Genomic DNA, 288,358 nt, shown 5'->3' with positions numbered 1-288,358 from the left:
CAACTCCCTGGCCTTGATTAGATCCTTGCGTCTCATGATATCCACAATTTGTACTTCTTTAAAAAGGAGAGCTCTCTCCTCATCTAAGGATCCACTCTTTTTGCACTATTGTCATGTTATAGGTTTTTCTATAGGTACTCTTGGAGCTTTGGAAGATCTTGTGGCCTCACTCTCATATTTTTATATTATAGTAGCTTAATATCATGTTGCATTAGTATTTTTTTCTTTTATGTGTTATAATAACACATCTAGTTTAATTAGAGGGCTTGTAACACTTTCATCATCTTTCTAGTTAGCTTGCATTTCTTGCATTTCATGTAGCTTAGTTACATTTTGCATAGAATATCATAGTGGTTCTTGGACACTAGCATCCTTGCTCTTGTCTTAGAATCTCCCATTTCATGGTGTATTTGCAAGGGGCTTCATTCTTATGCTCAAATAAGAGCCATTTTAATTCTATTTTTTTTCATTTGCATGTCATGACTAGGGAGCTAGGTCGATCTATGAGGCTCTCAATCCATGAGATACCATGAATAGGACTTAGAGAAATGAACATTTCTAATTGTACAAATACAACCTAAATGTGATAGGGACCAATTTTCACAACTAGGAATTAGAAAAACTATGAGCTATTGGAAACTAGTTTAGAGCAATAGTTGGCAAACAATGCCAGAAAGTGGTTTTTATTGTTGGAGCTTATTGTAAATTTTTTATAACAATTTTGATTTAAATTTTGAAGAAGGCCAAATGGAACCATGCCAAATTCCTTAGCCACATCCATAAAGAAATGTTCCTTTGAAAGAGGCTTATGGTAGAACTAAGTGGGGACCATTAATAAAGAGCTTGAAGTGTTTAGAATCCACACTTCAAATTTAAACATTGTCATTATAATATACATGCTCAAATTTGTAAGGTCTCATCCATCTTGTATGAAACTTTCATTTGAAATCTTGGAATTAGGATTCATATATAAGTTTTCAATTCCAAGGAATTAACAAATGTGTTTATCAAGCCATAGTGCATAGTACTTCTAGAAAAGCTTGGTGTGGAGAAGTACATCCTAATAAAGTTCATCTAGAGAATATAATTGAGAAATGTGCTCCTGCTAAGCATTAGAAAAAATCAAACCAAGTTTTAATGTAGCTTATAGATTCTTAATCTCAAAATAAATGGGGAGACCAAATTTCTTATCATAGACCATCTCATAAGGGGTTAGACTAGTAGTCATCCTCCATGTGATGTAATAGGCCCATACAAATTTGGGAAGTTTTTTTGGTCCCAATCATGCTTATGTAGTGCAATAGACTTAGTAAGAATATTATCAAGTTCTTTGCTCATTACCTCTACTTGTCAATTTGGCCTAGGGATGGTAAGGAGTGGACTTCAAGTAGAAAATTTCATACTCTTTGACCAAAGAAGCTATAATTTTATAGGTAAATTGAGGTCCTTGATCTGTAGTGATTTCCCAACATAAACCATAGAAAGTAAAAATATTTGAATATAAAAATTTACCTACATTTGTATCCCATAAATGTTTGAGTGTGATGACTTCAACCCACATGATAACCTAGTTAGTAAAAAAAAAGAATATATATATTTTTAGAATGAGGGTTGATGGGTCCCACAAAATCAAGACCTCACTTCTCAAATGGTTCTATATTCTATGAGGGTATAGTGGCATCTCATTAGAGTGTGTAGGATGACCTATTTTTCAGCACTAATCACAATAGTGAATATACCACTTAAAATCTTATGGATTGTAGGCCAATAATATCTGCTAGTAAGAAAATTTTGGGTTGTCTTCTGAGTAGAAAAGTGTCCTTCACATGGTTTGATACAAAAATATCAAAGAATATCAAATATGTATTCCTTAGGAATGCATATAGACATAATGTTATCAATTCTAGTATGAAATAGGAGAGCATTGATCATGTATTATCTAGTAAGGCCCACCAACTTATGACATTCTCGGGGAGGAAAATGAGGAGGGATGATCCATAATATCTAAGGAATTCAAATTGAAACAATCAAAAAAAAATTAAAATCATAATTTTTTAAAGTTTTTTCTAGGTCTTAGTAAATGGCTTTTTCCAAGGTCTTCTTCTCAAAAATTAAAGTTGAAACTTTTATCAGTCCCCAAAACTAGATAACTAAGGCATTGTTGTGTTAGGGACCGAAACTAGACTTTTAGTTCTTCTTTCCAACAATGCAAATGGTTTTGAATTTTGAGCTCTAGGTCAAAAGTCATTCACTTGGCAATTTGGGGTAAATAAATACCTAGTTTTTGAATAGTTTAGGATAAATATTGTTAGTTTATTATAGCCACATAAATATTTCAAATTCATGGATGGGGTGAATTTTTATATTCCATCATTATATATATTCTTACATTTTTGAATAATAAAGTGGCTCTTGGTTTGCATACACCTCTTTCAAGTTTTGCAAGTGTTTTTCAAAATTTGAACATTGATATCATAGGTATTTGAATCAAACCATATGTTTTTTCAACCTATTTCATAAATCATATCAGTGGTATTAGAGTGGCAATGCACTTGTATGCCAACTAACACAAGAACTGACTATCAAATATTAGGATTGGCCACACAAGATTAGTCTGAAAAACCTCCTTTGTGGTGCACAAAACCAAAGATGTCAAATAATTCATTAGATGTTGTTAGGAAGACGGTGGAAGAGGATTTGGCCAGACAACAAGAAGAGATGATGAATCAATTTTCATAAATGTTGTAAAATAAGCAATCACCTAGTTCGATAGCACCATTTCATGAAAATACCCCTTTAAAGTAGAGGTGAATTTTGATATCCCAATTTTGAAGGAAAATTTGATGTTGATTTCGTTGATAATTGGTTATCAAAATCTAATCAATGGTTCTCCATGAATCATTTCTTTGATGTAGAAAAAATAATATTTTCCCTCTTGAAAATTGAAAGTCATTTGAAACTAGCATGAGAAAAAAAAATTTGAATAAATAAAGAGAATCAAGGTTAACAATACTCTCTGACAAGAATGCCAAATGGGGATAATTTGTGGAATACACAAAAGATGCATACTTTCGTAAGATATATTTGAATAGAAGTGTATAGAGTGGAAGTTGCTATGACAAAAAGAGGGACCAATCTATACAAGATTACACCAATACATTCCATGCACTTTTTGCAAAACTTGGCATAGAATTTTAGAGAAGAATTGAACATTGAAATATCATAGTAGGCTTCATAGATATATCCAAAATGATATGGAGTTCTTGAATATTGAAATGATAGAAACCGCCTTCAAATATGTTATAAAAATTGAAGAAAATTGCAAGCAAAAAGGGAAAAGAGACTACTTTTCAAATAATAAGGCAAGGGGTGAAGGTAACAATAAATTTGAAAGAAAATAAGTGGGCAAGGACCCTTCCTCAAATCCACCCAAGAATACATGATGGGCTGCTAAAAAGACACAAACATATACATGCATGTGTTGTGAGATACATAAAAGCCCAACCCATAACACAAAGGAGTGTCACAACATTAAAATATTGATGACAAAAATATGAGGAGAGGAAGTTGAACCTGAATGAACACCAATAGAACCTTTTAATAAAAAAAGAGAATGATTTAGTGATAGAAGAAAACTTGTATTCCATAGTTACAGTTACAAAAGTACTACGATATGAAGGTTAAGAGAGATTATTTTATTCATAGATGTGGGTTGATGGAAAGCCTCTTCATTTTATTATTGATAGTGGTAGACAAAAGAACTTAATTTATATGGAGTCAGTCAAAATAAAAAATAAATAAATAAAATACACCCATAACTATACTCTATGGGATGGGTTAATGAGGGGAAATATATTTAGATAAATCAACAATGCCACATACCATACTCAATCATACCATTCAAGGATGAAGTAATTTGTGATGTAGCACCTTTATATGTATGTGATGTTTTCCTAGGGAAACCATACATGGATTAAAGGCATGTCGTGTATGAATCTAGACCACATAGTGTCAAACTTAAGCTTGGTGAAAAGAGGTATTGAATACCAAAGGTATGTCCAACTCAAGCCACTTCTTTGATTAGTGCTAAACAATGTAAATGTTTAATTTCTCAAATGAGAACTTTTTTCTTCTTCATTATTTGGCCTAAGAAAACAAAGTCAATTGTTCTTAAAATACATGCTAAGGTGGCCACAACCATAGACTAGAAAAAGGAGATGGATAATTTTTTTAAAGTGTACTATAGTGTGTTTGAATCACCAATAGGGGTCCCAACCTATTGTCAAGTCAAGCACTCTATTGATTTAATTATGGGAACACCATTACCACATAGGCCAATAAATAGGAGACCAATTTTAGAAAATGATGAAATTAAAAGACAAATTCAAGAACTAATTGAAAAGGGACACATCAAACGAAGTGCTTCACCATATGGCAATCCAATTTTTTGGAAAGAAAGAAAAATGGGACATGGAAACTTTGTGTTTATTACAAGGAACTTAATAAAATTACTTTGAAAAATAGTTATCCAATTCCTTGGATTGATAATCTTTTGGATCAACTTAGGGGGCTAAGTTCTTTACAAAAATTGACTTGAAGTCTAGATATCACCAAGTACCAATTGATCTAGCAGATGTATGGAAGACTGATCCAAGTCCAAGGAAGGTTTGTTTGAATGGTTGGTCATGCCTTTTTTCCTTACAAATGTTCTTGCCACATTTTATGAGGTTGATGACTAATGTTCTTAGACCATTCATTGATTCATTTTTAGTTTTTTATTTGAATGATATTCTCATTTTTACAAAAACTTGGTCTGAGCACTTACATCATATTGAACAAGTATTTTTTACTTTTTAAAAACATAAACTCTATGCCAATATAGAAAAGTGTTCTTTTGGTATGCAAAGTATAAAATACTTAGGGTATTTCATTGATAGAAAGGATGTTCATATGGATCCTACAAAGAGATAGATATTTAGAGATTGGCCACCTTTGAAAAATTTCATAGAACTTCATAGTTTCTTGGGTCTAGCTAACTTGTATCATAAAGTTGTATTTGGGTTTCCCCATTTGTCATGACCTCTTAATCAAACACTCGGGGGTGAAGTGCAAGAAATATTTCAATAAATAGAATAAAATGAACAAGAATTTGAGGAATTAAAACAAAGATTATGTTCAGCTCCAGTATTGGTCCTTTCATACTTGCAACAATCATTCAAAATAGAAATAGATGTGTCCAATTATGTTCTTGGTGTTTTACACATACAACACAGGCACCCTATTGCATATCATAGTGAATTATTTTATAATATAATATGAAGGTACCCCACGTATGAAAATGATTTGTATGCTATTGTTGAGTCCTAAAAATAGTGGAAGCATTATATCTTGGGAAAGGAAACTATGATACATACAGGTCATAAACCTCTTCAATTCTTGCAAACAGAAGGGGCGTTACAGAATGATAGGCATCAAAGGTGGTCATCTTATTTGGAACAATTTCACCTCATAATTTGTTATAAAAGGGGAGAAATAATAAATTAGTAGACTATTTGAGTATGCCTCTAATTGCAAGTTTTCTAATGGTGTTGGATTCATATGACCATCTAACAAAAATTTGGGCTCAACTATATGGTAATGATCCTAATTTCTATGAAATTTACATTAAAGTTTTAGAAGGGAAAAATCTTCTTCATTTTTATATACATGATGGGTAGCTTTTTCATATTGTTCACATATGTGTCCCCAGTGAAGAGAGTAAGAAAGTGATATGGGAAGCACACTATAGCCGGGTGGAAGGATATTTTGGTATTGGTAAGACTACCAAAAAATTTCATAAGTATTTCCATTGGCTAAAAATAAAATACGACATCATTTTATGTATTAAATCTTGTGTAGCATGTGTGATTGCAAAGATTTCCAATCGCAAATTGTCCCTCTATATACCATTACCTATTCTTGAAACCCATGGCATTCTATTTCAATGAATTTTATGTCTGAACTTCCAACTAGAAGAAGGGGAAATGATTGTATGTATGTGGTGGTGGATATATTTTCTAAAATGGCTATCATGGTGGCTTGTAAAAAAAAAATTAAGTAAAGGATGACAAGCTATTTTTTGAACATGTTTGGGTTCATTTTAGGTTTCCAAAAAGCATTATTTATGACAAGGATAGAAGGTTCATTAGTAATTTTTGGTCTTCACTATGGGCTAGAATGGACACAAAGTTGATAAGGTCTAAAACACTTCATCCTCAAACACATGGCCAAATAGAGGACTTAAACTGAATGATTATTTGAATACTTCAAATGTGTCACTCCAAACAGCCATGTACATGGGATGAGAGATTTCCTTATGTGTAGTATAGCTACAATCATGCACTCCATATTACTATAAGGCATAGTCCATTTGAGGTTTGTCTTGGGTATCAACCATTGCCACCTATAGATGTAGCACTACCTATCTTGCAATATAGTAGTCCACTAAATACTGAGAAAGAACTAGATAAAACAAAAAATGTTATTGAAACTATTAGAAAATTACAAAAAGTTCATGATATTTTAAAGCAGGGAAATGAGAACTATGAGGATAGACGTGATCAACATAAAGCTCCTCATTATTTCCAAATTGGTGATAAGGTATGGCTACATCTTCAGAAGGAGCGCCTTCAAGGACCTAATAGAAAGCTTCATCCTATTCATTATGACCCATATACAATTAAGAAACAAGTTGATGAAAATTCTTTCGAACTTGATTTTCTACAATTTTTGGAGTTACATCTAATTTTTAATGTGGAATTATTGTGGCCTTATTTTCCTCCATTATTGGACATCTCTCAAGCCATTGAATATATTCATGCTATAGATTTGAACCCATCTACTACTATTACACTATAGTGTGATCATATCACTGATGTCATGTTCAAAGCTTTGAGAAATCAGAAAATTCTTCTATATCTAGTAGTTTGAGTTGGTCAATTCTCTCATTAGGGAGTGGTTAGCCAAGGAACAGATTGAAGTACAATTACCTTATTTATTGTAGAAGCTTGATGCAATGGGGATCATTTCCTCTTAAGGGGGGATGAATGATCTATAATATCCAAGAACTTCAAATTGAAACAATCAAAACTTTAAAAATCATATATATATATATATATATATATATATATATATATATATATATATATATATATATATATATATATATATATATATATATATATATATATATATATATATATATATATATATATATATATATATATATATATATATATATATATATATATATATATATATATATATATATATATATATTCTAGGTCTTAGTAAATGAATTTTTTTGAAGGTTTTCTACTCAAAATTTGAAGTTGAAACATTCATTAGTTCACAAAATTGGGTAGCCAAAAGCTTTCCATTTTAGGGACTGAAACTAGATTTTTAGTTCTTCTTTCCAATGGTTCAAATGGTTTTGAATTTTGAGCTCAAGGTCAAAAGTTATGATCCCAACAAGTTGGGGTGAATAAATACCTAGTTTCTGAACAATTTTGGATAAATAATGTTATTTTATTGTAGCCACATAAACATTTCAAATTCATGGATGAGGTGAATTTTTATGTTTCATAATTGTATATATTATTACATTTTTTAACGATAAAGTGGCTTTTGGTTTGCATACAACTCTTTTGAGTTTTGCAAGTTTTTTTCCAAAATTTGAACATTGATATCTTATGTATCACCAAATATTGTTGTTTCATCCCTTTTCATAAATCAAATCAAGGGAACTTTCATGTAACTATTTAATTGGAAATATTAGCATGCAAAGGTCTCTTTGTAGAGACAAAAAAGAGGTGCTCATCAAGGAATGTATTATCAATAGAAATAGGTTCATTATCTAGTTGTTGCAACCTAGATAAGAAAACATGCAAGCACATTTTCTCAACTAGACATATCAAGTATAGTAACATCAAATTTTGTAATAAGAGTAATCATCTAATGACTCCACTAGTTACTATAATTTTATTCATTAAAAAGATAATTGTTGAATGATCTATATGAACAAAAACATTGTACCTAGTAATATAATGTCAAAATTTATTAATAGCATAAACAACAACCAAAAACTCCTCTTTAGTTACTGTGTAATTTTAATCCACTCTCATGAATTCTTTTTTGATGTAATAAATATAGTAAAATAAGTTATCTTATTTCTATCCAAACATCACACAAATAGAAGAGTCGAAGACATTGGTATGGATGTGGAATGATGATTCCCAAATTGGACCTCTAAGAACTAGGGTGGTCACCAGCTTGGTCATAATGGCCTCAAAGGTTTCTTGATGCTCAAGTGTCCGAGAGAAGACAATTTCATTAGATAAGAGGTAAAATAAAGGAGAGGCAACTCTATTGAATTTTTGAATGAATCTCTAGTAGTAGCCAACATAACCAAGGAAACTCTTAACATCATTTTGATGATAGGTGTAGTTAGGTCTTGTATTAACTTAATATTTTTAGGATTAACTTGGATGTAAATTGAGGATATTAAATGGCCTAGCACATCCCTTCAATCATTAACATGTGACACTTTTCATGGCTTCAAGACAAATTGGTGTTTATACACATTTTAAGCACTTTTTCTTAGTTATCCTTAGCCTCTTCAAAAGTGTTGCCATGGAAAATAAAATCATCCATATAAGCTTTGAAAAAATAATTAACTAAACTAGAAAAATACTCAATGCCACTCTTTGAAATGTGGTCGGGGCATTACATAACCCAAAAGGAAGAACATTGTAAGCAAAAGTTCCCCATGGACATGTAAAGGTGGTCTTATCGTGATCCTTCGATACAATGCAGATTTGTTTATATTCACTAAATTCATCTAATAAGAAGAAGAATTTCCCTATAAGTGTATCCAAGACTTCATTAATAAATGGTAATGGAAAATTATCCTTTTGAGTTTCCTTATTTAATGCTCTATAATCTAGACAAAAATACACCATTTACCATTTTTCCTTGGTACCACTACTAGAGGAGATACCCACCTACTATCCAAGATGGGATAAATGAACCCAATATTTAGTAACTTGTGTATCTCTTCTTTTACTATGTCTCACAAAGAGGGATTAATTTTTTGGCATAGTTTTCTATGTATCTATGTTAGGTGCAAGTATCTGGAAGAATACTACACATATCTTGATATTCCTAGGAAAATATGACTTTATGTTCCTTAAGCATAGGAATGGGGTATTTTATTTGATTGTGAGTTAAGTGTGGATTGATATTAAGAGTACAACCTTGTAAGACCTCCATGTGTTTGGATAGTATAAGAGCATTAAGACCAACCTCCTATGGTGGGTTTAGTTTGTCTAAAGGCAAAGTAGGACTAGGTAAACAATGGTGAGGAAATAGTTCATGTAATATGAGGAAATTTTGGATAGACCAAGAAACACCTACCAAATAAAAATTCCAAAAAGGAAAATTAATAATTACATGTAAGGGGAACCCCATAATTTCTAAGATACCATTAGAATCATGCCTATTTTGAAGAAAATTATCAAAGATATTATCTTCTATACTTTATTCAAGATCTTTTTCTTAATCAATGGTAAGGATTCACAAAGAATCTTCTAGGTCACTATAAACCCAAACAAGATCTTCTATATCTAACATTGATTGAGAAGGGGTTATAATATCAACTATTTGATTTTTTTCTCCATTAGAAACAACCATTCTACCTAATTGACAATGGATGAAATCATTAGAAACAACTAACTAGGGTCTCCCTAATATTAAAGGATATGCCCCAACTTAACTTTGGGCTATAAAATGATGAAGTTAGTTAGATAATCCCAAGTATTAATAGAGAGGACAACATCTTTTATAACTCCCTCAGGTTTGATAGGGGATGAGTTAGCTATCTGAAGTACTATAGGGGTAGGTTTAAGTCCTTCAAGAGATAATTTTGTCTATGCTTCATTGGTCACTAAATTGTTAGTGTATCATCTTAAACTGGAAGCACTCCAATTTAATGAAGGTTTACCACCTATTTAATGTGAGATCATTATTTTCCATCTCTTTCATTTCTTTTTCCCTTTTCCATACTTTCTCCTAGGTGGAATTGGGGTAAAACCAAATAGATACTCTTTAAAGATCCTATTTTAATGGTGATAAGCATGAGGTAGGATCTATTTCCCCTAGGTCCTTCCATTACATCCACCTTTCCAATTGGAATCTACTTCTGACACTAAAATAAGGTTTCCTTTAGATTTTGAACATGATTTATAAGTTTTGAGACCTATTTTGGAGTCCCTAGATTATCCTCAAGGTTTTTACACTTGGAAATTAGGGGCACATTACACCTCTAATGAGGCCATATTTTGGCCCTTTTTCTCTAGGTCCTGTGTTTTAGATGATCGGGTGTTAAATTTTAGGACAATTAGCCTATGAGAGTTAGTAAATTTTTATCTCTATATAAACCCTTCCATTTGCTCCATTTTTAATCTATTATCATATTCAAGCATCCACAAGAAACTTCTCAAGCATTCAAGCATCCAATTTCTCAAGTTCTCTTCAAGAATCCAAGGCATTCAAGGTTTGTTCTATTGATGGTCAAGGATTTGTGCACTCAATTCATTGAAGGATTTTATAGTAAACCTTTCATTTTATTTTCAACATTCAAGATCTCCCTTCATACATTCGAGTTCCTTTGTTGCATCTCCTTTCATGATCTATGTAGATAGATTTCAAGCACATGCATTCAAGAAGTTTTTGGTTTGACTTTGATTTCCTTTCTAGGGTTTTTGAAGTTGATTCAAAGCTATTGCATCTAAAAACTTGGTTTCATTCAAAATTTAAGAGCATATTCATAGATTTACATTACTTCATGTTAGATCTATTACTACTTGCTAGCATTCAATTTCAAAAATTTCAATTCAAGGTTAATTCCTAAATTGGGGTTTGATTGAGGCAAACCCCCCATAACAACAAAAAACAAACCCCTTTATATTTTAGGCTTCAGAACTTGAATCAACAAACATATTGCATATTTGGATACACTTTTTAGCTTTTTTTGGAATTGCGAAATCAAAATTAGCATCACTCATAGTCAGTCAGGGTCACACTACACCCCTGATGCACCAAGTTTCCCTTAACAGATCGTTAGAATATTTCTGGGTTTTTTTCACCTAATAAATTTCAGCCTAGATCTTGGATTACAACAGTTTCCTACATCATTTGATAATATATTTTTTAAGTTTTTGTTCTACATGGTACTATCTTCTCCCTTCTATTTCCACATTTTCCATTTGAGCATTCCTTTATCTACATATCCTTTACAGAATCCTCTTAAGGTGAGGGTAAGAGGGAAGTAATTTTGAGTTATCCATTCCATTATCCATTAGGTTTCATATTGATACTCTTTCTTGTGCCAATCAAACCTAATTCAAAAAGGGGTGAATCTTAGCATTCCCCCTTTCATTTATGTAGGGTTAGTTTTCTTTCATTTTCCTACCTCATATTTATTAGTGAACTTGAAACACTCTTCTTTTAGTTATATTATTGCATTTCATTATCTATTCACTTCTCATATTTATTAGTGAACCTAACTAGTGCCTTCTTTTCTAGGAGTTAGATCCTTCTATTAGTTTTTTGGTTATCTTCTTGCTTATTAGTGTATTAGATTTAGATCATTCTCTTGGTTTGCATACATCTTGCATCATGAATATCTTTTGGTGTATGGTTATATTTTTTAACATTCTCTTTCTTGCATATATTGATAACAATTATGAGTTTTATGATAATTTTATGCATTTTATAATGTTTATGGATCTTCATGCTTTCCTTGCTCATGCTATTGTGGGGATGATGAATACAACTATGCTTTCTTTCAAAATTGTGCTTAGCTCTTTGTATGTTTGGCTTATTACCTCTTTGGATTATGTGAGAACCTTAGTTTAGGATGCTTTGCATCCTCCTTCTAACCCTCCTAATCCTCCTTCTCCTTCTTCATCTCCTAGCTTCTACATATGTTCAAGCTCAATCTTTAGTTCATAATGAGGATGTTTCTACCTTCCTTAAGGAGTATGTTTCTCCTCATATTACTCATAATAGGGGAAATATAAGGCCCCATTTTTTCCTCATCCTAGTATCATTCCTTACATTACCTCTCCACATGATTCTAATGAAAAATATCCTCCCATTGCATATCTGACGAATAATTATCCTAAAGGTTAGCAGATGGTTGTTCAATAGGGTTACACTAGCTTAGGACTTGGTATTAATGACTGGGGTCTTAAAAATCATATTCATAGTCTCCTAAGATGAATAAGAATGGTCTTGGATATTCTCCTTCTGATATAGTGCAAGAATATTCTAGACAACCTCATCTTGGTCTTCTTTTAACTACTCCTGCTCTTTATTATCCTAATACTCATTGAGATTTATATTCAAAGGTCTATTTTCAAATAGTTATTGTTGAACCAAAGAAATCTCCTATACCTCTCCAAGATTGTCTATTTGTTTATACTTTTCCACTTCATTATAATGATGATCATAACATCTTTATTGCTTTCATTTTTTGGTATATTAAAAAAAAGGCTTCAATGGGTATTATTCCTTATACATGTGAGGTGTTACAATTTCTACATGGTTACACGTAGTCTTTATCTTTTTCCTAATGGAGTAGATTCCTTATTGTATTATATAACATGTCCTTAGAATCTCCCAGTAGGTTCATTCCCCTTGTCCTTCACTCAGGGAGGAAGGTTTCTCTCTTTCTTTCTTCCTTTTGATATCTTTTCTTCTTTCTCTTATGTGAGATGACGATATTGGTATCTCTTTTACACTCACATTTCTATAATGCCTTATCTCTATAATATTTGTCTCTAGAAGTATAATGGATCTTTATTCCTATAGACTGATATTGTTTTATGGACTATATTTAGCTATGAATATTTTTTCCTTGCTATGTTCAATGCATAATTCATATCTATGCTTCTCATAATATGATCCTCTATAGATTTTTTTTGTTCCTCTTTTCCAAGTATTTTTATTATTTAAATTGGAGTGCTCTTTTTATATAGTATGGTATTATGTTTCTCTTGTTGGATGTTAGATGTTTGCATTTTATGCATCACTATCAATTTTTTCTTATGACTAATATTTATGTTCTTCAAGATTTCATTCTATAATCTACTTTGGATTTCCTTCCATGTCTCATGCTTCAAGGGAAAGAACCTTTGTAAATTATTTGTCTTTCTTTTTCTATGTATTTACTTTCTTCAAGCTCATGTGGAATTTGTTCATTATGTAACATTGTTATTTTCTTTATGAAGAATTGTGTCTTGACTATGGATTTGCTCTTTTGCAAGAGGTGCATGTCCTAGGTCATCGCCTCTTCTTTATCAAGAAAATTAATGTTTGTTATGCACACTTTCCCTTGTTTGGATATTGTTATCATTCATCCAAGATCCCTATTTCACCTATGTGTGTGTGTGTTTTCCCTTTCACATCAGAGATGTTATCTTAATCAAACACTCCTCTTAGGTGGACTTCTTGTTCTTAAGATCTGTCCCTTTTGAGGATCCTCTTTCCATAAGTGATATATATTTCCATGATTGTGTATGTTCCTAGATTGAAGATTCATGACCCTTCACTATGAATTTAGTTTATGGGTATGTGCAGCATCATGGTCAACCAAACTATGCCCTTAAGTGGCAATGAAAAATTAGCAAATTAGGGTTATGTCAACTTTATGTGCAATTTTAAACTTGTAATGAACTTTCAATCAAAAAATTGAGAAAAGAGTCTCTATGAAATTGAATTTAGTTTTTGAACTACTAGGCCTTATCTGAAGAAAGAAAAAATTGATTGGTCAAAATCTTGAATTTTATTGCAATAGAAGTATGTGTATGTCTGACCACCTTAATCAAAATCAAATGATAATATTTTTTAATAAGATTCTACATATAAGATGTATACTCATGCCCAGATGTGGCACCTATTTTTGGGTATTTTTATTCAAAATAACTAATTAATTATGAATTTTCTACTATATTATTTTTAGAATAAATAAAAACTCTCGTGTTTGACCACCTTAAATAATTTAAAACTTTATAAAATTTAATTTTTCATTTTTCTTCCTTATAGTAGAAGTTTATAATGTGACACATCTTTTAGATTTCAAAAATATTATACCGTTTGAAAGTTATATTTGTTTTTCAATAAGTGTGTCAATTAGCACTTTATGCATAACTCTATTAGAAAATGAATAATAATTACTTACTAAACTTATAATTTTATAGAAATTACATTTATAGAAATATAAGAACATTATTAAGAAACCCTTTTCATTTCATCAAAATTGGGGGAAAAAAGTCATCGGACACATGTTTAAAGTCCAAAAAACACAAAAGAACATGCCAAAAACATGTTTTCGGGACATTTTTAAAGTTAACCATGTAGGTTTGGTATCCAAATCAATAATCGGCCTCATAAAGATATTAATAATTTGGTTTGGTATCAGGATGGGTGGGAAAAAAATAAAAATAGATTTTGAAAGGCTTTGAGGCATTTAAGAAGTACATATTTCTCATATCACCACTTTTTGCCACACCATAATCCTGCACATACCCATATATTTTTTCCAAAAATATATTTCCTTCTTTTGTAAGTAGATTTCATCTTTCTCTTCCTTCTCATATCTATTTGACATAGCCATGATAAGGATATGGGCACATATACACCCTTCTTGTACATAACTTTTTCTTGCATGAGGTAGAAAATAAAAATATTGAGCATGGTATGAAGTACTTTAGCCCTAGATGCTAGATATGATTTCTAATTCATTTTCAAATATAGGCATCATTACTTCATCCCTCTTTTGCACACATAAACACATATGCTAAATCTCATAATGGGTAACACATATAAACTTACTAAATCTCATTCATGGATAACACATCTAGATACATACATTTATGTTGAATCTTATATTTGGGCTATGCATAAAAATTTTCTAAAGTCCCATGTATATCTAACACATTCAAACACAATATTCTAAGTCCTATACACAGGTAATACATCTTTTTTTTAGACATAACCATACTATGGTGACACAATAGATGTTGATCTATGGGTGAAACTTTGGTAGGTTGAATAGTGGGTTACCACCCCATTAGACTATTTTAATTCCATATTTTTTAGTAGCTCTTTTGGTCATTCATAGTGGAGTGGACACTCTATTAAGCGAGGTGATCACTTTATTTTTCCTTTTTACTTTCATACTAGTAGAGCTAGATGCAAAAGATATGTTGATTAATGATATTGCTCTTGTGTTTCTTATGTCATCACTTATGCTATTGCAATGGTTTTCCAAAGATGATATTAGTGGGAGAGATGTTTCTTTAGCCGAGATTTTTCGCACTGCTTGATTTCAGTTTGTTTAGTAGTAAACTTTTATTGTTTCTTTTTCCTCTTTTGCCCTTTTTGTTTATTTTTTTCACCCTTGTGAATGTATGTGCAGTTAGGGTCCTTAGTCTTAGGGACTTTTATCTTTTACTAAGTGATGTCTTATCTTGTTGGGATCCACCAGATTCTTCTTTTCTTCTCTCTACTTTACTGAAAATTTGGGTTCACCCATATTTTTGCTAAATTGGGGGTTTGATGTACCATCTTATATTGGAATAACTCTAATTTAATAAAGGTTTATTTCCTATTTAATGAGAGATCATCATATTCCTTATCTCTTTTATTTATCTTTCATTATTCCATCTTTTCTCCTAGGTGGAACTGGGGTAAAGCCTAATAGATCCTCTTTAACTATCATATTTTGATGGTGATAAGCTCAAGGTAGGATCTATTTCCCATATGTCCTTCCTTTCCATCCATCTTTCCACTTGGAATCTACTACTAGAATCGAAATTGGGTTTCTTCAAAATCTAAACTTGATTTCTAGGTTTTGAGACGTCTTTTGGGATCCCCAAATTGTCCTTGAGGTTTGTACACCTAGAAATTAGGGGTTTATTGTGCCCTTGATGGGTCAATTGATGAGTCCCTATTTTGGCCCTTTTTCTCTGGGTCCCATGTTTCAGATAATCAGGTGCTAACTTCTAGGATGGTCAACTTGCAGGAGTTAGTCAATTCTAATCTCTATACAAACCCTTCTATTTGCTACATTTCTCATCCATGATCATATTAAAGTATCCACAAGAAATTTCTAAAGTGTTCAAGCATCCAAGTTCTCAAGTCCTCTACAAGCATCCAAGGCATTCAAGGTTTTATCTATTGAAGATCAAGGATTTGTGCATCCAAGTCATTGAAGGATTTTATGCTACATCTTCTATTGTATTTAAACATTTAGATCTCTCTTCATACATTAAAGGTCCTTTTTTGCATCTTCTTCCATGTTCTACAAAGATCGATTTCAAGCACATGCATTTTAGGAGGCTTTCATTTCACTTTGATTTCCTTTCAAGGGTTTTGAAGTTGAGTCAAAGCTATTGCAACTATATACTTGATTATATTCCAAATTCAAGAGTATATTCATATATTTACATTACTTCATGTTAGATCTATCACTACTACTTGCTAGCATTCAATTTTAATAATTTTAATTCATAATTAATTCCTAAACTAGGGTTTCTCTGAGACAACCCCCCCCCCCCCCCCCCCCACCAAAAATAAACAAACCCCTTTATTTTGGAGACTTCAAATAATGAATTAACAAATAGATTGCATATTTGGATTCACTTCTTGGTTTTATTTGGAATTGGGAAATTAGAAGCAACATCGCTCATAGTCAATTAGGATCGCACTGTACCTCTGATGCACCAATTCACCCCTCATGCACTAGTTCGCCCTGATAGATTGCTAAAAGATTTCTAGGATTTGTCTTCCTCACATATTTTAGCCTAGATCTTGGTTTACAACAGTTTCCTACATCATTTGGAAAAATATTTTCAAATTTTTGTTCTACAAGGTACCATCTTCTCCCTTATATTTCGATCATATTTTCTATTCTAGCGTTCCTTTATCTACATATCCTTTCCAAAATCCTCATAAGTTAGGTTTTGTATTGATACTCCTTCTTGTATCAATCAAACCTAATTCAAAAATGGGTGGATCTTGGTATTCCCCCTTTCATTTAGGGTATGTGTAGGATCATGATCGGCCAAACTATGAATTTAAGTGGCAATAAAAAATTCAAAACATTAGTGTTAGTCAACATGATGTGAAATATTGAATTAGTTATGAACCTTTTATCAAAAATATTTAAGAATAGAAACTATAGTAAATTGAATGTAGTTTCTAAAATACTAGCCCTTTTTTGATTAAAAAAAAAATCAATTGGTCCAAAATTTTGATTTCAATGCAAAAGTATGAAAAGTTTCAGGAAAAAATAAGAAGCAATTGTATGTCTGGCCACCTTAATCACAATCAAATGATATTTTTAAAAAATATATTCTATATATAAGAAGTAGACACATGCCTAGATATGAAGCATATTTGTTTTGTAAGTTTATTCCAAGTAAATAATTAATTTTTATTTTTTTGCTACAACAATTTTTGGAATTGAACACTCTCATGTCTGACCACCTTAACTCATTTGAAACTATACAAAAATAAAATTTGGTTTTATTTTCCCTCATACTAGGAAAAACATAGAATGTGACACATCTTTCATATTTTGAAATGGTTATATCATTTTAAATTTATAGTTTTTTTTTAATCAATCTGTAAATCAACACTTTATAAGTAACTCTATTAGAAAATAAGTAGTAATTATTTATAAACTCATAATTTGATAGAAATTATATCAATTATAAGCTGATAATGTCCTTAAGAAACCATTTTTAGTTCATCAAATTCAAATGAAAAGTGATTTTTTATCATATCGCCACTTTTTGGCACCTTATGATCATGTACATACCCTTTATGTAGGGTTGGTTTGTTTCTATTTTCCTACCCTACAAATAGAAGTGCCCAAATCCACAAGTGTATTAGAAATAAAAACCTTACCTATGCTTACTTGTATGACCAAGCTGCAAGGATTTACATATTTTGGAATCGATAAATTCCCTAACATTAAGTCTTCCAATTGTCCAATAACTTAGAATAGTTTTTGGGTCCTCCTTTTTTTATATGATATTAGCATAAATCACAAGCTATTTTATTATTTACCATATTTTTCTTAATAGCTTGCAACAAAGGAATCTTAATATTAACATAATTCACTCAAAAGATAAAACATTATCTTCTTTAGCCCTTCCACCTCTAGTTTAGAAAAAAATATGGCTCTTCTTCAAATTATCATTAAACTCAATGATAGTAGGTCCTTGGAGAGGTTTTCATGATCTTAAGTGTACCCTATCCAATTCTACTACAATTATAAGATAATTAGGATAGTCTTCCACCTCATTGTTGTTGATAGGTTGGAAAGAATTATTATTGGAGTTTGCATTTGTTTGAGTAGACATAGATTTAGGTTTTTTTCATTGAGGTGGATTGGATGAGGATTGTGGAAAAGGAAGACATTATTATGGTTGTTGATAAGGACTTGTTATGGGTGGTGGTGAAAATGATTATTGTGGAGGGTAATGTTGTGGGTATGGTTACAGAGGTGGATTAGGAGAGGGTTTTAGTGCATGTGGTCTCCATTCCTAATGTCATGGTTATGTATAAAACTGGTAATTTTGGGTCCATTGTGAATAAGGATGAGGTTGTTTCTAACTCCCTGACATTGGAACTTGATTGAAATTTTTTTGAGTTGGTCTTGTGAAATGTTCATTTGGGAAGCCTTGTGACTGTAATGTGCATCTATGAGCCATGAAGTATATTGGTTCCTAAGTATACTCCATGGGATCCATTCCTTCAAAAAAAGGTCTCAATGTAGAAATTGTGTTGGTCTCTTCTAGGAATTCCACATTAGTCCTATTGTAAGGACCATTTTTTGGTCCATGCTTCTTAGAATAGGTTGGTAGAGATTTTTCAGCTTCCTCTTGTTACCTCTTAGTATAGAAAGAGTCTATTTTCTTTCCCATATGATTAGATAATTTAGTTTTAATATCTTCAAGAAAGTTACCAATTTATCTTTTTGAGATTCTTGAGGTATTACCCATGGTAGAATACTTACTAGAATGTCCACGAACAAACCTCTGGGACCAGTAATAGTTCCTATAGATATCAAAAATATCTTCAATAGGAAACTTAGAAATATCACCTTTACTAATCAATTTTAAGACAGCCATGGTTTCATCTCAGATTCCCCTAAGAAAAAGCATCTTGATAGTGTCATGGGTTGGATTAGGGCATCTTGAGCATTATAAGATAAATGCAAATCACTCTAATAAATCTTACACAAACTCTTCTTCTTATTGGTTCATGTAAAAGATTTCAACAATACTTTCTTGGTTTTTCAATAATCTTGGTATTTCATTAGAAAGGCTTCTTTCATTTATTCTCATTTCCCAATGTCTCTAAGGCTCATGAACCAATGCAATGCTACATCTTTTGGTGTAGTTGAGAATAATTTTAATTTTTATGTGTCATTTTGATAGTCATAGTTATTACAGAGAATGTCAAATTCAAACAAGAACATATCAAGGTCATCATAAGTTAGCCCCTTATAAATAAGAAGTTTTTAGTGGGGTATATTTTTCATAGGGAAATCATCAACGAGAGGTTAGATGAGATATTAAAAGATCATAACATTATTTTTGTGTCACCTAAGTTTCCCCTGCCAAGATTTTGTCCTCCTAGATTTCTCCCATTGTCTTCCATAACTCCCTATAGGACTTCCACTACCCAAGGTGTATAGGAAGTTTTAAAAGGTTTTTTTGAAGGTTTACTACAGCTATTGTAGTGCCTGCCCCTAGTTCACATTTTGTTATCATTGTTGAAGTCTTTTAGGGCTAGTTTTATGTTGATGGTTAGCAGCATTGTTTTGAGATTATCAGATATTCTACTATGGATTTAGTTGATATGTGATGAGATTACTTAAATTCTACATTTCATGTATGTATAATGATTATTTTTAGTGTTCACAATTATTGATGATGATCATTACATTGCTTTCAGTTATTAATGATGATTAGTAAGATGATTTATTATCATATGTGTTTTATTATGGATACTTACCCCCATACTTGCATGTGTATGGTGTGCGTATTTTCTTTGCCTGTTTGCTTTTGTATGGCATGTCTGATGTGGTTAAGGAAGGGAGTCGTAGTCACTTGCTAGTCGGGATCTACACGATGCACCACTTCTTGCCATTGTCTGTTTAGTTTAGTATATATTGTGCTTGTACATGCATGGTTTTTATGCAGGTTGCAAGTACCGGGTATCGACTTCCCCGAATTGCCAGGATGAGCGTACCCTATCACATTATCTCAATGATAAGAGAGGGGAGATAAATTCTCCAGTCCAAATCCCAACCCTTTAAGCCATTTGTTCTAATTGAAAAATTAGGACAAGTATCTAAGTTGAGTACCCTCCAAATGCATCAGATGATGTAATTCATGATATAAACCCCTTGGTTTGATTTGTATGTATTTTGGCTATGATGGATTTTTTCGTATTTTTACCTTTGTGAGTCTTTGGAGTATTTTCTATTAATTAAGCCTAATTAAAAGATTTACTTAATGGTTTAATTAAATGCAAAATTAATAGGATATTTTATTATTTATTTTATTTAATTAATTGAGAAATTAATTAAATAAAATAAATAAATTGAAAGATAAAAGTTATAATATTAAATTTGGAATGTAACAATATTTATTTTAATAATAATATATTTGGAGCTCATTTTTAAATAAATGACTAAATAATATTATTATTAAAGCTAATAAATATTTTAGCAATAAAATTTTGGAAAATGAAATTTAAAAGTGGAAAATATATTTTAAATTATTAAAAGATTCTAAATTTCATATGATTAAAATATAAATATATTAAGATTGAAAAGAGGAGATATTAAAGTTAGTGCATGAGACTTAATAAATAAATTAATTAAATTGGAAAGAGTAAAGTAAATTGGAGTTATAAGCTTGCGTGGAATTAACATGTGTCAACAACACGAGGGTTAGTGCATCAATTAAGCACAAGGTGTCTACAATTTTATGACTCATCAAAAAGAATTGAAAAATACTCATGCTTAGTTGGTGACACCTTTCAGCGGTTTCAAGAAGCATTCCAAAAGGTTTCTTGAGAGCTCTTCATATTCAGTCATTCATAAAAGTTTAAAATAAAAGCTTAATAGAAGCTACAAGGGGGAAAGGGAAGCTACAAGATTAATGGAAGTCACGAGCTACAAGCTAAGATAGAAGTTTCAAAGCTTACATGCATGGGAGAAGATTCATATGCTCATATATTTTCTACTTGCTTCTATGCTCCTTCTAAATTGCGAATGATGGAGAAGGAAGGGTTTTTTTTTTTACTTCTGAGGCATGGCAAATTAGCATCAGTGTCCAGGTGCACTCGTGATATTCTCATATTTCTTTTGCACTCTTTCTCTTCCTGTCTTCATCATATCTATTTTTGTATCTGAATACTCTCTATTATTGAATCTACTATTTGAAATTGGAATCAAGATATTTTATTTGGTTGAGAAGAAAATAATAGATGGGTTCGAATTTATATTGTGAAATTAGATAGACAAGATTTGGATTTAAAATAGAAATTTTATGGTGAAAATTCGAATGATTAGATGTAATCTTTCTATCAATTATATTTTTAGATGCATATGAATAAACTCTTTTATGGTTAAATTTAGAGAACAATTATTTTAATAGAAAATTCTTAATTCATCACAAATTGTCCTGTCGCTGCCTCTTGGATAGACCTGAATTCAGTCATTCATAACTTTTTATCGGGATCGAATTTATTCGATCGCTTTGGTCAGAATTGGCGCAACTTGGCCCTCTCCAACATATTTAAATTTCCGCCCGATCCAACAGTTCATTAGGGAGATATGGCCGTTGTACTGGGACTATTTTATTCAAAAACGGATGTCTCTTCATCTTCCATAACCAAGAGTTCTTTATGCTTAAACTTCACAAAAATAATATATCAAAGTAATATAATTAGAATTTAATAATTATTTAATTCGTCTAAAGACTAATAAGAATGTTCTAAATGAATTAATAGAAATTTTAATAGAAAGTTTGTGGATGGAGCTGATGGATAGAGTTATTGAATTCAATAGAGAATAGATGACTTTTAATTTAATGTATATTAAATACTATTTAATATATAGTTAAGAGGTGGTAATTTACAAAAGTGTTTAATGATGATTATTAAGAGACTCAAATTTTAAGGATATTGGATTTAGATTTAAATAAGAATTATTATATTGACAAGGAGTCATAGTTACATTATAACATTGTTATAACATAGCTACGATTTGAATTATTGATATGCCTTAAAGGTTAGTTAAATAATAACTAAAGGGGCTTATGAAAATATAGTTTGATGAGTTTATTATTTATTAATGTTTGTTAGGTCTAACAAACTATTAATAAATAATGGTTTAAATAGTTATCAACAAATTTGATTAGAGATAATCTATTGGAGATTATTTAATTATCCCTTATTAGAATCTTATTAATATGCGTTAGTTTTATATGGTCTATTATCTAATCTAATTAAATCAAATTTAATTAAGATTAGTTAATAGTAGAAGAAGTGTAGTTAATTATTAGTCAATCTAAGTAAATGGATTAAAAGAAAAAAGATTTTAATATAGTTTATATAGTGGACTTTTTATGATGTATATTGAATACTATTAAACAATTTTAGAGTTGTTTAATGAAGATGATAATGCTAAGAATTTAAAAATTATTCATGTTAAAATCTACAATGAGTCTTATTGGTTTGATAGGGATCTTTTTCAAAACAATTTTTATATAGACAAAATATTATTAGAACAATCAGAAAATGGAGTCTAATGGTTGATTTTAATATTGATTAAATAATTGTAAGATGATAATTTATATTATGTTGATTTAAATTTAGAAATTCTAAATGATATTGGATTAAGATTGAATTATTATGTTATTGATTAATACGTTTGAATACCTTAATGGTATTAAGAGTTAGCTAATGAAGTTCTATGTAAAAGTTCTCTAGATTGATTATTTATAGTTGTGATAAGTTTATTATTTATTAATGTTTGTTGGGTCTAACAAACTATTAATAAATAATAGTATAAATAGTTTAAATAGTTATCAACTAATACAAACAAAGTTACTCTAAAGGAGATTAGTTAATGATTGAAGTACTGTAAAAGATATTAATCAAATTGAATTGGTTAATAATTTGGAGGATTATCAGTTAACTGAATCAACGTACATAGGAAAAACTTATTTGAGATAATAATACTTGGTATTGAGGATTTATTATAACTTGTTATTATTAAAATATAAATGAGAACATTGTTGCAGAATGATGAATGTGATCTATTAATAAAATTCCCAATATAGCTTGTCATTAAATATTAGCAAGCTATTATTATTAATGAACTATGAACCTGAATATTTGTGTGTGGCTGACCTTTAGTTATTAGTTAACTAATATTCATTGGGTTGATAGTTTGGTTGTGAAATTATTAATTAAATCAATTAACTAGAGTTAATAGGATTTAGTTAATAATTAATTTATGTAATAGAGATTTAATTGATATAATTCTTTTAATGAGATTGTAGAAATATTAATATCAAGTTGATAAGTCTTATTCTGATGACTTGAATAACAACTTTAGATATTTTAATGGTGAAGACTTAGTAATATATAATTGAGAATTATTAGAATGATTAAAGGTCAAGGATTGTGAACCGATATTAATTGATCATTCTAATAAAGTTATAATCTCTTAATCGAAGAATGATAATTGGTCCTCTTATAATATAACGAATAATGATCCTAAAAAAGTTGAAAGGTTAATCAATTAGAATATGGATCATGGTTAAATAAGAGAACAATTTAATTAAAGGTCAATGATGATCAATTTAGTGAATATTTATCCTTAAGTTATCCTGCAAATGTAATTCTTAATAATGGAAGGATAATGCTATCGGGGAACAAATGGGTTGACTTGTAGGTCAAATGATGAAACTTAAGACACTTGAAAATATACTTGCAAACAGAAAATTGAAAACCTCTACACTAATTCAACCATGTAAGATAGCAAAATCAAAACATGTATTTGCATCATGTATTCTATATGCTTCTTGTTTTGGGTTTTGGGTTGACTAGCGTTGACCAATCCTAGGTTGTGACCAGAGGCTCGGGGGTTATGAGATGTGATGGCATGTTGATCTTATTTGGTCTCGATCTTTATAAACCCAACCATGGTTATGTGATCGTATGCTCTATGAAATGTTTGTTATTGTTCATCAGTCTTCATGTGTGAAGCTGAGATGTATGTGTATGAGACACTTGAGCTAATCATTTTTGAGTCATCGATCAGTTATCCTTGGATTTCTTTGTAGTCGCCATGATGGGACTAAAGTGTTGATTTATTTCTTGATGATGTCATATTGTGGCATGTTTGACTCAACCATTTTGGAGTCTTCAATCAGTATGATTTTAAGATATTATTGGTTGCTTATTGGGAACCAATGGATTGTGATGATATATTTTGGTTATTGAGAACCAATGGATACTTATGATTATCAGTGATGCCTTCAGTTGCCAATAGAGAACTATTGTGATCAAGATTTTTTATGGATGCTTTTCGGATGCTCATGGAGATTTGATGATTCTTATTATGGATATTTGATGCTTTTATCATAGATATTTGATGATTTTTTTTTATGGATTTTCTTTACAGTCGCTTGTACAAGACTGTGGTGATTTATGATTCCATGAGCATTAGGGTAGGTAATCTACTTTTAGTGTCGAAAAGTGGCTTGCAATGGGGGTCGGGGCCCTAAGTGGTTGCCAGGGTAACTCATTGTAAGTTTGGATAATAAGTGATAACATTTACACACTAAATGGGGATTAAATGAACCTAAAAAGATAATTGTTTTGATGTTCTCGCCCATGCCTTGAGCACTTGTATAGGCTAGGATGGGAGTAGTGAGAACGCATGGTTGTGACCTTGCATTCCATAGTATGCCTCGTCAGTATAAGAGGATACTAGTGGCTGCATGAGATTTGTATGGACCCGTGGAGTTTAGCTAACTGCCAGGGTAACTTGTACGAGATAAATGCGATGACACTTTTCCGCTTGCAGAGTAGGTTTCCTACATGTCATTGTTGTGCCTCTGGAAAGTAGATGTTTGTTTTGTGATTGGAACCTTTGAGTTAGTATACTTTTAGGATTCCTGGACTTTAGAGATTTGTGCTATGTGATTTTGTTAGCCTGTTTGGGACTTGAGACTATCTCCTCAGCACGGTGGGAGTGGACCACTTAGGTTCCACGCGGTCGGGTGGTAGTAATTTTTCCACTCTTATCATTTGAGATCCGTCGGAGACACCGTGGCTAGAGTATTCTTGGTTGGTATTTATCTTCATTATGTTCTTGGAGCATTATGATAGATGATATACCTTATGATGGATGTATTTACTGGTATGTTCTTATATTGATGATTTGCATATGTTAGACGATGGTATCCTATGCTTTACTTTGCATGTTAGTAGGATGTTTTAGGAGTGACATTCCTACTATGTTAGAGCCGATGATCTCTTCGGTGCTTTGGGATGTTACGCACGGAGGGATGGCTAGGATCCACGATGGTCTAATGATGCTATTAACGATTGGGAGGAACCATGCACTTAGTTTATTTTGTTTGATCTTTATGATAGATGTATATGTCTTTTATGATGATTTATCATGTGATTATCTCTACTTTGATGTATCATGGATTGGAATAGGATGATGTACCTTATTTCACATATGTATATTCTTTAAGCCTTCATACCCTATGACATGTACAGTGGATGATTGAGCATTTGAAAATGTAATGTAGGAATATTGGACTTATCATTATTATTCATGTGGATGTTGTACTAGATGGATTCATGTATGTTAGTTAATTTAGATGTGATACAACGTTAAGGGATCTTTAAAGAATGTAGCATGTTATGTATATATGTTATATTTATTTTCATTTGAATTGTTGCTATTGCTTCCGCAAATGTTATGAATGGTTTTATCTTTCATGTTTAAAAATTAAAAAAATTTAAAAAATTTAAAAAAAGAAAAAATTGTTTGGCAAACTTAGCAAAATTCTTTGGATCCCTTGGCAGGGCATTACAGCTATCCTTGTATGACTCTTTAAACTATTAAAATGCATCAAGGGGTATAGTAGGTGAATCTGGTTGATTTGGACTTGAGTTTCCCTTCTTTGGCTTGACTTTTATCTCTATGTTCAATGGTCATTTTTCATTTTGTATTTTCTAAGTTTTTGAACTACCTACTACCTCTTTCTTAACAAACTTTTCTTAACCATCTCTAGTTTTATTCATCCACCTAAATGAATTGCTTTAGTGCAAGCCTAAGATACTAGCTCAAAAAAGGTCAAAAATTGTCCACACTTTCACTAAGGTGCACTACTCCTAACTTAACTTACTAAGATTTTATGACTTTAATATCTTTCCCCGATAATGGTGCCAAAAAGATCAGTAAAATTATGGTTCAATTTAACTTGAGATTTGGCCTTATTTGGTAGTTCAGTTTACTCCTATTGATTGTTAATCCAAGGTCATAGACTAATGAAATATATTTTAGTAGTTTTCCTAAGGGATGAAGGTAGTAGATTAAATGGGGATGAAAGATAGACTATAAAAATGGAGAAAATATTAGGATGTACTTTTGATTTGTCTAAATGTGTCACAATTAAATTCTTTGATTCTAATTCCATACTAGAAACTAATCTAATCAATTGAAGATACACATAAAATCTTTAAGAATCAATACTATGAATCTAGTTGAAAGTAGAACCAAAAGTCTGTTTAATGAAACTAAACACCTATTAATTGAGATTTTAAATGAAATATTACACTCAAATTTGTAGATAAAATCACTCTTATTTAATAGAATATCACATCAGCATTCTCAAATATATGTAAAATTATGTTTAGATATAATAAAATCATACTTAAAATATCCATAATCTAATCACACATATCCACTCTTTAGTTATTCTATGCTTAAATAGAACACTAATTAATTTACCTAAAAGATATTGCTAAATAATGACAAAGGAAAAATACTTTAGTTCCAAGAAATACATTAAGAAGGATGAAGTAATGAGACCATAATTGGTCTCATAATTAACCCAATCATATCATATATTTCTTCTTAAACTATTGATGATAAAGTGGATTTGAGGAATAATGGAAGGTTCTATAGTTGTTTAAGGTAGAATATAAAGTAGATATTTGATTTATTTTTAGTAAATAAATATTATGTAAATCAATTCTAATATGTCTCTATAAGTGTGCAAGATACTAAAATGTAGCTAAATAAGTTATTAACTAACTCATGACAAGAAGAAGGTTTCAAAGGGACTTTCTACAATGAGCTCCAGACAACCATAGAAGAGAACTCTAGACATGTTGAAGGCTTTGAAGACATCATCAAAAGATAAAGAAGGATCTTTTAGAAAACTAGCACATTCCAACATTCATGGATAATCATGGACAATCAGTCATTCCTAAATTAGTGGGTAGAATATTTATTTTGTGCAAGTTGAAGTTGTACATTACATTGTGTTATCTTTCTTCAACAATGATAACTAAATTTGGAAACTATTTAAATTTTTTAACATCATTTTAATCTTATATTTATGATAACTATCAATGATCTGGTCAAATTGATTGATTATCAGTTCCTTGATTCACATTGAGAAATTGAAGAATTCCTAAAATTAAGCATTCAGATATTGTCAAAAAGGTAGTCCCACTAAAATAGCCTTATATGACTCATTTCTTAATGATTTTCAAGATGTTTTGGAAATTAGACTTGAAGGTATAAAAATCATCTTTCATTTATTTGGCATGATTCACAACAGAAAAGTTGCAGTTGGTGGATAAAGATGACTAATTCAGAAGTATAGTAATAAATAGCAACAATTTAGTTAAAAACCTAGTCTTAGTAAAATGATCATATCTCTCTCATTTCTTAATGAAATTGGGAAATTAAAAAAGATCTAGAAACTAGATAACAAGGGTTACAAAAAAAATTGAGGGTTTGGAATGAATGACAAAAATAAAGATGAAGCACATGACTGAAGTTGACTAAATGTGATGTAACCAAATTATGGAACAAAAAATTAGTTTTCTCAAAGTTATATATATGATCCCATAAAAATAGGATATTGGATTCAAATTGTTCATAGATTAGTTAGGTAATTATAGGATATTTATTCCATAAATACCTTGTAATGATTTAATCAGAGACATGGTGATGAAGGGGGTAGATTAGGAAGGTTGTTTTAGTCTTAGGAAATAGGATCGTTTAGTTTTATTTTCCAATAGCAATGTAATTTGAAATTTCTAGAGTAAATTCAATTCAAGTTATTTCATTTCCATAAAGTGTTCTTTAATTTAGCCTTTTCAATTCCTCCAATTTTATTTCTTTGCATCCAAGCTCTCTAGAATAGATTTGATTTCATGCAAGTTGTAATGCCCAACCAAGGGATCCCAAAGAATTAACCTAAAGTTTTACTAAGTTTGCCAAACTTTTTTTTTTCCAAAGATAACATAAACAACAATTATAAAATAGCAGAAGCAATAACATACAATCACACATGCGCAACACATAACACATTACATTCCTTAAGAATCCCAAGACATTGAATCACATTTATATTTAAATAATACTAAGTCCAATAAATAACACATCCACATAAAAGAATAACTACAAGTTCAAATCCATTTAAATAATATACATTTGTTTCGAATGCCACTTGGCATTAATCGAAATGCACAATCATCCACTGTACATGTCACAGGGTATGAAAGGCTAAAAGAATATACATTTATAAAATAGATTACATCATCTCTTTCGAATCCATAAAACAAGATATAATACAATAAGTAAAAAAAAATCCATCATATCAATATAACCATCCATCATAATACAAAAACATAGAATGAAAGGAAATGTAGGACAGGGAACTCCAGCCATAGCATCAACGGACATATCCCAATGGTAAAAGTAAAAAAGCACTACCACCTGACCTCGTGTAACCCAAAAAGGTCCACTCCCACCGCACTCAAGAGACAGTCTCAAGTCCAAAACAAGATTAAAATCTCAAAAATCAAAGTAATTTCTAAGTCAAGGAAAACCCTAAAAGTAATCTAACTCAAAGGTTCCAAGATAAAACAACATCTAAACCCAGAGGCAAATAAAGACACATAGGGATTCTACTATGCAAGTGGGTAAGTGTCATCACATGAGTCAACTCTAGAGTTACCCTCACACTCTGACTCGACCCCAACCCCCTAGTGACTCTGTATGGCACTAGTACCCTTTTGTACTGACAAGGCATACTAATGATGCATGGTTGCAACCAAGCGTCCTCTCTACTCCCATCCTAGTCTATACTAGCACTCAAGGCATGGGTGAGGAAATATAAGGACTCCTATTAGATTCATTTTACTCTCATTTAGTGTAGTGTTTTCACTTATTAAAATAACCTATAATGGATTACCCACGTAGCCAATTTGGGCTCCGGCCTCCATTGCATGCCACTTCTCTACATTACATATAGATAACCTACCCTAAGCTCATAAAAGTACAAATCAAAGAATCATAGTTTTCACCTCAACCCTATACAAGTGATTGGAAAGAATCAAAAGATAGCTCACAATAACACCTCAATCCTTGACAAGCAACTAGAAAGCATCTAAAAATAATTGATCGAAGACTCAAAGATTAAATCAAATAGGTCACATCATTCATCTCAGTTTCACACAAGAACAATGGAAAGCAATAACAAACAATAGATCAAACTCCTCATAGAGCATTCAAGACACATTATCATGGTTAAGTATAAAAGATCAAGATCAAAACATCATCATAACATCACAAAAATAGAACTCTCGAGCCTCTGGTAAACATCCCAGGACTAGTCATCACTCTAGTCAACCCAAAATCCAAAACATAAGACAACATATAGTTAACAGTGTAGTTTCATAATTTTGTTTGATTTTGAAGGCACAAAGTTTGAGTTAGCAGTAAGGTTTAAGTTTTCGTTTCAATGTAAGTTTTAGAGTAGATGAGATTTATATTTTACCCTTACCACTTAACCCATTTCTCATGATAGAACAAATTGCACAATTACTATTGTGAGATTACAAGGATCACAATTAAATATCTAAAATAATTTAAAGATAATTATTTATTAAATTATTAAAATAATAATAATTTATTAATTAATAAAATAATAATTATTCATTAATTAATAAAATAATTACAATTTTATTAAAAATCAAAATCATTAATAATAATAATTAAATAAATAAATTTCAACTTTATTAAATAATATTTATTATTAATTAAAACTTAATTAAAATAAATAAATTAAATTAATTAATAAATACTAAATGGTAATAGTAGTTATTAATTATTAATATTTAATAATTAATAAAATTATTATTAAAATGATTAATAAAATTTTAATTTAATAAAAATGATTTTTAAAAAAAATAAAAACATAAATAAAACCCTGAATTTTAAGGCTCATTGGCCAACATTTAATGGTTGTTGCCACAACACTAGTGCAAGTAGTTGCGGCTCAAATCATCGTCAGGACGGGAGGTGGGGTATGGGTCCCACCTCCCTCCCAATTTTTTTATTTAATTTTTTCATGTTTAATATAAAATCTTTTTGTTAAAACAAGACCCCAATATATATATATATATATATATATATATATATATATATATATATATATTTATTTATTTATTTATTTATTTATTTATTTATAAAAAATTATGAATTTAATCTGATAGAGAAACCCAAATAAACCAATCAAATTTTCATTCTAAATTTTCTTTTCATTTCAAAACTATTCCTAATTAAAATAACAACTATTCAATTTTATAGAACAAGGCTTTCATAATCTTTCAATCCTCGTATACATATAAAATTCGATATGAATACCAATAAATTCAAAATGAAAGATTGAAAGATTCATCACAAACAAAATTTGGAAAAAAGATTCAACAAACACGATGTAGACAAGAATTTTGAAAAAAAAAATTCATTGTGTGAATAAAACAAAAGACTCTACCTAAATCTAATGCTAATACACAACCACTCGAAGATTGTGAGGGAATTTTCTTTTCTCTCAAAACCTTCTCTCTTAAAATCTATTCTCCGAAAATTCCAATCCCTACAAAATAAACTCTCAATATCTAATAAGGAGTTCTTTCCTAAATTCGGGGCACTAATTATGCGATCACACGAGGGAACTCGTTGATCACAATCTTTTAACTCTTTATTTACTTTTGGATATTCATGCACACTTTTTGCAAATTAAAATATCTTTATTAAATTCATTTCTCTTTTTCTCTTTAATTAATTTTCAAAGCATTTTTTGATAAAATATTTATTAACTTAAGTAATAATAATATTTAGCATTTATTTAAAAATGATCTCCTAAATATATTATTAAATTAAATAAATATTATTACGTTCTAAAATTAGAACTATAAATTCCTCTTTAACTTTAATTTTTTTATTTAATTAAGTTCTCAATTAATTAAATATAAGTAAATATAATTAAATATTGAAATTATCTTAATAATTTTTCATTAAATTAAATCATTAAATATTCTTTTAATTTGACTTAATTAACAGAAAAATCACCAATGACCTTCAAGATGGAATATGAAAACCCATCATAAAATACCACATACAAGATCAAACTCAAAGGTTATAATCATGAATATACGTCATATGACGAATTCGGAAGGGTAATCATCTTAGATACTTGTCCTAATTTTCTAGGACAATCAATTTTAAGGTTAGGATTTGGACTCAAGAATTTGTCTCCCCTCTCTTACCATTGAGATGTTGTGATAGGGTATGCTCATCCTGGGAATTTAGGGAAGTCGATACCCAGTACTTACAATCTGCATAAAATCCACACATATATTCTAAACTAAATAGGCAATGACAAGAAGTGGTGCATTGTATAGATCCCGACTAGCAGATGCCCATGACTCCCTTCCTTAACCACATCAGAAACATCACACATAAAGAAAACACACATGCACACCATACACATGCAATATGGGGTAAGTATCCTTAGAAAACACGTATAAATAATCCATCTAACTAACATCATCAAATAAATGAAATTACTATAAATAATCATCATCAAAGTATAACCATGCATACATGAACTAAGTGGTACCAAAATAGTCTCATCATATACTCAACTAAGTATGAAAACAATATCCAATAATCTAGAAAATAATGTTACTAATCATCAAGCATAAACATAAACTAGCCTAAAAGAGTTTGGCAATAATTACTGAAAGTAAACTAGGGGTAGACACTACACAAGTGTAATGTAGAATGAACTATAAAGAAAGTTTTCTCAATTCTTCTTTGCATATAGCCTTGGAAACTTCCTTGGATTGATAAATTAAATGATGTGGATTGAAACTAAATGATGCAAGGTGATAATGCAATGATCTTGCACATCATTTTTGGAACTATTTTCAGGAATAGGTGTCATTGGGGAATCAAGAAAATTAAATTTTCAGCCTTTGTGATTTAGAAGTTTGTTAAGAAAGATTTGTATCTCAACCCCCACCCCCCCAAAACAAAAGTATCAAATCTACAAAACCCCCTAAATTATTTTTGTCAAAATGTTCTTAGTCGTAAATCCACCACTCCAAGTCTTAGCAAAGGATATTTCTTAAAGGGATATATTCATGGCTTATTTCTTGCAGGAGGTGGAGAATTCAATAAGGATATATTATCTTTAATACAGAAGTTTGGAAAGGAAAGACTCATATGGAGACCTTCAAAGTGCTAGAAAGGTTTCCCAATCAGACTTTTAAATTCAAGAGAGGGTTGTCCAATCAGATATTTGAAGAATAAAGCACTATTTCTAGCCATAGATGCACCAAATCAGAATAAAGGATTGAAAGATCTCTCAAATCAGCCCACGTACTTGCTAGAATAAAAAAGCATGGAGAAGGTTTCTACAACAAAGGAAGGTGAAGCATTGAGTTTCAATTTTTTTCATCTTCTTTCCATTATATTCTCTCAAAAATTTGAATGCATGGAAGCATATTATGAGAAAGGGAAGATATTTTTCAACACCAATTAATGGTTATCCTTAACCTCTCTAAATCATTGATTAGAGTAAGTTAGGATAGGTTTTCCTTTTGTCCAAAAAGGTGTTTGTACACATTCTATATCCTCTTCTCTAAGGCTATAAGGATGCACTTTATTATACAATTCATTACTCTCAAGGACTAGATCATATATTTTTATATTATGGATGCCTTGGTGGAACTTTCAAGTCTAGTTCAAGCACTAAAACTTCAATAGTGTGGGGAAATAAGACAAGGAGGAAATCTTAGTTGTCTTTCAATATAGAAGACCAAGATGCAATTCTTAAAAGATGAAGAAATTTATTGCATGCATCATGAGGAAAGTGAGCTACAAAATGTTGCATAGTGGATGAATGGAAACTAAGATAAATTCAAGCATTTTCTTTATTATTTCACTCTTACTCAACTTTAAGTTCTTTCTTTTTCCCAATCTACTCATAAAGAAGAATAAAAATAACCTAACATAATACAATAAAACTTCTAGATAAATCTAAACCTAATCCAAAGTCATCCGGATCTATTAGGAGCTAACAAGAGACTTATATAAAAAAGAGAAAAATAAAATAGATTTATTGAATCTTAAGGCTCATCATGAGTTGCAAAGGAACTTGCAACATCTTAGGTGTGGGGGCAACGATGAGACCATAATTGGTCTCATAATTAACCCAATCATATCATATATTTCTTCTTAAAATATTGATGATAAAGTGGATTTGAGGAATAATGGAAGGTTCTTTAGTTGTTTCAAGTAGAATATAAAGTAGATAATTGATTTATTTTGAGTAAATAAATATTATGGAAATTAGTTCTAATATGTCTCTATAAATGTGCAAGACACTAAAATATAGCTAAATGAGTTATTAATTAACTCATGACAAGAAGAAGGTTTCAAAGGGACTTTCTATAAAAAGCTCTAGACAACCACATAAGAGAACTCTTGACACATTTAAGGCTTTGAAGAAATCATCAAAAGATAAAGAATAATATTATAGAAAACTAGTACATTCCAACATCCATGGACAATTATGGACAATCAGTCATTTCTAAATCAATGTGCATAATATTTGTTTTGTGCAAGTCGAAGATGTACATTACATTGTGTTATCTTTCTTCAACAAAGATAACTAAAGTTGAAAAGTATTTAAATGTTGTAACATGATTTTAATCTAATATTTATGATAAATATCGATGATCTAGTCAAGTTGATTGATGATAAGTTTCTTGATTCACATTTAGAACTTGGAGAGTTCATAAAATCAAATGTCCATAAATTATCAAAAGGGTAATCCTAATAAATTAGCCATATCTCACTTATTTCTTAATGAAATTAAGATCTTCAAGATGTTCTAGAAACTATACTTGAAGATATACAAATTATCTTTCATTAAATTTGTGTGATTTGCAATAGAAAAGTTGGACTCAATTGACTGGAGAACAACCCTTCGACATTTCAATTATTGTGTTTCTTGACTTTAGACCTTGTCCCTATTGACCTTGTTCAAACTCACTATCATATGCATTCACTCTCTGCCTTGATGTTTCATGTTCACAACCTCTCATCCCCTATTTCAGATTCTTACTCTTTGTTGCAAATTTATATCTATTGTTGCATGTCCACCTTACTTCTTTTTCGTAATCTCTCATTCTTTACCACAATGCCTCCAACTTCCTATCACAACTCATTATTATTCCTTACAACATTCTTAACCTCTTGTCACAAACCATCTTCTAGTAGACCTTCGTCCTTCTTACTACATTTCTTAGAATCAAAGTCATTCTCCTTTTTCATTATTCAGCAATGTCTTTCAGGAAAATTATTTGTGTCATTTAAGCATAAAAGAACTAAATCTAGTGGATCCATGTGATTGGATTGTGGATGTTTTAATTATAATTTTATTAGATCTAAATAAAAGTTTGCATACATTTGAGAGTGATGATGTGTTATTTTATTTAATAGGAGTGATTTTACTTGCAAATATGAGTGTACAATTTCAATAAATAGATGTGTGGTTTCATTAAAAAGACTTGTGGTTTCATTTGTAATTAGATTCATGGTGTTGATTCTAAAAGATTTGATTTTTTGCTTCATTTGATTAGATTATTAGCTAGTTTGTAATTAGAATCAAAGACTGTAATTGTGACATGTTTAGAAAATTAGAATTATATTCTACGATTTGCTCGATTTCCATGGTCTACTTTTCATCCCCACTTAACCTTCTACCTTCATCCCTTTGGAAAACTTCCATGATATCTTTCATCAATCTATGACCCTGGATTGGCAATCGATAAGAGTAAACAAAAATTTCCAATAAGGTCAAATCTCAAGTTAAATTGAGCTATAGGTTTATCCTATAACCATTGAAGATACAACAAAGACAACCCCAAGCTTAGGGGTTGAAGGGAAGGATCTATCACCCCAAACCCATTTCTTCAATTCAAGTTTATCACACTCAACATTCTCATTTGTTTCAGTATGAGGCTTATCAGAGGGGATGGGAATCTCAATCCTTGAGATCTCACCCTCTTCCAACATAGACCCAATATCAATCAACAAAAATTGTGAGATATTTTTTGGGGCGTTCAAAAAACCATTCAAGCCCTCCAAGAAAGGGTACAAACACATTATATTATCAACTTCCTTGGACTTCTAATCATCCTAGGGCTAACCACCCTTTCCTCTTGTTCCTAGTCATTACTCGCCACCTCAAAAATCAAAAACCATCATGTTGGGAGGAGGAATGGACGAAGATCCAACTTCTAGAACTTTATCAATAACAATCAATAGGGATCACACTAAATCTCTTTTTTATTGGGTTGAGGGACTTTGCAATCCATCACCACATGGCCAAACTTAGAATATCTCTAGAGGAACAAACCAAAATTATCGCACACAATAGCCTGAGACTTTTGCCCCATTTCATGCTAAGAGTGAAAAAATTAGGGAGGGGATTGTTCACATCCACATTGACACCAAATCTAACATACACAAGCCTATAATTATAGAGTGACATTATATGTAGAAACATATTGACCAAAGGAGTTTCCTATCTATCAAAAATGTTTTCATCCATAAAAAATGTTTTCATCCTAGAATTCAAGAGGAAGACCAAGAAAATTTACCCAGAATGGGGCAAGATAATTTAAATCAGTTGTTGGGTCAAAACTAGGTTGACATATACTAAATCTGTAGCAATAAAAAATTTAAATAGAAAGAGGTCACCCAACATTATTGAAACACAAACATTCCCTTTCAATTTCCACCTTTGACTTCACCATTTTTGGACCATATCAATTTATGATCTAAAGTAATGAACCATTGAACCAAACATAAGTGGAGAGTTGAGGATATGTTACACCACCTCATACTAGAAGAAAGGTCTCGGGTGCATCAATACTATGGCTAATATTGGATTCATCTTTTTATTTACTTAAAGTATTTGATGTTGATTTTCTTTACTATGATGTTGGTTGTTTTATACTCTTAAAGTGTGATTTTATATAGTAATCACCCTTATTTCATAAAAATAGAATTTAAAACAAAAGATTTATATTCTCATCTATTACTTGTCTATCTATATAATTATACCTAAGTTCAACATCCTTAATGGATATCAAATTATATTTATATAAATATTAAATAGTTTTTATTAATCAAAACTAATAAAATACAAGGTTGCATAGCAACTAAGTTCCTCCCAAATTTTTTATAGAATTGGTTTTAAAAAAATTTAAAACTTTAGAAAATTTTATATAGAAATAGTTAAAATTTTAAAAATATGTAACCTGTATCAATGTAAATGTATAGAAAAATGTTGAAGTAAGTAATGTTGAATAATTTGATATTAATTATTATTATTTTATTTCTAAGTGTAGATACATAAGAACAATGATACTAAATTATTTATTTTATTTTATTAAAAATAAAGAGCTAAAGTTTAAGAAGTTAGAAATAGCTATAAAAAGAAATAAATAATAATAATAAATTATTTTAATATTCTAATATTATTTTAATCATTTATATCATAAAATTTTTATATTTTTTAAAAATATATAAATATACATTTTATAAAATATAATAAAAATAATTGATAAAAATATAAAAATAGTTTATGATATAATATAAAATATAATAATTAGTATAATAGTCATTTTGTAAATCCTCTAACAAAGTGACATTTCAAGATTGAAGTGTTTAAATACCTCTAACCAATTCACTCCTAACAGGGTGATCCAAATCCTCTAACATGGTAATACTTAACAGTATGTTTTGTAACCTTTAATAGAATTGGCTCCTAACATGGCTCATTTCAGAAGAGTGAAAATTATTGTGACTAGTTGCAAAGTGGTTTTTCCCAAATTGGGTTTCCATGTTAAATCTTGGCATTATCTGTGTTCATATTATTTTGTTATGTTTTATATTGTTGCAACTAAGTTACTAAAGGACAAAACAAATTAATAAATCTTAAGATTGCTTTGTTTACTGAGCGACAATTATATTCTAGCGTTAACTGAGCTATTCAGTATTGTATGATAAGTGGAAGTTTGTATTGACATCTAAGGGACATAGATTTGATTTTGTGGTAACTGATTCACTCCTCCCCTCTCAGTTATTCCTCTTACATTTCCAACATAGTTGACTCTAACTGAGTCAACACGTAACCACCTTTTGAAGTAGCAGAAGGGACGGCATTGCTAACAACATCCACAAAAGATAAATCAAAAGTAGTACCACTAACTAGAGGAGCATAAATAACAGAGCCCATTGCTGGTTACTTAGAACCATTAAGGGAGAGATCCTTCCCAAATACCTAAGAAGAACTCTTAAATGTCGTATAGTGTTGAGAATAGGCACCTTTCCACCATGAAGAGGGATTCTTCACTTTAACTTTATCTAAATTGCATTTGGCCACAACATGCCCAATCTTGAAGCATCTTCTACATCTGAAGGGAATCTCTTCATAGTCCAAAGGTTGAATCCATGAACTCTTTGGGGTCCTGAGTTTAATCTCCACAGACAACCCCTTGAATGCATTAATACTAACCAAAATGCAAGCATATGTCGTATGAAGAATGCCAGAAGATTTTATATCCATCATAAGAAAATCTCCAAGAACCTCACCCACTTTCTCTATGAGCGAATCTACCCAAAGATGAACTGGAAGTAGGGGAGTCTAACCCATATTGACATTTTGCAAAAGAATTCAGCCAAAAGGTTAAAGTCCTCGTGCCAAGGTTTCATCAATCAAGGAGAAGCCATTTTCCCAAGTAATAAAATGATTAAAGAGAATAATATTTCTATCCTCCACATTTTCCAACTTGGGAATAAAGAAACCCTTGGCCTAAGGAATAATCTGCACCCAATTCAAAATTGTGAGCTCCCAATCCTTAAAATCCAGTCATGGAGCCCTGGGGGACTAGATCAGAAACCCTTAAGCTGACATATGATCAGAGTGGAAGAAAAGTCGGAGGCAATCTGATCAATCAAAACAATCGTCTCATCTTCTAGCTTAATAGCAATAGACTGGTAGACAAGGAACGACTTAGACTCAAGCTAGGTGCTCAGCATAAGAAGCCTCAGGAGCCCAAAAGAAGAGGCATCCCCCAAACCACCGGTGGCAGAGCGAGAAGCACCAGCAGACACTGAATGAGGCGCACTCATCGTACCAACAGTACTAGTAAGCATAGAGGTCGTAGGAGGAAGGCATTCGCAGCAATGGGAAGCGCATACAGCATCCGAACCAAACACATAAGCTCCACAGTGACCTCAAACATCACGAGGAGGGAGATTAACGGCCTCAAAAGGTCCAGCACCAGATCGTGTTGAGGCAGACAAAGAAACACCTACCACAGCATGCACAGAAACCGCAGGGAGAGCTGATGATGTTGCCGCCAGTGCGGATTGCTTGCCAGGATGTGGTGACAGATGCAGAGAGTTTCCAGGGGAAACTACTTACTAGTTATTGATACCCTACGATAAAAAACTACATATTATCGGATCCCTATCACCTCCCTTCAGAATTTATTTAGACAATTGTCTCCATATCATGTTTTGTTTTTCCTATGCCTTATCAATGTTACACAACTATTTACTACTAGATACATTTCTAGTTTATATCAAACTAGTGCTGATATGGTGAGGCTATAATTGCGATATTATATCACAAGGATTTGTACAACCATATTATAGTTGGACAAACAAATAGACTCAAGTAAATGTTATTAAGTTCCAAGAACATTATTACCTCAAAATTATAGTCTATAAGCTGAGGGGAAATATTAACAATGCTTATTACCTTAGTCTTCATAACTTATGAACGTAATCATTATTTCATGGTTATACTATAAATTCTTTTGCAATGATTAATGAACAACCCAAATACCTAATACACTCTTAAAAAATTGTAAAATTTCTAAAGATAGGGTACAATGCACCTCCATTTATCTAAAATAATTATATTAAACAATTTGAAAGGACTTATAGATCCAAGCTAGAAGTTACACCAAGTTTATTTGTACTCTAGAAATTCATTAAGTCTATAGTGAAACTCACAAATGCAAGATGACCTAGATGTGCTCATATATGCAAGCATGCACATGTACATGTGTATGTATATGTGTGCATACATAAATATAAAACTACTTATTATGCAATCAATAAACTATTTTAGAGGTCTATCTTAATTTTTCAATAGTAGCAATAAAAAATATATAATGTTAAACACAAAGTCATCCCCTTGAGTACATGCCAACCTTGCCCAAGATGTAGGGGTACATTTGACTCCAATGAAGGATGCCCTAAGTAACCCATAAACCTTTACCCAAGAATGTCTATTTCAGAAGTGTTAGGACCTTATATATAACAGTGAGAGAGGGAAAATGCATACTTGGGTTGACTTCCTACATCAAAATGTGCATGTGCATCATCGACTCTATTTGTTGAACAAATTTCTCTCCAGACCTTTTCTATAGATCTCGTTACAAACTTTGAGGAACTTTATAAAAAAAATTGTCAATGTAATGTGCCTAAACATACATTGCATTATTTTTTGTTGTCGCCCTTTGTCTACTCCTTCCAGAGTTGGCAAGGTGACATTACGAAAATCAATAACTTAAACTTTGACATGATTACTAATGTTTATCCCATATGAAACATGCAAAAATAGTAACAAGATTTTCAATAGAACTAGAAAGGACAAAAACCTTATGCCACAATCACATTCCCTCACCTTGTGTTACAAAGAAACCTAGCAACAACATATAAACATCTTGTAAAAATCAACAATCTATAGACAAAAGAAAACTAACACCAATGAAAATGACTGCATTGATTATAGAACCAATTAAACCAAACACGCAAATACCCTATCTAGATGGAGTTACCATGCCAACTCCAGTCAAAACAAATCCATATACTCTTAATAGTGGCTAAGAAAGAAAGTTTTGTCGAAAATGAGAATAAAACGTCAACATTCAATCCTGTCATAATATAATAGAGTCAGTAGTAGCTATAACATTGATTACTCCAAATAATAAGACCAAATAAAATAATTAGTTTAATAAAAATCTATCCATTGGAAAACTATCCAAATAATTTCATTATATACAAGTTGTACACCAAAATGGGCACATGACAAAATATGTCAACAATGTGATCTTATTTATTAGTGAGTTTGTAGTGCAATTAAGTGGCAACGCTTTGGAATGGTTTGATTTATCTTGTGTTCTTTACATTTTCTTTACAAACTTGAACCACATGATCCCCAACTCATATGAGGATGGTATAAACTTAATAGTATCTTATAATCATACATTATCATTTTCCATTAGATCATCTTCAATCCATATGGTTTATGTATCTACCCTAGGTATTTTTAAAGATGCCTATAAGTCAAAATAATTATCTAGTGGAGCATAAACATCAAAAATTAGAAAAAAGTAAGATCTCATATTATGACAACCTACTATGTCATGTAACACATTAAATTTGACTCCTACACCTCAACACCTCAACTCTTATCTAAACTGTCTTAAGAGTTTGATATTATTCAAAAACCACAAAACACACAAATGTTAATATATTAGTGTGCACAGATACACTTAGTTTTGATGCTATAATAATTACATACATGTTTGTTGGCTTATTGATCACAAGAAACTACACTATGGTTGAAGAAATCCCACACGAGAAAACTATTGGTGAAGCATTGCTTCTACACATTGTTATGATTAACCTCTAAGATTCAAACATTCAAATTATTAATTCGTTCATTCCCAACTTTTCATTCTACATTATAAACCAACTTGGTGCAAAGTTATGCAACTCATTGTTATGTCTTGGTATTCAAAGACATTTATTTGTGCAATTTAAACACGCAAAGGAATATCCCAAAAAATCAAGCATTACAATGACAATTGTTTTAGGAACATTTCATTTTGTAGCACTAAAAGGAAATGGAATATGTAGTAGATTATCTAGTACACATGCTCATATGAGAGTATTGCTTTGGATATCCTTTGACAACAATAAAGTCCATCTAATCTAGGGTGTTAATTTAAGCTAACACAACCCTAATGATCTTCCTAAGTTATTTTCAATGCTAAAAATCCATGTGCTCTAGCTAATAGCAAAAATAAGGGAAAAATAACTTCCAATATTCTACAATCAACTAGTTCAATCCCATAAGTTCTAAAGCATTTTTGTGGAGCATATCAATATTTTTTAGTATGAAATCAACACCACACAAAAATTTCAATTCACATGGTGTTATTGATTTTCACGTTTTCCAAAATTGTAAACATTGGTTTCAATACCCTTGGCAATTATGACTTGCATGACATTACTATTAAATTGTTCATAATAGTTCCCAAATCTAAGTGTTAGTTCCTCATTAATTTCAAGTACTCAATTTTTTTAGTTACCAATCCTTGGCTATGATTGATTATTCTATGTTTAAATTGCTTTGATTTTATGTATTTATTAGTCCCTGCCATTAAGGTAGGGAACTAAAGTTTTCATGTGTTTTTTACCAATTAATCTATTTCGAAAGTAGTGCCTCAAAAGTGTTATAACATATGGTCTTGTTCATTCAATTATATTGAATGAATTTTTGTTATGTTATTTCTATTTTCTGATTGGTGAGAGCTAATTTTTGTGGTGATCTTTTTAATTTATAAATCTACAAATTCAATGAAAATTGTATGTCATGCCAGGTGCCATTGAAAAAAATAGTTCACGTGGATCTTCTATGCTTTAACATTTGACATGCATAAAGGGATAGGTGGGAGATGATATACACATGCAATTATTTCCTTCTATAGAAAAGCTTTGCCTTTGTACTGCAATTTTGTGAGCATTCTGCATTGCAAGATCTTTATTCATCCCCAATACTACTTCATTTTATGTGCTACTAATTTTCTCATACAAAACCTCTTGAATATGATGGAAGACCCATGTATCAAAGCATGTAAGCCCTATCTGCTTGCATATAGATTTACGTCAAACTCAATGAATGTCATTAACATTTTGGTTTTATAGGTTCCATAGCCATTAATTATTCATGTATTGGTATAAGTGTGGCTCCCACTCAAAACAAACCCGCAACCATGGGAGTTCCAAAATTTAATAGAGGTAGTTCAATTTTAATCCCTTCTCTTCTCACTACTTTGGTTTGTAAGATACAATCTTTGTTCAACAAAAGATGAATTATGAGTCCCTATCGAGACTAATGTTTCCAAGCATCTTTTTGACAAGAGATGTAGCTTTGAGAATTGTGAAAATTTTGAGAATATTTCTAGTCTTTTGATTATTGTCTATTAAAATGAGTTTTTAGTTTCAAAAATCTTGTTTTCTCATTGATTGGGCTTCTTTTGCTTGGTAGTCTTTTCAATTTTTCCTTCACAAGATAGTAGAAAAAAGAGTTTGGCAGTCATGTCATGCCTACCTATCCATGCACATATCACATGCTAGTATAGATGTGGCCAATACATCTTTGCATGCAGCATCACATTATTTTATTTGAGAAGACCCACCCGAGGAGATTGGGGGGGCTTCTTAATTGAGGATCCCATCCCACTAATGTGATGATATCATATAAACCATCAAATAAATAGCCACGATGGATTGTAGAACTATGAAAAGGGAATTACATGTGCATGTAGACATGGGCATTAGCATCAATCATGTAACGACTAACCCTGTCGAGATGGCATGAATTTGGGATATGACTAACCCAATCGAGATGGCATGAATCTGGGATATGAATACTAGTGGACATGATGGATCGTACTGTAACTAGGAGTATCACTTGGCATTGTCAATGAACATAGATAAATTATTTTGGCAGATAATTTGAAAAAAAAATGTTTCGTTTTATCTCATTATTTGTTGTGCCTTATTATGTTTTTTTAGGGTTAAAGGTTAGACTAAGCTACTTATTGGATTGGATAGTCAATCGTGTCCATTTGATGAGTTAGGGCACTAATTGAAACAATTATGTTTAACCTAATATTGTGGTTTACCAATTATATATAAATATATGTATGATTTGAAACTTGTCCATATGGATTTAAAGCCTAAAAGTATACTTTTTTTGTTTTTTCAAACTATGTGAAAATCCGCACTTACAAGGTAGTTGATCATTGAATATGGTTCTTTTTACTTGATGGTGTGGTTGTTACTTAAAATTGTCTATACCGTATTATGATTAATTTGTGGAGATTTGTCAAGTTTTGAACATCTACATTTTTCTCAAAATGAACACTTGCATGGCTACCTTTAATTTCCACTTTTCCTAACATCTCCAAAGGAACACATTTTAATTGGTTGTACTTCAACACTCTTCTCTTTCTAGAAGCATTTAAAGAGTTCAGCACAAAACAATTTCATGCATTTGCCTAAGTCTAGGGAAATAAAGTTAATAGATTTTGGATGTGCCACATTTGATGAAGAAGATCACACAAATGTTATCTCAACCAAGCATTATCGAGCTCTTGAACTTATTTTGGGTATGGCATGGAAATAACAAATGAAACATTCAATGTTTATAAATGAATATGATTACAAACTCACAATATTCATTGTCGACTTCTATAATGTTAAAACCTCAAATCTTATGTTGGCCATGGATAATTCTTGATAGGTCTTGAATGGAACTACCGTTGTGGTATTTGGAGTGTGGGTTGCATCCTTGTGAAACTTTTCTTGGTAATATAATACAATAAGAAGATTCTATATGCATGATCATTATAGAGTTGTCACATTTAACAATATGTATGGGACCCATTTTTGTTAACTTGTACAGAGATACATAGTTTCAGACACGTGAAGACTTGGAACAACTTGAAATGATGGAGAGAGTGTTTGGACCATAGCCTAGAAATGTGATAAAGTAGGTAGAGTATGTTTCTTTATCTTTTTATGAGGACTATTGTATAACTTGGTTTTCTTAGGTACCATCTGGTCATATTTATTCATGTGTTGATTTTACACTATGGTTGTACTAAACCAAGAGTATCAAATAGTATCATGTGAATAGTGTTAGACATGCAAAATATTTTAGACATAGAAAATGATTAGATTGGCCAGAAAAAGAATTGCATAAGCATTCTAGCAGTGAGAAAGTTGTCAAGTTTAAATGTATGATCTTATTTTTCTATTAAACAAGTGTACTTGGAACAACAGAATTGTCTTCTAGAAAATATTACAACTTCTAGAGTTTTATGTGATAATGATATCACATTTGTGATTTCTTCTTGTAGGATTTGATCTTGATGCATGTAGATCACTCAGCCAATCTCCCTAATCTCTTTGACTTGCTGCAAGGTCTCCTAAGATTTTATTTTATATTTTTTTATAAGATTTTTTCAAGAGTTTCATTTTTCATATTCAGACATTTGAGAAATGGGTCAAATAATATTTAAAAAAATTGAAATCATTAGCATATATTTTCCAGCTCAAATTGTGATATTGCTTTTAAGATTTAATACTATTATCATGTGATTTGTTGTACACAAGTTTTGCAATTGAACTTTACATTAATTATATGATTGTTCATTATGTCCATGTAAGAGAAAATGCAAAGATTTAATTAAGTGTAAATCAAACATTCTAGTTAAAAGGCATCAAAAGCAATATGCTAGAAGAACAAAGATGTAGACATCTCTCTAACTAACTTGTCTCAAATTTTCTGGCTTTGCAAGTTTTTGGAAGCAGGAAAATAAGCAATTAATTTTTTCAGACTATTAGGAGTTCCCTTCATGAAACTCATTTTGTGCTCCATTACATGATTGTTGCCACTTAGCTTCTAAAACTTTTTTTGTGCCCCATTACATGACTGTTGCTACTTAGCTTCTAAAACTTTTATGATTATACTTTCAAATGTCATTATATTGTGCAACATATATTCATTCAAAACTTACTTTGCACTCCCCACACAAGGCAAGGCATTTGCTCAAGCAGAGCTCTTGTTTAATTAGCCTATATTTATAAAAGGGATAATATTTGTTCTATTCCAATTATATTGATTAAAATATAAATATTAAATAATACAAAAACTAATTAAATATTGACAAGTTAAATTGTAATTATAAGCTAAAATTGAATGGATCTTTGTCAACTGTGATCACTTCTCTTAACAGTCTCTTCCACAAAATATGTTATTTTGCAAGTATGAGGTTTGGTATTAAATGATTGGTTGCCAACTATATATTTTTGACTCATTTATGTTTGTACTGATATGTTTCTGGATTTGATTGTGTTAAGATTTTGGAATCCAGAAACATATCAGTACAATAGAATGGATTGTGGAAATTTGTTCTCTTTCATTTATGTTTGTTGTCTATATTGCACTCATTGACCCAAATGCAAATGGGTTGACTTGTTTCATTAATAACAACACAATTTGAAAAAACTCAACTTGATAGATTTTTAAGCCTCGTGGTTGCTTGTGAACTTTCTTGGGAAAGATTTTATTTTGAACCTTCTAGTGAGGCCAAAAAGAAGTCACGATGTCTTTCTTCTTTAATTTTTTTTTCCTAGAAAGTTGGCAGCACCTTCCACATACAAAACAAAACACAAGGATTGTTACTTTTTTTCTGGTCTCCTCTTCATCTTGTGACACTTCCAAGCTTGGATGGAAGTTGTAAAGGTGTGCTCATTCTTGTACCCATTTAATTCAAAATCCCTAGTTTGTGTGAAATTTTGTTGTCTTTTTTAATCAAAATGAAATTTGTTACATACTTAGAACTATCTTGTAGCAATAGCTTTTAGGTTTACTATAATTTAGGTATTGTTGGTGATAGGATGAAATGTGAAGGTAGAAATCAATATGAATAGCTTACCTATAGACATGTCATGATATGGATTCATTAAGTTTTTCTAAGGATGAGAATGTCTAGGAAATGAGGTTGATTGTTATTTTCTAACTCCTTAAGAAACTTGACACCATCCAAAGCATTGTTTAAATAGGAATGTAACTCGACTTTGAGAAAACGTGTTGTCGGTTTAGATTCATTGCATCAATGTAACATTTCCACCATCTTGGGTTCAAAGGGAAAGAATAGAGAAACTTTTCTTGGAAGTATCCCATGAGGAGCTTATAAGCCCAAAATATGAACAAATTATTATTGGACTAAGCGCCAATGTTCCCCTGTGGTATTTGTGAAATGGATTAACCACCTCTTATTTTCTATAAGTCTAGTGATTGTATTAGGCATTAATAGGTTGATCTTTTGGTGCAACGACAACCCTAGCTTGTAACAAGTGGTATCAGAGCTTGGTCGCAGGTTTGAATCTCCTCGGGTGACATTGAGCAAGGGATTGTTGGACTAACCGCCAACATTCCCTTCGAGATTCATGACATGGCTTAACCACCTCTTGTGTTCTATAAGTCTAGAGGTTGTATCGGACATTAACAGGTCAATCTTTTGGTTCAATGACAACTCTAGCTTGTAACAATGATTGGTACATATGATGACAACCAATACAATCATGAAACTCCTCATGAGTCCCCTCTTGTGGGGTATCACTCTAGACCCTAAAAGTCGTGTACTAATTATGAGTTTTTACTGAAAATATTGTTATTTATACCTTCACATACCAAAGGTTCCATGTTAGTCTAATATATTAAATTAGCCAACTATGGTCAACCGATGTAGGTATGATATAAAATCTTGTATTGACAAAGAACTGAAAATGTGAGAATTCACCTAAAACTTTCATAGTTCATCAAACTCGAGCCAAAGAGAAAGTATTCTCATTCCTATGCATATTCTAAGCCCATAAAAATGCCCTTATCTTGTAGAATCTTGTAGAGAGTGCCTAAATATGCTTCGAAATTGCAAAAGCAATAGAGGATAATGTAATATTTTGACAGAGGAAGTTCATTGACATATATAAAGGTATGCACAAGTTTTCAATACAATTTATGTTTTGCCTCAAATTTCTATTAATTGGCAATTGTGCATATAGTTGTAGTTTTTAAATCATCTTCTAGTGTTAAATAGCTATGAAGTTTGGTTCACCTATCTAGCAACATGGCTTGGACTGAATTTGAACCAGTTCTCGGTTTGAAATTGATTCCCCTATGAGTTGGAACAAGGTTGGAACTAAAGCAAGTTGTCTGAAACAAATCTAGGTCAAACCAAAGGCATGCCAAAACAAAACAAGTGTGAAAAAGGTGCATTTCAATCGAGAAACATTATAAAATTTAGGGTAGGAAACAATTCTTATAAAATTTGAACAAGATCTTTAACATTACAAAACAAGATTTGCTAAGGCTTGGATATTTGTTACATCAAATTGAACTAGCCCTCAAGATTTCTTCTACTAAAATTTTAATATCCAACTACTAATAATAACCCCTAACCAATTAATTGCAAGCTCCCTATTGTGATAAATTAAACTTTAAACATTAACTGATATCTTCATTAGGTCAAGGGAGTTGCAAGCTACTTAGCATTTTTCAAGTAGGATGTTTAAAACAAGCTCTATCTACAGTCGAAGAGTATTAAGCATTTGAAGACTTGAAAATGAGAATTTTATTGGTGCAGCAGATCCCATTGACATTGGCACTGTTTGTGAATCAATTAAAGCCTTTGATGAAGACGAAGATTAAAATTTAGACAATCCATTAGATGATTGAAACTTAGTATTAATATCCAACTGTTTAAGGTCAAAACAATGATACTTAAACTCAATATTATTATTTTAACATTTTTATGTTTATATGCTATGATTACAAATCTACACTATTTATGTTGTTTCATGATACTAAGTGACATACTAATATTGATTCATGCTTCACACATATGCACACACATGGCCCCCCACACACGCCCATGCAAACATGCACACACACCTACATGCACATGCATACACGCACCTGCATGTGCACACATGTTTTTCTACTATCAAACCCAAACCCCATCTCAAAATTTTGCCATTCCAAATCTTTAAACCCAAAGCGGTAACTTAGTTAAATAGTCATATTAACAGCATCTCTCTCTTCTCGTTATACATTAGCATCTGTTGTACTAAAGGCTCTTCTTACCTTGTAGTAACTGTCAAAAGAGTTTTTAATCAGCAAAACACACAAGACTTGCCTAAAGTTCGAACCATATCAAGGATTAAGCTAAGAGCTGTATGAGCTGACAAGAATTCAATATTATGCTTGATTGATGAAAAGCATACTTTTAAAGATAAATCTACGTTAAAGTATTACTGATAGCTGGTAAGGGATCAAGGGTTTTGTGAGTGAAATCCACCTTTTATCTTGAATTTAGCCCCTTACTATACATTACTTTATGGATATCAAATGCTTGCACAATAAATATATTTTCTTATCATTTAAGAGGACATAACTTGTATATTATGCACATATTTCCCACAGAAATCTATTTTTCATTAAATTGTCTGCCTCATTCAGTACCATACACTTGTTGTGACCGACAAAATAAGGTCCTCATTCCTCAAGCCTCATAGAAGGGTGTAATATTATTCCTTGCATTTCTTGCTTACAAAGTTACTCTGTTACCATGGAGGATTAGAGCCATATGCTAGAACAATGACACAGAAGATATATGCCTTAAACGAATTCCTCCAGGCACACATCTTGCAACAGTAAAAAGATAAAACAGAGTGCATGTTGAATGAAATTTTGTTCAGACTGCAATAAGTGTAGGTATCATACAAAGAGTGAAGAGCAGAGGAAACAAAACTCCAGCTTATTTCATTGTATACCCTATTTGAATTATAATTAAATTTAAAGAGAAAAATTCAGTTATTGAATGGGATTGAGCATGAATTTTAACAAGCACAAAACTGTGAAGAATCGAGCTTCTATTTGAAGAATATGATGCATATAAGAAAAGTTTGAATCCAATGAGCTAGACTGAATCCATCCTGACATTCTCCACTAACCTAACTCTTCAATTGAGAGGACCTTTAGAACATAATGTTTCCCAACAGGAATGTCTTCTGATTGAAATAATCTGTAGGGTCTTGAAACCAATGATTAAATGGAAAATGCCATTTACCTATTAAATTCAAATTAATTACTACTTTCGTGTCCAATTGCTCTTGTGTTGCTTGGTTAGATAGTGTTCATTATGTCATTATGGTGCTCATTGGGTGACAATTTTAGTACCAATGCAGAGTCTGAATAATTGAGGCTTGGTGGCATGCATTTCTCCATCCTTAACTTTTGTGGAGTCTATTGGATTGTATTGTTAATATTATCATATATGACTACATATAATTTCTGTATCAAAGTTGCATAGAAAACAAACGTTTAGTTCTAAACTTCACAGAATACTGAAAATGATCAATAAGGACAGATATAGAATGGTTCACTCAATCTCTTTGAGGAATCTGAATATTTTTATTAGAATTTGCAATGCATGTAAATGAATCTCACTGATCATAAATAAAGAACCTGTACAGTTTAGACTCTAGAGTACATTATTCAAGTGCAATTTTTTATTAAAAAATTGCAAGGATGAGGTGTGTAGAAGGCCAGCATTTCTGTACAGAAATACAGAAAAAGTGATGACTGACTGACTTATGGTAGATTTCTAATAATACGACTAAGTCAAGCAACACCCCTCTTCATCTTTTCTAGAGGTGCTGCTCTCTGCACATAAAAGATAGACTATAATCAAGTTACAGAAAATGATCCCGTTCAAAATTATCAGAATTTGACTAACCACAAACCACAATATCCAGCAACACTACAAGTTCTCTCCCTGCATGTTGTTGCATCGACCCCACATTCCTTGTCGGATTGACATTTGTGATTCAATCGTTTGTCAAGCACGTGGCATGCGCTTTCAACACAAAATTTCCCTTGAACGTGTGAAACCTTTACCACAGGACACAATTTTGATGACATGGCACTCTTAAATATGTGTTTATGCCCTCTCTGTTCAAATGAATAGCTAAAATTTGTGAGAAACAGCATATAGATTTAAAAAAACTGAAACAGTTAACATGCACAACTTTTAGTATATACATTAACATGAACAACTATCAGCATATACCTAATGCCTTCAATAGATCAATCTGCTCGAAAGATAAACCATACTTGCATAATAAATTTGATAAAGGTGTTGACAATAAGAGAAACGACCCAGAAAATGGTACTGTAGGCTTTCACAGAATTTTTTACCAGACTTCAAATTTTTAAATTAAAAAAGACAAGTACCACATTTTATTGGGAGACAAGTATACAGTCAAACAAATTCTGTTAGTCTATGTACACCAACTTGGAAAGGAAATTGAGATTGATTTGTTAATTTTTTGCAGGTATAGAGAACCCCAAGCACTTGGGAATTGGGTATAGTTTTTTTGAAATGAACCAGTTAAGGGAAGATTTCTGAGTTAAAAAAGGATAGAAAAATAGGCTTAAAGTGCACTTGAAAGAAAAATGAAGACTTTTTTCCATAATTCTCAACTGACAACACATAATATGTTGAATTTAAGAAATTATAGATTCCTCGCTCAAACTGACACATGGACTGCAACCAAAATTTCTCAAAAATTAGCAGACACCTTTTTTTGTTCCATTTTGTAAGAATCCTGGCTAATACTGATCTGTTTTCCTCAAGTTTGGATGTTTGACATTTGGTCAAAAACTTGGCACACAACCACTGTTATCTGATATCTGATTATAGTTTATGTTTTTTGGGTTTATAACTATTGCCAATTCAGATAGAAATGCATATAAAATGAATATTATGCTGTCTACTATCAACGGCCTTCATATTTCATTGAAAAATTGTTGCCTTCACAATATTTTAAGAGAGAACATAAACATTATAAACAAGGGGCGCAAGTGCCAAAGTTCCTGCCTTCAGTGTAGTGGCTTTTGGGATAAGATTTGAGTCAAGGAGTACATTTGACTGAACTTGAAGTGGAATGCCAGATGCCATAGAGAGCCTTTAACCAGTGAAGAGAAACTACTCAAGCACTGTAATATCAAAGTCTCAAAATGATACTGATGGGGCCCAAATTTTTTGGCAAAAATTAGGACCTCCATCTATAATGTTGGAGACAATTGCCACACAGTTCTATTCACCAAATATGAGTGTTGGAAGTGGTCATTTATTCCTTTGCTGAAACGGCTTGATAAATATATTTCATATGTTGCAAACAATCCACCATATGCAGAGTCTGGATTTTACCTTGTAAAGTTATGACAATTTCAGTCTCAAGCATTAGGAACGGTGTGCTCATATGTACTATCAGTGCTAAAGAATACTGCTTCTCAAGTACCACTAGAAACTAGAAAGGATGTCATTTCTGAAGGTGCAAAGACATCTGTTATTTATGTATGCTTCAAAGCAGCAGCAAATAAGATGCAGCCAATCATGGAAGAGTTATGATGTTCAAGGGTACATATAAGAAATTAAAAGCCTAGTTCAACATGCTCAATAGTACCAACACATACTCCAGAACGCACTCTTCATTAGAAACTCTTGCAGCAGTATTTAACCTTATAAGATCCACCTAAGTTTTGTAATCACCTAAAAATGGTCATCTAGACTATTAGCCCCCTTTTCAACATTTTGGCTAAATTAATTTAATCACTTACCTAAGCCAAATTGCTAATAATCAATTTATTTGATTATAACCTATAGTTTGACTATGCTATCCTAAGTTCATTATTTGATTAAAAGAACATGTCCCCTTTTAATTAAATAAAACACCCCATTCTTCTAACCCACTTAAAGTGCACACATAAAGTCCTTTTTCTATTTTACAATTAAAAGAAAAGGCTTGTGAGACTTTTGTCTTATATGACAAGTCAACTTATATTCTATTGGTTGACTTGTGTGTGCACATGGATCACTCCTATTTTCGAATTCAACCGTTGATCATCCACCATCTTCATCTTGATCTCCACCGTCCGTACATCTTTAAAAGGGAGAGAGCTTTCCCCTCAAAGGATCCATCCTCATTTTGAATATTGTTATGCTGCAGGTTTTCTAACAGGTTTCTTTGGAGCTTTGTGGAGAACTTCTCATTTCTTGTCTCATTCTCTCATTCCATCACATTAGCATAAGATCATATGGCATTCTTAGCATAGTTGCATTTTAGTTTAACTTTGATTTCTTGCAATAATCTCACATAGTTTAAATATTTGGTTTTGTAACAATCTCATACATGTTTAGTATAGCTGCACTTTTCATATTCATTCTAGTTTAATCTTTAGTTGCATTGCATTCTTGAGGAACTCCTTGGGACATTTGCACTCTTGCATCTTGTCTTTGGAACCTCCCATTGCATGGTTTACTAGCAAGAAGAGTATCTCTAAGGCTCATCTGAGAGCCTTCTTATTCTTGAAATATACTCTCTTGCACTCCATGGATAGGGAGCTCTAAGCCGGCATCCAAGCATTCCAACTCATGGAATCGTTTGGATAGAATGGTTTAGAGTGTGACACAAATCAAGTGTACAAATTTTACTAAAATACACCTCAGATCTGCACAGTTCATTCCAGATGCTTTCCAGCCTTAGTAATCTTGCTGTAGCCACTCAATGATTGATAAAGTGTCTTTATGATTTGAAATATAAAACCAGAACTAAGGCTGTAACTCCAAACATCCCAGATTTGTTCCATTTACGTTTATCAGCTATGCATGGCTCTATTGAGTCTAAGTACAGCACACAGAATACTTATAATTAAAGGGACCTACAGAAAACCCCGTGGGGCATGCGATGGCAATATAATCTCCAGCATATGAAGTCAACGGACGGCTACAGGAGAGGGAGGTCAAACAAGGAGGAAATACATCGCAGTCAGATATAGACCAAAGCTTTGCAACACATACCTTCAGGATGATTACATAGGACACGGCAAATATTTGGAAGGAAACAAAGAACAACATAGAGTAAGAAAAACAGTGAAAATCTCAGGGGCGGCATGGGCAACATCTCAGAGGAGAAATTGCACATCTCCATATGGTGGCTTTATTTACCACTCTCACCCAACATTCCACACAAGCAAAAGCCCGATGAAAACAAAAGATATGTATGGCAATGTGAAGCATATATCATTTAAATTTGAAGGCATCTGTGCAGTGACCGCTTGTTCTGAAACATTACAATACAGCATGAAAGTCGAGGATGTAGGCAAAATACTCCTGCGGCATGATTTGATTCACCAAAGCTCATATATGCAATTCATACTGAATGCAAAACATAGTCATTCCCGTGGAGATCATTCGTGATTGCAAAACCAAGTTGTGTACCTTTCAAATCATCTCGGTGAACAATATCAAAGGCAAAAATATTAATATGAGGTCTAAGATGGCTTCAATGGAAACCAAAAATGAGATATTGCGAATTGGCAAATAAATGTCATAATATGAAGGTTGAAAATATTGAAATAACTAAGCTCCTTATTCCATCGATTAAAGCCATTTGAAGGTTAAGGTTGATTATATTAAAAGGAAATAATTAATGTAATTATATTTGAATGGGGTGTTATTTAGATATGACTCGTCACTTTGAAAAGTCATACCCCAAATGAACAAAGATATAAATATGGTTAGAAACCAAACCAAGGAGAGACAAGAGACAATATTTGAACATATATATTCAACAAGGAGTATTTTATATCTGTGACTTTATAATGTAAATTCTATTATTTTATTTTAATAATAAAATAAAATGTTCTTTGTTTATTATTAAAGGCATGGAGATTTAAACTGCAGATGAATCGTCCTTTGTAATTATTTTTTGGAATTCTGTATACAATTTAAATGCCAGAATAAGTGGACATGGTCATTTAGCATTTTAAATTTGATCATCGTAGATATTGTGAAATATTAAATCATTTCCGTACTTGTGTCCAGTTTGTCTCCCTACCAAAGGAGTTAAAGTTCAATCTGGACTAATTTAAGATTGCGTATATATTTGATCTGTCACATCTTGATTATTTAATTGTTGGCAGTATAAGTGCAAAAGAACTTTATGAAGTTGTATATGAAAATTTACTGAAGTTGACTCTATTGCCCAAATGAGTAGAGGCACTGGTCTTTTTTATTATTGAAGTCAAAAAATCTATAACTTTCTTCCTACAAGCATCAAATTAATTATTATTCAATTATACAAAACATTCAACCATTATCCAACATCCAGTTTTCATTTTAATTGAGTTCGAGGACCTTGCCAATCGGAGAACTCTAAAAGTTTTAATTCGCTTTAGAAAAGCTCTAAACCAAGTAATCAGGTTCGAGAAGGTCTACCTGCCTTGGTGTAGTGGAGCCTAAAGTGCAAGGGAATCGAGAAGCATTCTTGTTCCTTGGCAAGCTCTTGGATTTCCAATCTGCAGTTTTGGGAACCAACAGATACAACAACGATGCTGATACATCAAATATAACATGCTATACATCACAAAATGTGACAGAAGAGAATGTGTTAACTGCATCCTTATCCCTCATCTCTGGGAGGTGGGGGATGAGGTGGCGCTATTGTCTGTAGCGGTGGTGCTGCTCCCTCAAACCCTGTGATATAATCAGAATATCTAGCTAGGTGCCTCTGGAGGTACAACCATTGCATATGCTCCATAGTAATACGCTGCCTATGCTGACTATTGTCAAGCCTCCTCCTGAGCATCTGTCAACTGTCGTCTCAACTCAACAATCCCCCTATCCCTCTCTACTAGTCGTGCATCACGCACTTCCGCCTGAATCTATAGCTCTACCACCTGCCATTGTGTCATCCTCAATCTCTCTTGCTTGATGAATTGTGTCCTGTGTTTGTGCTAGAACATCCTCTTCCTATGGACCCTGTAGCGGCTGATTTGGCATATCCTCATCACCTCCACCCTGCTACTGCTCTCCCAACACCACCTGTTGTGGCGGCTCCTTGACTCGCTATCTTTGTGTCTCCCTTCCAGCTACACCTAAGGTTCCCAACTCTCCTAGAGACCATCGTTGCGCTGATCCACTACTATTACCAACCCCTAGATCCACTCTCATCACCCAAGGAGGGATTTAAATTTGTGTAACCCTCTGTCGAGGCCCTTTTTTCTCTGTTGGCTGAGCTACTAGAGCTTCCTGCAACGGCTCTGCTACTGGAACTACCTGCATCGATACTCCCATCCCTACTGGATCTATAAATTGTAGAAAAGGGTGGACAGTGAAATACTCTCTAAAATTAAGGATGACCTAGCATCTGTAATATCTAGTAAGTAATCCCATCTAGTGATGGTAAGCGCTCACACATCGATCATGAATCTACCTAGATTCAATCTTAGAGACCGCCCCTTCTTCACCTCATCGGCAAAGTGGGCATATGCACAATACTCCTAGGAGATGTTCTGGGGATGCCCAAACTATCTCCAAACTCAAGTTAGAAGGAATCTCTCAATCTACTGAATGGATCCCATTCCTTTGTGCCTAGCCATAGCCTCCTGGTGATCGACATAAGGTCATCTAGCTACCATCTCCAATGATTGGTCTTACCCAGTGGAGGTTGGGTCATCTCTCCTCTTTACCTAAAGATGTAGGCCTCGTAAGATCATCACAAATCGGTAATGCAATGGGAAACCCATGCCCACACCTATAGAACAAACACACCTATGGCCATGCTCTTCACCTCCTAATAGGCGATCTCATGTATATCATGATACATATGTGCTAGCATACACTAGCTCCATCCAAACCAGCTAGCTGGTCTAACATCCACTAAAGCATCCATCCCCACAAACACTCAAGTCCATGCTGCCCAATATTTGGCATCAAATAACATCCAATGAAGCCCACTAGAACTACTGCAAGCTTGTACCTCTGTCTGTATCTCTGGATCCATTCATCCCAAGGGATGGTCCTGCTCAGGATAATATCATCCTAAAATATCTATTTGAGTGCCACTACTCCGTGTCTCAAATTTGAATTGTACTCAGTCTGAGGACCATAAAAGGGGATACACAGAATCCTATATATGTCCTCAGGTGTGATGGTCATCTTTTTCATAGGAAGGTGGAAGGTGTTTGCCTCACTATGGAAACACTCCACCAATGTTGTTAACAAGTTATGATTCACCCAAATTAAAGGGATATCACGAAGGTGCAACAAACCCAATGTACCTAGATGTGCCACATCGACATCATCTAACTATCAGACCATGCCACCAATGGATGGATAAGTCGAGCGAAAAATGAAATCTAGAAAATCATGTAATGTCCTTGATTGTGATGTCTTGGCATTGTCAAATAATGTTCTTATCCCATAAATTTACAAATGAATTCTTCCTATTAAAGAGTGTTACTCTCAATGATAACATTGATGCTTTAATCAATCATTTGATCTATCTTGTTTGAATAGACTTTGGCTCATAAATCCAACATGTATATGGATTGAACTATAATGGATTATTAATGTAAGATATACCCTTTTGCGTATTGTTATGTGTGTATACTATAATTGCAGATCTTTTGATCTACGAGTGGATTAGTTTATGTCAATTGTATAATCCCTAATTAGGAACCATATTTGCATATTGAATGAATTTGTAATGAATAGATTCGAGATGTACAAGATGACTCTAATCTTATGTAATGTCTTCCATTTCTATTACAATTCCTTTTGTTTCCACTTCCAATTCTAATTAACGTAGACAGTTATCCAAAGATGTCGTGTACACTATTAATGCTTCCATACTCCCTCAGTATGGTGATGCTCACTATGTCATTTTAGGTCTATAGTTTGATGCATAACTTCAATGTTATTTATTCCCGTATTCTTCTGTTCGTGGGTGTGTTGTATAGGCTCCACATCATGCCAGTTCTCTTGTTTTATGTCTATCGATTCTAAGAAGTCCTACTCTATCCCTTGCTTAACTGATTCTTGCTCGGTGGTAGAGATTTACCCAACTGACTATTACTCCTGCTTTCTGATCCGAGTTGCTTATCTTCTTGCTCTGGTGATGTCCACTTCAAGGGGAGAGTGATTTCGTCTATGCCCTGATTGCCTGCAACATAGATGCTCTTTATATAAATCAATTTGAGACTCCACCTTTGATATCCTGCCCTTTCTCCTCTGATACATATATTCTTCTCCGTCTAAAGCTATTGGCCCTGCTTTAATTGATAGAAATCATTTGTCCCCTAGTTGATGTTCTTATTAAATCCGTCTCTGTAATCTACGAATTGTCAATTGATGTGCACCTTTGTTGTTTCATAGCTCCTTTCCTTGTCTAATTCAATGGCATTATTTCCTTTGTTCGAGCGGTGTATTTGGTGCTTCTAAGATCTTTGTCTCTATCTACCTTTTTCTCCCCTTCTCAATATTTATCCTATCCTTATATATCTGCAACTGTTAATTGTCATGGCTATTCATTTTATATATATGATCTTTTAATACAAATTTAATATATTATTATACTTCAATGATAATATGAATGTGCATTGTATGAATTATCTATATTAAAGTTTTGAATCTTTAAATATATATTGATGATTATATCACTACCTTGTTTATAATTGTTTTATCATTTATTGTAATGATATTACTATTTAGTAATAATAATATTAAAACATTATATTCATTTAGTATATTATTTATTATTTTTATCTTCATTTTTGAATTCATTTATATGCCATGATAATAATATCATTTATTTGAATATATTATATCTCTATTGCATTATAATATATTCTATAATATTCCTCTATTATCATTATATTGATAATATAATTAATAAGTATTATTATAATTTATTTACTCATTTTTATTATTATTTTGTTATCATTCATTATTTAATTCTATTGAAGGAAAATAGGGGACATGAGAAATCAATCTACAACAAATTAAACAAATATTACAACATTCATCTACAAAGGTTCTACAATAATCTATAATTCTATCTAGAAGACAAAAATAACTTGTTGCCAAAATCAAGAATTCGAGCCTCAATTTTGAGGCAAGTAAACAAAATTATGTAAAATGGTTCCTAGCCTTGTGTTGGTTACCAAAACTGCAAATTAAAAATCCAAAAGCTTGTCACTTCTCGAATAGGATTCCACAATCAATTCTGATCAACGAATCAGAATGACCTTGATTCCCTTGCAATTTAGGCTTTGCAACACCCAGGTGGGTAGACCTTCACCTCAAACGCTATCTGCTTGGCTCAAGGCTTTTCTATAGCGAATTTAAGCTTGGGTGAATTCTCTGGCTGGCAAGGTCTTTGAACTTGATTAATATGGAGTTATGTGATAGTTTGAAATAAATGTTTTGTATAAGGTTTTTAACAATGGATTTGAGATTCGTAAGAAGTTATGGATTTTCTGACTTCAAATATAAAAACCAATACTACAATGATAAAAGACCAATGCTTTAGCTTATTCGGACAACACAGTCAACTACAATGAAGATTATAACATACAACTAATAATGTTTTATGCACATAAACTATAAACAGTTTAATAATCAAGATGCAATGGATGAAATATATATACGCAATTCTAAACTAGTCTAGATTGCACTTTAACTCCTAAGGTAGGGGAGACAAATTGGACACAGATTCGGAAACAATTAAATATTTCACAATATCTGCAATGATCGAGTTTTAAATGCCATAGATGACCTCGTCCACTTATCTGACAAAAATTGTTTACATAATAATAAATGATTATAAAGGACGAATCAACTGCCGTTTAATTCTCCATGCCTTTAATATAAACAAGGAGCATAAAAGACTTATTTATTCATTAAAATATAATAAATAAATTTATTTTACAAGTCATATTTAAGCTCCTTATCTCTCTGTACAAATAAATATATGAATATCTCTTCTTTGGAATGTCAAATATCGAATATGTCTTGTTCTTGCAAATATTCTTCATTTATACTCTTACCAATGGAGTATGCCCCTTTTCAAAATGAAAGGTTATCACTTTTTAAAAATAAATAACACTTTCTCTTTACTATAATGGCACAGCTTAATTTATTTTCTTTTAATATAATTACAACTCTTTTAATCAAATCATTGAGCCATTTAATTATTTACGGCATCTCCATATTAATTCACCACTTGTTTATGCCTTATTTCTCTTATTCAAAACTTCCTTGTGTTTTCACTGAGGCCAAATGATTATGTATCATTGCATTAACATGCGCTTTTGGTGCTAAAGCAAATTATTTGTCTTCTCTGTGATTCCTAGACTCTTCATTCCTGATTGTCATTAATAGACCTGGTGATTGCATTGAGTAATTATATCTTCTTTCTGTTATGTGCAATGAATCATATGTGGTCGACCTCATTTCATCAGGTTTGACATTTTCAGATTGTCGCCTTGAAATATGCTTCCTATAACAATTATGATGATGGGATTATAGCTCGATAGATTTATAAGACTGGTGCTGCCCGTATTATGTATTCAGACTGAGAAGGACGGTGTTCTCTGACAATATAGAAGACAAAAATTGCAAAGCTCTTCTTATACATTTGCTTCTTACTTCACAGAAAACCTTGGTCTAGGCTCCAGTCCATTGATTGTTTAATATATTCACTAATTCTAACTGCCAACGGCTGAAGGTGCTCGATTTCATCTTTTGCATATAGATTGTTAACTGTATGAAAGAAGATTGTTATTTAATATTCTCATTATGCATGTACCTGCTGCATACTCATGCTTGAGGGTTGACTGTTATTGATGACTTAGCCTACGCTAGTGTCCATCATAGCTTCCAATCATTCCTTTGTTCATTCTGGTTTGGTGCACAATACATTATTAAATTAGTTTCTATTTTTATTTTATTTTTTTGGATATTGTCGTGAGATTCCAACATTCACTCAATACTTTTGGAAGGATCATAGTTTCGTTCTGCATATATAATATTGTGTGATGTGGAGGGCACATCATCGATGCACTTGAAGATCTTATACTTATTGTCATATACCATAGCTGACAATGCTTCTTTGACTGTCGCTGAAACACCACAGACATATGAAAGATGTCTTTAGAGCTCCATCATATGTCGTTGTCTAAACTGTAATACACATTTCTTGGGGTTCTGATCCTTTTACTGTGTTTGATTCCCTGTAATTTTATTACTCGTTATATATTTTAATTCACACGCTTTAGTCTTTATCTTCTATGGTGTCTTTACTATTATAAGTGCTTGTTACACTTCTCGAGTTTACTGCTTGTGTGCATCCTCTTGACATGTCTTGGCTTCTCTATGTCAGGACTTCTATAGATAGGCTCTAAAATTGATATCCCTTGCATTTGTTAACTGAATAAATTAAATCAATCAACCGTTACAGTCAACCATTAACAGAAATAATGCGTCTTCTTACAGATGCCACCATACTCGAATATGTGATCTTTGTTGTCAGTGTATCTAATCGCTACAGATTCATCAAAGCTTTTGCAAATAAATAATGCCTATCTTTGCCGCTTGTCTATGGATTCACTTTGTTACCAATGCACACAAACATCTGCTTGAACCATTTTTGCTCTTAGTTTCATATTATATTCAAACTGGAACTGTCACAGCTGATGACTCCTATTATGGTTTATAATTTTCGGTTTTTGATGGGCAATCATATACATGTTTTAAATTTGAACTTTCATCGCTACGTTAAAGCATCAATCCCCTTTGAACATATATATTAGACTTCAGTCACTGGTGATATGACAGTGCCATCAGCACTTGAATTTTCCCCCGTGCATCAAAATCATCCAGCTAATTCATCATTTCAAGCATGGTTCGGTTGAATTCATTATCACCACCTTAACCATCATCAATGCGAGCTCCACCTATGGCATCCACTTCATCAAAGAAGACAATACAAGCTTTCTTTGACTGGCCCATCTTCCTAGAGGATGCTATCAGTTCCATTAAAGATCACTATGTATAATATATATGTTGTCTGTTGTTTGGACATAACATACAAGTAGTAATATATGGTGGCTCTAATTTTTGCAAAAATTAAGGCTCCATCGCCTCGCCTGAGACAAGGGTAGTTATGACGTGAGCAAACAACCCCATGCGAGCTTTTGCACTAGGTCACACAATTGAAGCCCCTATCTTAGGGCTTCCCTCGCAACACATGGGTGCCTCCCACACGTGACATATCTAACACCCAGGCAAGACTTTGCATTCTTAGCAAAGTCTCGCAAGAGGCTCCTTGGAAGTGCACGTGAGTAAACGATCTCACGTGCAAGAAATCGACACAACCAATTCTACAAATGACAGATAAAATGAAATATCAAACCAAAATGCGTGAAATTTGAATCCACAATGTAGTTTTTCGAGTAATTACCGGAGTTTTGTAGTCTACTGGTTGGCTGTGACATCGGGAGCACTCGAAACGATACCTATGACAAGACCATCATGATGCCTCAGAGCTCCTCACACAAAAAGACAAAAGACAAATGATTTTGAAAATTAACTTTAGGGGACTCATATAGAGTTTTGACCTATTTTTCAAAAGTGATCCGATTGACGTGAAAATCACCCCCCTTCCTAATTTGACCATCCTAAATTCATTTTCGGGATCAAAATCAAAATCTGACACTCATAAATAGCTAAAAAATGCATTTTAAAATTTTGGGACCAACACAATCAAGCACTTGTGCAGTTCATTTTTCTAGCACAAACTTCATACCAGAATCTCATCATATCAATATTCTCTCAAAATTTTCAACTTGTTCATCAAAAAGTCAACTTTCGTCAACCAAGGTTGAACTTGGTCAAATGGACCTCGAAATCAATTTGAATTGACTCAAACTCTGATACAATCTTTTATGCTCTATTCCATATTCTTCTAGATCTTTGATCACATCTTCATCTTCAATATACTACTCTACATCATTGTTCTCATTTGTCATCTTTCAATTTTTACTCCCGAGGGGGCAGGATGATTACACCATTGAATCAATCAAATCTTGCTTCAAATCAATCTAATCACAACTCAAAGTCCTACTTGCTAGGGGCATCTCATAACTATGGGAATATCGAGTACTCATATCTCATTTCAACAATAGGTGTCCCGTAATCTATCTCTAATGATCTTAATCTCATCACTAGGGGCATCTTTGTTCGTTGTATCTCATCTCAATCTGCTATTGTCTTTTCTATCGATCAAGTGACTGACTTTCTATCAATTATCTTGATCAAACTTATGACAATCCTTATCATAGCTCAATGGACCGGTATCTAGGCGTTCTACCTAGACTTCGGAGGATTAAGCCTCATTCTGGGGATGATCCTATGATTCATGATAGGTCTTGTTATCTATTTTATGGACCAGTATCTAGGCTTTCTACCTAGGCTCCGGAGGATTAAGCTTTGTTCCAAAGATAATCCTAAGCTCTCTTTCATTCACTTTCCAATGGGCACGTATCTAGGTGTTCTACGTAGACTCCTAAGGGTTGAGCCTTGCTCTGGGACAATCCTGGGAATTATGATTGGGCTTGTCATCTTATCAATGGACAAGTATTGCGATGTTCCATCTAGACTCTTGAGGGTTGAGCCTCGTTCTATGGACAATCCTATGAATTGTGACAATCTTTGATCTCTTGAACCAATATCTAGGTGTTCTATCTGGACTGTGGAGGGTTAATTTTCGCTCTGGAGATAACCTTAAAAATCTCATCAATTGGTCTTTATATCATCAATCTCAGGGCCAATCTTAGTTCTAGTTATATACTTTAGACTTTAGACTATTCTTTCAATCAATGCGCTTCTTGCACATCAATTTAAAGAGGGGCAAATGTAATACCCCAAAATTGGCACCTTGACATCCTAAACCAAATTCGGTGCATTAGTCTCAAAACATTTATCTCTCAATTGACAAAGTCTTAGTGTATTAGGCATTTCTAATCACTTGACATTACTTGATCTAAGTATCAATTGAAGAAAACCCTTAATTTGCAATAATCACATATCTATATTTAATTCCTAATATCAACTTGACTTAGCTAATAAATCCTATTGATCTAATTAATTTAATTAAAGGCCCTAGTGCATTTGATTAAATTAAAATCACCCGTTTAGCTAAATACACATGACAAAAGGAATTAATTAAATTAAATACCCTCATTTCAATTATTAAATTTAATTATTCAAATAATTGGGAATATTCAAATATGAGGTCATAGTTAACTTAAATCTCCAATTATTCTCTCCAAATCTCCTCTTTAGTTTAGAATTGGAAACATTGAGTTATCTCAAATCAGAAAAAAAGAAATAAAACTAGTTAACTGCCTTATCTACTTCACAAGTAATCAATTAACTCCTCTGAACTCTTGAGAGTTGCTCTCTCAAATGGAAACTTTCCAGTCGAACTGGATTCTCATCTAATCTCCACTCTTGATCAGTTATGGCATACATCTAGATTAGTCTTTTTCTTATGTTGTTCTTAGATTAACTTGCATTTCATGTAGCTTAAATTTATTTATATTGCATAAGAAAATCCTAAACATCTAGATGAGTTTGCATACATTCTAGCGTAAATCCTTCATTCTAGTTGGTCTAGTCACTGAACTCTCAATTCTAAGAGCACAATTTCAAACCCCATCAAGATAGAAGGTAACAGATGAACAATCCCATGTTTATTCTTGGGTGAATCTGACAAATGAAAACCATGTTGAAGTGTGTTGATGACTTTGAGACCCATATTTAGCACTCAGAGCGAGAGAGAGAGAGAGAGAGAGAGGTGAGGGGAGGTATGTAGGTTGATGGAGAGATGAGAAATAGAGAGAGAAGGAGAGAGAAGTGAGAAAGAGGAGCAATAATGTGTTTGAAGTAAGAATATAAGAGAGGGAAGGTATAGAGAAGAGTGAAGGGTTTCAAAAATAGGCTAAGAGCTTCAAGATAGAGAGAGGAGAAACTGAGAAAGAGAGTGAGGATAGTGTGGAGATGAAGAGGGATAGGATGATACATTTCTGAAGATCAATGGATATAGAGAGAGAATCATAGAATATTGACAAGAAATTAAAAATTATTAAAATTTTAGTTAGTCTAATACGTTATAAGATTTAGAGTTTGGGGAAAGAGGATAAATTGATATATAGAAAGCTAGAGAAGGAGAAGATATAGATGGATAGGAAAATTTTGAGAAATTGGAAAAGATACAAAGCATGAGATGGAGAGATATCAAAAGAACGGTAATAGAAGCATGTTGATTACTAAACTTTAGTGACTTTGAAGACTTGTAAGATCTCCTAGAATCTCTAATCTACATTATGACTCTTCAAGATACTATACCACTCTCAAGTATATACGTAAAATATAAAATAACTTATAATTACATGTTATATTTGATGTATATATCTTAACAAAAAGCACTATGAGGAGGATTAACTAATTTGTGATAAAATCTTGTACAATTTTTTGAAACTAAAACCTTGATCTAGAACGTTTATTTCATTTAGCTTTGGTTTGAAGATATACACACTCAATTTTCTTTCTTATATTCACCAAAATGTTTGTGTTTTACATAGTTAACATAATGCATACATAACATTATTTGAAATAACATATACGAGTTTTGGATTGGATTTTTTGTGCCATCTAGCATACATGTTTTTTGGATTGTTAAAGAAAGTGTATGTATTTAGCTCTTTTTTATTTTTTATTATTTTTAAGTGACCTATTTTGTTCACCATCTTGCTGCGTATACCCATTTTCCAACCTAATTTTTAAAACTATAAATTGAATGGATCTTCTAATAGCATTGCAATTGGAACAAAATTCAATACTAGAATAAATATGTAATAAACTAGAGAATATGATTGAATAAAATATCTAAAATCTACAACAAATCATCTTGATAATGTTTAGATTCAAAACTTGTTACCTTAATGGAATTAAGACATTGTGGTGACTAAGCAACATCACCATGACAGAAAATGGCCTCCATTCTGTTAGCAGACACAACTCTAGGTCCACCATTTGACATTCCCTTGAGAATTACCATTTTCCCATCAATTTTGAAAGAGAATGCCATGCGCTTGAAACTCAACGAGTATTTATCCAAAGTCTCCAACCATTGAATTCCCAACATAATATCAGAGTTAGCCAAATCAACCGCATAAAAATCATCTGTTACTGTATAATTACCAAGACCAATACTTAACTGAGGGACCTTATGTGTACTTACTAAAGTAGTACCACCTTCTACTCTAACTTCAAATCCTTCATGCTTCTTTGTATGTAAACCACGTTTTTCAACAAGAACAATATCAATGAAATTATGGGTAGCACCACTATCAGTCATAAAAATAACTTGTTGCCCCTGTAAAACTCCTCTTACTCTAAAAATATTGTAGTGTGGAGTTCCTGTCATTGCTGCTATTTCACTTTTCCCTAGTGAATTTTCCTGAGCCTATTCTATAGTTTTAAGATCTTGTTCCTAATTTGGATCTATGTTTACCTCATCTTCACTATCTAATACTACTTCAATGTAGTGAATCTTCCCTTTTCCCAAACATCTATAACCTGGTGCCCATGCTTCTTTACAATTGAAACACAACTTTTTCCTTCTGAGTTCATCATATTATTCTTTATCTAACTTGGCTCTAGGAGGCATGTCTCTATAAGAAGGTTTATTGTCATTATCAGGTCTTGGTGGTGGACCTTTAAAAGTTCCCCTTTTGAAGAGGGTTCCAATTTTCTTGCCTTTTTAATGGCTAACAATAAAGGAGGGTTTAGGGTTTTGACCCAACCTTTGAGAGCATCAAATAACCCATCTATGAATATCACAGTTTTTTGTCTCTCAGTAATCTCAATTTCTAGAACTGCTAATTTTTCAAATTCAGAAATATATTGTTCCAATGTCCTTGTTTGTTTATGCTGAGTTAAATCTTTAAGATGAAGTTTAGGATCTTTACAATCAAACCTATCTATGAGTCTCTCAATGAAGGTAGAATTGTGTTGATCTAATCATTACCCAATGTTATTTACCCATGGTGCCACCACTCATGCACTACCCCTTCTAAATGTAAGGCTACATATTTGATAGCTTCATCTTCCATCATAGGATTCAATTGGAAATATTTGTCAAGTTTTTGCACCTAGGCTCTAGATATGCTTTTTCTTGACCCATCAAAATAAGGGATAGACATCTTACCAATTTTCCTTTGTAATTCATTGTTATAACCCCGTTGTCCCTTAGGTCTTTGTTTAATCCTGACACCCAAGTATTCGCTGAAGGTCATTGATGCTCTAAATTCTTCTCTTGACTGTAACCAAACCTGATATATTTCTTCTTGTAAATCTATAATGGAAGGTTCTCTTTCAGGTTGAGGATTCCTAGGGGTGAAAGTAGGCATGGAAGGCCTTAAGGTTGTAGAACGCTTAGGCTGGTTATTTACAGAATGATCCTCTCGTCCACCATTTCTCCTTGCATTATTTTGATTTTGTTTAAGATTGTGAGTCATGAATTGAGTCATTAGATTAGTCATACAATTAACATTGTTTTGCATATCTTGTTGGCTCCTAAGTAAGGCTGCAATAAGATTTCTAGTATCATCTACTTCCCCGCTATTATTGTCTTGTTCAAATATTATTTCTTTGCCTGTCTTTGTATGATTATCTTCAATGTCAACTTGTATAGATTAACTAGATGACTATATCAATATGTTTTGTCTGACTTGGGTATTACGAAAGTTATAATTTCCCTTTTGCATATGTCTAAATTATGTGTTTGTTCCAAAGGAAGGCAGGATTTAAGGCTCTAATACCAATGTAAAGTTCAAGAAAAATATGCAATTGAAATTGATGAATGCAACAGTGTACACGTAATTTTGGACCAATAATTGCTTACCAATAGAACTTCTCGATTGCATTCAAATGATCAGACACCACTGATTACTTGAATTTATTTTATCCAACAACATCAGAACCAAACTGAACTCTTGAATAATTATTACTTGAATTTAGTAGACAATACCTACAATTGAATTCTTTTTACACAACTGAGATACTGCAAAATAGAACCTTACAAAAAAAATTGTGCACCTAGAATCGCATCATGAAATGTTATTTCTTCAACTATAGTGAATATCAAAACTTTCTAGAATCTTGTACAAAATATTGGTATGAACATTTGCAGTTTCGGAATTGTTGCGACTGCTTCAGTCACTTGTGTGTATTTAGATATTGTCGTATATGGTTGCACATTTATTTGGTGTCACTATCGATGATACAGTAAGAAATCCCCTTCTACCCGGAAAGACTCTATATTCCAATAGATGTGTGAACGGGTTCCCCGTGAAAGTTACTCTTGCCTACTCTCGACATTCTTCCCAATACAACTTTGTCCAAATCCATGTCAAATAAAAACAAACTGTATATCATACTGGTAAGACGACTCTCATCAAACTGCAATGGTTTGGATGATATTCACAATCTTCAGCATAACAACCAGACTCCAAAGGACAAGGTTGTCATTTATAATCCACTACCTAACATCCTCCACTAGGCTAGATGGCTCTAACAAAAAGAGAATATAACTTAACTTAATTCCTAGTTGTTTACACAATGGTCCTAAGATTTTTATTTCAATCCGATAGCCGCACCATCATAGTTCTTTGTTTATGCTAGAGAAAATACCTTCAAATAAGCTCGAGCCATATGTTTGGATTCTTGTCTCTACGTGACACCTCCGCTAATGTTTACATCTCCAGATACAATGGAATACCTCCTCGAAACGGAATAGACGAATTATTTTTTTCTTCTGATATCTTCGTCAATGATTGTCCACTAGGCCATTCAAGAACTAACGAAATATTTGATTTTGTTGCCTAATAATTTGAATTCACTACCTTCTTCAATGCCTCCTACAATTTCAACTTTGTTTTTTAAAGGTACAATTCACGGTTCTTGTGTGCAACTGAATCCGAAAACCACTTATTTGTTTATTTAACAATAAGTAATAGTTTCAGATACTATTAATTATTTTATATTAATTCATTAAGAATTGGAATTAATATAGAATAATTAAAATAATAAATGTTTACTTTATTTTCAAAATAATATTTCTAAAGGGACATCACACAAGTGCTTCATCTTGATTGCATATGGAATCAGGATTAAAAAACCCATTCTTCAAATGAAATTACCATGGAAGCAAGCTCTCTTTGCAACATGCTTTTGAATCCACAAAGCCCATTTTCATGTTTGCATGCACTTCATCTACATTTGTTATATTGCTGCCACATGACTTAAAATTCATGATAGTGATTTCTTGCACACTTGTTTATAATGAAAACATACCAATTTGTTATAAGTAGACACTATGTCGCCCATTTTCCATGCATTCTTCACCCATAAAGCTTGCTGCCTGCATATGTTACTACCCAAAAACTTGTTTTTGGGTGTTTCCATTATATAAGCATATACTTTGAGCTCAAACACATGAATTCATTCGTTGTCCCAAAAGTTTCCATCCATACTCCATATGCAAAAATCCCGAAACTCACATGTGCATTCTAAAACATGCAATAGACCCATCCCTTGAAGATGTTCTCATGTTGTGGAATTTTCATGTCACAGTTGCTTGCACCCACAACCTTGTTTTGTTAGATGACATCATACTCTACAAAGGTAAAGAGAAGAAGAAGATGAAGTATCAGTACAACTAGTACCCTAACTCTATACCACCTTCACAAGTTACTTCATATTGTGAAGACATCAAAGATCCCCATATCTCACCACAGCAATATTCATCTTGTCTCCACATTCTCACTGGCTTCCCACTAACCAGTGTTTGTGCATGTATGTGCAATTAATTTTTATCTCCCATCAAGGACCATCAAAGACTAAGATGGGAACAACATCATCAGTCTAGACGCAGAGTATTTTGATAGGATTTTCCAAGTTCGCCCTACTCTAGTGGTTACCAACATTTCAAAACAAAGGGCCTTGGACATATGTAATGATGACAACACAATATTGAATCAAGTACGTAAATGACAACTAGTTAATCAACAAGAGGCTCAATATTATCATCTAGCCAAAGGGAGTGCATAGCACTGATTTTAAGGAGGAAATCAATGTTCTCATTACATTATTGAGTCGCATCGGTGTACTCAAAGGATCCAACACCTTTGAGCCATGGATGTAAAAATACATTTCTCTCATCATCCAATCTAAACAAAAGATATTTTAGGGAGAAATGATCAATGATGTGTTGTCTAAGAAATTGTCCCTGGTTACTACTACAAGACTTTCTACATGAACTCCTACCTAGTATACATTGTTGCAGCCCTTGGCTCATTCTCATGCTTATCTACAAAAGGAGATCGGATGCCAGTGCTGATTTGGGAGTAATATGACAAGCTGCCTTAAGGGCCAACCAGATGCACTATAGGAGGGTGCAAGATGCCTTCTATGGGCATTACATGTGCATGTTGATAAAGAACTCCCAAAGGAGCGTGTTGGATGAGACATGGACTAGGGTAAATGAGTATGGTTGCTTGTTCCTTCAAATTCCCAGCTTCACATTCATGCAAGTTGGATACTTCAGAGGTAGGCAATACACACTCCACAGGTACCCTATCAATAAGATCATACTAATGCAGTTGGAAAAGAAGCTCATGGTGGTGTAGTCATACTAGTACACTTTGAATAGACCGGGCTGGGGATCTCCTCAAGAAATCCTTTAAAGATTGGTGATTACTCTTTGGACATGGTGCCCAAAGCAAAGAACATGGAGTTTGAACTCTAGAGAATCACCTTGAAGAAGTTCATGAAAAGAACTAGCTTTGACTGGCGCAGCTTGAATGATAAGATGAGAAGGCAATTCATCCATATTCATCATCTAGAGATCATTTGGATCGATTTGTATGCAAAGATAAACATTTTTCAGAAGGACTATTGTCGGTTAATTATAAAGCAAAATGTAGACGTTGACCTTGCAAGTTCCCTACCGGAGTTGAAGATGATGATCAAATTCTAGATCCAAACTACATCTAGCATCATGTAGAGAACCTACCTATTCTACCTCCATCATGGTCATCAAAAAAGAGCACACATGGGATCGTTTTTAGTCTATCGAACACTAACACTGGATTGTAGAAGAGAGGGCTGAAATGCATAAAGATCAAACAGAGAAGAGACTTCAATCATGTTGGTTTAGTTGGGTTAAATCGGAAATGAGAGGTAAAGGAAAGGATGGCACATCTCCCTCAATTCATGAACCCTTGGCAGCATCCACTCCGAAGCTTACCATTAAAGGGACAAAAGAAATTGCTCGTGTGCTTGTACTCAATTCTACGGAGCCTCATAAGACCCATGCTGATTTAAGTGATGACAAATCACCGCCACCGCCTCGGAAATCCTCTCCAAAGGCATCTCCTCCTATAAAAGTGTTTGTTGCCACAGATCTCCCTAATTCAGCACTCGCTTCAAATGAATCACTTGATTCACCATTGCATGCAGCCATGGATACCTTTCCTACAAAGTAGGCACCTCCTCATGTAGACCCATTTTCCTAGTTACACCAGCTTTGCCTATTTCCTTGGTTGCCCCTGCAATCTTGACAGTGGATCAATATCACAATTTTGAGTGTGTCCAATGCATATTCCATGAACATTCCTAATTTCATGGTTCCATCCATGGCAATGATGGATACCTCATCAGCACAGTTCGAACAATTCATGGCACAGATCACACATAGTAGTCCAACTCCAGTTGCAACCCAAACTGAAGCTCCACCCATTGTGACTACAGTTGCATAGGCTAATCCAGTATCCACTTTGGTTACCACCATTGCAGCAAGATCCTCCTTGATCTCTAGAAAGAACTCCCACTCAAGGATCACAATTCCAAACAGGTTGCCATGACCAAGGCCCCTAAAGAAAAGAAGGCAAAGATGGTTTCTAGGGTCATGGTTGGTGATGATAACACCAAATATGCAAAGGTAGTTGAGCCTCTTATTGAAAAGACAATAGAAGAGATGCAACAAGTTCACCACAATTGAACTTGGTAAAATAGCGTGTCAGCAAGATGTCGTGATGTTGTCAGCTTGCTTAATCGAAAGAATGACAAACTATGGGAGAAGAACAAGCTCTAAGAGGAGAATGTGTGACTACTTGGCATCATTAAAAAGATGAAGGCCTTTTCTTTGATGATTGATTCTATTTTATCACAACATGCAACAAAAGTTAAAAGGAAAGCCAAGGTTCTAGATGACTAGCGTGGCTTCCTACAGTCTTAGGGTGTAAATGTGAGCCGACGTAGCTATAGGATACTCAGGTATGAAAGGAACATTTGAGCCAAGTTGGAGGAACTTCTCACTTACATATACACACACACATATATTTATTTGTGTGTGTATACATACATATATAGATATGTATAGATATATATCCATCAACAACTCAAGTACCTTGAGGCTGATCTAGAAGTATGGAGGAGTGTGACTAAAGTGGACTTAGATGTTTTGTGCAATTGTGAAATCATTTCATCAATAGAAATGTACTACAATTATTTGCATCTAATGACCAGCAAGGAACAAGTGTTTCAAGGTCTAGTAACCAAAGGTGATGCAACAGTCAAGCAACTACAAGATCAAGAATGCATAATCAGAAAATATTTCAAACGGTTCGCATGCAAAATCATTGCTGAGAATGGAAGACTTTCCAAAATGGAAGGTTTTCTATCAGAGTTCATGAAAGTTATTTGTCTATGACTTGGGACAGAAAATTTTGATTTTAGCATGATTGATATTCTCACAAGCTACAAGCCTTCACTGGGTAGTCTACAAAACAAGATGGAAAGGTGTAGCAACATTACTTCTAGAAATGCAGATGTAATCTGAAAATTGACGGTTGTTGCAAAACACACAGGAGAACCAGATGTAGTAGTTGAAGTTGTATGGAATCATTGCAAAAATTCAAAGAATTTGTAAACACACAATGAAGATTCCTTCTAACTGTCTTGGGCACTTACTTTAGGTAGTTATAGAAAAAGACAAGGTGGTTGAGGGGTTCCTATATAAAAGAGAGAGTTCATTGTAAACAATCATCTTTTGTTTATGCAAGGAGACTATGCTGAAGTTTCTCGTGACTTGAAAACTTTGTGTTTCTTGATGCAAAATTTCTAAATCGAATAGAACTAGGTGTTCCCAAACTTTGTGTTGTGAAGCTTGAGATAGATTGGTGTATTTGTTATGTCGCATTGATCGATCTATCTTTGATTCAATTTAAGTTTTCTTGTGTGAATCATTTAAGCACTCAATTTGGCTTCTTCAAGACTTTGTGCTTCATGGAAAGTTATTGTTCTAGTTAGATAGTGTCTGCAAATACTTGGAATTAAAGACTTTTAGCTTTAAATTTAAGTATTTTATTTCAGTCTAGGTTAGTTAGCAGGAGGCGTTGCGCTTTGCTACTTATTCTGATTTTCATCAAAACAGATTAATGGCCAGAGTATTATTAATCATAACTGTTGTCATGGGAGTAGTTCTTAAGTCAACCACCGAGCCACAAGCATTACCGTAGCAGTAGCTACATTTTGTTAAGTTTCAAGTAGTAGTTTCTTCATGTATCATTCTGAAAAAGGAGAAGTTGATTTTGAGAACCACCCATTTTGTCAAATTCAGTTAAGTCTCTATTGAAGCCACGTGTAGTCGGAATGAAGCATCCCTTATTGCTGAGAGAGAAGATTTATCTCATTATACAATTACCTTAAATCACAATTTTGTAAGTTGCAGTCTTTATTGACGTACAAAAAATTTAGCCAACAAATCTATATGATTTGATGCCCTACATTAAAACATTACTTCGATATGTTTCATTATGGGTATGTCATATTGTTAACAATTGAGTTAAGAAGTATCTTGCTACAGATTATAAAGCACGTATTAAGTCAATTTCGTGCTAATATTGTCACAAATTAGGGTTGGCATTGCAAATGAAATACAGTGACTTTATTATTTATATATCCAACTGCTACACAAAGGTAGTCCTAGTTAGCTTATGCATAAGTTGTAAGAGAATGAATAGAGCAAATTCATGTGATTCATTCAATCTTTACTAGACATGTCCAGTAATACACAGAATTATATGTGAAGTGCCAAATCAACGTTATCTTCAAATATTTTTAACCCCAAATACTTTGATGAATAATAAAACATCAAAATAAAAAATATATATTTTTAACTATGAGTGCAAACTTTATCAAACAGCCATACCTTGTATTCAAATGCTTCACTTTCCATATAGACAGATGGAATCCACTCGTGCCAGGAATGTGTAACAGGAAGAGGATGGCCTTCAGTACTAAAAACATAGTTTCTATCTGCCAAAAAGGTATCCTCAAACAGAAGATATAGGTATTTGCACCTGTAAAAATTTTGTATACATTTGGACACATTAGCTGCACAGCTAAATACCTCTTTGAAGCATAGGGTAGTATTGTTAACCCTTCTTAAATTCTTTTTCAAATCAAATGAGTTGAATTGGAAAAACTTTGACGCTTCCAAAGAAAAGCCACAGATCTAAATTACCAGGAGATTCAATAAATGCTCAGTTTGTTTAAAATGCCACATCACACTTGCTGGGTGTTGGCTACCAATTGGACAAGGATTGGTGCATGTTCTGGCTGAATTTAACAGAAAGCAATACTATTTAAAAAATACACATTTATAAACTTACGTTTCTGCAAGAAAAAAGCTATGTTGATGATCTTCCAATTTCATTGTAGTCACATCTCTCACACTGGCAAACCCACCATTCACACGTGTGTAAACATTCAAGGAGTTAATGATTGCCTCACCAACCTCTAGGTACCATGGATCTGTTAAAAAGACAAGAAGAGCTCTCAGTATTGAAAAATGTCACTTCTTGTATATATGAGCTCCTTTATGAGAAACCTTTGGAATCCATCGCTAAAACTTGAAGCGACATTCAATTGGTATGTTCAGCAAGCCCAATGAACCAAAAAGTAAAACCAGCAAAAGAAACTTAAAAAAAAAACTTTTCAATAGATGTAACCTCTGGTTGCTTGATATAGAAATAAAGTTGACTCTGCCAGTTCAGGACGCAATGGATAATATTTCTCTGTTGGGTGCAAGATGTCCCTATCTAATAGGTACCTGCATAGCAAAAAGATCAGATTTTCTGCCTTACAATTGCATTCAAAAAGCATCATATGTTTGCTGGATTTTCAATTTTTTCAAGGTAAAATTCTAAGAAAATGTACACAACATCTTGGACAAAGTTGATCACCCACACAAACTGCTAGCCAATAGTTAATTCCTTATCACATTCCATGCAATCGGGATGGTAGCTAAAAGATCAAAATAGGGTTGGATGGACTGAGCTATAACAGAGGAAGATCATTTTCAACTTTTTCATGAGCTGCCCCTACATCTGTTTATAATAGTAAAATAAGTACTTACTGAGTACTAAGCAAGTTCTAGCTGAAAGAAGAAACTTGAAATTCTATGATAAAATGCTCAACACTAAACTAACAGGAAAAGTAAACTTAAAGACTAACACAAAAAAACTCTGCATCTCCAACTGCTGTTAATGGCATGCCCCATATTCCAAATAAGAGAATTCCATTGTACATTCCAACCATTGGCTAACAGCCTGCAAGAGAAGCAACATTATATGCATTCAGCATAAGAAAGGGTCATCAATTACCACCCACAAGATCAGTCTGACATATATCCAAGGTTTTTGACTGTAAAAATTTACTTAAAAAATTCTCTTGGTCACTCTCACGTTCAATGAGATATTTTTTATTACAGAATAACATGTGCTATGCCATATCTGTATCAAAGATACATTTAAAACCCTAAAGCAACTAATTGATCCTAATTAATGCATCAATCATTGAGTTTATGTCCCCTCGATCTGTGCTGACCTTGAGAGAGAAGTGGACTTCAGGGCAACTGTACTGCTGACATTCATAGGGATACTATTGTTAATATGAACTCCCTTGACTAAATTTATGGCATGTTATAACTTTGACCAATGGGCTTCTGTTTACACTGTTCCATTGCATTGACCTTATTTTAATGCTATTATTTCCTATTATGGCATTTTCTACTGTTCTATTTTTTTGTTGACAGAATTGTTTTGATGATACTGGTCAAATCTGTCACAAACCAATTAACATGCAAGGGACTTGGACTAATCGACCAATTGACTATCATACAAAAATACAGTCAGTGATGCTCACCCCACAGACGGAAATTGAGTTATTTTCTCTTCACAGCAGTGATTCAAGATTCACAATAGGGTATGGAATATCACAAACCCCTCAAGAACCAAACTTTGACTCACAAGGAGGTAATGAAAACTTTCCCCAAAAACCAATGCAGCTGCCAGGGAGACCTCCACTCTCTACACTTGTACAAATAGTGACCAGCATCCAAACCCTTTTCCGACAGCTAAGAGACAACAGCATTTTAAATCCGATTCTGGAGTAGTCTACTTCCAATTGGTTGTCTGTTACAAACAAGAGACAAACCAATTGGCCTAAATTGTGATCTGGTAGCTATTAATAAATTACTCTTGCCTCATCAAGTGCCAAACAAAGTCCTCTCAAAGTGACACAAGAACATGATGGAGAATCTTATCAGACAAAAAACATGCAAGCAATGGCAATGTGCCCCATGATGCCTAGGACAGATTTTATTTGGAAGATGATATGAAAAAGATTAGTTTACAAATGTATGACCATTCACATCTATATCCATCAAGTTGGGGGGAATCCAAGATAGAATCAGCTATATTGCAAAGGCACACAAAATAAGGACTCAGCTCGCTAATTAGTGCTAAGCAATGACTCTTGTTCAAGCAAATAAGATATCTTGTTTACTAGTTTTGAAAGAAAAAACAAGACAAATTATATATTTCCAAGGTTAATGATTCCCACCATACTACACAAACTCGGACTCAGCAAGGCCGACTCAACTCATGACTTAGCTATGGACTCGGCAATGACTTGGTAATTCTATATTGCAAAGGCACACAAAATAAGGACTCAGCTTGCTAATTAGTGCTAAGCAATGACTCTCGTTCAAGCAAATAAGATATCTTGTTTACTAGTTTTGAAAGAAAAAACAAGACAAGTTATATATTTCCAAGCTTAACGATTCCCACCAAACTACCCAGACTCGGACTCAACAAGGCCAACTCAACTCGTGAGTTAGCTATGACTCGGCAATGACTTGGTAAAATGGAAAGACCATTAAAATTAAAAGATTTTTAACGATTTAAAACTTGTTTCATGCACCTTTTAGTGAATAAAACATAAACACGCTATAAAATTGTCAAATAGAAGCTAATTTGTCGTCATATACATAAACAAGGAACATAAATGATAAATACATCATATACATAAAATGTAAACTGTAGCCAAGTTTGTCAGGACTATGGAATCGAAACCAAAGGGATTTTGGATGAAATGAGTTAACTCCTGTGAAATTGAAAACTATCACAAACATCCTGACAGTATTTATATAAATGTAACTTAAAGTATAACAAATACTTAAATGTTATTTTCATATAAATCCTCCCACCCCTTGAGCTGTGTTGAATTGCAAAGAAAACTTGCAAGCATATGCTTGGACTTAGTGAGTTGGGCAAGTCATGCTCCAAAACTCGGTGACCCAAGTTGCCAAGCTGAGATAACTTGGCTAGGCTGACCCAACTCACTGGGCTAGCCTGACTTGCAGTGAGTTTGCTGACTCTGATTCTAACAGTGGAATGAAATATTTGGATGAATTATTGTACTTTAAAGATATTAAAGCAAATATTCATGTGCTCCCCACATCCCCTATACCTAATAAATAAATCAATTTGCATAGGAAAATTTCTTTTCAAGAGTACGTAATAGGTTGCCTAGTTTTCTCCGATATTTTTTCTGGTTTTACTGTATAGCTTATTGTGCTTGATGTTAGTTTATCCAGTTGTTCAGATATATGAATACAGCCATAGATAGCAGCATTTTATTACATCAAAAAATGCATTTTTCCAAGAGTGACACAATTAACTATTAATGCTTTTATAGGTTCAAGGCAAATCTGGAAACCACAATTCCTTCCTTAAACCCCAATCTCTGCTTCAATGAAAGGTGATTACGAAGTACTTTTCATAGATACCCTTAAGATGCACTGCTGGTAATATTGTAGTGAGATATGATTTCAGTTCTTACATCAGCAATAGATACTTTCCCACTCCTTGGTGTGTATAAACAGCTCAAGACAAGTACAACTGTGTTGAATGATGCTAGATATGGTCATAGACTCCTTCAATTTGTTGTTAGAGATCTTTGAATGCACCTCCTTAATACACCAACGCTTCCTTTGAGGTAGCAATTTTATTAGATGAGAAAGAGATGGCTAAAACACTAAGTTCCTGATTTGGATGCAGATTCCGGAGCGGATTTTGGAAGCGGATACGGAATGTGGGGATTTTTTTTTGGATGCGGATGAAAGAGGAAACATATATATATATATATATATAAAGAAATGCAAGAAATATACAAAAACAAATCATTTGATAGTAGGACTATGATACTTCACCCTTCATCAAAATTCAAGATATTTCAAAATTCATATGATATATCATATATCAATGTGTGTTTGTCCAACATTAGAGTTTAGTCTTAGACAATAAGTTCAAATAGGTTATGTTCCAAAATGAGTTGTGAATGCCTTAAAATTCACATTTAGGGTCGTTTTAGGGTTTCATAGGAAAAAATTACCTTAAAAAATCAATTTAAGCACATGCATAATGGGGAACTTCAGTTGTTTTTGGGTTTTTCTTTACATTATTGGCTGCTAGGCCTACAAGTGCTACTTGGTGCTTCTAGAAGCCCTGTGGAAGCTAGCAGGAAGCTAGCCACAAGCTTCTGGATATGCATGGAACCCTGTGGCTGGCTTCCTACCAGCTTCCACAGGGCTTCCGGAAGCACCAAGCATCCATTCGCTTTGGATGCAGAAGCATGGCCTATGCAAGAAGAATCGGTATCTGAGCTAAAATAGTAAAGTATAGCTCAACGATTGCAAATAATAGAGTCAATGCAAATATATATCACCAAAGACGACATATATAAAATGTCTTCAATTGCAGTCCCATATATTATTTCAGATGCAGCTTCTACCTGTCAATATAAGTCTCTAAATGCAGCCTATATCTATCTCCAGATATAGCAAATATATTCAAAACTCTTCCTAAACAACTCAACATCTGAAATAAAAATCAAAGTTTTTTACCAGAAAATAAACCCTTGGGCCTTGGTGAATGATTTAATACCTGGTTACAATACTTGCTGAATCCCTTGACTGTGTCTTCCAATAGTGAAGAGATTGTTATTCACACAAGATTTCGTCCTCACAAACCCTTGTAGAAAACTCTCCAATATTTCATTAATATTTTTATTTCATCCAAGCAAGCTGAAAGAGAGCTCTTCGTTCCTTTTTATAGTGTTTCCACATGACCTCTCACACTTGTTTTGTCAATATGGCATAAAACATAACATGTTTTTGCCCTGCACTAATTTTTCAGAATTTACTTTTTTCCTCTTCTTTTCTTGCAGCCCCTATATTCTCACAAGCGTTTTTTCTTTAATATTTCCCCTTTTACCCTTGTTGTCTCCAATATGTTATTAAATAAAGGGGTCCATTTTATTTAAGTTTTTCCCACAAACTATAGACTATGCATAAATAAAGTTAAATAATTAAAATTAACTTTATAAAATAACATTATTAATGGACAATAAATCACATCAATGACCAATAAATCTTCTTGTCAATTTTAAACAATTACCATCGACATGTCACTGCCAGTGGATATCCATTCACCCCAAAATGACTGGCTATAATGTAATGTCCCCTTTTTGGGACATTAGAAAAGTTAAAAGACATTCATATAATTCTAAAATTGACTTTGACAACGTGGACTCAAATTATAGGTCAATTTAATATTATAAAGTGGGCTAAAAATGACAAAGAGAGATGTGACGAAAAGCTAGGAAGGGAGTCAAAGAGTCACTGCTGTGAGAATAAAAGGAGAAGAGACTCAATCATTTGGCATACTTGATTTATGATTCAGATTTCAGTTTCACTCTGGCGAGAACTATTCGGAAAACTTCAGCTTTCAGCCAGTGTGAGTATGTTAGCCCCTCGTGCCGGTAGACAGTGGACACAAACCCATTGTCTGTGGAGACATCACTCCAAGTGTCATGTATGCTCTTACAGGTTCTTCTCTTAGTGTTCCAATCTGACTGTAACAGTGTGTTTGAGATTGGATTTTGAATGCTGGTTATTGTATTGCTGTTGTTTAATGCAATAACATGTTTTAAGGAATTTTATGAGAGTTAACTGGTTTTATAGTGTTGGTCTGTAACACATTTTCATATGCTTGAATCTTGAATATTATTTTGAGAAAGAACGGGTTAATATCTATTGGAGTATCTACTGGTTTCTATTGTTGTTATGTAATACATCTACCTATGCTTAAGTTTTGAAAATATTATTGGGGAAGGAGCCAGATCAATATCCATTTGGGATATTTCATATATACAGTAAGTATGACTAAAATTGTCTCAAAACCTCTCAAAATGACCTACACTGAAACTGTCTGGGCCAAATGTTTCCTAAGTCCCTTTTATGTCATAGTTAGCCTACAAGACTATGAAAAAATAGGCTAACAACAAACTCATACAGCTTGTGCTAGAAAGGGGATGTTATAGAGTAACAAGGTGAATAAACAACTCCAAGAATTATTCAAGCAAAGTGTCTTACACATACAAGTAGTTCACTATTAGGATCACCCATTGTCACGGTCTGGAAAACAGATACCTCTTCAAGGATACTAAAAAACGATAAAGCCTTGAATGAGATTGGCATCAAGACCAAATATCTAAACTTAAGATTCATGACTTGTTGAACCAACTTCAATGTGCTAAATATTTTAATACGTTTATCTCTAATCTGAAGTAAAAAAAAAATTTATATTAATGATTGGTGCTTCAAGAAAAAAAAAGATTTATATTAATGATTGGTGCTTCCTATTGGTTTATGTTATACATCTCTAGTTCTATCACACTTGTTAGGTTTTTTGGTTCCCAAAACCGCAGATTGGAATCCTACGAGTCTTGCAAACTTGACGCTGGGATATCCAACCGGTTATGGCCAACTTGACGGGATTGATCGATGCGATCCAAATTCCCTACACTTCTAGCTCTGCAAAACCAAGGCGGGTGTATGAACAAAACACTTAAGCCCAAGATGCTTATAGCAAACCAATTAGAATGCGAATGCAATCAAAGTTTTCCTAATGGCAAGAATTATAGAAAACTTTAAACTTGCAAATAACAAATTAATAATAATAAATGAATATATGAATGCTTTTTAAAAAGAAGTACAAATTAATGCAACAAATGAATGTATTAATTCTTCAAAGGAGAGATATGATATAATTGCCAGCATATGGATTGCAAATTATGAAAAATATAAAGACCAGTGTTGAAGGGCGATAGAGTCAATATTATAAGTTTAAAACATACAACTTCATAAAATTCTATGCACATCAATTATAAACAATTTAGTAATCAAGATGCGACAAATCAAATATATAGACGCAATTTTAAAATACTCTAAAATGTATTTCAACTCCTACGGTTCAGAGACAAACCAAACATAGATTCGGAAACAATTAAATATTTCTCAATATCTATGATGTTCGATTTTAAAATGCTATAATTGATCCTATTCATTTATCTATCATATAAATTATTTAAAAAATTAAAATAATAATTATAAAGGACGAAACTGTATAATATTTTAATTCTAAAGCTTCATCCAAATAAAATAAATAAATATTCTTACTGATTATGCTGGAAATAAAATTGTATTGGAGGCACTCCTTATGGATGATCCATCCAATGCAGTTTGACTCCAAAATTGCATATAAATATATTTGTTCATTTATCCGGAATTCACGAGCTTAGTTCAAAAAAACATTTATTTACCAATAAAGGATTATAATATATCAAAGTGCATAAGATATGTAAAAATTTAATATGAATATGAATTATCTCTTGTTTGATTTTACATCATATATTTATAGAGGACGGAGAGGTATGTTCTCAACCATTGCACTCCTACATACCTAATTTCAAATTTAGTAACTATAACCGCTTTAGTTATTCAATTTTACAATTGCTTTTAAATGTATAACTCTGCGGAACTACACATGGGAATAATTTATTTAACAAAATGGATGGAACTCTCTCAAACTGCAGTGAATAATTTGTTATATATTATCAATGCCTTCTAAAGTTCTTCTTAAAAACACCTTCCCCGATTTCTCCAGAATAAAGCCATGACATTAGTTACCAAAACCTGATTTGCATGCAATTCTATTCTTTTCACAGGGATTTTTGAACAGGCTTTTACTCTCCAGTCCATCAAACTGCAATCATGATTGTCAATTCATACTATTGTAAACTCCCCTTGTTCAATGTGAGTACCTGCATTGAACACAAAAATTGTTAGATATATTTACATAATAATCAAGGAGTGAAATCATTGCTCATAAGCCATTAAGGAAGACAGTGATTGAGATTTCCACCACTCCACACGAAAGAAATTCATGGAGTCTCTCAAAGGTACATAGTTTGATTACATATTCTGATTTTGATACTAGCATTGAAAATATCCTGGGCATTCTGAATATGGCTCTCACAAATGATTCATTTACTGCTAGTACTTTGTGTGGGAGTTAGAATTGGTGCTGTTATATTGAATTGAAGTTGCATCTCCTTCTATCTTCAACATTCATGTATTAATAACTTCCTGAGAAACTGTTCTATGATTCCATATTTGACTATACACGGAAGATGATCCTTTGATGCCTGCTGGTTGTAGTATATGAATCCCTGAATATGATTGTCCTGAAGCTGCTGACTGGGAGTCAGAAGTCAATGACGTTCATTACTGTACAGGTGGACTATAATTTCCTGAAAATATTTTCTGATTGGTATTCTTCTGTTGTTCTCCTCCAATCCCATGCAACTTACTTGGGCTCATACTCATTTTTATCATTGATGCTTTCAGAAATACTCCTTCCATTGATGACTAGACCCAGGCTTAAACATTACTGTCCGAAATGTTGCTGTTGTCTTTGTAAACCCCCAACAGGATTCATTACTGATGTATCCACCTGTTTTCCTCCTTTTGAGCCTAGCCCTCATTGTTGCCACTACACTTTCTGATTACCGAATGGAAGCTCTGAAATTATATATAAGATTAATAACATCCAACCTAGCATAATTTTTGTTAGAAATAGGATTTTGAATTGGTATGAATCAGTAAAATATGGTAAATCATAATCCTCGAGTCATGATATATGATATTCTAACATTATTATATTAGAGATGGCTAGTAGAAAATGGAGGCTCTAATTTTAAAAATTTAGGCTCCATCAAGGTTAATGGGTGATATATTAAACCCATTCATATGTTTCGTGGTGTGTCCAGTTGATGTGTTGGCTTTCCATGCCAAATGAGAATGTCTAACTCATTAAGTAGAACAAACTAAAACAGAAGCAACTGTCGAACAAACTAAATGTCCTGTAAAATATGAAGTAGTGTGGGTTTACAAAGGAATCACTAATCTATTTGGGATGTGCAAGTGGAGGAGGAGAATTAAAAGTTGATCCAACAAACATTGAGGCTAACACTAATTAACTTGAATCTAGCGGTATTGTGGAAACAAAGCGATTTGTTGGGAAAAATCAATTATGAGGAAATCTGTTCATCATTGTCCGTAGAAGCACCTCTTCATGCCAATACAAAAAGTAATGAGATTTTTTTGACAATGTAAAGGAAGATACCAACATTTTTGATATACTGAAATACAAAATCTGCCATGGACCAATGTCTGCTCATTCTAATTTACAGCATTCATTGAAGTGGAAATGGATCCAAAGGAGTATGCAATGGGAGTAGTGTTGTTGCAAAAATGCAAGCTAGCTTCTTGTCATTCTGAACTATTTTGTAAAGCTATAATAGAATATTCTAAGGTTGTTTCTCTGGTAACTTTTAAGCTCAATCTATGAAATTTTAGAACCAACTCAAATCCTAGCTGGTTCTATAACCAAATTCTTAATGTGGGTAACGCGAGAGCATCCAGAGATTAGAATGAAATTAACTAAAATATATTGGCAAATGGTGAGCCAATTTATACTAATTTCAAATTCACAAAATTATTTAGTACCCAAATTGTTAGATAGTGATATGCAAAATATGATCTAGCCAAACTAGCTGGGAACAAGAAAAATGTGTCAATGCAACATGGAAAACTGTACTACCTGATTCTGCTACATGTCATGTCGGTGAACTATGTCACAAGGTTCAAATTCGAATTCTAGATCGATCATAAAATTTGGATGAAATTCAGCAAGGGTAAAAAAAATTTTAAAAAATCGACATTTAATTTGCCTTCAATAAATTATTTATTTTTATATTTAAGTAATATATTCACAAAGTTGTCAAAATAGTTTGACATCACTAAATAATTAAACTAAATAACTTTATATTATTTTAAAATAAAATAATACATATTAAATGACAATATTGTATTAAAGATTATAAAATTCAAATGAAGTTCGAAAAGTGTAAAAATTCGCTCAAATTCGAATTCAATGGATGGAATTTGGCGTATCATATGACTAGGTGGATAATATATTGAAAATTGAGATGATCTGGTCAATAAACTAAAGATCTTTTACAAGGATGCATGGATCCAATAATGAATCTTGTAAGAACTTTGAAATTCAAAATACTAGCAGAACCGCCTAGCAATGTGCCAGGTTAATATTCAAGCTGTAACATGCATGAAGGATCCATCACAAGATGGATTCTAGAGGGGAGGGTTATAGAATAGAGGGGAAGGCTATAGAATAGAGGGGAGGACCCTAGAAGATGGCCTACTCATACTCCCACTCCTACTATAAATCCCATGCCAACTATAGAAAGGGGGAGGGAAAACTATGGGGAAGTGTTGGATGCTTGCTATGGATTCTATATGAGAACTCCGATCAACAAAGAGATTCCAACAATTAATCTGTAAATCCAAATAATTGAAAGAATTATTTTAGAGATTGAAAAATAAGCTGATACTTTGCATGTAGAAGTGATACCCAAAAAACTCTAAAATTCAACATTTGAAGAAGATTCTAGAGAAGCAAATACAAAAACTAAGAACCTGAAAACAGAAACTTATTCATTACTAGGTAAAATGATACCCAGCTGCCAGCATTGGCATGTTGTGATAGTTAAGTAGCTGTATTGTTGTTCTTGCCATCAAGGTTCATATCACATTGGGGATGGGGTCCCCTATTTGTAGCCTCACTAGTTCATAGCTCTGGATCAAAGCACTTACACCTCTCTTAACAAAAATGATACTCAGCTGAAGTAGTACGACTCCCCTTAAAGGAAAATACAATTCTGAAATTCCTCACCTCCTAAAGAATGCATGACCTGCTGCAAGTATATAGCCAGCATAAGGAAGTCACAAATTCTTTAAAAATAAAGAAACCTTTTTCTTGACTATCATGGCCCTAAAAAACTGGTATTGACCATTGAAGATCCTCCATATAAAGCTGTGATCAGTTCTAAAACTGTTTGATTAGCAAGTTGATAAGTACGGCCAAACTAAATGATGGAATATGAATCTGTGAGGCCCTTGTTTTGTCTTTATATTGCTGAGATTATGCTTGGGATTTTACGAATTCAGCGACTAATGTTGTGGTCCAAGTAGAGACTGTACAGACAGCACATAAATCACCATTTCAAATCTGCAACTGTAAAAATTCCTTACAGATGCAGCCTAAATAAAGAAAAAACTCACTAAAATACTAAAAACATCGTTAGTATTGAATCTTCTTAGAGCCGAAACTGAAACACTAGCTTTGTTGTCGGGACCCATATTGCATCTTGCTCAACCTGCATAATAATTCTTCTCCATAAGTTTTTCTTAAGGGGGGTGTTGGAGTAAATAGGATTTTCCCTAATTTACTCTTGCTTAAGCTTACTTGGACAAATTATTTAAGGTATTCTTTTTGTTTTTCTCATTTGGGTAGTCTATAAGCAGCCCATCGTACACTGTAATATATTAAGCAAACAATCATTTCTTTTGCATCTCATTGTTCCCATTTTTGGTAATTGGTCGTCTCATGGTGTGATCCCGAATGCTGCAATACAATTTTCATACTAAGTATTGCATTTCATCAGCAATAATTTTAAATAACTATATATACAGAGAAATATGCAAAATTTACCCTTAATGATTCCTCAATGGATCTTTAATTATTTACCTAAAGGCATGGAAGAGTTGGGAGAGAATATAAGGTCTTATAGTTTTTATGCTATTTTACAAGGGTCACTAATTGCATTTGAATCCATTATGGTATGGTAGGCTTTTGACTACCAAAAAGGGAAACAGTGGCATCTCTCTATTGCTGTTGTATCCTCTCTGAAATAAAAAATTTATACAAATATGTTAACTTCTTAGTTGTTATATAAGACTTGTTATATAAAACTGCGTATTCCATGTACAATGTTAGTGAGGAAATATACCATTCCTAAGGTCTATTGTTCATACATATTATTCACTTCATGGCATATTAATCAATATGATCATCTTTGCAAGTTAGAACCATGTCTTTGAGGTAATAGCCAAAGAAATTAATTATATGGGATGATGATGATAAAATCTGATTTATGATGCAAGATTGATCTAATGATGTAATGCATGGCATGACATGACATCTATCTCAACAAAGGATCTGTTATGAGTCTTATGACATATATCTGATTTATGATGCAAATCGAATGATCTATGATGTAATGCATGCCATTGAATGACATCTGTCTGAACAACACGCGGAGTATCTATTATCTACTTTTGCTACTTATGAGCAACCTTCTACTACGGACTTGCTGCACCATTTGATAGTGTGAATACACTTCATAGCTCTTTTGTGATCAATTGCATGTTAACCGAGATGACAGGATGGTAATAGCATCATCTCCATGCTATGTCACAAGGTCCAAATTCGAGTTCATGTTCAGCAACAATAAAATTCAGAAGGAATTTAAGTAGAAAATTCAGATTAAATTTTCCTTACATAAATTTATTTATTAATTAAATATACACAATTAAAAAAGTAAAGATACTAAGTATATTTAATTGAACATTTCAATAATAGTAATCTAAATTTAAATATTTTAACACATTAAATTTTAAAAGACTAATCAGTTCGAGGGGTTCAGCTTAGTTGAATGAAGCAATGAGTTCTCACTGTAGAGACCTTGGTTCAAATCCCAAGAGGGACATCTTTCTGGAATTCTAAGTTGTGACTCTTGGTCTTCCACTAGTTGTATTTGTGCCATTGTAAAAAGGTGGATTCTAAGTTGTGACTCATGGTCTTCCAATTGTTGTTTCTAGTGTGGCTGCTCATAAGGAGCTCATATTTGTCGTAGTTTATTGATTGAATAAGCTTGTAAGTCTCATGTTGTTGCTAGAATGAGCACATGGTTCGTAAACGATCCATAACATAAAAAATAGATTTAAATTTATTAAAATTATGACAATGCACACAATTTGTGGGTAAAAATATGCATCTAAATTAAATATAGTTGAAAAGAAAAATCAAACAGTCCACTGAATTCGCATATGTAGGTTCATTGGAGGCCCCTAAATTTGCAAGAATATATGCAACTCACATTATGCATCGCAGATATTATACTGTACATGAACCACGAGGTCTAAGACTCTGAAGGATTAGTGGATGTTATATTGTTTTAGGGTTTTAACGACTCTTTTTTGTTTGATATTTTAATAGTCATTACCATGAAAAAAATCTACATCCCAAAGGGCAGATTTGCAAAACACCCACGATGAGACTTCTCGTAAGTTTTTAATCCAAAAAATCTAGTTGAAAATTTATTTTTTAAATATATTTGATGAAAAAGCTCTAGTCCTTTTTACATACAAATTTAGTATTTGTTGAAAATTCGCCAGATTTTGAATTTCATGTATAAAATCCGGTGAACCCTATGACATAGTCTCCAAGGATATTCCTATATGGTAAATTGACAGCATGGTGACAGTACCTACTTAAAGAATAACATAATTATCTACTGCCTTCTTTTTTAAAAGAGGGGTAAATGCTTTTGATCTGGAGCTATGAACCAGTGAGGTCACAAACAAGAGACCTCATCCCAATGCTTGATGGAAAGAACAACACAACTTAACCATCACAATATATCTACTGCCTTTACATTGTTATAAATTTTGAATTTATCTGACCTGAGAGATAGACCTTTCGGTTATGAAAGGACAATTGGTGTGGGAGTCAAAATGTGCTTAGGAACCAGACTACTAGACAGAGAAAATGTAGTCCGAAATTGCTACATGGAAAAATCAAAATGATATCAAATGTAAACAAACCGATATGCTCAAAATACCTTTCTGGTAGAACACCATATCTCTCCCATACGCTGAAGAATTCACGGTGAGTTGAATTTGCAGCTAACACATCACCAACCAAAATCTGTTTCCAGTATAAGAGAATAAAGGTTGATAAGTAGGAGATGATTTACCTGATTTGGCAAACTTATTTCATTTCCTTAGTATCACTCAATATAAACTCAAGCTCATTCATTACCTGTAAACCTGGCCAAAAGGCCTGGAGACTTGTGAGCTGCCAGTAAGTTGCTTTTCCTGTTCTCATATCAGCTTCATGGTACCTGTAGGTGATGTATACAAATAAAATTGCAATCAGTATAACAAGCCCTCCTATTCCTTGATCATTAACTTATTTCACAAAACAATATTAGAAGTATGATAAGCATATATCGGTGTCATATTCTATTTCATTCTTTAGGTTAGGAAGAAACAATTCATTAAAGCAATATAAATATTTGAATCCATTAGCTGTGAGTCACCTAGACTAGGAAGAAACAATTACAATGTATCCACTACAAAAAAAAATTCGTCATACAACGGAGACTGTTGATTTTCAATTTTAAAATGGCTCATAATGCCTGTATTAGCTATACAACAATTTAAACATTTTTTCCTAGTGCAACAAACTGGTTGGAAAATGTTAAAAAATAAAGATGCATTTGATTAATCACATACAATTACAGAGAGGAGATGGATAAATAGGATCAGTGTTTAGATGAACAGCAAATAAAAGGAATAGGAGGCCCATGTGAACCATTAGTGTCCTCTATGATATGGTTGATGGCTTAAGTGGTGTCTTGACATGGGAATAATTCAAATATAGAAGGGGTTGGAAAAATCAATATGAGGATAGACATGAAGAAATCGATAAAAGAGGCCGACTTTGGCAATGGGGGAAAAGAAAATACTCACAAATGTAGATAAAAGTTAAATGAGTCAAGGAAAGGCTTGAAACAAGACAATAGAATAGTTGGGTGGAAAGAAAGGATGGCCATTAGGAAATTGAGAATAAAGAAAGGGAGATAGAAAGTTATGAGTCAAGACCTTAGCTAAAATAAACTGCAAGTAACTTTCTGACTCACAAATACTCACTGAAAGAAGATTGCGAGCAAAATATAACAATTGTAAATAAACTTTATAAGTGAATAATGCAAAGTAACTATTTAGAATCCACAAATGCAAAATAACATTTGCAGGGTTTTCATGCAAGGTCTGTAAAAGATTGAGCTGTTCAATCACAGTCCATTATGTGAACAAGGAAATAAGAACCATGCAATAATACAACCCAATCTATGCTTCCACTGGATACATATGCAACTGGCAAGAAATGCTCAATCCAACGAACTCCAACAACTGCTTATGTGCTTCGTATTTATGTAAACCACGTCCCTCAAAACTATTGAGCACACTAAACCATGACACCAAAACTAAATATCACCATTATTTGATGCACAAAATAGATATTTGTCTCATCGTGCCTCCCCCATTGATATTTGACCAATGTTCCGAATAACATATAAGTATACCCAAGAATGCCTATTCCATGTGGTGTCCTCATCTCTAGATGCACCACAAATTTAAAATTTATTTTTACTTTATTAATTAGATGCAAGTTGTACAGCACACCTTTCCCAACATTCTCCCACTTTTATGCATTTCATAAGTGATCAATAGTGAACTCAAAAATCAATGGAGCAATCCCTATAGCCAACGTCTACCATTTAAACATCTATGAGCCCCATCAAAATGCTCATAACAGCAATCGAGGTAATCATCCTCTCAATCAAAAGCCCTATCATCCTCCATCATGTCATTGCACAAAAGATAAGGTCCTATCCAAAAGCAATGACAAACTGATTATCACAAAGGAACATCATCAAACTCTTCCTTAAATCAACATCCAAACACAAACACCAAATCCAATGGTAACAAATAGGCCTAAGTGTCTACCAAGAAGTCACCAACAGCTAGAATCCCAACTACAAGATTAGTTGCTACACATCTATCTAATCATACCTCAAAAACAAGGGATACATTTGCCATCGACATATCAACCTAATCCACAATCACAAGCCTTTGAACATATACTATCTTGCACAAATAAGTCCTCTCAAGCAACAAGCGCACAAACATGCAACAATCGGATCAACAGATTAAGCTACTGGTACAGATGCAAGCTGCTGACTCAGAAAAATGCTGCTGCTTGCTTAGATGCCTCTGCCCTACAATTTTATAGGAGCGGTAGGACTATGACTAGTTCACATTCACGGTCTGTTAGGTCCACTCAGTAAACTATCTATGCTGCTTCTGGTGAAGAGCAAGGAAGAAGAGATATCTGATGAACCCATTCAAGAGGCATCAAGGAGCACATCATGTTCGAATCTGGGTTAGAAGCAAATGCGACTTCTGGTGCAAAGGCCCATTACTATATAGGGGCCCTATCTATCTATACGGGCCTCCCACTCTGCTGCGGGTAGGGGATTCGGCCCTTAGAATAGTAGGGCACATGCCAGAACACCCCCAATGGCACTCTGCATTACTGGGATAACCCTTCCGGCCATGAAAAACCTAAAGACTTGCAATGTATCGTCCCCTATTTTAAGCAGTTGGCAGGTAGACAATGAGACCAGTCCATCACTGTGATCCTCGTGGTCTCGCAGGATGTTTAGAGGGTCTGTGGTGATCAACTTACTATTTTTAGTAACTCAGTGATGGTGGCTTCCATTTCTAGCTGATGTCTAGGCGCTATATTCAGTCGGTGATGATATTGGCACTTTCAGTGGTATATATTGAGTGTAAGTTTTATAAATTGCTTTTGGGTGCCTAGTGAGGGTATTAAATTTTAATCATTAACTCACATGGAATATAGTCCTAAGTCTTAAAAGCGATGATTTTAAGTTGAAGATGTGTTGAAGAAGCCTTTTTAGTGAAAAGTGTCTTCATGAAACTTTTAGCTTGGGAGTTATTTATTATTAATTCAAAGTTATTATATGAAGGCTTCTAATTGAAAAGTGTATCGATGAAGGCTCTTTAGTGAAAAGTGTGACAGAAGCTACTTGCTTTTGATGTCTTAAAGAAGACATCTTTAATTATTATAAAAGCAATGCTTTGTGAGAAAGCAATTCATTCTATGATGTTTATGTTTTATAGCAATTGAGAGAATTGAAGGGTTTGGTGTTAAGAGTTTAAGGAATTGAGGATTCCTCCAGCTGGTTATGCACTTTGAGTTGGCTTTCATTGCCAACTTTTTGTGGTTTTCTGAATTAAGTTATTTGCTCCTAGTATTTCCGAAATTTGCAAGGAAATTATTGTTGAAGGGTTTGTGAGTAAATTACGACTGGTGGGCGAAATTCCAAGCAGCTACCTGGTCTGATTATATATCTGTAGTTACAGACCTTTCTCTTAAGGTTTTAACATCATACTTTGAAGTGGTGGCATCATATTTGGACAACATGGCAGCCCTTTGCACCTGTGAACTGTTCATAGAGGTGGCATTTGAGTTCAAGCAAGCTGCAATAAGGTTTTGAGGGCAGCATTCAGCATAGTTGCAACAACACATGGTTATACTTGTCACCGTTATTACCCCACATGGTCTCACATCACTGTCAGGTTCTCAAAGTTCATTAATTAGTTGATTGTTTCTTGCATTTGTAAGTATTTACAATTTCCTTAGCATATAAAGTGATGCTACTGGTGTTGAGTTGTAATCATTTCTTGCATTCAAATTTGTTATCTCTTTATGTCTGAAAGAACCAAAAAAAAAAAAACATATATCTTCGAAAACTCAAAATACTATAAACATCAGGAAGCGAAAAAAGAAATTCTACGACATTGACTTAGAGTCAAAGTAGCGAGACTCATACCCGGCCCGGACTCGGCAAGAGTAACTCAACTCGTGCCCCGGCTTGGACTCACCTGTGACTCAAAGTGACAAAACCCTTGAAATTTAGAGATTTTTTAGGATTTAAAGAAATTACATACACCAATTATTTTATAAAGCTTAAAGACACAATAACATCATGAAATAGAAGGTAATCTAATCACATACATAACATACATCAATTACATAAGTACAAAGGTAAACTTTAGATGTATTAAGAATATTTTAAAACAAAAATTAAAAATCAGACGAGTCAGCCAGCTGAGTCAGCCGAGTCAGCCAAGTCATCCCAATCGACCTGCCGAGTCAGAGTCACGGGTTATTTTGACCTGGCTGAGGTAACTCGATTCGTGGTGAGTCTCGTTAGTTTGCTTAGAGTGAGTCAACAGGGGTCATTGCATTGGTATCCAAGCGGTTTCTTGTCATCCTATGATATAGGAAAACAAATTATTATTTTGGCCCTGTCATTGTTATTTGAGTGACCAACACTCTTGCAGTTGTTTCAGTTATGGAAATATACAGAAAAACTAGTAAACAAGGAAACCAATTGAAAAGCATGGCTAATCTCAAGAAGCAAAAAAATTATCTGATGGAAAGTATGGAAAAGCTTACACAAAATGAAAGAAGGATGGATGAGTAACTTTCACACCCGACAACTATAAACAATTTTACAAGATATATGGTTTACATTTTTTAAAAGTCTTCCTCAAAAAGAAAACATGAAGAGAATCAACAGGATTGTATAGGTGTAGCTTCAGCAGCCAGCAACCATTAGGTGGTGAGCCTTTTCTCAGTGGGGCAGCTACTCATCCTCATACGCGTGATGTTGGAGGTTCTTCTTGGGAGCACACGGTTATGACAAACTTTCCTAAGGACAATTGCATTGAGTGCCAGCATTTACATGAGGCAAGAGCTAGTGACCGCGAAAATGCTAATGACATGATAGCCACCATTGATGGCATCCCTACATCAGTTGGTAGTAATGAAATTGTTAGTCATACAAGATCTGATTTTTATGACAGCAGTCCTATTTTTTAGGCTCTTGATGGTGTTGATGACAAGCCAAGTGTGGAGAATGCTATTGGTATCACTATGAGTTTTGACTCACATGACGAGAGTGTTAGTTTTGAGGATTGCATGGAAAATATGAGTTCCAATAGCTCTGACTTCTATGGCAGCAATCATAATGGTGAGCCTATGCAAAAGATAGCAATTTTTCTATACGTAGGAGATGGTTGCATAGAGTTCCCTTGTGTTGACACTTGGGATGCAGTTGTTAGAAGTCAGCTATATGATGCAGATTTGTGCCATAATGATTCTGATTTTAAAACAGTAGTGAGTCATGCTTGCAGCAGCATGAAACAAAAGAGAATTTGCAAGTGAACAATATTGGCATTGATGATGTGGACATTACTGAAGTTATCTATGAGAATGGCACATGTTGCAGTGAGTCTAATTTGTCATATCAGACTTTAGCAAATGATTCAGAGGACTCATTGGTTGGTGATAGGTCCCAGGATTGTCGCTCGTAGGGACTTGCAATTACATGGGGAGTGTAAGCATGCAAGGAGATTAATATAGCAGCTTCCACTTATTCAGGTGAGCCATTTGTCGAGGTACCCAGAAGCAGTAGCTCAGTTGTTGATGTGTGTGAGAATGATAGCATAGATGATGTTATGTATCATGAGGTGAGTGATGCAGATCAATTTCCTATCAATGCCAAGTTTGGGTCAGAGGACATGTGTAGGAGTCAATGGTTATAGATTCCTTATAATTTAATAGGGCAGCTAAAGGTTAGTGATAGCATGATTGCTGCTACTTTAGAGTACTTAGATGCTTCTCGACAGATGTTGGCTATCTATCATTGGAGGGACCCTATGAGAGATGAGCATTATGATGGTGGCCTTTCCCTTGAGGAGTTTCATGCTCTCTTAGAGGTTATCAGGATAATAAGACATAATTATTTATGGTTGTTAGTAGATCAGTATTTCCTGCTCAAGAGAGAATGTATATGTTATGATGCCTTGAGGGGAAAAGGCAAGGAGGTTGACAAGCTCATCCATGACCTTGACTATGAACTCTTTGCAATGTACTAAGTTGGCCCTCTACGAGTCACAGTCACATTTGGATGAGAAAACCATGGAGATAAGTACAATGTTCACCAATTGTAGATTCAGTTCAGCTTCCTACAGAGGCAGTTGGTGATGAGTTGATACCCACAAGTTGTAGTGAGGATGTGGCTACATCTGTCACTACTTTAGGTGTAGTGGATCCAGTTGGGTTGAATATACTAATTGAGAGCTGCAGAGAGCCTCCTGTGTCAAGTTCTCTAGTAGCTAACACATTGACAAATGATGCAAACAGGTTAGTGAGAGTCTTTGTGAGGTAGAGATGGATTTGTCAATGAGTTGTGTGACAGTTCATGACACTACTCCCTCTTCTTACGGAATATATGCAGAGATTAATCTCGTTGGGAGGTTGATTCTCATGTTGGGTGGTTTCCCTCTAGAAAGAGTCCTATTATTTCATTCCATGCAATAAATTTTGTTCAAAAATTTGTTGAGCCTCAAAAATGAAGGGACCAATTCAGGGTTTCGGGAGAGAAGGTTGATTCGGCCTTGTCTTGTTTTGACTGCACATATAAATATGTTGAGTACCTACCTTGGAGAGCTGAATTTAAGGAGAGACAGTAAGGGGATGAGGTTCGTACCACGGTAACAAGACTCGTCACGAGTCGGGCGAGTTGTTCGAGTCGACGAGTCAAGTTACCTTAGCTGGGTCAAAATGACCCGTGACCCTAACTCAGTGGGTCGACTGGGCCGACTCACCCGACTCGTGGGTCACATCATGAAACACGGGTCACAATGGCAATGGCCTGGTTGCGGTTGGGCATATTTGGACTCCAAAAAAATTTAAATTTTGCTTTTTCTTCTAATAATTTTTTTTAATGTTTCTTTTTCTTCTAACTATAAACGGGCTTTCATAACACTCTACAGTTGACCTGGTGGCACCTCACAGGCACTGATAGAGACTACAGTTGATCCTAGAGGCACCTCAGGCTCACAAGCAGAGGCTATAGCTAATTAGTCATCCAGGACCTACCTTAGATGCCTTACTAGGAGGCATATAATAGGTTAGTCTGAGGCTAACGCTGAGGATGAGGATAAGGACTAGGAGCCATAGCTATAGACTTTTTTTAACTTTTTGTTTAACTTAACATATGTTTGGAACATTGGATGATGACTATTGATGTGATGAATTTCATGGAGTTTATAATTTATATATTTATGTTTGTTATTTCCTTTAGCTACTATATAGTAATTTACCTTTGTACTTATGTAATCGATCTATGTTTATGTATGTGATCAAATTACCCTTCTATTTCATAATGCTATTGTGTCTTTAAGCTTTATTCAATAATGGGTGCATGGAATGTTCTTTAAATCCTAAAAATTCTTTAGATCTCAAGGGTTTTGTCACTTTGCCAGGTCATTCCCGAGTCATGGGCTAGTCTAAGCCAAGTCACAAGTCAAGTTACCCTTGCAGAGTCTGAGTCTCGTCACTTTGATTCATACCCATATTTGTGACTTGAGATTCATCCAAAGGGCTTTGGAGGCACTCAAGTCAAAATACCTCCACTTGTTTCACAATAGAGTATTCTCTTGGATATGTAGAGAGGCTTGGTAGGGCATCTGCCCAATCATTTGTTCAAGGTCAAAGATTGGAGTCATTTTTTTATTCCCTAGCTATTAGCGATGACCCATTGACAGAGATCAAAGCCTTTTACCATAACTACACAGTGAGGAGTGCTCATTTTTCTCTTTCGATCCACATGTAGAGGACTTGGTTATGCGTTGATGTGGATGGGCTCTGGGACCATACCATTCTTTATGAGATGTGGATATGTCATTTTCAGTGGATGGAGTTAGTTGTTGCAAGTTGGTAGGAGACTACCTGCAAAGTCAGTATATCCATAGGGATTTACCAAAGGATGGATATCTTGGGTATAGTACAAGCGCTTGTGGGAGTTCTAGTCCCTGTAGTACAATTGAAATTCTTACTTACAACGGATTGGTAGAGAGTACAGGGAGTTTTGATCTAGCAGATGATATTGGATATCCATTTTTTCTTGTTATGGATGGATGTGATTTTTGTTTCTATTGGGATCCAAGTGGAGAAAGACTTAGCACTACTGACTAGTTTAGCCACCATCGTTGGCATGGGGGCAGTATGTTTAGGATAGCTCAATGGATAAAGTTATTATCACAAGAGTTTGTAGATGATACCAGGGACATTACACACACTTTTCCGTGGGATCCGAGTGGCTTGAAATATGTGCCTTTGCTTGAGGATAAGCAATCTTGGGGAGAAAGGACTATAATGTCCCTTATTTTTAGCAGTTGGCAAGTAGTCAGCAAGGCCAGTCCATCATTGTGATCCTCATTGTCTTGTAGGATGTTTAGAGGGTCCATGGTGATCGACTTGCTATTTTTAGTAAGTCAGTGATGGCAGTTCCATTTCTAGCAGGCACCTAGGCGCTATATTTAGTTGGTGATAATATTGGCGCTTTCAGTGGTATATATATTGATTTTAAGTTTTATAAATTGCTTTTGGGCACCTAGTGGTGGTATTAATCATTAATTCACACGAATATAATCTTAAGTCTTAAAAGTAATGCTTTTAAGTGAAAGGTGTATTAAAGAAGCCTTTTGAGTGAAAAGTATCTTTTAGCTTCTAATTGAAAAGTGAATTGATGAAGACTCTTTACTGAAAAAGTGTGTGAGAAAAGCTATTTTCTTTTGGTGTCTTGAAGAAGACATATTTAATTATTATAAAAGCAATGTTTTGTGAGAAGGCAATATATTCTATGATGTTTATGTTTTACTGTAAGTTGGCCTTCATTACCAATGAATTGTGTGTTTCTGAATTAAGTTATCTTCTACTAGTAATTCTGAAATTTGCAAAGAAATTATTGAAGGGTTTGTGAGTAAATTACTGCTGTTGGGTGAAATTCCAAGCAGCTACCTGGTCTAACTATATATCTGCAGTTACAGACCTTTCTCTTAAGGTTTTGGCATCAAAATTTGAGGTGGCGGTATCATATTTGGAAAACGTGGCAGACCTTAGAACCTGCAAACTGTTCACAGAGGTGGTGTTTGAGTTCAAGCAAACTGCATTCAGGTTTTGAGGGCAGCATTCAGCATAATTGCAACAACATATGGTTATACTTGTCACCATCAAGACTCCACATGGTCTCACATTACTGTCAGGTTCTCAAAGTTGATTAATTAGTTGATTGTTTCTTGCATTTGTAACTATTTGCAATTTGCTTAGCAAAAAGAGTAATGCTATTGATGTTGAGTTGTAATCATTTCTCACGTTCAAGTTTGTTATCTCTTTATATCTAAAAAAACAAAAACAAAAAAGTATGTATCTTCAAAAACTCAAAAAACTATAAAACTCCAAAAACCAAAAAAGATATTCTACATAATTGATTTAGAGTGAGCCAGCAAGGTTCATTACATTCAATACTACCATAATGAGAACATCCAATAAAGGATATATGCATCCTAGAGCTCCAATTGCATGGGTAATATCAGATCCAAGAACAACCAAAGCATCTAGAACTCTACCAATTGCACTCACATCTCACATAGAAGTGAGCAATGCTTAACATTGGAGTAGTTAAGTGGGGTTGAGTTGGAGTCATATTGGGATAAGTGACCTCACAAGAAGGCCCAACGCTTCACATTTGTGAGTATCACCCAGATGCAATGAGTGTTAAGTGTAGCATTCATTCTCAAGAGATGGGGTCTTGTTAACCACTTCTCATGAAACATGAGCCAATGAGTTTGACTCGAAAGATACATGGTTGAATCCCGATAGCAATATCATAGTTTGACTTTTTTGTGGAAACTAGCTCCAACTTATCATAATGTTCATCTTGTGAAAGAGAAAACTTAGCTCTCAATGGGCAGCATGCAAGAAAACAGGGATAATTTGATCATCAATTTGTCAATATATATACACTCCATGCCAAGTTGACAACATATTGGTCTATTCAAGGATGCAGTAATTCACAGCCAGATCCCACAGAAGGTTGAAATGTATTGCTACCTCCTTTCATTTTCAAATGGCTTTACTAAGGTTGGCTTTCATTCCAAGGATTTAGTTTTTCAAATTTGTCATTCTCATTTAGTTTTTTTGGTTAATCCTGGAGCAATAATGGATATGGACTATTTATAGTTATAAAAGTTGTCACAAGCAATGAAACTAGATAGAAACAATACATGTGAAATCTACCTATACGTATGACACCAAGATGCACTAACGGTTCATAGAGACTATAGAACAAAAATGGCAAAGGTGAACAAAATATGTGTATGCAATACAAAGGAAAGAAACCCAATACCTACAAGATTAATAAATATGATACCCGGATGATGGTGCTAATGATTCACAATTTTACACTGACAGGCAACATAGCGTAGCAGCAACCCAGCTTGTTGGCAATCTTGCATCAACCAAAAATGTTTTATTTCCAATTCTTTTACTCATCTGCTCTGTTCTAACTTTGTGAGAGTGTGCACTCTCACACTGGTGATCTTAATAATTCCGAGATGGTTTGGCCTTTGACACAAGAGATTTGGTTGTGTCTCTCTTGCCACACTTGTGCACAAAGGGCCTATTCAATTCTCCTTCATTTGACCACCTATAGAGGGCAGTAACTGTGTAATGATGTTTCATATTGTGCACAAAATCGCATGCAAGGATATTTCAATCATGGTTTTTCCTCAAATTCGCTTTGTTGGCCAAAATTTTCAAAAACATAATTACAGGTCGGAAATTTTGTTTCTGAGGATGGATATGAAATTGGAACTGTTGATGACCCCTGGGTAGTCAACAACAATAAAGGTGAGAATTACATTTTAGAGTGTTTTAACTTTTAAATAATATATAATTACACTACACAAAGTATAAATAGGCCAGAAATTTAAAAGTTTCCCAGAATGTATGGCTCAAAAGGCTTATCTAATAAAATATTCCCTTCTTTTCCATTTCTCGGATAGATAAATCAAACATTAATATCCAATGTGCTTTACTTTTATATTCTCTGTGGAAGTAAGACAGTCTTGCCTAGCCAAGAGTTTACACTCAATAATCTGTGAATGCTTGGGCAAAGGTCCAACTTGACGAACAATATTATATTTGAAGGTATCTTCAATCATCATTTAAAAAAACAAAAAATCCAAGCCAGAGTCTTGTTCCAAGGGATGGCTTTACAAGTTGTAACTCAAGGATGTAGCTTAAAAGATAGTTTACTGTAGGTTTTGACAAATCATTTCGTATCCAAAACATATTGTGCATGCATATCCATGGTAGTATTAAACACTAGTCATGCACATTTTCCTTATCCCATATAAAGATCACACTCAGACAAATATTTGGAACAGTGGAAGTGGATGATATCCTTGATCAAATTCAAGTGTAATATTTGTATTTATTAGTTCTAGGATTCTCAATACATGAGATAATCCAAGTTGAGGCTGAATGCTTATTTTCTAGGTTACTGTGTCAGCACATATACAAGCAATTTTTCAATGTCTATGCAGTGCCCTCTAAATAAGCCATAATTTTTTCTCATACAAAGAGCTCTTAAGAGTTCATTTTAGGTAATATGAGCTACCTGTGTAGGCAAGCACTGTGCAAAATAGACGGGAATCTTTCAACCAATGTCTCTACTTTTCAAGCATTTGAGAAGCAAATATTTGGTAATTTATTCAGAAGCATATCATAACATAAAGCTTTCTTGAAATATCTACCATACTTGTAACCTGTTATTCATCTAATACTAAATGAAGTTGCATCTTGCTTGGACATTGCTGAATGGTAGATTCATACCAAAGATTTTCATCTCTATTTGGATGGGTTAATGTATCAGACTTATTAAATGTAGATAAATTTGAAGTTGATTTTACATCAGGTCGAGAAATAAGAAATATGGGTCCTTACATCCATGTTTTACATTATTTAAAAGACAACACCACCCTTCATCGTAAAATGTCTATGAGCTACATATTTTAGCCAGTCTAGAAGGCAAAGTTGGATCGCTGTTGACTAAGATTTGTCATATCAGATGGAATGCCTAGAAAAATATTTATGCACCATCATTATAACCAACCATCAGAGCAAACAATGGCTTACAAAGAACCATGATGAAATCAAGAATAAAAACGTCATGGTGATCCTTGCTGAGATACGTCAGGGGCTAGTGGACAAGAAATTTTTCATAATGTCCAAGAAGACCTTTATGAAATGCAATTTGTTTACACAAATACCATTTGGACATCAATTTGCAAGCTCCTTCCAAGCTTTGCAATGGCCCTAGATGACTTATAAAAAGAGAGAGAAATGATTTTGTTATCAGTACATTCAGTTGACACTATCTTTCCTACTCAGAGCAGAGTATGACTGTTCATATTCTCACTGACCATGGAAACCAAATCTATCTTCTGCGTGGCTAGAACTAGTATAAGTTATAACAAGCATAGACAAGTACCACAAGTCAATCGATTTCATTATGTGCAAAGCACAGAATATGCACATAACATTTTATGGTGATAATGAGAAAGAACACCGGGCTTTTCCTACCATTTGTGTATGTTTTCTACAACCAATATACCATACTGAATGCAATGTCCATCTGAAGGCCCAAAGAGTGACCTTCAGTAGACTTCATGGAAACTAGAAAAGTGCCAATTTCAGAAATTAATGGACTTGTGCTTAAAGTATAGAAAAACCTGGAATTATTTGATGTCTTTTACCCTTTAACAGCATGGATGCCAATAATTTTTTCCCAACATGTCTATCATTAGCATAAGAACCAATGTTTTTTACACAAGAGCTCCCCATCAGTTACAAACTGATATTATTAAAACAATGCATCAGAGAGGGGAAAGGATAATTATCTTACACACCATGGACCATGCCGAAAATATTTCTGCACAGCAGTATATGCCGAAGAGAACATATCCCAATACTCATCCCTTCCAAACAGGATGTGAGCTTTAATAAGATACTCATAAAAAGAATCAACACCTGTAACAAAGAACCACCACCATAAACCCAAATAAACATTTACATGTACAAGTATAGTTTGGTTATCATTATACAAGATAAAATTATAACCATATTCAGTATTAAGTTTGACTTCATTAATTAATTTATTGTAGTTAAATCACCCACATGCAATACAGAACTGCAACAAGCCTAGCATGGAATACTCATACAAACTAGATAAACTGCTTGAACTTAAAACATATTATGCATTTCCATAGTCAATCCCTCTATTTTTAACAGGTCTTGGATGGCCTCATTAGAAAAACTACTTGAAAAATAATGATACTTTCCATTAAAGATACTTTCTCAATATAGAGACAAGACATACAAAATACAGAAAGACCATGTCAAACTAGAAAAGCAGCACTAACTAATGTAACCGACTCATTCTTCAGAACAAAGAGAATTACAGAAGCAAAATATTAAAAACTGCAAGAAATTAAAAGAATGTGCCAGCAGGTTGAAAATTCAAGTGCTTAAGAAGGCATACCAGCACCAATTCCCGATGAGTGTTCAATCCATTCTCCCGTTCTTACATCCAGTGTGGTTCCCATTAAATCTAACGAGCTCCTCATGCTCCATAATTTACGAAGAGCACGCAAAGCAGATTCCTCATACTCAGGTTTGCCTGTCAATCTTGATAATGCACCCATTTCAAGTATGAGGGAACCTGAATGACAGGCAGAACACTTAATCAATAATCAATTATATGTTACATCCATTTGTTTGGATAAACCTAACAGCTAGTGTGAAAGAAATTGCATGTCACCTCACCACAGCCAGATGTGCTCGTCTCAGTTATTTCATTCTTCATGACTCCATGCTACAAGGGATATTAAAATCAGAATTAGTAATATAAACATTGAACCGTGTTAAACATATGACAAAACAAATTTAAGTAGCAAATTTTGAATATAATGCTAGCTTATCTTTGTGCACAAAGCGTAATTTACAATACCAATTAAATTGTAATGTCCCAGACTAATTTATTTTTTCCTGGATTTCTGTACTTCTCAATGAATACAAGAAACTTTTAACACCTTTTGATCACCAAGATCCTGATGAGGGCAGCTGAGATGCAATATCACCTCCTATGCCTAGAAACCCGAGTGAATAATGTGCAAACAGAGGTTTATTTTAAAACATTTATCCTGGTTTTGATAAACAGATTGATTCCTGAGTTCTATGAAGGATGCCTTACTGGTGGTAATTTTCTTTTCTTTACAGTTGCTAACAAGAGCAGACTTTCCAAACAAAAAATGTACATGAATATACTAACAGAGATGTATTTATTCATTCATTAATGAAGTGTGGGCAATATATCACATAATACCCCACCACATAGTTCTTAAAATACAACAAAATAGCGCCAAACATTACGCAGTTGTCCTTAAAGTTCGGCCAATACTAAAATGAAATGCTTCTGAGATTGATCTACCAGCAAGAAAGGATTCTGGCACCTAGTTTTACGCTCCAGCCTCCACTAAAATCAGGAAGACTCTCCATAGAGTGCTTCAGAGAAATGCAAGCCATTACAGAGAATAGGCAGGGCTGGGTATGTCGTACTGCCAAACGGAGATGCTCAGAAAGTTATAATCGCAGATCACAACAATAAACAGGAAATACGTTGGAATATTTGAATCCCTTTATACCAACTTAGATTATAATAGAGGGCACCAGGTGATGATCACCAACATCCAAGCAACAGCAATAACAACACCACTTCTTGCTGTCCCCCCCTATAAACACTTCTTGCTGTCAATCACAGCAAAGAGTTCGACTAATTATACGCATGCTTCTTAAAACAGAACAGTCTTAACAACTCACAGCATCCATCCTCGATAACCATAATCTAAAGACTAAAGGCAACAGATGGCATTCATCCTCATCGTTACTCAACCATGAATGTCAGACTAAAACACCTAAAAATAGTCATGCTTCACCATTGTCACTTTTGACCATTTAAGCATAATTGGAAGTTCTGCTGTAAACTCCTCCCAAATGAGTTTGGGTTTTTGTCCAAACAGAATGTCCAGAGGTTTCCGTCTCTAGACTAGTCAAAGAGATGTGTTCTGCCAAAAACAATTTTCAGAAAGATTCTCCAAATTTTGAATGCTCTCTCTCCCAATGCAGAATCTGCAGCTAACATGCAAAAAACATTACACAAGGTGTAGGGAGGCATTACACCAGGCATCATACAATATTTCAACAGCACAGATAAATTGGTGATCCACAATCTGAAATGTCTACGGCAGATAAATATAATCGCCGGACTTTAGAAATGTTTCATTGTACTGAACTAGGCCCCTGCACACCAAAATATTTTGGTGTTAACAATAGTACAAGCTCCAACATTTAAAACAAAGATATTAAGTGTTGCCACAAATACAATCTTCCTAAATGTTCAATAATATTTGGGAGGCAAACAAGACGTTCCTCACACTCAATGAGAAATTTGGATCCCACAAATATTTACTCACAACTGTTTACTATACAGGGTAAACGGATATTTATCGCATTAAAAGACTAGAATGTAACACAGAACAAGATACTTCATCCATATAAGCAGATATGCAATCATGATTACAACGATGCTTCATAAATCCATTCAAACAATGTACACATCTCCCGAAGGGGTGACTCAACTGTCACGCACCCTTTCGAACACTAACTAATACTGTGGGCTACAATATTGTTTTTATTGACAACATCACCCCCCCAAAAGAAAAGTTGTCTCCGGACGACAAAATAGAGACAACTAAGCTACTAAGTACATCAAGACTCAAAACAAAAGCTAAGAAGAGGGGTGCGTCCCTGGTAGGGCTGGTGTAGTCAATGTCCTCTGTGCCCGTAACTCATTCAGTTGTGCCCGCAACTTGTGTACCTATTGGGTCTGGGCGTCCAAATCCACCTTGGCATGCATTTGAAGCTCTAGTGCTCTCTTAATCATCTCAGCAATGTTCCAAATTTCTACCTCTTTTTCCTCTTCGCGTCCCCCAACTGACATACAAACGTTGCCTTCTCGGATTCTCTCTCAACAATGTGTTGCCCGCTCCTTCTCCCAAGCTGTTTACTATGCGGCCAAACTGGCTTCTACTGTGGCTAATCTAGTAGTTGTCTCCTCCTATTACATCCCAATCTTTGACCTGATTTAAAATATAGCCGTTGAGGTTCATATGAAGTCAGTTGGTAGTTTAATTTGTTATAATCTTGCGAAATGGTAAGATGGTTAGTCGTTATAATTTCAAGTGAAGATAACAAGCTAGTTGATCATTTATCACAAATTCATGAAATTGAGAAGATGGTTAACCATTATGATTATTTATGATTAAATAATTTATTATGATAATATAATTTAACTGCGGAGAATTTCCTTGCAGGAAACACGTTGAAGGGGTGGAAGCATTATCAAAAAACAATTAGGCATAGGAGCATCACCATCACTGGGTAGATGGGTTGAGGACCTAGCAACTTGAAACAAAATACATCTATGGGACCCACATGAGCTATTTAAATAAATAAATTGAGAAACCTAAATAATTGGGTTAAAATATAAAACATACCTTAAAGGATTTAATTTGATCTTTCACCTTATTATTATAATAGATATATCTATATACATACATATAGATATAAAAATGAGATGGCACCATTATATTATAATAATTTAATAAAGTGATGTCACCCCATTAATATTTACATGTTCATATATAATATAAAATTATAATAATATTCAAATATAATAACATTTGAATTATAATAATATTTGAACTATAATCTTCCAACTCTATTCTTTTCTTCTTAATATTCTTGCTTTTGACCAACTAACACTTGGCATGAAAAATCGATTTAATATTTGGCAATTCGAATTGTCTTATAATCTTTCCAACTTTATCTTCCAACCATTTAAATTTTCTTTTCCTCTTCTTTGTTTAAATCGAATTAGAACATTTGGAATTTGATTGACTACTATCTTTTGTAACTGGTGGGAGCCAAGGAGTCATATTTCGCTCTCCATTTATGAGAAGTCGTACCAAGACCTCAGATATCATCCTCATTTTTCCTGCTGCATATCTTATTTTACATTCCAAGCTAAGTTCACACTTTCCAAGTCATGATAAGAATCGGATTGTTTCAAGCTGACTCACCATGCTTCTGCTATGTCTACTGCATATTCAGTCTGCTACACCCGATCATCACCATTATTCCTCACTTCCACCGGACCTTGCAAATATTAGGATCACATTATAATCACGAGCGGGTGGTGCACTAAGCCAAGCAAGAATACTAGTTGGAGAATGATAGGAGGCCAAGTTCCAATCAAAATCCAAATCGCATACATAAAAGTTTACTATTATTCTTCCATGTATTATACTCCCATCTTTTCTGATTTATGATTCCGATTGTACTCGATTAGGTTAAGAAAGACTAACAATAGAAATGAGATTATAATATGAATACTTGCTGATGGCTCTCATGATTTCCATAGAGTTCTGCTCATCTTTAATTATTGAATACTACAACCATCACTAAAAAGTTGAAATGATAGTTGTAGAGCATTGTAATGATTATATAAACCATCACCATTATTTTGAATATCGATGGCATTAACCATGCAGTCTTGATCCATGACATAAAGAACAGAATGCTCTTAAATTCTTTAACACCTAGGATTCACCAGCAATGAAGCCATGAAATGTAGAAGAGGTGTAAATAAAACAGAATGATCATAATCTTTTAGGCACCTAGGATTCACCGGCAAAGAAGCCATGAAATGGTGAAGAGGTGGAATGAATCTGCAAGAACGTAGAAGAGAAATCAAATATGATTAAATTAATTAATGAAATAATAAATTATGCAATCTTCAAGAATATCCTTTTCAAATCACAAATTGTGATAAGCTAAAACATATATGTTATTCATGAATTTGTTGAGAATCAACAGACAGAGTTGATTGCTCTAAGATCCGAACACCTAGGATTCACCGGCTGTATAGCCATGGAAAAGGGTGAAGCGGTGAGATGGAGTCTACAATGACTTAGAAAATAAAAGTCAGATATGATATATTAAATGTAGAATAATATCATTTAATAGCTCATGCATGATCCTACTATTGTAACTCCTGTTGTCAAGTCTAGTGGTGTGGTTAGATACCAGGATGCTCAGCAAATGATAGATGTTCCAAGCCCAATTCCGGGTAGGGAGGGCCTCTCTCGTTAGAGATAGTGTGGGGAATAAGTTAAGGTCCAAAGTTGGGTGGTTAAGCCCCTCACAGTGTTTCACCTCTCCCCAAGTTGTCAGACGTACAACAGACAAAGATAAGTTATACATTCAATTTGTTATTGGAAACAAATATTTTACTTTTATGATGTATATGTAAGACTAAGGTAAGATTAGTTGAGTTTTCTCATTATTATAGTTATTTTACATTTAGATGCGAGAGAATGATTTATCTGATAGATTGTTATATCAATCTTTCATTTATATGAACAATAAATATGAGCATATCTTCTAATCTTATGTTATTGCCATAGTTAAGCAATCAGAAGGAAAGAAATGATACAGTGATATCTGAAGCCCTAATTGAATCAATGGTATTTGAAGCCCTAACTGAATCAGTGGTATCTGAAGCCCTAAATGATATAGTGGTATCTGAAGCCCTAAATGATCTAATGGTAATCAATACCCTCATTGGTATAGTGATATGTGATGCCCTAATTTTATATAGTGGTATTTAATGGTAATTGTCATTTGATTTCGAGATAGCAATATTGGATGGTAGCAGTTATTTGATATTGTTATAGTGGTATTTGTGGACTAACCTCGGTGGTTGCAGAAGCATCCCTACAATGATTTCTGATTTCGAATTCCATCGTATGTGGATTTTAAATTCTATGATAAATTCATTGATGGTGTTTTAAGTTCTTAAATAAGAAATTATGTTTAACTAATTTTAACCGTCAATCTCTTTCATATAAACGAAACTAATTTAATTGTCTTCCTATGACATTGAAGTAATAACTGTATTTCTTGAGTATGTTAGTTGCTAATTAAGACCCGAGAAAACTGGTTGTTACACCTCCCGAGCCGTCGTTGCTGCTACCTAATCTGCCTCACTCCTACATAGAGCATAGTATGCCTCCCGATACACTTGCACTATCTCTTGCGTCAGATGCTCAACTCTGCTCTCCACTAAAGTCTCCTTAGTAGTCCACTCTTGCTGCATCTCTAGGGTTTCTATGTTCATCCGTCCTCTCGCCTCGAAACATACTAAGTAGGTCATTGGACAAACAAACCGCATGAAATGACAAAACCTGCTCTGACTCCCACACCACTGCCTCTAAAGCGCGTCCCTATGCTGAAACACTACTTGGCGATCTCTAGTCACCACGTTCGCTAAGTACGTCTCAACGTCTTCCTCCCCAATAGCTATCAAGGGCTCAGATTGTGTGGGGTGCTCTATGACCGTCGCTGCCTCTATTGCTTCTAACATCCTCTCCATTGTACTCCCTATCGGAGGTGGGGTGGTGGCCCAACTGCAATGGTTATAGAGTAGCTCGAAGAACATGGCAACTTTGAAGAGTCAGAAGAAGCCATATATGACCTAACGTCTAAGAACGACAAGCTGAAGGAAAACATTGCTCAAATGAGCAAAGAATAGGAAGAACTAACAAGAGAGGTTATAAGAGCCCAAGCTAAGAGAGACAATGCCATCTATGCTAGAGATGAGGCGGAAGCATTAGTCAGAAGAAAGGACGTGCAAAAGACTGTGGAGAACGGTCATCCTAACATGGAGAATTGACGGAGCAAGTACTCAAGCTAACTAGAAAGAACTAAGGAGCACAAATGAGCAAAATGAAAAGTTGGGTAGATTCAACAAGAGTTCAGAGAAAATAGATGAGCAACTGAAAGCTCAAAGGACAAACAAAAGCACAACTGGTCTTGGCTACGAAGGTGATACCATGACTGAGAAAGGTGAGACCTCGGGAGAGATAAACCTAGACAACAAAAGATCAAGAAGCTCATCACCTAAAGGTAAGAAAACTGCTAAACTCGCTTATCATTATTGTTGTAAGAAAGGAAACACAACTAGCATGTGTTCGTTTAAGTGAATAACACCTGTCAAGTATTGTACCTTTGATGGATACTGCATCAATTGCTATCTCTATGGCCATACAACTCAATAGTGCATATATCATTTCAATGAGAAAAGAATAGATGGGCGTTGCTATTATCGCAACAGCACAAGATTGTAGAACAAGAACAAAAGATAATCAATCTTCTCTAAAGGCAATGAGTCCCAGTGGAAAGGACAAGTTTCCCACACCGGTTTGCACGACCTATGGAAACAATGGTCACCCAGCAACTTAATGTAGGTTGAGGATGAACCCAAGGAGCAACACCAAACCATGGAAAGGTACCGGAATGACCAGCTACATTTGTCACAAGATTGACCATCTTGCGAGAGACTACAGAAGTAGTAGAAGACCAAGCAATAATCCCCAGTCAAGGACTTCCTACAAAGTGGATGAAGAAGGGTGAAGTAGTAGAGGCAGTGAAGCCTAATGAGGTCACCAACTCACTAACCAGTGGTGAGATGTCACAAACAAACTAAGCTTGGTAAGCTTAGAGTGGTTAGATGATAAAAGATCAATCATAAGCCGATTTAAACCGGTAGGGCATGAAGCAAGAAGAGAAGATGATGACACTACAAGCAAGCAAAACTAGTCAATCCTAGAGCAAAAGGGTAAAAAGTAATCATTGCAAGGCAGAATGACTTATGTCTTGTGGCAGGTAAAGCTTTTGCTAACCATTGTAACCCTAACGTTACAATTCCACAACATAAATAAGCACATTGCAGATCTTTAGTCACTTTGCAAGATTGAAATCATTTGTGCTTTGAAATTGCAAAACCCTAAGAGCTCAAAGTGAACTTTCGAAAGAACAAGCAGTAAAAGGAACCTTGCAGTACACAACCCAATGGCAAACCAAGAACTACACAATGGCTAATGAGATTGACAAGGTTAATCTTATAGATGGGAGATAAAGCAATCATCCAGACTAAGAGGACGTCATAGTGAAGGGAAAGGATGTGGAGGATGAAACAAGACAATCATCTCTACATGACGATGTCTTGTTTACTAAAGACACTAAGTGCTTTCCTAGAGGTCAAGATACAAGAACTAAGTGATAAGGAGGTATGTGAGTTGTATAGCTCATTCTACTTAGAAGGGAACCCTAAAGGAGGAGCATAAAGACCTAGGGAAGTCTACGTTGAGCAGAGCAGTAGACATACCTAATTTCTTTCATGAGGAATGGGTAAGACTTGTGCTAAGTCGAACTCATGAGCAACACATATGATTTGACAAACCCTAAAGAATCTCAAAGGCACTAGTACAGATGATAACCAGATTCAATGCAATTGGAATTGATTTATCCCTAAATGTCCTATCACTGAGCACGCTGCCACCATCACCAAAGGAAAGATGACTGAAAATTTTACCAGATGCACAATGAACGACATCCCAGATCTGAAGATAAGGTTTGCGGCCATGGTTATGGGGTACATAATGTGCCACACAAGCAAAGAGAACCAACTTCCTAACAACATAGCTTACACAGCCTTCCAAGCTATTCAAAACAAGTCATCTATTGACTTATGTGGATATCTACACAGGCAAATGATGGAAAATCTAGGTAAGATCATGAATGATCACAAGGATCAAAGTCTAAGATTTGGTTCAATATTAGCATGTGTATTTGTCTATCTTAGAGGAGTTTTCCTAAGGTCCCCACTTCATCAGTGGAGAGAAGATCAACTTGTAACCACTCAAATAAGTGAACTTTATAGGAAACTAGAAGGTATAGGTAATGCCATGTTGTGGGACTACCTCAAGAATTTTCAGCAGGAGATGAATCAACGAGAAAGAATTCCCACTAGCCTAGTGGAAAGCTACAAAAACGATATATATTTCCTAGCAAGAACAAATAAGTGCATTGTATGCACCATAGTTGGCATAATTGCCAAAAAATCGGCAAGTTTCTACTAATCGCCAAGTTTTTCGGACCAGCAAGTTTTCCCCAGATTTAATCGTGCCTTGGCTAGAGAAAAAATCGCCAAGTTTTTGCAAAAAATCAGCAAGTTTTTCAGAAAAACTCTTTTTTGTAATTTTTTTTTTTGTTAAAAACAAAAGAAAAAAGCCGATATATATATTATGTAATATAGAGAATTACAGTATGCTAGTAGAGCTAGGAAGAGGAAGATGTGATTGTAATGATGTTTTTACTTATAGTTTGACACAAACTATTTACTATTATACTTCCTGCCATCAGCATTCCGCAAGAGAATGTGATTTTGTACACACTATGCATTTATATATATTTAAACTCCTACTTATTTCTTTTGTGTTCTCTCTAATTAACTCATTAGATGCATCATCTCATTGAAAGTTGCAAGAAATTGTATTTTGAATTAAATTTTAGTGATTTTTTAGGTTCCCGAGTTTTTTTTTTAATGGCCGAGATTTTCTCGATTAAACTTTTGGGGGGCTTGGCAAGTTGTTTCCGAGTCCGAAGTTTCCAATTACGGTATGCGCAATTCAACCAAGAACTCACTGGTTGACACCTTTCGGGTATGAAGTAAAGGAAGAAGAAACAAAGCCATACATAGAGCAGTTATTGGGAAGGTCTAGCCCTTGTACTGAGATAAGAAACAAACATATCATGGAGAAGAAGAAGAAAGCTAAGAAAAAGGCCTCACAAAGAGTAACAAGGAGCCAAGCTCCCTAAGCACCCAAGAAGGCACTATTCAAAGTAATGAACACTTGGGAGATGGAAGTTGAACTTGCAAGGAGTCCCCCACACTCAACTCTAGTACAGGTACAAGAGGAGGAAAGAGAAACACCACCAACACAACAGGAAAGAGACTCATCATAGACTCCTATTGATGATGAAGTTGCAGGAGCAGTAGTTATTGTTGAAGTCACTAAGGAAGCTGAAGCAAAAGCAACAAAGATGCCAAAGAAGGTTAAGAAGTAGTCTAAGCCACTTTCTATTGATGAATTTGTAGATACAATACTAAAGAAGCACAATTACTCTATTTTGAATAATAGACTTTATTAGTTCTCCAAAGATAATAAAAATAAAGCCATAAGAGCAGTTTTAACTAGTATGAGAGAAACTAGTACAAAACCTAAGGATATTGGGGTATGGTTACCCAAAGAATTGAAGAAGATAATCAATGAAAAATGGAGTTTAGCTATAAAGAGCTATGGGAAGATGGTACAAGATTCCCTAGCCAAAATTGAGACCCAACTTGTCAGAAGCACATAAGCCCCATGTGCATGGCAGTGTATAGAGGGAAGTTCAACAGCACTCAAGACATGATTGACATCGCTTTCGATTGAGTAAATCAAGCTCAAACAAGCATAGACCAACACTGGAAAGATAAGTCAAAGAAATAGACTCATATATCAAGGGCAATCACTACAAGGAACTGCCGAGGAACCATCCACTTCAAAGGACAAAGATATAGGTAAAGCAACTCAAATAGTTGAGGAGCAGAGTGCAAGGGCAAAAACAGGCACATGCACAAAAGGTCAAAGACAGGAAATACCTAGTCCGCAAAGAGGAGAGCAGACAAAAGAAGAGGCCACAAGAGCTACTCAACACACTCAACCTCAGGAAAGCTCGCCTATGACTTGGACTACAAATGTTCAAAAACCGAGTGAAGCCCCACCAGTCACATGATACTGAACAAGATACTGGAGAAAAAGTGAAATCTCCTGGAGGAATGACATAGGAACAATTTGATGAGACCATCAAGGTGGCCACTATCATAGTTGACTCTTCCTCAGAGAAGAATAAAGAAGAAAAAGAGAAGTGTTGTGATGTTTTCACAGCATCGCCCCAAAATTTTGGGGACCCTCTTTTTTCTAGATCACCTTAGTGAAATTTTTCGAAGTTGTCCAAAAGTTTTCGGTTTGAAAATTTACACTTTGGAAGCCTTTGGGCCAAGAGGGATGTAGTTGGATTTCTTTCTTCACCTAGTCTTAGCTTGATTTTCCAAAACTTGTAATTTTATCCTTAAGCCAAGCAAATTTCAAAGACGACATTTTTTTCTGATGGTTAGAATCATATTCGGCAGGATAAAATGGCAAATTTTGGACTTGGATGGATTTTGGAAATTGGAAACAATTGCATAGACCTAAACATTTTCAAAATAAATTTTTTTAGATTTAATTGCTTTGGAAAATCTTGAATTTTTCGATGAAAGAGAAATTTTTTGATGGTGAAATTAAAATTGGAAAATCAATTTTGAATGCTACAGAAATGATTTATTTTGGTTAAAAAATTAAAATTGCGTTGCAAAATTGAAAATGGATTAAAATTGCAAAATTTCATTAAATATTGCCTAGAAGATTTTTAAATATTTAAAGAAATTGGAAATTTAAAGTTGAAAATCGATTCTAGCTTGCTAAATTCGATTTTAGTGATATTTTAATTGCTAAAACATTTTTTTTAAATGAAAATTTTGGCATCTCCTAGTCCTTCCTTATTTTATTTTGCAAATTTTGACACAACCGGCAATTAAATGGGTTAATTTCGCTATGGGCAAAATAAATTTTAGCATGGCATTTAAATCTAGCCCATTAATAAAGCACTAATTTAATTTTTCTCTCCTCCAGGGCAAGTCAGCTAGCTTGAAGGAGCAAGGAGATTTTGGTATAAAAGGGCTCCCCCCTCTCTCATCTACTCATTCCATCTCATCTCCTCCTCTATGTTGAGCAAATTTTCTCTAGGAGGGCAGCTTTCAAACTTGGATGGTTATCCTTGGGCAGATTTTCCTTGTTTGGCATCATTTTTTTCTTCCATAAAGGCTGCGATTTCTGCCCTAGGCGATTTGGGAGCAAATCTGAATATTTTCTCTTGCCAAGGCAATTTATTGAAGCCTAATTTTCTTGCTAGAGGCTACAAATTTCTGCCCTAGATTTGGGCAATTTTATTTGGTAAAGGAGATACATGATCCAAGGTCTGATTTTTGGCAAAATTTGGGGAATTTCAAGAGGTCAAAGTTTTGGATTTTTGTTAGGGCATCATTATTTGCAAGGAGGCTTGACATTTCCAAAGTCTGATCTGAACTTGAAGAGGGCCCGGTTATTGGTAAAGACAAAATTAAATTGCAATTGTATTCATTTTAGAGGTGAAGATTGTTAAAGGCGGATTCTATTCCTTGTTCTTGCTTGGTTTCATTTCCCTTATATTCTTCTTGCATTCATCATCCACCACTTCGTCATCCCATTGATAGGTTGAAGTTTGGAGAGATAAGTGTAGATTTCATGATAGGACATTTGGCGAGGCAGAAATAAGCTAGACCACCCTAGGTTGAAGTTGGGAGATATAAGTGTAGTCCATCCTAAGATAGCGACGAGGCAGAAATAAGTGATAGCCCCACCCCTAGGTTGAAGGTTAGAGATTGATAAGTGTAGAGATAGGACTTGGCGAGGTAGAAATAAGCTAGATTTCATCAATAGAAAGAAGGTCGGAGATCAATAAGGGTAGTCCATATCATTTAGAAAAAAGGAGCAAAAATAAGTGTTTAGAATGGTAGATGTTAGTGAAAGCAAGAACCCAAAGGCAATGAATACCAAAAAAGACAAGGAAGACATGATGCCTAAGACCACCTTCTTCTCGAAAGTGAGGTGAATAAGTGACACCAATATCAGTACAGTGAACATGATCCAATTAAAGGACAGATTGAAGGAAGGACAATCCCCCATGGCAAAGAAAATCTACAAAAGCGGAATTGTACACACAACGGCCTTCCCTCCTACCTTGCCTTGTCCAGAGTTGGTAATGGAGTGTGCATCACAGTTTGATATTGTTACTAAGTCCATCATTTTTTATGAAGGGAAGAGAGTGTTGGCCAACATCGACGAGCAAGTGGTCGAAGAAACATTTAATGTCCCCCAGTATAAAGGCATGACAATGGTAATGATGGATCAGGCGGCCAAATCATTTTAGGATAATCAGGAGGCTTTATTCATTCATCTAAAGCAAAATTGGTTACATTAAGGCAAGAAGGGAGTTACCAGATCATCAAGGCTCACCGTGTCAGGTTTCAAATCATAGTATGGCAATCTCATTGTGCTTCTTAGCCAGATCATGGGTTTACCTCAAGGTATGCAATTCAAAAATTGGATGTATTATTTTATTGATGGAATTGAAAATGGAAAAAGAAGATTTGATTGGGCTAGGATTATAAGCGAAAATTTAGAATTGCAACTTACGACCGTACAAAATCAAAAGCAATTCTATATGGGGTCCTATCTTTTCTATCTAATTGTGAGATTGTATGAAAATCCTAGACTTAAGGCCTTAGGAGTAGTTGGCAATGGGCCACGGCAATGTTTGGTGCATGAGTGCTATCCATGGCTTCATTTGCACAACACCAAAGATTATAAGATGTTTTGTGACACCTTTGCCATGAAAACAGTAAGGATATTACAAGGGACACCTGCTAAGAGACTCTCATCAGAAGCAGAAGCAAAAGTCAAGAAGTATAGGAGTTGGTTCATCCAATTTGGGCAATTCACTTGTATTAGATTAGCAAGAAGTACAGTTTGTCCCAAGAGACTTCCAAGGTACCCACTTGACAAGGTAGTTTTGATAGAATTGGCTAGACAACTGAAGCATTATGACAAAATGATGAAACTTAAAGGTGAGACAGGGATTACCTTCTCATTTAGAATTGGTAATGATAGTTGCCCCAATCCTATCGTCTTTGCAAGAATTATAATGGTATCATCTAGCATGGTATAGAGCAAGGCAAGGGTTTGATACTAATAGTCTTATCAAGGCATCTCATCAAAATACATTCAAACATGTTCCTACTATAGAGGATTTATGGGCCAATGCACAGGATGACTTTCACGTGAGAAAGCTAGCTTTCTCAAGATTGGTAGTGAACATGATGAGGGCAATCAAATGGAGAGGCCTTGAGATTCCTAATCAACTGGAAGATGATGAAAATGTGCTGAGAGAAGATTATGATACAATGGATGCAACGGAGTTGAGCCCAGTGGATTGGGATGATCACCAAGATCCTTCCTTGGAAGCAGTTACAAGGACAATTGATCTGCACACCGAGTCGTGGTACAATGGGAAGTTAAGTAAATTACAAAGTTAGAGGATACAACTTACTTATGAGAAGATGAAACCAAAGGAAGGTCCAGCAGAATCAGTCGGACAGAAAAGTGAGGGCAGTAGCCGGCTACAAAGAACAGTTAAGAATAGGAAGATAAGTTTGGAGGTTAAGAAAAGCAAAGAACATCAGGAACCTCCAGCAAAGAAATAAAATGCAGCACTGTCAAGGAAGAGCATAATTGAGGCTAGAAGCCAAGAGGATAATACAAGTGGACAAAGGGTCGCAGTAGAGGTGAGCTCTAATTCAGAATCAAATGGTTACAACGATAGCACCGAGTACTCTCCTCTCTCAGAGAACCAACATGGAGAAGATGTGACAGTCACTAGTGAAGAAGAGGATAGGCCAATTGATATTGAGAAAATAAGCCAAGGACCCGAGGCTGTTGGTGATGCTTTGCTAGTCGAATCAAATCCAGATTTGGGGAAATGCACTGCACCACTATGGTTGAGGCAAATGCTTATGCCAAGAGGTGAGATAGTGACTGCCTGAATAGTTGAAGATATCCAAGGATTACTGGAAAAGGGTGATAGCGAGAACCAGACACAAATTGCAAAAATAGTGGCAAAGGTAATCAGGAGTGACAATGATGGTCAGCAAATGGTTCAGATTGCTATACCAATGGTTAACAAGGCATTGGATGAGATTGTGGGTCAGGAAAATGAGATAGTAGAGCATAACTTGGGAAGAATCACAGATGTCATGGCATGTGAGGAGATCCAAGAAGGCATCGTTTCAATCAGAGAAAGGTTTGAGGAAGGCAAACGAAAGGATTGTAAAGTTGGAGACCGAGAACAAGTATTGGAGAGATTGCTAGCCTATCCAACAGTTGCACCAAGCAGCCCTTCCTCAAGACAGTGGGAACAACATAGAAGAGATATCGGCTCAGCTGCGTGAAGTCAAGGATTGGATCCATGATACAATCCAAGATGGGCAAAATTTATTGCCTTCCTTTGTCTCGACATTCAAGTCATTAGTGGCTATTAGAGATAAATTCAGAATATTTGAAGGTGAATGGAGGGATTTACTTCCAGTCAAGGACTTAGCCATTCCCAGGCTACAAGCATTCATTGAGTTACCGGAGAAATATTTGGAAAAGAGAAGTTGGTAGATGAAGGAGGATTGAGTATGGTGGAGTCTTGGTTTGTTGCCTTAACTATCAAATTGAGAATACTTGAAGAGGTACAGAACGAGATTGCACAGCACAACCCAGGCATTGACACTTCCATTTCAACCATGATGAGCAATGTTGGGGCTGCACTTGATTTTGAAGATATCAAAGAGGAGAACATCAATGAGATAGAGTTTGGATCGAGATTGAATGAGTTGGGGAAGATTGCCATCAAGAAGAAACATTTGGGCACCCTTGCCTCCCTCAACGCCTTTATAGGATACGCAACAGAATATGAGAAGGATCATGAGAAAATACTGCAAGCAGCAAGCAACATGATGAATTCAGTTGAGCTCAAGATGAAACATACACTCTGCCCTCCCATGAAGGAAGTCAACAAGCAGCTAGTCAAGTTCATTGCTTTGGCTAAAAAGATGAAAGAAAGGGGTAGCACTATATTAGAAGATCATTTGATGTAAGTCCGAGTGGCAAATTCTTCTTCTTCTTGGGTAGGATAGATGTCTGAGTCTGATTGGCTACCATTTTGGTGCCTTCTCATTGGTTGCCACTTTTCCTTTTTTTATTGGTCCATTAATAAGGTGGCATCTTCTCATTGGCCGACGGGGTGGCAACACTAATTAGGGTTTCTAGGATCCAATCTGGATCGTTGGTTTTGCCTCTTAATCTCTACCGTTGGTTGTAATTTTGGCCTCTATATAAGGCCATTTGCTCTCATTTGTAAAGGGGTCAAAGAAAATTGTTGCTAAGATAATACCAAAATCGCTTCTCTTTATCATTGTTGTGACTTGCATGGTGATTAAGAACATTTGGTGTTATTGCATGGTTTCTACTTCCAAATAGGTAAAGTTAGATTTCCTTTGAAGTTGTTAAAGTAGATTTCATTTTGCGAAAGTTGCTAAGTAAGAGTAAGAGTAGATGGATAGTTGCATGGTGATATTAATAGATATTTGACAAGGATCTATGAACTAGGCCACTAGCATCCTAGCGGCTTGTTAAGAAGCCTTGTGTGGTAATCTAGTCACTTTCCCTTGAATCATTGCATCTATGGAGGTAAAGCTGCTAGTTAGCTTTCATTAGATTTGATCCTCGTCCATTTGCTAATCTTTCCATTCGTAGAGCAGTGAGTAGTTTAGCATTTGGAGCTTTGAGGAAGTAAGGAGAAGCATCATTGGCAGACACCACCCCCATCATCATCACCATTATCCCAAAACCCAAGTCATCCTTGAATGAATAATGTAAGGCTGCCTACGTGATTACTAGCAAATCACATCGATAACTGAGTTAGTATCCATAGGTGTGAGGAACATTGGAGTTTTCCAAGGGAGGAATTGAGTGTTTGATATCCCATATCAAGTGTTCAATTGTTATATGTTATGTAGTGGTACAAAACTGACATCAACAAGAAGTCACCAAAACTCATACAAGTACAAGATGATGAGCCCCCAGAGAGAAAATATCCATAACTAGAGCAAGTACAACAAGAATCACCGCACAAAAGAGGTGATGGACCTACAAAAGAAGAACATCAAGAAGAGGAAGTAGGAATGGCTGCAGTGTCACCATCCTCAAGATCTAGAGTATCTAAAAGAACACTTGGACTGCAATGTAAAAGAGCACCAAGCATGTCAAGGATGACAGGAGGAGAAGATGCTAGAAAGAAAAGAAGACCAAGTAAATACATGACAACATGTTCATCGTCATCATCATCATCTTAAAGCTTTGAAGATGAAGGAGAGTTCCTTGAGAAAGACGCAGATACAGATCAAGGAAAGTAGACACTAGATGCCATCATAGCGGAAAAGAAGTCAATGATCAAGGACACGGATCTAGATGAAATTAATGAATATAGACAACAATTTAAGAGGCAAGGAAAGCTCAAGAAGCAACAAAGGGAAAAAATAGTGGTAGTAACCAAGGATATTATTACAAAGTTAGCCTCAGATGCATCATATGTTCCAGAAATAGATCTAATCAGTCAACTAACCACCTTAGTTGATAACATTAAAGATAAACTAGGCAATGTTGAAGACCTAGTGGAGAAAAGACTGGAAGCCAAAATGCTAGAAAATTTGATAAATCTAGTAGAACTCAAGAAGGCAACTCTACAAGAGGTTAAGGAGAAAATGGTAGAGACACTACAAGCCTCAGCACCGATCATGCAAAAGAGATCTGATCCAAGGCCACTCACACTAGACTTAGAACACAAGCTACAACAAGCTCAACAAGAGCTCAAGACACTAAAGAGTACATACAACATTGTCATTGATCCTGCAGTTGACTATATGTCCAAAACACAAGGTATCCTTCATCTTATCAATCAAATCAAAGAAAAGCAACAACAGAAGATCATATGGTTGATGAAAGTGCAATGCATAATGTCACCTCTCATAGGCATTATGCAAAAGTACTAATAGCCAAAGCACCAGTTAGTACATTGGACACGATAGAAGAGCTCTTGGAAAATATAGGAAGTGAGACTATTGCTCTCACCAATCTAAAGTCATCATGGGAAGCCCATCTTGCCACTACTCAAAGTCAATACAAGGATGTATTTGACAACCTGTAGCACCCTTAGTCATTGATGAAAAATAGGGGGGGATGAATTGTTAATGAGCCAACTGGAAAAGCCAATAGGAGAGATATGAATTGATGAGCAAAAGAGGGAGATGAACTGATGAACCACAAGGTGAGATATGAAGGAGATATGAAAGCATACAAAAGGGAGATGCGATGAAAGAATGCATAAGGAGATATGTATAGATGAGTTAACGATGAGATGAATGCATGCACATGGATACATAGGGAGAGATGCATAAGATAAAGGGAAATACCCAAAGGGGAGATGAAATAAAGCAAGCTGAAAGGGAGATACAACAAGCTAACAAGAAGGAAGACTAACAAAGAATTTGCTAAGTCCATGCACTAAAGCAATGTCTTCTATCGACTCAAATAGATGAAGGTCAAGAGAATGAGGATGGGATATATCTTAAAAGCTGATGGTATAGAAAAGTTTTTCCATTAATGCCAAGGGGGGAGATTGTTGACCCCACAAGTCCTAAAGAATTTACAAAAGTGTTGGCATTAATTGGCAATCGGTCAAAAGAAAGAAGATGAAACAAGAAAACATAGTAATTGGTAGAAGAATGAACCGGTATGCACAGTTATGCTATACCACCACCAGTAGGGAAATGGTAAGGAGAAGTTGATCAAGGACTATCTATAAAGTGATTCACCAAGGACGTGACAAGTTCGAAGGACAGTCAGATTGGATATAACAAAAGCAAGAGTGAAACAACGAAAACAAGCAAGGACGAAGGCTACAAATAGGCTCACAATTAGGCTGGTAGGGCTACCAGTCTAGACCCTAGTAGTACAAGTCACAAGTTCTATGTGAACGGGCTAGACATTTTGAATTTTGAATTCAAAACTGAACGGGATTAATGTCATGGATAATTGTGCCCTAACACCGCAAAGAGCTTGAAAAAAGGGAAGAGAACAGAAGAGAAGAGAGTGTATTGTAAAGACAGTAGCAGAGAGAAAGCTATTACCATAAGAGTAAGAGCAAAGAGTTGTTCGAAGTGAAAACTAGCAAGAGAAGAAGTTGCAAAGAAAGGTGATACAGCAGTAGTTTGTTCCAAACAACCAAGAGTAGAGGTGAGACAGAAAGCACTCACAAAGCATGCAGTGAGATCTACAAGGCAAGACAATGTTATCATTAGATCACATACTTTCAGATTGCTTTCTTATCGTTGCATCTATTTATATGCCTTTAGTAGGGCAAGCTTCATTACAAAGCTTTTGTAAAATCCTCTGACAAGGTGTCTCTTAGAAGGATACTTGTAAATCCTCTAACCAAATAGCTCTCACAGGCTTGAGTGATCGTAACAAGTTATGAGCATTCCTAACAAGATCTGTTTCCAGAAGAAATAGTTCTAGCTCTTAACCAGGCAACCCTTTACATGCATTATAAGGCTAGCAGGTATATTACTCATGTTGTCATGCATTTTGTCACCACAAAATGTAGGTAATAGTACTAAACTTTTCCAACTTAGTTTAGTTTTTTCTCTGGGTTCATTCATTATTTAATTGGATAACACTGATCAATAAATGGACCCCAATTGATATAATTAATCTTTTTACTAAAGCCTTTCGTTAAATCTTTTTAGTTTCTTTGTTTGTTGAGACTATGCTTGATTTTTAAAGCCTTCAACATCTTTTTTCTCATTTTTTAGTGTGTGCTTGTTAGCTTTTGGTCTTTTGATTTTGCTCAAATTATTGCTTTCAATTTTCCCTTCGATTCGATCTATCTTAGAGTTTAATCGGAGTTGGCAAACCAAAGATATGATTATTTTAGTGCCCAAAAAGTAGACTCTCCAAGTGCAATTGCATGATTTCAAAAATCATTTATATTTTAATGTTGACATTCACTTTTTGAAAAATATAACTTAAAATCACTTCATGTTATGTTTTTAAGTTACTTTATCATTTAAATTTATCACTTAAAGTAATTATAGAGCACTTAAATTATATTTTTAAATTGAGTTGTTTTTTTATATTTCACTTAAGTGACTATATTAACTATATAGTTTGATTTTTTTTGGGTAACTTTATGTTTTATTTTTTAAAAAATTAATTATTAATTTTTTAAATGATTTTTTATTGTAATATGTTAATTCTATTATGCATATGTTATTTTTGACCCATTTAAGTGATATTTCCTCAAAAATTATTTAGACATGTGCTTAATTGATTACTTAAGTTGTTCATTATCATGTCTTTTAACCCATTTACATGTAAATATGCAAATGCCTCTAGAGACCACGATTTTGACCTAAAAGGGCATTTTTAAACACTTAAACATGTAAATGCGTGTATTTTGAAATGTGCAAAAACCCTCCAAGAATGTGATTTACATCTTGGAATCTTTTTAAAATATGCAGTGACCTCCAAAGAGTGTGATTTGCACATTAAAGCCAAAATACAAGTTTTTAAAACATGCAAATGCACTCCTAGAGTGCGATTTGCATGAGAAGTCAAGTTTGATGCATTTTAACACATGCAATCTCCATTATAGAATGTGATTTTCCTTTCGATACATGCATTTGCATTCTAAGAATTCGTTTTTGGCTTTCAAGAAGGAGAACTTTATGCATTTGCTCCTCAAGAACATGTTTTTGTGAGGAAATCTCCAAGTCCGCTCATTCCAAGGCTTGGAATTCCTCTACCTAGGATCATTTTTGCATTTGAATGCATTCCCATTCATTTGGCTTCCAAATCCATGTCAAAAACAATGCATTTTTGTGAGATTTTGGAGCCACGTTTTGGAGAAACACGCCCAGATTTAGGGTTTTTTTCTCACATTTTTCTCCCAAGAATAATCGATTGAAGGTTTTTATACATGCATTTGTCATTTATGATTATGTTTTCACCCTCCATTACCAAAAACATTTCATTTTGAGGCAGACTGGAATCACCTTTTCACAAAAAAGTCCCTCCATTTGCATATTTTGCAAAAACAATTTGTGTATTGAACTTTGAAGGGCATGTTTTTGGCTTCTAAGGGTGAAACGACCATTGAATGCTCATCAAACATTCATCATTGCAAGATAGAAAGAGTCAAAATAGTTGTTTGTGAATTCTGTTTTGGAGGAGAATTGGTATTCAAGTTTATAAATGTTATTTTGGCTCATTCATCTCCGAGTAAGTAGACAAGTTCAACCTTGCTTATTAATTCATGCTTATCTTACTATTTTGTTCCATATTATAGCTTGATGTTGCACACTTGTTTAGAGATATGCCATGAAAAGTGCATTTTTCCTTTAATTATGATGAGAACTTTCACTTTCACATATTTGGATTTTCAACAAACTCCAACTTCGAATTTGCATTTTAAAGCAACTTGTTTGTTGACAAGTTTGAGTCTAAGACCGAATGTATGTGTTTCGTTTGTGCTTGTTTTCATTGTTTGTTTGCTTGCTTTCTCATTTTTCTTCTTTTAGAAGAAGTTGCAAGTTCTTTCCCAAGAACTTAAGTACATTATTTCACTTCACTCCACATCCACCATTACATGCCAAGGCACATTGCATCCATTCCTTTCATATGCAATTACATTCCAAGAGCAATTACATGTAATTTCATCCTCCATCCTCATTTACATGTAATCTCATCCTTCATGTGCATTTACACGTAATCTCATTCTTCGAACCTCATTGAATGATTGCATCAAGTCATGATTACATGTAAATCACTTTGTGTAATGGCATCCAGAGAACCCGATTTTGACTAAAGCTCACACTTTTTAAGTTAAAATTTAACATTTGCACGTATTCCCATGCGTCTAACTTTCATTCCTCAAAGCATTTATGTAAGTACTCATCCTTCACCCACATGTTTCCATCTCCTTGAATCACATTTCAGCCTTTGCATATGCCATTCAAAGATTATTACGCATGATCTTTGAGTATTTGATCCATACTCTGAGCATTTTGCCCTGCATAGATCATATGTTGTTGATCCAGAATTGACGTTTTTATTGAATCAATATCCTCTAATGGTGTGTTCACATTTTGGAATTTTCATGTTGCAGCACAAGATATGCCCTCATCCTCAAAATCCAAAGGAAAGATGAAGTACCAATATGACAAAGAGTTAGCTCAAGCGACTGCATCTCAAGTTTCATCACCTCTTGATAATGTTTCTGACATAGAGATCACGCACGTTGACATAGTTGATTTCTTGCAAAGGGTTGAATCTCCTTCAACTCATGAAATGTAATGCATCAAGAAGAGTAATGTTCATTTGGTGTCTACTTTCCCTATGGCCGCCTTGGAACCAGAATTCGTCTTGGGATGTGCACAAAACTTTAGTCCAAAGACCAAGACAATCAAAAATGCAGATGGAACGGTTATCATTAGCCTTGACCGAAAGGTTATTGAACAGATCTTTAAAGTTCTTCAAAATGCAGAATGCATAGACTTGTCGAAGGATGTCTTTGAAGTTGTGGAATGAAAAGAGGGCGGATTATCATAAATATATAAGTGCATATTGGTTAAAGGTCAAAAGAAGCAATTTTTCAAGATGGCCTAAAACCATCCATAGGTCAAACTTCAATCCAGAATGCAAAGACTTGATAACTCTTCTTAGGAGGATATGAGATCTCAAAGATTCGAGCCATGGATGTATAAATTCGTCCTCTAGATCTTTGTTGATGAAGAACCTATCTTCTCAAGAGAACTTATTAGTACTATTATTTGTGAACAGTTGCTTAATGTAGGAACCTCAACGCCATTCTACATGAACTCCTACCTGATTTATGTAGCTGCATCTATGGGATCTTTCTCGAGTCTTTCCACCAAAGGGGATCGGCTACAAGTTCCTATCTGGGACTACTATGATCAAATCACCTTGTTACATAGCAAATGTCACTACAGGAGAGTACAAGATGCATTTTTTGGATATTTCCGGTGTTTGTTTGATAAACAGTTGGTAATCAAGTGAGTGTCAGATGAAGCCTGGAATAGGGTTAATCAATTTGGTGCTATCTTTCTATTGTTTTGTTTGATAAAAAGTTGATAATCAAGTGAGAGTCAAATGAAGCCTAGAATAGGGTTAATCAATTTGGTGCTATCTTTCTATTGTTTCCAACTTTGACTTATTTGAGAGTTAGTTATTTCAAAGGACTAGAGCCATATACTCTGCCAGATATGCTACAGATAAGATCATACTGATGGAATTAGCCAGAGAGCTCATGGAAATGCAGTCATATCAAAATGCTCAACATAGGCCAAGTTTTGTAATCACTACAACCAAACCCTTGGTAATTGGTCAGTATATGATGAATTCAGTCTATAAGGCGAAGAATATGGAGGCAGAACTTCAGCTTATCACATTAAAGAGGTTCAAGGCCAAATATGATTTTGATTATCAAGGAATGCACTCAATGATGAAAAGAGTGTTCACTCATGTCCATCACATAGAGGACATATGGATTGACCTACGCACAAAGTTGGACATCGTGAGGATGGACTACTACAGACTCACTTTGCAGCAGATCATAGATCTTAACATGCGCAAAATCCCATCCAATCTCCAAATTGAAGATGATGGCATTCTTGATCCAGAATACCATCATGTTGGTTTTGACAAGCAATGTCCTTTTCCTATCAGTGACCGTAGAAACAAGGTGTATTCATTTTTTATAGATTTCAATCTATCTTGGTAAATACCAATAAATGGTTAAAAATCAAAAGCCTAAAAAGGGTGAACCCTATGCTCGAGGTAGACTATGGTAGTTTTGGACAACTTGGAAGGAAATCCCAATTCGAAATTTCAAGCAAAGATGGTGCATCTTTTTAGTTTCAGCTATATCCCTTTAGTTTAAGTTGAAAGGTGGAAAGCGATCTAAATCTTCTTCAGAGCACCTGTGCAAGCTCAAGAACCTGATGAGGAGGAATCTGGAGAAGAACCTGATGAGGAGGATGAAGAGGAAGGAGAAATTATGATCATCTCTCCTCCACAACCAATAAATTGGCAAGGTCTATCCATTTAGGAAACATATTTTCTAGGTGTCATAGATGATGACATGGATTCATTCTCCACTGTTTTCACATCTACCATCCCTGCTTCAGAGGTGAACATATTCTCACAGCTGAGCAGTGCAAGAATTTGGGGAATATGTTTGAAGATTTCCCAACATTCATGGAAGGTCAAGTTTCCCAACTTGATACTTTAATAACTAGTTTTGAAGCATTCATGACAGAATCTTCTCATCAAGTACCTCTTGGTGCAGTTGTACAAACTGAAGCATGCTCAATCATCACAGAAATACAATCAAGATCAATGTCAATGGTCGCTACTGTCCCTAATTCATCATGTGAAGGGTTTAATTTGCCTACTCGATTGGGCAAGATCATTATGAGGAGATGGAAGGTTGTGTTGCCCCCAAATAATCTTCCTATTAAAAAAACCAAGTCTAAATCTTTGAAAGATAAGATTGTTTCAAGGATCGCAATTGATTCTGATAAGACTAAGTTTGTAGAGGTTGTTGAATCATTGGTAGACAAACCGGCTGAAGAACTTAACCGTTCAGATTACAAGTTCACCAAAATCGAACTTGGCAAGCAATGACGACTGCTTTGTCTACAAGATGCTCATGATGCACTTGCCAATGTATCAAAGAGTAGTCACAAGTTGTGGGAGAAGAAAAATCAGCTCAAGCAAGATATTGCTCACCTAAATGAGGTTATTCAACAGCAGTCTTCGCAACATGCAGTCACTACATCTCAAACACCTCAAGAGAAGTGGATCACGGAAGCGGCAAAAAATTGGTTTGGAGAAGTTGTCTCTGAAGGAATTTAGGCCATCACAAATGCAGTCAGAATCCTTAAACATATTAGAAGTAATGAAGAGATGTTGCATGATATGATTGCATCTTTGAGTTAGGAAGCTAACACCTTCAAAGAAATTTTGTGCCTAGGATGAAATCGCCAATTCTGATTTGGATGGCCTGGTTGCATGTGACGCTAAGGAAACTTGTAACAATGTTGCAGGTAACCTTAGAAGATTGTCAGTCAATTGGAAGTTTGAAACTGAGGTAATGTGTGACCTGGAACAAATGGGATGTCAAATTTTTAATGAGCATGACAACTTGATTGCAATAAACGAGGTGACTTCAAAATATACAATCAGAGTTAATGCTGATCTAGATTCTGAAAATTTTGGTTCTCGCACAATGACTGGGTTTTCTTTGTACAAAACCTTAGCAAAGCACCTACAGGATTCTCTCATGGCAAATTGTAAAGTTGTAAAATCAGCATATGCTGATGCAGTCAAAATAGAAGATATATCAAAGGCAAATCTCAAATCTTCCTATAGTGTGTGATATCATCATCAAGTTCAAGGCACTTAAGAACAATCCTTAGGATTGTTTCACTTCTTTTTCGTCTTCTTCCTATAGTGTGTGATATCATCATCAAGTTCAAGGCACTAAGAACAATCCTTAGGATTGTTTCACTTCTTTTTCGTCTTCTTTCTTCTCTTTTCCAAGTTTGTAGTTGAAGAGGATGTATTGCATGAAATTGTGTAATTACATGTAATACGATTTGTATACCCCTATGACATGTAATTTAATAATTTCTTTTGTTAGTTAGACTGGGTCAGTTGGTTGAGTTGCTCCCACTTTTTCCTCCTTTATCTCAACTCCTTTGCCTATATAAAGGAGTGCCCTCTCATTGTAAAAATCATCTTTTATTTGTATGCAAGAGAGCTCTAGAGAAATTGTGCAAGCATAACTTTGATTGTGTAGCACTATTTTCAAAGAAAAGTGAATACAAAGAAACAATTGAAGTTGAATTTTGATTGAGTACAATTGTGACTTGTGCAAGTTGGAAGCTTTGACTGTGACTTGCATTTGTTATCTTTGATTCATGTGTTTTTGCATTCTTAATAATTGAGTATAAAGAGCTAGGAAGCAATTAGAGCCGAAGCTTTGACTGGGAGTAGTTGTGGAGATATATAGACTAGGAGCTTTGACTGTAGCTTGTATCTCTTTCTTAATTCACAAAAATAGTTATAATTGTTTACTTCTAGAAGTCTTTGTGCCCAATAGTAAAGGCTATTCTTATAGCATAAATTAAGACCGGACTTAGAGTCAAACTAGTACACTTTCAGCTAGCCTTTGAGTTAGTGTTGATTTATCAATATCGCTATTTACAACATTAGATAGAAGTGTAGTTCGAGATTTTATCTTGCCCATTACTTGCTCCACAGGTAAGTGGATTCTTTCCTTAAAGTTAAGAGGAAAAGATATTGGTAATACCCTTTTAAATCTCTCAACTTCTTGCTTACCTTGAGTTGATTCAAGGAATGGTGAGAAGGGGGAGCCTTCCCTTTAAGACAGGAGAGACTTCATCTCACACGCTGTGGCTAGTCATCCTATTTTGTGACTGGATTTTACCCAAAACTATCGGTTGCAAAATATCTACCCAACAACTCCCACTGTGGTTTTCACCCTCTCACTAAGGATTTCTACGTATAAATCTCTGTGTCTCTTGATGAATGCTTTTATGCTTGAGTTTATAACTTTTGATGAATGCTTTTATGCTTGAGTTTATAACTTTTATCTCATTCATTTATCATTACATTAGTGGTTAAGTGGTTGCTATTAAGTGTGGTTAGTATGGTAAGAAGATAATTGGGTGGATTGCTGGTACTGATTCACCTCCCAAACCACCCCCCCTCCCCCCTCTCTTAGTACTAGTTGGGACCAACAATTTGACCATGCAGCGGCTCCCTTTTTAGTCAAATCAGTCAATGGGGCAGCCACCTGTGAAAAACCTTTAGCAAGTTTTCTATAAAATCCACACAAACCAAAGAAACCTTTCAGCTGTGACAGATTGGTGCGAGGAGGCCAATCCATGATTGCCTTAATTTTCTCAAAATCAACACTCCCTCAAAACAAATTATGTGACCAAGATATAACAATTCAATTAACCCATATTCACACTTCAACTCCTTAGCAAATAAAGTTCTTCTCCAAAATACTAAGCACTTCCTCTAGATGTTTCAAGTGTTCTTCTAATGTTATACTATATATCGAAATGTCATCAAAAAAATTAGAACAAACTTACGGAGCTACTTGATGAAAATTCGGTTCATGCATGATTGGAAAGTGACTAGTGCATTAGTCAGCCCAAAGGGCATGACTAGAAACTCGCAGTGCCCATAATGACACCTAAATGTTGTCTTCTCCACATCCCTTTCTTTTACTCTGATTTGATGGTACCAATATCTCAAATCTATCTTTGAAAAGAAGCAAGCTCCATGCAGCTCATCAATGCAATGAATGGGATACCGATTCTTAATTATCCTCTTGTTTAGGGCTCTATAATCAATACATGTGTATGGTCCCAGCTTTCTTTTTCACTAAGACCACGGAAGAAGCAAAAAGGCTCTTGCTTGGCCTTATGTGACCCATCTCCAACAGCTCTTTAATGGCCTTTTGTATTTCATCTTTATGCCTCTTAAGTGCCTATAAGGAGTAGTTATGACCGGTTTAGTACCTTCCTCCAATTCTATTATGTGTTCAATACCCCTATCCGGTGGAATACCATGGGCAATGTCACTAAAGACCTTGCTGGGCTTATCCAACAGCACCTTAACTTCAGGCTGAAAAGTCTTACTTTGCTATCCCAAATCAGTAGGTGTGATAACACACTCTTCTGTCCACTCCAATTGATCATGCCTCATTAGGTTTTCCATTCTTTTGAAAAAAACTATCTCAGGACTACCATTTGTCATACCTTTAAAAGAAACTTTTTTCCTTCAACTTCAAATTTCATTTCCACGGTTTGTAAATTCATTCTAAACTCACCAAGTGAACATAACCATTGAAATCATCCTTCAATTCATACCCACCTAGCAGAATGTACAAGTTTGATATCTTACATGTGCATGTGATTGTGAATCTATCAGCAATCATTACTCTAAATCCTTCACATTCTTCAGTCCTCAAACCTCTTTGTGCCACTATTCCTTCATCTATGAAATCGTGGGTCATGCCGGTATCTATTAATGTGATTATTCGCTGCCCACACAACACCCCTCTAACTCTAAATGACCCAATTTTCTGCAAGCTTGTTAATTTTTCTATGCAACTCTTCCTCTTATGATCTCCTTTTGATCCATACGATGTAGAATCTTCTTCACTAGAGCTTGATTTGGTCTGATGTCCTGAATTTTTAGACCCAAATTCCGAGGTTGTAAAATACTCCAACTGCTTCACCTTTGCCTTCAATGGACACTTATGAGTTGGATCCCAAGGTTCCCTACATTGGAAAATTTTTAGCTCATTTAGTTGCTCATCATCCAATCTGGTCCATTCTCAGACTGATCAACATCCTTATGAGAGTGTTCTTTTGTCCTTCTCCCTCTTGTGATGGAGGTTCCTTAGGAAAATATTTACTTCTTGAAGTTGATGCTTCCATTTCCCTTTCCTTTTTGATGGCATCCTGCAAATTAATTGGGTTTAAGGCCTTAAGCCAACCCCTTAATGGCTCCACTAATCCGTCTATAAAAAGCACCACTCTCCTCTCTGAAATATCTGTCACTGAAACTGAATTTTTTTGGAAATCTGAAACAAAGTTCTTCATGGTTCCCTATTGCTTTCATTGTGCCAACTCTTTGAAGTTAAGCTCAAGATCTTTCTTATCAAAATGATCGTCTCTCAGTAAATTCAGCGTAGGATACAATCTGATCATGGCCCAAGGTAATCAATCCATAATACCACCAATCATGAGCACTCCCTTCCAAATGCAAGGTTGTATATTTTATCACTTCATCCTCCATCATTGATTTGAGCTGATAAAAGTTCCAACTTTTGAACACATGATCTTGTTGTCATTTTGCTTGACCCATCAAAATAAGTTATGGACACTTTGGCCAATCTTTGCTACAATTCCTAATTCTAATACACGTCACCATTTCCCCTTCGTGGTCTATTCCTTTCCCTAAAGGCAATGTAATCTAGAAAGGCATCTGCTATCCTCCAGACAGAATGCATCGAAAGTCAAGCATTTCTTTTTTCCAGATCTTCAAAAATACAATGATTTTTTCTCGAATTTTTTGTTATTTTCAATTACAAAACATGTAGATCGTGAAGAAAAAATGCTGAAATTTCAGGAAAATCCTTTGTGTTTTTATTTTTTACTGAGTCAAAGATACATTTTGTCTGCAGGATAGCCACGTCCATCTAGAAATGGCATTTCATCTTGGAAATCTGCTCCTAATGCTTGTCTGTCAGCCCATACTTGTCTATGAATGTCTTGATCTGTTTGCTCATTCCCTACTAATATGTTATTAACTTGGCTGAAAGTAGGCATAAATGGCCTTAAGTGAATTGTTGAACCATTATTCCCTTAAAGTCCCTGCACATTCAAAGTTGAATTTTGTCCCCTATTTCCATTGTTTCCTTGGTTCGCAGTGTTGTCATCGTTTCCATTATTTTTGGGTCCTTGATTGCCATTATTTGCATGTTGTTGTACCACTTGTGTGAGCATCTAAATCATTTGTTGTTGAGATCATGCCTATAATTTCATCATTTCCCATTGGGTCCTTGCCAACTCTCCTAAATTATTCTCAATCCCACTTGTGTTTGTGGCATCCTTGTCCATTGTTTCAATCTGGACAGTATATTGCCCAATTCCAAGTTACTAGTCCAAATTGGTGTTTGTCCTATTCCTACCAAATGTAATGTTGTAATGGACACATAACATTTAGTTTTCCCAAGAGCTTAACAAAGCTTATACCACTACAATGGCCTACTCCCCTTTGTAAAATAAACTGAACAGTGCTCCCCTTAGGATATTTTAATTAAGTTTCCATGCAATATGGCAATGAAGTTCTGAGCAGCAAACTGGTTTGTATTTCTTTCAATGACACAGTTTGTATTGTATTCATGTGGTTACCATTACCATTGTTATTCCCTTCTTCAACCATTCTTTCCCTGTTAGTTTTGTCGAACGAAGTTACATTACTAGGAAAAGCCTGTTATATTTGAACCTCTTGGCAGTGACATGAGTTGGGCCTACACCACATGCAAATCTATTCCCACCGTCGACTCCCCACCTGACTAGCTTCCCTCTGCAAGACCAGAGTCACCGTATGACAGGAAAAATTCTCTTCCAAAGATTGATGACGCTTCTTCACTATGTAGTGCTCTTCGAGCTTGAACTACTTATTCCTATCCACACCATAGTTGGTGTGAATTCCCTTGAAAGTTCTACTCTTCGCAAACACTCGCTTCTGATAATCAATGCCTAAAATGCCAAACCATTGGTCCTGAGTATATCTCTCAATACTGAAAACTGGAAAGTAATTACTAGCAAGATGGCCCGTGCAGCAGTTCGGCCTAATGAGATTAACTCTACCTATACAAAATTCTGCCAAAAAGACACTTTTCAAAGATGAAGGCCTCTTGTTTATTCCCTGCGATTTATAATGTCTCTGGCTTCTTGAATTTTCAGGTCCTTCTACGTAATGATTGAGCCTCAATCAAAGCCACAATCATTTTTTCATGTAGCTTCCCAACCCCGTGACCTAAGCTTCTTCTCTTTTTTATATATAAACATATTTGTCCTTTCAAGCAACATGTTAACAAAAATATTTATATTGGTTCATATTTATTAAATGCTAAGGAAAGAAAAAGCATTTAATACAAAAATTAAAACTTTTGAAAATATCTTAAGTAACAAGTGGGGACATTACAACATTTAAAAGCATTTTGTGTGAGATTCATTTTACTTTTTATATCTGAATTGCTTCTTTATATTTTTATTTTCATAATTTAAACATGCCACAAGTTAGCATATAATGGCAAGGACACACACAACCAAGGTAGAAGCTATTAAGCCTAACTTGAGTACAATAGTGGAGGTAGATATCATATGCATACATGGTACATACACCTCATCCAATTTGAGAAAAGCTTAGTCAATTTGAGAAAAGCTTAGTCATTGGGCCTATTGTGCATAAAAACACACTTGGACCACAACTTTCACTGCATAGTACAAAGTAAAAGAATGAGGTATGTGAGGGAAAAATTGAGACGTACAATTGTTTAGTTAAAACTTTCTCTTCAACAGGGTGAAGAGCTCATGCAAAGAGTATTTAATTATGCATAGAAAATTGTGTGGATAGGGTATAAAGAACCCTTTTCAAAAGACTTAAGTAGGCAATTGCACTACAATGTTATTGCAGAAGGAAAGTCAGTTCTGTGAGTACAACAAAAGCAATGGTGAAAGTTTGGATGCACCATACTTTCAAATGCGTGCAAAAATGGAAGGAAAACCACCCATATCAACTCTTTGAGTTTTTTTAATCAATTAGTGCTTCTAAATGTGAATAATGCACACAAAAATTGACTTTGATGTTCCAGATATTGTCTTAGAAGAGTGCTTTGAGAATGTAGTGCAAGTTGTCACTATAAATGCAATACAATGTGTGTCGACAAGAAGCATCCATCAATCTTTTGAACCCCTTACATGACCCCTTACCTTGACCTTATTTTTGAGGACTAAATAAAATTAGTTTTAGATAATTGATTCTAGAAGATGCCAAGAACATCACAAAATACACTTATAAACACTCTTGGGTTCTTAGATTGGTGAAAGATTGTTGGTGTCATTATTTGATTGCACCTTATTTTATTTTCTTACATAATTATTTATATTACTTAGGTAGATAAGATAAATGACTATATGTTGTTTCCCTCTTTCATGGGATTCTCCTTTCTCTCAATCTCTCAGATTTTGAAAGTTATTAAAGCAATCCCTTTTTTTGAATTTCTACCACTTCCCCATCCTCATCAGATTTGGAATCTTAAGGCTATATATTGCAGCTCTTTCCTTCTATTGAATAAGCTATTCCGATATTAGTCTTATATATATATATATATATATATATATATATATATATATATATATATATATATATATATATATATATATTTATTTATTTATTTATATATATATATATATATATTTATTTATTTATTTATTTATATATATATATATATATATATATTTTTTTTTTTTTTAAATTTTATATGGAGGGTTCAAACTTGAGAGGCAGCCCAGCAAGGCATGAGGCCTGCGAGCTACTAACCAGCGAAGGCCACCACTTGAAGATTTTGGAACCCGATACAGGCCCACGTGTGCCTAAAACCTCTTCCGCTTAGAGCCAAGGATTGAGGGGCATCCACGCCGTCGATATCACCTAGGGCACGATCTCAGCCTCATCCCTTATGGTGTCAGAGCCTTGCACTCAGCAATACTTGATCCTTGGTGGGCTCTTTGTGAGTCATTCATCTTCACCAGTAGACCAAGGGCCCATTAACAATCTCATATATTGAATTTTCAAATTCTTATGTTTTGCTTAAAAATTAGCCATGGTGAAAATCTTGGAAGAGGGTCTGCTCCTTGCCATCAATTATGGCTCGACACTTGACCTCAAAGTTTGTGGCTCCAACCTAGTACTAGATGGCAATGAATCTTCCTTCAACTCATATTCAACATCATCTGAAATGATGTTACCTAAGCCAATTTATCCTACTTCTGCTTCATTATAAATGCATAATAGTTATCAACTAGCTGTTGTGTTCACAACTTCACATAATTGTGTGATATTATACTCTATTGTATTCAAACCTAACAAATAACATTTCCTGAAGATTCATTTGATATTGTTTGTAATTTTATTTTGCATAAATAAATTAATAATACTTCTTTTAGGAATTTAAAGCATTTTTTAAGTTGTCAAGTTTTTTCCAAGACGAAATAAAAGAAATGGTATGCTGAGTCTAATTATGAGAATACAATTCTTACACCTTCAATAACATAGATTTTCAGCATAATTCATATCTTTTGATCTTCAGCTCAAGTACAAGCTCTTATTTCCTCCTTAGATTTGTTGTGAATTTGAATTGTTTCTTCAAAAAAATTGTCCCTCCACACTGAGGTAGTCCTCATAAGTGATGGGTGTTAATTAGCTCTGGAATAATTTTGATCAACAGCCATTTTAAATAATTCTTAGATAATAACCTTACACCTCCAAATGAACATGAATTTTGTGGATCCACCCTCAATTATTAGCTTAAGTCATATAAAATGTATTAAGTGAGGTTATCTGAATTGGTCCTAACAGGCCTGTCTTAGCTTGCGGTCCATCCATATTCTTATTGCATTCTTTGTCTAAAGGAATTTTTTTTTTGGCCCCTTTTAAAATTGTTTTTCAGATTCACCAATGAAACGATCAAATCTAATCGTTTTTACAACATTTAGTTAGAGGGTGACCATATAATCTCTACAAAATAACTATTCTAAGGTGGTACAACTTTTCCATGGAAAGTCAGTTAAGACTCTTTTACTCACACATTCACTCTAAACATATTGCACACGTTACAGTCCAACAGTGACCAACAAAATGGTTTTCCTTTTTAACCATCTATGTGACATAGAGTTCACCATGACACCATAAAATGTACCAAAAAGTGACTTGATAATTCATAATTGCAACATATCTCCATTTCTACCATTGTAAACACTCGGTATATTTGCCACACTTGTTTCCTTGGATTTCTGTACTTTCTTAAGATAAAGTTCATCAGATTTCAACAATCCATTTGAATTCAATTAATTACTTTCTTAAGATGTCAAAACATATACATCACTATGTACTTTTGCTAAAGAGAAAATGGAAATGACACCTTAAGATTAATCCATGCATATGGAAGACCAGTTGGAGTATTAAAAGCTCGTAAAAAACGCTGGCCCAAATCATTGGCAAGAATAAGCAATTGGTCCTTGTATGGTTCTCGAAAAGTATTCTTGGATGAATCAGTTGCAAGTAAATGTGCTGAAATAAGCCCACCAAGCAGCCTAATGTTACACTGCATATCGAATATAGTACATTAGTTAAAGAATCAATGCCTAGGTATCTTCTATAAGAGATGAATAAAAGCAATTTGTGTTGCTGATACAACCCACACCAGTCAATATCAAAGAGAAAAAAAATTCAAACCAAAAGAAATCTGTCATGGTAAATGAGTGATCATTAGAGGATTCATATAACTATAGCACTTCCCAAATACTTCAAAAAAAAGGCACAAATTATGAACACAATAAAGAGGCAAGAAAAAATAACAATTTTGAGAGGATAAAAGACATGAATGGGGTTATAAAAAATAATCAGTAATATCCCCACACCTCAAATAGGCTAACTCGCACATCAACGTCAAATGTGAGATTCTCCCCAAGCCAAAGCACACCTTTTTCAAATTCTGAACTATTCCCCAAGACATGCAAACTGCATACAATATACATGCTTGCTGTTAAAAAAAAAAAAAAATGCTTTTTGATACATGCCAGAATATTTTTCAAATAAGAATGCGCTTGCATGCTCTTCTGGAGCATAGTTAAAAAAGTGCATCCATAATTATATCTAGTAAAGAAAAATGTATAGCTTATCACATTCAAAATTGGTTTCAACTAACAATGACATGAGCTCTAATCATAAAAATTATAGATGTCATTGAATCTTATCATCACAAATGTAAAAAATGAAAATTTGTAACAAGGATCTTGCCAGCAAAAGGTAAACAGTTTGTTTTATGGTAGCTGACAATGTATGATAATAGGTGAAAACTACTGTACCTTATATGTTCCAAATTTCATCACATTGCAGTAGATCTTATGAAATTTGAAAACAGATAGGAACTAATGTCCCGGCTACAAATCATCAATGAAAATTGTTCTCATTTTCCTTTCAAAACTATTTACTTTATAAGACATTATATAAAATTATAAATTGAACAATTATGTACTGTTATATCAATTAAAACCATAGCTTCCATCTAAATAAGCTTTACCCACATACAAATGCTGACCAGCATATTTTCTATGCACCTGCATCAAGGGAATCTTCATCTCCTTCTAGAATGTTCATTCTGACTGTTATAATAACTGCAAGCTCTGACTTAACAACCAAGAGTTCTTTCATGTGGGAATTCAACATATCATCCGTATAGGCCATCATGCATTTGCTCATCAGGAGGAAAGAGGTTCCAATACAGATTCCAAAATGTGAGCTACTTTCCATTTTATATTCTGTTCCCCTCCACTAACCCTTCTAGTGGAACAAACATACCAAATCCTAGCAACCTTAAATAAATCCAACTGCAAAACTATCAGGATAGTCTAAACCTTTATAACACATGTTAACCACAGTTTTTGGAAATCATCCAAGGAGATTGTAGAGATAACTTTGTGATGTCCCCATTTTGAATAGGATTTAACAATAAACAATTAAAATTAAATTAAAATATAAAAGAACAAAAAAAAATATATAACTTATAAATATATATGAATAAAATTATACATTACAAAAATTTTATCAAGTTAATTGATTGGTCAAAAGGCATGGGATGAATTGTTGTGGCTCCCTCAAGCATGAGATATAAAAGGCAGAAGAGAACTTCATTTGAAAGGGGGGGAGGAAAAAAGGGAAAAGGAAAAGAGTGAATCAAGAAAGAATTAATAGAGAAGAAAATAACGAAATGACTCCTTCAAAAGGTATAATTATGAAGGGCTGTGACTCTTTCAAAGGGTTGTAATTCTAAAAGGTTGTGACTCTACCAAAGGGGCAGAAATGATGAAGGGGTTGCGACTCTTTCAATGGGTGGTAATTGTGAAAGTTCATAACTCTTGCAAAGGCAACACATAATGAAGAAGTTTGACTTCTCCCTCACATTGGTAGATATAAAGGAGGGAAGGTTTCATTTGAGGAGGATCCAAGCGAGATCAATTTGGGGGAATGATATATTATTCTTAAAGGAAATAATGAAAAATAGTGACTTAGTCCCTACTAAAGGTGGTGACCCTCTCCATAATAAAGAATAAAGGAGAAATCATTCCAAGCATTCAAGGGATCTATCTGTCACTACTCACCAATACATCAAATGAGCACTCACTCAATCGTCACTCACCACTCTATGAGTTCCTATTTATTCAGTCATCATTCACTAAAATATACCAAATTATCAAATCAGAGGAATTCATTCAATCATTCATCCAACAAACAGACCAGCAATCAATCGTTCCATCAATTCAATCAGTCAATATTAATCACTCAAGCATCTCTACATTAATCATTAAAACATCAAAGAAGAATAAAATAAGACATTTAATCAAGCAATAGATTTTCAGTTTCACAATTGATTAAACTAGACACCAGACTCATATGCTGTTCAAACATTTGGCATGATGCATAATGCATGGTATTCTGATCTGGCTGATTTGTTGTCTTATTTTCCATTTGATTGGAAGTATGAATATTAGACAGTTAACATATTACTACTGAAATATATTTATATGTTGCTAGTCTTGCATTGTGATGTCTATGCATAAGAGTGTATATGTACTATTCTTTAATACTTTAATCAACAAAATTAAATCATTATGGAGGAAACAATGGAATCCATAATAAGGGAAGCAAGTAGCACATAATTTCCATTCAAGTAAACCAACCTTAGTGAGGCTAGGAAGCCAAATGGTGGGTGTCACTTCATACTCTTAGGCTTGATGCAAAGGAATAAGCTCCAGACACCTTAAATGATTTTCCACGGAACCCCTCATATTGAGGATAGGTTGTTAGGTATTATTGAATCCCACATACACCGATGCTTTGGATTCTCTTCATGTTATTGTCAATTATATGTTTCTTCATTTTTCATTATGATAACATGGTTGCGGGGACTTGACGAGAAATTAGATGTGGCAAGTTGCATTTCCTCAATATGTTTCATGCCTCATCTGATGTTAAAGGGCAAGATATATGAATATCCCAATATAGGGCATTAAAATTGGTATCAAGGCAATAATCCTGCTAGCCTATGGTACAAACCTACTTTAAGCACTATCTAGTTAGGAATAACTATTTAGTCATTTTCTTAAGCAGGTCAAAAATACAATTGAGTAGGCCAACATTGCATTTCTATATGTATGTGTCTTTAACCACTTCATGTCTAATATAAGCATGCTTACTCCATGCGTATTATATCCATGCTCTTCACGTGTATGCCAAGTTTGCTTCACAACAAATGGACTTCAACGTGTTTACTCCATGAGAACATTCCTCATGTATGCTTTGTGCCTTTGTATGTTGCTTCATGTCTTATCTGTCTGACATGTATTTATGTGTATTTTTTATTCCTTACATGTTTGACATGAATTTGTGTTATTGCTTCATGATTTACATGGCTGACACGTATACTTCATGCCTTGTGTGCATTCATATTGATTTATGCCTTATGTATATGATTCATGCCTCACGTGTATTCAAGTGTATAATTCATGCCTTGTATGTATTACTATTCAGGTATATGTTTCATGCCTTATGCGTATTCATGTGTATGATTCTTGCCCTATCTGTATGAATGTGTATAACTTACACCCTATGTATTCATGTGTATGCTTCATGTCTTAAGTGTATGGTCAATTTTTACAGATTTTTATGTCTACACTTCGTAAGTATTTATAGATATGTTTTGCATCTTCTACGATTTTATATATTTGATTCATTTTTGAGGTGTTTTCAGCATGGCTGCTTGATGGGTGTGTAAGCTTTCCTAATGATTCATGAATGCCTTATGTCTAAAGTGTTTTCAGCAAGTTATTCCATGTGTGAGTTTATAACTGTCTCTACATCCATATTCTTGCTTTCTAATTAAAAATGAAGTGCACAGGCTCCATTCTTAATATAGACAGCATTCTATCTGTACGTCATGCTTCTAATTCTCATCTTAATGTGAGTAAAGCACACCCTTGCTATGATTCAAGGAGGTAACCACGACATTGTGCAAGTGAGAGAAAACACATCTTAATGTTACAAACCTTGCGAATTTCCAATCATTGGTTGAGATAGCTCACAGAATTAAAGATAGAGATATATGTTGAGATAAGAACAAAGTTCTGCAGCAAAAGCTAAATATGTCACAAAGAGGTCTAAAAGTTAGTTTAGGTACTCTTACATTAAAAGACATGGATATAATTGACACTGCTTGAGTACAAGCCATTTTGGAAGGACGGACTGCAATATGCCCTTTTTGACATAGAATTTAATATTAAACAATAAAAATAAAAGAGCAAAAAAAAATTATAAATTATAAATACAAAAAAAAAAATCAAATATAACTAAACTTTAGGTAATTTTAATGAATGGTCAAAAAGTGAGATTGAAAGTTGTGACTCCCGCAAACATGAGATATATAAAGGAGAAAAGAACAACATTTGAAAGGGGGAGGGGAAGGACGAGAAAAATGGAGGCGTAAATCAAGAAAGAATTAATAGAGAAGAAAAATAAGAAAGTCACTCCTTCAAAAGGCAAAAGTTATGAGGGCTTGTGACTCTTTCAAAGGGTTGTAATTGTGAAAGGTTGTGAATCTCCAAAATGAGCAGAAATGATTAAGGGTTGTGACTCTTTCAACGGATGGTAATTGTGAAAGGTTGTGACTCTTGCAAAAAGAAGACATTATGAAGAGGTGTATCTTCTCCCTTGCATTAAAAGATATAAAGGGAGAAGGTTTTGTTTGAGAATAATCCAAGAGAGGTCAATTTGGGGGAATAATATATTATTCTAAAAGGCAACAATGAAAGTGGTGACTCGATACCTATGAAATTTGATGACCCTTCACCAATAAAGTATGAAGGAGAAATCAACCCATGCATTCAAGGGACCTATCCATCATCATTCACAAACACATCGAATCAGCACTCATTCATTCATCACTCATCATAGTATGAATTCCCATTTCTTCAATCATCATTCACTCAATCATCAATAGGGAATCAAACAAGAAGGCCAGAAATCAATTCTTCCATTAATTCAATTAATCTATGTTAATCATTCAAACATCGAAAGCGAAAAAAACGTATTCAATCAAGAAATAGATTTCAGTTTCAAAATTGATGAAACTAGACACCAGACTCATATGTTGTTCAAGTATTTGGTATGATGTATAATGCATGGCATTCTAATCTGACTGATTTGTTATTTTGTTTTCCATTTGATTGGAAGTAAGAATGTTAAGCAATAATGCATACATACATATATATAGAACCCTAATCATCATTGTAAATTGCATAATGTGCATGTTGGATTCGATAATACTTTCCCTAACAACCTATTGTCATTATGGGGTCTCTTGGAAAATCATATAAGGTGTCTCGAGCTTATTCCTTTCCATCAAGCCCACCAAGAGTACGAAATGACACCCGCCATTTGGCCTCATGGCCCCACCCGAGAATGGCCTACTTAAATAGAACTTATGTGTTAAATGCATCCATCATTGTGGATTTCACTCTATCCTCCATAATTACATAGTTTTGTTGATTAAGGTATTTAAGAATATTTTATATATACTCTATTATGCATGGACATCATATATTTAGTAAATTTCTTTAATACATTAATCAACAAAACTATGTAATTATGGACGATAGAATGAGATCCATAATGAGGGATGCATGTAACACATAAGTTATACTTAAGAAGGCTATTCCCAGGTGGGACCAAGAGGCCAAATGGCAGATGTCATTTCATACTCTTGGGCTTGATGGAAAGGAATAAGCTCGAGACACCTTGAGTGATTTTCCAAGAGACTGTAATATCCCTTTTCGGATATTATACCAAAAAACCCGAGATATGTACTTCCAGAATTAAATCCGAACAATAAACCAATATGCAATATAAAATCCAAAACTTTAATAGATTTATAACCAACAGATAGCATACGAGAAAACCCAGAAAAATATGTTCATTTCCTCCAATGTTCAAAGGTACACATTTAAACCAGCAATTAACACAAGTAGTTGCCAAATAACGTTACTGTATTATACATCAGCAATACAATGAAATGCAACAATTTACAATATCCAATCTTACAAACAGAAATAACAATCAGATTCGCAATATAGATAAAACCTGAAGAAGGCTAGGTTTGCGTCCAACCTTCAAATGTTTCTTCAAGGGTTTGTGTCCTAGAAGAAATAACCAGCAACTGTTTCCAGCTCCCAGATTAATATTTGTCTTCAATATTATAATCCTCATGTATCCTCCCATGTAGAGTCTGTTGTACCTATATCTCTTTTCCCAATGTGATGCACACATCTTTAAGCAATGTGGGATAAAGCACTTTTTTTGTCCTTTAGTCACTTAAATGAACATAGTACTTTTTAAATAAAGTGACAAGTTAAATGAACTTTTAAAGTCACTTAGCCAGTAAATCATATAATCGTTAGGCATTAAATAATTGACCAAACGAACTCAGATAAGCACGTGCAATAGCTCGTTGGAAAGCTCTCGGTGAGACACTTCCAACCCAACACTGAGATATCATGACTACTACGCTATGTTTACTTACTAAAAATAGTAAGCATCCAGACAACTTGCCATAACTGCTCTGATGGATCTGGAACTGGAAATGTCTAGGTCAAATCTCGAACTAAACCCCATAAAGAACCTTCTCGCCCCGAAACCTAGGCGAAGTGAGCCGGCAAAACTGATTTATAATGTCCCAAAAAAGGGGACATTACAAAACCTCCCTTCTCAAAGATTGCTTGCCCTCAAGCAATTCGCTCATATCTACAGAAATCAAATGCCAAGATCCCATACTCGCCTCGAGAATGAGGTTCTACTCCTCAGTCGATATACCCCGGTACACATCTTCCCAAACTCAGAATGGTGAAACAGTACAATAGGAATCAATGTGCCAAATAATTGAATGCCAAGATTCCAACTCTCACCATAAATGGACACCAACTGCCATATGCTACTGCCCTGTGTGCCAATACCCTCAGTCAGGATGAAAGCCTCCCTCCATGAGTGACCCTGTGAATCTCTACAGTCAAGTGAAGATGTGAGCTCAACCATATACCAATATCCACCCTAAGATGATAGCAACCCAACTCTCCAACAAGATCCCCGATAAAAAGCAATACATAGGGATGCTCCACCTGGATCCCAAGTGCGAACTCGTGCGCTGTCTGAGATACCACTGACCAACTCTTGTAGTATCTGCACCACTGTACCACTGTACCACTCCGGCAATATCTGTACAGATGACAATGGCAGATCCAGCCAATCTGACTCCACCACTATATCACCCTAGTGGAAACAAAGTAATCCTAATCTCTGGAACTCTGATGTGTTAGAAGGCTGAAACACACAGATCATAGTCACAACATAATCCACTAGATGTAAGATACTATTAACACTTGGATCCTCGATCAACCAATACATCGTGTCAAACCTGTCACCAGCTGGATCCCAAAACAATCGAACCCCACATCCATTCACCATATAAAGGTAAAAATACCTAGTAGCATCTATAACACAACATCTCTCTACAGCTCCCGCTAAACTCCCATGAATGTGATAACTAACCAAACCATCATGCCAACTGCCACCATAGTCATCCTATAACCATGTACCCATAAGAGCACTTTGTGACATAGAAGTAGCAAACCATGTTGGATACATATCAGCATGATGTATAACCGACAGCTTTCCCTGCGAGTAATCCCCCACAAACAGCTGAGTTGGATGCTTGCATCCACTAACCCCACCTTCCGAAGGTGGTGAATACCCATCCGACAAAGGATGATATAATTCTGGAACCAACCCACATCGATGCATCATCGAGTCCTTCGTTCGTGGGTCAAAAGAAAAATGATGAGCAGTGAGCACTACTCACTGTGTATCCGCGGTAAAATGCTCCAACCTCTGTCAATGGCTCATCACTAAAAACACTTGAATCAAGCAACTGATCCCTCTGACTCTGAAAATCAACAAGCTGGCATCCAAAATCAGCTACATGGAATGAAGTGACAGATTTTCTTCCAGGAGATGGAAACAAATCAACATGAGAGCTATACTCCCAACCGGATGACACTCTGCAAATGCCCTGTGTGGATGACGAAGTAGCGTCGTGTACTACCACACAACTCTCAAGAGAATCCACCATTGTGACACAAGAGCTACCAGTAAATTGTCCTATATCAACTGTCACGGCACTAACCTCAGGAGAACTCGATACAAGTAGTGGTTCTCTATTGTTCCCCACCAAGGTGCTTGTCCCAACTAAAATATATGTGATAGATGTAACCACATCCCTACTACAACCCATGAATATTAAATTCTTATCAACTGCCTCTGTATGTAACTGTAATATATCTGCAGTTGGTGGAGATTGTGCCAAACTCAACTCCTCTGTAAGCTTCTCAACCTATAATTGTGACTCTTGAAGGGCCAACTAGGCACTCTGCAAAGAGTCCATAGTCACCTCAAGCTCATGAGTGAGCTTATCAACATTCTCCTCATTTCCTTGCAATGCAACATAACAAATGCGATCCCACTCGAGAAGAAATTATCTATCTGCAAGTAGTTGTAGGTAATTTTGTTTCATCATTCCAATCGCTTCTCGCAGTGCATGTATCTCTGTAAGGGAAAAAAACTATCACCATGCTCATTTGTCAAAGGAGTACTCCAACCATAGGTGGCCAACATTTGACGAGCAACATCAAAATACTTAACGGTTGTGGCAACCATCCTATCATTAACCTTCAATTGGCTTGCTAAATGATGATCCCCTTGTGACGAAACAATTCCACACAAATCTTCCAATTTGTCATCCGCACTGTGATATGAGGTTGAATCAATGTCACTCACCATATGATAAGTAGCATCGTGTATGCTATCATCTACGCACTCCTCGGTATCTAGGATTTTGTTGCTATGCACCTCATAGGATGGCTCAACTAACGATGTAGAAGCTGCTGATATAACAATATGTTCACACTCTTCCACTTCCAACGTGGCTACATGTCCATCCACATCATGATCTTGGAATTCATTGTCATCAAATGAATTTTCTGATTTGTTTTCCAAGGTCTGATATTCGCCCTCCATAAGGTCAGCTGTATGATGGTCACTAACTATTGGGAATTCATTATAGAGGCTTCTAGATACTATAGGGACCTCTTGTTCCTCTTTCCTTTTTGTACTATTATCAAGTTGATCAATGGCTTCCTTATGTAAATTTTTGTACCAGTCCTCTGTAAGGAGATCTCGAGCCAAATCATAGTATTTATTTCTTGTCATACCCGTCTTGTTTTGCAGCCCTAGCTGAAAGTCCACGTAATCAATGAAAGGAAATTCTTTTTGAAGCTTTGACGGGAATTTGTTATATTTATCGTACAGTCTTCTTACTTCAGTTTTAATATCGAGTTGGAAGTCCATTTGATTCAGCGCCCCCGTTGTTTTGGTTTCTGCTGCTGTAGGAATGCCCTTTTGATACAACTGCTGCTTTGAAAGATAATGCATTGCTATAGATTAACACACACCACTGTAATGATCCTAGCTTGAATTCTAGGTTGCTATAATATTCTGAACGTGAGTTGAATGATTCAAATGCTGGTTATATGAAAGAATAAATTGCCAAGAGGCATTTAGTCAAACAACTCTCAAACAACTGAATACACTCCAATTTCCAGCTTAATAACTACACCAGTTCAGATCACAAATTCAGACTTGTTCCTGGGTGTTAAGTCAAGAGTTCACAAGTGACAAGTACCTCCACAAATAAATTGGTTCAAAATACACATACCACTGTCACATAACTTCATTAACCAGGAACAGATGACTACAACCACTATTGCCTATAAGTCTACATTTTCTAAGAAATGGTCGGTCTCAGTACAAGGGTAACTTGTAATATTCTGCACTTGTATTTTGGACCAAAATGTTGCAACTTTTTCTGTGTGGAATTTAATCAAACAGTTCAGTTGCGAGTTTAAAAGACATTTCAAAGTATATCCTGGAGTTCCAGATTTAACCATTGGAAGAATGTTGGCAATTTGTCAACATATGGCACAAGCTCAAGAATGCCCTTTTTAAATAGTTTTGTTCTTCTAAATATGCATTTCAATAGTAAGAGAAACTAATTGCTAGTTTTCCAACTGTATTCAGCTAAGTCAGCAAATATAATCAGAGATTTACAAAGGCCGAACTTGGCACTGTTGTTGTGAAGTTTTCACACCGTCGCCCCAAAATTTTTGGGGACCCCATTTTTTTTTATCGCCTTGGCAAATTTTTGGATTGTCCATCAATTTTGAGTTTTGAAAATTTTGAGCCTTAGACACCTTCAGGGCCAGTGGGGAGAAGGTTAGATTTATTTTCACCTGGTTTCAACTTGATTTTCTAGAGCCACCAATTTCATCCTTGAGCCGAACAAATTTTAAAGAGCAACACTTGGTAGGATAAAATTGTAAATTTTGTACTTCGACATTTTTCTTTTGAAAATTTGGATATAATTGTGTAAATTTGGATAATTTTCAAAAATGAAAATTTTGTTAAATTTGGTCTTTTGGAAAATCTTGATTATTTTTGATGAAAAAGATTAATTTTTGTGATGGTGAAATAAAATTGCAAAAATCGATTTTTGGCTTTAGAAGAAATTTTATTTTATTTTTGTCCAAAAAAAAAAAAATAAATAAATAAATTTATTGGCATAGCAAAATCGATTTGGGTAAGAAATTGCAAAAAATTGGCTTTAATACATTAAAATTGCCTTGAAAACTTTTTGCCTTTAATGAAATTGGTAACTTAATATTGAAAAATGACTTTTGGTTAGCTAAAATACAATTTTAATGACATATTAATTACTAAATCCTCATTAAATGGAAATATTTAACATCTCCAAGGCACCATTTAATTTTTTTTTGCAATTTAGAACTAATTGGCAATTTTAAAAGTTGATTTTCATCATGGCAAAATTAATTTTGGTTAAGTATTTAATTGTGGGCTATTTTGCATTAATTATTTGTTTTTCTTTCTTCCAGGGTCCAAGAAGAAAGTTGGGTATAAGAAGAGGCCTCTCTCCCATTTCTTCCTCACTTCTCACTTCTCCTTCTCAAGGTGTTGGTGATTTTGCAAGAGCAGATCTACACTTTTCTTGCTTGGCGAATTTTGTGGAGGGCGAAATTTGTGGGAGCCGAAATTTGTGGGAGCCAAAATTTGTGGAGGCTGAATTTTGTGGGAGCCGAAATTTGTGGGAGATAAAATTCTGATTTTTGCAAGTGGCTGAGATTTTTGCCCTAGGTTGGGAAATTTTATTTGGAGGTGAATTGCATGATAAATTTCTAATTTGCAAAAAGATTTGAACTTCTTGAAAGTCATATCCTAGGTTCCAAAAAGTCACTGTAAGTTTACTAGTTAAAGTGAATTTTCATCATCTAGAGTTGCAAGGAGTGCTTAAGCTGACATCCATCTTTCGTTCTAATCTAAGGATTGTTCCGTTTGGTTCTTCTTGCCTTTTGGTCCACCACTCTACCATCCCGTAATAGGGCGACGAGCATGGAGGATGATAGTGCAAGTAAGAATCCCAAGCAGGCGAACACTATGAAAGACAAAGAGGATATGATGCCCAATACTTCCTTCTTGAAAATGAAGAGAATAACTGACACCAACATCTGTACAGTGGACATGATACAAATGAGGGACAGACTGAAGGAAGGACAATCCCCCTTGGCAAAAAGGATATATAAAAGAGGAATTGTACATGCGACGTTGGGGTGGCACTTGATTTTGAGGATATTAGAGAAGAGGATGAAACAGAATTTGGATCGAGATTGGATGAGTTGGGAAAGGTTGCTATCAAGAGAAAGCATTTGGGCACCCTTTCCTCTCTCAGCGCTTTTATTGGATTTGCAAAGGAATATGAGAAGGATCACGAAAAGATACTACAAGCAGCGAACAGCGTGGCGAAGTCAGCGGAACTCAAGGTGAAGCACACACCTTGTCCTCCTATGGAAGAAGTTAACGAAAGGCTAGCTAAGTTCATTGCCTTAGCTAAGAAAATGAAAGAAAAGGGAAGATTTATATTAGAAGATCATTTGATGTAAGCCCAAGTGGCAATTTCCCTTTCTTTTAGAATAGGACAAGTGTCTATTTTTGATTGGCCACCATTTTGGTGCCTTCTCATTTGTTGCCACTTTTTGCACTTTTTTTCATTGGTTCATTGATGAGGTGGCAGCTTCTCATTGGCTGATGGGGTGGCAACCCTAATTAGGGTTTTGAGGATCCACTCTGGATCGTTGATCTTGTTGTGATCTCGACCGTCCGTTGTATTTTTGGCCCCTATAAAAGGCCATTTGCTTTCATTTGTAAAAGGTTGGAGAAATTGTTGCGAAAATAATACCAAAATTGCTCTCTTTTTCATTGTTGTGATTTGCATGTTTTCTACTCCCACTTAGATTTCCTTTCAAGTTGTTAAAGTTGGTTTCATTTCAAGTTGCTAAGTAGGAGTGAAGTAGATGGATAGTTGTATGGTAGCATTGGTAAATGTTTGATAGGGATCAATGCTAGACCACTAGCATCCTAGCGGCTGGTTGGGAAGCTTTGTGTGGTAAGCTAATTTATTATTCCTTTGAATCATTGCAACTGTGGAAGTGAGGCTGCTGGTCAACTCTCATTAGGTTCGATCCCCATCCATTTGCTAACCTTTCATTCATAGGAGTAGGAGCAGAATAGTAAGTAGCTGGGTAGTCGAAGCTTAGAGAAGCAAGTTAGAGGAGTAAGTTAAGTATTAGAACACATCCATTCACCTTCCACAACCATCACTTTCCCATCAACATCATCACTGGCAAACACATCCTCCATCACCACCACCATCAACATTATCTGCCTCCGCACATTTCACAAACCAAGTCACCATCACCTTCATTCCGCCAAAGTCCAAGTCATCTTTGAATGAATAGCGTAAGGCCTCCTACGTGATTATCAGCAAATCACATCGATAAAACTGAGCGAGTATCCACAAGAGTAAGGAACATTGGAGTTATACTTGTAATCACCTAAAAATGGTCATCTAGACTATTAGCCCCCTTCTCAACATTTTGGCTAAATTAATTTAATCACTTACCTAAGCCAAATTGCTAATAATCAATTTATTTGATTATAACCTATAGTTTGACTATGCTATCCTAAGTTCATTATTTGATTAAAAGAACATGTCCCCTTTTAATTAAATAAAAGACCCCATTCTTCTAACCCACTTAAAGTGCACACATAAAGTCCTTTTTCTATTTTGCAATTAAAAGAAAAGGCTTTGTGACTTTTGTCTTATATGACAAGTTAACTTATATTCTATTGGTTGACTTGTGTGTGCACATGGATCACTCCTCTTTTCAAATTCCATCGTTGATCATCCACCATCTTCATCTTGATCTCTACCGTTCGTACAACTTTAAAAGGGAGAGAGCTTTCCCCCTCAAAATCAATCCTCATTTGAATATTGTTATGCTGCAGGTTTTCTAACAGGTTTCTTTGGAGCTTTGTGGAGAACTTCTATTTCTTGTCTACATTCTCTCATACCATAGCATCTTAGCTTAGCTTTCATTTTTACATGTAGCTTAATCTCACATAGCTTAATAATGGTATTGTAACACTCTCATCCATGCTTAGAATAGCTGCACTTTTCATATTTATTCTAATTTAATCTTTAGTTGCAATGCATTTTTGAGGAACTCCTTGGGACATTTGCATTCTTGCATCTTGTCTTTGGAACCTCCCATTGCATGGTTTACTAGCAAAAAGAGTATCTCTAAGGCTCATTTGAGAGCCTTCTTATTCTTGAAATATACTCTCTTGCACTCCGTGGATAGGGAGCTCTAAGCCGGCATCCAAGCATTCCGAACTCATGGAATTGTTTGGATAGAAGGGTTTAGAGTGGGACACTTTCGAGTGTACATGACAAATTTTTCCCTAGCTTGGGTACTCTTGAGGAGTCAGTCCTTGAAGATCACTTTCACTTGCTTCATACACTCCTTGCTTATCCATCATATCCATTAGCTTATTGCTCCATTATGTCCTCCACCTTGTTAGACATTGAGACTGCATGATGTGATCTTTCTTAAGAGTTTGATGCCCATTCTATCTGGGGGCACCTTTGTACATATTTATTGATCCTGAAAAAAATCCAAAAAAAAATTGATATATTTTAAAAAATCCAAAAAAATGATATATTGTAAAAATTCTAAAACTTGAAAAATGTCCTGAAAAAATGATCATCTTAGTGACAACCTAGCAAAAGGCACTTTGATGTATCTTCAAAAAAATTATATATTCCAAAAATACAAAAAAAATAAAAAAATTATAAAAAGTCCTGAAAAAAAAAATTAAAAAAATAAAAAAAATTTAAAAAAAATCCAAGTGGTGAAAACCTGGAAACGGGCGCTACTTGAGGCCTTTGCACCCCTGTTTCTTAGCACATGTCCTCGACACTTAGCCTTTCTCCACCATGCCTTGTCCTTGTTACCTTGGTTTGGAATTGGTCTTTGTCTAGGGGGCATAACTATGTTAGCTTTGGTTTCTTAGATGTGTGAGTCTTTAAGACACCTCGCAAATGGTGTTTTTCAACACCCATTGACATCGAGTGTTTTTCAACACTTATTGGTTTGATCTTACCCAGTATAATCATGTGATCTTACCTTCCTGCAAGCATTTGATCCTTGTCCTCAGAACTCAGTATCAGTTAACACACTTAAATTTTTAAACGCAACACTTAATGCTTGACTTATGTCATGATTTTTTTTCTCTGTGTACTAATTGTTATTGATTTTTGTTGAGTGTCTTTGTCTGATAAGTCTCTCCATGATGCATCGCTAGAAGACTTGGGGCATGAGACATGTTTTTATTTTTTTTTATTTTTTTTTATTTTTTTGCTTGTGGGTGTGGTCTTGAACTCTAGAGTGTCTTTTGTTGTCCCCTTGAAACACTTAGGAGATTTGAGACATCATCCTTGTTTGTTTTTGCACAACCATTCTTATAGTCATCTTGGCATCTATGCCTTGATGCGAGCATAGTTTTTCTATATTAAATTGGGTAAGCTAACATCGAAGTCATCTTGACCTTTATGTCTTTGATGCTTATGTTAGAATCTTTCCACATTTCAATCTAATATAAATCGCATTCATATCTTCATAGTTACATTTGTAACTAGTGATGATTGTGTGATTTTTCGATGTCCGTTAATAATGGCCCAATGATGAAAATAAGTTCTTTTACATTCTCTAATGAATGATGAACACAAAATCCTATGTTACAGTTGCTCTTTTGCAAGTACACCATTGCATTTCATGTAGCTTGCATTATTAGACTTCATGTTATTTTGCATTTTTAGGCTGCATTATGAGTTTGAGAGGGTTCTCCTTTCATCTTTATTGTGGACATTTAATCAATTGTGATCACATTTTGATCTTCATTTCCTTATTTTCTTTCGTGATCTCAATCGAAATTTCTATCTTAAACAGTTGATTGATTTTTGGAGCATTTTCTTTTCTTATTTCTATTTCTTTCCATATCTTTCAAACTTCTATCTTCCATTTTCTTTTTCCCCACTTCTTTTCTTCTAAATCACCTTTGGGGCATAATATTTCATGCTTGATGATCTACCTTGGTTCTATGATTCTTATGTCTTTCATCTTACATCAAGAACCTTATCTTTTGTTCGATTTGATCAAATTTATCAATTTGTTGTTTCTCCTCTATCTCATTTCGATTTCGATCACGAGGGGGCAGTAATTATCAATTTCAATCCTTGATTCAGTTTTGTCAATTTTATACTTGACTTTTGCAAGTTAAAATTTATTTGTATTCTTTGTCCTGATGTGTTCCCGAGTCGACCACACATCTGGGTTGTTTTGTGATCCCAAATTGACCTCACACTTCAATTTCTTTCTTTGACTACATGTGTTCCCGAATCGATCACACATTAGTCAAAGAGGGGCAAATGTATGCACCCAAAAATGGTCGCCTAGACTATGGGCCCCCTTATTCAATTTATCAATTTATCAAATTTTCTGAATCAATGGTTTGTAATATTTTATTAAATCAATTCAAATCAATTTCCTTGGTCAAATTCGATTTATTTCATTTCTAAGATTGATCATTTTATTCCAAGTCTTATTTAATTAAAAGAAAATCTTCTCTTTTAATTAAATAAAATAAAATCTCCATTTAATTAAAAGAAAACCTCTCTTTTAATTAAACAGTTCATCCACATTTAATTAATTAAGAGAAAAACCTCTCTTTTAATTTAATTAAATATCTTCTATTTAATTAAAAAGAACTGGCTCCCTTTTAATTAAATAAAAATACCACTTAAATATCTCTTTTGATGAAAAAAGGAAATAAAATAAATTCTTTTTATTTAATTTCTCTACACTTAAAAATGTGATCTAAGTGGGATTTATCTTTCCACTTTCTCCTCAACCACTCCTCTTTTCTAATTGGTGGAATCTTGTCTCACATGGATCACCACTTTCTTCTCAACCACTCCTCTTTTCTCATTGGTGGAATTTTGTCTCACATGGATCAAGCTCTATTATCCCATATTGGTTGTGAGAAGCCTCTCACCTCCATAATTTCCTTTATAAGGGAGAGCCCTCTCCTCATGTTAGACACCCATGATTATGCTATCGTTATGCTGCAGGTTTGAAGACCAATTTTTGAAGAAGTTTGAATACAAAAGCTTTTTGTGGAGAACTTCTATTTTCTTGTCTCTTTCTCTCTTGCACCCATCATGGGCTTTTAGCTTAGATCTTGCATTTATAGATTAGATTTTGCTTTCATAGATTAGATCTTATTTTCATGCATATTTGAAGATCATGGAGACTAGCATTCTTGCTTTTTCTCTTTGAATCTCTCATCTCATGGTGTACTTGCATGGGCACAAAAATAGGTCAAACTGAGGGCCTCCATTGCAAACCCTTGCACTCTATGAGTAGAGAGCTATGGATCGATTTGTGAGGGCTCATTCTTGAGTTTTCTTACATGTAATGATTCATAGAAGTGTGACAACATTTTAGCACACAATACTCATGTCTCATGAGCATTAACTTTTCAAGAGAGGAGTTGTATGTTTGATATCCCATATTGAATATTCAAATCCTAATATGTTATGTAAGTGATACAAAACTCGCATCAACAACTGCATATGCAATATTTGACATGGTCTCACGCGTTCTCAGCGAGTATCTTGCTTTCACAAACTTTGAACCTGATATGGGTCTACCTTCTATAGTGCTCAGTCTAATAGCTTAGAATCTCTACTACGTAGATATTAGCCAAAATATTCACACCCTCTGTCCACCTGGTAACCTGTATACCACTATAATAATCTGAACGTGAATTTAGATTCAATTGTTATATCCATGTGCATTTTTCCTGTTGAAGGAATTTCGTCAAACAATTCATAAACAATCTGAAAGTACTTCTGTTATAGCATTAAAGGAATCCTCCAACTCAAACACAAGTTCAAGCTTTATATTTGATGTATGTATTGAATCTTCAAACATTCTAACAATGAATATAGATTCAGTAATAAAATACCATTGCTCAGACCTTTCAGAACCGATGACTGAATCATATTAATAACTCAAGGAAATATAATAGTAATATCCATACTAAAACTGGGCACTATTTCATTCATTATGTTACAGTGTATTAACAGTCAACCTTGTATTAAGGAATGTAATACCAGCACAGAGTTTTCAAGTTATATAAGGTAATAAGATAATAGACTCGAGATGATGGAGAAACCCATTCAAAATTTGTGACGCCCAGAAAAACACTCTCCCAGCTCGTACCTTACTCCCATCTGGGCATTATTGAAAATGGTGTCAATGCTACATATAACCCTACCTCATCTGCACTTCCCTAACGTCCTACTGCGGACCCGTGCCTTGCTGCGGATATAATGAAGGGTGGGTGTACCCAGCACTTAACTCCTGACTGGAAAACCACGGCTGAGTCTATGCATTACCCAGTGTTCATAAAGCAAACCCTCCACAACCCGTACCTTCTGCCTCCTCAGATGCCTGCTATGTGGGAGAGAGTTCTTATGTAGATTTAAAATCGTATGACGACTTACTGTATCCAACTCGAAATTGCATCTGTAGATATGTCTCTAGTTGTTCACGTATTAACCTCTCTTCAGAATACTAATCCCGTATGGAGGTTTTGCATTGCCATAACCCACTTCAAATGGCTCACGACTACACCTTCATGTGATGTAACAAACTGATTTATGAGCAAGAATATCCATCGTACCTGTACCTTCCTTCTACTGCCCAAACTGACTGTTGAATGAAACCTGTGTATGTCGTTTCCCTGTATGAATCTGTAGCTACCTTCTCTATTCGTGCACTGAATAACTTCCAGCAAACCAATGAAGAGTTGGGGTGATGTCCAAGCTCTTCTCAAAATAACTGGAGGGTTTTCATCCTCACAGTTCGAAAACCAGTCACATTTAAGCAACCAGAACTCAAAATATCTTAGTTCATAAATTCTCGTGTCTGTTGCGTGATTCCACAGGATGGTAGAATTCTTGGCTCTGATACCAATGTAATATCCCTTTCCAGATATTATACCAAAAAATCCAAGATATGTACTTGCAGATTTAAATCCGAACAATAAACCAATATGCAATATAAATTTCAGAACTTTAATAGATTTATAACCAGCAGATAGCATACGAGAAAACCCAGAAAAATGTTTATTTCCTCCAATGTTCAAAGGTACTCATTGTAATGGGCACCCCTGGATGTCCCAAAAAAAACTAAACCAAATTGCTGAAAGGAATTATGTCAAACAGTTTGCATTCAACTTCTTATTTCTCCGTTTAATGTTTTAAACCCCTTATAACTCCGAAAATCAAACGTTTATTTGTTATGCATGGAATTGGTATCATACAACATAAACAAGAAAGAAACTACAATGATATGCAAAGTGGAAATGAACTGCTGCTAATAAAATGTTATTTTCAGAATTCATAAAACCAAATACATGGCAGATTTATCAACTCACTAATTACTTCAGCAGTATTGACATAATACTCCAGCCCATGCTTTCAAACTTGCTGCTACAATACTTTGTCCTTCAATCAGTCCACTACCTTCATAATACCATTCCCTCAAAGCGGCATAAGCGTCGGACAAGTAGTGAAGAAGATATGAGCAAAATACCAAATCTGTCTGTAGCCGGAAATGCAACTAAACTGCCTGATAATGAAGCCAATAACAAAGAATTCCAAAGGCCAAACCCCAAGGGAATGACTTCTAAAATGTTACAAGAGAGGATAGACGTCCTCAAATGCCAAGAACGGAGCTGCAACTCACACACCAATTTCTTCTCATATTCAACCTGCCTAATGAAGCCACAATGCTTCCTTTTATTCTATTTCCAAGGGTCCGCTCAACTCATATGGGCAATGTGAGATAAAAGATGTGTAATATATAAAACATATATTAAAATACCTCTTATGTCTCCCTTGGGTACACATCACCATAAAATAAATATTAAAGTAACACTTAATATTTTACAATTAAATTAGACGTTACTTTAATAAAACTTCAGGCATTCAAATGTATTAGCAATCGGACTCCGAATAATGCGAGTGATAGCTCATCGGAAAGCTCTCACCGAGGAGTATCGAATCCAATCACCAAAATTGACCTACACTGTGTCCTGCCGACTTACTAAAAATAGTAAGTATGCCTGAAACTGAGTAAATCAACTTCATTTTGGCCCAAACTGGAAATGACTAGGCCAAAACACTCCAGGATCCCATTAAACCCTTCGTTAGCCCTCGGGACTATGTAGAACAAGGCTAACGCACACACACTTGGTCAACTGCTAAAATGGGGACATTACACACATTTAAACCAGCAATTAACACAAGTAGTTGCCAAATAACGTTACTGTATTATACATCAGCAATACAATAACATGCAACAATTCAAAATATCCAATCTTACAAACAGAAATAACAGTCAGATTGGCAATATAGATAAAACCTGAAGAAGGCTAGGTTTGCGTCCAACCTTCAAATGTTTCTGCAAGGGTTTGCGCCCTAAAAGAAATAACCAGCAACTATTTCCAACTCCCAGATTAATATTTGTCTTCAATATTATAATCTTCATCTATCCTCTCATTTAGAGTTTGTTGTACCTATATCTCTTTTCCCAAGGTGATGCACGCATCTTTAAGCAATGTGGGATAAAACACTTTTTTTGTCCTTTAGTCACTTAAATGAACATAGTGCTTTTTAAATAAAGTGACAAGTTAAATGAACTTTTAAAGTCACTTAGCCAGTAAATCATACAATCGTTAGGCATTAAATAACTAACCAAACAAACTCAGATAAGCACGTGCAATAGCTCGTTGGAAAGCTCTCGGCGAGACGCTTCCAACCCAACAGTGAGATATCACGAATACTAAGCTCTGTTTACTTACTAAAAATAGTAAGCATCTAGACAACCTGCCATAACTGCTCTGATGGGTCTGAAACTGGAAATGTCTAGGCCAAATCTTGAACTAAACCCCATAAAGAACCTTCTCGCCCCGAAACCTAGGTGAAGTGAGCCGGCAACACTGAATTATAATGTCCCAAAAGAAGGGGACATTACAGAGACCCCATAATGAGGATAGGTTGTTAGGGAAAGTATTATTGAGTCCCACCTACACATTATGAACATACAATGATGATTAGGATTCTCTTTATAATATTGTTAGTTATATGTTTCTTCATCTTTCATAATGATGACTAACCTAGTTGCAGGGTCTTAAAGTGGCAAGTTGCACATCCTCAAGAGTATATAATTCATACCTCATTTGATGTAATATGGCAAAATATAGGAATATCCCAGTTCACTTTCCATAATATTTGCCTATTTTTGTTCACTTTTATTTATGTTGATGCTTCTTACTGACTTAAGTTCACAAAGCCTTTAGTTATTCTCTTATGAGTTTCTCATAGAGAGAAGCCTGCATTAGCATACATATATAAGGACATGGATAGGGTGAAGGAAGCCATTAGATATGTCTATTTAGAGGTTAAGTATTATCCCAGATTATTGGTTGACGATAGCACCTTCATTTTCACAAGCCCTTACGTTCAATGGCCTACTTACTCAATCCAACGTTCCAGTTTTAACCAAATTACAAGGGCCAATGAGGGGATGTTTAGGGGGCTTGAAGTATCCCCCTTTTAGCCCACCATGGTTGGTGGTTCGGATTAGCCTATCAATGGACGTCGTAGGCTGTGTCATATGTTTAGGGGGTCTCAGTTGGCAGAACCAAAGGTTGATTCCCATTCTAGAGGACAAGAGAGTCCATGATTTGGCATCCTAGCCTTGCACGGTTTTCCAGGGACTTACCATTTATAGTAAGTCAATTCCGCACAATTTCTATATTTGACAAGACACTTGGACTAGCCTTAGTTGTAGTATTGACAATTGGCATCTTTGTTGATCATGTACTCAGAGATTTACTGATTACAGCAGGTCAGAGGTCGATAGAGAGGGACACCTACTATTTTCAGTAAGACAAATAAGTGCAAGTGGACATAATGGTTAACTCCTAGGTTTAGACAAAATTGAGAAATAATTATTATTTGTGGAGTTATGTTACTATAATTATTACTACAACAATTACTTTATTTATAATTATTTATAAAGTTAATGAGTCAATTTATATTCAATGAGGCCATGACCCTTCATTTAAATGACTTAAAGTGCAATTCATGAATTAGATTTTGGAGGCCAAAGTATTCAAGTATTTCATAAAGTCAATGTGCATGCAAGTTATATTATTTTAAATGATATCAAAGTGCATTTATAAGCCATGAATATGAGCATTCAAATTTGAAGACTTATTATAAAATCTTATTAAAATGCTAAAACTGGATTTCAATGCTATTAAGGATATTGGAATCATAAAAGCACATCAAAAAGAAAATCAACCTCATTATTGATGATCATTTTGACTATGCTTTTGGGATTTTGTGATTGTGGAAAAGAAACCAAAGGCTTCAGCCATTTTTATGCTTTGAAGAACGAAAACTCTTCACTGTAATTGCAATCTTGAGGTGTGAGCCATCAGCTGAATCAATGTTATAGTGTGGGCTTCATCCAGGAGTCCAATCTAATCATAAAGAGCAGATTTGTGCAATTGTCGATCAGATCTCAAGCTATTCATTTTCTGCTATTGCTCATCCTTTCAGAAGTTCAAGGCATATTTACCAGTGATTTCATGAATTGTAACTCGGAGTGCTTCAGGATATTGTTGATTTGGATATTAGGGAAAATGTTTTGAACTAAGTTGTCGATATTTTGTGAAAATACTGAGTATTTAAGTTGATATAAAAATCTGGAATTTTCAGTTGTACATTTTCAATGCAATTTCAGTTTTAAGTTGAAAAAATTATTATTTGAATATCTTTTATTTGCCACATTATATTGTCATATCAAACATTGCAAATATACCATATTCATTCACCAAAACAAACACAAACAAGTCAGAAAATTTGTATTTACAAGAATCCGCCTAGAGAGAGTTCTTACATGATTCTCAACAATTGTAGAGTGAATGATACTCAATTCATTAACTGGGGCAAAGATTTTTAACGAGGTAGAAATCTTCAAGCTTGCATAAAGAGACCTCTTGGCACGAGACATGTGCAAGGCACCTAAAAAAATATTGCAGTACATAGGCATAATTAAAATTTAAAAATGGAACATTTCTCTCTTTTACCAGTTTGCCAATAACTTAATATTGAAACTCAACGTGAAACTCAAAGTTACAGAATAAAATTGATTTTTATTTTTTCTCATTTCAAATGAATTGGAAAAAGGTTTGGTGCTAAGGTATCAAATCTTCTAAGGGTTGTAGTTCATGTCTTGAGCCAACCATGTAGTGCTTCAAAATGAGAGTGCAATTGGAATATGGTGGAGCACATACACTCTTAAAAACATAATAGGTTGTCAATGCAAAGGTTGAATAATCCTGTGTATGTTCATTACAACCTTCACCTCTATCCAAATAGACAGTGGGCATTGACTTGTCTCCTATCACTTTAAAGGGGGCTGAACCATAGTCAGATTGGATGAGGATGAGGGTACTATCTTCCATAATGACTTTGCATGGCTTGATCAAGTGGATCGAGAGGCAAAGGCAGTAGCCAGGGCAAAAGATGAGGATAAAGCACAAGAAGACCCCTTGGATGTTGATTTCACTGAGACCCAAGCAGCTACCATGACCGCAACATCATCTAAGACTTATCTTAGATGCCTGCCTAGGACTTGTGATGTTGGACTTGGGGCGACTGATGCAAGCTCCTTTGGGCAAAAGACTTCTATTTCTAGCTTCATATTTACTTTCATACCATGGATTTTAATAATCCTTAAGATTTTTATACATTTGACAATTTATAACAAAATTGCTTCATTTGGCTAAAAAATAAAATTCTTTTACTTATACTTATGTGATCAATGCTTACTTGTGTACACATCGAAGTACCTTTTATTTGATCAGTTTATTGTGTTTTCAAAGTTTATTGTGTTAAGGTGCTTGAAACAAATTTTACATCCTTAGAAATCTAAAGATTTCGTGGTTTTAAAGTAGTTTTTCAATTTGATGAATCTCAGTGTGGAGTTTGTATCTGAGTCAAGAATCAGTTTGCCGTGTCTGAAATGAGTCCAAGTTGGGCACAATATTATGAGCATGACAAAAGATGATATGCCAGCATACATAGATGAAGAAGAAAATGGACTCCTGATAGTCTATATAGGGCAACAAGACATGGGAAAGATACAAACTATAAAGGATAATTGGAAGGCCTGTACAAATGGCATGCACCAGGGAAGTAGGAAACACCTATGGGACATTTCTGTTTTTAATTTCCTATGATCCATTTACTAGATTTCTGATTTTGACTGTTTACATGCAGGTGCAATAAAAGGTTGGACAAGGGATGAGAAAAACTAGAAATGGATTTCAGTAGAGGACAAGTACAGGTAGGTCTGAGTCCACAAGAAGCTGAGAAAATATAAAGGGAACATTGTGGCAAAAAGCAGAGTAATGTATAGCCTTGGAAGCAGAGGAACAAATGCTGTGAAAGATTGCAGAAGTACCTAACGTGATGGAAGGGCAAGCCATGGCACTTAGGTTCATGAGTTCTTTTAACCAGGAGTTCTAAATTCTGTAAAAATAAAGAGGATGGTGTAATGAACTGTTGGTGTAAATAATTATTCACTATTTACACTTAAGTTTAATTAGGTTAATGCATTATTTTAATATTTATTTATTTATTTATTTATTTATTTAGTCACCTAGGAGTATGTGCACTCTTGTGAGTTGTCATGTTGACAACACAGGAGTTCACACCTCTTTTATACACATGGTGTCTACAACACAGGAGTTAGCATACTAATTAAGCACATGGTGTCTACAACATCTCCACTTGAGATACACCTTGTCATTCTTATCCTATCATCTAAAATGATGGATAAGATGTGTGCTTAGTTGTCAAGCTTATCTCTTAGTTTTTTCTAGAGACATTCTAAGTGTTTCATGAGAGGCCTTTATATACAGGCACTCCTAGTGTGTACACTCATCACATACAATACAAAGCAATGTATGAGGGCATACTCTGACATATTGACCATACTACTTTTTGGTCTACAATTGTGCTTGTGTTCAAGTTCTACGTGTACACTAGAAATGTGTCACACTCTGAACCATTCTATCCAAACGATTCCATGAGTTGGAATGCTTAGATGCCAGCTTAGAGCTCCCTATCCACGGAGTGCAAGAAGCTAGTATTCAAGCATGAAGGCTCTCAGCCAAGCCTTAGAAATGTGTTTCTTGCTAGTAAACCATGCAACGGGAGGTTCTTTGAGACGAGCAAGAATGCAAGTGTCTACAATGAGTTCCTCAAAGATGCAATGCAAGATGGAAGACTAAACTTGAATGGAAATGCAAGATGCAACTATGCTAAACATGGATGAGAGTATTACAAAACCAAATATTTAAACTATGTGAGATTATTGCAAGAAATCAAAGTTAAACTAAAATGCAACTATACTAAGAATGCCATATGATCTTATGCTAATATGATGGAATGAGAGAATGAGACAAGAAATGAGAAATTCTCCACAAAGCTCCAAAGAAACCTGTTAGAAAACCTGCAGCATGACAATATTCAAAAGATGGATTCCTTTGAGGGGGAAAGCTCTCTCCCTTTTAAAGATATATGGACGGTAGAGATCAAGATGAAGATGGTGGATGATCAATGGTGGAATTCGAAAATAGGAGTGATCCATGTGCACACACAAGTCAACCAATAGAATATAAGTTGACTTGTCACATAAGTCAAAAAGTCTCACAAGCCTTTTCTTTTAACTGTAAAATAGAAAAAGGACTTTATGTGTGCACTTTAAGTGGGTTAGAAGAATGGGGTGTTTTATTTAATTAAAAGGGAACATGTTCTTTTAATCAAATAATGAACTTAGGATAGCATAGTCAAACTATTGATTATAATCAAATAAATTGATTATTAGCAATTTGGTCTAGATAAATGATTAAATTAATTTAGCCAAAATGCTGAGAAGGGGGCTAATAGTCTAGATGACCATTTTTAGGTGATTACATTTGCCCCTCTTTGACTAATGCATGATCGATCTGGGAACACATTATGTCAAAGAAAATCGAAGCCAAGTAGGCGATGATAGATGTAGATGTCTAATTCCAAAGAGTGAAATGCAGAAATAGATAGCAAGTCCTGAATGCACAGCCTGATAGCAGTAGTACTGAACACTAGGAAGATGATGTTAGGATCTGAAAAGAATTCTAACACCTAGCAAAGCGAATAGATCGAGAACAAATGCTCCTAAGAAATAGATAGCTGTAACAATCAGCAATAGAGTATATCTGCCCCCTCGGGATCGAAATCGAAATGAGGTAAGGGGACATAGAAACAAGCTAGATATGAGAAAATCAAGAATATAGCAATGTCCAAGATGACAGATAGATGATTAGAGCCCAAGAATGACTATAAAAACTAATACAATGCCCCAATTTGACTAGAGTTGACCTTGAAGGATATAGCATAAAAATTAGGTCGAAACGAGTAGAAAGGTGATTTAGATGTGAAAAGGTGAATAGAAGGAGATATGAAGTATAGATATGATGAAGACATGAAGAAATGAAGATGCCCCAGCAATGATTCAAAAATTAGAACTCAAACGGTCAGCTAACTGCTCAGAAGAAGGTAAAATTTTAAAATGTGATTTTTACCATTAAGATGAACTCGGATTTCGATTTCGATCCCGAAAATGGATCCAGGACGTCGAAATTAGCTAGGGGTGCAATTTTCGCGCAATTCCGAGGAGTTTTTAAAAATTAGGTCAAAATGAGGTTGGAGGCTATAAAAGGGGTCCAAGTGTCATTTTTACTATTCATTTGTCTTTTTGTGATTTGAGAGATTTTGTGTGGTCCACATAGTATCATGGCTCAGGCGAACATTCCTCTTCATCGACACCGTTTCGAGCACAGCCGGTTGCACAACCGGCCAGAGCGATACGGGGCGCCGGTAAGTGACTATCTTTTTGTTGCTTTTTCGAGCTTTTTGTGAGTTTTTCGCACGTTTTAAAGTTTTTTTGTAAAAAGTCGCGCGATACTTTTAAAGTATCGCACGGTTTCAGAAATATTATCGCGCGACACATTTTTTCGAAAAAAAGTGTCGCACCTTTCAAGAAAATGTGTCGCGTGGGTGACACCCAAATGTCGCACGACATAAAAATGTCGCACTCATATTTAAAAAGGTGTCGCGCGACACTATTTCAAAAAAGTGTCGCACTATTTTTGTAAAAAGTGTCATACAGCTAGTTTTGTTGTTTTTTCTGAATGTTTTTTTTCGTCATGTGACTATTACTGATGATTGCTTGTTTTACCTGGACAGGAGGTATTCCCGGCATTACAGATTAGAGCTCCCAGGGTGGTTGGTTTGCGCATTGTGCAGCATTTGAGCGATGAGGAGCAGACTGCGCTAGTGGCTATGGGCTTGCGCTGGGTTGTACGGATGCCCCATATTCAGGCAAACCATGGTTTGCTGTCTGCGCTGGCAAGGAGGTGGCATAGCGAGCATAACACCTTTCACTTACCGACCGGCGAGGCGTCGATTACCTTGGAGGACGTATATCTCATTCTGCGAGTGCCATGCCACGGCGAGGCGGTAAGTTACTTAGTTAGTAGTTTGTTGATTTAGCCATTTCAATGTTGGATGCCAGGTGTACTGATGTTAAGTTTTGGTGATGGCACAGGTGTACTATGATATGACCCCGACAGGGGCGAGCGCGAGTGCAGGAGCTTTTCCAGGATGTGACCATTTTGGATCGTCACCTGAGTTGGGAGAGATTGATGACTGAGTATGGATATGATTATCCTTTGCCCAGCTTGTTATGTTCTTTGGTAGCCCAGGCCCTGGTGACAGACCGAGGCCAGAAGGGCTTTCCACTAGGATGGGGTCGATTGGTATATGATCTGATCTCCAGACCACGTAGGATGGCATGGGGGCCTGCGATATTGGCAGAGATGTACCACGAGCTTCATGGGATAGTATATCATGAGGGTGGATCATGGGCATGCGGAGCAGTGTTAGCGCAGATCTGGGCTTGGGAGCACATCGCTGTGATCCGACCACGGGTGCAGCCACGAGAGCGCAGCCAGCCATACATTTTTTGCTATAGAGGTTTCATCCCACAGAGGCATAGTGGAGATGTGACCTATTACCGATGCATGTTTGATGAGCTGACAGCATTCACATGGCGACCATATCGGGAGTGTCAGCGGTGGTCAAATTCATGGGAGTTAGATTACATGCGGTATAGCAGACCACTGGTGGGTCGGAGCACAGACATTGTGGAGCGGTTTGTGATCAGTCGCGTATGGCAGCAGTTTGCAAAGCGACAGGTGGTGTCAGTGGAGACTACTACCTATGTCCGGATGCGCATAGATGACGGATTGGGATGGCTGTCGATGCTAGACTATCGGACAGCAGTTCGGGATACCGCAGCACTAGTGGCGACTCCCTGGGATTATCGCCCAGATGTGGCAGATGCAGGGCCTGATCCGAGGTATCTTTATGAGATGCAGAGACACCCGTTCCCCCAATTCACACATCCAGATGCAGCACCTGCAGGAGTGGGAGGTGGAGGTGGCGGCGGAGGAGGAGGAGGCAGAGGAGGAGGGAGAGGGGGTAGGCAGATGGAGGGGGAGAGTTCCTGAGCAAGGCGGAGGAGGATGCGAGCGCAGGCGAGGCAGGCGGCAGAGGAGTCCTTAGAGTCTGATGGTGATGATGGTGGAGAGGAGGAGGTGCCCTTGAGGAGACGGCGAGCGGTGAGGGTAGAGGCACCTGCAGAGCAGCCAGCAGGAGGAGAGGAGGAGGTGCCCTTGAGGAGACGGCGAGCGGTGAGGGTAGAGCCACCTGCGGAGCAGCCAGCAGAAGGAGAGGAGCAGGGTGCGAGGATCCGTACCTTGGAGGCAGAGCTGCAAGCACTTCGGGTGACCGTTGCAGTACGGGATCAGCAGCTGATGGACGAGCGAGCACGAGCAGATGAGCTGTGCCGAGAGTGAGATGCTGCGAGGCGAGAGGCAACGCATCGTGGTGCCCGAGCTGCATACTATTATGCCGCCTATAGGAGTGTGGTACCACCAGGACAGAGTCTTCCTGATTATTCGGAGCGAGCGGGCAAATCAGAGGGTGCGGTGCAAGCACCAGATAGGAGACAAGCTCCTCCACCAGGGCCAGCACCAGCCGCAGAGGGTGGCAGTCAAACATTACATTGTGTTTTGATTTGTACCTTATGTATTTTTGATACATATATCCAGATTTTGGATCTCACATTTGTATATGTACCATGACACATTTGATATATATATGAGATACTGGGTTTATCGATATTCTTGTTTACTTGTCTCAAAATGTATGTTTCAGCTTTCATGTGATGTTTCAGTTTTTGTTTTCAGCTCATGTATGTGTATATGCTTATGTCTATTGGTTTTGGTCTCTCATATGGGTGGTATAGATTTAAATGTTTTTGTGAAAATGTGACACTTGGATAGATCGTATGTGATGATTTTTGGATTAACCCCTTGTGATGACAGGTTAGCAAAGAAATGTAGCGAAAGTTTAAGAAGGTGAAAAGACAAGTAGAAGCGAAAGATAAAAGCAGCTAACTAATATGTCCATGAAAAAGATGAAGAGAGAGAGCTCTTCCCACATGTAGGAATGTGCAACTAGAAAAAATGATATGAACCTAAAATGCAAGCTACTGTGCAAATTGGTTTACCAACAAGAAGCGCATAACATTTAGACTCTTAATTTCATCATTGAACATTTATTAGGGACATCATGAGATCATACAACCATCACTAGTATAACTATGAGGATATGAATATGATCGATATCAGATAGGTATGTGGAAATCCAATCTAAGCATCAGAGACATTTAAGTCAAGATAACTACGCGATTAGATTCCCTAAGTTTAATTTAGCAAGATTACACCTGTATCAAGGCATAAGCGCCAGGATAAACCCTGAGTGTGGTCTTGCAAAACAGTCAAGGATGATACATTTATAAGTCAAAGTGTTGAATAGGACAAGCACGAATGCTTACAACACTATAGACAAACAAAGTATACCCACAGGCAGAAATCAAGAAGACATGCCCCATGCCCCCAGTCTTCTAGTCAATGACATCCTCGAAAGACTATTAGGGAGGGAACACATGGCAAAGAAATCATCATAGACAGCACACAAAGTAGATAAATATCAGCATAGCTCAATCGTTTAAGTGTTAAAGTGCGTGTGTGTAAGTCACTTGGCCATTTCTTCCAGACTTGATTCTCTGATAGTGAGAAATATCGCGACATCGGAGACCATAGGTAAACTATCTGTAAAGTGTTGAAAAACACTTGATGTCAAAGTGGGTGGGGGTAGTGTTGAGAAACACTGTTTTGTGAGTTGTCAAAGGAACCCTAATGCGCAAGAATACCTCAATAGGCTAAGTAGCTATGCCCCCAAGATGAGGACAAGAAACAATTCCAAGCTAGGAAATGTGTAGCGAAGTGGATGATTGAGATTGATAGACATAGGTGCAAGGGTTTCAAGTAGCGCCTGTTCCCAGGTTTTCACCACTTTGACAAATTTTTTTTTTTTTTTTTTTTTTTTTTTTGGACATTTTCTGATTTTTAAGATTTTTTCAGGATCATAGATATATACAAGATAGCTGAGCAGCAAGTCTCTAAGTATAGAACTTCTTCAAGTGTAGGATGTTGATAGGCTCTGCAAGTTCTTCACCCTCTGATGTAGACAACTGGTAAGCACTAGACCCAAATGCTGCTGTGATAATGTAAGGACCCAACCAGTTAGGTTCAAATTTCCCTTTCTGTTCCCGATTTTGCTGATTTTTGGGATTCTCTCTAAGCACGAGTTCACCAACTTGGAACTCACGGAGGTGAACCTTCTTGTTATATTGTGTAGACCTGCGCTTCTGATAAGCTCTCATGTGATCAAAAGCAGCCTTGCGACGTTCATCCAGAGTCTCTAATTCCTGTACTCTCATAGCTCTATGATCTTCATCAGTTATTAACCCATGTAAGGAGACCCGCAAAGAAGGTATCTCGACTTCTAATGGGAGAACAGCCTCAGAGCCATAGACTAGAGAAAAGGGCGTAGCCCCTGTAGGAGTACGAATAGAGGTTCTATAGGCCCAAAGTGCCGGATTTATTTGCAAGTGCCAATCTTTCCTAGACTTGTGAACTGTGCGGTGTAGGATTTTCAGCAGTGTTTTATTAGAGGCCTCAGCTTGGCCATTCCCTTGGGGATAGTAAATGGAGGACCAGTGTTGTTTAATTCAAAATTTTTTGCACAGCTGTTTTAAGTCCTTATTCTTGAACTGCCCTCCATTATCCGTAACAATAGAGGATGGGATACCATATCGGCAAATGATGTGATTTAGTATAAATACGGCAACATGTTTGCCTATAGTAGTGGATAATGGTACAGCTTCAACCCATTTAGTGAAATACTCCGTTGCTGTGATGATGAATTTATGACCGCTGGATGAGCTTGGATGAATCTTTCCTACCAAGTCAAAGGCCCATTGCTGAAATGGCCAATATGTCACAGAAGGGATTAACTCTCGCCCGAGAGCATGTATCAAGTTGCCATGGAGCTGACATTTCTGACAGGACTTTGCATAGCGCACAGCATCAGCTTGCATGGTGGGCCAGTAATAACCCGTCCTAAGAAGTTTTCAGGCAAGTGCAAGGCCATTAGAATGTGCCCCACAAATGCCATCGTGGACTTCGGCAAGAGCCTTCTCGGACTCTTCTAGCTCTAAAGTCTAAACACCTAAGCAACGTTCCGTCTAGACACTTCCTATACAAGTCACCAGAGACCAAAGTGTAGTGTGAAGCATTACAAAGAAGTTGGCGTTTTTGGTTGCGCGTGAGGGTGTCAGAATAACCTGATCACATAGGTAGGAGAAAATAGCCGCATAGCAGAAGGAATCGTGACCCACAATAGTGTAGATCACCTGGTTATCTGAGGAACCATAGGCTGGATGGCGCAATTCTTCCACCAAGAACTCAAATCGCGATTCATGTTCTTGTAATTGGAGGATAGATGCTAAGGTGGCCATAGCATCAGTAGCCTTGTTTTCTGCTCTAGGAATCTGTTGGAATGTTACAAAGGTAAAATAATTACTTAGAGCATCTATCAACTTTTTATAAGGGATCAACTTGTCATCCTTTGTTTGATATTCATTATTCACTTGGTTCACAACCAGTTGAGAATCCCCATAGATGTGTAGCTCAGTTATTCGCCATTCAAGGGCCATTTTGATCCCATTTGTTAATGCTTCATACTCTGCAATATTGTTTGTACATGGGAACAATAATTTGTAGGACTTTGGGATCGTATAACCATGAGGGGAAACAAACAACACCCCTGCTCCTGCTCCATTCTGTGTATGGGATCCATCAAAAAACATCTTCCATGTTCTGTCAGTAATGTTCATGATCGAGGCATCTAGAAACTCAATTTGCATAGGTGCTACATCTTCAAGTGGGAAGTCAGCCAATTGGTCAGCTATGGCCTGTCCTTTGATTGCCTTACGTTCAACATACTGAATGTCAAATTCGGAAAGAATCATCATCCATTTAGCAAGGCGACCAGTAAGTGCAGCTTTACTTAATAAATATTTCAAAGGGTCTATCTTGGCAATCAAGTGAACTGTATGGGCCAACATATAATGCCGAAGTTTTTGGGAGGCAAAAACTACAGCAAGGCATGCCTTCTCTATACTTGTATAATTTAGTTCATAAGCCACCAAAGTTCGACTGATATAGTATATGGCTCTTTCTTTACCCGTCTCATCACTTTGGGCTAAGAGTGCTCCTAGAGAAGAATCCGTAGCTGAAATGTACAGAATCAAAGGTTTTCCCAGAATGGGTGGCATCAAAACTGGTGGTTTTGCCAAGTAGCCTTTGATTTGGTCTAAGCTTTGTTGACAATCACTATTCCAAATATGGGTAGATCCTTTATGCAGATTTTTATTGAAAGGTTGAGCCTTATCAGCTAATTGAGAGATAAATCTTCTTATGGATTGTAGCCGTCCTTGCAGACCTCTAAGTTGACTGATAGTCTTTGGTGGAGGCATATCCATGATAGCTTGGACCTTTTCAGGGTCAACCTCAATGCCTTTTGCTGAAATGATATAACCTAGCAATTTTCCAGAAGTGACGCCAAAGGCACATTTTTTTAGATTCAGCCTAAGTTGGAATTGTCCCATACGGTCCAATATCAAACTAAGGTCTTTGAGATGTGTGTCTCGTTTCTTTGATTTTGCCAATGTGTCATCAACATAGTCTTCCATGTTTTTATGCATCATATCATGAAAGATGGTTGTCATTGCTCTTTGATATGTAGCGCCAGCATTTTTGAGCCCAAAAGGCATGACATTCCAGCAAAAGGTACCCCATGCACATGTAAAGGTTGTCTTTTCTTGGTTTGTTGGAGCTATTTTTATTTGGTTGTACCCAAAAAATCCATCCATGAGCGAGTACATCTCATAACCCGCAGTCATGTCCACTATCATATCGATGTTTGGTAGTGGAAAGTCATCCTTGGGGCACGTTTTATTGAGATCTCTAAAATCAGTACAAACTCGTATGGATTTGTCATGCTTGGAGATAGGTACAATGTTGGAAATCCACTCGGCATAATCAATGGCCCTAATGAAGTTTGCATTCAATAGTTTTTCTAACTCTGTCTTGACCAGTAGGGCCACATGTGGATGCATTTTTCTCAACTTCTGTTTGACAGGCTTGACATCTGGTGAGATTGATAAGTGATGCATGATGAGATCTGTATCAAGCGCTGGCATGTCAGAGTATGTCCATGCGAAGTTGACCTTCTTGTCTTGAAAGAATTGAGCAAACTGTGTCTTTTCTTCGTCTGACAAAGATTGAGCTACATGGATAATCTGAGGACATTCCTCTGTTCCCAAGTTGATAGGCTGTGTAGGTTCGACTAGAACCGAAGATCTATCCTGGAAATAGCTTGGCAGACTAACAAGTACCTCATCCGCAGGTGCCTCAGAGAGGTTTTCACCATTAGATACGCCTTTATTTTTACTTTTTTGAGGGTCAGACACCGCCACAATGTGGTTTTTGCCATTTGATCGCTTATTTTTCCTTTTAATTTTTTGACTGAGGTACTTGATATCTGATTCCGTCATGTTAACCGCGGGTTCGCTGGTGGAAGAAATGACAGGTTCAATTGCGTTTAGATAACAAGCGATCTCATAGTCGTTTTGGAAAGACCGTATTTCAGGTCTTTGATTTTGGATAGACCAATCTATGAGATCTGGGTAAATTAGCGAGACTGAGGGAGAAGTTTCAACGTGATTGATATGGAAGGAGCCATCTCTGGTGAACTCTGAAGTTGAGCCTATAGAAAATGTCGCAAAAGACTCCAGCTCAGGAATAGTCTTGGAGGAACTAGCGTGATCCATTGAGACATGTTGTGAGTCAAACTCATCTCACCCCATACTAGACCGTTCGACTACATCGGGTTGAGTTGCATAGGCATGAATGACATCCACCCCTAGCTCGCAAGATGCATCAAAGAGGCTTTCCCACTCATACTCATGAGAATCTGTACTTTGACCCCTATCTATGAGATGAGCAATATTCTGCCTAATTCGTCCTCTATTTATGTCCTCAGAAGTAGACCCTTCTTTTTCCTGTTGTTGGGAGGTAGAAGCTTCTTCATTATTAGCAGTCACTATTTCTTCTCTCCAAAGGAGGGAAGTGAGAGGAACAAAGTCTTCGTCTTGTGCAGTAGTAGCAATTACGGGAGAATCATCATCCTCCGATTCACTAGACATGAGCAATCTTCGATCACAGTTTGGTGTATTATTGTCTAGCCCAAAGCCTAGACTAGCGGTGTCTCGAGCATCACGACCTTGAGTGTGACTTAAAGGTTCAACTAGAGCGTTCTTACAACCAGTTAAGGACCCGTGGCCCTGGTAGCCCATTTTTGTCAAAAATTTATAGCCTTTTCCATATTTTTTGGGAGAAATAGGGGTAGTCATTGTAACCTCCTCGTCTTCCTCTTCTCTATAGATCCAGTCCCTAATGGCTTGTTCTTCCTTCTCTGCTTCCAGTGGTATGGAAGATTGCACAAAAGCGCCAAAAAGTGTCATAGCAGAAGCAGAAGACTTCTTTGCAATAGATGGTTTCCCATAGGACCGAGGGGAAATTGGTAAGGCACCAATAGAGTCCAAAGTGTACTCGCCCATACCAAGGCTCATCATTTTCAGTTGTTGTTCACATTCTGTGAAAGATGGTGCTAGCTCATGAGAAGAGCGATTGTGTGGGACTAGCGTTTCAGCAGCAGATAATGTGTTGATAGACATGGAGTTGTTGCCGGGGACAACTACTTCAGTACCATTAAAAGGGAACTTAATGCACTGATGGTATGTAGAGGGTACTGCTTGCATATCGTGAATCCATGGTCGTCCCAACAACAAGTTGTATGCAAGTGGTATGTCTAAGACTTGGAAAACGACATTCTTCTCAATTGGGCCAACTCTGATTGGAAGTACAATTAGACCTTTAGAAGGCCTTTCAACCTCATCATAGGCCTTTATAGTGATCTTGCGCTTAGGATCGATGGCAAATTCAGACATGCCCAATTGTTGGATTACATTGAACGAAATGATATTTAACCCTACACCATTGTCTATCAGGACTCAACGGATGCGGGTACGAAAGATTTGAACTTCGATATGAAGAGCAAGGTTATGGGGATGACTGAGAGCTCGGTCACCTTCTTCAGAAAAGGTGAGATAGTGAGGCGAGGAGATGTGGTTCACCATAGCTTGGAATTGTTCCACATCAATATCTGTGGGAACATTGGCAGAACATAAAGCTTTCTCAAGGATATCCCTATGCAAAGGAGATAACTCTAGCAATTCGAAAATGGAGATTTGTGCTTGTGTGCGTTGCAGTTGGCTAACAAGATCATAGTTGGAGATTTTGGAAGTAATTGGTTGTTTAGACGATGAAGCATTTTTAGGATCATTAGCAACTTTTAGGACAACCTTAGATTGCCCCCTAGTGACAGCGTTGAGTGGTTCACCTTGAGAAGATGAAGACTCAGCCACTCGGAGTACCACCTTGGGTCTAGTATCAGTATGATCTTGAGGAGTGGATCGTGTCCTTAAGACCACTCTTGGTCGTTCATCTTCAGCATCATAATTTGGCCAGTTGTCATTGTTGGAGCTTGCCATACATATGTATTCAATGGGCTCAAGCATGCTTATAACATTATCAGTGTCAACGTAAGCATAACTGATTTTGACGTCATGATTCTTTTTGGCAGCTACCCTTGAGGTCTCACCCTTTTCATATTCAAGTAATGGTTTTTGGAAAGCCTTATGATCAATATTCTTAACAAGGCCATCTGTAACAACTTTGCCAACTTCGATGAGGTCTTGAATTACATCTTTGAATTTGAAGCAATTCTCTGTGTTATGTCCCTTACTTCGGTGATAGCTGCAAGTATGATCTTCTCTCCACCATGGAGGTCTAACGGGTGGATCGTAAGGACGTGAGTTGTCTGGCAAGGTAACCAATTTGTTTGCAATTAAGGTTTTTAAAACCACTTCATAAGGTTCGACCATAGGCGTGTAAACACGTCGCTTCTTTGCAAATTTAGAGCCTTTGTCAAAGGTTTGTGGTTTTGAACCTTCTTGTTGCTTTGCTACATAGATGGCATTGGAAAGGTTAAATGCAGGTTCCTTAGTCTTAGGAGTGTCCACTACTCCGTCATTGATAACATACTTGTTTTTGTTCCAAGGTTTGCCTTTGTCTTTACCGTTTCCATTGTTAATTCTATCCTTGTTTATGGCAATATCACCTCTTTTGATAGCAACATCCTCAATGCGATATGCACTTTCTACCATGGCGTTGAAGGATGTGAATAACTGTTTTCTTAGATCAAAGTATAATTCGGGTACAAGCGTATTGACAAAAATGTCAATTTTTTCAGCCTCAGGCACTTGCCAAGGATACCGAGAGTATAAAGATCTCCATCGTTGGAGGTATATTGCAAAAGATTCTCCTGGTTTTTGTTTGATGTTGCATAAGTCTAGCACAGTCACAGGATGTTGAATGTTGTATGAATATTGTTGGATGAAGCGTTGCGCAAGTTCGTCAAATGTTTTAAGAGGACTCAATTTTGTGAACCATTCCATAGCTTGTCCTCCTAGACTTCTAGGAAACAAGCGCATAAGAAAGGTGTCTTCATGCATAAAGTCCATGCTAATAGCATAGGAATGTCTCACATGGTCGTGAGGGTCACCATTTCCATCGTATTTGTCATACTTAGGAACCTCTATATCCTTAGGAAATGGCAGCATGTATAGACTCCTATCAAATGGAAGAGCGCAAATTGATTCAACAAATGATGTCTTAGGTGGCTCTTTTGAAGTTTGTAGTTGTGCAAATTGTTTCCTTAGTTCCTGTATTTCTTCCCTTAAGATTTCAGCCTCAATGGGCTCTCATTTTGGAATAATATGTTCAACATTAAAACCTTGAGAGAGTTTCCAGCCCCTAGTTGCCATGTATCGGAAGTATTGGTCTCCATTTTCCTCTAAAGCTCTGAGCATTAGTTTTTGGGCGAAGCCATCTTGTTGAAATTTGATCACGTCTTCGCTAGTTACTTCTTCATCACTATCATGATGAGATGGTTTAGGTGAAGGACATGCGCTAGCGGCAGCTCTAGGAGTCCTTGGAGGCGTGTGATTACCATCATTGTTTTCAAAGGGATTTCAAGAACAAGTTCCTTTATATCCTTCATAGCGTGCCTGATTGTCAGTTTCAGCTTGTTGATTTTCTCTCTCCATAGCGTATATAGCCTCCAAAGTCTTTTGGGTTTCATGTGCTTGTTCTTCTAAGCGATGTTTAATTTCATCAGGGTGCACCATAGTGACTATACCACTCGTATCCTCGGGTGTCTCGAAGGGTGTACCAAATGGATTTTCAAAACTATAAAGTGGGTTGTGTCGAACGTTAGCTGTTTGCGTTTGAGCAAATTCGAAATTCTTATCACAAGGTTGTTTGCGAGGACGTTTGGGTGGTGTTTCCAATTGCTTGAAAACGAAAGGCGTGTGGCTACCGTTACCAACTTGATATCTAGTTGTGACCGGCATGTAAAGAGTTGTCTTTGTTTAGTAGGACAAGAAAAGCGAGCCGAATTTGAAGCTTTTACGATCAGGACTAGTCACTTGTCAAAATGTGATAGATGGCTTGTCAAACAATGCTCAAGATCTTACAGCACGGGTGACTCGAGCCGAGCGGACGAGCGAGAAGCTCAATAGCGGATAGCTAGAATAAAATAATAGCTGAATTTTGACAAGTGATTTATCAAGACATTTCAAGACCTACATTCGACGGACTAAACCCATCTTTTCAACCTAGGACGAATTCTTCACACACTGATACGTAGCCAGGATCAAGGGTGACCAACGTGACGCTCCTTAGGCCAAACAAATCCAACGGCAAACTCTGTTTTTGACCCAAAATGACTCTAGGCGATACTTTCTCATAAGGAGGGAGACATAAGTTCAGCAAACAGTGTCGCGCGACAGAATTTCAGGAACAGTGCGACACATTTTTCTCAAACGACAGATATTAGGCCCGAGTGCGATAGAATCTTGTAAACAGCGCGATATAATTTACCAAGGCATGCGACAGAATTTTTTGAAAAAAATGTCGCGCGATATTTCTTCTGAAAGCATGCGACAGAGTGTCAGTTTTGTGCAAAAAAAAGTCAATTTTTTGGTTTGAAGTTCGTTTCAATTTGTCAATCAGACAGTCGTTTTAATCAGACAACGTTTCGTTTCAGTTTGTATCAGTAAACAGCAAGGTTTGCAAATAGTAAGTGTTGTAACATGTCTCAAAACAATTGATCAAGGGTAAAAACAACCTTGTCAATACACATTTGGGATATCAGAACAGCCTTCCTAACAACTTTTTATCGGAATGTTTATGTTGCAAGAAAGTTAACACTGGTCAAAACATCGAAAACAATAGCCAAGCAATCTACCTTAGAGTCATGGTTCATTACTCAACAACTTGGCCCACGCTTGATGCTCCTTCGCCTCACACCAAGTGGTCTCCCACAAGAGATATTGGCTTTGTCATGGAAGTGCCATAAGCACAACCAAGGGAACACATATGGTGAATGTAAATCTTGGGGTGATCCGGGTAGTCCACTAGGATCGATCCTTGCACCAAGAAGTTGAGCGGCTAAAAAAGGTAGTTACTAACTTAGGGTTTTTAGATCGGGCTTCCGTTCATAATGTTCCTCTTGCTCCCAATTATGGGACACCTCACCTTACGATGAGTAACCGATCTCGCGATCACAAGAGTACCTTAAGCATTCTTGCCTAGTGATCTCCCTATAGTCGAAATCCCATAAGCGATCACACTAGGCGAAGACAAACACTACGTCTACCAAAATTTTGTGTCCTTGGTAGCCTTGAGTTTATAGTGGGTTGGAAGAGCCAGGTAATCGGCTTGTCCCCACTTGGGTCGTTCCTCTCAGGTTGTCCGAGAGCAGGCCCTCTAAAGGATTCTAACTACATAAAGTGGATCAACTTTCAGAAGTCAAGATTTCTGGTTCACCACAAGGGTGAAGAGCATACTCTCCTATTCCAATCGTTTCCTCCCAAACACGCCAAGAGGATTCAATTACCCCTTGCTTTTGAAACCAAATGGCAAGTCGAGATTTTTGATTCACCACAACGGTGAAGAGCATACTCTCCTATTACCAAAAGACTTCAATCACAAGTTTTATGTGCCTAAAAAAATGAACAACTATTCAAATGCCGCACATGGAAACAAAAAATCAAGCAAGTTTGGGTTTTTATGCTTTGGGCAGCCCTGCAAACAATGTTAGTAGCCCTTGCGCATTTGAAGCTTTTGTATGCAAAGTTTCAATTTTTTTCTTCATAAAGAGGGCAACCTGCAATCACAACTCGTTAGCCCACAGGTTAGCACAAAATAATCACAAAAATCGTGAATTAAACCTCTGTAAAACAACCTAGAAATCTTCTTAAAAATGACAGTCAGCCAGCTAAGAAGAAATTTGATCAAATCCCTCAAGGAATGAGCAAAAAAATGTCAGGCGATACTTTTTGCTGAACAAATGTCGCGCGATACTTCACAGTACACGCAGGTGACAGTTTTTGTTCGAGCGACAGTTTTTCTTAAGCCGTGCGACAGATTTTTGCACAGAGGGCGACAGTATTTAGGCTGCGAGAGCGACACTATTTCCAAAAAAGTGTCGCACGACAGTACTGTGAATTGTCACGCGATATTGGAAAAATGTCGCCCAACCCTGCGACTGTAAAAAAAGAAAAAAAAAGCAGAGCAGTAAGGGAAATGCAAGTGAAAATAAGAAAAGGTAGGGCGAAACGTACAGTCCAGCCCCACGGTGGGCGCCAAAAATGTACACTAGAAATGTGTCACTCTAAACCATTCTATCCAAACGATTCCATGAGTTGGAATGCTTAGATGCCGGCTTAGAGCTCCCTATCCACGGAGTGCAAGAAGCTAGTTTTCAAGCATGAAGGCTCTCAACCAAGCCTTAAAAATGTGCTTCTTGCTAGTAAACCATGCAACAGGAGGTTCTTTGAGACAAGAGCAAGAATGCAAGTGTCTACAATGAGTTCCTCAAAGATGCAATGCAAGATGGAAGACTAAACTTGAATGGAAATGCAAGATGCAACTATGCTAAACATGGATGAGAGTATTACAAAACCAAATATTTAAACTATGTGAGATTATTGCAAGAAATCAAAGCTAAACTAAAATGCAACTATGCTAAGAATGCCATATGATCTTATGCTAATATGATGGAATGAGAGAATGAGAGAAGAAATGAGAAGTTCTCCACAAAGCTCCAAAGAAACCTGTTAGAAAACCTGCAGCATGACAATATTCAAAAGATGGATTCCTTTGAGGGGGAAAGCTCTCTCCCTTTTAAAGATATATGGACGGTAGAGATCAAGATGGGATGGTGGATGATCAACGGTGGAATTCGAAAATAGGAGTGATCCATGTGCACACACAAGTCAACCAATAGAATATAAGTTGACTTGTCACATAAGACAAAAAGTCTCACAAGCCTTTTCTTTTAGTTGTAAAATAGAAAAAGGACTTTATGTGTGCACTTTAAGTGGGTTAGAAGAATGGGGTGTTTTATTTAATTAAAAGGGAACATGTTCTTTTAATCAAATAATGAACTTAGGATAGCATAGTCAAACTATAGGTTATAATCAAATAAATTGATTATTAGCAATTTGGTCTAGATAAATGATTAAATTAATTTAGCCAAAATGCTGAGAAGGGGGCTAATAGTCTAGATGACCATTTTTAGGTGATTACACTACGATCTTGGGTAAATATTGCCCTAAGGCAAATTCTTACATGGTATCAGAGCTATACCAAATTCTTACATGGTATCAAAGCTTGGAGATTTTCTCTTCACATAGCCGTTCGAGACCATTGTTGCTTCATCACTTTAGCCCGAATCAAGAGTATTGCAGAAATTGGGAGTCTCTAGAGCCAGATCTGACCTCGCCATTGCGTTCGGAATGCTAATTCAGTGAAAATCGATTATAAACTCAGCTACCCTAGGCCAAAGTCGATTGTAAGGCAAATTTTTTTGCAAACCGGCACCCAAAGGACCGATTTGCAGAATTGATATGATCATTTCAGATCTGTACATTTTATTTTTAGATCTGTATTTTTTTCATCTGCATCTCTGCTATTTCTTCGGATCTACATTATTTTCCGAAAAAAATTTGGCCATAAGGCCAGTAGAAGAGATCTTTTGCAGGTGAAAATTGAAGCTTGCTGGTGCAAATCAGATATTTGCATCACATTCAGAAGGTCAAAAAACTCCCAAATTGGATTTTGTTTCATCCAAATCGGACATTTGAGGCAAAATCTAGAGCCATTTGATTTTTGGAGGCGCGGCAACAGCGATTCAGGAAAAATAACGGTAGCAACAATTTTTAAACAGCAATATCTCCCTCATACGGACTCCTTTTTGTGAGCAATTTTTTTTGTTTTGAGATAGAATTTTGTGATCTACACATTAGTGCAGGTGGTTTGAGATCTCTGTTCCTGAATTTTTCTGCAACTTGCAAATCCCAATTTTTGCCACTTCAAATGCTTAGTACGGGCTTATCTAGACTCCAAATCAGGTTCTATTTTTTTTTAGAGTACATTTTTTTTGTCTACTTTCCAGATCTACGATCAGATTATAGGTTCTGTGGACAGAAATACTGCTTTCAGAAACAGGCCCTAAATTGGCAAGTGGCTACCAAGAGCCTAAATCATACATTAGAGGGAGTTCTTTGATTTCTTTTGTATCTTTGGGGGTTACATTGCTTAGTCCATCACGGAAGAGGAAGATTTGATTATCTTGACACCAGACAACTATCAAGAATGGAGTCAAATTGCTATCAAACATCTCAGTCAGCAGAATACACTACCGTATGCGAGAGGACTTACATATGATGTTGAGACTTCTGACCTCATTGGTACTGTTCTCTTTTTGCATATGGATATGGAGATTTTGGATTCACTTATTAACCTTAAAGCAACTGATCATTATGATTACTAGATTCATCTTTGGGAGACATATGGAGATCCACACATTCCTCCTTTCCCAAAAGATCTTTTACCTCCAGTTGCAGCTGCATCCTCTCCAGATGAGATCACTCCTCTTGATGCTCCTGTTGCTTCTATTGATCATGTTTTAGCCACAGATGCTTCAAATTCAATGCAGCAGGACCCTTTATGTCTTCCTACTTTACCTTCATGCGACGACTTCCTTCCCGCGCTTACAGGCCTGTTTGTGGAGTCTCACATTGAAGATGTAAGAGACATCCTAGATGATATTCGTCTTCTTCTTGAGGCAAATTCTTCATCTGTTTCCACAGTGAAAGATTCATGTATTTCAACACAGCAGGGTACACTTTGTCTTCTAGTTCCAACCTCAGATGATGACTTCTTGACTGACATTTCAGGTTTGTTCGTAGAGTCACACACAATAGATTTGGAGGACTTCTTTGATGATATTTTGCTTCTCTTTGCTAAGGACGATCCTTCTATAGTTGTTGCGAGGGCTCACTCTGACCCTCATGTCCATTCTCTACATGATCAGTCTTTACAGGCTCATGTGATTGTGGATTCTTATGTACAACAGTTGTAGGACGTCTCTCTGTCATTTGAGAAGACTGTTGGTTTCTTGAAACAGGTTCTACATCACTCCTTGCTCAATCTGCACTTCTTCTCAATAGTTTTGGAAGGAGCCATCATCAGTATCAACATAGGGACACTTGAGCAAGTTTCAAAGACACCGTTCATCATAGAGATTCTTTCTACATACAAGGGAAGCATCTAACAGGTACCCTTATCATTGTTTCTTCCAAAGGGGAGGAACATTATACAACAATCATGGATCAACTTCTATATTGGAGCATTTCTCACTAATCGGCACACTACCTTTAGAGGGGGGGACTACCTCGTCTCCTCCTTTTTGGGGGGGGACTTTTTCCTCTTAGGGGGTTTTGTCCTTCTCCCATTTCTCTCTTGTATATACTCGATGTGTGTCGTAATGGGGGGATTTTGATTACTCCATCCATTCATGCATCCCATTTTTATCTCTCTTTTTGGGGGAGGGTTTTTCCCATGAGGTTTTCCTTCTTTCTCCGCTTTATGAGAGATTGCATATTCATTATGTACATGGGTACCCAACATGGCCTACTAGCCAAGACCCATTATCCATTTCATTCTAGTTCTTGTGAACTTAAGTGCATTCCCCTAAGTTACACTTAAGGGGGGGTGTCGGTGTAAATAATTATTCACTATTTACACTTACTTAGGTTAATGCATGTAATGTTCCCTCAAGGACTATCTTGGAAAATAGGAATAGTTACCTATAAACCTATTAATATCATCTTAGAGAATGGTTATTCTTAACAAGATTAACATTTTTACCTCAGAGTTCACTAAGATATAATACTAGCATACATATTGGCACTGTATGCAATTTGGTGATATCTATGATGAGTAAGTGTAAATGACCCAACAGCTATCTCTGTTTTAACAATAATGACGAGAGCTGATCAGAATTGTCTTCTATGGTCATCACAATGCCCCCAACCTCATCTTGTAGCTGGTACAGACTTATATCAGATATATCATGTCCATGCTCTCAAATCCCAATATAGAGATATGATATCATTCCCTATTTAGATATAAATAAATCCATAGAACTTCATTCGTAGAATGCTAAGTGTTTATTATTACTCTTTTGATTGTTCAAGAATCTCCGCTGACTAGTAATCTCCTCTTCCTAATATTAGATGATTATCTAGTTTGTACATTATCACTTCTAAATAACTCTAAGAGTCTTTTATCTTTTTCTTAACACCCACCACGATTACACAATGATTGTGCCCAATGAATTGGTGAGTATATTGTTGGTGGTGAAGGCCTATATACGTTTCACTATAATACTGTATCCTTGTATCTCACGTTGTGCTTAGCCCTTACTTCCTTTGCTCCTATCAAGTTTCTCCCCAGCCTAGATGTGTTCATTCCGTTCTTACTTCTCTCGTATAATGGATGCTTGGGTCCCCAAATCTTTTTCAATATGTTGTATCTTCTTCCTTCTATGTATTGGTGATAATCATTGTCTCCAACATGCCTCAATGAGTGACGCTTTGACAATCTTAAATTCTTTGCTTGTACCTGCAAAGTGTCCAAGTATTGTCTACTCTCTTATCAATAGATCATCTCATATGCTTGCTGCTTATATCTGGTCTGCTACAATTGCCACAACTATTTGATCGTAATTTCTTCCTTGTAGACACTACAATTTCTCCAAGCGATTATTAAACTTGTTGAGTATGTTGAGTGGGATATCTATCCAAGTAATTATTGTTTACCGCATAGATTAATTGATTGATGCACCCAGACAATAGATGGAAATAGCAAAACTTCCTCCTTTATTCGCATATGCCAAAACATTACATTATGCTTGATGATATCTGATGATTGCAATGCTTCCCGAAGGGGGTATAAATACTCACCAAAGGGCCTTTCGGAAGGTTCCCGAAGGAACCCCTCAGGCACAAGTCAGCTACATAACATACTAACCTACCCGTCGGCTCACTTACAATTATTTATCGACTACACCATCCCCCCAAAAAGAACAATCGTCTCCGAAGGACAATACAACAAAATTGTGCAACTCATGACCAAGAAACTATGCAAGGGGACGTGTTCGTGCTCTCAGATCACTCAGCTCAGCTCGAAGCTTGTAGACCTGTTCCTTCCAAACCTTCAACTTTGCCTCCACTTCCATCTGAAGCTCCAATACGGACTGCATCATCGGTCCAACTTCCCCCATCTTCTCCTTGTCCGCTACTGCCTGCACCTTCTCCGCTGCCAACTGCTCCTCTGCTAACAAGGCTTCTCTCTCAGATTGCCAAACTGCCCTCTCGGATTCCCAAGCTGCTCTCTCTGAAGCCAACCAGGCAGCTGACGCCTCCCAAGCTCTCTCAGCTGTTACCTGATTCAGCTACGCCTTCCGAAGAGTGTAGTGCACCTGCTTGTGCAACCTCACTATCTCCTGGAACAAAACCTCAACCCGCCTATCCACACCAAAATCCGCCATGGTGGCCCAGTCCTGAAGCATCTCATCAGTCTCTAAATCTAGCCAACCTCGCTCTTCAAAACAGATCGTGAAGGTAGCTGGGCATCCAAGTCGCATGAACAAGATGACTCCCTCTAGCTCCTTCACAATCGAATCCAATGCCTAAGTCTCCATGGAATCCAACACCTAATGAGCCCGTGAGGCTAGAGCTGCAAAGTCGGCAAGAAATGCCTCCTTCATTCCTACCTCTCGTGCTGATGAATGTCCTTGCATAACCATCTCCACGGGGTTGGCCATATGCTCAATAGTACAATGCGACAATCCAATATCCGGAACAAGTTGTGCTACCTGTGGCTGAGTGTCTACCTCAAAAATATCGTCTTGCATAGGAGTCGGAGCATGGTGGAACTGCGTGCTCAAAAAAGTACTGACCTCCCGAATGCAACTCTCTCTATCATGCTCTAGTGATGCCAAAAGTGCTACATCCACCGTCACCACTGCATCAGATCCTACGACATCCAAGTGTACACCCAAAGTACTCTGTCTGTCTGCTAACTCCGATGCTGGAAGATCGTATACCCCCATGGCCGTCTCCTCCCCTCCGTTTGGTATGTTCTCTACTGAAGGTTCTTGTACTCGTGTTGGCTATGCTACGGTGACTTCCACTGCTGGCTATGCTTCGGAAACTCTTGCTTGATGCGCTGGGGGAACTTCTGCTGGTTGTGCTACGGCAACATCTGCTGCTAGCTGAGATACAGCAGGTGCCACGGGTGCTGCTACTAGAAGTGCTTTGGCAGGGGCTGGAAAAGTCCCTCGGCTGACAGGTGCTGTCGTCTAAGCAAACCCTACAGCAAACCCAACTCTCGGTCGAACAGGAGAAGGCCTTACCTCGTGCTGCCATGGTGCTACTACTGTGACTGCCTGTTGGGGTGCACCGGTCATCAGTACCGGCCGCCTTGTCTGTCTAAACCCTAGAATGTGAGCCATGCACAGACCTGCTGGCACCAAACAGGGAGTAACAAGAACTGTATTGCGGGGAAACAGCAAGGGGGTAGCCGTGACAACTTGAACCTTATCATCATCTTCTTCCCCTTCTTCGTCCCCTACACTGTTCTCCTCCGAAGACTTCTCCTAACGGCTGCTGTCCGTATCACCCCTCATGTCCACCCGAGGCCTCTTCTGTCCTACAGCGCCATTCTACCCCGTGGTTGTATCCAAGTGCTTCCACCGCATGATTGGGGGTTCTCCAGGAGCAAGTGGTCCCAGTTTTGCCTCCAACTCGTCTTCTGGAATCATCTGTGCTGCCGCATCAAGGAAGAAGCCAATGGCATAGTGAGGCATATAGAATGTCTTATGCTAGAGGGTCATGAACTCATGCATATGCTCGGCCAGCATGGACGCCCAATCGTACACCTTTCCGTTCATTATTCCATTCATCATAGACACTTGTGTAAATGAGATATCGAATGCCCTAGATAATCCCGTAAGCCTGCCTTTGACCAAGTCCATCAGGCATCGCCATGGTCCTTCCTGAATGTTTGTTTTCTTTAAACCCCTCCCCTTCAATGTCGCAGCCAATGCCACCTGCTCTACTTCTGTCATATCTCCACATACCAGTCTAATCAAAAATAGCTTTACCTCCTTAGAAATTTCCTTCGGTTGAACATTTTTTCCCTGCGGCCCTGGAATACCCAAAGACTCGCATGAAATCAGCTGCCTTGAATGAGACCACCAAGTCCCTGTCTAAATACTCAAATGTGCTCCTTCATGAAGCTCTACCATAGGTCTCAATCATGGCACGCAGGAACCCTTCATAGTCTCAAATGCAAAAAACAGGCATCCAAATTGCCCATTCTACCTGTGCTCTTCTGATGCTGGCTTTTACTGGATGCGTATCAAGGGTTTCTTGCCACCATCTTCTGCAATCTATTCCACTCAACCCCTCGAAGTGTATAGTCTGTGATGTGATTTCGACTGCTGCAGGTGTCGAGGGTTTCCACTTCTACTTGCTGCTAGTGCCTTCATTCTGATTTCCCGCACTGAACATGTTCATGCCCTCACCAACTTCAGACTGTTCTAGTTGCTTTTTCCACTTTCGTTTGCCTGCATACTCCATATTCCTGTAGGTTAGTTATTATATTCTTCTTTCTCCAAGCGTACGGATCCGTACAGCAATGTCCGGCAACAATATTTTAATTCAGTACAATGGTATTTCCTGAAACACTCCAAGGCCAACTAATAAATCCGTACGCCTGGCTCTTAAGTTTTGCAATATTCTCCAAAATTTTGTACGCAGGGAATGCTGGAAATCTGTCGTATGGTGAATGATAGTAAAAATCGTACAGTGCCCTTCAGAGTTTCGTACAATGAACTTGACCCTTCCTCCACTTATAAAATCATACATAACCCTCAATCTGCACCCTGTATATCTGATGGAAATCCGTATGCTAGATACCTTAATTTATTTGCTTGGAAATCCGTACAAAACACAAGCTTTTAACAAGCTGTATGGTAACAGTCTTGGAAACGCCGTACAGTGGTAGTCTTTGAAAATCCGTATGGTATCTTCCTCCAAAAAACCGTAGAGCAGCCTCTTGTTAAAAAACCATACACTGCATAGAATTCCGTACTTTACACTGATTAAAAACCCGTACACTGTTCAAGACATCCAAAAAATCCGTACGATAGCTGTTTAAAAAAAATTCGTACTGAGATTCCCAATTTCCGTATGGCAAACAACCTGTAAATATGAAATCCGTATGGTGTATGGTCAAGATAGCTGTGGTAGTCCATATGCTAGCAATTTAAAGCTTCCAAAAACCGTACGGTGAGCAAGGTTCCGTTTGGTGTCCAGGCACCCAAAATCCGTACGGTAGCTTTTTCTTCTTCTTCTTTTTTTTTCTTTTTTAAAATATTCTACAGCAAAGTTATTTTTGGACCCGAACTTCGCCATCGTGCAACAATGAAGGGGTCGTTCGAAATTCACTCTGTGACGCGAGAGTCTTCCAACCGTGGTATACCTTCAACTTCGAGCCATTCACTGCCTGAGGCACTTCCTGTCCATCCAGAGTCCACAGTTTTATTGCTCCACTGTCCCCTACCTCCCGGATCTGGTATGGCCCGACCCATCTGACTTTGAATTTGCCTGGCTTAACTTTGTTCCTCCGGTCGTACTTCAATACCCACTAACCTGGTTGAAACCTGTTCAGCTTGAGGTGTTTATCGTGCCATGCCTTACGACTGTTCTGTGTTACCTCTGTCGCCCACTGTGCCAACAATCGTTTCTCCTCGAGCTTGCTCAATTTATACAGCTGCTCTCTCAAGCTTTCAATGTCGCCCAACTTGTTTTCCAGTGCTATTCTTAGGCTCAGAATCATGAATTCCGCTGGTACTACTGCCTCCTGGCCGAACATCAATTGAAATGGAGTGTGCCCCGTTGTAACTTTATACGCCGTGCGGTAAGCCCAAAGGGCGGAGGGTAATCTTTCCTCCCAGTCCTCGCCCTCGACCACACAGGATTTGTAGATAATCGATACCAGGATTTTATTGGTAGCCTCGGCCTGTCCATTTGCTCTTGGGTAGTACGGGCTTGACAACGAATGATAAATTTTAAACTCCCTGGTGAGCAGGCGGATAACATGGTTTACAAAATGTCCTCCTCGATCACTCGTTAGCTGCAATGGAATCCCGTACCTAGTAATAATTTGCTCATAAATAAACTTTGTTGTGCTTACCGCCGAGTTATCTAGTAGTGTGCGTGCCTCCACCCATTTGGTCAAGTACTCCGTCGCTACGACGATGTATTGGCACCTTCTAGTTCTGCTCGCCTTCAGAGGTTCGATGAAGTCCAATCCCCATCGTTCAAAGAGTTCCTGAGCATGAGAGGGATTCAGAGGCATGAAGTCTCTCTTCAAAGGTTTCCCGGCTCACTGACATGTATCGCAGGAACCAACCCACTCCCTGGCATCGTTGTATACCGTCGGCCACCATAGTCTTGTCAGGAGTATCTTCCGTGCAATTATATCTGGCCCTATGTGTCCTCCTGCTGATCCTTCATGTGCTTCCTTCAGTACCCCTGGGATCTCTTCCTCCAAGATGCATTGCCTTAGGATCTGATCAGGTCCCATTTTATACAACAGCCCATTAATCAACTGAAACATTCGGCTCTGTATCACCATCTTCCGTCTTTCATTCGGTGGCATGCTACTTGGAAACTGTCCCGTCAACAGGTACTCGCTGATGCTCGTGTACCACTTCGGTAGTACAGCAATCTAAAACAACTATGCATCAGGGAAGTCATCATTCACACCGTCTGCCGGTTATCCTGTTTTGATACGTGACAGATGATCTATGCTTACGTGTTTCTTCCCTTGCCATACGATGATCTTGAAGGTAAACTCCTGCAACAGAAGTAACCAGCGGCTGATCCTTCCTTGAATGACAAGTTTGTTGATCATATACAGTAGAGCCTGATGGTCGACATAGAAGACGAACGGTGTCACCAGCAAGTAATGACGAAATTTCTATACTACGTAGACCATTCCCAAAGCTTCCCGTTCAATCATACTGTAATTCTGTTCGGCTTTTGATAGTAGTTGATTGGTAAAGTAGATCGGGTGATCTAGCTCGTGGGTACCTGTTTGCGCCAGGGTTGCTCCAATTGCATAGTTGGACGCATCGACATGTATATGAAATTCTCTGCTCCAATCCGGATACGCCAGGATGGGTGTCATACCCAACCGTACTTTGAGCCCTTCAAATGCTTCATCTTGATCCTTTTCCCATCAAAATGTTTCTCCCTTGCACATTAACTTGTCCAACAAATATGCTACCTTGGCAAAAATTTTGATGAAGCCTCTGTAATAGCCTATATGTCCAAGGAAAGATTTTACCTCCGTTACATTGGTAGATGATTGCATCTCCAATATTACTCTCACCTTATCCGGATCTATCTTCAACCCCTCCTTACAGACTGTGTCCAAGCAACCTTCCCTGGGGAACCATAAACCTGCACTTCTTCAGGTTCAGGGCCAGGCGCGCGCATCGGCATCTCTCCATACATTCACCCAATGTTGCCAAATGTTTGTCCTCCGCGCTGAACACTGACCAATCATCCAGAAATGCTTTGAACTTTCTAACGAACATCTTATCAAAGATGTGTAGTATGATCCGCTGGAATGTCGCAGGCGCATTGCACAGACCAAACAGCATCCGATTATAGGCGTACACCCCATCTTCTATGACAAAGGTCGTCTTCAACTTATCCTCCTCTACGATTGAAATTTGATTGTATCTGGAAAAACCATCCATAAATGAGTAGATCTCGTATCCCGCTACCTCCTCCAGGCTTTGTCCGTGAATGGAATTGGGAACGGATCCTTGACAGTGACTGCATTCAAGCATTTGAAATCGACGCATATCTGGATCTGAGTGGTATCCTTCTTTAGTGAGACTGCTATCGGGGACACCCATTTGCTCGTCTGCACCTTAAAGATAATGCCGGCCTCCAGCATCCGGTTGATTTCCTCCGTAACCCGTGCCGCATAGTTCTTGTTCATCCTGTAGGGCCGCTTCCGTACAGGTACTGCACCTTTGATCAACGGGATGCGATGCACACACAATTCTGGGGGTACTCCTTTCAGGTCCTTGTATGTCCATACAAACACATCGTTATACTCCAAAAATATCCTGAATGCTACTGCCTTCAGTACTGGGTCCCAGTTATCTCCCACTAGTATGTTCTGTGGGTCGACTTCATCTCCTAAATTCATGGTCTGCAGCATGGCTTCATTATATTTGATGGGTTCCCCTTCAGTGAACTTATGTGCGGGTGTCACATCTAGTGGCGCATCTCCTTCTTTCATCTTGGTGAATTCCTTTGGAAATTCATTAGCACTGTGTCCTTCGTCTATTGTCAGTACATTGCAACTCTGAAACAATTCATAGTCCTCTATCTGCCAATGGTAAAGACCATTTACTGAATCCAAATCATCAGCTCCTTCCAATCGTAGGACTCCCTCCTGATCTGGTTCCATACTCTGCCTCCTTTCATCCTCTTCTCCTTCAGAATCTAATGATAGAGCTTCTTCCCTGACCATTTGAGTGTGTAGATCGATGACGTACTTTCGGCCTTTGCTTTCAAATGATAAAGTATTTTTCTTCCAATCGTGCTTTGCCTTGGCTTCTATCAACCACCCCCCGACCCAGAATAGCATCGTATCCTTTCCGCTTCAGTGGGATCACGACAAAGTCCAACAGGAACGGTTGTGTCCCAATCGTCACCGGTTGCGCTGTCAGTACTCCCAATGGCTTGATTCCATATTGATCGGCTGTTAGCAACTAGAAGGTAGGTGGCCACAATGTCGGCTACCCCAACTTTTTCCAGATATCCTCTGGCAACACATTGACACCGGACCCTCCATCCATAATCGTGTCTGTTAGCACAGTCTCGAGAATGCCCATTTCGACAACCGCCGGATAGCGTCTGAATGAAAGAGCTACTAACAGCATCGGGTCTTCCGCACTTGCACCTCCTTGTTTCTCCTTTTCTTGCTCTGCTGGTTGCTTAGCAATCGAAACTATATTCGTGAGTGTTGTACGGAGTTGAGGCATAGTGAGCAATAGATCATTTATCCTAACGGCTACCTCGGCTTGCAATATTTATTGTACGATGTTCTGTTCAGCACAGTTTCGTACGAAGGTACCAGGCGTTTCTTTCAGGTGTGTCGTCTCTACCTGTGTTGCTCTCTGGATCTATGCCCATGCTTCCTCCAATCTCTTCTTTTCCTCCGTCGAATCAGGGTATAGCTTCGCCTGCTTCCGAGTGATTGCCAGAACTTCTTCCTCATCTGTCCCGACAGTAATCAAGTTTACTCCAGACTTCGAGCACTTAGCATCGTCATGATCGCCAGGTCCACACCATCGACATAGCACCTTTGGTGTGTTCACCGTTGTGCACTCTCGAGCGAAGTGACCCCACAGATTACATGCGCGACATTGGACTATCGGCCGGCCATTCGCATCATACTGGATTCGACTCCTCCCGCCATTATTGTTGTTGCCGCTATTGTTGCTGCTGTTGTTGTTTTGACCGCGTCGGTTGTTTCTGTATCCGCCCGATGTGGCACCTTTCGTACTGGTGTTCCCACTCCCTCCTGACGCGGATGCTTCCTACGTAAGGAACACCTGCTGTGGTGCTCTTGATTTCAGGATGAAAGGGCATTCCTTTATCGAATGTCCCATGATCTGACAAATCTCACAAAATTGATCTTTCCGGCAGAATCCCTTCATATGGCCTTCTTTCTTGTACTCCGTGCACCATAGCTCATTGCCTTTCGTCTCCTTGTGCATGTTCTTGAACTCCATCATCCGAATCATGTCCTTTTGAAGAGCGCAAACCTTCTTGCTGCTGCCTTCATCATCGCTGCTATCTTCTCCTGAAGGTTCGTCATCATCCGAATCAGACAAGGTACTCTTCTTCTTCTTTGTCTTCTGCTCACTTTTGAGGTTCGTTGCCCGATTGTACGCTTCAGCATATGTCGATGGTGGCACGATCTTCATCTTCTTTCGCAGCTTTGGGTGAAGGCCTTCAATGAACCATCTCTTTTTGTAGCCCATCAGCCAGCTTATTCTGCATCTTATTGATCAGGTCCTTCAACTTTCTAGTGAAGACTCAAACTGTTTCATTCTTCCCTTGCTTAGTATTGAATATCTCCGCTACAATCTCATTATTGTCACGCAATATTTGAAATTCTACGATAAACTCCTCCCTAATATTATCTCAACTATTCAACTTTTGTGGATCTGTATCAATAAACCAATCAATCGCAACACCCCATAAGGTGGCCGAAAACTGTCGGACCCATTTGTTTGTATCTGTTATGTCATTCACCCTCCAGATCGTTTCACATGTTTTATAATGTCGAATCGGATCGGCGATTCCTTCACCATCAAATTTAGGCAACTTTTCTTTTGGTCCTGCCATTATTACTGGATGTTGTGGGTTTTGTTGTGTACCTATGCTATTTCGCACTCCCGTGTTGTTTTGTACTCCCGCGTTGTTTTGCACTCCGCGTTGTTCTGAATACCCACACTGTTTTGTATACCTGTACTGTTCACACCCGCATTGTTCTGCACACCCATGCTGTTTCTAATACCCGCGTTGTTTCCAACACCCGCAATGTTTTCGACACCCGCGCTATTTTCAATACCCACGCTATTTTCGACACCCGCGCTGTTTTGTGAAAAAGGGTTTTCGTCAACTGAAGCTGTCTGTTCCGGAAGTATATCTCGGACAAAGAGTTCACTCCATGCTCATGCTCCCTCGGCAGTCTGAGTCGTGCAAGTCGATCCCCTTCCGTCTGAATTCTCTTCCCTCAGCGTATACAGGTTCAGGAACTCTTCCCTTACTTCTTCCACCAAATCAAGCTGTTGTCGAGTCTCTTCCAACAATTTTGCAGTGCTTTTGTGTCCGTCGGTAACTTGCTGAAATCTCTGTCTGCATTCAACCTATTGTGCCAAAATTAAATTTTCCTATGCTATGTATAATTCTTCCTTTTCCTTCAGCTTATTCTTATTCTTGTTCAACTAATTGAGCATTTACTCTTCATTCGCCTGCCTTTCCAGGTCCATCGGGCAACGGCGCCAAATGTTTACCACATAGATTAATTGATTGATGCACATAGACAATAGATGGAAATAGCAGAACTTCCTCCTTTATTCACATATGCCAAAACATTACAGTATGCTTGATGATATCTGATGATTACAATGCTTCCCCAAGGGGGTATAAATACTCACCGAAGGGCCTTTCGGAAGGTTCCCGAAGGAACCCCTCGGGCACAAGTCGGCTACATAACATACTATCCTACCCATCGACTCACAATTATTTACCGACTACAATTATTGGAAGCTAAATTGATTATGGTCTCCTATTTCATGATGACTTACTAACAGATTTGATGAAATCCGCTGATGGTGATTGTGTTAAATGTTATGTGCTTGTCGTGGCTAGGTACGTATTCATTTATGATAGTTCTCTCAAATTACATAGGCTCACTTGGAGTTTCATCCTTAATGTTCTCTAATTTGCATTCCAGACTGTCGTGCCTCTTATTTTGTGTTCCTCTCCGTGGTGTATCCCTTATCTCATGTCCGTTCCCTGTCTCCAGATGGTTCCTCCTCCCAGATATCTCCCTTTATTCCTCTATTTATATTTCAATATTCAATGGTTATGTCTTTTCATAGTGACCTTATTTATTAAATTTTAATTATTATTGTTAAGGTCTTATATTTATATTTATTTATTATTATTAGTAATAATGTTTGTTTATTATCAAATCTCATACTAACTATAATTATATTATTTATTAATATTAATATTTTATTATGATTATTATTATAGTTATAATTATGATTATAACTATATACATTATTATTTTTATTATTATTATTATGATTATTATATATTTTATTATTATTATTTCTTTCTTTCTTTATTTAATGTTTTATCAATTGATATAATATAATATTATATCCATTTGATATAGGATAACAATAAATGATATATATTTAATATCTGTTTATTTTACTTTATCAAATGTAGTCATAATTATAAATTATATTTATTGATTTATTTATCTTATATTAACTTTATTATTATTATTAGAAAAATTGATCTTGGAAATGGGGACATTACAATGCATTATTTTAATATTTATTTATTTAGTAACCTAGGAGCATGTGCACTCTTGTAAGTTGTCATGTTGACAACACAGGAGTTCGCACCTCTTTTATGCACATGGTGTCTACAACACAGGAGTTAGCACACTAATTAAGCACATGGTGTCTACAAAATCTCCACTTGAGATACACCTTCTCATTCTTATCCTATCATCTAGAATGATGGATAAGACGTATGCTTAGTTGTTAAGCTTAACTCCTAGTTCTTTCTAGAGATATTCTAGGTGCTTCCTGAGAGGCCTTTATATACAGGCACTCCTAGTGTGTACACTCATCACATACAATACAGAGCAATGTATGAGGACATACTCTAATTTATTGATCATAATACTTTTTGGTCTACAATTGTGAGCTTGTGTTCGAGTTCTACGATCTTGGGTAAATATTGCCCTAAGGCAAATTCTTACATGGTATCAAAGCTATACCAAATTCTTACATGAACCATTAACTGCTGATTGGTTCCCACTTCCCATCAGCTTGATTCATTAATTTGTTTTGTAAGAGATTTTGTTGCGACTGCATATTGAGTTTTTGTTTTTTCACGATAGTAGCTTCTGTATATTACAGGGGGTGTTGTCGGGTTCAGGGGAAAAAAATAATTTTAGCAAGGAGATAGGAGAGATCTGGAAGTATTTCTACTCTGCTTTAAAGGAAATGTTGACAAAATCATATGTTTATATGCTCCTATAATGCTCCTTATACGCTGTCCTAATTCTTCTTTATCTGTCTGATCATAATATAAATATTGCTATATATGTTTGTGGTTGATTTGAAGTCGCTGACACATCAAGTCTGAATGGAGGGGATGATTAAGGCATGTTGCTAAAACTCAAAACACAAATTTTACAGTGTATATCAGTGTACTCTGTTGGAAATGTTCCAAAGCAGCATAAGCATTTATCTATGGGCAATAACGCATGTATCATTCAGCCTTTTCATGAACTGGAAACAAAAATAATAATTTATTTTCTCTTGTCCCTTAATTGCTAAACCCAACACTGATATAGTTAACAGTTCATTTGCATTGAATGGTTAGTCCAAAGAAATGCATGTCTACATTCATTGTTGCCTTTTTACAATGGTTGGTAAGTCAAATTGTTTGAGGCCAATATCAACAACATTCCCAAGTCTGTTGTGAACTTCACTAATTCTTTATAAAATAATATTGTGTTCATTTTTTTAAATACATTATGTTGATGGGAACAACTGCCTGATGTGCGTGAGACATTTAAAGCATATCAGTTTTTTTAATAAAACACAGAGCATATATACCTGGAAAGAGATTCAACAAGAGTCAAAGCCGATCCATTGTACTGTTCAGATAGACGTTCAAGCTGCAAAATATTGGAAGACAAAAAATCAGATTGCTTCCATTCTTTTGTTTGGACTATTTGTGTAACACCCTGCTAAGAAACCCAAGACAACAACACTAATCTAACCAATATAAAGGTGCAAATATTTTTTTTTAAATAATCAACTACATAGTCATTACATAAGATTAGAGTTTCTAATTTAACATTAAGTTCAATTTGCATTCTAAGGAATCAAAGATACATCATCACATAACATAACTATTCATAAAACAAAAATGTCAAAGGATAAACAACTTATTCCTAGGTACTCTATGGATTTCCTAGAGTCACTACTTGAGCAATGCTACTATAACATATCTAACCATCTAATGAATCACACAATAAGAATCTTAAATATCATTTGCTTAAACTATAGATTCATTTTATAGCACCCAACTCAAATGTTCCTAGACTCTTTTCATCATCATCGTGTAATGACATAGTTCACTAGCTCTAACTATCATTTAATGATTCATTATCAATGTACCAAATAACTATGCAATAAAAACAATTACGATATCATCTTATCCTACATAATAATATGTAATGGCATAAATTTTACACCCGTGTAGATTGCCATTTTCGCATCTTGTCCGCTTTAGCCTGACACAAAAGCTCGGCAGCCCGTGATCCTTGTCATTTACCAACTCATTGCTCAACTCAGAATCCTACAATGAAGCCCTAGCGAGGAGACATCCATGCAGCATGCTCTTGTCCATGACTTTGTAGACATGCAAAGGGCCATTAGAGCATTATGAATCTGCCATCCTGCATTGTGACACTCCAAAATGATAGTTCCCATGCGCAGATTCTATTTGGCTACATCATATACCCTTCTTTCACATTCATTTGGTCTTCTTACATGCTCACACAAGCTTCTCAGCTGATTATTCATTCACTTGGTTGCATTTCCATAGCATCTTGGCTCTCACTCCACCATTCCATACGACTTTTTGCACCATTTTTGTTGGAGGTCCACCATTCTCGACTTATCAAGCTCTCAAATTTGACTTCATCTCATGTAGTCAGGCTTTCTATCTCAACTTGAGGAGCTCTTTACATATCCTCATTGTGCCTTTCAGCATTTCTTTCATCTTTATCACATTTATTCCATATATTATTGTTGTTATTTCCATTTTGGTTATCTATCACCAAACTATTATGTCTAACAGTTGTTCGTGGAGTTGGAAACACCAAAGTGGGGGTTTGTGTTACATCCCAATTTTCGATCCAATTTAAAATGTTCATATAGTTGTTGAGGTTCACATGAAGTCAGTTGACAGTTAAATTTGTTATAATCCTGCGAAATGGTAAGATGGTTAATCGTTATAATTTCATATGAAGATAACATGCTAGATGATTATTTATCATGAATTCATGGAATTGAAAAGGCAGTTAGCCGTTGCGATTATTTATGATTAATAACTTGCTATGGTAATATGATTTAACTGCGGAGAATTTTCTTGTAGGGAGCATGTCAAAGGGGTGGAAGCATTGTCAGAAAATAATTGGGCACAGGAGCATCACAATCATTGGGCAAATGGGTATGAATCGTGAATCACCATGGTCGAGGACCTAGCGACTGCATAACAGGATACACACATTAGACACGCATGAGCTATTAAATAAACATTTCAAATATTAATCATTTTTAACTTAATTAATGCATACCTCAAATGGCTTTTGGTTGACTTTTCCACCACATCATTATAATACATATTTATGTACATACACATAGATATAAATTAAAGGTGACATCATAGTATTATTTTTATATAAGATTTTATCGATTTAATACATACATTTAAATGTATGTACAAGAAGATAAAATAAATCTTCCAAGATGAAACATGTATTTAAATGTACATATTTAAAAGGTATGACCTTGGATAAACATTTACTATGTACCATCTTAATAAAATATATTTACATGCAAGTAAATAAATATGTTTATAATATTCCTTGATTTATAACCTTCAAGTCTTTTTCCATATTTATTCAATTTCTTGCTAGAAACCAAAATGTACACTTGGCATATTATATTGGTGTTCAAGAAGCCAAGTCATTTCTTTATGAGTTACAGCTTCTTGGAAGACATGACGTTATCGAATACCTCTTTAAATTATGAAAGCCATGAGAGAGCAAGACGATGTATACCTCTGCAGTATTTCTTATAGGGGATTCCTCTGAGATCTTTTTATTTGTTCTTTCCCTGCATAACAATTCTGCCACGATAACTTCCCTTTCATTATAAATTTTCCTTGCTAAAGCACATGATTAGTAATCGCACTAAGTCTACATTTAGAGTTCTTCCGTGAAGGGGACTGATTGATAGCGTCCAGCCAAGACTCAATTATATTTCCAAATTTTACCAGGTTATGTGGTTGCCCCCATATCCCAATGATTATAATATGTTTTATTTTCAGATACTATTGCATTTTGAAATTACAGCAATAAGATACAGTTCCAGAATATGTTGTAAATCATCTTTGTTTAAATATCATCGGTTAGTTCCTCTTTAGGACACAACTTCTTATGATGAGTCAAAACCAAGTATCCATGACATGATATCATATCTTTATTATGCCGTTGAATGTCAAAATCAAATGGTATTTATTCTGCAAGTCCTAAAGTTATATTTCTTAGATCTCAAAAATGTGATAAGCTGAAAACATATAATATTCTTATATCAATTGAGGATAAACAAAAAGAGTTGGTTGCTCTCAGATTCAAACACTTGGGACTCACTCGGCTGTATAGCCAAGGAAGAGGTGAAGAGGTGAGATAGAAATCTACATTAACAAGAAATAAAAATCAGACATGACATAATAATTCTAAATTATTTGAAAAAGGAAAATCATTTAATAGCTCATGCCTGTCCAATACATTCTTTGTTGTCAAGTTAAATGGTGTGATTAAGAACCACGATGCTCAAGGCTAACCAAGTGTTCCATGTCCATTTTGGGTAGGGAGGGTCTTTCTAGTTAGAGAAAGTGTGAGAGATAAGTTTGAGGTCCATAGTTGGGAGGTTAACCCCCTAACAATGTTTCCCCTCTCCACAAAATGTCAAGACATGCATCAGATAAAGATAAGTTGAGCATTCAAACATTTATTAGTAACAAGTATTTTTACTTTTATGATATTTATACAAGTAGAAGATATGATGGATTAATTTATATCTTTGAATTCAATTACTTCCTTTAATGAAAGCAACATTTCTCATCAATGTAATCGGTAACCATTTAGATCGGTTGACCTACCAACTGAATATGGAATATATCTATAGGATCATTTTTTTAGTTTTTCATTTATAAGAATAATGATTATGAGCATATCTTCTTATCTTATGTTATTGCCACAGTTAGCAATAGGAAGAAAAGGAATGATACAGTGGTCTCTGATGCCCCAAATGATACAATGGTATCTAATGCCCTAAATGATCCAATGGTAATGGATGACCTAATTAATACAGTGGTATGTGATGCCCTAAATGATCCAATGGTAATCAATGCCCCAAATTGATATAGTGGTATTTGATGGTAAATGTCCATTGATATTGATATAGTGGTATTTGATGGTAATCGTCATTTGATTTTGATATAATGGTATTGGATGGTAATTGTCATTTGATCCTAAGTGGTATTTGTGGACTAACCTGGGTGTTTGCAAAAGCATCCCTAGATTGGTTCCGGTTTCGAATTCCATGGTATGTGGATTTTAATTTCCATAGTAAACTCATTGATGGTGTTTTTAATCGTTAGATATGAAATTTTAGTTTAACTAATTTTAACCAATAATTTAATTCCCATGAACGTAACTAATATAACTATCTTCCTATGAAAATGAAGTAATAACTATATTTCTTGATTATTAGGTGTTAGTTAAGACCCGGGAAAAGTGGCTGTTACATTTTGACTAGGCAAGCCTCTTGACAGCAACAACTATTTTCCCTCTCTCATTGTGTGCAAGTCTTCATCACTCGTTCAAAGATTTTGCTTTGGTCGCATTATCAACCATCTAACTAGATTTCTTTCCATTTCACTCTTCCATTTTGTCTACTTATAAAATGTAATGTCCCCCTCTCCGCGCTAGAACTTTCTAGCGCCTTGTTGGTCTATCTTTCTATCCGAATAGGTTAACGGCATTAATCTAGAGGATGTTAGCTAGTCACAAGAATTTAGTTGGTTTCATTTGGGGAAATATTAAAGTCTGATGAGCTTGTATATAGTTAAGTCACTTTATTTTATAAATTGGTTTTATAAAGTTAATTTATGACTTAAAATCATTTTATAACAAAAGTAACCTAAGTGACTAAAAGACGAAAATGGTTTTTATCCCACATTGTCTAGTTATTTGTGTTCTCCCTCATATCGAGGTTATAAAAGCGATAGGCCTTCTTGGGATTTGAACCATGAAAAATAGTATTACTCAAAATGATATTGGTTGCTTATATGTGACTAGTTGCTCTTGAGGACAAAACCCCTTGAGGCAGTTTGAGAAGTTCAACGTAGCCCCAGCATCTCAGTGGAGACTATATTCATAACCAAGTGTGGAGTTTGTATGAGGATATCGTGGTTGTGGATGTGCACCCCAAAGTAAGTGGTCTAACGAGCATACATAGGAGGGAGTTTTTTGATATTATCTGGAGGCCACAAGACCAATCTACAGGGTGTGACATAGAAGTCACTACAGGTAACGCCATTGCAAAAAGGTTAAACTGTCAACACAGGCATCAGATATAGCAATTTCGATCAGTAGCGTGGAGGTTGGAGGTATCAGGCATTCCATGTCCTCACCGCAGAGAGAGGTAAAACTACTAGTCTATCGCGTGGGGAACTCTGAAATATTGCAGGTACATACTAAGTGTTGTGGGTCTGATTGGCAATAGTAGCAGCCACAGGAGCATTGGTGATCTCAACCACAGGTCATCAAGAGTCTTGACTGATCGTTGCAGGCAAACAAGAATGCTATCCAAACCATAGTCATGTAATTAGGCATCCCACTCACGGCAACATCAGGTGCCATTGTTATTTTACCTTGCATTTTGTTTATATAAACCATCAAGACCATTGTTCAGTCCATGAATATGTGTATGACAATTCTAAATATTTTTTATCTCAAGCCATTATGGAATGAAAACTCAGAAGAGTTGAATATTTGGTTGAATGCATTTTGGAATATACTGTAATTTCCGAGTTTCCTTTTGAGTATTCGCCTTATTATATTGTTGTCTCTGCCTTATTGCGGAGGAGTTAAAAATGTTGGGATAGAACCATAGTCACCACTCCTCACCATATATTAAGTTCGATTAGTTCATGCTATTGCTTTCCAGGTTTGGATTCTTACAGTGGTATCAGAGCCACAAGACTTGCCAACCTCATGGGTAACCGTAGAATTACAGGTTGGATAAAACAAAAAAATGTCAAACTAGGCATGAATAGGGAGCCCTATAATTTTAGACACATCCGACCTAAACAGACAAGATTTTCAAACCAAATTGATATTAAGGACAATTATACTATAATATCCTGAACCGGATATTTACTAAACCTTTTGTTCAACAATATATTCAGAAATAAAACATTCCAGATCTTTTCCAGCACAATTGTAACCAGTAGAAATCCCAACAGATATTTAATCAAATTCTTCTTAAATATAATATCCAACTCAGCATAGACATATATAATACGATGTAACAATAAAACCAGCAGATTCTCTACAAGAAAATAACCGTCTTTCCAAGACACTATTCAGGATTTGAACATATGAAAGTATGTTACAATCAATAATATAAAACTAGCAATGTAAACCATAGGAAATAATCTAACTAATAGATATCTAGTTGTTTCCTCAAACTGATATTCAGCACTTGAATATAGGCAGATGTATTACAAGGCATAATAGAAAATCAGAAGATTTACCATAAGATATTAACCCGCTCTTCTCAAAATAGTATTCAAGATCCAAGCATATAAAATGCGTTAGAAAACCAGGAACATAAAAGACCAGCAACTCTTATACAACTCCTTAGAACACGTTATTGCATCACACAACAGCAATACAATAACTCACTCCAACATCCAATCCTAATACAGCTTAACAGTCAGATTGGAAAACTTAAGAAAAGAACCTAGTAAGCACATGCGAAACACCTGAGTTGATGTCTCCCCAGACAATGGGTTTGCATCCACTGTCTGCTGGCACGAGCTAAGTCCTCATACTAGCTGAGAGTTGAAGCTTTCCAAACACTCTCGCAAGAGAGAACTAAATTCTGAAATAATAAATCAAACATATCCAACAATGAGCTTCTTTCCCCTTTTAATACGCAAACTAAGACTCTTTAGCTCCCCTCTGGCTTTCCTCCTATTCCTTTGTGACTCTTCAACTTCCTTAAGGCATTTTGTCTTGTTCCTCCTTGACCTTTTGCCCTCTTTATAACATTAAATTGACCTTTTAATAATTTGAGTCTTCATCTCATAGTCAATTTTAACATTATATAAAATGAGTATACAATATTTCTAATGTCCCAAAAAGAGGACATTACATATACAGTTGATGAGGAGCTAATCCTTGAGCCAAGAATACAGGTTGAACAGGTCGAACAAGTTGAAAAAGCTAAATAGGTACAGATCACTCAAATGGCCCAAGAGGATAATGATCAAGAACGAGAAGTGAGGGAAACCTTACACGCTATTAGAGATGGACAGAATAATATCGATAATGCACTTCAACAACTTACAGGTACTATGCAGTAGCTAGCCCCGATACACAGGAGAGCACCGAGTCATCACAATGGAAGTGGTAGTGTGGCATGATCACCTCGGGCTGCTAGGGCCCCACACGGAACATTGACAGACCCTTGATGCCCATTTTCGCTGAGAATAATGTCAAGGAAGAGGTAGCCCAACTTGCAGCAACAAGCTTACTTCCGGATAATGTTATGGCTATGTACGATGAGTGGGATCTATTCCCTGAATCGGTTAGACAAAATCTGATCTTTATTCAATACATGAATTAAAAAAGGGATTCAAAGAGAACAAAACAAGACAGGGGCACAGAATAGGGACTTGAAGTACACCATGAACAAGTTATCCCTCCCCATTTTGGATGGTAGCAATAAAACATCTACTAGAGCTTTGATTCAATAGCTAGACACTAACATAACACTAAAACCCATGTCAGAAAAAGAAGCTATTAAGTTTGCCACAATGCATTTAGAGAGAGCAGCATATGATTGGTGGCAAAATGGGCTAGTCACCCAGGATCATGGTCTCATTACATCTTACCAGATTTTCAACTCTAAGTTGATTACTCATTGCGACAAGAAGGACATTGAGGTCTACTACAGGGATTTGGCGCAGTTGTGACAAGGTGGGTCTTTAGATGACTTCATTGATGAGTTCTAGTAGATCTCTGTTACGGTTCCAGATATGTCAGAAAAGTGTAAGATAATGTTGTTCACAGAATGTTTACAGGACACATTTAGGAATTTGGTCAAGGGCCTTAAACCAAACACCCTAGATGATACTATTAAGGTTGCATATGATCTGGACTCACCTTCTTCTATACTACAACCACCTAAGAAACCTTATAAGGGTCTACTTCGATCTAGAAGAACAAGACTCAGGGTAAGACTTCCTCTCCAAGGTTAGACTTTGAGACATGGAATGAGTTGAGGAGGAAGAAACTATGCTTCACTTGTAGGGAGTCATGGACACCGGATCACACGTGCCTTGGCAAGGGTAAAATGCATTATGTTGAGATACTTTCGGAAGAGGAGGATGAGCAGAAGGGAAGCAACGATGTTGATGATAGCGAGGGGGAAGGAAATAAGGAGCAACTCCTTAAAGAGAAGAAGAAGGAATCCAATCCTGAACAGTCCCCTATTATAGCTTCCCTTCTAGTGATCTTACTAGTCACCCTTTCGTTTAATGGGCGTAGTTAGAGGGCAGTGTATTGTGTGCCTTTTGGATACAGGTGCATCACATAATTTCGTAAGCACACGATAGGTATTGAATAGAAGGATACAAGTTGATACTATACTAGAGTTTAAAGTTAAAGTAACAAGAGGTGATAGATTGAGGTGCATAGGGAAAGTGTCGGGGCTTTCGATTCACTTTGATGACTACCTTCTAGAGGCACATTTTTATGTTGTAGATTTGGATGGGTTAGATTGCATGTTGGGAAGGCAGTGGTTACAGAGTATCTGCAGGTATACAGTTGATCATGGTAAGATGCAGCTAGAATTCTTACAGGAAGGTCAATAGGTGATTCTCAAGGCCATGCCAGAGGGTGAACCCAGAGTGATTTCAGCTCACAGGATGGAGGCTATTATGAGGCATGTTGACATTGAGTGGACAGCACATTGTTTCATCTCCTCTAAGACTACAATAGGCTCAGGACAGCAATTTCACTATGACATTCAACATGTGCTTGATAAGCACAAGAGAGTTTTTGAAGATATACCCCCAGGTATTCCTCCAAATAGGGGGTTTGAGCATATCATCGAGTTAGAGGAGGGTGCCAAGCCCATCATTACTTCCCCTTATCGTTGCCCTAGGCACTATAAAGAGGAAATAGAAAGGACGATTAAGAAACTCTTAGAGATGGAACACATCAGACATAGTTCCAGCCCTTTTGCCTCTTCGGTGATTTTGGTGAAAAAGAAAGATGGTACTCTTCGCATGTGTATTGATTACCATGCTCTCAACAAGAGGACCATTAACAATAGGTACCTTATTCCTCACATTGATGAGTTATTAGATGAGCTATATAGGGCAATCTATTTCTCGAAGATAGATCTTCAATCCAAATACCATCAAATACGTATTCGTGAGGACGTGCATAAGACAGATTTCAAATGTCACTACGGACACTATGAGTTTTTGGTAATGCCATTTAGACTCACTAATGCACCAACCACATTGCAGTCATGCATGAACCATATTTTAAAAAGCAGTTGCGCAAGAGCGTGTTGGTATTCTTCAATGACATCTCGGTTTTTAGCAGGACTTGGGAGGAGCATTTGCAACTTAGATGAGGTACTTAGCATCATGGGGGAGCATTCATTATTTGCCAAGAAATCAAAGTGTGAGTTCAGATTGACTAAGATCCTTTACCTTGGATATGTGATTGGCGCAAATTGGGTTAAGGTACACCAAGAAAAGATACAAGCAATCCTCGATTGGCCGCGTCTGAGGAATGTGTCAGATTTGAGAGGCTTCCTCAGCCTTTGTTCTTATTACAGAAGGTTTGCTAAAGGCTTCTCTTAGACAGCAACTCCACTCACCAATCTCACACGAAAAGGGGCATTCAGGTGGATCGATGGCACAAAGGCAATCTTTGATAGACTCAAGAAGGTGATGAGCACATGCCCGGTTCTAGCACTTCCTAACTTCTCTCGCCCCTTTTTGTTAGAGAGCGATGCTTCAAGAAACGGAATTGGCGCAGTTCTGATTTAGAACAGGCATTCGATAGCTTATGAGAGCCGGAAGCTCAAAGACAGTGAGAGGTTGTACTCCACCTATGACAAGGAGATGCTATCCATTATGTACGCCCTAACCAAGTTTAAACAGTACTTGGTGGGTGGAAAATACATGGTTAAGACAGACCACAAAAACTTGCGATATTTCTTAGAATAGAGGGATCCAAATGAAAGATAGCAAAAGTGGGTCACCAAGATTCAGGCCTATGATTTTGATATCGAGTATGTCAAGGGTAAGAACAATATAGTTGTTGATGCACTTTCCAAGAGACCTCCAGTAGTAGAGTGTTGTGTCGTTTCAGAAATATCAGCAGATTGGAAGTCTCAGTTATTGGTTGAGTATTCTAAGAATACTCAAGCTTGTCAAATCATGGATAGACAACTCCAGAACAGCAGATACAAGGCAATCAATGATATGATTTTTTATTAAGATAGGATCTACCTCATGCCCAAGCCTAAGCTCAAGATAAAAATTATGAATACCCTTCATGATGCACCATCGGTCGAACACCCAAGGTTTTTCAAAACCTATAGACAGGTCAAAGAAAGGCTTTCATGGAAAGCATGTCAGAGAATGCCAAACTTGTCAGCAAAACAAGTTAGAGCACAAGTTTCCAACCGGATTATTATAGCCTCTTCCTATTCCAGCACAGAAATGGGAAGGTATCTACATGGACTTTATTACAAGACTGCCACGAGTTTAGGGCAAATATTCCATTTTTGTGGTTGTGGACAGATTGACCAAGTTTTCTCATTTCTATGCTATAGCGTCGGACTAGTCGACCTCTCAGGTAGTCAAGTTGTTTTTTCAAGAGGTTTTCCATCTACATGGCCTACCTCAAACCATTATGAGCGACAGGATAGCAAATTTCTCAGCACTTTTTGGTAGGAATTATTCAAATTGGCAAGTACGGAATCGACACCCAACAAGAGTTACCACCCACAAACAGACGGGCAAACTGAGCTAATAAATAAATGGGTGGAGGGTAATCTTTGAAACTATGTAGCGGGGCAACAAAGAGCCTGGGTTAAATGGTTGTATTTAGGGAAAAACTGCTACAACTTCTATCATACATTCATCTGAATGACACCATTTCGAGCTCTCTAAAGCAGTGAATCACTATCATTCGTAGATCTGGCCTTACAGGACAGCAGAGCACCCCTAGCTAGAGATTAGATACAGGACCAACAAGACATTCTCGAATCTCTTAGGGAGAACAACCTACAGGCTCAAAATCAGCAGGAGATGTACATTGATCACCATCAAATAGAGCGGAGTTTTGAGTTAGGTGACATGGTTTATGTTCGCCTCTAGCCTTACAAGCAGAGCTCCTTGAAGAAGAGTGGATCAGAAAAGCTTCAGCCTAGATTTTATGGTCCCTATCGCATTACTAAGAGGGTTGGTGAGGTTGCTTGTGAGCTGGAATTATGTCGTGACAGCAAGATCCATAATGTTTTTCACATGTCTTGCCTCAAGGAGGCGATTGATCAGCATATAGGGTCTTCAATTGCATTGCCCCCACTTGATTTGGAAGGGAAACGGGTTTTGGTTCCAGCCGAGGTGATTGAGATCAGAGAGAGGAAGTTGCATAATAGATCCATCAAGGAGTATTTAGTTCACTCGAAGGATTTTCCTTATGAGGATGCCATATGGGAGGGTGAATCAATCCTGCAACATCCGACACTAAGATTGCTTGAGGGCAGGCAATCCCGGGAAGGGGGGACTGTAATGTCCCCTTCTCCGCACTAGACCTTTCTAGCGCCTTGTTGGTCTATCTTTCCATCCGAATAGGCTAACGACATTAATCTAGAGGATGCCAGCCAGTCACAAGAATTTATTTGGTTTCGTTTGGGGAAATATTAAAGTCTGATGAGCTTTTCTATAATTCACTTTATTTTATAAAGTGGTTTTATAAAGTTACTTTATAACTTAAACTCATTTTATAACAAAAGTAAACTAAGTGACTAAAAGACAAAAATTATTTTTATCCCACATTGCCTAGTTGTTTGTGTTCTTCCTCATATCGAGGTTATAAAAGCAATAGGCCTTCTTGAGATTTAGACCATGAAAAATTAAATTACTCAAAATGACACTGGTTGCTTAAATGTGACTGGTTGCTCTCAAGGACAAAACCCCTTAAGGTAGTTTGAGAAATTCAACGTAGCCCCAGCATCTCAATGGAGACTATATTCATAACCAAGCGCAGAGTTTGTATGAGGATTCATTGTGGCTATGGATCTGCACCCCAAGGTAAGTGGTCTAACGAGCATACATAGGAGGGAGTTTTTTGATATTATCCGAAAGCCGCAAGACCAATCTACAGGGTGTGAGGTAGAAGTCACTACAAGTAACGGCATCGCAAAAAGGTTAAATTGTCAACACGGGCATCAAATACAATGGTTCCGATCAATAGCGTGGAGGTTGGAGGTGTCGAGAATTCCATGTCCTCACCGCAGAGAGAGATAAAAATGCTAGTCTATGTAATATCCCGAATAGGATATTTGCTGATTTTTCCTTTCAACAATACACTCAAAGATAAAGCATTGCAGATAATTTCCAGCACATTCGAAAACAGTAGAAATGTCAAGCGATAATTTTCCAGCCACTTCTTGAATACAATATCAGACTCAAATATAAACAAATGTAATACGAGACATTTAATAAAACCAATGGTTCTCCACAAGATAACAATTCATTATTTCCAAAATAACATTCAAGATGTCGAACATATAACCATGAATTACAAAATGATGAGATGAAACCAGCAAACTCTTATAATTCATTAAACAACATTATTGCCTTATACAGTAGCAATATAACAACCAGCAACTAAAACATTATTGTATTATACAACAGCAATACAATAACCAGTACATAGAAAACCAATCCTAAATATAGATTCAACAATCGGATTGGAATGATGGGATAAGAACCTATAAGCACGAAAGAAACACTTGAAGAGATGTTTCCTGGGACAATGGGTTTGCGTCCACTATCTACTAGCACAAAGGGCTACGTCCTCCAACTAGCTGAAAGTTGAAGCTTTCTAAGACTCTCACAAGAGAGGAAACTGAACTGAATAACAAAATCAAGCATACCAAAAGGAAGGGGCCTCATCTCTTTTTATTCTCACAATGGCGACCCTTCGACTTACTCTCTGGAATTTTCGTCTTATCTCTCCTCGTCTTCTTGTGACCCCCTGGAATATTAATTTGACCTTTACTAATAAATTTCCAGCTCACATAGTCAAACTTAATGTTGCAAATATGTCCCTTCTTAATATCTCTAATGTCCCCAAAGAAGGGACATTACAAATCTCCCCTCCTTGAGATTATTTGCTCTCAAGCAATATGTACCAAGATCCCATATAAATCTGTAGTTAATCCTGTAGCCCAAACGGACAACAAACCCAGCCAATCTGTGAAGCACGGTACCACTCTGCAAAGCACCTGTCAACCAAATTCCTGGATCCCACATTACTCTTCAAAGAAACGTTGCACCTATAAACCAATCAACACTGATCATCACCATAATCAGCCTCAAACTGAATAAGACCACAATAAAATCCTCATCCAACCATAGATTCAATCTACCAACACCTAGAGCCCAAACTCTGTTATGTTGCCTCACTGCTATTATGATATAGAAATATATCCAAGGTCCAAGTATAATCCAGTAGAATGTGAAGATCTAACTTAGATGGATGATGTAAGAAATGAGCTGCTCAAAAGCTGAAATCAGCATCCCATAGACATCAGAATTCATATTGTCGGCATAAACTTGGAGAACTCCCAACGCATAGGAGCTATGAATATGAAGAATGCTGAGAATCTACCCACAAATCTCACATAAATACTCCACCGAAAATCGTTCAAAGGCTGCTGATCAAATGATAAGCAACAGAAGTTGATTCATCATTCCCATGCTAAGAACTGGGTTCACTACTAGAATCTGAGTCAGGATCCCAAGTTCTGAAATCAAACTCTTCCTCTTCATGGCAAACAATAGATGATTCCTCATTTAACACAAAAAGAGGATTGTCAAACCTCCGATCAGCAATAACTTCAAATAAAGGGTTGTCAACAAGCTGACAATGTTTTGAAGTTTTGCTACTTAATTGTTTAGGGCAACTATCCAAGTCATACATCTGCTGAATGCTCTCATGTTCATCAATGACTTCCTTGAAGAACTCCCACCTCATTATATTCTCATGTTCCCGAGAGTGTTCCATGAGCTTGATTTGATTTTCTGCACCCTATAGAGAAAATTGAGCTTTGCTTAGAGCCTCCTAAACATACTTAAGTGTTCTACTGAGATCTTCAATCTTATCCTTTTTCTCTATTTGACTATGCTGCATAAATCTCAGCAACCTTGAGAATGTAATCCCCATCGGACAACAATTATAAGTAATCTGATTTCATAGACTCGAGGGCTATTGTGACCTTCTGTAAATCGGTCACATGCCAGTCATCTTCCCCTTTCCTTGGGATCTTTCTGTAGAGCTCCTCAACCAGCTCATGGGTACTGTCAAACTGTACCAAGGATGCCATGAACATGTCTTTACTAAACTTCAATCGATTCTATAAGGCGTGTACTTCATTATCTCCTTGCTGAAACTGTTCATTCCCTTGCTGCATCATCCTAGGTTGTTCCTCTAAATTCATGTTCTGAATATTATGAACATATGGTTCATAATGACAAGGTCCCAAACTGTTATTACCTTGTGTGCAATCTACTTATTATTCTGCTTGGCAAAGCTCACCTCCAAGTCACCAACGAAAAAACCCATACCTCGTGTAACATCTTCTATGTGATCACGAGAAGGTTGCTCATTTCTGGTAGTTGTTTACTCTTCTATTTTAAGATCATCCAAATGATAATTCTAGCCTATCGGAGTTTCTTCATACACCCATCTGTGTTGTTCATTTGGAAAGAGATCCTGGCCCAACTCCAGATACTTTCATTTTACCATATCAGTCATATTTTGGAGTTCTGGATGGAAATCCATGAAATCATTGACGGCTAATTCTTTTCAAATCTTTGGAGGGAGTTTTTTGTACTCATCATACATATCAAGTAGCTCTGTTTTGAAATACCATTTCTGATTTTCGATTTGCTGAACACTTGACATGACTGGTGAAGCATCTTCATTCTTTTTCCCAAATATTCTCCAAATTTAAGGAAGTTGTTCTCTTTTCCAGTTTTGTTTTAGAGTGTCACATTTTCTCTATGTTGCATGTCTCGTGTTGTAAAAAAGAAGAGTTTGTTAGCTTTGAAAATCCACCCTCCTTCAAAGGTAAATATGACATGGATTTATTATCATTTATAGTATCAGGTATTATTCAATTCTAAATTTCCTCCACACTTGAGGTTGTGAGCCACCGAACTGTACTTGCTACTTGATAGTTGTAAGACGACCTTCCCAATTTTCCATATTTACTAAAGCATTGATCCTCCAATATTATGCTAACATTTTTTAAATCAAGGTTTTCATTTCCTTGGCATTTAAGAGCTCGCTTTACAGCTAATCCCAACCTTTGTCTTCCAGCATCCCTTATATTTTCTGGGACTATCTTTTTGTTATTGAGTTCTTTCTTCACTATGTGAAAACCTTGTTTAGCCTCATACCTTTTTGAGTCATTAATAAATTTATTTTGTTGTATACTCGTTCCTATCGTCATTCTTTCTTTCAAGCCTTACAGCTGTGTATCCAGAATTTGATTATCTCCATTATCATCTACAGAAAGATTATCAATACTACTAGTAATATCCTCAGTGAACTCAAATTTGCGGCAAGAATTTTCTTCTTCTAAAGCATCCTCATTATCAAAACTTGTCTGGTTATCATTATGTGCCTTGTCAAACAAAAATTGTTCTAATTCATCCTTTTCAGACTTATACAATGGATGACAAAGCAATTTTTGTTCAGTCTCTTCTACTTCCTTTAGAATCTTTACAAAATCAAGATCATCAATACCCATATCCTCAATAGGATCAAGCTTTGGGAGTCCTTTTGGAAATCTTTTCTCTAGCTCTTGAACTGCCATAAGGACACTATCTAGCTTCCGATGGCCGCAAATCTTGAGGAATAGCAATTCTCAAAGTGCTGAGAGAGCAAATAAATGGCAATTGAACAGGCACCACATGCAATTCACCTTTCTATCCAAAAGTAGCAGGACGTGGCTTTGGACGGGTACCATCACTTGTCATGGTAGAAGTGCAGTGTAGAAGAGTATCCACTATATAACTACTAGTTCGATTAGTCAATATTGTAGAAGGTAATGTACCAGACACTAGTGGCTTTTTCACTGTATTTACAATCACTCCCCATCCCTATTCTGTGACACCATCTCTTACCTTCACCAATCTACCAAAAACCAAAAACAGAAGAACTCGTTCAGGCCTGGATATTTCCTGCATCATTTGCTTCTTTAGGTGAGATATATGAAGCCTCAATTTATGATACTCTGCAAATGCGGCATCCTTTGATGCATCAAGTATAGTTGCTTCCTGCTCTAGCTTGGAGACCCTTGCTTCAACTTCAAGTAGTGCCTTCTCATGTTGAAACTAATGGAAAGAATTTTTTTATCACATATTCTTGATCAAACTGGCCCTCAACTCTGCTCATCAAATTTGACAATGTGTAGTAACTTAATCTGAATGTACTAACTAATGGTGCAGATTTTCCAAGATCATATCCTTGCACGATTTCATTTCCACCTGTAGAAAGTCAATCATGGCAACCTTTTCATTATCGTCAATCATTATATTAAACTCATTGAAATCACCGTGAATGAGTCTATGTTTTGCCATGCAAACACTCAACCTCGGTACCGTTTTGAATACTACACTAGGATTCTATAGTTGTTTAACTTGGAATTAACATATTTGTTGTGAGGCTCATGCATGAAAATGCTTCCTGCAAATAGATTATAGCCTATACCCACGTCAATTCTCTTCAAGTATAGAATGTGCAATAATTTTTAGCATGAGAACCCTACGACGTTGATTCTGGAAGGTGTCGTTACATTTGAGTGGTTATAGTTTCTTCCATGTGGCACTAGACTTCAAGACAAAACCGACTTACGATATACTCAAATATCGAGTCGTTCAAACAGAAAATGCCTGAGACAATCGATGGCGGTTGTTATAATGCCCCAACAACTCATCGATTCTTTCTTGCTTCTCTTGGTTCGAATGAGCTGAACTAGAGAATTTGTAACGTTTTTCTACAACCAATCCTTCGGAGAGTGGATGCGTATCGTAGATGGTAGAATTCGAGATATGAAGTCCTACGTTGTCATTCTTATGTCTTCTGTAATAAGTAACGCCAAGGTTCTAATAACTGAAATTGCATAATATATTCATTGGTGTTGTGGCACGAAGAGGATTTCAAAAACTCTTCTCAGGAATATTACAAAATTACTGCCATTATCTCTAATTCCCAACTTAGCATATGGTGGCCACAGGCAAGTTCCAGTTTATTCTGTAACTGTCGGAATCTTACCCAAGACTAATGACAATCTTGAATTTTTTTGAGGGGAATGTCGTTACAAGCACCGTTGGTGGCCAGGTGGAATATCATACACCACTAGCGTGAATTTTTTTTTAAGGCTCGTCGTCAGTCATGGTAGGTTCTATTTGCCTTGTGTTAGTTGGCTTTAGCAAAACTAAGCCCAAAACTGTAGATTTGATAATGAAGGTCACCCTTTCATCAACCATAAACACTATGCCTCTGTTAAGGAAAGACCCAATTTCAAATCAATGAAAGATATCGTCTACAGCTACCATTACATTTCAAATGGAAACACAAAGTCTTCAAAATGTCTCCAAAGGTCTGTTGTAACTTAGTCTACAGAGTCGGTATAACAATGTTGTATATGGCAACCAAAACTTAGATTTGACCTTCACCGTCTTTCTCAACAATATGCATGAAGAGAGTTTATCAGTTAATGCAAGTTGAGCCGTAAAAGAAAATAATGCAAATACTGCCTTCCAACTGTTGAATCTCATTTGCAATACACAGCATGTCGGCATGTCCTTTTGTAACAGCAGGTGGTGACTTTTGACAACAATAAGTTGTCCAAATATAACTCCCAAGAAGAACTTATGAGTTCAACAACAATATTCCTTATGTGAATTTGTAACTCTAGTAGCAAGCAAGATTCTGCTCAAATAGCCAACACAATCATTTTCAATAGGTAGCAAACTCCATAGTCGACAATAATCTTTGAATAGTGAATTCCTCTCAACCTCTTAAAACTTCACAGCAATTACATATGGCACAAATATTTGTCTTAATAAACTATAGTGGCCCGATGATATAACACTTGTATATTATCATCAACCAAAATAAGAAGACCGGACCCTACAGTGCGGTTGCGGCTTGTCTTCACCACCAAACTTTGATTTGCCAGTCCTTGATAGAAATAACAATACTTCCTCAAGCACTACACGCAGATAAAATTAGATTTAATTTCACCTATATGATAAATTATTCAAGATTTGTAGCTTGAAGCCCAATTTCAAAGTCTCAATGCAATTGTCTGAATAATCTTCACAGGATGGCAAGATCGGAGGCTCTGATACCACTATAATTCCCGAAAAAGATATTTGCTGATTTATCCTTTCAACAATACATAAAGCATTGCAAATAATTTCCAACACATTAAAAAACAGTAGAAATGCGAAGCAACACTTTTCCAGCCACTTCTTGAATACAATATCAAACTCAAATATAAACAAGTGTAATATGAGACATTTAATAAAACCAACGGTTCTCCACAAGATAACAATTCATTATTTCCAAAATAACATTCAAGATGTCGAACATATAACCATGAATTATAAACTGATGAAATGAAACCAGTAAACTCTTATAATTCCTTAAACAACGTTATTGCCTTATTCAGCAACAATATAACAACCAGCAACTAAAACGTTATTGTATTATACAACAGCAATACAATAACCAGTACACAGAAAACTAATCCTAAATACAAATTTAGCAGTCAGATTGGAATGATAGGATAAGAACCTGTAAGCACGAAAGAAACACCTGAAGTGATGTTTCCCGAGACAATGAGTTTACGTCCACTGTCTGCTAGCATGAGGGGCTACGTCCTCCAACTAGCTGAAAGCCGAAGCATTCTAAGACTCTCACATGAGATGAAACTGAACTGAATAACAAAATCAAGCATACCAAAAGGAAGGGGCCTCAACTCCTTTTATTCTCACAATGGCGACCCTTCGACTTCCTCTCTGGGATTTCCGTCTTATCTCTCCTCGTCTTCTTGTGACACCTTGGGATATTAATTTGACCTTTAATAATAAATTTCCAGCTCGCATAGTCAAATTTAATATTGCAAATATGTCCCTTCTTAATATCTCTAATGTCCCCAAAGAAGGGACATTACAGTCTATCGCATGGGAAAACTCTGAAATACCGCGAGTACATTCTAGGTGTTACGGGTCTAATTGGCAATAGGAGCAGTGACGGGAGCATTGGTGGTCTCAGCCACAGGTCATCAGGGGTCTTGACTAATCGTTGTTGGCAAACAGGAATGCTATCCAAGCCATAGTCGCATAATTAGTCATCCCACTCACAGTAGCACCAGGTGCCATTGTTATTTTACCTTGCATTTTGTTTATATAAAATGTCAAGACCACTGTTCAATCCATGAATATGTGTATGACAATGTTGAATGCATTTTGGAGTATACTGTAATTTTTTAGTTTCCTTTTGAGTATTCACCTTATTATATTGTTGTCTCTGCCTTTTTGCGGAAGAGTTAAAAATGTTGGGATAGAACCCTAGTCACCACTCCTCACCATATATTAAGTTTGATTAGTTCATGCTATTGCTTTATGGTTTTGGATTCTTACATAAAACAAGTATAATATATTATATATCTGATCCTAATTTTCTCTAGTTCTATCATATAGTTATATTCTATTCAAATCTTTGTCTTTTTCTTTATTTCACACATCTAAACTACTTTTGTTTCATTTCTATATTATTTCTATCTTTTTGTATTTTCTACAGCACATTTATCTGTAATCGATTTTTTGTCCTTAGTTTGTACTTTGTTCATACAAGACACTTGTGTGTCGTATTGATATCCATGAGTCCCATGGTAGTCCTTGGGTTGTGCTTTTGCCCAAGGAAGTGAGTTTGCAGAATCCAAGGTTTAGTGCTCTAAATTGGTTCTTTCATACACGTAATGAAAGTACTTTAATCAATCTTCCTATTTGAGTTATTTACGTTTAATCAATTTGACACACTTAAGCATCTAGATAATCACATCAAGAAGCTTCATTCATCTTGTGTTTGATCTCTCTAACACTCCTAGCTAACAACACGAGGTGGTGCAAGGAAATCTTATACCCCTTGAGGTCTTAATCTGCCTCTGGTTAGGTGTATTACTTTCTTCCTTACACAATTACATTGCTCTTCATTAAAAATACATCATCATGTTTACAACTACACCATTCTTGTCCGAGGAGTAACAAATTACACCATCATACACAGAATACTATAGTACATAAGATGGAAATATCTATAAACTAAAGATCTCTAACGTAGCATTATGAAGACACTAGAACAAAAATCCATTCATGCAATCTTGAAAAATCACTAAACCTTGATTAAGAAAGATCACTACCACCCGACCATGCAGTACCCTAAGGCCCACTCCAACCATGCTAAGTAGATAAACACAAGGCCCCACACATAACAAGCAAAACACACCAAAAAACAAGTGACCAAATCTCCAAACACATCAAGGTAATGTAAGAAACCATAAAACAAGGAAAAGGCTACCAAATGAAAGTACTCTAGCATACATGTAAGAAGAGTGTCATCACATAACTCGTGGAACCGAACAACCTTTCATAAGGACAAGGAAGTTCGATTATGTCAGTCTCAACAAGCATTTTCTCCCACTCCCATCCTTAGCCTATACTGGCACTCAAGATATGAGCAAGGCATCAATATTAGCTTGATTAATGTTTACCTCATTCAATTATATTAGCTTATCACTTACATTGCAAACTCTTCAACGAGTACCCTTGCACTGACCTCTTCAGGGCCCTGGCGCCCATTTAGAGTCACTCAACCTAGAATACACCTAGGTTCATAAACCCTTAGCTCTACAAGATAATAAAAGCATAAATGATTCATCAACATATAAAATCTAATATTATGATTTCCATATAGCATTTAGTATGAATTGAATATGGTTTAGGGAACATATGTATTGCCATTTTCACATGGACAAGTCCTGAACCTCAATCAGAAAACATAATTGAATACAATGAACATAATGGAATCATAACATATTCAAGTCTCATATATCAGATGTGATATTTTTAGCATGTTAGGATTGACTAGGAGAATGTTGAGTGGTTGCCACTTGGATTAATTGCTTATGTGTTGCATTCATGACTTGGTTTGTCATTGATGTCAACATATATGTGTTTGGGTATGTGACAAATAGAGTTTTTGTACATTGCAGAGGCAAATTTGATCAGTAAGGTTTGAGTACAGTGAGTTAAGCTATGCAGGCTTAGATTTATGTTCATGGATGTGTTCAGATGCTACATCTATGTTCGTGCATGTTAGTATAAAGGATTGGATGCGTTTCAATTGATTTAGTGAAGATCGGTTGTAGGCCAGCATGCAGGAAACAGTTTACTGGTAATTCAAATGTATTTGGTAAGTGAGATGGAATGAAGGTAAGCGAGCTTAGATTCTGGTTGAAGCCATGTTTGTGATAGCAGATGCTGGAGATTATTCTGTGAAGGTCGTTGAAGTGCAATGTGTGATATGTTCATGGGTAGCTAACTCTTGTAATGAGATTTATTTTAAAAGTTGTAAAGTATATTTAAGTGTGTGGAACTTAATTGTAATATCATATTGAGTTCCTATATTACTCATTGTATATTGAGAAAGCTCAAAAGGTTGACTCATTAGTTATTAGGGCAAGGTATAAAGGAAAGGTTGTTTCCTTGGTTGTAAGTATCACATTGTATTGTATTGATGCAGATCTGATCTGAGGATGTGAATTTGGTCAGACCAGAGCAGAGGATTATGTTGAAATTGATTTGAGAACTTCAAAGGAACTATTTTGGCAAAGAGGTTGTTGTATTGGTTAGATCACTATTTAGATATGTTATTCTAAAGATCTATTTTATGTAACAGTTCTGAAGCAATTTGGACAGTGGGTTTCAGTTGTCTTCTTTATTGCTCTTTATAGGGCTAGAATCTTCTGACAAGGATTCAAAGTCTCCTAACAGGGACTAATATGTACCGAATGTATGTAATTGACTCCTATCAAGGTCATATCCTCTTCCATGTAACTATTTGATTAATACATCATATTGTGAGTTCCATCCCCACCGAGGTTTTCCCTCTAATCAAGGGTTTCCATAGTTAACAAATCATTGTGTCATTGGGTATGTTCAATCTCTTGGCATTGTTCACATTATTGGTTATTAAAGTTGGATTTGATAAGTTAAGTTTGATTAAGCATACAATTGATTCACACCCCATCCCTCTCAGTTGTATTGGTGGACTTTAGTTTCCAACAGATGCTACCTCCACAGATCAATTAGAATGATAAAACAAGGTGTAGACCAACCATACTGCCTCTACTATTTATTAAAACCATATTTCTTGCCAAAATCCAAGCAAAGAGGCATTCAACGCAATTGTTTGAGCAAGCTGCACAATTGCAGAATTATAAAACGCAATTTAATGATTCTGCAATGCAATTGCAGATTCTACAATACAAATGACTGGTAAATTACAGAAAGAATAACAGATTTGCCTGTCTGCGTAAAATAGATAAAATTGAGCATGGATTGAGTCCTTCAAACAAAATCAGAGTGACACCCAGATGAGATCTCTCCGTTTCCTTTCCAGATCTCCCATCAATTAAAACCCTAGATGTAGAAAAATGAAAACAGTAATAGATTTCAAAAAACCTGCTCAAAGAAAAACTAGGAAAGACACATAAACTTGCATAACAATAAATAATTGCTTTCAAATTTTCCATGGAATGGAAACTACAGATTTCAACCATCATTACAACACCAAACAAACAAATAGAATAAGGGATTCAATCCCTACCACACTTCCTGTGAAGATCAACTGAAAGAAGAAGAGAATTGAATGAAGTGGCCTCCAAATCTATGACGAACAGAAAGCAACCTTCATACCCCTTCCAGAAAATCTCCAAAATCAAAGCAATCAGATCCAATGCCAATAATCTCAATCAACATTGAAATAATCCCCTCAAACAATCTCCTATCCAAAGTGAATAGAAATCAAAAATTCTAAAGCAAAACTCTCTACCAAAAATTTAGGATTTTCTAGGCAAGAGCCTACAATGAATCGGTAAATTGTGAGCCTCTCGTCGAGGAGGTCTTGGGTTCGAATCTACTCAAGCTTAGCACATAATAATAATTAATCTAACAATAATAATAAAATTAATGATAAATAATCTAGACTTCAGCCGATTACCTATCAAAAAAAAAAAGGGATTTTCTCCTCTCAATCTCCAGCCAACATTGTCATAAACAAAAAATCAAAAACAATTAAAAGTCTCTCCAAGAGGCATGTATGGGGATGCTACCAAAGTTGGCAATGAAAACATATAATATATTTTTCAAATATCTATTCATCTATTATAAATAAAAATTATACAATATTACATCATACTCTCAAAACATAGAAATTTTATAAACATATAGTATAGCCTCATGTCATCAACACAAATATCTGCCCACAAATAGATGAGGGGTTTTTGATATTATCTCATGCCCTCATAGACAGACATTTATTAGTAATTTACAACAATACTCTATACATACTAGATATATATTCCATTTAAACTTTTATTAAATTAATAGTCATACACGACCATATAAGAGAGGAGCTGAATAATAAATATATATCAATTTAGGACTTTAGTAAAAGGAAATGAATAAGTGAGATAGCAATAATGTCTAAAATGACCAAATGTAACAAAATAAATAATTCATACAATCTGAGGCATGAAAACAACAAAATAAAATTACTCCAACAGCAATGCGTAATCAAAAGGCCAATAAACCACAAAGAACACACTCTCAACCAAAAAATACACTGCCAGGGGTAATCAGGATTTGTCACCATGACAATCTGACAAGGTATCTAAAGGTCCTGATTGTTCCTCAAACAGAATGATGGCAAGGTTAGATTCAAATTGGACCTTAATGCTATCTCCCCTCTACCACCATCAAGGAATATAAGGGCACGCTCAAACTTGTGAAGCCAGGGGGAGTTGATGTCTAGTACTTGCTAATCACCTGCCTGATAGAAGTATGCATGCATATATATATATATATATATATATATATATATATATATATATATATATATATATATATATATATATATATATATATATATATATAATATAATATACTAGAAAACACAAACAATGAAGTGAGAAGTGAAACATTGTATGGCCTCATGAATGAGGTATACAACATCCTCCCCCTTCATACAAACACGTCATGTAAGATTAACATAGCATATATAAAATATATATCCATATGCTACTATCATCCTAAATCATGGGTTAGTCCATAATAGTAAATCAAGCATAACACTATAATCATCATAATCATAATGGTAGCATCAATAATGATCCTAACAATCATTAGTGGATCCATTATATGCATATTCCATCAATAGCATCATGATCAAGTCCTACGCCATCAAAACATCATAAATAGTCCATCATAACCAATCAATATCCTCAAAAGTCCTGACCACGCACATACTAAAAAAGGAAGCATGGCGAAGGGTATTGCAATATGATGCCCTACTGGCCTACACTAGTATCAAACTAAGAATGACAATAGACTTAGTATATTTGTAAAAGGATATTAAAGAGTGCATATAGTGGTTGAAGTTTGATGTTTGAACAGCCATAATGCCGACCTTAAGATTTCCAAGTTCTCCCAGAGAGTCTGTAAAAGTCCTTGTGAGAGGCTTTAACTCATCATGCTGCAATTAAAAACAAGAATTCATCACCTATCAATGCTAGAGTGTCTAACAAGAAGGAAAAAAACAGGAAGGAAAGACTTTGATTAGCACAATTTCCACAGTTAGCTTGACAGATCATCAAAACGTGAAAGCCAAATCACCATTTGGAAAAAAGAAAAATAGACTAACCGGGAATGCATATTGCATGTAGTTGTCATATGCGTGGTAGAACCTGTTATATATCAAAGAAAGAGTATTAGAACAAGAAACAAACAGCCAGCCTCACCTTGCTTTTACCTCTGTAACAATATTTATTTATCACACAGTAAAGTCTTCCTGAAGCTATATCAGAGACTACACTGTCTTCCTGAAGCTATATCAGAGACTACATATATTAAAAAAATTGACCCTGTACGCTGTTGTAAACATCATCTCTCAAGTAATCACTTAGTTCATACAATATATAGAATACTAAGATAACAAACTGTACTTGAAGATACTACAATGAAGTTAAGTCACTAAAGAAAATCCATGGCTTATCAGAAAGTCTCTGGAGTACTAACCAGATTTGAAAAGAACCTTAAAATAAGATCTTTAAAAGGAACAGTGATCAGCCAATGAAGCAATAAAGAATATAACAACTACTCAAAAAATGAAATATGATTCACACGGCCAACCTGTCCTAATAAACTCATTAGTGACAAGATAAGATTATAGATACACGTGGAAACTCATTATTAAATAATTGTTATAAAACAAGATTGCATTTTCTATCGTTGGTTCTAATTTATTCTTTGAAACATGCATTTTGGAGTCCAACATGACAAGCAACCTAAACAGCTTACCATGCTTTCATACATATGATTCAAAGAATGTTGATGCCTATTGTTCCATTTGCAACAAACAATCCAAATTGTGACCCAAGGAAAAATTAGTAAAGGTTGGCCTCGAGAAGTATTGCACGAAACTTTTTGGGAAAACACAATATTAGTGCTTTAATTTCCCTTTCTCGCCAAAATAACTAAGAAATCAGTTCAAATTCAAACAAGAATATATTATCATATTTGACATGAATATGGTAAAAGATACTCTATTATTATCTCAAGTCATTATACTTATTATTAAGTATTAATAATATATATAATGAATGGTCATAATTGAAATTCTCGATCATCTGCTTTGACAGTTACTTAGACTTGTGAGTGCAAACAGAAATATGGAAGCTAATGTAGCAAATCTACCACCAACTGCCTTTTACCTTCTTAGGAACTAAACTCACGAATGGGGGTTCTCTACACAAGCAGGTCCCAACGGTTTAATCATTTTGAGCATAAACTGGGGATGCAGGTTACTGTAGTTCCTTAAGGATGTCATTACCTTGTCCTCCGTCTAGCCAAGTTGGTGAGATCTTCATAACTAATCCATCACTCTCCAGTCTCCAGTACCCATTCAGACATGGGGCTGGCCTAATCTAAGAAATGCCCTCACTCTAAGCCGCTTTATGTAGCTGCCCGCCCACAAAATGGACATTAAATAACCACCACATCATTAAGGAATACATATTTGAATCTTTTGGGCTAACAATCAGAGAAACTATACATTTGTCTAAACATATAAACAGCAAAACTTGTGATGAAATTCTGTGTGCGAACACTGAATCTTAGAGTTCCCAATGATATCGTTTGCAGCCTGTGCTGCATTACCATGCTAAAGCTTTTCAACATAAGAATCTTACATCCCTCTACTCAAATGTTTAACGTACAAAGCTTTCTTTCTTTAGATGGGTAGGATCGTCCCCAAACAAATAATCAATCGTTATAATCTCACTATCATAGTTAACCTCAAAAGAGGAAAACAAAGGCCCCGGTTACATGAATTAAGCTATGGATCAGGTTGTTCCTGCGTTGCGAAGTTTTCCTATCTTTTGATCACATTATCAAGTGCTTACTTTCTTTAATTGGACAGAATCAGTCAAAATCCCACCTTCGTAGTACAGAGAAAAACAAAGAGCTTCCTCTTTGCAAATATTAGACTGGATCGCATTGTTCCATTGCTTATCGGTTGTCTTTTATAATTTCTGGTCTGCTGTGTAGCTCACCTGCTTTGTTCTACCAAAAATGATATTGGAACACTATATACAAGTAGAATTGCTATAATTTGTTGAGCTATCCTCCAAAAACTGCCAGTGAGAAACAGATTATACCTAAACTGTTAAAGCTGTTACATGCTAACCAGAGCTCTGCCAAGTATCTTAACACTTGCCATGGAATACTGGGGTTTCATAATTCCATGTGTACGTTGAGCCAAAAACGGTTTCGACTTAGGAAAATCTCAAAATTGGATCACTCGTTCCACAATCTATTGGCCCTTGGAAAGGAGTGAATGATTTTGCATATAGAATTTTATTTGGATCATAGTTTTGATCCTTCGTGTTATTTGGCTTCTGTAATAATTTCACCGAGACAGCTTAAACAACCAGCACAATGTTTTTCATTGGGCTGTCCAATATCTAGAGCCACAAACATGTCTCCTGTTTTGTTTCGACAGATTTATTTACCTCAATTCATTTTGTGTTCACCAAATTCTATCTTTCGACAAAAGAAAACACAAACAATTCCTCAATTTGCAAAACATAACCTTTATCTGGCGCAGAACCATTCCTCTAGCAGGCAGATAGATCTATTTAGCGAAAGACTGCGCAAAATCAAATTCCTTATAAAGACATGATAAACGAATAAGAGGAGGAAATTTTCTGTGATAAACAAAGCATCAGGTACCCCGACAAATGATTAGAATTCAGTCCAACAGAATCACATAGTTTATTAATATTTAAAAATGAAGCAGAGGGAAGGAGAAGCTCACATTTGTCGCACTTGGTCCCGTAATTCTGCCTTTTTAGCGGGTCCATAAAGAACAAAGCTGCCTAACGCGAATCGTAGTTGCAGAGACAACAAGAAATATATTATCGTGACTAAACGCCACGAAGACATGGATCTGTGTAAAGGATATACAAAGCTGATCTTCACCACTTTGCTCACCTTCCTCTCTCTATACATTTGTCCCCTTCCTCTCTCTATACATTTGAAACATCCAGTGCATCCCAGAATCCTCGTCATCTATCTGGAGGTTGTAGCCATTGTCGGTATTATGATTGAACAACAATTGAAGCAATTCAAAAAACGGGACTCTTTAGATTGGACCATTTGACCTTCCGAAGTTTGTAAGTGATGTATTATTATGTATTATTATAATCAGTAGCACTTGCACGGAAGGACGTGCGAGGGGATATGCAAGGATCTTCGAGACAAAACAAGGGACGCAATGCATCATAGTTCCTGCCTAACGCATAATGGTTGTAGAGGTGTAGATAAGTGAGAATCTAAATTAACATTATGAATGTATTAATTTTTGTCTAGAAATGCACTTGTGATCTGATAGGATTGATCATATTTTGTTATTAAATTCTCGTCCTCGAAATGCGCTTGTGATCTGATAGGATGGCTCATATTTTGTTATTAAGTTTTTGTGCTATATTATTATATCTTTGGGCATTTAAGCCCAAGAATAAGATGCCAAAGTTCCCAATATGGTACTAAGTACTTAATATCATACTACGATCAATACATATGCTTTAGACAAATTTGCACCTTCTACATTGACAACATAAATTATGTGCAATGAGGAAAGATATCCATACCAATATTTGAATTATAGAACTTGAAGAAGTGATGAAGCATTTGAAGTATTACACTCTATGTTTAAGCATACCATGCGTGCTATTAGACAACCATAAGTAGTTGGAATAACTCTCTCAACTATGTATTATTCTGATCTTGATTAACAAATGGAACTCACACTATTTTTAATCATTAGCACTGAACAAAAACTACGCTAGAGATATAGATAGAGATAAATAGCAATATACAACAATAACAACATAAGCATATATGCATAGATAAAAAGGATAGATAATATAGAGGAGGAAGAGGAAGAGAGATAAAATAGTAAGATAGAGTGATACCAACATAAGTTGTGTGTGTGTGTGTGAGAGAGAGAGAGAGAGAGAATTAAATATAATTATTTTTCTTAATAAAACAAATAGTCAAAATAAAATTATAGTTATAATAAATAATTAAAATATATTATATTTTAATTAATGAAACTAAGAATATAAATTTTACGTTAAAACTCACATTTCTATAAGAAAAAATGAAATGTATTGAAATATAAAAATATTTTATAAGTAAAACTAATTGTTTAATTTTACACAAATAGAGAAGGTCTACTATTTAATGTTTAAGTAATTTTTTATTATGAAATAATATCTATATAATTTAATATGTACATTTGTAAATAATAAATAGATGTAATACATATAAATTTGATGTTGATGAATAAATATGATGGAATAAATAAGAAATAAAATATAACTATTTAATTTTAATACATAGTTTATAAAAACTTAATAATAATTTATATATCTTTTAGAATTGAATTATTTCTATTTTGTGGTTATTTCTTTAGTATCTTTTTTGATATAAAATATAATTATTAATTTAATATTAAAATATATATTTAAGTTTTAAATGTATTTAAATTTTAAACTAAATGACAAATTGTTTAAATAAAAAATAATAATAATAATAAATAATATAATTTAAAAATGGTAACACTTATCAATTATACATATTACAAACACTATTATAAAATATAATTAAAAAATAATATTGTTTAATTTATTTTTATAAAAGTAAAATAATAGTAATAATTTAACTACTTTTATTAAAAAAATAAAGTTTTTAAAAAATTGGAAATTCAAATACAAAGATATAACATATTGAAATTATATTAAAAAGACATATTTATTAGTTATATGTGTGTGTGTGTGTGTGTAATTTGAACTTATGCATTACATGAAGTTTTAGAAACAAGTTATATCAAATAGTCAAAAAATAAACATCAATGTAAAACTAATAATAAATATATTTAAAATAAGAAATTAAAAATATTTAATAAACTGTGATAATTAATATTGTTTAGACATGTTGTGTGAGGTGGAAGATAAAATAATTGCAAAAATAAAATCCTATCAACTTGTCACAAATGTGGAAAAGATAAAGTTATAACTAATACATTCATTAATGCAAGATGAAGTTGTTAGAAAATATTTGTATTTTTGGTTGAAGAAAATTAATTTTCTCCCCCACCAAAAATAGTACGGACCAATAGAATGGATGAAAAATGTGATTTATAAAATAATGAAAAATTAGAAAAAGATATAAACATTTGAAATCTCATATAACCTTTTAAATTCTTGAATTTGATTGGTTAGTGTTAATGTCATATTTGGATTGACATGAATGCATAAGTATTCCTGCCTTGGCAGGAACTAAAAAATTGATTAGTTTGTATGAGATTGTTGTATAGAATTTTTTTTGGGTTTAAAATTGAAAATAATGTATTAAAGTGAGGATTTTGCAGACATAGTAGGGGGGAAAGATTCAATAGTTGTACCTAGAATTTATAGATCTTAAGTTTGGATTTTGTTGATTTTTTGGTGTATTTTTTAAGGTGAGAGAAGAGTTTAAAGCTAAGGTTTTGACTTTTGGATATTCACAAAATTCTTTGTAGGGATAGTAGAGTGCTAAGTGGTCAAAAGATACTCATCGGATATCTACCTATTACGTTCATGCACCAATAGCCACTCACCCAAAACACACCAGTACTTGTGGTTGAATGTCCTAGTAATCGTTGTGAAATGCCCAATAGTGGTGCACAAATTGGTCAATCACAAACCAAAAACTCGAAAAAAGGTCAACCATTAGTACATGTATGATCGACTATTAGTAAATGTGTGATCAACTATTAGTACGTGTTCACATTTTTTGACCTCTTTTAAGAGCGGTAATTAGGGAGTACATATGACAAAATTATCATGGTTATTGGAACCCCTATCGATTATTGAGTATCTTCACCTATAACATTTTTTAAAAACATATTTCAAGTAAAATGTCAACAATCCACATTTTACACTTCCTAATTCTAACAATTGAAGACGTGCATGACAAAAATGAAAGGAAATGTATTCTTCAACTTAAAATCTATCATTATTTTTGTGGTGTGCAAGAAAAAAATAATCAAAAGAAAGAAAGGGTTGGAAGAAAAAGAAAACAATAAACATTCTAAAATACTTTCATATTAACTTCCTCTTAATATAATGCTTAAACTCATGCTAAGTGTTGTGTGATCTATTAGCTATTATGGGTTTTGATTTTAAGTAAACATCCAAGGTTATTACCCTACTAAAATCAATTCAAATTTAAATCATTTGATTAATATACATAACAAATTGAAAAGCAAGGATTGCAACATAACACCAATCAATCAATGAACACTAATCTTCTACTTTGAAATTTGTAATTGAATCGCTTTTCAAAAATGATGTCAATAATATGTATTCAAAGCTATTGATATGATTCAAGCACCTTTGAAACCAAGTGGGAACCAAAATAAATCATCATACATTAAACAAAGAAAGAAAGTAGAATAAATAAGGAAATAAAATAAAATAAAGTTAAAAGAGTACCCAAGGGTAACAAATTTTTAAAATTCCTCTAATTGTGTTTTTGTTCTATTGAAATTATATCCTCTCAGAACCCTTGTATTTGATATACGTCAATTCTCTATCCTTTTTTAAGGAGCTAGCTCTACAATTGAACATTAATAACACCCTTTTCTTTAGATGGATCAAAAAGTGTACTATAAAATATTAGTGCAAAAAAGTTAGACATTGTTTTCTAACAAAAGCTTTGTGACTAAGGAAATTGGAATTTTTCCTCTTAAGTGATTACCAACAAGCCATATAATGAAGATTGAGTTGTGTTAGATCTATTAAAAAGTATCTTTTCAATTGGACCTCAATAACCTTGATATCCTTTGTTGTCTCTTGCAACTCCTCCATAGCTAACTCTTAAGTAAATTTATATTCTATCAATTTCCTTGCCCAACTAAAACAATGAAATATTGAACAACTTTAGTCATCTTTGTTTGAATATCTTCAACCTCTTGAAAACAATTGTCAAAAATTAGAGCATTAGCTTCAATATCTTCATGTTGTAATAAACTTCTTTAAGTGCCCCACATTCTAGGAAAGCATGCCTCTTGACAATATTAGGTATTTATTTAATTAACATCACGTTATCAGTTGAAAGTTGTTTCAGAAACACTTCAGTTGGTTTGATCAGATTAAGTGGGATAGAAAGGGTCAAAACACTATGAGTAGGGACAAAACACATAATTACAATTTAAAAAGATTAGTGAATCAGATTATTACAAGGCAAAAAATGTTACCAAACAAGTGGTGGAGTGAAGAGTGGGACATAATTATTGAAATCTAGATCCTAGCTAATTTAAGGGATTGACAGATAGAATGTTTATGTATAGGTTGATCAAATGTTGAATTTTTCCTGGTTCCCATCAGTTTTAATTATCTAGATATTTTAGGAACTTTTTTGTTATGACTATTTGGTGCAATTTATTACATATATAATAGCGATGAAAGTAAAACTTTGCAAATATTCAACCCATTTGACATGTATTTGGTTCAACTTATGTTGAGTATTGATAAATTGTAAAGCATGATTGGCAGTGAACAAAACAAATTCCTTAGGCATGAGATAATACCTTCTTTTTTTAATGCTTGTATGACAAAATAGAAGTCATGATCATATGTTGAATATATCTTCTTTGCATCATTAAGCTATTCATTGAAGTAAGCAATAGGTTTTCCATCTTGATTGAGAACAACGCTTATAACAACCCCACTAGCATCATGGTAAATTTGAAAATGCGTAGTAAAATCAGGTAAAGACAAGATAGGTTCCTCTATAATTTTCTTTTTAAGCACATAAAAGCTCTTATCAATCGCTTTTGTCCAATAGAATGTATTTTTATCTCCCTTAATGGTATATACTATTGGAGCAAAAATCCCATTAGAATTTCTTATGAATTTTCTATAGAAACTAGCCAACCCATGAAAACTTCTCACCTCAAAGATGTTCTTAGGATTAGGTCATTCATTGATTTCCTTTATCTCGTCCTTGTCCATCTTTAGTCCTTCTTCTGAGATGACAAATCCCAAGTAAAACAATTTTTTCTTCAAGAAGGTGCACTTTTTGAGATTGATTAGTAGCTTTTCCTCATGCAATTTATTGAGGTCCAAGAAGGCAAGCTGCCAATGTAGAAATTTTGGAAGGGATGAGATGCATTGAGGTATGATTGGAAGCAATGGAATTTGCACAAATAAGATGATAGGGGATGTCAATAATTAAAAGGCACAACCTCAAAGAGAAGAGGAAGAAGAGGAAGGAATTGAAACAAGGATCATTAGAGTGATTATGGGCACTAGTTCAAAGACAAGAATGGAAGTGCCTATGTATGAAGGCAACCTAGATGTGAAGAATCTAGTTGATTGGATCAGTGCAACAAATAAGTATTTTGAATATGAAAATGTTGCTAATGACAAGAAAGTGAAATTCATTGTAACATAGTTGAAGGGTCATGCATCCCTCTAGTGGGATGGAATACAAGATGAAAGGATGCAACAAGGAAAGGCGAAGATTTGATAGTTGGGACAAGATGGTAGAAAAACTAAAAGGTAAATTCTTTTCCAAAGATTACTAGCTTAGTCTTTTCAAGAAATTACAAAATCTTAAACAAAAGGACATGTCAATTAAAGATTACATAGAAGAGTTTTATATGTTGACCATTATAGATTGTCACATTGAAGAAGATATTGTTGAGAAAGTGGTTAGATATCTCAATGGGATGAAATGGTACAAGATGAAATTAACCTTGTTTGTCCTAGAACTCTAGAGGAAGCATACCAATATGCTCTTAAAGCCAAAGAGAAATTATCTAGGAAAAAAATACAAAGCTTAAGAGGGAAAAGTCAAAGTTTTAGAGGAAGAGGATCATAACAAGACAGAGGACAATGACAAACACACAAATAGTAAATATGTAGCTCCCAAACCATGCTCTCTGCAAGCAATGTTATACATAATGAAACAAGGGAAAAATGTATCTTTCACATAGCAAACTAACTTAAATTCCACAAATTTTGTCACTCTTCTCTACTCTATCTTGAGGCTAGAAAAAATGCCTTATTTATATCTGAAAACAAGTTATCTTGGGCCTACAACAAATTGACCTTATATCCTTTTATTTAGGAGTATCAAAACATAATCCTAAATTATTCTAACCATACTACATAAATAGGTTGCAATTTAATTATTTACTAATTACAACTCTTTGGTAGTTACAACCAATCTCTATGTTTATGCACCTACATCATAATCCCAAGGAACAAAGACTTGATCATAGACTATTGTTTATGAATTTTACAATTGCTTTTACTAGTTGTACCTTATCTCACATTATTTCGATTGCAAACTTATTTCCCTCCTGAACCTTAAACTTTTTTTGTCATTGTCCACTTGCCTTACTATCTATCATATACATGTTCAACAACATTTATTTTGATGTTGAATTTTTTTCATGAATTCTTCCCTCTCCACCTCTTGTATTTGTTCATAGTCAAATGATGTCTACAATATTCATGGTTTCCATACTTTACTTTGTAATACTCCACTTGAATTGTTGATGTATATCATTTTGATCAATTGATTTTATTACTAACTATATTCTTCACTTGATCAACATGCCTCCTTTTAGAAAATTTCTTCATTAGGCTACTATTGATAAACAGATTTGTCTTCACACAAAAATCTTACGCAAGGACTCAAAAATGCCCAAACTTGAAGACAAAATAGAACCAATAATTGGATTGCATTACAATGAGATTATGCAAGCGTCCTCTAAATTTTACAAGGTACAACTCCTTAATTAGATATACAAAGAATGAGTTTAACAAGTGCTTTTAACCTGAAAGTGAAGGCTACCCTCACTATTTTTCGATAGTGGGCACATAACTATAACATAAATGAAATAAAACAACTTCCACAAATAGCAATGGAAATACACAGTCTATCCACCCATACATGCATTTAAAAGGAAAGAGATACAGTTAAATAAACAAGAACCACCTCTGCAATAAATGAATTAAGTAATTGAACAACAACTCCATTACTTAGCCTCAATCCATACGTGAATTGAGAATAAGATCAATTTGAAGCACATAATCTTCAAAGCAATGGAATCTTCATTCAATCAAAAATTATACATCTCTTGAAAAACCATTGATAATTCAAAATACTTGCAGAAAACTGAAATAGGAATCTAAATTCAAACTGACAGCTTGATCACAATCAAAATTTCTTATCCTCATGCATTCTATATTTCCCCTCATATGTAACACATAGTCTACCCCTTTTAGAAAAAGAAGAACGAAAACTAGAACTCCCCCTCTACATTAAAGTGGAACCCCAAACTTGGCTTTCAGTTGCATATTTATGATCCTCTTCTGGTAAGTTCTTTTTAGTTATTAAAACTTATTTTTGCACATCCTTTATCACTTTTATTCTTAACACCTTTTTCCCTTTGACATTTGGTGTTTTATAAACACTTTTTTATAAGGATGGCAATGAAGACATTTATCAATTCAAGAGCCTATATAATCTAGATAACTGTCATGTAACTTAATTTTTAAATTTTTTTGGTCCAACTATTGGTAGAGACTATCTACTCATAATATCTTTGCATATCTCTCCTCAATATTATTAGCAGGTGTATCATAATGATTGGTGCTCTATCTCATTATATTTGTGTGATTCTTGGGTTCCATGTTGGCATTACGAGCCTTCACTTTTAGATTTGACTTTATGGAAGGAATTGAGAGAAGTCAACCACCAAGTAGGTTGTATAAGATGCCACTGAGAAAACATACTTGGAAGCTTTGCATTCATACTTCCATCAGAGGCTCGGGCTATTGTGAGGTATTTGGGTTTTGACAAAAAATTAATTTTGAAGGCTTTAATGCAATTCTATCATTAGAAATTTGAACTAAATGTTTGAGCGATATTTATTTTTACAAAATGAGTCTTTCAAACATTTCAATGTCCATTGGTAATGGAGTCACCTTTTGTGTCTACTGGGATTCTTGATTCATAGTTTGGATGAATCACCTAGATGATGATCTCGCCCCTATCAATGAAGTTGAATTCATTGATGTCATTGAAGCACAAACCAAACACATTTGAGAGAACTTAATCATTGGTATCACTTTGGTGAACATGCATAGCTGGTGGATGTGAGGAAAAAGTGGTGAGTGATTGTTGAAAATGGGGTTTGAAGACATAAAACTCGATCATATAATTCCATCGAGAGTACACCTCCAATCTAAATGTACATTTGGCATTGTGATGCTTTTACCATGTGTTGGTCCACAACTTTCACCTTAAGATTATGTCATATCCTTCACCATTTGATGATGAAATCTCCACTACATCTCATACTGAGTGATCTCGACCTTCGATACACCTATTAGTTTCAATACCTTACTAACCTGATCATCACAACATTATATCAAATGATTTGCATGCATTGTTTGTGCTTTCACACATTGATCTCCTTCAACTATCATCAAGTTCCTTATTTATTGATGGATCAAGCCTTGACTCCCATCATGATCACATATGTTCCAAAATGAATACAAGATGAGTACCTGAAGATTTGAGGGTTGGGTTTGAAGTGGAATCATAGGAGCATCACAGAGTCGTATCCTTTATGCTCATAGTTGGGCTCTCTTTTTATGACTTCAACATTACCATTCCAATTATTATGTTGATCAAGACTTTCTACCTCTTAAAATAGTTGTGGTGACCTCATATTTATTGGAATCATGTTTTTGATATTAACAATTTTGAACTTCCACTTTCAAAAACTTTGCCCTGACTTCCTCTCAAATGTTTATGACATTTTGAAGACTTACAAGCATGTATTAATATCTCTTTAGGGAACAACAATAAATGGAGTTTTTCCATTGAAATTAAATTTGTGAACTCATTGAAATCTACAAGCTAGTCGAACACATTGAACTGGGATGTAGCACACCTTTAACTCTGACCTATTAATTATTTTAGAATCCAGATTTGAATTGGTGTATATTAAACCATCTAGTTTAGGAGTATTTGAACTTAAAAACCTTTATGATTCAAAGTGTTTGAACCTTTATGAGCATCTACACAAGTCAATTTTAACCATACTATTATGGATGGAGAATATGTATTTGAGTTTATTTTGACATAACAATGAACTTGTGTTTTAATCCATTGGATTTTAATATCAAATCTACTTGTACCAATTGTACTAGATTGAACCACTGAAACTATGAACTCTTTGTAACTGAAACACTGAACCGTTGAATCTGAACTTTTGAAATCAATTTGAACTTGGTGAACCCTTGAACCACTAAACTTGTTTAACATGTACAAATTTGTTCAAAACCACTTTGTACCATCTGAACCATTTCTCAATCTCAAACTCTAGCACATGTATCTTTTGGTTCACTGTTATGACAATTAGCCTAAACATTGTCCTCATAAAACAAGACTCTTCAAAGCATTTCTCAATATGGATTTAGGGGAGATTAAAGGGGGAAATATAAAAAATCCATCAAGGGGACCAAGTTTCCAAGTTCAAAAATTGGGGTTAAAACACCAACTAACATTGGCTCTGGCTGGGGAGTACGTGCATGAAAGGCATATAAAGAATCCAACATTTATGGTCAAAAGACCAATGCCTTATCCATTGGGAAATGGAGTCTAAGCACATGAAAAGAAAGAGGGACTTCTTGCGAGGAGAGTAGGGCAACAACCAAAACAAAAAGAAAGGAAAACAAACTACTTAAAACCCCTAAACCAAAGACAAAGCAATAACAAACAAAAGTAGGGAAAGCTAAACTACACACCACAAAAACTTGCAGAGCAAGAGCATATTTATAAACATATATATAGGCCGAAAGATCCTACCACGAGACTTAGAAACATGGAATACTTACGTGAAGCCATCAACAGCCTGAGAAAAATAAGAGCCTTTCCAGGTTAGTTGGTTGCATGTGAATGCAAGATCTCCATACCGTCTCTATTTGGCAAGCTCCAAGTGGCAAGGATTTTGATTAATTATGCACAGGAACATGGAAAAATGTTCATCATATCCAAACAACCATGACTCATCATAAGTTTTGGGTTGCAATATCTTACCATCATTTTTAGTGAAGTAATTTGTATAATAAATAGTTGTGTCCTTCTCTTGGGAAAATAGGCTAAACCATGGATGAGGTAGGCATTGGGGAAGAGCCTCATAGAAGCTTTCAAACTAGATCTTGGAACTAGACCTATTGAAATTCCATCTCCCATAAGCTCATCAACAACTTCACTTTTAAAATAGAATGCCTCCAATAGTCAGGGCTAAGACCACTTCCCTTGAGTTGGGGTGAGATCAAACAAGAAAGCCATGTACTCAATCTTCTCATCAAATTCACAAAATCTAAATTCTAGTTCATCAATTATCACATTAGGAATAGCATGGGACTTATCAAAGAAAGCATCAAGATCCTTGTATTTGGAAACTGAAGGCATCAAGCTTAAGTCATCATTTCCCTCAACCATACATAGGTTGCCATGTATCTTAATGATCTTTTAGACATCACCCACTATGTCATCTTCGACTGTCTCAAAAAATCATGGATTATTCAATGAGGGAATTTCTAATTTGTCATCATGTTTTGGATTGGTTGTAGCTTCCTTGTTGCTGATGCATGTTTATATTGCTAGAATTTTCAATATGATCTTTTTCTTCATCATTATTATCACATAGATCACAAAGAAAGAAGAGAGGATTATCCCTAATTTCAAAGTCCTCAATATGTTCAATAGGAGAGTATAATTCATTCATGTTGCTCCAAATAACCTCATCATCAAGATTCTTTGATAGATTCTCCATTGTTGTCATATCAACCACATTCTTGCTTTGACATGCAAAAGAAAAATCAGAATTCACAATTTCTTCATGCATGTTACAACCTGAACTATCCTCATGACATATATTTAAGAGCAATGTTTTTTCAAAACTACTTTCAATAATCACAGGACCAAGCTTTGTAGGAGAAACTTCCTTGTTTGGAATGGAATAAAAAATTCCATCTGGTGAAAATATAGTCTAAAAGCCACAAGTATTCACCTCTTTATCATCACTTACCAACCATCTATCCATAACATGAGGTTCTTCTTGCACACGCAACTCTTCTGGTTGAGTTGGTTGCTAACTAAGATTTCAAATCATGGATGATTCTACAACTGAACTAATTTGCAGGAATTCCTCTAGTTTGAGAGATGATAGAAATCTAGACATAATTTCTTCCTCTTTTGAAGGAAAAGTATTGTTCAACATTTGCATTGTGGTTGATACAAGCTTAAAGTTCACTTTAGAATTTCTTACCTTAAACATATTTTCAACATGTAAAGAAAATTTGTCTAGAGGTTTTTTTTTTTTGCAAGATATATTTCCAAAATGAAAATATTCCTCCATGGGTTGGTCATGAATCCTTACGCCTTGAGAAACCTCTTTATTTGCACTTCCAACATAGATCAAAATTTTAGCTTCTCACTAAACATTGTTCTACAATTTTTCACCATTGAAACACTCTAAAGTAAGACAACTAGCATCTTTTCTAGCATTCTCTATATCAGAAGACAATAAAGTTTCAAGTAAACTTTCTTCTTTGTCCAAAGCTTTTTGGGAATAGATTTGATTATCAAAGATTGAGTATACGTGAGAGATGGTTATGACTAGAGGTTCTTCATCATCAGGCATCAACTCTTCTTTCATCTTTACCACCCTTTTTACACATTCTTGCAAGTCCTTTAATTTGTGAAATCTTGCGTAGAGACTTTTCCACAATAGCCAAGACGTGGAGTCCTCTTCCATGCTTATGTTGTTCTTGATAGCTTGAGAGACACTTTCTTTATAGTTGTCCATGAATTTGGGCAACACTTTATCATCCATTTGATAAAGTTCCATGAGAGAAGGATTTGGCCTTAGCCTTCTCATGGCTTGACATGGTCTTTACACAAAGTCACCAATCTCCTACACTTAGAGATAATCATAAAATTGAGGAAACAAATATTTAGATACTAATCTTCATTCTCGGTCCCCAGTAGAGTCACCAAAAATCTATTGGTAGATAGATTTGTCTTCACACAAAAATCTTACAAGATGACTCAAAAATTCCCAAACTAGAAGACAAAATAGAACCAATAGTTGGATTGCTTTGCAATGAGATTATGCAAGTGTCCTCTGAATTTCATAGGGTAGAACTCGTCAATTAGATATATAAAGAATGAGTCTAACAAGTGTTTTAAACCTGAAAGTGAAGGCTACCCTCACTATTCTTTGATAGGGGGCACATAACTATAACACAAATGAAATAAAATAACTTCCACAAATAGTAATGGAAATACATAGTTTGTCCACCCATACATGCATTTAGAAGAAAAACAATACAGTTAAACAAACAAGAACCACCTCTACAATAAATGAATTCAGTAATAGAATAACAACTCCATTACTCAACCTTAATCCACACATAAACCAAGAATAAGATCAATTTGAAGCACATAGTCTTTGAAGCAATGGAATCTTCATTCAATCAAAAATTATACAATTCCTAAAGACTACTGTTAATTCAAAATACTTGTAGAAAACTAAAATAGGAATCTAAATTCAAACTAACAGCTTGATCACAATAAAAATTATTCATCCTCATACATTCTACATTTCCCCTCATATGCAACACACAGTCTACCCCTTTCAGAAAAAGAAGAACGAAAATTGGAGCTCCCCCTCTACAGAAAAGTGGAACCCCAGACTTGGCTTTTAGTTTCATATTTATGCTCCTCTTGCGATATGTTCTTTTTGGTTATTAAAATTGATTCTTGTGCTTCCTTTATTATATTTATTCTTAACACCTTTTTCCCTTTGACATTTGGTGTTTTATAAAACTCTATTTATAAGGATGGCAATGAAGACATTTATCGATTCAAGAGCTTGTATAATCTATACAATTGTTAGTGACTTAATTTTTAATTTTTTTTGGCCTGACTATTGATATAGGCTATCTACTCACATTATATTTCCATTTCTCTCCTTAATATCATTAGTAGGTGTATCTTAATGATTGGTGCTCTATCTCATTATTTTTTTGTGATTCTTGGGTTCCATGTTGGCGTTACGAGCCTTGAATTTTAGATTCAACTTCATGGATTGAAGGAATTAAGAGAAGTCAATCACCAAGAAGGTGGTCTAAGATGCTACTGAGAAAATATACTTCGAAGCTTTGCAGTCATACTTCCATCAGAGGCTCGGGCTATTAAGAGGTATTTGGGTTTTACAACAACTTAATATTGAAGGCTTTAATGCAATTCTATGACAAAAAATTTGCACTCAATGTTTGAGTGATATTGTTTTTTGAAAATGAGTCTTTCAAACATTTCAATGTCTATTGGAAATGGAATCACCTTCAGTGTCTAGTGGAATTCTCGACTCATAGTTTGGATGAATCACCCAGATGATGATCTCACCCCTATCAATGAAGTTGAATTCATTAATGATGCTAAAACACAAACAAAACATATTCAAGAGAAATTAATCATAAGTGTCACTTTGTGAACATGCAGAGCTGGTAGATGTGAAGAAAAAGTGTTGAGTGATCATTGAAAATAGGTTTTGAAGACATTGAAAACCCAATAATGTAATTCCATCGAGAGTATACCTCCAATCTACATGTAAATTTGGTGTCATGATGCTTTTACCATGTGTTGGTCCACAACTTTCACCTTAAGATCATGCCATATCCTTCACCATTTGACAATGACATCTCCACTACATCTCATACTCGGTGATCCTGACCTTTGATACACCTATTAGTTTCAATACCTTACTAACCTAATCATCACAACATTGTGTCAAATGATTTACATGTGTTGTTTATGCTTTCACACATTGATTTCCTTCAACTGTCATCAGGTTCCTTCTTTATTGCTGGGTCAAGCCTTGATTCCAATCATGATCACATATGTACCAAAATGAATATAGAATGAGCACCTAAAGATTTGAGGGTTGGGTGTCAAGTAGGATTGCAGGAGCATCACAGAGCGTTATCCTTCATACTCACCATTGTGCTCTCTATTTAGGTCTTTGGCATTACCATTCCTATTATTATGTCGATCAAGACTTACACCTCTTCAAATAGTTGTGGTGACCTCATATTTATTGGAATCATGTTTCTGATATTAACAATTTTGAACTTCCACTTTTGAAAACTTTGCTCCTATTTCCTCTCAAATGTTTATGACATTCTAAAGACTTACAAGAATGTATTAATATCTCTTTAGGGAACAACGATGAATGGGGTTTTTTCATTGATATTAAATTTGTTAACTCGTTGAAATCTATGGGCTAGTCGAAGACATCAAACTGGGATGTAGCACACCTTTAACTCTGACTTATTAATTATTTTAGAATCCAAATTTGAAATGGTGTATGTTAAGCCATCTAGTTTAGGAGTGTTTGAACTCAAAAACTTTTATGATCTGGAGTGTTTGAACCTTTATGAGCATTTACACAAGTCAATTTAAACCATATTGTTCTACATGGAGAATTCACATTTGATTTTATTTTGACGTAATAATGAACTTGTGTTTTAAACCATTGAACTTGAATATTGAATCTGCTTAAACCAATTGTACTAGATTGAACCACTAAAACTGTGAACTTTTTGTAATTAAAACACTGAACTATTGAATATGAACTTTTGAAATCAATATGAACTTGGTGAACTCTTGAACTACTAAACTTGTTTAACATGAACAAATTTGTTTGAAACCACTTTGTACCATCTAAACCATTTCTCGATCTCAAACTTTAGCACATGCATCTTTTGGTTCACTGTTAGTGACAACTAGTCTGAACATTGTCCTGTAATGTCCCCATTTTAGCAGTTGACCAAGTGTGTGTGCGTTAGCCTTGTTCTACATGGTCTCGAGGGCTAACAAAGGGTTTAATGGGATCCTGGAGTGTTTTGGCCTAGTCATTTCTAGTTTGGGCCAAAACAAAGTTGATTTACTCAGTTTTAGGCATACTTACTATTTTTAGTAAGTCGGCAGGACATAGTGCAAGTCCATTTTGGTGATTGGATTTGATACTCCTCGGTGAGAGCTTTTCGACGAGCTATCACTCGCATTATTCGAAGTCTGATTGCTAATACATTTTAATGCCTAAAGTTTTATTAAAGTAATGTCTAATTTAATTGTAAAATATTAAAGTGTTACTTTAATATTTATTTTATGGGGATGTGTACCCAAGGGAGACATAAGGGGTATTTTAATATATGTTTTATATACTACACATTTTTTATCCCACATTGCCCATATGAGTTGAGCGGACCCTTGGAAATAGAATAAAAGGAAGCATTTGTGGCTTCATTAGCCAGGTTGAATATGAGAAGAAATTGGTGTGTGAGTTGCAGCTCCATTCTTGGGATTTGAGGACGTCTATCCTCTCTTGTAACATTCTAGATGTCATTCCCTTGGGGTTTACCCTTTGGAATTCTTTGTTATTGGCTTCATTATCAGGCAATTTAGTTGCATTTCCAACTATAGGCAAATTTGGTATTTTGCCCATATCTTCTTCACTACTTTTCTGACGCTTATGCCGCTTTGAGTGAATGATATTACAAAGGTAGTGGACTGATTTAAGGACAAAGCACTATAGCAGCAAGTTCGAAAGCATGGGCTAGAGTATTATGTCAATATTGCTGAAGTAATTAGTGAGTTGATAAATCTACCATGTATTTGGTTTTATGAATTCTGAAAATAACATTTTATTAGCAGCAGTTCATTTCCACTTTGCATATTATTTTAGTTTCTTTCTTGTTTATGTTGTATGATACTAATTCCATGCACAAAACACAACAAACAAATAAACGTTTGATTTCCGAAGTTATAAGGGGTTTAAAACATTAAATGGAGAAATAAGAGGTTGAATGCAAATTGTTTGACATAATTCCTTTCAGCAATTTGGTTTAGTTATTGGGACATCTAGGGGTGCCCATTACAGTGGTATCAGAGCTATAAGTCCTGCCATCATGTGGAGGTTTTATAGGGAATTTGGAACAACCAGATAGAGGGAAAAGTGTTTGATGAAATGTCAAAACACTAAAATCAAAAAAACACAGGCTAAGCATTTATGTTTGAGCATGCAACAGGGGCCTTATAATTTCTGTGATACCAGAGCAAGACAAAATAGGATTTCAAACTTGCAAAGCAAACATTCTAGTACATTCATGCAGGGGGACATTAAATCCAACCATACAGACACAGAGGAGATATTCTTTGATTAGAACAACAATATGGGTGATTGAGATGACAGGAATAAAGGATTAGGCAGAGGCGGGAATGTCGGTCCAAATCAGGGGATGTAATGTTCAGATAATTACTAGATACATTAGAGCAGGGGCAGCGTATGCAGCAGGAGCAGAATAGGCGAATGAACATGATGTTGCAGCTCATGGCTAGACAGATGGGTGTCAATATTAATCCAGCTGATGCCAACAACGGAAACAATAACAATGAGGGAAACAATAACAATGGGGGAAACAATAACCATGGAGGCCAAGGCAACAACAATGGTCTTGAGAATAACATTAATGGTAATAATGGACACAGCAACAATGAGAATGAGGCTGATAACTTTAGACATGTTGCATGCCCAGCGCAAATTGCGAGCTCAAGACCTCTTCTACCCACCTTCCCACCCAGAGATCCAGTTCAACCAGTAAATGAACCACAAATTACCAAGTTACAGGATCAGTTCAGGAGGGACTGGGAGGCTAGTGGACCAGAGTTTCAGGCAGATATTTCCCTCAAAGATTATATGGACTTGAGGATGAGACACCTGCCTAGAGTAGGAGGGAGGAATCAAAACTTTGAGTTGAGAAAGAAAGTTGGAAAAATTTCCTTACCTTATTATGATGCTTCAGGGAAGATGATTGCACGAGCTTGGGTGCAGAAGGTAGATACATACTTGCAGCTAAATCCTATGCCTGAGGAGGAGGCTATCAAGTATGCGGCTATGCACTTGGATGGCGTTGCACATGAATGGTGGCATCATGGCATGGTGACTTTGGGGCATAATTAGATTACATCCTATGAGGAATTCACCGAAACATTGATTGAGAGATTTGACACTAGGAATCTTGAGTTACATTTCAAGGAACTAGCACAGTTAAAATAGTTAGGTTCTATGGATGCTTACATTGCCGAGTTTCAGCGCTTGTCTATACTTGTTACTGATATCTCTCCTAGGAGATTGGTGGTGTTATTTTGTGATGGTCTTGCTGATCCATTATGAGGTTGGGTGAAGGGACATGATCCATTCACCTTAGCTGAAGCAACTAAAAAGGCATGAGATTTAGCCCCTTCGGTATACAAAGGAAAAAACCATTCAACAGATTCTTCCTACCACAAGGACAAAGACAAAAAACCATTTCAGAAAGAGTACAACAAACCCAAAGAAGGATCAAAAGGACTAGACAATGAAACCTTGAATGAACTTCGAAAGAAGAAGTTATGCTTCCATTGTAGAGAGCCTTGGGACTTATCTCATAAATGTTCTCTCAAGGCTAAGGAAAATCAAATGGAGTATTTTTCAGCAAAAGATTCAGAGTCAGAGGGGGAGGATCAACACTCCGATTCAGATGAGGGTAACACTATAGAGGAGAGCAGCATTCCTAAGGATGATAGATCATTGGCACGCTTGACAGGGGCCCAAAAGGCAATCACATTTAAGGTCAGGGGTACTATCCAAGGGCAGAAAGTGATATCTCTTATTGACACTGGGGCTAGACATAACTTCATAGATGCACAGTTGGTAGCCAAGAGAGGGTTACAGATAGAGGAGCATGATGGGTTTAGAGTCATGGTCGCTAACGGTGATAAATTATTATGCACTCAGAAGATATCTAATCTTCACATCAGGTTTGGAGATGGCTATGAGTTGAAGGATGAGTTCTATGTTGTGGACATGGGAGATTATGATGTCATCCTCGGCATGACATGGATGGCTTCACTAGTGGAGTTCACACTCAACCTAGCAAAATTGGAGATGAGATTCCAGCATGAGGGCAGAACTGTGGTACTCAAAGGACTTTCAGATGGAGGTTGCAGAGTAGTGTCCTTGAGGAGAATGCAGAGACTTTTTCGTCATGATGACATAGAGTGGGCGACAAAGTGCTACATTATGCCAACTTCACCAGAGCCACAAGAAAAGAGTCATCCACCAAATATCCAGAAGATACTTGATAGACACGCTAAAGTATTTAGCGATATTCCTCATGGGGTTCCTCCTAACAGAGGGATGGAACATGTTATTGAGCTCGAGGAGGGAGCCAAACCAGTTATGATTACTCCCTATCGTCATCCTAAGAAACACAAGGATGAGATAGAGAAGGCGATTGAGGATTTGTTGGAGATGGGACATATTAGGCCCAGTAAGAGCCCCTTTGCTTCAGCAGTAGTATTGGTAAAGAAGAAGGATGGGACGATGTGCATGTGCATTGATTACAGGGCACTGAATAAGAAAACAATTAAAAACAGGTATCCCATTCCTAGGATTAATGAGCTGATTGATGAGTTGCATGGGGGATGCTTCTTCACCAAAATTGATTTGCGATCCGAATACCATTAGATCAGGATGAGAGCAAAGGACATTGAGAAAATAGCCTTCCGATGTCACTATGGCCACTTTGAGTTCATGGTTATGCCATTTGGTCTAACCAATGCACCCGCTACATTTCAAAGTTGTATGAACCAGGTATTCAGGAAGTAGCTGAGGAGATTTGTCTTGATCTTCTTTGATGACATCTTGGTCTTCAGTAAGACCTGGGAGGAGCACTTACATCATCTAGGGGAGGTGTTATCTATTCTAGAGAGAGAGTCATTGTATGCCAAGGAATCTAAATGTGAGTTTGGCATGACTGAGCTCCTTTACCTTGGGCATATCATTGGTGCAGATGACATTCAAGTTGATCCCAAAAAGATTAGAGCTATTGTAGAGTGGCCTACTCCCACAAACCTTACACAGCTTAAGGGATTCTTTGGTTTATGTGGTTTTTATAGGAGGTTTGTTAAGGGATTCTCACAGATTGCTACACCCTTAACAAATCTTACCAGGAAAGGAGCCTTCATGTGGATAGGGGCAACACAGAGGTGTTTTGAGCATTTCAAGCAGGTAATGTCTTCATGTCCAGTTCTAGCTCTACCGGATTTCATGAAGCCTTTTGAGCTTCATTGTGATGCATCAGGTGATGGGATTGGAGCAGTATTGATGCATGAGAAGCATCCCATTGCATTCGAGAGTAGGAAGCTTCAAGGAGTTGAGAAGAGTTATTTTGTCTATGACTGGGAGATGTTGGCCATAATGCATGCATTGGCCAAATTTTGATCATATTTGGTAGGTGGACGTTTTGTGATCAAGACTAATCACAATAGTATTAACTTCATGAGCTAGCGTGATCTTAATGACCGACAACAAAAATGGGTGACTAAATTGCAGGCTTATGACTTTGACATAGAGTTTGTCAAAGGTAAGAAAAATGTGGTGGCTGATGCCTTATCTCGGAGACCTCACTTATGTGCTCTGGCAGAGATTTCAGGAGATTGGAGAGATCGGATTATAGTAGAGTATGTCGGAGATGCTTGGGCTTCTGGATTGATTTCAGGTACCATACAGGATGATCACTATGAGGTGATAGATGGATTGATCAAAGTTTAGGATAGGGTTTATTTGATTCTGTCATCACATTTGAGAGAGGCGATACTGAAGGCATTTCATGATGCACCCACAGCTGGACATCCGAGGGTCTTCAAGACCTACAGGCAGATCTGAGAGCAGTTTTCATGGAAAGGGCTCAAGGATGATGTTCAGAGGTATGTCAAGGAGTGTGTGGTTTGTCAATAGAATAAGGGAGAGCACACATTTCCTGTAGGTTTATTACAGCCCTTGTCCATTCCGGATAGGAAATGGGAAAGTATTTCGATGGACTTCATCACTGGTTTACCACGAGTGTAGGGAAGGGATTGCATCTATGTGGTGGTGGACCGCTTGATAAAGTTTGCTCACTTCTTTGCTATTCCATCTACTTACACAATAGCACAAGTGGCAGATCTTTTCTTTAGAGAGATATTCAGGTTACATGGGCTACCCAGATTCATTGTCAGCGACCGAGATAGTAAGTTTACGAGTGTTTTTTGGCAAGAGTTGTTTAGGTTGTGTGGTATAGATCTTACACCTAGCACTAGTTATCATCCACAAACAGATGGGAAAATAGAGATTGTGAATAAATGGGTGGAAGGATATTTGAGGAACTATGTAACTACACAACAAAAGGCTTGGATCAGATGGTTGCATATGGGAGAGTATTGTTATAACACTACTTATCATATGTCCATCAAGGTGAAACCTTTCATGGCACTCTATGGTTATGAAGCACCTAGCTTCATGGATTTAATTTTGGGGGACATTAGAGTGCCCAAAGCCAAAAAACTTATTGCAGGATAGTTAGGATATCCTGAAAGTGCTCAAAGAGAATATACAACAGGCCCAGAATCAACATAAATTATATGCTGATCAACACCGAATAGAGCATAGCTTCGAGGTAGGGGATATGGTTTACTTGAAGCTACAACCATATAGATAGTCATCGCTCAAGAAGAGCGGAGCTGAAAATTTGAAACCTAGATTTTATGGTCCCTACAGGGTGATTTGCAAAGTGGGCAAAGTCACCTATGAGCTTGAGCTTCTAGAGGGTAATCGAGTGCACAATGTGTTTCATGTGTCTAGGCTTAAGAAAGCCATTGGTCAGAATGTAGTGCCTTCTGTAGATTTACCCCCTTTGGATGAGGAGGGGAAGCTTGTGTTAGTACCCGAGGCTATTCTAGACACTAGAGAGAGGAAGCTTAGAAACAGGATAGTGAAGGAGTATTTGGTCAGATGGAGAGACCTGCCAAAGGAAGATTCTACATGGGAGAGTGAGTAGGTTATTTAGCAGGCTAGACTGAGATTGCTTGAGGACAAGTAATTTCAAGGGGGGCGGACTGTAATGTCCCCATTTTAGCAGTTGACCAAGTGTGTGTGCATTAGCCTTGTTCTACATGGTCCCGAGGGCTAACGAAGGGTTTAATGAGATCCTAGAGTGTTTTGGCCTAGTCATTTCCAGTTTGGGCCAAAACGAAGTCGATTTATTCAGTTTTAGGCATACTTACTATTTTTAGTAAGTCGGCAGGACACAGTGCAAGTCAATTTTGGTGATTGGATTTGATACTCCTCGGTGAGAGCTTTCTAATGAGCTATCACTCGCATTATTCGGAGTCTGATTGCTAATACATTTTAATGCCTAAAGTTTTATTAAAGTAATGTCTAATTTAATTGTAAAATATTAAAGTGTTACTTTAATATTTATTTTATGGGGATGTGTACCCAAGGGAGATATAAGGGGTATTTTAATATATGTTTTATAAACTACACATTTTTTATCCCACATTTCCCATATGAGTTGAGTGGACCCTTGGAAATAGAATAAAAGGAAGCATTTGTGGCTTCATTAGCCAGGTTGAATATGAGAAGAAATTGGTGTGTGAGTTGCAGCTCCGTTCTTGGCATTTGAGGACATCTATCCTCTCTTGTAACATTCTAGACGTTATCCCCTTGGGGTTTGGCCTTTGGAATTCTTTTTTATTGGCTTCATTATCAGGCAATTTAGTTGCATTTCCAACTATAGGTAGATTTGGTGTTTTGCCCATATCTTCTTCACTACTTTTTCGACGCTTATGCTGCTTTGAGTGAATGATATTATGAAGGTAGTGGACTAATTGAAGGACAAAGCATTGTAGCAGCAAGTTTGAAAGCATGGGCTGGAGTATTATGTCAATGTTGCTGAAGTAATTAGTGAGTTGATAAATCTGCCATGTATTTGGTTTTATGAATTTTGAAAATAACATTTTATTAGCAGTAGTTCATTTCCACTTTGCATATTATTGTAGTTTCTTTCTTTTTTATGTTGTATGATACCAATTCCATGCACAAAACACAACAAACAAATAAACGTTTGATTTTTGGAGTTATAAGGAGTTTAAAACATTAAACGGAGAAATAAGAGGTTGAATACAAATTGTTTGACATAATTCCTTTCAGCAATTTGGTTTAGTTTTTGGGACATCCAGAGGTGCCCATTACATGTCCTCATAAAACAAGACTCTTCAAAGCATTTCTCAATATGGATTTAGGGGAGATTGAAGGGAAAAATATAAAAAAGCCATCAAGGGGACCAAGTTTCCAAGTCCAAATTTTTTGGGGTTAAAACACCAACTAACAACTACATAATAACACCCAATATACTATTTTGTTCAATATCCATGCTTCTGACACTCTTCCATTGTATCTTTGCTTCAAATTTTAAAACTTATATGGCCTCAATTGTCATTTTACTATTTAACTTCCATTTTTCATCACTAGATTTCTTTTTAAAAACGGTTAAGGTATTTTTTTGCCTCCTCGTGATTGTTCTATGAATGATTGACTTTTACATTCCAACCGGTCACTTTTACTTGCATGTATACATGAAATAAATTTATAATAGTATACATTAAATCTCCAAGAGTTACTATCAATTAGAAGAATGTTTGCTTCCTTTTCTTCAATGTTGCCTAGAAACATGTAGTTTATTGTCATTCCTTATGTATTTGTCTCTCTTTGAACCTTTTATTCTTCCTTTGTGGTATGTTGATGAAATTTGTATCTTTCTTCTTCTTCATGTTTCTTGTTTGCAACCTCCTTGCAGTCTTTAAACTTGTAATTGACTTGTGATTCATCTAAAATGCTCAATTCTACATTTAAATCCATTTTCTAAGGTTTCCATTCGCCATTTTAAATGCTATAATTTTCTTATTTCTACCATAATCCTCTTGTGTTGAATGAAAAACATTTCATTGTTAGGTTCTCTCCACATCTCCAAAAATTTGAATTTCTCATCAAATATTGTATCTTAATGTTGTCATTTATATCCTTGATCCTTCTTTCACTTGTTTTCACAAGGTATTTTTGCCTCTCCTTCTCTAGATATTAAATTTTGATTGTGTTCTTCTATTCTTATGAGATTTTTCAATGATTGACCATTGTCTTCAATATTTTTAAAACTTGCATGCATACACAAATTACTAGTTTTTAAAACATAAGGCTCTGTGGACTTATTTAATATCTTTTTTTTTTCAAAATATCCATGCTGATCTAAATTATCTAAATAATCCACAAGTCTTTCATGAAGTCTCTCATCAAAATTATTGTCATCCTCTCTAAGGGATGTTCCCTTTTCTGGTTCACAATAGTGAACTTCTTCTGCCTTAGACTCAGTTTCTTTGAGTTCTTCCTTCAACTTGACATTCAACATATGTCTCATCTTCTTCCTCTATTTTCTTGTAAATAATTTCTTAACAGGAAATATAACTATTTTCTTCATTCTCCATCAATATCTCAGGTATCTCTCACTTCCTTGTAGTAGCATCTTTATTAAACAGAGTTGTTCCTTCATCTCAACAATTTCTTTGTCCAATTCTTCTTGACTCATTCTTCTCATTTTTATGTCATTTATTTCAACATTCTCCTCCATTCTATTGTATGTTACATATAAAATCTTGTCATGATCATCAATATTCATCTTCACTTTTCCTATTTCTCTCATGCACTTGTGAGTTGCACCAAGCCTCTGCAATAACAAATCTATTTTGGAATGTTTGGATTATCTAAGAGGGGGCAATGAATTAGTTATCCGAGGTCCAAATGTACAGATAAAAAAATTAGTAGTTCAAATTATACTTATTCATGCATTGATAATTTAATATCTTAAACTTTTGCATATTGTTGTATTAGGTCAAAATAACTTTGCAGAAATGTAAACATGAAATACCACTGGTACAAGAGCACCTTGGGGAAGGGCAAATCCATAAATTAATTTTGGCTTGTAAATGGTCTAGCCAACCATTTTATGAATAAGGACTAATGATGAACTCCTATTTAGGAGGTGTGAATAGTTAGAAATTAGGTTTGAGTCATGATTTTGGTAGTTAGGTTCTAATAAAGCCTAGAAATGCAAAAGTTGCTCAAAAGAGGAAAAATATGGAAAAATTCCTGGAAGGGAGAAATGATTGTTTAGAAAGGGTCCTTAAGTGTTCCAAGACCATATTAGAGGGGTTGAAACCAAACTACACAAGTTTGGAGGGCTCAAATGCCAAATTGCAAAATAATTGTCAAAGTTGCTCATTGACAACTTTGCATTTTTACAAAGTTGCAATAACAAATTTTTGGCACTTTGGTGTAGGAGTTATAAGTTGAACCTAGGATTCTACCTAAAGGTCTAAGTAGTTAGAAATTTTATTTGAACAAAAGACAAATCCTTCGAAGGGTTGGTTATGTTATTGTACGGATGATTGATGAAATGAAGAATTGTTGCTAACAAGAAAATGTTGTTTTGCAGTAGTGATTGAAGTTCTTGATTGTTTTGCTTACTATTTTTCATGGATTAGATGATTTTGTACATGTTGTTACTTTGCAAAATCTTGATTTGGTCATTTGCATTCATTTTAGAAAGTTTTCAGAATTCCTTAATTTGAATGTTCCTGCTAGTCGATTTTTGCATGGTTGCACAAAGATGGCTAAAACTTGAGTTACTGTGGTTGAAATCCTATGGCCCTTGGGAATAATGTAACAACCTATGTACATTATGTAAGTAGGAAGTTTGGAGGCTGGGAGAGAATGTTTGCTATTTTTGTAAGCAAGCCCTAGACAGGCTAGTAGAAGATTGGCAAGGCACATATATGCTTGCAAGAGAGATATGAATGGAAAACTAGATTGGTGTGTGCCAATAAAGATTAGGAAATGGTGGAGGAGATTATATAGTGTCCTTAAATGAGAGAAGGGAGTCTAGAGTATATTTTTAATTAACTTATAGGTGAAGTTTTCATCATTGCCCTAAAAACCCTAAAAAATAGGGTTTTCTAGAATAGCATTGTACAGACACTTTGAAGACTTAAGACCTAGAAAATCCTTGAGACTAGTTCAATATGGAACAATGTCTAATAGAAATACACATGTCTTTTTAAGATGTTTTTCAAGTTATTGAAGAATCCTTGTTTCTAGGAGGGTTAATAGGGGCTCATAGGGCTATAAGGACAATGAAAGCAAGAATGGGTTTTGGGAGTGTGAAATGTATTAGGAACCTAATGAGGGAGGCCTAAGCTTAGTTTTTCATTACTAGAAGCATTTGGTGAGGTTTTGGCTTGATAGGCCAAAAGCTGCATAGTTGGGATTTTCGAGTTAGAGGAGTACAATTTGAATTGATAGGATAGTTTCCTGGTGGAAGGGGACTAGGAGATAACCCTCTAGGTTAGGGTTAGAGAAGAGACACTAGGAAGGATAGGAAATGGACTTGTTAGATAAAAAAGGCTCTAAGAGTTAGAAGCTCCCCATCAAAGTGGTATTAGAGATCTAAAATTGAGGCTTGTGGTGGTATGATGCATCCTACTAAATCAAGTAGATCTACAAAGATGCTAACCAATGTATAATTGACTAAAGAAGTAGATGAGAAAAAGAGAATCATGGATGAGAAGACTAAGCTTCTAGAGAAGGCTATAGAAGAGATGAAGGAAAAATTGAAGGAAGTTATAGAGGCAGCTCTAGGAAAGGAAGATGAAGACACCAACACCAGTAAAGGCAAGAAGAAGGTAAACTTGGAAGATGAAGTCCATGAACTTGATCCTCCACTTGGTGAGCAAGAACCATTCGTCAAGGCCCTCAAATCATTAGGAGGAAAGAGTCTTGAGAATATCTTAATATTCCACAGGAAGATGGATGTAGAAGTGGTCCTAGAATGGATTAAAAGCATTGAGAATCATTTTGAATCTGAAGGAGTAACAAAGGCTCAAAAAGTAAGGGTGGCAAAGTCTAGATTGAAAGGATAGACACTAACTTGGTGGAAGTTTGTGCAAGAGGAAAGAGAGAGTGAATTAAAGAAACCAATAACCAAATGGCTATGATAGCAAAGATAAAGGAGACCTATTTACCAAAGGACTATGAGATCCAACTTCACAAACAAAGGTAGAATCTTAAGCAAAAGGGTCTTGATGTGGCTTTTTACACTGAGGAGTTCCAAAAGCTAGCTTTGTGGTCAAGGGTACAAGAGGCAAAAAGCATAAGGGTAGCAAGATACCTAAATGACCTTAAGTGTTCCATACAAGATGAACTAAGTTTGTTCAACATCACTACTTTTCATAGTTGTTTCCAAATGGCCCTAAAGGTGGAAAACAAGTTGAGAAAGAACAATGATACAAACTCTAAAGGTAGAGGCTAGGGCAAAGATTTCTAAGGCAAACTAAGGGGTGGTTCTAGTGGAAGGAAAAATGATCATAAGAGTTATGGAGAGTCCAAATGGACTGAGCAAACCAATAAAACAAGACAAAGGGGAGGCTACAATATGGGAAGAGGTTCCAATAATGGTGGTAGAGGAAGCTATGGGAATTGCAGCAAGGGATCACATTTTAGTAACATGAAATGTTACTAGTGTGGGAAGCTAGGGAATCATGCCTATAGGTGTCTAGAGAAGACATCAACATCATATGATGAGAAGAAAATTTCTTATGTACAAGAGGGTGACAGTTAAAAGCCAAGTGAGGTGGACCTTGAACTAGAAAAGGGTGAGAGTCTAATGTTGAGGAGAGTCCTAGTCAAAGAACTAATGAAGGAGGAAGCTAAGAAAAGGAGGACACTTTTTAGGACTACATATAAAGTACTTGGAAAGGTGTACAAGGTAATAATAGACTCAAGGTTCATAGATAGTGTAATATCATAGGAGGCAATAGATAAACTTGGTTTAACAAAGATCCCACATTTGTGTCCTTACAGAGTGACATGGTTAAACAAAGGACATAACATCTTGGTGAATGAATAAGTATGGGCGCACATCACCAGTGGAAAGTACCAAGACAATATCTTTTGTGATGTACTTCCAATGGATTATTTCCACCTGCTATAGGAAGGCCTTGGTAGTATGATAGTGAGGCAGTGCACCATGGTAAGGAAAACAAGTATTTCTTCAAGAAAGATGGAGTTACCTATAGGATACAATCCTTATAAGAGGAAGACAAAGTGGAAAAGGCTACTTCTAGTACATTGTTGATGAGTGGGAAAGAGTTCCTCAAATACCTAAAGGAAGGTGAAGGAGTAGGGTATGCTATTATGGTGAAGTCAAAGGAAGAGGAGCCATCAGCACAAGAACCTATACCTATAGAAGTATGAGAACTACTAGATCAGTTCAAGGATATCATATGTGATGGAGCACCACCAACATTACCACCAAAGAGAGCCATAAGCCATCAAATTGACTTCATACCAAGTGCATCTTTACCAAATAAGGTTGCATACAAGATGCCATAGGAGTAGAATAAGGAGATAGCAAGGGAACTCCAAGAATTGCTTGACCAAGGGCTTATTCAAAAGTGCATCAATTCGTGTAGTCTCAATTTTCCTAGCCCCTAAAAAGGGAGGTAAGTGGAGAATGTGTACATATTCTAGGGAAATCAATAAAATTACAATTAGATATAGATTCCCTATTCCTAGGATAGAGGATCTAATGGACTTTCTTGGTGGAGCTAAATACTTTTCTAAGATTGATCTCAAAAGTGGCTATTACCAAATAAGGATGAAGGAGGGTGATGAGTAGAAATATATTTTTAAAACTATTGAGGGTTTCAATGAGTGGTTGATAATGCCATTTGGTCTTACCAATGAACCAAGCACCTTCATGAGGGTTATGAATGAACTCTTAAATGACTATATAGGGGTGTTTGTAGTTGTGTACCTAGATGACATTCTCATCTTCAGTAAGACAAAATAGGAGCACATGAAGCACTTAGAAATGGTGTTGAGGAGACTCCCTGAGGAGAAGTTAACAGTGAACCTTGAGAAGAGTGAATTCATGAAAGAAGAGCTAGTGTACTTGAGCTCTATATTTTCCCAAGGAAGTCTAAAAATTGATAAGAGTAAGGTAGGGGCAATCTTTAGTTGGCCTACTCTTAGATCTGCTACTGAGATAAGAAGTTTACATGGCCTAGCACAATTCTATAGGAAGTTTGTGAGGAAGTTTAGTAGAATTTGTGCACCTATGAATGGTACCATTAAGTGAGGTATTAAAAAAGTTGACATGGACCAAGGCTACAGATGAGATTTTTGAAAGGTTAAAGGAGGTAGAAACCCAACCAATATTGGTCTTGCCAAATTTTGATAAACTATTTGTTGTAGAGTGTGATGCTAGTAACATAGTAGTTGGAGTAGTATTAAGTTAGGAGGGGTGGCGTGTGGCATTTTCAGTGGACTTATTGAGGCCAAAACAAGGTATTCAACCTATGACTTGGAGCTATATGCCTTAGTCCAAGCCCTTAAGAAATGGAGGCATTACTTACTCCCTAAGGAGTTTGTTGTCTTTACTAACAACAAAGCATTAAGTTTCATAAACTCACAGGAGAAGCTTAGTCTTAGACACATAAAATGGATGGAATTCTTGCAGTCCTACACTTTTACCATTAAACATAAGAAGGGTACAAAAAACAAGGTGGTAGATGCTTTGAGTAGAATACTACTAACTATTCAAGAGGTCAAATTGCAAAGTGTTGGACTTGAAGGATTCAAGGATTTGTATAGTGGAGACACTAATTTTTTAGAGTCATACAAGATATTTACTAACTTTTAAAATCATTTTCATAGTTAGTTTTCTAAATATACATTGCAGATCAGATTATTGTTTAAGGGTCAACAATTGTGTATCCCAATGGGATCCATGAGGGAGAACCTCATTCATGAAAAGTATGATGGAAGCATGAGTGGGTATTTTGGCCTTAACAAGACCCTAGACCTAGTGGAAAGGTTCTACTATTGGCACAAGATGCAAAGAGATGTGAGAAGATATGTAGAACAATGCGGCATATGTCAAAAGGCAAAAGGTGCCACATCCAATACGAGACTTTACCAGCCACTACCCATTCCTAAGAGGTCTTGGGAGTTCATAAGCATGGATTTCATGGTAGGTTTACCTAGGACAAAGACAAGGTTGGATAGTGTGTTTGTGGTAGTGGACAGGTTCAGTAAGATGAGCCATTTCATACCCCACAAAAAAACACACGATGCTAGTAATATAGCTAACCTATTCTTCAATGAGGTGGTTAAAATTCATGGGCTCCCAATGAGTATTATGGCTGACAGATATTTCAAGTTTATGGGACATTTTTGGAAGACCCTATGGAAGAGATTAGGTACAAACTTGGCTCATGGTTTTGCCTACCATCCCCAAACAGATGGGTAGACAAAGGTCATTAATAGGGTCCTGAGAAACCTACTAAGGTGTCTTACTAAGGAATATGGGCAGAGTTGGGATCAAGTCATCCCTCAGGAAGAGTTTTCCTATAATGGCAACAATAATAGAACAACTGGATGAAGTCCTTTAAAATAGTGTATGGATCACATCCAAGGGGCATAATGGAGTTGAGAGAACTACCAGCACATGACACCATTAGTGGACAGGTAGATGATTTTTTTCAGTCAATAAAGGAGATACATGATTAGGTCAAGAAGACCTTGATGGAGGAAAATCAAAGGTTGAATGAAAAGAAGGATGGAAAGATGAGAGAACTACACTTTCAGGTAGGAGATTTGGTCATGGTCTCAAAGATAGACTACAAAAAGGCATCCCAAGAAAATTGCAAATGAAGAGAATTGGGGCATGCAAGGTGCTAGAGAAGTATGGTTCCAATGCCTACAAAATTGACTTACCAAAAGACATGTCCATCTCTCCCATCTTCAATGTTCATGATTTGATACCGTACAAGGGTCCAAAGATTGATGAAATGTAGTATTAGGCAGAGCTAAACAAAGAAATGTTAGACTTACAAGTACCTGAAAGGAAGCAACTAAAGGTGGAGAAGATACTAGATTCTAGGGTGAAGAAGAGTATAAGGAACAAAGCTTACAAGAACATCTGGTAAAATGGAAAGATACCCCTAAAGATGAGGCAACTTGGATTGCTGAGAGTGACTTCAAGAATCATGGCATCAACAAGGAGTTCCTCTAACCATAGGTACCTTAGTCTTCTTCTTGTAGGGGGATTATGGTGCAGGAGCACCTTGGGGAAGGAAAAATCCCTAAATCAATTTTGGCTTGTAAATGGTCCAACCAACCATTTGATGAATAAGGACTAATGATGAAGTGTCATGGTGTGTTTAGGAGGTGTGATAGTTCAAAGCTAGGTTTGAGTCATGATTTTGGTAGTTAGGTCCTAACAAATCCTAGAAATGCAAAAGTTGCTCAAATTGGGAAAAATATGGGGAAATGCCTTGAAGGGAGCAAGGAGTGTTTAGAAAGGCTCCTTAGGTGTTCTAGGACCATATTGGAGGGCTCAAATGCCAAATTGCAAAAAAATTGTCAAAGTTGCTCATTGACAACTTTGCATTTTTGTAAAGTTTTTGATTAGATAAATAGGTTTTACAGGGATCCTGAAACCCAAGAGTTAATACATATTAGGCTGAAAATAAGTGTTAGAAGCCCAGCCACAAAAGAAATAAGTCTAAAGGTTGAAGTAGCACAAGGCCCAACCAAATAAACAAAGGCCAAACCAAAAAGACAAAATGAAATAGCCAAAAGCCAGAACGAAAAGCTAGTCAAAAAGGAAAATAACAAGAACTACTCCTCGATCTTTCTTTCCAGCTCCTCCATGACCTGTGTAGCCTCCTGCGCCATCTTGTTCTCCTCGGCCTCCTACTGGTGAGTCTTGAGATCTTCCTGGTCCAGAGTAGAAAAGGTGATACCAGTGGTATTGTCTTCATTGGATTTGGCTTTACCCCTGTCTTTTCCTTCCACATCCCCCTGCATGCCTCTATCTTTAAGCTACTCAGTTAAAGATAAAATGTTGTTATTGATCGAGTTGAGTAGTGAGATCATCTAGCTTGACAGATTGTGATTATAATTTTCTAGATTGTGGATCCTCCTTTCCACCAGGCTATGGCTATCATCATAATCTATCCCTTTCTCCAGGCCCTTAAGATTCTTGGCTCCTTCCATTTGAACCACCTTATCCTTAACCTCCTCTAGCTCGTGAAAAAGCCACTTGATTGACCTGAAATTATTAACCATGTTGTTGCAGGTATTGTTCAAGAGGTTCATCCCAGATTCCCTAGCATTATCAAAGATGGCCACTATCGCAGGGTTAATGAGCTCTTCAAGACGCCGTTCCTCCTGATTGTCCACTAGGATCTGTGGTTTCATCACTTCCCTAAAAATACCCATTTTGAGGTCCTTATATTAAAATTTCTCCATGCTTTCCTCCTATCTTCGGCCAACACCTCCCCACACTTAGCACCAAAACTATCTTGAGTCTACACCTCCGGATGGGCCTGGGGATGGACAGGGGAGTGAGGGATCGGGGAAGAGTACAGGTCCTGCTGCAACCTCTCATCCTTTGTGCCCACCCTCTTGTGTTTCTTCCCACCTTGGGAATCCATTTTTTCCTCCTGCCTTTCCATTTCCTCATCTTCAGACTCCATCACCTCCTCTTCATCATAGGTGTCTTGTTCCTCCTTCTCAGTCTTCTTTTGCCCATGAGCTCTAGGGTCAATTCTCTAGGGATGATGGGGGAGGGAGATTTCTTAACATTTGGCGAAGCTTTTTTACCCACAAAGGTAAGCCCTCCTTCCTTAGAACTAATACTCTGAATATCATCCGAGTTAGAGGAATAGCTAGAGCTATCGATTTCCTCTTTCCCAGCCTATGATGGGATGTTACTAATCATCTGAGCCTTGAAGTGCTCATAGACGAGCAGTAACAACCCCTCATGTAGAGTAGGATTAGCAGAGGGTTTCTTTTTGAAGCTTGACACTGCCTTGCTCATAGAATTCAACAAATAGAAAGGGAAAGAAACTTTGCTATCATGACAAAAATGATTGAGAAGAACAAAATGGTGGGTGTGAACACGATCAAACCTAGGGTCAAGCATAATGTACTCAATGAAAATGCGCAAAACATACCTCCAATTCTTCATTATAGACTCTGGATCATAAAACATATCACTTTTTTTTAGGGCATTTAGCTCCTTAGGATTGTCAGCAAAGTCCTTCACAGCACTGGCCGAAAGCTTTTTATCCCTAAAGAACTTAAAGCCCACCATTGGAATCTCAGTCACAGCCGAGATCACCTCCTTCATTATTAGAAAAGCTATCCCATTCACCTGGACTCTACCATCCTTCCAAAAATTGACCATGCTACTAGTCACATTTTGGTTGTAGCCATGCAGCTTCGTGATATACCTTGAAATCTCACCCTGAACTAGCTACTCCCAAACTTTCTCCCTACTTCTCCATTTCTCCATTTTTCGTACCGGTTCTTTTCTACACCTTTCTCCCACTATTTTGGCACTTTTCTCTCCCACAATTCTCATATGCACAGCTCTTTAAAACCTCACCACCTGATAGGGTTCTCTATGTTTTTGAGGGCAGTTGAAGAAATAGTTCTTTTCTTTGCTCAGATTACGAATGCAACAAAAGACCCATGAAGCGTGCCGAATAAAATGTAATAATTCTCACTTCTTGCATTTACCAATGTAGCCTTTATGAGTTGTACCCTTTCCCCATAAGCCTTTCCTATTCATAATAGTAGTTTGATCTCCTCCGTACTCCCTTGGATCTTATCCAGCTTGATCAGACTCTTAACATTTGTCGAAAAACTCTTTCTCGGTTGCCAGGTCATTTTTGGTTGGAATGGACACCAATATTAGCAAACCAATCTACCACCAAGTTTGCTTCCCGAAAAACATGAGTGACATGGACTCTTTAAAATTTAGCAAGAGTCTCACGTGTCTCATTAATAATATTTGCAATCGACCAAGAATAATGAGAATTTCCATTTAAACTTTTAATAATATTATTCGAGTCCCTTTCAAGCCATAAATTGGTGACTCCAACTTCAAAAGCCAGTTTCACCACATGATAGGTTGCACTTGCTTCCGCGAAATGATTTATTTGGAATCCAAGTGGGAGAGAGAAGGCTGCAACTCCATCCTTGAATTCATTCCTAATAATGCCTCCACATCCCGAGGAGCTAGGATTTCCCTTCAAGGCCCCGTCAAAATTGGCTTTATGCCATCCTTCTAGGGGGAAAAGCCACTTGGCTTCCTGTCTTTTAAACAATATTTCTTTTTCCTTCTCCATTTTCCTACCGCCCATTTCGATATCTCCCCTTCCTTACTAGGTAGTTTTCCTTTATATTTTTGTTAATCTTTTTCCCAAGGACAATGGAAGGTTCCTCTCTGTCTCTAAAGATTCTATTGTTTCTCTCCTTCCATATGCTCCAGCAGAAGTGGGGTAAGATCCAAGTACCTAAATCTTGCAAATTAGGGGAATAGAACAAGGATTTCCATTGGCAAAAAAAATCCAGGAGATTATCTAGCATGCACCAACTAATCCCTAAGTCTTGGGTCAGGAAGTTCTAGACCTCCCTAGAGAAGGTACAGTGAATGAACAAGTGATTTCCAATTTCCAGCTGGTTCTTACATAAACTATATCTGCTTGGTAGAAACTGACCTCTTTTTAATAGGTTGTCCTGAGTGCGAATTTTGTTCTGTAAGGCTAGCCAATAAAATATATTGATTTTTGGACTGAGGCCTAGGATCCAAGCTTTCGACCAAGGAGGTCTCTCTTTAGAGCTCCAAAGAACCATATACCCTGAAGCAATAGAGTAATTACCACTGGAGTTGTCCCCCCAGATCATTTCATCCCTCTCGTTGCTAAGAACCATTCAATTTAACATTAACATGATTGGACTTAGATCTTTAGAGATTATAGATAGATCTATCCAACCCTAGTCATTCCTATAATTACTAACTTTCAGCCCAAAAAGTTGGATACAATGGTTCGCCCAAACATCATAGACCAGATTGTTCATTAGGGGACCATGAAAAAGCCAATTATCAGACCAAAATTGGATATCCTCCCCATTTCCCAATCTCCAAGAAACTTTGGCCTTTGCTAGGTCCCTAGCTTAAGTAAACCATTCCAGATAGCAAAACCTTTAGGAATGTCCTTGCTAAAGAGGGAGTACTGGATAGAAGGCCTCTTAATGTACTTGTTGACCAATGCGTCTCTCCATTCCCCAATACTATTGAAGATACACCATAATTGTTTTGCCAAAAGAGCCTTATTAAGGAGAGAAAGCTTCCTTATGCCAAGACCTCCATAGTGCTTAGGAAGGCAGACTTTGTCCCAGGCAACTAGAGGGTATCTTTTTTTCCCTTCAACAGCTAACCATAAGAAATCCCTCTGAATTTTCTCCATCCTCTCTGTGAATTTAACTGGGATCACAAAGAGGCTTAAGGCATACATTGCAATGACTTTTAGCCCAAAAAGTTGGATACAATGGAGAAAATTCAAAGGGATTTCAATGACAACTGCATTTTTGTAAAGTTGCAATGACAACTTTTTGGAATTTTAGTGGAGGAGGCATAAGGTGAACTTAGGATTCAACCTAAAGGTTTGAGTAGTTAGGGAAGGTTATTTAAACACAAGACAACTCCTTGGAAGGGGTTGGCTATGCTATTTTACAAATGATTGATGGAATGAAGAGTTGGTGCTGACAGGAAAACGTTGTTATGAAGTAGTGATTGAAGTTATTGATTATTTTTATTACTATTTTTCATGTATTAGATTCTTGTGGAGGTTTAGTTACTCTACACAATCTTGATTTGGTCATTTGCATTCATTTTAGCAAGTTTTCAAAATTCTTTAGTTTCATTGTTCCTGCTAGTCAGTTTTGGTAAGGGTGCACAAAGATGGCTAAAACTTGAGTTCTTGTGGTTGAAATCCTATGACCCTTGGGAATCAAGTAACAACCTATGTGTATTATGTAAGTAGGAAGTTTGGAGGCTAGGAGATAGTATTTGCTATTTGTGCAAGCAAGCCCTATACGAGCTAGTAGAAGATTGGCAAGGCACATATATGGTTGAAAGAGATATATCAATGGAGAACTAGATTTGTGTGTGGTAATAAATATTGGGAAATTATGGAGGAGAGTATCTAGTTTCCTTAAACTAGAGAAGGAATTCTGCAGTATAGTTTTAATTAACTTATAGGTGAAGTTGTTGTCATTGCCCTAGAAACCCTCAAAAATAGGATTTTCTGGGATAGCACTGTAGACACACTTTGAAGACTTAAGACCTAGAAAATCCTTGAGACTAGGTCAATATGGAATAATTTCTAATAGACATCTAGAGGTCTTGTTAATATATTTTTCAATTTATTGAAGAATCCTCATTTTTAGGAGGGCTAATAGGGGCTCATAAGGCTACATTGGGAGTGTGAAACCTAACAAGATGGTGTAGAATGACTTAAAATGTATTAGGAAACTCATGAGGAGTTCCTAAGCTTGGTTTCACCTTACTAGAAGCATTTGGTGAGGCTTTAATTTGATAGGCCAAAAGGTGCATGGTTGGGATTTTTGAGTTAGAGGAGTGTAATTTGAATTGATAGGAGAGTTTCTTGGTGAAAGGGAATTAGAAGAGAATCCTTTAGGTTAGAGTTAGAGAAGAGACCCTAGGAAGGCTAGGAAATAGCTTTGGTAGAGGAAAAAGTCTCTAAGAGTTAGAAGCTCCTCATCAACTACAAAATCAATCAAACATTTTGGCACAAGGATTTTACGTGGAAACCCAATTTTGGAAAAACCACTAGTAACATGCTACCAGTTTCACTCTTCTAAAGTGAGCCTTGTGATGAGCCAAACCTATTAAAGGATACAATGCACACTGTTAAATGTGACCTTGATTATAAGATTTTAATCACCCTATTAGGAGTGAGTCTTGTTAGAGGACTTTATAGCATTCAATTAGAATGCCACCTTGTTAAAGTATTTACTCATTACTTTTAGGTCAACCTTAGTCCAAAGGATTTATCCAAATTCATACAGTTGTTAGAAAGTAATAATAGGACTTGGTTTGATAACAAAAAAACTCACTTGTAGATTATAGATCTCACATTCAGTCTTCCATTTTGCTCGGTATTCAATATCCTTTGTCTCCAACAACTTGTTCACCCTTCAAGCCTTTACCTCCTTAAGCCTTCTTGCTTAGTATGCCAATTGCAGACTCTTTCATTTGACCACCATATGAAGCAACACCTTAGATTTCTTATCTGTCTCAGGTTCACACTCTTGACCTATTGCTTTTGGCCTATTATCTCCTTATATAGAGAATTTAAATCCTTTTCTACTTAATTACAATCGTCCATTTTATCGTTAGGTCAGATTCATTGAATCTTTCCATTTCATTCCTTCTAGAAACTTCCTTTACAATCCTCTTTGAATATGTGTCAAAATGATTTATCTTGAATCCTATTGCACTAACTCATCATAGTTATCTTCCACACTCTTCACACAATTCAAGAAATCAGCTCTATTGGCTCAAATTCGTTAAATATTTGATCAAACTCATTTTATTGTCACTCAACAATAACATGTTGTTTGCTTGATAAACATTGTCTTGTGATGCTTGGTCCAACACTAGGTTGCTCAACATATACTAAGTTTCGCTTAGTTGCTACTGTCATCTTTTGGTGTTTGGTACATACTAAGATTTCTACACTCAACAACTACTAGATTTCCCCTTTCTCAGCACATATTGTGTTGGAATTCTTTCGATTAACTAAGAGGGGGGGGGGGGGGGGTGAATCAGTTATCCAAGGTCTAGATGTACAAATAAAACTTTTTATAGCTTAATGAACCCATATCCATAAAATATTCTCATCATGCATGCATCCATTAGATTATGCAATCACTCAAACTTGTGGGTTACTATCAAATCAGTTTGCAAAAATGTAAACATGAAACATAATAGATTCAATAACACATTTGACATGCAATGGTTTAACGTGGAAACCCAATTTGGGAAAAACCACCAGTAACATGCTACTCATTCTCACTCTTCTAAAGTGATGCTTTGTGAAAGGCCAACCTTGTTAAAGGTTACAATGCACACTATTAAATGTGACCTAGTCAAAGGATTTTAATCACCCCATTAAGAGTGAGCCTTGTTAGAGGACTTTAGATCATTCACTTGGAATCTCACCCAGTTAAAGGATTTACAAATGACTATTAGGTCAACCATAATCCAAAGGATTTACCCTATACTAATACAATTATTAGAGAGTAATGGTAAGGCTTGATCTAATAACAACTTACAACACATTTTCAAATTATAGATCTTTGTTCCAATCCTCCATTATGCTTAGCTTTTATACACTTCAGCTCTGATAGCTTGTTCACCCTTCAAGCATTCATACCCTTAAGCCTTCTTGCTTTGCTTTCCAATGTAGTCTCTTCTCTTAGGTCACTAAATGAAGCAATACGCTAAACTCCTTGTCTTCCTTAGGTTCTCACACATAACAACCTTTTCTTCTGACCAACCATCACTATAAATAGAGAATTAAGATCTTTTTTTGTTCATCCTCCATCATCTATTTTAGGTTTAGGTTACATTAGGTAGGATCAATGAATCTACCCCTCATTATATTTCATTCCCTTCTAGTAACTTCTCCTTCAATTCTCTTTGAATTTGCCTCAAAATAGTTCACTATGAATTCTATGCCACCAACTCATCAATCTTATCTTCCACACGATTCACACAATCCAAGAAATCAAAAGTGTCAGCTCAAATTCATTAAATTCTTGATCTTTCTCATAATGCTGACACTTAACATTAACTAGCTTATGATGCTCGACACATATTTCATTGCTCAACATCCACTATCAAAACACTTGGCACAAACTAAAGTTTACTGGTGCTCAGCATCAACTAAACTTTACTCGACTTACATTGTTTCACTTGGCTTACACTAAAATTGACTTTGTTTGGCTCCAACTAATTTTCTGCTCAGCTTGCACTAACTTTACTCAACACCTATTGTCCACTTGGTCAAGCTTGGTAGACAAATTTCATTTAACTTGTTCTTCTAAACTTACTTAGTGTAACCCAACCTTTGCAACCTTAAGTAGATTATCAATGCACTACAATATCACTGTCTTAACTGATTCTTGTACTCCTTTTCATATCATAATGCAACCTTTCCTCTAGGTTCTATTGTTACCTTATTTGATCAAATCCTCTTCATCAGTCAAATAAATGATAGTACTTAAATCATGTAAGCAATTGTCTTACTAGCATGTAGCAGGTTTGACATTAGTGAAAAAATAATGATTGAAACACATTTATCATACTTGTATCAATCTTTTTTCAACAATCTCCCTTTTTGGTATTGATGGAAAACCAAATTGACCAGACTTAATCAGTAAGATCAACAAAATACCAAAAAGAAAATAGTTCCTTGTATTGAAATCTCTCCCTCTATCAACAACTTCCTTCTTCTGAATAGGTTACAAAATTCTATTTTAATCAACAAAAAATCAATCAACTCATCCTTATGATTTTCTTTTGATCACTTCTTATATCTCCCTCAACATTATCTCCCTCTTACTAGGTAGATGTAATCAACAGGTACACTCTCTCCCTCTTAGTAGATATTCTAAAGTTATGTATCTTCTATATCTGGATTTCTCCCTCTGTGATTTCCTAAACTCAGTACACTTTTCTTTGACAAAAATTTCTCCCTCTTTGATGACAATGCCAAAGACGTGTCATCTTTATATGTAGCTATGAATATTTTTGAATTTCTCCCTCTGTCACCTCGCTTGTGACTAATTTTTTTACTCCAGCTCTTTGATTACTTTAGGTAGCTCCTAAAGTAAGATCCACTACATCAATGTGTAAAATATGTCAATCAACTTGTTTGATGCAAGACACTCCTCATTCTTCTTAGATAGTCTTTGATAGGGGTATCACCCATAGTTTACCTCTTAGATACTCATGAGCATCCTTAGGTAATTCTTTTGTGAAGATATCAACTATTTTCTCTTTTATGTTAACATATTCCATCTTCACCTCTTTATCTTGAACTAATTCTCTCAAGTAATGATACTTGATTGCAATATGCTTAGTCTTTGTATGCATCACATGATTTTTTGATATATTTATAGCATTTGTATTATTACAATAAAGCATCATAGGATTAGTGATTTCCTCCTCCATACCTTTGAGTAGATGTTTGATCCATACAATGTTTGTACAATTTACTACAACAACAACATATTTAGCTTCATCAGTAGATTGAGAAATGTAGTTTTGTTTCTTGCTAATCCATGTAACCAACCTTTTCCTAAGAAAAATACTCTTCCATCAATCCTCTTTCTATCATCAATATTTCCATCCCAACTAGCTTCAATATAGGCTTTCAATTCAAATTTCTCATTCTTCTTGTAGTATAGACCATAGTCTTCTGTTCCTTTTAGATATCTCATTATTTCTTAAATGCTATCAAGTGATTCTTTCTAGGATTAACAGAGAATCTTACAACTATCCCTACAAATAATGCACTATCACTATGTACTACATATTGTAATTTTCCATGATAGACCTGTATAATGTTTGATTCACCTCAACTAAATCATCATTCTTTGAAAATTTATGTCCTATCACCATAGGTGTACTTGCTAGTTTGGAATTTTCCTATCCAAAAGTTTTTAGTATCTTCTTTACATACTTTGACTAAGTGATGTATATACCATATTTTCATTTGATGTACTTGCAAAGCCATAAAGAACTTGATCTCTTCGAACATAGACATCTCAAATTCTTGATTTATTTCATTTGAAAAAGCCTTACATAAAGTATTTTGACCTTCGAATATGGTATCATCAACAAAAATTTTAGATAACAAAATACCTTTAACTTTCTTTATCTTCAAGTATAGATTGTTGTTATCATCAGTCCTCTCAAATCCAATCTTCACAATATAATTGTGTAGTCTCTCATACCATGCTCTTGGTGCTTGCTTCAAACCATATAAAGCTTTATGTAGTCTACATACCATGTTTTTGTTGTTAGCATCAACAAATCCTCCTGGTTGTTCTATGTAAACCTCTTCCTCCAATATACCATTCAAAAATGCAAACTTAACATCCATTTGATAAACTTTGAAACCTTTGTATGCAAAGTAAGAAAGCAGTGTTCTTACTCCTTCTAGTCTTGCAATAGAGGCAAATGTCTCTCCATAGTCTATGTATTGTTCTTGTGCATATCCTTTACAAACTAATCTTGCCTTGTTCCTTGTGACTTCACCATTTTCATCTAACTTATTTAAGTATACCCACTTGGTACCAATTACATTTTTGTCTTTTGGTTTAGGAACTAGGGTCCATGTCTTATTCTCAATTTGTTCAATCTCTTCTTCCATGACTTTACTTTAGTCCATACCTTCTAAGGCATCTTTCATTATTTTAGGTTCTTGCATGCTCAACAAACATGTACATCATTTATCAACTTGTTCCTTGTCATTGGTCTAGCATCTTTATCTCCAATGATTTGTGTAGCAAGAAGATGTCTCTTGACATACTTAGACAATCTTGGTTCAGCTCTAGCTTCTACATTTGGTCTCTCAACTTCTGAATCACTATGTACCTCTTTGTTAGGTAGTTCAACATCTATTTCATGTACACTACTTTTAGAATCAGAATGTGCCTAAACTTCATTCTATTACTCGACACCTAAATGTAGCTTAGTTCTTTAATGCAACTCAACATTCATTGTACGTGACTTGATAGTCACTAAAATTTGTTGTTAGTTTGCAACTTGATTTACAACATCTTCATCAATAGGCACATCTTCATAAAAGTGCACAAATAATTTGTATTCTTTTGGTTCCTTCATGGGTTCAACCTCATATACTCTTGTATATTCATCAAATTTGACATTTGCACTTTCTACAACCTTGTTAGTGTTAGTATTTAAGCACTTATAAGCTTTACTTTTTGTGGAATAACCAAGAAATATTCCTTCTTCACTTTTTGCATCTAGTTTACCATTCCTAAAATCTTTGAGAATATGGCATTTGCTTCCAAATACCTTAAAATATTTTACATTTGGTGAGTATCCATACCATAGTTCAAAAGGTGTTGAATGAGTACCTTTCTTGACTTGTATATGGTTCAAGGTATATATAGTTGTACTTAAAAATTCTCTCCAATATTTCAAAGAACCATTTTTCTCATGATGAGTGTCCTAGCACAATCCATTATAAACGTGTTCCTCCTTTCAACAATTCCATTTTGTGGAGGGGTTCTAGGAGCAGATGTCTGCCTTTTGATTCCTTTGTCATTACTAAACACCTCAAACTCATTTGATGTAAATTCTCCTCCTCTTTCAGATCTCAAACATTTTATACTTTTACCTATTTCCTTCTCAACTCTTGCTAAGTACCACTTAAACATTTGGAAAGCATTATATTTATGTTTCAGAAATATAAAAATCATCATTCTTGAATAATCATCAGCAAGCAACATAATGTACTTATCTCCTTTGTATATTTTCACTTCAATTGGTCCACACAAGTCAGTATGAACAATCTCTAATATTCCTTTAGAGGTATGAGTCTTACTCTTAAAACTTGACTTTGTCATTTTGCTTAACTGGCATTGTTTGCAAATTATATTGTTAGGGTTCTTCAACTTTGGCAAACCTTCAACTCTTCTCATGTTACTGATACTAACCAAATTATCAAAATTAACATGACATAAACTCTTGTGCCATAGCCACACATCATCAAATTCTACAACTAAACAAGTAACATCCTCTATATCAAGGTAAAATATATTACCTCTAGTTTGATCACCTTTTTCCTATTAGTTTTCCATCTGTATCATAAATCTTAGCAATTTTGTTCTCAAACTCAACCTTAAATCTTAAATTATTTAGTTGTAATACAATTGACAAATTATAATTAAGTCCTTCAACATAGTAAGCCTTGTCACATAAAATCTTTTTTATGAGCTTGATAGAACCTTTTCCTTTTATCAAACATGGTGCATCATTACCAAATCTTACACTATTTCCATCATAATATTTTAAGGTAATGAACTTACTTTTATCTCCAGTCGTGTGATGTGAACACCCACTTTCAATAATCCATCTATCATTCTTATTCACACAAGACACTAGTGTGATTGCTTCATCCTTATTAGAATCATCCTTTATTGCAACATACACTACTTCATCATCTAATATTCAGATCCATCTTTTGTTTCCTCTGCATTAATGTAGCAAGACTTCTTGTCTTTGTCTTTGTAGTCTTTGTCATCTTCATCTCTTCTACTTTTGTACTTGTCACCACCTCTTTAATTCTTCTCTAGACATCTAGTAGCAATATGACCAACCTCATTGCAATTGAAACACATGATAGGTAACTTACCTTTAAACTTGCCTTTATCTCTATGAAAACTCATTGCTAATAGTGCTTCAAATTGATCTACATCTTCCTTATATGTATCACTGTCACTGGACACATTTTTTTTTTTCTTCTTCTTCTTCTTCTTCTTCTTATCAAGTTCCTTTAATGACAACTTAACTTTGAAAGCATATTCAATATTTTTAGGTCTATAATTATCAAAGTTAGATAGCTCAAAAGTAGCGAGCCTACCTACCAGACCTTTGAGAGTTAGATCATTCCCAAACATACATCTCAGTTCTTGTATTGCATAAACTCTAATAGCATATATAGGCAACATTGTTCTCAAAACTTTACTTAATAAATAATCATCATCTATTTTTCTAGTAGTTCCTCTTATTGCATTAACAACATCTTTTATCCTAGAGCAATATTAAGCAATATTCTCACCTTCTTGCATTCTTATGTCATCGAATTTACCTTTGAGACTTTTAGCTTTGGCTCTTAGAACATTCTTGTCTCCTCCATAGATAGTGTGTACAACATCCCACTTTTTCTTTGCACTATCACAAGCTTTGATATCATCAAACTTGGCATAGCTTAGGGTAGAGACAATCTCAAACATTGCTTGGTTGTGTTCTTTCTTCTTTTTCAGATCTTCAACAATTAGGGCACTAATAGGATCAGTATGCTAAACAAAAATGGTAGATTATGCATGATCTCCAAGACCTTCTAGGTGTAGCTTCATCAAACTTTTCCATGTAAGAAAGTTATCTCTATTAATCTTGGGTACTTCTCTTTTTGACATCTTGATCTTTGTGCTTCTAGTACCTTCAAACTAGTCCTCTTAAGCAACTAGGCTCTGATACCAATTGTTGGAGTTCTTTAGAATAATTGGGAGGGGGGTGAATCAGTTATCCCAAGGTCTAGATGTACAAATAAAATTTTTCACAAATTAGTGAACAAATATATATAAAACATTTTCATCATGCATGCATCCATTAAATTATGCAATCACTCAAACTTGTAGGTTACTGTCAAATCAATTTGCAGAAATATAAACATGAAACATAATAGATTCAATAACACATTTGATATAATTATTTAATGTGGAAACCCAATTTGAGAAAAACCACCAGTAACATGCTACTCATTCTCACTCTTCTAAAGTGATGTTCTGTGAAAGACCAACCCTATTAAAGGTTACAATGCACACTATTAAATGTGAACTAGTTAAATGATTTTAATCACCCTATCAGGAGTGAGCCTTGTTAGAGGACTTTAGATCATTCTCTTGGAATTTCATCTGGTTAAAGGATTTACAAATGACTATTAGGTCAACCTTAATCCAAAGGATTTACCCTAGACTGATACAATGATTAGAGAGTAACAATAAGACTTGATCTAAAAATGACTTACAACACATTTGCGGATTATAGATCTTTGTTTCAATCCTCCATTCTACTTGGCTTTCATACACTTTAGCTCTGATAGCTTGTTCACCCTTCAAGCATTCATACCCTTAAGCCTTCTTGCTTTACTTGCTAATTTAGTCTCTTCTCTTAGGTCATTGAATGAAGCAATACCCTAGATTCCTTGTCTTCCTTAGGTTCTCGCATATGACAACCCTTACTTCTAACCAGCCATCTTTATAAATAAAGAATTAAGATCTTTTTCCATTCATCCTCCATCACCCATTTTAGGGTTAGGTTAGATTAGATAGGATTAAATGAATCTACCCCTCATTTCATTTCATTCCCTTTTAGTAACTTCTCCTTCAATTCTCTTTAAATTCACCTCAAAATAGTTCACCATGAATTCAATGTCACCAGCTCATTAATCTTATCTTCCACATGGTTCGCACAATCTAAGAAATCAAACTTGTTAGCTCAGATTTATCAAATTCCCAATCTTTCTCATAATATTGACAATTGACATTAACTAGCTTTTGATGCTTGACACATACTGCATTGCTCAACATCCACTATCAAAACACTTGACATGAACTAAAGTTTACTGGTGCTTGGCATCAACTAAACTTTACTTGACTTACACTGTTTCACTCAGCTTACACTAAAATTGACTTTGCTTAGATTGAACTAATTTTCTACTTGGCTTGGCACTAACTTTGCTCGACACCTACCGTCCACTTAGTCAAGCTTGGTAGATAAATTTCATTTAACTTCTTCTTCTAAACTTACTAAGTGCAACCCAACCTTTACAACCTTAAGTAGATTAACAATGCACTATAATATCACTATCTTAACTGATTCTTGTACTCCTTTTCATATCATAACTCAACCTTTCCTTTAGGTGCTATTGTTACCTCATTTCATCAATCAAATGAATGATAGTACTTAAATTATATAAGCAATTGTCTTACCAACAAGTAGCAAGTTTGACATCAGTGACAAAACAATGATTAAAACACATTTATCATACTTATATCAATATGTTTTCAACATACTGAACTTACTTTGGTCAACTTCAACTAACTTTTTGCTCGGCCTGTATTGACTTGCTTGACTTCCACTGTTTACTCGGTCAGGCTTGGTAGATACATTTTTTTGCTTAGCCTTCTTCTAGTGTTTTCTCAAGTATCCTTTCATTATAATCTTAAGTAGATAAAAAATGCACTATATCATCAAAGTCTTGCTTGGTCTTAGTGCTCCTTTTATACACCATATAACTCAACCTTTCTCTAGGTTCTCTTATTATCCTTTCTTTTCAAATCCTCTTCATCAATCAATCAAATGATAGCATTCAGACCAAAGTAAGCAATTTTCATGCCAACAAGTAGTAGGTTTGACATTAATAACAAAATAATTATTGTTCTACGACAGGTTTCATCAATCTTCTTCATTTCAACAATCTCCCTCTTTGGCATTGATGGAAAACCAATACCAACAAAAATACCAAAAAGAAACTTAATACCTTTTATTAAATTTTGTCCCTCTATCAATATGTGTGCCTTCCTCAATATGATCTGATCTCTTCCTCATATTTCTCCCTAATCTGATCTTGTCCCTCTTTGACAATGTTTCTTTTTCCTTCTCTAATTTCTTTGATATCTCCTTGATTTCTCTAACATCTCCCTCTTTGACAAGAATGCCAAAGACTTGTCATCCATACATGCAGATATAATAAATTCAAGTTCTCCCTCTATCATCTTGCATATGACTATAAATCTTATGTTTTAGCTCCCTAGTTCAAGCAGGTCCTAAAGTAACATCCACTGCATCAAGTTGTAAAATATGTCATTCAACTAAGTTGATATAAGGCACTATTCTTACTTCTTAAGTAGCTTTGGATAGGGGTACCACCCCTATTTTACCTCTAAGATATTCATGTACATCCTTAGGTAAAGCGTTTGTGAATATATTAGCTACCTATTCTTTTGTATTCACATATTCTATTCTCACTTCTTTGTCTTCAACTGATTCTCTCAAGTAATGATACTTGATTGCAATGTGCTTTGTCTTTGTGCACAACATAGGATTCTTAGATATTTTTATAACACTTGTATTGTTTTAGTAGAGTACCATAGGTTCAGTGATTTCTTCCTTCATTCCTTTGAGTAACTATTTAATCCATACCACATTTGTGTAATTCACTACAATAGCCACATATTTAGCTTCAACAGTTGATTGTGAAATACAATTCTATTTCTTGTTAGTCTAGGAAACTAATCTTTTTTCTAAGAAAAATGCTCCTCCACTTGTACTTTTTTTGTCATTAATATTTTCAGCCCAATCAACATTTGTATAGGCTCTCAATTTAAACTTGTCATTCTTCTTGTAGTATATACCATAGTCTTCTATCCCTTTCAAGTATCTCATAATCCTCTTAACAACCATTAAATGATTATCCTTAGGATTTGTAGAAAACCTTGCAACAATCCCAACATTAAGTGCAATTTTAGGTCTTCTATGAACTATATATTGCAATTTGCCGATCATAGACCCATAAAATGTTTGATTAACTTCAGAAAAATCATTAGTTTTGGCAAATTTTTGTCTTGTCACCATAGGAGTACTAATTGGTTTCGAATATTCCATACCAAAAGTTTTCAATATTTCCTTCACATACTTGGATTGGGTGATGTAAACACCATATTTCATCTAATATACTTGCAATCCAATAAAGAATTTTATTTCTCCAAACATAGACATCTCAAATTCTTTCATCATTTCATTTGCAAATGTCTTACAAAATGCATTTTGTCCTCTAAATATGATATCATCAAAAAATATTTCAGCTAGTAAAATTTCTTTACCTCCTTTTGTCTTCAAGTACAAATTGTTGTTGTCATCGCTCTTCTCAAAACCAATCTTCACAAGATAGTTTTGAAGTCTTTCATACCATGCTTTGGGAACCTCCTTTAAACCATATAAAGCTTTGTGTACTCTACACACCATGTTCTTATTGTTAGGATCAAAAAATCCTTTAGGTTGTTCTATGTAAACCTCCTCTTCTAGTATACCATTCAGAAATGTTGACTTAACATCCATTTGATAAACTTTGAATCCTTTATAGGCAGAATAAGGAAGTAGAATTCTTACTCCTTCCAATCTTGCAAATGGGGAAAATGTCTCTCCATAGTCAATCTCCTCTTCTTGTACATATCTTTTACAAACTAATATTTCCTTATTCCTTATAACTTTTCCATTCTCATCCAATTTTTTTTTGTACACCCACTTGGTTCTAATAACATTCTTATTCTTAGGTCTAGGTACTCATGTCCAAGTTTTGGTCTTCTCAATCTAATCAATTTCTTCTTTCATGGCTTGATTCCAGTCTTCATTTTCTAATGCATCCTTCATTAACTTAGGCTTATGTATGCTTAATAGACATGTGTTAGTTCTCAACCTATTCCTTTTTTCATTGGTTTATCTTCTTTATCTCCAATAATTTGTTCATCAGGATGATGTATTCTAACATACTTTGAAAACCTTGGCTCCATTCTCCTTTCTAAAATGGGTCTTTCATAACATTCAATTTTAGATTTATTGTGCACTTCTCTATTAGGTGAATCGACATTCCTTTCATGTAAACTGATCTCAATATCAGAATGTACCTTGGCTTCTGATTGCAACTTGGCTGTTGAATGCAACTTGACATCCATTGTATGTGACTCAACAATCATTGGTTCTTGTTGATTAGCAATTTGGTTTGTATAGTTATCAACATTATCAGACATGTCTTCATAGTAGTACATAAAGGTTCTATAATTTGTAGGTTCCTTCTTTGGTTCATCTTCATGCACTTTTGTATATTCATCAAACTTTACATTTGCACTTTCCACAACTTTGTTAGTGTTAGTATTCAAGAACTTATAAGCTTTACTTGTCATGGAATATCCTAGGAATATACCTTATTCACTTTTTGCATCAAGTTTACCATTTTTGTTGTCCTTAAGAATGTAACATTTGATTCTAAATACCTTAAAATACTTGACACCGGGTGAGTATCCATACCATAATACAAAAGGTGTGGAATTTGTACCTTTCTTGATCTGTACTCAGTTCAAGGTATAGATAGTTGTACTAATAACTTCTCTCCAATATTTCAAAGCAACAGTCTTCTCTATCATCAGTGTTCTAGCACAATCCATTACCAATCTATTCCTCCTTTCAATAATCCCATTTTGTGGAGGGGTCCTAAGTGCAGAAGTTTGTCTTTTGATTCCTTTGTTATTGCATAAATTTTTGAACTCATTTGATGTAAACTCTCCACCTTTGTCAAATCTCAAACATTTCAAACTTTTACTAGTTTCCTTTTCAACTCTTGCTAGATACCATTTAAGCATTTGAAAGCATCAGATTTTTCTCTTAAAAACATTACTATCATCATTCTAGAGTAATCATCAACAAATAGGATAATGTACTTGTCAATTTTGTAGCTTTTCACATTAATAGGTCTGCATAAATTAGTATAAACTAATTCCAAAATTTCTTTTGAGGTATGAGTCTTACTTTTAAAGCTAGACTTTGTCATCTTGCCTAACCAACATTGTTTGCAAATCACATTATCAAGTTTCTTCAGTTTTAGAAAACCTCTGACTCTTTTCATCTTACTAATACTGACCAAATTGTCAAAATTTACCTAACATAACCTCTTGTACCATAGTCACACATCATCAAATTGTACAACAAAACAAGTAGCATCATTCATGTCAAGATAAAATAGATTACCTCTAGTATGATCTCCACTTCTAATTAGATTTACATTAGTGTCATAGATCTTAGACTTCCTTTTATCAAATGTAACTTTGCATCCTAAAATATTCAATTGTGACACACTCAACAGATCATAGTTAAGTCCTTCCACATAGTAAGCAGTGTCATACATGATCTTTTCTATCAATCTTATTGATCCTTTTCCTTTTATCAAACAAGGTGCATCATTACCAAATCTAACACTATTTCTATTGTAATATGTAAGGGTAATGAACTTACTTTTGTCTCCAGTCATGTAATGTGAACATCCACTGTCAATGATCCATCTGTCACTTTTGTTCACATAAGATATCAATGTAGTTGCCCCATCTTCATTAGAATCATCTTTCATAGCAACATATGCAACTTCATCATCATGATCATTAGATTCATCATTGGATTCTTCTTTAGTAATGTATCAAGCCTTCTTTCCCTTGTCCTTATAGCACTTGTTACTATCATCTTTTCTACCTCTGTGTTTTTCTGCATTCTTGTTGTTTTACTTTTCAGGACATCTTGTCATAATATGACAAACCTCATTACAATTAAAAAATATGATGGGTAACTTACCTTTGTATTTTCCTTTGCCTCTGTGAAATTTTCTACCCAACAGTGTTTCTAGTTCTTCTAGCTCTTCATCATCTATATCACTATCACTAATAATATGTTTGACCTTTTTATTTTTCTTAACTTTTGGCTCTTTTAGTATCAGCGTAGCTTTTAAAGTAGATTCAACATTCTCATATTTGAATTATCAAAATTTGAAATTCCAAAAGCAGTGAGTTTACCAACTAGTCCTTCAAGGATCATATTACTGCCAGGAGTACACCTCAATTTTTGTATAGCAAAGACTCTAATAGCATAGATAGGTAGTATGGTTCTCAATACTTTGTTGATCATAGTCTCATCTTCAATTTGTCCATCAGATCCTCAAATTGCATTAACAACATCTTTGATTCTTGCACAATATTGGACTATAGTCTCACCTTCTTGCTTTCCCATTTCATCAAATTTTCCTCTTAGACTTTCAGCTTTGGATCTCAAAACATTCTTGTCTCCTCCACATATCTTCTATAAAGAATCTCACATCTTCTTAATATAATCACATTCTTTGATGTCATCAAACTCTGAATAGCTTAGGGCAGATGCAATTTCCAATATTGCTTAATTGTGTTCCTTCATCTGTTTCAATTGTTCAGTGATTGGGGCTCTAGCTACATCAACATATTCAATGGTGATAGTTGATTATGCATAATCTCCAAGTCCTCCTAGATGTAGCTTCATCAAACTTTGTCATGTAGGATATTTTTCCTTATTTAACTTGGGCACCTCCTTTTTGTACATCTTGATCTTTAGCTTTAAGTACCTTCAAACTTTTCCCTTTACAAGCACTTAGTGCTCTAATACCAATTTTTGGAATGTTTAGAATAATTGGCCAGGGGGGTAGAATCAGTTATCCAAGGTCCAAATGTACAAATAAAACTTTTTAGTACTTCAACTTATACTTATGCATGAATTGATCATTCAATATCTTAAACTTTTGTATATTGTTGTCCTAGGTTAGAATAACTTTGCAGAAATGTAAACATGAAACACCACAAAATCAATCACACATTTTGACATAAGGACTTTACATGGAAACCCAATTTGGGAAAAACCACTAGTAACATGTTACAAATTTTCACTCTTCTGAAGTGAGCTCTATGAGGAGCCAACCCTATTAAAGGTTACAATGCACACTATTAAATGTGACCTTGATTAAAGGATCTTAATCACCTTGTCAGGAGTGAGCCTTGTTAGAGGACATTAGAAAATTCCATTAGAATGCCACCCTATTAAAGGATTTACTCATGACTATCAGGTCAACCTTAGTCAAAAGGATTTATCCAGACTGATACAGTTGTTAAAAAGTAATAGTAGGACTTGATCTAATAAAAAAACAACTCACTTGTAGACTACATATCTCACATTCAATCCTCCATTCTACTTAGCATTCAATCTCATTCATCTCTGATAGCTTGTTCACCCTTCAATCCTTCACCTCCTTAAGCCTTCTTTCTTAGTATGCCAACTGCAAACTCTATCATTCGGCCATCATATGAAGAAACACCCTAGACTTCTTGTCTATCTTAAATTCACACTCTTGGCCTATTGCTTCTAGCTTGTTATCTCCTTATATAGAAAATTTAGATCTTTTTCCACTTAACCACAATCATCCATTTGAGGATTAGGTCACATTCATTGAATCTTCTATTTTGTTCCTTCTAGAAATTTCCTTTATAATCCTCTTTGAATTCATCTCAAGATGGTTTATCTTGAATTTTGTAGTACCAAATCATCATAGTTATCTTCCACAGGCTTCACATAATTTAAGAAATCAACTTTGTTGACTTAGATTCGTCAAATCTTTGATCAAACTCATTTTCCTATCACTTGGCAGTAACGTGATGTTTTCTTGGCAAACACTATCTTCTGATGCTTGATCTACACTAGGTTGCTCAGATATACTAAGTTTCGCTCAGTCGCTACTGCCATCTTCTAATGCTTGGCACATACTAAGATTTCTTCACTCAACACCTGCTAGATTTATTTTTGCTCGACACATGCTGAACTTACTTCGCTCAGCTTCAACTAACTTTCTACTTAGCTTGCACTAACTTGCTCAACTTCCACTATTTACTTAATCAGGCTTGGCAAACACATTTCTTTTCTTAGCCTTCTTCTAGTCTTTTCTCAAGTATCCTTTCATTGTAACCTTAAGTAGATAAACAATGCACTATATCATCAAAGTCTTGCTTGGTATTAGTGCTCCTTTTATACACCATATAACTTAACCTTTCTCTAGGTTCTCTTGTTATCCTTTCTTTTCAAATCCTCTTCATCAATCAATCAAATGATAACATTCAGACCAAGTAAGCAATTTTCATACCAAAAAGTTACAGGTTTGACATCAGTGACAACATAATGATTTTTCCATGATAGGTTTCATCAATCTTCTTCATTTCAACAATCTTCTTTTCAACAATCTATTTCACCTAGCTAAAACTACCTCACCAAGCTTCTCTCTTCTAAACTTGGCCTTTTGGTAACATTAGTTTTTACTCTTGGAACCTCTAAACTTCCTCTTCTTCCCTTCTAGGCTTCATAACCCTACCTACTTTTGAGAGCTTCACTTGTTCTTTCCTCAAACAACTCTACCCACATTTGCATCTTGTGGAGTTTTCTCAACAATTTCTACCCAACCTCAGCTAGAAGTTGTTCTCTTGGTGATGAAACCTCTAATGTAAGGGTTACCATAATTTTTTGTCTCTTTTTTTGCTACCACATGCAATTAAATGCTTGTCAAATTATCACCTTTCCTTGGAAACTTTCCACAACAACCACATAGTTCTCTAAAAGTTCTCCTTGAATATTTTTCATATGTATTCTTCACTCCAACAATAACATAATTGTGCATCTCATAAAATAATAATAATAATAATAGATGAGTATCAAAAATCTATACACTCAACCAACAACTCCATGCTTAACTATCACCTCCATGGTTTTGTCACTTTTTTGCTTATCCAAATTGACATTAGCAAATACAATCAACTTCAAACTCAATTATCTGGACACCTCCATAATAGCTCGACTCACAAAAATATAAATACTCTGCAAATGGTGAGAATTAATAACAAAGCATTGTTAGATTAACCAAAAAAATAATCAACCAACACATATACCAATATTGATGAAAGGTTTAGAAAGACACGTGATCACAACTCATACTTTTAAAAATGAAGATCAATTTATGAAGCACATCTACAAATATTACCACTAGTCTTTTCATCCAATGTATCACACATTGAGAAGGTAGGAAACACTCAATGAGCAATAGGTACATGAGGTGAACCAAAATCTAATCAGTCTTCTCAAACAATGATTGCTTGCTTTAATTAGAACTTCTCATGTTCAACTCTCCACCTAAATGATTAGTGGTAAAGGGGATGAATTTGATTTATATTATGGAATAAATCATTATCATAAAGATTGTAGAAGCAATCCAACACATTAAAAAAATTAGTCACGAAAAAGAAGAAGCTAGTAATCACATATAAAGGCCAAAATTATTGAACAAGATCTTTTCAATATACGTTGAAGGAATTACAGAGGAAATTTATCTTTCCCACTGCTTTCCAGTGAAACTCGTAATTAGAGAATTATTTCTACAAAAAATAATTTCCTCATCAATACTGACTTAAGATGTATGGGTTCTCTATGTATAATTCCATCTAATCTCCTTTACATCCTCTCTTCTCACTATAATCACCTAAAAATGGTCACCTAGACTATTGGCCCCCTTCTTAGCATTTTGGCTAAATTAATTCATCATTTGCCTAGACCAAATTGCTAAAATCAATCAATTTAATTATAACCTATAGTTTGACTATGTTATCCTAAGTCAATTATTTGATTAAAATAACATGTCCCCTTTTAAATAGATAAAAGCCCCCATTCTTCTAATACACTTAAGGTGCACACATAAAGCCCTTTTTCTATTTTACAAATTAAAAGAAAAGGCTTTGTGACTTTTGTCTTATATGTGAAGTCAACTTCTATTTTATTGGTTGACTTGTGTATGCACATGGATCACTCCTATTTTAAAACTCCACCCTTGATCATCCATCATTTTGACCTTGACCTCTACTATTCGTACAAATTTAGAAGAAAGAGCTCTCCCCCAATCAAAGGATCCACACTCTTGAGTATTGTTATGTTGCAAGTTTCTCGTTTGAATCTCTGAAGAGTTATTGTGGAGAACTTCTACTTCTCATCTCATTCTCTCATCCATCACATACTAGATTAGAATCATATTGCATAGTAGTCTAGTTTCTTTGCAATAACTTAAATCACTTAGTAATTAGCTTGGATCTTGTAATACTCTCATCTTGTTTAACATAGGTGCACCTTGCATATTCATATAGTTTAATCATTTGCATTGCATCCTTGAGTAACTCCTTGTGGACATTTTCATTCTTGCATCTTGTCTTTGGAACCTCCCATTGCATGGTTTACTAGAAAGAAGAGTATCTCTAAGGCTTAATTGAGAGCCTTCACATTTGCATCATACTCTCTTGCACTTCATGGATAGGAAGCTCTAAGTTGACATCAAAGCATTCCTAGCTCATGGAATCGCTTGCATAGAAGAGTTTAGAGTGTGACACTAATCAAGTGTACACTCACAGTCACAACAACTTATGGGAAAATACACTTATATATAATTTAGTGGCACCACATGCAAGAATCTTCCAACTCTGATACCAAAAATGGTGTAATATATCACAAATAGAAACTACGTAGCTCCCAAACTATGCTCACAACAAGGAATTTTATACAAAATGATGTTAGAATTTTTTTTTATCATTCACATAGAAAACTAACTTACATTCCACAAACTATAGTCACTCTTCTCTACTCTATCTTGAAGCTAGAAAAAATGCTTCATTTTATATTTGAAAACAAGCTATCTTAGACCTAAAATGAACTGACCTTATCTTCTTGTATTTAGAAGTATCAAAACTTAATCCTAAATTATTCTAACCATACTACATAAATAGGTTGCATTTTATTTATTTACTAATTATAACTCTTTCATAGTTACATCCAATCGCTTTGTTTATGCATGTGCATCACTATTATTTGTGGAAGATGTGTCAATTGTGAGCAATATTGGGTCTTGCACATTTTTAGGTGGGGACTTTGTTTATTAGAAGGGTGGTCTATTGGAGAAGAGTGAATTTGGGGGACTAGGCTAGGGAAAACATGTAAGAGAATTTGTGTTGTTATATCCATTAAATAAAAATTGTTTTCCAATTTGAAATGATTCTATTTTCACTATAAAATAGAATCTTGGATTTATTTTTAATATTATGGTCATTGTTTTGAGATGTAGAGAGTTTTTTATTTCATAGATCAGAGTATTATGTATAAGTTAGTCATTAAATTTATAATCAATAGGTAAGAATCTAAAATTTGAAATAGATATCTTATAATGGAAAAATAAATTATGACATTGCATGGGTTGTGTGTACCAAAGATCTCCTCGATAAGGACTTAATATATATAAATTTTAGAACACATATATTGACTAAATAGCCATACAGGTCTAGAAATGACATTTTTGGATAATATGCAAGCCTCCAAAGGAATATGGTGATCGTCTTCATCAATCCTTTTCAACCCATTTTTTAGACAAACTATGGCTAATAGAAAGTCTTTTTATATTTTTGTATTATCATTTTTAGATAAGTTGTACATGCAATCTTTTGATAATCTCCCCCATCTTTTGTTTTAGCTTAGTCAATTGTATTATTCTTTTTTATAAATGTTGCCAAATTCTAACATTAGAGCTTATCAAAGTAGCTCAAATAGCTCAACCAGAGAACCATGCATCTCAAGCAAACAAGCAAGCAATTGATGATTTGATGAATAATCAGTAGCTTGACAAGCATTTCATTCCAATTCATCATTTTAAATTTTTTTTTTGAATGGGCAGTCTAGGTGGGAAGAAGCTTCTAGAAAATAGTTATGGGGATTCGCTCTATGACCAAAGGAATGATCAGATGAAATAAAGTTCAACGGAGAAGGCTTTTTGTCTGATCACTCAACAACTAGAAGGGGTGGAAAAAGTGTAGCTTGAGTTATTAGGAAACAACAATGTTCTTGAGAACTCTCTTCACTTGGAATCTGAGAGCTCCTCAAGAGACCTATGGGTCCCCCTTTCTATGGTGGGGGCACCACCTTTGTCCTCCATGAGACAACTTTTCAGTGTTGATAATCAAGTACCTGAACAAAGGAAATAATGGGCTTCACTCTTTGGTAAGATTATGTCAGGTAAGTCTTCTTTTCCCCTTGTTACGATCTCTGCTTGCTAGGAGAAAGGGGATTTTTAAATCTTTGTTCCTGACCCCCTTGTTGACCATTCCATTTCCTTGATGAATCTAACCTTAGTGGGGAAGTTCATGGGCCCAAGACCAACTATTGACAACATCAAGTTATTAGTGAGGAAAAAATGGTGCTTTCGTGGTCACATGGATGTTGTGTTTATGCAAAGAGGTTTCTTGTCCTTTATTTTCACATGCCATGAGGATAGATATTTGGTCCTATGTGGGGGTCCCTACCAACTTGGTAATAACACTCTTATTGTGAAGAAGTGGGAGCCTAATATGGGTCTTTTAGATAACTTATTCCTTTCCACTCTAATATGGGTTATAATTCTAGGTCTCCCATTGGAATTTTGGAATGAGGATATTTTCAAGGTTTTGGTAGAGTCCTTTGGGAGTCTCCTAGTGAATGATAAACTAATAGGCTCCAAAGCTAGGTTAGATTATGCCCACATCTGTGTCAAAGTTAATCAAATGAAAGATCTCTTGACTAAGATAGACATTGTCTCCGAACTTGGCAAGTGGTCACAGGATTTGGAATTTGAAGACATGCCTAGTGCTTGCATTAACTATAGAAAAGGGGTCATTGGGTGAAGGCTTGTCCTAAATCTAAATCTAATAGTAATCACCCCAAGCTAGGTCAAAAGATTAATTTTAGAAAGAATCAAGGGCATTAGAAGAAGCAGAAAAAGGATAACAAGCATAATATGGTATGGAGGCCAAAAAAAGCTTCAGTTAAGGTTTTTGAATTAGAGAATACTTCGTTACCCAAACCCTCTATTGAGGACTAGCACTTGAATACTATATTGGATCCTAAGGGCCTTGAGACAAAATTTTTGGAAGGAGAAGAATCCCATGGTATGGAAAATCAGGAGGTCTCAATGACACTTAAGTTGAACTCCCAGAAAGTGATTGAGCATGATGTTGTTGGGTGTGCCCAAATCCCCCCTGTGGAGGATTCTTTGATAATAACGTTAGAATTATAAGTTGACCAAGAGTATTAATTTGTCCCATTTAGAGAAAGCTTCTCTTTGGATGTGTTTCCTATAGCAAGCTTTGACCAGTTGGAGTTGGGTATTGGGAAGGAGCTCTCACTTGTGCCTACTAGTGACTCTATTCCTAGTGATTTATATCAAATGGAGGATCTTCCCCCATCCATAAAGAATCAATGCCTCATGTAGGACTCTAAGTTTGTGGATATTTTTGCCTAGCCCTTTTTGGTTCTTTCATCCCCAGTTTATGTTGATGAAATCTTGAAGGTGTCTAAGCCTAACAAGGTTGATAGGAATGCTATTCCAAATAAATTTGGTGTGGCAATATTGACTCCCGCTAGAGCTACTAGAAGTAAAATAGCAGATGTTAGTTTTTGTCTTTCAAAGTCTCTACTAGCCCTCTCAAGAAAAGAGGTAGGAAAGGTAATAAGGTTGACAGAGCTCAAGAGAAATTGCAGGATATTATGGATGGTAAAAAAACTACCATCCTTCAATTTACCCCAGGTAAAATATGAAATTCATCATGTAGAATATAAGGGGACTAAATGGTCCTCATAAAATGGAAGTTGTCACAAGTCTTGCTAGAGATCACTAACCTAACATCCTTGTTATTCAAGAAACCAAAATGTCTAAAGATAAGGGAAAAAAATTTAAAGTTTTCAAGAGTGGCGGTTAGGTTGCTGGTAGTGTTGAAGGAGCCTATGGAGGCATTCTTGTTCTCCAGAACAAAGAAATTATTTTTGGTATGATGCTCATGGAGAATAAATTTTTTACTACGGTTAAATTTCATCATATTAACCTTAGCTGTGACTAGATCTTAGTCAATATTTACACTCCTAACTCAGCTAGACCTAGGAAGACTTTATGGTCTAATATAAAGGATTTGAAGAATAATTTTGATGAATCCAACTATCTCTTTATGTGTGATTTCAATTTTCCTTTATATGACCATGAGAAAATGGGAAGTAATATCTCTCATCTGGATGATAGAATGGACCTTATGGACTTTATCAACCATGAAGGTCTTATTCATTTTGATTTGAAAGGGGTTGAGTTTACATGGTCTAATTAAAGGACATGTCAAAATTACATTCAAGCAAGGCTTGATAGAGTGTTGGCTTCTCATAACTAGATTCAAGATTGGAATTTCTCTCCCTTGTCCATTTTTGAAATTACCCTAGATCATTTCCCTCTGGCCTTTGCTACTGATCCCATTGGTGAAAAGAAACACTTTCCCTTTAGATGTGAGAAAATGTGGATGCAACACAAGGATTTCAAAGATGTCTATAATACTTGGTGGCAAACTAAAGTAGAAGGTACAACTATGTTTAGAATTGCTAAAAAAAACAAAATTGTCAAAGACATAGTTAAATCTTGGAACAAGTCTTCCTTTGGTGACATATTCAAAAATAAAGATTTTTTTCAAAAGGAACTTCAGGTGACTCAGGAAAAAATTCAAGTTTCTAGTTATTCAGAGGAGTTTATCAAAGAAGAAAATGAGGCTCTATCTAAACTCCATAATGTCATCTCCTTTGAAGAGTCTTATTGGAGAGAAAGGTCAAGGGCTATCTAGCTCAAGGAAGGGGACTATAATCCAGATACTTCCATATCACTACCTTGAAACACAAAGCCGCTAATAGAATCTCCATTCTCAAGATTGGTCATGAAGAGTTCACAAATGAGGAAGATATTATTATCAAAATGAAAGATTATTTCTCTTCCACGCTTTCTTTTGACCAAAATCTCTATGATTCTAGCCAAAGACAATTGCTGGAGAATATTCCTTCCATCATTTCTGACCATTAGAATTCTTTTTTAGTTGCAATCCCCTCTACTATTGAAATCCATAATGTTGTTTTCTCTTTTGAAGGTGACAAAGAGCTAGGCCTTGATGGTTTCTCGATGGATTTTTTCCAAATGCAGTGGCACATTGTTGGTAGAGATGCTTGTGATACTATCAAGGAGTTCTTTGGAGCTAGATGCCTCTTGAAAGAGCTTAATGCCACCTCTCTAGCTCTCATTCCAAAGAAGGTGGGGGCTAATACTTCAGATGCTTTTTCCCCTATTAGTCTTTGTAACTCTATTTACAAGATCATTTTCAAGGTCCTTACCTTGAGAATCATTTGTATATTTCCAGACATCATCTTCCTTGAACAGAGTGGCTTTGTCACTGGTTGTCAAATTTTGGACTCAGTTATTATTGCTCATGAAAACATCCATTCTCTGGTGGCTTCTCAAAATAAAGGTTTCCTTATGAAGTTGGATCTATCTAAGGCCTATGATTGAGTGGATTGGAGCTTCTTATTTAAGATCTTAGGGTCCTTTGGTTTTGGGAAAAGATGTATCCAACTCATTTCTCAACTTGTGTCAATGGCTTCTATGGCTGTCCTGGTCAATGGTTCCTCTTCTATTTTCTTTTCTCCTTATAGAGGGCTCAAGCAAGGGGATCCCATTTCTCCTATCTTATTTATTATACTATAGAATGTTTGGGAAGATACATTAAACATCTCAATGCTCAAGGTTGTATCCATGGCCTCATTCCCTCTTCTATCTCCAATTCAAGCTCTCATGAACAATTTGTAGACGATATGATTTTGATGGGGATTGCCATGGTGAAGGAAGCTAGGAGTTACAAGAATGCTTAAGTCTCTATATAAAAGCCTCATGCCAACTCATCAATTGGGAGAAGAGCTCTATCTTATTTGTGAATACTCCCCTGGAGAGAGAGAATAAAATCTCTAGGATTTTTGGCTATGGTATTGCTGCCCTCCCTAGCTTATACCTGAGCCTCCCCCTTGGTTTGAAGTTGTTTGATTCCTTTTAGGAAATTCTCATTGAAAAACACAACAAAAGACTTGTGGGATGGAAAGGAACTTTGGTAAGTTAACCTAATAAACTTATTCTTCTCAAATCTTGCCTTCAAAGTCTCTCCATCTATGCTATTAGTCTATTAAAAATGCTTATTAAGTATGTTGATACTTTGGAGAAAATCCAAAGAACTTTTCTGTGGTTTGAGACTGAGAATAAAAAAAGACTTCCTCTTATTGCTTGGGACTCTGTTTGCAAGCCTAAGAATCTTGGAGGGTTGGGCATTTGACCTATTTAAGAAATGAATAAACCCCTCTTGGCTAAACAAGGTTGGAGAGTTTTCAAAGATGATAGAAATTGGGGTAAAATCTGAAAGAGTAAATATCTTTAACACTCTCCCTCTCTGAATGGTTTTCTCATTGTTGATAACTTAGATAATTTGTCCTTCACTTGGAAAGTTGTCGAAGGTTTGAAGAGTTCTCTGACCAAAGGTTGCAAATGGAAGCTAGGTGATGGTAAAAATATTTGTTTCTGGGAGGATAGTTGGTTATGGGATTCTTCCTTGAACTTTTTTTACAATAATGACAAGATCATTGAGCACTACAAAGCCACCTTTTGTGTTAAAGTCAATGACTACTATGTTAAAAATAGATGGGTGTACCTTACTTCTTTGGATATCAATCTTTTTGGCCTATTCAAATCTTTCTTTTTTCTTCTTTTATTAATCTCAACTCCTACGACATGGTCATCTAGGCTCTTCACCCAAGTGGTAATTTCAAAGTTTCTTCCCCTTTTGAAGAAAATAGAATTAATCTCTTGTAGGTTAAAGCTTGGACCAAAGGTTTAACCCCTAAGATTGATATTTTCTTTTGGATTGCTCTATAAAAAAAAATTCTCACTATAGACAATCTTAGAAAAAGAGGGATGATCATAACCAACTGGTGTTGTCTTTGCAGAAATGATATGGAAATTTTTAACCATATTTTTCTTCATTATTGTTATGCTAGGGATATTTGGAAGGAAATTTTGAATTTCAGGGATATGCAAAGGACTTTTTAGGAGAATCTTTCTAACAATTTTTAAAACTAGAGTAGCCCCTTCAAAGGAGAACATGTATGCATCCTCTAGTGATATTCTTTTCCCCACATCTACTAGGGCTTGTGGAAAGAAAGGAATGAAAAAATCTTCAGAGATACCAACACCCCCTCATGGGTCATTGGTAAAAGAATTATTAGAAACATAAAGGATAATTTTATATCATATTTGGCCCCCTCAACAAATCTCAACTTGGAGCACCTTGGACAAAATAAGTAAAGTTAAAAAGGATAATTTAAGGGAGAATGCCATCTGGTTACCCCCTCCCAATGGATGGATAAAGGCCAATTTTGATGGTGCTTCCAAAGGGAACCTAGGCAAGGCCGACTATGGGGGAGTCATTATGGACTATAATTGCAACATCATCAAGGCTCAGGCAATTCCTCTTGGAATTACTTCTAGCCATAAAGTTGAGATGGCCAGAGCATATTATATGATCAAGCTGTCTAAGGATATTGGTTGCATGAACCTCTGGCTAGAAGGGGACTCTAGAAATATTGTCAACATGTTTAATAATAAAAATAACCTTTCCTAGAATATTTCTAACCTTCTTTGGGAAAGCAAAGAAGACCTCAATTTTTTTCAAAGGGTGTTCATTTCTCATAACTATTGTAAGAAGAAGACATTGGTTGATTGCATGGCAGTGCAAAGTAATGAAATTTTTACATGGACCGACCAATTAAGCATGGATGAAGATTTAAAAGCTAAGCGTAATTATGAAAGAAACATATCTCAAGAAGGGAAAATCTACATTCGATATGCTCGCTGCCTCCAATTATCAAATCATCACTACTTCCATTTATTACTTTAAATGGAATGGTTTCCATGCTTGCATGTTTTTCAAGACTTCACATGGATTGTGGGTGCATTTTGGGCTTTCAAGAGGTAATACGCTGAACCTTTCTTGGGGTATTTCTCTTAGCTCTTTCAGTCACATTCTATAGAGTGGATTTCTTTCTATAAATATGGGAGGGGAAGCAAAAAGGTTAGAACCCGAGAAGTGCCAATATTGGAAAAAGAAGAAGGAATTTTCACACCAACTCGAGAAAGAGAAGGTGACCAACTATAGTGAAAAACTTCATGGTTACAAACCTCATGTGACAGATAGTTTCTACAAAGCTTGGGATGGTGACATTGTTATACTCTATGACATACATTTTATCCTTAATGCTGATTTCATTGCTATGGTTAATGAGTTGCTGAATGAACGTATGATATTTTTCAAGTGGAAAAAATCTTCAGAAGAGGCGGTCAAGTGCTTTCCCAAAAATGACCAGGAGGATGTAAAACTAGTGAAGGGCAGTAACTTCTATGATCTTGCTCAAATTAAGGACATTTGGCAAGAAGTACTCCTGTATGCGAATGTATTTCATTTTGGATGGTAGGGTTTTGAGGGTTCATCAATACCACTTTGTTTTTTTGAATCACTTCCGTTATAAGAAAATAATCTCCTTTCCTTACTATTTTGCACATTCTCTCCTCAACAAGATCAAAGCCCATAAGCATAAGGATTCTAGACCTATCATCCATGAGGGTCTCATCCTACTTATCATTGAGTTTTTTCGAGAAAACACCCCTTCTCACTCTATTTCTAGTAGTTGTAATCACTTAAAAATGGTCATCTAGACTATTAGCCCCCTTCTCAACATTTTGGCTAATTTAACTAATTATTTACCTAAACCAAATTGTTGATAATCAATTAATTTGATTATAACCTATACTTTGACTGTGCTATCCTAAGTTTATTATTTTTTAAAAATAACATGTCCCCTTTTAATTAAATAAAAGACGCCATTCTTCTAACCCACTTAAAGTGCACACATAAAGTCCTTTCTAATTTTCAAATTAAAAGAAAAGGCTTTGTGACTTTTGTTTATATGACAAGTCAACTTATATTTTGTTGGTTGACTTGCGTGTGCACATGGATCACTCCTCTTTTCACCTTCCACCATTGATCATCCACCATCTTCATCTTGATCTCTACCATTCATACGATTTTAAAAGGGAGAGAGCTTTCCCCCTCAAAGGATCCATCCACCATTTGAATATTGTTATGCTGTAGGTTTTCTAATAGGTTTTCTTTGGACCTTTGTGGAGAACTTCTCATTCCTTGTCTCATTCTATCATCACCATTACTTTAGAAGCATGTTGCATGTAGCTTAATTTTAATTTTACAAATAGTTTAAATCACATAGTATAATAGTGGAATTTGTAACACTTTCATATTGCTTAGCATAGTTACATTTTTGCACTGTCATTCTAGCTTAGTCTCCATTTGCATTGCATCACTAAAGAACTCCTTGTGGACATTTTCATTCTTGCATCTTTTCTTTAGAACCTCCTATTGTATGGTTTACTAGCAAGAATGGTATTCCTAAGGCTTAGTTGAGAGCCCTTATACTTGAACTACACTCTCTTGCACTCCATGTATAAGGAGCTCTAAGCTGACATCCAAGCATTCCAAGCTCATGGAATCGTTTAGATAGAAGGGTTTAGAGTGGGACATTTTTGAGTGTACATTTTTGGCGCCCACCGTGAGGCAGAACATTTAGTTTTATCCTGTACTTTGCTAGTTTCATTGCATTTTTCACTTGTTGTCTACACTTTCCTTTTTTTAGTCATAGATTTCAAGCGACATTTTTTTAGTTTTGTACAATAGTTCTTATAACTGTTGGGCGATACTTTTTTGGAAATAGTATCACATGGATATACTAAAAATTGTCACCTCAGTATAGTGTGTTCTGTTGCTTGCCGTAGGAATAAATATCACACAAAAAGATTCTATCATACGAGTATACTGAGAAGTATCATATGACAGTCTTCCAGTAAAAATTGTCCCCTAACTTGAATTTGATTGTTATTTAGGTGATTTTGTCAGTTTTTAAGTTGTTTCTTGCTGCATACTGATTTCTACAGGTATTTAGCTATTTTATAGAGGTTCATTTATAGATTTATTTTTATTTTTGGAGCTAACTCATGGTGCTAACAGTTGTGCTTGTAGGTGGTTATTTTGAAACCTTAATATTGCCTAAAAGAACGCATGTCAAAGATTCAAATGAACAAGGGCTACTAACACTTGTTTGTAGGGCTGCCCAATGCATAAAAACCCAAAAACTTGTTTATTTATTTATTTCATGTGCGGCATTGACTAGTTGTTTCATTTCCATAGGCACATTAAACTTACAATTGAGATTCCTTAGTGATAGGAGAGTATGCTCTTCACCCTTGTGGTGAACCAGAAATCTTGACTTACCTTTGAATTTTGAAAACAAGTGGATAATTTAAGCTTCTTGGCATGTTTGGGGGAAGCAATCAAGATAGAAGAGTATGCTCTTCACCCTTGTGGTGAATTAGAAATCTTGACCCTTGAGAGTGGATCCATTTTTTGGTAGTTAGAATCCTTTAGAGGGCCTACTCTTGGATAACCTAAGAGGAATGACCCAAGTGGGGACAAAAAAATTACCCATCTCCTCCAACCCACTATAAACTCAAGCTATGAAGGACACAAAACCTTGGTAGATGTAGTGTTTAATTTCACATAGTGTGATCGCTTATGGGATTTCGACCATAAGGAGATCACTAGGCAAGAACACTTAAGGTGCTCTTGTGATCACGAGGTTTGTTACCCATCACAAGGTGGGCTGTTCCTTTATTGGGTACAAGAGGAATATTATGAACAAAACCCCTTTTTGAACACTCTAAGATTAGTAACTACCCAATTTTGCCACTCAACTTCTTGGTGCAAGGATTGATCCTAGTGGACTACCCAAATCACCCCAAGATTTTACACTCACCATATGTGCTCCCTTGGTTGTGCTTATGACACTTTCATGATAAAGCCAATATCTCTTATGGGCAACCACTTGGTGTGAGGCGAAGGAGCATCAAGCATGGGCCAAGTTGTTGAGTAATGAACCATGATTTTAAGGTAGATTGCATGGCTACTATTTTTGAATGTGTTGACCAATGTTAATGTTCTTGCAAATCAAACATCTTGATAACATTGGTAGGAAGGCTATTTTGATATCACAAATTCATGTTGACAAGGTTGTTTTTACCCTTGTTCAATTGTTTGAGACATGTTAAAACACCTACTATTTGCAAATCTTGCTAATAATCAACACAATCTAGAAACTTACATTGTCTAGTCTAAAAATCACTTGATTGTCAAACTGAAACATAAAATTTTGGAGTAAAATTTGGTCCTTTTGCACAAAAATTGACACTTTATCACCTATTCTCTAGAGAAATATCATGCGATAGTCTTTTTCCAAAATTGTGTTGCCCTTTTGTTGTAAAGTCTATCACCCTGCTATATTGAGATCTATCATCTCGCATTGTGTGAATTGTCGTCCAAAAGAAAAGTATTGCACATATGTTCTAAACTATGTCATATGACATATTATGTTGTCGTCCTACTTTTTGAGAAAGTATTGCCTAAGACTATTTATTGCCAAAATAGAGACTGTGTTCTAATTTTTCTAGATCTAGGGTCTCATACTTTAGTCTCTCCTGGTCCTAGTTGCACACCTATAAATTAGGAAACTATCCTAAGTTGAAAAGATGGGTTTAGTCCATCAAATGTAAGTCTTGAAATGAAATTGATGAATCATTTTTCAAAATCTAGTTACCACTCTTTATTTTAGCTATTTTCTATTGAGTTTCTTGCTCGCTCACTTAGCTCGAGTCACAAGTGTTGTAAGTTATTGAGCACTGTTTGACAAGCCATCTATTATACTTTGACAAGTGACTAATCTTGATTGTAAGAGCTTCAAATTTGATATAATTTTCTTGTCCTATTAAGAAAAGATGAATCCTTACATGCCAGTCACAACTAGACATCAATTTTGTAACACTAACCATATCCCTTTTATTTCCAAGCAATTGGAGACACCACCTAAGCGCCCTCGCAAACAACCTTGTGTGGAAGACCTTGACTCTACCCAAACACAAACAACCAACATTTGGCATAATGTACTTTACAAATTTGAGAACCCATTTGGTACAACCTTTGAAACACCCAAGGGTGAAAATATTTTGATCACTATGGTGCACTCTGATGAGGTCTGACATTACTTAGAAGAAAAAGCATGTTAAAATCAAAATACCTTGGAAGCAATATACACTATGGAAAAAGAAAATCAACGAGCTGAAATTGACAACCATGTGCACCATGAAGGGAACAAAGGAACCTATTCCCAAAATCCTTTTGATGGAAATGATGTCAAGAACACACCTCCAAGGACTCCTAGGGTCGTTGCAGACACATGCCCTTCACTGCATAGACAATCCCATTGTGAAAGTGATGAAAAAGTAACTAGTGAAGATGTTATCAAATTTCAGCAAAATGGTTTTGCTCAAAAACTGATGCTTAGAGCTTTAGAGTAAAATGGAGACCAATACTTCTGATACATGGTAGTGAGGGGATGGAAACTCCCTCAAGGTTTTGATGTTGAATGCATAATCCACAAACAAGAGCCCACTGAGGCTAAAATCTTAAGGGAAGAAATACAAGAACTGAGAAAACAATTTGCATAATTGCAAACTTCAAAAGAGCTACCTAAAACTTCATTTATTGAATCAATATGTGCTCTTCCATTTGATAGGAGTCTACACATGCTACCATTTCCTAAGGATATAGAGGTTCCTAAGTATGACAAATACAAATGGTGACCATCATGATCATTTGAGGCATTTTTATGCTATTAGCATGGACTTTATGCATGAAGACACCATTCTTATGCATCTGTTTCCTAGAAACCTAAGAGGGCAAGCCATGGAATGGTTCACAAAATTGAGTCCCCCTCTTAAAACATTTGATGAGCTCACACAAAGCTTTATCTAGAAATACTGCTACAACATTCAACATCCTGTAACTATGCTAGACTTATGCAACATCAAACAAAAACTAGGAGAACTTTTTGCTACATACCTTCAATGGTGGAGATCCCTATACTCTTGATACCCTCGACAAGTTCTTGAGGCTGAGAAAATTGACTTTTTTTTCAATATGCTTGTACCTGAGTTATACTTAGACCTAAGAAAATAGTCATTCACATACTTCAATGCCATGGTTGAGAGTGCATATTGGATTGGGGATGTTTCTATCAAAAAGGGTGACATTGTTATAAACAAAGACAAACCTTGGAATAAAAACAAGTATGCTGTCAATGACAAAGTAGTGAACACTCCTAAGACCAAGGAACCTGTATTTAACATTTCTAATGTCATATATGCTACAAAACAACAAGAAGATTCCAAAACACAAATATTTTACAAGTGCTCTAAATTTTCCAAAAAATGATGTATTTATACACCAATGGTTGAGCCTTATGAAGTGGTCTTAAAAACCTTAATTGCAAACAAGCTGGTTACTTCACCAGATAATTCTAGACCCTATGAACCACCCATCAAACCCTCATGGTGGAGAGAGGATCATATCTACATTTACCATCGTAGTAAGGGTCACAACATTGAAAACTATTTCAAGCTCAAAGACATAATTCAAGACCTCATTGACGATGGTAAAGCTATCACAGATGACCTCACCAAAAATGCTGACCATAAAGCTTTTGAACAACCCTTGCAAGAATACAAGATGTAATCACCTAAAAATGGTCATCTAGACTATTAGCCCCCTTTCAACATTTTGGCTAAATTAATTTAATCATTTAGCTAGACCAAATTGCTAATAATCAATTTATTTGATTATAACCTATAGTTTGACTATGCTATCCTAAGTTCATTATTTGATTAAAAGAACATGTCCCCTTTTAATTAAAGAAAAGACCCCATTCTTCTAACCCACTTAAAATGCACACATAAAGTCCTTTTTCTATTTTTTAATTAAAAGAAAAGGCTTTGTGACTTTTGTCTTATATGACAAGTCAACTTATATTCTATTGGTTGACTTGTGTGTGCACATGGATCACTCCTCTTTTCAAATTCCACCGTTGATCATCCACCATCTTCATCTTGATCTCTACCATCCGTATGACTTTAAAAGGGAGAGAGCTTTCCCCCTCAAAGGATGAATCCATCTTTTGAATATTGTTATGCTGTAGGTTTTCTAACAAGTTTCTTGAGAGCTTTGTGGAGAACTTCTCATTTCTTCTCTCATTCTCTCATTACCATTGCACACTAGTTTAGATTCATACTTACATGCTAGTTTAGTTATTTTCTTGTAATGATCTATCTCACATAGTTTAAATAACAAGTATTGTAACACTCTCATACATGCTTAGCATAGCTTGATTTTGCATTATCATCTTAGCTTAGTTTCCATACTTGCATTGCATTCTTGAGGGATTCCTTGAGGACATTTGCATTCTTGCATCTTGTCTTTAGAACCTCCCATTGCATGGTTTACTAGCAAGAAGAGTATCTCTAAGGCTCATTTGAGAGCCTTCTTATTCTTGAAATATACTCTCTTGCAATATGTGGATAGGGAGCTCTAAGCCGACATCCAAGCATTCCGAACTCATGGAATCGTTTGGATAGAAAGGTTTAGAGTGGGACACTTTCGAGTGTACATTTTTGGCACCCACCGTGGGGCTTGAATCAAGTTTTCAGCTCCATTTTCTTTCATTTCTTATCTCTGGTTTTTTACAGCAGCATATTGGATCTAATCAAGTGCTTTTGTAGAATTATCACTTTGGTTTTAAGGCCAACCCATAAGTAGATTGGTTTGAAGGCCAAAAATCTAGTTAGTTTAAAGATTTAATCATATCTTTTAAACTGCTTGGATTTTCATTCTAAATGTTTTTTTGCAGGTTTTGTATGCTTTCAAAATGTCTCAGTCCAATTTTCAAAGCATTTTGACATGATTTGCGAGAGTTATGAATTTTTCTTTATTTTTTATAAAAAAGCCATTTCTGATCGTAAATCAGTGCATTTTTCAGAAAAACTTACATTTTCAAAAATATTTTTAAATTCTAAGAGGGGTATTATCTTTGTGTTTTGACTTTTTAGGTCATATTAGGGATCAAAAACTCAATTTGATAAATCTGGCCTATTTTGACAAAATCAGTCTCTAGGGCGCAAATGAAGAGATTTTTTTGAATTTCTTGCATTTTTGGAAAGATCTCTAATTTTTAGTAGGGGTCTCTTCTTTTAATTTCTATTTTTGGATCCAAAATCATACCAAACAAGTCCAATCTTGTTGACTAGGTCAAAAGCAAAGAGTAAAAATGAGAGCATTTGTGATTAGTTTGCACTTTCTTTGCATACACTTGATTGGAATATAACTTGGATATTTGAGGAAAATAACCACTTTTTATTTCATTATTTTATGTTATTTCACACTAACTTGTGGTGCTAACAAGTTGTGATTGTAGGTTGCCATCATTGTGAAAAAAATCGAAACATTGCATAAAAAGAATGCATGTCAAAGCTTCAAATGCACAAGGGCTACTAATGATTGTTTGCAGGGTTGCCCAATGCATAAAAACTCAATTTTTCTTGTTCTTTACTTTTACATGTGCAACATATACTAGTTTTTTATTTTTAGGCACATTAAAACTTACAATTGGAATCTTTTGGTGATAGGAGAGTATGCTCTTCACCCTTGTGGTGAATCAGAAATCTTGACTTACCATTTGGTTTCAAGAGTAAGAGGCAACTAAATCTTCTTGATGTGTTTAGGAGAAAATGATTGGAATAGGAGAGTATGCTCTTCACCCTTGTAGTGAATCAGAAATCTTGACTTCCAAAAGTTGATCCACTCTTTGTGTAGTTTAGAATCCTTTAGGGCTTGCTCTCGGACAACCTGAGAGGAACGACCCAAGTGGGGACAAGCAGATTACCTAGCTATTCCAACCCACTATAAACTCAAGGCTATCAAGGACACAAAAATTTGGTAGACATAGTGTTTATCTTCGCT

General features: G+C 35.6%; 1 protein-coding gene across 4 annotated transcripts; it reads right to left on the bottom strand.

Moving 5' to 3' along the window:
* Positions 1-50,157: 50,157 nt before the first annotated feature.
* On the bottom strand, positions 50,158-219,185 carry LOC149548026 (Glycosyl hydrolase family 47 protein). Of its 4 annotated transcripts, none has more exons than XM_089792045.1 (15): positions 218,828-219,185; positions 216,155-216,197; positions 215,921-215,986; positions 191,364-191,425; positions 135,349-135,448; positions 134,850-135,032; positions 102,030-102,078; positions 101,746-101,925; positions 101,114-101,234; positions 88,455-88,536; positions 88,255-88,340; positions 74,754-74,854; positions 74,415-74,556; positions 73,952-74,102; positions 50,158-50,717 (listed from the first exon to the last, which is right to left on the bottom strand). In XM_089792045.1, exons 1-15 carry the CDS (start codon positions 219,079-219,081, stop codon positions 50,487-50,489), a joined length of 1,851 nt encoding a protein of 616 aa, XP_089648171.1. In that variant the 5' UTR covers positions 219,082-219,185; the 3' UTR covers positions 50,158-50,486. The 4 variants fall into 4 exon arrangements, with proteins under 4 accessions (XP_089648171.1, XP_089648174.1, XP_089648173.1 ...); XM_089792048.1 differs by lacking the exon at positions 218,828-219,185 and adding an exon at positions 218,603-218,619; XM_089792047.1 differs by lacking the exon at positions 134,850-135,032 and having other exon boundaries at positions 218,828-219,177.
* Positions 219,186-288,358: the final 69,173 nt, after the last annotated feature.

Source organism: Cupressus sempervirens, chromosome 7 (genome assembly GCF_028749045.1).
Source record: "Cupressus sempervirens isolate cs-2001-9-10 chromosome 7, ASM2874904v1, whole genome shotgun sequence".
In the NCBI taxonomy this organism is placed as follows: Eukaryota; Viridiplantae; Streptophyta; class Pinopsida; order Cupressales; family Cupressaceae; genus Cupressus; species Cupressus sempervirens.
The sequence above is the reverse complement of the archived record's forward strand: the minus strand, read 5'-3'. Positions and strand labels throughout refer to the sequence as shown.

Bases quoted from the DNA above. Each gene is read 5' to 3' on its own strand.
- LOC149548026 (XM_089792045.1), bottom strand. From the start codon at position 219,081: ATGACGAGGATTCTGGGATGCACTGGATGTTTCAAATGTATAGAGAGA. The intron at 215,987-216,154 runs GTTAGTCTATTT...TTTTAATTGCAG, and splicing joins ACATGCAATATGCATTCCCG to CATGATGAGTTAAAGCCTCT. The intron at 74,557-74,753 runs GTTACATCTATT...TCTTTTTAACAG, and splicing joins TCTATATCAAGCAACCAGAG to ATCCATGGTACCTAGAGGTT.